A 226,791-nucleotide genomic window follows, 5' to 3' on the forward strand; every position below is an offset into this window, starting at 1 on the left:
TAAATAAGTACTGTCTTTCTGTTTTGTATTTTAAGTGTCTCACAGTTGTTTGTTTGGGTTTTTTTTTCCCAGTTGAACAAAAGGGAAACTGCACTTCACTGAACAAACATTTATTGAGCACAATACCAAGTATTGTGCTAGATTTCCAAATTCCTGATTTGGGGGATTTTGCCCATCTATTCTTTAATTTGTTTACCAATTACTTTTTACAATTTATCACCAGAAATGATGCTATTATTAAAAGTTTTATTTATAAACAGGCCATAAAAAATTCATCTTGTTTTTATTATACAAGGAAGGCACAGGCCTCCTTTCTGAAAACAGTTTGCTATGTTGAGCTTACCAAATGCCCTTCGGTAAAACATTAAACCAAGAAGCTGTATAACTAACTTATTTCTGGTAACTGCTAGAATTCCCAGCCAAGTCATCATATCAAACCATGAGATCTCCATTCTAGATCATTCTACCAATTCACATGTATGACTCAGGAGGAACTGCGATTTGGTGAAACAAGCTCAGACTACTCACTGTCAGCTTAACGAAAATGAACATTTATACTTTGCGCAATAAACATTTTATCAACTACCTCCCAATCCAAATGATCTTAAAGAAACTTTATTTCCATCTCCTATTACCCCTGTAAGTAGATCTTACCAAGTTTTAAATAATTCAGAGCTGTCTAGGCGTTAACGCATAAACCTGTCACATTGCAGCTCCACCGACATAGTCTTAATGTTAAGCTTAGTGATGTCATTTAATGACTAACGACCTTTTCTAAGTGATAGCTAGCCAGTTGGTACTCATGCGCACATCGTTACACCACCTCTTAACTTAGGGAGGCTGCTATTACGTGACAAACAGCCGCTCACATGTTTGTTTACGCCTCCACCTGCATGACTTAGACGCGGGGCTGCGGGGCTCCGGATCCAAACACGCCTGCCTGACTCACGTTCCCTGGGTTATCTCCCTGCGGACGAGCGGCCATAACCCCAGTGCGCGGAAACCAGTCCGAGCTGGTTAGGCCCACCTTTACTGTCGCGTGCACAACCAACACATTGATGGGACACTAAAAATACTAGCTATTTCTCGTACATGGATTCTCTGTCTCTCCAAGTGGGTTTTCGGCTCCCTAATCCACATTCCCTCTTTCCCCACCAGAGTCTGGACAAACTGCTAGGAGGGAAAGGGATGTGCAGTTTTGGTCGTTGCACAGCCGCCGGGTCACATGGAGGGTGTTGGGGAGGGGAGAGCGGGGCCTCCATGATGCGGAAGAGGGAGGGAGCCTTCGCAGTGCGCGTTGGGTGGGGATCCGCGGTGGGGGGATGGGGAGTGGGGGAGGCGTCGCCGTGGGAGAGGCTGGGGGAAGGGGCGCTCCGCAATGAGAGAGCTCAGGAGAAACCTCCACGGTATGGGGTGGGAGCCGGGGGCTCCGCGGTGGAGGAAGGGTCGGGGGAGAAACCGGGGCTCAGCAGAGAGTCCACCGACAGAGTCTAGATTTCGTCTCCTCAGAGCACGACCAAAGCACCCTAACTGTAAAGCGTGACTAAAGCTCCGCAACGCTGATCCAGACAAGAACAAAAATAAAAACAGGCCAGTGTGAGGGGGGCTTATGCTTCAGAGCAGACACCGGGAAAAACTACTACGGGCCCCGCCGCCCAGCGCCTGGGCACCTCCAGACCGGGACAGGGAGCCCTTCTCAGGAAAGTCGCCGCGGAGCCCGCTATGCTCCAACCAAAGCCCTGAAAACACGACATTTACGGGGTCGGGGCCTCGGAGGAAGGAGCGAAGGCCCCCTCCTCCACCCCCGGCCGGAAGTACGCTTCTCTCCCGAAGGCGCTCTTCTGCTGCGCACGCGCACTCAGTTACTAAGCAACGTCGGTACCGAACCACTCCAGCCAGAGCCCAGCAACAGCCGAGCCGCCGCGTTCTCCACCAATCAGCGCCGGCCTCGCCTCACACGCCTCACCAATCAGCGCCGGCGCCGCAAGGAAGTTTCCAGAGCTTTCGAGGAAGGTCCCCTTAACTCGAATTCATCCGCCCGATAATTTTCCTACCTTTTCCGAAAGGAGGAGAAGGATCACCTGGAAGAGAGGTGAGCTGACTTGTTAGGATCCTTTGCTCGGCTCTAAGCAATTTAGGGTTCAGTCGAAGGGCCTAAGTGCGTCGCGGGAGGTGGGGGCCGAGCGAACTACTTTCAGCGGCGCACGGACACGGCGCCTACGTAAGAGTGATAAGTGACGCAACAGACGTTGCATAAATTTCGGCCCTGCCGAACCGGAGCGTTCAGAGGCGACTGGCATCGTTGGGGTCCGCTGTGTTGTGGTGGAGGTGACTCGGCGTCGTTGAATTCGCAGCATTTTCGGATTCGCTCACAGGTACTGGCCCACGGCCTACGAGTGCTGGGAGAACTGGAGAGGGGGGCGTCCGTGAGGGTGAGCGGGCGGGGGCTCGGAGGCCGCGGGGAGGGGTGGGGGAGGGGAGGCGAGGTGACGCGGCGCCGGCCTTTCCGGAAGAGCGGGCCTTGTTTACGGGTTGGGAGCGGGGCGGTTGGTGCGCGAGCCCGCAGAGGCCAACGGATACTTAACCGATGGAGATTCCATCCTCTCTTTTCGTGGCGGGGAAGGTGGAAGAGAGGTAGTCGGCTGGGGCTTCTGGAAAGGTTTTAACTTGAATCCCGACGTGGAGAAGGTATCGCACCGTACTTCCGTCTAACCGGGATTTTTATTTTAATGCCGCCATGATACTAGGTTTGGGGGAAATTGGGGCGGGGGCATTTTAGCGAAATACTTGTAGCAGTTAAGGGAGAGAGAACTGGATGTTCACCTCAGAAAGCACTTTTGATTCTGCCATCCCGTTTGGGTTGCCGTTTTGACTAAGGAATTTTGTGTTCAGTGATTAACTTAACGGTTAGTCTAGTAATTGGGGGAGGTTTGTGAGAGTCATTAACGTAGTTAAGAATAATAAACTGTTCGTTGTAAAGAATTGATTACCGACGAAAGCAGTAAAAAATCCTGAGGTGAAACACTAACGTTTTACTTTGTAGGTCAAAATGCAGATCTTCGTGAAGACCCTGACTGGCAAGACCATCACCCTGGAGGTGGAGCCCAGTGACACCATCGAGAACGTGAAGGCCAAGATCCAGGATAAGGAAGGCATCCCCCCTGACCAGCAGAGGCTCATCTTTGCAGGCAAACAGCTGGAAGATGGCCGCACTCTCTCTGATTACAACATCCAGAAAGAGTCGACCCTGCACCTGGTCCTCCGTCTGAGGGGTGGTATGCAGATCTTCGTGAAGACCCTGACCGGCAAGACCATCACCCTGGAGGTGGAGCCCAGTGACACCATCGAGAACGTGAAGGCCAAGATCCAGGATAAGGAAGGCATCCCTCCTGACCAGCAGAGGCTCATCTTTGCAGGCAAACAGCTGGAAGATGGCCGCACTCTTTCTGATTACAACATCCAGAAAGAGTCGACCTTGCACCTGGTCCTTCGTCTGAGGGGTGGTATGCAGATCTTCGTGAAGACCCTGACCGGCAAGACCATCACCCTGGAGGTGGAGCCCAGTGACACCATCGAGAACGTGAAGGCCAAGATCCAGGATAAGGAAGGCATCCCTCCTGACCAGCAGAGGCTCATCTTTGCAGGCAAACAGCTGGAAGATGGCCGCACTCTTTCTGATTACAACATCCAGAAAGAGTCGACCTTGCACCTGGTCCTTCGTCTGAGGGGTGGTATGCAGATCTTCGTGAAGACCCTGACCGGCAAGACCATCACCCTGGAGGTGGAGCCCAGTGACACCATTGAGAACGTGAAGGCCAAGATCCAGGATAAGGAAGGCATCCCCCCTGACCAGCAGAGGCTCATCTTTGCAGGCAAACAGCTGGAAGATGGCCGCACTCTCTCTGATTACAACATCCAGAAAGAGTCGACCCTGCACCTGGTCCTCCGTCTGAGGGGTGGTATGCAGATCTTCGTGAAGACCCTGACCGGCAAGACCATCACCCTGGAGGTGGAGCCCAGTGACACCATCGAGAACGTGAAGGCCAAGATCCAGGATAAGGAAGGCATCCCCCCTGACCAGCAGAGGCTCATCTTTGCAGGCAAACAGCTGGAAGATGGCCGCACTCTCTCTGATTACAACATCCAGAAAGAGTCGACCCTGCACCTGGTCCTTCGTCTGAGGGGTGGCTGTTAATTATTCAGTCTTGCATTCATAATGCCCAATAATGGCATCACCCTGCATTCTAGCTATTTGCCCCAATTTAAGATAGTTTCAGTAGTAGCTGAATTTGTTCAAAATGTTAATAAAGGTTTTGTTGCATGGTAGCATATTTGGTGTCTGTTGTCCTGAAATTATGTAGTGATGGTGGGGACTCCTAACTGGTTAAAGTGGTGTTCAAAGAAGACATTTAACTTGAGGTTGTCAATATGACCAAAATTAAGTCACTTGACTTTGGTAAACATTGGGTGTGCCAAGGTGTAGGGACTTTTGTCCTTTGTTCAAGATCATTTACAAGTTAGGGTTCTGGTGTCATTAACACAATTTTAAAGTGTAAGAATTTAAAACTATTGAATATGGAGGCATATTGAGAGAAAGCAAACTTGCCTGTGTGCCTCCACCTCAGATGGTGATCCAGGCTGCTCAGTTGTGCTTTCAATATCATTATTTGTTGACTATCCTTGTGCTTTTTTTTTTCTTTCTAGTGCATACATTTAAGTGCTCAGCCTTAGACAATGATATAGAACCCTAATTCTGCTTTGTGAACTGAGCCAAGAACCAAGTGGAGCCCTAGTCAACAAAGGTGGAGAGACAAATTGCTTGGAAGAATTTCTGAGTTAAAAGGGTATACTAGGGCTTCCCTGGTGGCTCAGTGGTTGAGAATCTGCCTGCTAATGCAGAGGACACGGGTTTGAGCCCTGGTCTGGGAAGATCCCACATGCCACGGAGCATCTGGAGCCTGTGCTCCACAAGAGAGGCCACGATAGGCCCGCGCACCGCGATGAAGAGTGGCCTCCGCTTGCCACAACTAAAAGCCCTCGCACAGAAAGGATGACCCAGCACAGCACAAATAAACTCCTACCCCCAACATCTTCTAAAATAACAAAGGGTATACTAACCTAAGGCAACTTGCTGACTTGGGTGTGTTAGGCAGCAAATTAAGGTGGTTCCTAACATAATTGGTTCCTAATGACCAACAGCTTTGCCTCACTGTAAGGATAAGATTGCTCCAGTAAGAGATTCTCTAATTCAGGTCGTGGTAAGAATCTTGTCTAAGCCCTACGCAAGCAGTTTTTGTGCTGCCATACCAATAAACACTAGGCAGTATGTTTCCAATACTGATACAAAACCGAGGGGGTAAGAATCTTTCTGGGCACAAGGTACTCTTTTTTAATTTATTTTTTTACAATACTTTTAAGTTCTCAACCTTTTCCCCCTTCACAGTGGACTCGCTGTAATGTAACTTCAGTGCTCCTTCTCAACTTGGTACAAAACAGTGGTGAGGGGAGGGACGTGCAAGTAAGGGGGAGGAGTTGGAAGCCCTCCTGGTTATCTCAGTTTTGCACTATGCTAGGGAAATAGCTCTTCTGGTACTAAAGCTGGTGTAACCACAGAGCAATGTTAGGGGTAAGAATCACTCAGAGGTGTGTTATAAAAATGTAGAAAGCCGAGCATGTCTAGAAATACCCCTTTGATAACTCCAGGTGTACCTGAGAAGTACTTCGGATGGGGCTTCCCTGGTGGCGCACTGGTTGAGAGTCCGCCTGCCGATGCAGGGGACACGGGTTCGTGCCCCGGTCCAGGGGGATCCCACATGCCGCAGAGCGGCTGGGCCCGTGAGCCATGGCCGCTGAGCCTGCGCGTCCGGAGCCTGTGCTCCGAGACGGGAGAGGCCCCAACAGTGAGAGGCCCGCGTACCGCAACAACAACAACAACAAAAAGTGGTAATGAAACATCAAGCCTTTAAAAAGCCTTCCTTAGACTTAAGGGAACACATTATATTCACTGTCAGATTGGAAGGTTATATCCTTCCCAGTCCCAGTGTTTTGACTTGCTCAAGGCCTGGTTTTTGTTCCAGGCAAACCAAGGACTGGAATCCAAGTGTCAACTCTGACATAGCTCAGAAAATTCATGAAGTTTTATTAGGTTTCTTGCCCCTCAAACTGCTGCTTGCAGGATGGGTGTTTTGCTGAATATTTAATAATTTAGGCCTTTTGCAGTAAAGCTGGGTTTTGAGGATTAAAAGTTCTTTCCTACACGTTACACTTAATAAACCTGAAAAATCATTTCACCTGAGTAAGTGAAGACTAGTGCTGATTTGGGCGATAGGACTCGCACAATTGTGTTGGCCTTTCTCCCAAATCACTGACTTGACAGGCTCGCAGGTCTGCAGTCCTGTGAATCCCTTGAGTAAGGTTTCAGTTGTTGCCCTAATTCTCTCAGGATCTCTTCCTATCTGTAGGGATCCCTTAAGGTATTCATGGATCTCAGCAAACTCACTCTACACACCTGAAGTCTGAGCAAGGAAAAGTCTCTCTAAATGTGTTGGTCTTCAACAACCTGTGCCATCAGTTGGTTTTGGAAGTCGGTTTTTCACTCTTGGCCTCAAACCTTGCTCTAGGCTGAATTCAACAGGCCAGTTGTGGTTTGTGGTTCCAGCTGACTCCTGTTGACTGAGGGGTCAGCAATGCAGTGGGGAAATGTGACTAGGAGTGAAACTTTGGGATGACCTAGAAAGGGATGGGAGAGTTCATAAAGATTTGTTCACGTATCTCAAGCCAAGAGAGTTCTCAGTCCTATCACCTACTCATCTCAACGTTCCTTGTCCAGTTAGCTTCTCATCCAACTGTCAGGAATATAGTTCTCAAGTCCAGTGTTGGTCCAAATGTTAAAGAGCCCATGGGAAGGAAGATACATGTATTCCGTTACAGCCCATGGTGCAAATACTTCACCTGCCCTTCCTTTAAGGGAATGTCTCCCTGAACCTCTCCACCCCTTATAAAACCTCAGAAACAATAACACAGAGGGATGCTTATGGGACCTTTGTGACTTGTTAGGCTGGTGTCCAAAGTGTATGTGGGTCAGTCTTGCAAATTATTTTAAACTTAATCTTGGACCTGTGCTATCTCAGGAAAGCAGATTCCCTGTGTTGACCAGAACTGCTTGTACCGTACATCATTACGTGCCCTGAGATGCCAGAGTTTGTACAACAAGCTGCCACTCAACCACCCCCACTTGTAATCTTCACTGTTTCCATTTTACTTAGGAATTGGATAAAAGAAGAGTTTCTGTTAATATATTTCTTGTTCCCTTTCCTGAAAGAATGCTCACACGTGTGTGCAAAGATGTGTTAAAAGAATACTTGCTTGGTATACTGAAAGCAGTGGTCCCAGGGGCTGGTCTGTGGCCTGCTGCCACTCCAAGATAAGTTTTTGCCAGTTCTCAGTAAAATGAAAAATATGAAAACGGCACAGTGGATTTTACATAAAATTAGGTCTATTCAATTTAAAAGATCATATGCCCTCAGTGTAAAAATGTCTAATGTAATGGTTCAGAGTGTTGCTCTGGAGACAGGACTACTTGAGTTCATACGTGGCTGCACCACTTACTGGCTTGTAACCTTGGGCAACTCATTTATCCTGTCAGTACATCAGATTCCTTACCTATAAAAATGGGGTAGTTATACCTATCAGAGTAGTTATGAGGATCACATGTGAAGTACTTAAAACAATGGAAAAACTTGCCTAGTGCTGACAACGCTACTGTAATGACAAAATTGGGAACAAGCTAATCGCCCATCAAAGGGGAGTGGTTAAATGATGATAATGCAGTAGTTCAACAGAATGAAGGAGATAGGAACTCATGGAACACCATTCAAGACAGTGAAAAATGCTAGAGCAAAAGGTGTGCGCGTGTGCACAAGCACGCAGATGAGTGGGCCCCTGTGTGTGGCTTCAGGAGAGGAAAGGGGGGATTGTGAAAGGAGATGTATTTCAGCTTCTTTATCGCCACCCCCAGGCTTTCAAGAGGACTGAAGTCACTGACAACACAGCACCAGCAGTGTTCACAACAAGCGGGCCCCCGTCCAAGGGCCGGTCATTCCGCCCTGAAGTCAGGCCGCACTCCCAAACTGCAGAGTAGACTTATTTTGCACCAGTCTCTGTTTCATTTTCCATGGAAACTACATCTCACGAGACTTTCCGAACCTCAACAAGATTACTGAACCTCAACAAGCTTCATTTTTAAAAAAATTTTTTTTATTTATTTTTATTTTTGGCTGCGTTAGGTCTTCATTGCTGTGCGCGGGCTTTCTCTAGTTGCATTGGGCGGGGGCTACTCTTCGTTGCGGTGCGCGGGCTTCTCATTACGGTGGCTTCTCTTGTTGTGGAGCACGGGCTCTAGGCGCGTGGGCTTCAGTAGTTGGGGCGCACGGGCTTAGTTACTCTGCAAGCATGTGGGATCTTCCCGGACCGGGGCTCGAACCGGTGTCCCCTGCATTGGCAGGTGGATTCTTAACCACCGCGCCACCCGGGAAGTCCATCACAAGCTTCATTTTAGATACACTCTGCTCATTCCTCAAATAATCCAAAGGGGCAAGTCATGGCTCTCTTTCAATCAGGCCCAGCCAACACCAAGTGGAAGCTTTAAGATAAATGTTGATTTTTGGGAAAGGATCTTGCACTTAGTGCAACGATACTAACTGGGAAATAAGTTTTGAGATTTTCCTTTTTTTTTTTTTTTTTTTTTTGCGGTACGCGGGCCTCTCACTGCCGGGGCCCCTCCCACTGTGGAGCACAGGCTCCGGATGCGCAGGCTCAGCGGCCATGGCCCACAGGCCCAGCCGCTCCGCGGCATGCGGGATCCTCCCGGACCGGAGCACGAACCCGCGTCCCCTGCATCGGCAGGCGGACTCTCAACCACTGCGCCACCAGGGAAGCCCGAGATTTTCCTTTTTTCATACTTTCTTGATCCCATCACCATCCTTATCTCCCCCTCTTTTTCATGGCCATCAGAAGCTGAGTGTCACTCTCCAGCTAGTAGGTCTGCCAACGCCTATAATTTACTCTAGCACCTACTCCTCTAACCATGTTAACACCAGCACTCCTCTTAAGGAACACCTTTACCTTCACAAGTTTCTGATATCAGTGTTTCCCTCTGTCCTCCAAACATTACAACCACTGTGAAAGGGTGCTGTGGTCACAGGAGCTCAGGAAGTTGTCTGTTACTTCCCCCTTGGAGACCATCTTGAAGACTCCAAGAAGTTCTGCCTTAAAGGAACCGGTTTAATGTGGTTCAACCCAGTGTGTTCCAATTTCACTTTTTTTTTTTTTTCCACTTAACTTTTCAATCGGGTAACATCCCTCACACTTTGAGAAACCTTGTTAGAGCCATGACCCCTCCCATCTCCCTACCCAGCACTGCTGATTTTGCTTGGTTTCCTGGCCTCTGCAGGGCAGAAGCATTGCTGGCCTCAGGGAGTGTCACAAACTGGGTCTGGATATTCTACTACTAAAACAGAGCAACACAGGGGCTTCCCTGGTGGCACAGTGGTTAAGAATCCGCCTGCCAATGCAGGGGACACGGGTTCGAGCCCTGGTCCAGGAAGATCCCACATGCCGCAGAGCTCCTAAGCCTGTGTGCCACAACTACTGAGCCTGCACTCTGGAGCCCGCGAGCCACAACCACTGAGCCCATGTGCCACAACTACTGAAGCCTGTGCACCTAGAGCCCGTGCTTGGCAACAAGAGAAGCCACTGCAATGAGAAGCCCTCGCACCACAACGAAGAGTAGCCCCGCTCGCTGCAACTAGAGAAAGCCCACGCGCAGCAACAAAGACCCAACGCCGCCAAAAATAAATAAATAAATAATAAATAAATAAATAAATAAAATTAAAAAAAAATAGAGCAACACAAATACAAAAGAGAACAATATAAAGGAAAACATTTTTCCAACTCACAGGGAAATGGATAAGACTTCAGGTTAAATGTTTCTTCTGTAAGTTGTTCTTAGTCAGCTGGTATCTGCTGTGGCTTGTCTTCATCAGCTGTTAACAGACAAAACAGTAGTAAAGTTTGGACATGTGATTTTTTAAAAAGTTACCTGATTTTTTTTAAATACAAAAGTGATACAAGCTCTTTTTTTTTTTTCCAAGCTCTTGATAAAACACATCCAATGACATATAGGAGTATCCAGTAAAAAGTGAAAAATCCCCTCTTACCTCTCTCACACACCCCCGAGCAAACCATTGAAAGAGACTATTTTTCCATCCATTTATTCATTGAACAAATATTTATCGTCTACTGTGTTTCTAGCATTGGAAATGTAGCAATGAACAAAACTGACCAAGTCTGCCCTCATGGAAGTTACATTAAAGAGGAGACAGACAAATATGCAAATACATCATATTTTAGATAATGGAAAGTACTATAGTAAAAATAATAAGAATAAAGCAGAATAAAGGGCATTGGGTGATCAGGGAAAGCCCCACAGTTAATATGACATTTGAGTAAAGGTCTGGAGGAAATGAGGGACTTGCCTCATGATATCTGGGGGAAGGGTGTTCCAGGCAAAGGGAACATCATGTGCAAAGGTCCTACGGCAGAAGAAAGCTTAAATTCAAGATCAATATGATGGCCTGTATAGCAGGAACTTAGCAAGGAGAAAAGTGGAATGAAATTATATCAGGGGTGATGGGAACATTACTTATTGGTTCATAAGGACACTGTAAGGATACACGTTGTAGGTATCCTTCTGGATTTCTATGCCACTACAGACACATTTGTGTAAATATATACATGTCCCAATGTATATATTTACTTCAATCTTGCTAATGTCTGCATAATAATTCATAGTAGGTACACCATGTTTTCCTTAAAATAATTTTATTGCTAAACAAGGACCCGGGAATTCACTGGCGGTCCAGTGGTTAGGACTCCACGCTTCCACTGCAGGGGGCAAAGGTTCGACCCCTGGTCAGGGAACAAAGACCCCACATGGCGGCATGGCCAAAAAAACACAAAAAAACAACAAGGACCTACTGTATAGCACAAGGAACTATGTTCTATGTCTTATAATAACATAATAATGAATAATAATAATAATTATTATTATTATTATAATTATAATTATATAATATAAATAATAATATAAAAATAATAATAATATAATAATGATATAAAAATAATAATAATAATATAAATAATAATATAATAATATAAATAATAATATAAAAATAATATAATAATTATAATAATAATAATATAATAATAATATAAAAATAATAATAATAATAATGAATAATAATGAAAAAGAATCTGAAAAAGAACATATATATTCTGAATCATTTTGCTGTACACCTGAAGCTAACAACATTGTAAATTAACTATACTTCAATTTTTAAAATGGTTTAAAAAAGCACTATTAAAAAATCATTTTAGGGCTTCCCTGGTGGCGCAGTGGTTGAGAGTCCGCCTGCCGATGCAAGGGACACGGGTTCATGCCCCGGTCCGGGAAGATCCCACATGCCGCGGAGTGGCTGGGCCCGTGAGCCATGCCTGTGCTCCACAACGGGAGAGGCCACAAGAATGAGAGGCCCGTGTACCACCAAAAAAAAAAAAAAAAAAAAAAAAATTATTGCTTTCCTAATTATGAACGTAATAAATACTCAATGTAATTAACTTGAGAAATACAGAAAAAGAAAGCACCCATTAAACCTACAATCCAAATATACTCAATTTAGCATATTTCCTATTTTCTCAGTATTTTTTACTTAAATAACAGTGAGTGTGATCCAGTTGTCAAGACTCAATCAATGGATGTGTGTGTGTGTGTGTGTGTGTATGTGTATGTGTGTGTGTGTGTATGTGTGTGTGTGTGTGTGTGTGTGTGTATGTGTATGTGTGTGTGTGTGTGTGTGTGTGTGTGTGTGTATAGAATAAAACTTGAAAGTCCTTTTTCAGTGTCCCTCCTCGGAATCTCTCTCCACACTTATCTTTCTCTGTGTCACTTGGTAAAGGTTTGGTGTATTTACCACCAGGTTGTTCTAGTGTGTTTACATATGTATGTATTATATAAAAACATACTTTAAAAATTATACATAAAAGGAATTGTACAGAACATACTCATGTAGCTTGAAGCCAGCACATACAGATCTCCCTGCTTCTTTCTGAATTGCTACAATATATTTCACAGTACAGATAGACCATATTTTACCCATCTCTTTACTGATGGATATTTGTGGGTTTTTTTCGCTATTAAAACAACCCTGCAGGGACTTCCCTGGCGGTCCAGTGGTTAGGACTCCAGGCTTCCACTGAAACGGGCACGGGTTCAATCCCTGGTCAGGAACTAAGATCCCACAAGCTATGTGGTGGGTGGCCAAAAAAATAAATAAATAAAACACTGCTCCAATGAATATCCTTGAGAACGTCTCATCTCAGACGTGCAAATATTTCTTCAGGATATAGCTAGAAGTGGAATGGTATCCAAGAATATGGCACTGAAATCTGTGATTACTACAAAGTTGCCCTTCAAAAAGACAGTACAGGGGGCTTCCCTGGTGGCGCAGTGGTTGAGAATCTGCCTGCTAATGCAGAGGACACGGTTTCGAGCCCTGGTCTGGGAAGATCCCACATGCCGCGGAGCAACTAGGCCCGTGAGCCACAACTACTGAGCCTGTGCGTCTGGAGTCTGTGCTACGCAACAAGAGAGGCCACGATAGTGAGAGGCCTGTGCACTGCGATGAAGAGTGGCCCCCGCTCAACACAGCTAGAGAAAGCCCTCGCACAGAAACGAAGACCAAACACAGCCAAAAATAAATAAATAAATAAATAAAATTTTAAAAATAAAATGCTTTATTAAAAAAAAAAAGACGGTACCACATGCAACGAAATATTATTCAGCCTTGAAAAGGATGGAAATTCTGACACATGCGATGTAGATGAATCTCGGTGAAATAAACCAGACAAAAAGGACAAGTACTCTATGATTCCACCTATACGAGGTCCTTAGAGTAATCAAACTCATAGAGACAGAAAGTAGAATGGTGGCTGTCAGGGGCTGAGGAAAGGGGATGGGGAGTTAGTGTTTAATGGGTGTAGAGTTTCAGTTTGGGATGATGAAAAAGCTCTGGAGATGATAATGGTGATGGCGCATAACAATGTGAATGTACTTGATGCCACTGAATCTTATATTTAAAAAGGGTTAAAACGGTAAATTTTGTTATGTATTTTTTAACACAATAAAAAAGAGAACTATACCAATATGAATTCCCACCAATACTGCATAAGAGTACCTAGTTCTCCAGACCCTCATATATATATATTTTGGGGACTACACTGCCCGACTTGCAGGATCTTAGTTCCCAGACCAGGGATCAAACCTGCGCCTCCTGCAGTGGAAGCATGGAGTCCTAACCACTGGACCACCAGGGAATCCCATATATATATATATATATATATATATATATATATATATATATATATATATATATTTTAACATCTTTATTGGAGTATAATTGCTTTACAATGGTGCGTTAGCTTCTGCTGTATAACAAAGTGAATCAGCTATACGTATACATATATCCCCATATCCCCTCCCTCTTGCGTCTCCCTTCCACCCTCCCTATCCTACCCGTCTAGGCGGTCACAAAGCACCAAGCTGATCTCCCTGTGCTATGTGGCTGTTTCCCACTAGCTATCTATTTTATGTTTGGTAGTATATATAAGTCCATGCCACCCTCTCACTTCGTCCCAGGTTGCCCTTTGCCCTCCCCGTGTCCTCAAGTCCATTCTCTACATGTGCGTCTTTATTCCTCTCCTGCCCCTAGGTTCTTCACAACCATTTTTTAAATTTTTGTTTCGATTCCACATATATGTGTTAGCATACAGTATTTGTATTTCTTTTTCTGACTTACTTCACTCTGTATGACAGACTCTAGGTCCATCCACTTCACTACAAATAACTCAATTTCATTTCTTCTTATGGCTGAGTAATATTCCATTGTATATTGAAGATGTGCAACATCTTCTTTATCCATTCATCTGTTGGTGGACACTTAGGTTGCTTCCATGTCCTGGCTATTGTAAATAGAGCTGCAATGAACATTGTGGTACATGACTCTTTGAATTATGGTTTTCTCAGGGTATATGCCCAGTAGTGGGACTGCTGGTTCGTATGGTAGTTCTATTTTTAGTGTTTTAAGGAACCTCCAGACTGTTCATAGTGGCTGTAACAATTTACATTCCCACCAACAGTGCAAGAGGGTTCCCTTTTCTCCACACCTCTGCAGCATTTATTATTTGTAGATTTTCTGATGATGGCCATTCTTACCTGTGTGAGGTGATACCTCATTGTAATTTTGATTTGCATTTCTCTAATGATTAGTGACGTTGAGCATTCTTTCATACGTCTGTTGGCAATCTGTATGTCTTCTTTGGAGAAATGTCTATTTAGGTCTTCTGCCCATTTTTGGATTGGGTTGTTTGTTTTTTTGATATTGAGCTGCATGAGCTGCTTGTAAAGTTTGGAGATTAATCCTTTGTCAGTTGCTTCATTGGCAAATATTTTCTCCTATTCTGAGGGTTGTCTTTTTGTCTTTTTATGTTTTGCTTTGCTGTGCAAAAGCTTTTAAGTTTCATTTGGTCCCATTTGTTTATTTTTGTTTTTATTTCCATTTCTCTAGGAGGTGGGTCAAAAAGGATCTTGCTGTGATTGATGTCATAGAGTGTTCTGCTTATGTTTTCCTCTAAGAGTTTTATAGTGTCTGGCCTTACATTTAGGTCTTTAATCCATTTTTTTTGCGGTACGCAGGCCTCTCACTGTTGTGGCCTCTCCCGTTGCGGAGCACAGGCTCCGGACGCACAGGCTCAGCAGCCATGGCTCATGGGCCCAGCCGCTCCGCGGCATGTGGGATCTTCCCAAACCGGGGCACAATCCCGTGTCCTCTGCATCGGCAGGCGGACTCTCAACCACTGCACCACCAGGGAAGCCCTTTAATCCATTCTGAGTTTATTTTTGTGTATGGTGTTAGGGAATGTTCTAATTTCATTCGTTTACATGTAGCTGTCCAGTTTTCCCAGCACCACTTATTGAAGAGGCTGTCTTTTCTCCATTGTATATTCTTGCCTCCTTTATCAAAGATAAGGTGACCATATCCAATATATATTAATAATCACTTTAATTTTGGATAATTTGAAGGGCAAAAATGACACTGTTTTAATTTGCATGTCCCTGATTAAACTTGTGAGATTAAACACTTTTTGCTTTTTTGACATTAATTTGTATCGCAAATTACCTGTTCACATCTTTGCCCGTTCTTATTATTAATTTGTAGGACCTCCTTATACATTCTAAAAAGTAATCATTTTTCTGTTATAACTGTCATAAACTGTCTTTCAGAGGGTTATTTCACTTTTTGTTTATGGTGTCTTTGTAAAAACCGAAGTTTTGGATTTCAAAAGGAATCTGCCAATCCTTTTCTTTATGATTTCTGGGCCAAAGAAGTGAGGGAGCCGTTCTGAAAATTGGGGGCCTTCCCTCCATCCCTCAAGGCCAGTGTTTGAGAGGCATGGACCACACGCTGAAGGAGCGGAGGGGCTGGGCCAGCAGGGCCACCTGGCCCCAGAACTCAGGCTGCTGCGCGAAGCAGCAGCAAGTTCACATCCATCCGCGCAGGAGGCTCTGGAGTGGGAGAAGGCCGGAGGGAGGCCCGGCTCTGCTCAGCTTGCCTTTCTTCAGACTTCTAGTTTTCAGAACTGCTCTGCTCGCCCTGAGTCAGAGCGGAAAATACTGACCGCTCCAGCAAAGGGGATGCTTCAGCATTTGGGAGAGAAAAGGGCCTTTGGGGCTTACCCAAAGAAGGCCTTACTCCCCAGGGAGAATGCTCTCCCCTTCCATAATCCTCGGCCTTCCCACTCTGCTACATACGGGTTAGCTGGCAGCCCCAACACCTCCTGCTTTGCCCTGGCTTCTGAGAATCGGCACCCCGGCCCCTCCCACTCCTGTTTTTCTGAGCATCAGGCCTGAGCGTAATCACCTTTAGAAGCTCAAGCGGCCTGCTCTCTTTTTGCAGTCAATACTAAGTTCAGATGCTCTGACGGCCTTTTAGATGATGCTACTCCTGCCCCGAGCTTTTCCTGGAGGCTCCTGTTCCCACACCAGCCAGGACCTCGGGAGGGACCAAGGCCCCGAGCCACCCAAGGGCATGAGCAGGGAGCTGAGACAAACAGAGACCTCCAGAGGCGAGAAGACAGAGGCTGAAGGGGTGCAGCGGGGGCTGGAAGAGTATGCACGTTGCATCCTCTGCACTCCTCTGGCACCCCCACCCCCACCCCGACGCTGAAACCTCTGCGACCTCCTCTCCTCTTTTCTGTAAAACCACAAGAAGGCAGGTGGAGACTGCTCAGCCCTAGTAAAGTGCTGGTGGTTTCCTCTAAGAGGCTGCTCCCCTGCAGACTCACGTCATCCACCTAAAATAATTCACTCATCTCACTTCCTGCTTTGCCGTCCCCACTTGTATTTCAGGCCAGAGCAGTGCAGCACGGCTCCAACCTCTGGCCACGAGGTTCAGGTGAGCGGGGCGCAAAATGGGTCTCCTCACATGGAAATTTATAGTGAAATACGAGGCCCATGACTAAAGACATACCCCAAAGTATATACACCATCTGTGCAGGCTCTCTGGGGTGACCCAGGAACACAGAACGTAAGGGGCAGAAGGTGGAGACGCAAACTTTCTGTGGGGCATGGTTTGGTCTCACCCAGAAATCAGCAAATATCACCACTTCCATCTGAACAGATGGGGCCGAACAGCTCTGTGTGAATATGGGCCTAAACATCTCCTGGGGATACGAGTTCTGGGCCTTACTCCAAAGCCTCACGTGTGTAGAAATAAAATTTGTCCTTCTGGGAGGGGAGGGAGAGGGACGGACTGGGAGCTTGGGGTTAGTAGATGCAAACTATTACATTTAGAATGGATAAACAACAAGGTCCTACTGTATAGCACAGGGAACTCTGTCTAATTTCCTGGGATAAACCAGAATGGAAAAGAATATTTAAAATAATGTCTATATGTGTATAACTGAGTCACTTCGCTGTACAGCAAACATTAGCACAACATTGTAAATCAACTATACTTCAATTAAAAAAATAAAAAAGGAAAAAAAAAATTGGTCCTTCTTACCCTGTGCAAAGTGCTGAGGCCGCCCAGACAAACATGCCCAGTCATCAAGTGGAACAGGCCTGTAACATCCCCATATTTACCAGGGATGATAAATACCAAGCTAGGTCGGGGTCAGGAGCCCTGAGGGCTGCTCCCCAAGACAGGGGAGGGTGTGAACGTCTCCTGGGGTGCTGGGGGGGGACGCGCTGTTCTGAATTGGGACGATGAAATGGAGGAGTGGCTCTGCTCCTGCCTCTCCCCCACCATTGCGCTGGAACACGCAGTACCTGCTGCCACCCCTCCAGTGACTCTCATCTCTGCTCCAGGCCTCTGGAGCCAAATCAGGGCGGCCCAGACCTCCTGTGTTTGGGAGACGCTGAGAAAAACAGGCTGGGACTGACTGATTTCGGCAATTGCCTACTCATCCCCCCTCCAAACAACCAGGCCTAACGGATGACATCGTAGGGGTGAGTCCCTCTGGAGAGCACAGTGTGAAAACAGGCCTGGAGGGGTTGTTCTGTGGGTCGAGGGGTGGCTGGCTGTGTTTCTCTGGAGCCTCCCTCTGGGGTTTATCTACTCCCCATGCGCTGAGCTTGTTGGGGCCTGCGGACAGAACAGAATATACCCAGAGGATATAGTATGGCAACCTCCTCTGCTCTCAATACTGCACTTCTGATACTTCTGGTCACCAGATGTGAGGTTGGTTTTTTTTCCCCAACACTAACCAATTCAGCAACACCAGCTGGGTGTCCTACAATTTAACTAAATTCTGACACTATCTACTTGGAAACAGGTCAGATCCCACAGGTTAAGGACATCACCACTTTCAAGAGAAAAGCTACACACTGCATTATCTTCAGAATAAGAATTTTAAATTAGATTAATAAACAAGTTAAAAGATATAAGGAAGCTATTGGAACTACAAAACAAGAAAACATCAAAAAGAACCAATAAGAGAGACTAGGTTGAATATGTAATAGTTGGACTAAAAAATAATATTTAAACATTCTCTTGAATGGATGAATTAGACAGCTGAAGAATGAATTAGTGAACTGGAAGAACAGAAATTCCCCAAAAGGAAAAAAGAAAGAACAAAGGAACAGAAAGTATAAAACAGAAGCTAAGAGATATGGAGGATAAAAGTAGAAGTGGTAACATTTAGAAAATAGGAGTCCTGGAAGAAGGAGATAAAAATGGAGGGGAGGAAAGGCAAAATAAATAAAAGCAAAAATAAACAAATGGGACTTAATCAAACTTATACGCTTTTGCACAGCAAAGGAAACCATCAACAAAATGAAATGACAACCTATGGAAGGGGAGAAAATATCTGCAAATGATGCTATCAACAAGAGTTTAACTTCCAAAATATACAAACAGCTCATATAGCTCAATAAAAATCAAAAAATCGGCAGAAGACCTAAATAGACATTTCTCCACAGAATATATACAGGTGCCCAAGAAGCACATGAAAAGATGTGCTAACTAATAACATCACTAATTGGGACTTCCCTGGTGGTGCAGTGGTTAAGAATCCACCTGCCAGTGCAGGAAACATGGGTTCAAGCCCTGGTCTGGGAAGATCCCACATGCGGTGGAGCAACTAAGCCCGTGCACCACAACTACTGAGCCTGCGCTCTAGAGCCCGTGAGCCACAACTACTGAGCCCACGAGCCACAACTATTGAAGCCCGTGAGCCTAGAGCCCGTGCTCCACAACAAAGAGAAGTCACCGCAATGAGAAGCCCGTGCACCACAACGAAGAGTAGGCCCTGCTCGCCGCAACTAGAGAAAGCCCGTGTGCAGCAACGAGGAGCCAACACAGCCAAAAATAAGTAAAAATTTTAAAAAACATCACTAATGGGTTTCCCTGGTGGCGCAGTGGTTGAGAGTCCGCCTGCCAATGCAGGGGACACGGGTTCGTGCCCTGGTCCGGGAAGATCCCATGTGCCGCAGAGCGGCTGGGCCTATGAGCCGTGGCCGCTAAGCCTGCGCGTCCGTAGCCTGTGCTCCGCAACGGGAGAGGCCACAACAGTGAGAGGCCCACGTACCGCAAAAAAAAAACAAAAACAAAAACAAAACAAAACAAAAAATCACTAATTAGAGAAATGCAAATCAAAACTACCATGAGGTATCACCTCACACCGGTCAGAAGGGCCATCATCAGAAAATCTACAAATAAAAAATGCTGAAGGGGGTGGAGGACAGGATGGAGGTTCCTTAAAAAACTGAAAATAGAGTTACCATTTGATTCAGCAATCCCACTTCTGGGCACATATCCAAAAAAGACAAAAATTCTAATTAGAACTGAGATCCTGCGAGCCACACAGCACAGCCAAAAAAAAAAAAAGGAAAAAAGGAAAATATATATAGCTAAGAGCAAAGAAAAAGGGGAAATACTTTCATAAAACCAACCATTGAAGTCAGAATTAAAATAACTTTTGCACACATGAGTTCAGAGCTGATGGAGCCTTGGCACTTCTGCAGGTTTGAGGTACAGAAGTGAATTCAGAGCCCCAGCCTCTGGCATGAGCCCTTTATTGGGCAGGATCAGCTCTCTGGGTTGAAGGTTAATTGATGCCCCCTACTTCAGCCTCTGGAAAGCTCCTTTCCTCTCCTTCCTTCTCTGACATTCTCCCTGAGTTTCTCAGGCTCGGGCAGACTTGTGCACCAGCTGTCATGTGGTAACTGGCTTATTTACAAGAGATGCTGGGAACCCCTTTAGCCTTGGGGTACCCAGGGCCCTGGGAGCTGCTGGGGTGGGGGAGGGAGGAGAGGGTCTGATCCCTGCATATACCCTCCCTTGGAAACACACCTCTTCCTCTTCCCTAGTCACCTAGCAAAACCTGAAGCCTGGAAGAGTCCTGCACCTGCCTTCGGGGGAGGGTATCACACACCTCAGCTGACTGGCTTCATTTTAAATTCATGACGACAAAACTCGGAAGGGGTTTGAGCACTGCCCTGCAGTTCTCCATTTCTCTAAGAGGTGATAGGCTCTATTTCTTCAACCTTCCCACACCCTTACTCCCAGATGGTGACCTTGACCTCACGTTTCTTTGAGAAAACACCGGCCATCAGACCTTCCCACCCTTGGCCTGAAACCTGTCCACACTTGGGCCACCTGACTCCTTTTCTCGCTCCATGAACAGAGATGAAAACCTCCACTTGGGCCATCCTCTCACCTTCTTGAGGTCTCTGTTCTTGCAGGTACCCTCCCCCCTGCACTGACCACTGGACATGCATCAGCATACAAACAGAATCTGTCATTTCATGGACAGTTGATCTTTAAACGAACAATCCTCACGTCTCCTTAGTTACTGTGCCACCTCCCTGCTTCCCTGTATAATGAAACACCTCCAAAGGGTGGTCTGCACATTATCCCAACTTCAACTTCTTCACCTTCTGTGGGCAGAGGGGGTGGGGATGACTTCAGATTGTCTTGAAAAAAGAAATAAAACATCACAACCATGGTTTAAAAATGGCTTCCTCCCCAAGCCCCTCTAAAGTGATCATAGAAGATTAAGAAAAAAAAAAAAAGTAAATCCACAGGGACAAAGAGAGTGGGAGGGGAGACCAGGCAGAGGCACGGCCAGCAGTGTTTGCGCCATGGACGGTGGATGGCCACTCGTAACTCAGTAGAGAAGCTGAGATCTAGTGCCCTGGGAACCAAGCACAGAGGAGACCCTGCTGACTGGGGGGAATGAAGTGGACACGTGTCTGCTAAACTGTGGGAACTGTGACATCACCCATGGAGGATGCTCAGTGAAGCCCCATCCACACAGCTGGCTTTTTGGTGCCAGACATTCGAGGAAAGCCTCTTCCATGAAAGGCAGAGATCCCCCCAAAACAAACAGAAAAAGTGGAACTGGGACCAAAGGAGACCACGCTGAGACACAAAGGAGACTCTGAAGCTTTCCTGTTCTCGCTCCAACTCACCGGACCCAAGTGCTGCTTTCAGGCTGTGCTGGCCTGGACACTCAGCCTTCCTGGCCAACACCCTTTCTCTTCTGAGATGGGTTTTTAACATTGAGGCAGCCCCCTGGGGCACCCTGGGGCTCTGAGGGAGGGTCTAACAGTCAACTCTAACTCACTCTCCACAACTTACATGATAAAGTCTAAATGTGAGTGGCATTTCTGAAACGTCCTAAACCCTTGTTCTGCACTCCTGTCCCTGGTTCTTGAGTCAACCTGTCCTTCCCTCTGCTGTGGTCTGAAAGTCTCTGTGCCCCCCAAAACTCACAGGTTGAAATCCTATTGCCCAGGATGACAGTATTAGGAGGTAGGGCTTTGGGAAGTGCTTAGTACAGGAGGATAGAGTCCTCATGAATGACATTAGTGCCCTTATAAAGGAGACCCAGAGGGATGTTGCCCTCGCATCCAGTGAGGACACAGGGAGAAGGCCCTGGCTACCATCCTGGTCCTTACCAGTAGGTGACCATGCTGGGGCCTTGACTTGAACTCCCAGCTTCCAGAACTAAGAGGAATAAATGTCTGTTGTTTATAAGCTACCTAGTCTGTGATAGCAGCCTGAATGGACTAAGGCACCTTCAAAACATCCTTCCTTTCCAGGCCTGCACTAGCCCCAGGCAGGGACAACAAATTTTCCTCAAAGTCTAGGGGCCTGGGAGGTGGTCAGACACTGCCAAGGGGAACTGCAGCAAAAGCAAGATATGTGGGACCTTAAAGGAAGCCAGGGATGACACGTACTGTGTGACTGCACTCACATGACATTGTGGAGACCGCAGATGTAGAGGACAGAAATCATCAGTGGTTACCAGAGCATGGCGGTGGGGGAGGGGCGGGCAAAGGGGCACCAGAGCACATTTTGGGGTGATGACAATGTTCTGTATCTTGACCACTGTGGTGGTCATATGCTTGTGTGTGTGTGTGTGTGTATATATATATATATATATATATATTTTTTTTTTTTTTTTTTTTTTTTTTTGCGTTATGCGGGCCTCTCACTGCTGTGGCCTCTCCCGTTGCGGAGCACAGGCTCCGGATGCGCAGGCTCAGCGGCCATGGCTCACGGGCCCAGCCGCTCTGCGGCATGTGGGATCTTCCCGGACCGAGGCACGAACCCACGTCCCCTGCATCGGCAGGCGGACTCTCAACCACTGCGCCACCAGGGAAGCCCATGCTTGTATATTTTTGTCAAAATTCTCTGACCTGCTGGCTTTAAAGGGGTGTAAATTCTTAAAAATTACAAAGCACATTAAAGTTTTAAAGGGTGTAAGTTATACCACAATAAACCTGACTTTTTAAAAAAAAGAGATGGGAACGCAAAAGGAGACGGGACCGCCTGCTCCCAGTCCCACCGCCATCACCTGCGAACTGAGCTGTAATCAAGAGCGAGCCAGTTAACTTCACCCCTCAGACTCCGTTTCCGCTTCTCAAAACTCGAGACGCCCACAGATCTCCCTCTCAGCGTGTAGGTGGGGCGTAAAAAACAGAGAGCCTCCGAGGCGCCGGCTCGAGCGCGTGCCTCCAGCTTTGCCCACGCCCAGAAAGCCCGAGGCAGGTGCCTCCCTACCCGCTAGGTGCGCCCCGCGGGCGCGCACCCGCTCCCCTGGACACTCAGCCAGGGGAGGCGGGGGCCTCAGCCCGGACGCCCGCACTCCCGCGCTGTGACAGGGGAGGGGAGGGGGGCGTCAGCGGGGAGGCTTTGCCGCGCTCCTACCGCGTCCTTACCTGGGAGGCCCAGCAGGATCGCGGTCACCTGGCTCCCGCGGTTCGTCGGGAAAAGGGGCGGGGTCTCACCTGGGCGGGTAATTGAGGGGACGCGAAGGGAGGGGCTCCCTCGGGAAACTGGGTGTGCGAGCGACGCTGAGGCGCGGAGGGGAGGAGTCCTGGGTGTGGTCGTGGCTGAGGCGCGGAGGGGAGGAGTCGCGGGTGTGGGCGTGGCTGAGGCGTGGAGGCGGGCCCTTTGCGTCACCTGCTTGGTCTCCTGATTGGCATTCACCCCTCGGTGCTCGACCGCGGTTCTTTGGCTCGACCTCGGACGCATTCCGGCTCATCCTTTGTCTCGGTCAGGCTACCTGATGCTTCCTTGGTCCAGGCTGACTCAGCCTGCGTCTGGTCTTTCTCCTGTCGCTGTCGCTGGTTCTGGCCTGCCTATCTGGCCTCAGGCTGTGCCCCTCTAATCGGGCTTGACTCTGTCCCTTTGACCAGAGCTTCCTCTCTCTGTCCCGTCTGTATCTCGCCTCCGCCTCCCCACACCCCCTTTCTCTATTCTTGTCTCCCAGACGACAGAATATCCTTCTCTCCCGGTCTTTTCAGTAGTAAAATCAGACATCTATTAGCCAATAGCGGGGGCTGTTTATGACGGGCCCAGATCCAGCCCGAGGTCGGAGAAATTCCCCAGAGGCTATGCGCTTGGGACTGGGTCCCCGGATTTAGCCCTCGGCCTGGCTGTGGTTATTCTGAGTCCCGGGAGAGAGGCCCCACATCTGGGCCTGGCTGAGCAGTGGCCTGCGGGGCGCTGAGGCCGTGTGAGAAAGGGCAGCTCGCTTTCCCTGAGAGCCAGAAGCCTCCCAGGCCAGGAGGGCCCCACCCACAGCAGCAGGACCCGTTCTCCTGCAGGAGGCACCCTTGGCCTCCGTGGCCCTCTGAGGGCCAGGGCCACCTCAGCCAGTATTTTCCTCTCCCATTACGATTCTGCTCAACTCCAGTCCCTGTCTCCCTTGTTCCAGGAAGACTGTCCAGCCTCCTAAACTGGCTTATTTCTATTTCTTCTCTGTCAGTCTCAGACACAAAGCTGCTCAGAGAGGCTGCATCTGGCCAGTAAACAGGCCCAGCCCAGGCTCTGGACCAAGTTTTGGGAGAAGCAAAGGTGCAGGCTTGTGCACCCCGCTTCCCCCCCAAGTCCCACCCTCCCTTCCCTCCGAGGCCAGAGCAATTCCCTCCTTCCCACTCTGGACCCCTCTCTCCCACCTCTCTTCAGAATTTACATTAATTATGCACAGACTTTAGACATCTCTTGCACAGTTGAGTTGGGTTTTTTTGTTTGCTTGTTTAACTCTGCAAGAGATGCCATATTTGTTTTTCTAAAGGCAGTGGTAAAAAATTCAAATAGTCCAAATGATGCATATCATAAAGGAAGTTGCCTTCCCACCCTCCACCCTTAGTTCCCCACTCCAGAGGATATCTCGGATGCGCTTTTTTCTTTCCTTCTTTCTTTTCTGTTTTTGGCCGCGTGGCATGCGGGATCTTAGTTCCAGACCAGGGATCGAACCCGTGCCCTCTGCAGTGGAAGCACGGAGTCTTAACCACTGGACCACCAGGGAAGTCCCCTGCTGCACCTTTCTTGAACCTCTCACTTGTTTTTGTTAAAATCGACTCTGAAAATCAATTCAAGTGAAAAAACATTCCTTTACAAAAAGTTACTAAGTGTGAAGTGAAACACATGGGAAGATTGAGCCTAAAGACTGCTTGGGGGAGATTTTCCTCGCGTGGAGACTGGACTGGTTGAAGCTTTTTGAAACATGAGTCCAGTGGCCTTGGAATTGAGGAAGCTGTGTTTCTCTGCTTGATTCATTTCCCACTAAAAACAGGCATTCTTCTCTGCTCAGAGGACCTTTTTTTTCTTTTTTAAGATAAAATTCACGTATAGTTCTCTAATTTAAAGCGTACAATTCAATGGTCTTTGGCATATTTACAACAATCATCACAATCAAACTTAGAACATTTTTCATCTCCCCCAGAAGCAGCCCTGTACCTTTCAGCTCCCCATTACCCCCCAAGTCCTGTTGCCCTAGGCAACCACTAATCTACTTTCTGTCTCTGTAGAGTCCCCTATTCTGAACATTTCACATAAATGAAATCATGCAATATAAATCCTTTGTGACTGGCATCTTTCACTTAGCCTAATTTTTTCAAGGTTCATCCCTGTTGTAGCATGTATCATTATTCCATTCCTTTTTACGGCTGAATAATATTCTATTGTATGGATAGAATTTTATTTATCCATTCATCAGCTGATGGACATTTGGGTTGTTTCCACTTGGCTATTATAAATAATGCTCTTGTGAACATTTGTGTACAGGTGTTCGTGTGGACTTAAGTTTCCATTTCTTTTGAGTACTTACCTAGGAGTGGAATTGCTGGGTCATATGGTAACTCTATGTTTAATTATTTTGAGGAACAACCAGACTGTTTTCCAAAGTGGCTGCACCATATAATCCGCCAGCAGTGTATGAGGGTTCCAACTTCTCCATATCCTCACCAACACTTATTATTATCTGTCTTTTTAAAAAATTTATTTTATCCAAGTATAGTTGATTTACAATGTAGTGTATTATCTGTCTTTTAAATTATAGCTATCCTAGTGGGTGTCAAGTGGTATCTCATTGTGGTTTTTGATTTGCATCTTCCCGATGACTGATAATCTGAGAACTTTTTATAAACTTGATTTGCAATTACAGTTGTCTGCCAACTGTCATTGTCACCTGATGTGGTGATGCCTCTGAAGGACTTGAGGGTCTCCACTTACTCTTTAATTTTTCCCCAACAGCACAGTAATGCCCTCTGCATTATGATCATAATTCAAAGCCTTCCTGAGCACCAACTGGGGGCTGGACGCTGTCCTGGGTGATGAGATACAACAACAACAACAAAAAAGCAAGATCTCACCTCTTGGAGAGCTTGGTGGGTAAATGTGTGGCTCTGGATTTGAATCCTTGCTTCGTCACCTCGCAGCCACGTGGCCTTGGACAGGGTATCTACTCTTGCCCAGCCTCAGTTTCCTCATCTGTGAAATAAGGTTGCTCTGAGAGTTGCACGTAAATCACTTAGCACAGCGTCTGGCACATAGTGACTGCTCACAAGGCATCTGTTATTGTTAAAGATGAAGCCAGGACTTCCCTGGTGGGGCAGTGGTTAAGAACCCGCCTGCCAATGCAGGGGACACAGGTTCGAGCCCTGGTCTGGGAAGATCCCAAATGCTGTGGAGCAGCTAAGCCTGTGCGCCACAACTACTGAGCCTGTGCTCTAGAGCCTGCGAGCCACAACTACTGAAGCCCGCACACCTAGAAGCCCATGCTCCGCAACAAGAGAAGCCACCACAATGAGAAGCCCACGTGCAGCAACGAAGACCCAATGCAGCCAAAAATAAATAAATAAATAAATTTATAAAAAAAAAAGAGATGAAGCCAGATGATAAAGTAAATGTTAACAATACTGGACAATGAGTTATGATCAGAGAAATGCAAAGTGTCATGGAACACATAGTGGGGTCTAGGAAAGGCTACCCAGAGGAAGTGATGTTTAAACAGAGAGGTAGGAATTGGCTAGAGCAAGGCAGTGTGTGTTTGTTTGTGTGTGTGTGTGTGTGTGTGTGTGTGTTCCTGGCAGTTGCAACAGCTTGTGCAAAGTCTTGGAGGCTTGGAGGCAACAGAAGAGAGCATGGCATCTGGAGAGACGGAAATGTGTTCAGAATGTCTAGAACAGGGCTGTGCAATAGAATTCTCTGCTATGATGGAACAGTTCTATCTCTGTGCTATCCAACGTGGCAGCCACTAACCACATGTGACTATGAGCATTTGAAATGTGGCTAATGTGACTGTAGAACTGAATGATTTAATTTTATTGTAACTGACTTAAATTTAAATAGCCACTGTGGCTGGTGAACTTACATTGGACAGCACAGGTGTTTACACTGGAGTGTAGTGTGTACCTTCAATCCGAGATGAAGGTGGAGTGTGGGGAAGGGCATCCAGACTGCACCGGCTTGGTATGGACTTTGCCTTTTACTCCAAGTGTCGAGGGAAGCCACCAGCTGGGGGGAGGGGAGTTAGGTGATCTGGTTTTCATTTTTGAAAGATCACTCTCGTTGCTGTAAGGAGAATCGATTATGGGGGTGTTGGGGACAGGAGTGAAGCAGGGAGACCAGCTTGAAGGCAGCTGTGGTCTCCCCGGCAGGGATGATAATTGCTTGGATCAGGCAGAGATAGAGACAAATTGGTAGGTTTGCCGGGTGTGGGGATCCTGACGGCTTGGATTTTAGGAGTGAGGGAGAGGGAGGTGACCTAGGGCTGGATACTTACTTGGATGGTGGCTGCGTCCCCAAGTCCCAGCGCTGAGTCTGGACCAGGGCTGGTCTGGAAGGGAGGTCTAATTTCGAAGCCCAAGTCGGCCTCCTGTCCGCCCCTGCTGGCTGGTGCTGGAAGCGCCTTTAGCTCAGGGAAGGAAGGCAGCGGCCGTCAGGGCCCCTGGCTGGGGGGCTGGGGGGCTGGGGGAAGGCCCCGGAAGGTCGGGTGGGCGGGGTGCATTTCCAGGGAGAGGTGCTGGGCTGAGTCTCTCCTCTCCGGGGGGCGTTCACATCAGCTCTCCCTGCCCTGCGACGGGTCAACGAGTTCCCAGGCTGAGCCACATGGCCGCTGGGGGGCAAGTGGTGGGGAAGGGGAGGGGCGGATGTCCGTGCAGTGGGGCGAGTCCCCTCCCCGCCCCATGCGACACGCCAGCTCCCCCCGAGGCAGGGCCCCGCACCCAAGGGTTGCCTCAGACTGCCCCCCCGCATCTGGGGGCCTCAGCGGCAGGCAGTGGGGTGGGGGCGGGTGGGAGGAGGGGCGTGTCTCCCCAGAGAGGGTGTGGCCCATGGTCCGGAGGGTCAGTCTCCCGGCCAGCGGGTCCTGCCGCGGGAGAGCTGACCCCGCTGCGGCCAGGCGCGCGGGCCGGGTGGGCTGAGCGTGCGGAACGCCGACGGACCCAGCCGGCTCGCGGGGCTCCCAGCCACTCCGCGCCCCCTACGCACTTCCTCGGCAGCTCCGCCGCCCGCCCGGACGCGCCGCGCGCAGCCTCCGCCGAGCCGGTGAGTCAGGGATGATGCGGGCTTCCCAGGGGCCCGGGCCCCGAATCCTGACGGTGAAGGGTGGCGGCCGGGAAGCCTGGGTGGGCGCCTTGCTCCCCCAGCCCTGAGCCAGGGTCTTCGAGGGGCTCCGGCTCTCTTCTCCGCCTGGCCTACCAGATCCTTCCTCCCCGGCCGGGAGGATGGGGGGTCCGGTGGTGCAGCGGCTGGGCAGACAGCTGTTGCTGCGGAGACTTGGGAGCAGGGCTGGGAGGCAGAATGGTGAGGGGCTGGGGACATCAGCCAGGCTGAATGGCGTGTGGCCCGGGAAGGACGCCCCAGGGTGGGCAGAAAGACGCGAGGTCGAAACTGCATGATGAGGCAGTCGACAGGCCCTGGGCTCTCCTGCTGCTGTGGGAAGATGCCCCCCGCCGGCCCCCCGCCCCCCCGGGGCTGAAGCTGCGCAGAAGATGGTCCAGGCCCTGACCCTCCCACCCTCCGCTTCCCGTCCCCAAGCTCTGCTCCGCTCCCTGCCCCCTTCTCCTCCCTGCCAGCCCCGCTGTCTCCCCCCTCCCCAGCTCTGGACTCATTGCCTTCTTTCTGCCCATCCACTGGGGGGGCCCCCGGGGCTTCCCCCTCCCCGCCCTGGGGCCACGCCCTGGCGAGCGCTGGCGGCTGTGGTTTCAGCTCTCCCGGGAGGGTGCGCTGAGCTCCCCAGCCTGGCCTCGGGCCTGCCGGGGAGCTGCTGGGCGAGGGGGGCTTGGGCACCAGCGAGGCGTCTCCCTCCTGCTGTGAAGCCCCTAGAGACCCTAAGGCACACCGAGGTGGCACTCCTCAGAAACTGCAAGTACAGATGGGCCCTGAAAGGTTTTGAGAACTGCAGAGGAACCTCACGTTAGGCCGCGGTGGTTTCAGACTAGGCTCTGCCAGCAGCTTGGGACCTTGGGAGAGTCACTTCCCCTTTCTGAGCCCTGGTCCTCCTGGCAGCAAAATGAGGGGTTTGATAGGCCAGGGGGTTTCCAACGGTTTCCCCAGAGCACCCCACACCCCCTGTGTGGGAGGTTGAGCGACCTGCCCCACCCAAATCTGCATTTTTTTTTTTTGATGTAAATATTGGCCACTGAGCAAGATGTTTTCGGACCAGGGCCTGTGGCCTCTCAGGGATCAGGAAGTCCCAGAGGGAAGGTCAGGGACAGCTGTGGCCCCTGTTCCTCCAGCAGATCCTGGCCCTCCCTCCTGCTCTCCTCCCCGCTCCTGCCGGGCCGAGCTCCCGGCTGGCGGCTGGTCTGCTTGTACCCAGCTTCTAAACCTCTCTGGGCCTGGGCCTCAGCCAGCCCTCCTGCCCCCACTCCTGCTGGGAGAAGCAGATGCCTCTGACATCTCTGTCCCCACAGAGGTTCCAGCCGGAAGGAGCAGCCTCCTCCCCTTAGGATGTCCTCGCCCTCCAGCCCGCCCGCTTTCAGGCTCGAGACGTCAGATGGAGGCCAAGAAGATGGTGCCCAGGTGGACAAAGGAAAACTGGGCAGCGGTGCCGGGCCACCCCCCATGGAGTCACCATTCCAGGGCGAGGACCGGAACTTCTCGCCTCAGATCAAAGTGAACCTCAGCTTCCGAAAGGGGGCAGGTGCCAGGTGAGGCAGCAAGCGGGGCGGGGGGAGCCCGGGGGCCTCACCTCCAGCAGAGTCAGACTGGGTGGCCTAGCCCAGCCCCAGTGCCCCTGTGCCACAGCCTTGGGGGTCCTGGGTCTGGCTCTGATGGCTCCTGGGCCCGACAGGCTGAACCCTGCTCTGCTCTCTGGGGCTGCTCCTTCCAGAACCTTCCCCACTCTTGGCCTTCTGTCTCCTGGGGTTGTGTTCTTCTTGTAGGAACATACTCTTTCCCCTCCTGGCACGTCCCCTTCCCAGCCACAGTCCCTGCGGGGGGTGCTAGCAAGATCCATGCTCCAGTCCAAGAGAATCAAGGACATCTGGAAATGTCCCAGGTGTTCCTGGGCTCTGCTCCAAGGCTGGACCTGTTGCCCTGGGGTCGTGGACTCTGGGGATTGAGGACGGTGGCCTTCTGCTCAGAGCCACCTTCACTGTGACTTTCCCGTGATGTCTTCTAATTCAGACTGTGGGAGCCACTCTCGCGGGAGCGCCACCTCCGGTCCTGTGGGTGTGGGGGAAGGGTGCACCTGGATCCCCGCACTGTGAGGTCCGACATGCGAGGCTGGAGAACGTGCGTGGGCCAGGCAGCACTCTGCCAGGGAAGCCCCGCCCTCCCTGCTCATGCCTGGGACTCAGCCCCCAGCCTCGGCCTCCCAGCGCAGAGCCGCCTGTCCTGTCTGTGCTGCAGGCCCGAGGTCAGGTTCAGACCAGGTCAGGAGAGGATGCTTGCAAAGCTTCTGGGAACGGGGAGAGGCTGCCCGAGGCAGAACCGGCCCCTCGATGCCCTTTGGTGCTTCAATCTGTGCTCCCGTGGGGCCTCCCTATACCAGGACCGTGATGCCTCCCTGTGACAGGAAGTGCTTTGTCCAAATAGCCACTTCCCCTGGCCGGACTGACCACGGGACTCACCAGTCAGCCGCAGTGACCTATTGGTCACGTCGTGGCCGCGTGGTCTGCTGGATCATGGCTTAAAACACGACTGATCCCAATAGTCCCACTCATCAGAGCCCCCAACCCTTTCTTGGTTAATCCATTCCATGGCAGACCTGAGGGTCCCCAAAGCATCAAACAGTCCCCGCTTTCTTGTCCCTTCCTTTCTGCTGGTCGTGGTACCAGGAGCCCCAGGGGCGAGCCCAGGCGGGGATGCCCACACACGCTGGATTCAGAAGGGCTACCAGCACCTCCTGGGGCCTTTCCCGGAGGTGTGGCTTCTCAGGAAAATTCTGTGAGTGTCTGGTGTCCGCTCTGGACCCCACGTCTCTGAGAAACCTCCGTCTGTCCAGCCTGGAGTCTCTCTGGGGTTGGGAGTCGGGCTCTAGAGTTAGTTGAACAGCCAGCATCCCACACCCTGTGAGCTCTGCACCGTGTGACTTTGGGAAAGTTACTCTACCTCCTTGTTTGTCTGATGGAGAAAATAGAGATTACTCACGCAGGGCAGAAGTGAGGGCCAAAGGGGCAGGTACTCCATTGTTCGTCCATAGATGGTTTCGGAGAGGATGTGGGGCTTTTCTTGATTTTCTTGTTGAGGCCAGCGGCACGTACGGCCCCCAACAGTCTGTGGGCACCTCCGGTAGCCCCGCCCCGCCCCAGAGCCCAGCTCAAGAGCCATGACGAGCTCCTGTGCTGAAATGGATAATGAGGCTGTTGCGAGCACCTGGCGAGTGACAGGAGACGCCTGCAGTCAGGATGCGTGGTCCGGTGCCCCAGACAGAGCCCCCTGCTCCGGGGGTCTGAGCACTTGCGGTCTCCTTGGTCTGCCTGGGTGCGTAGAGGCTCTCAAAAGGGGCTCCTGGGCCCCAGAAAAGGCTCCCTGGGAAGCAGGACTTTCTGGGGGCCCAGGGCTCTCCTGCAGCGTCAGTCACAAACCACATCCCCCCACAGCCAGCCAGACCCAAACCGCTTCGACCGTGACCGGCTCTTCAGCGTGGTGGCCCGGGGGGTCCCCGAGGATCTGGTGGGGCTACCAGAGTACCTGCGCCGGACCAGCAAGTACCTCACGGACTCGGAGTACACAGGTAGGCCTGCTGCTCGGGCCAGAGCCGCCGTGTGCTGTGCTGAGACCAGGCTGCCGCTGGGTGTTGGCCCCAGTCAGGAACTGAGGGGCGAGCAGGGGCGGAGTTCTAGCAGCCCTCCTGCCAGGATGACTGCAGGGGCCCTGCTGACAGAGCGAGGACAGCCCGCTCCCTCTTCCACTCACCCCACCGGCTCCCAGCCTGCGTCTGCCGCCCTCAGCCGCTTCAGTGGCCGGATGGATGGATGTTCACGGCCTTCCTCAGCGCAGCCTTTCCCTGTCTCTCTCTCTCTTTCAGTAACAGCATCGCTGAGATCTAATACACGTTACCTTACACTTTATCCATCTCAGAGCATTCTTTGCCCCAAATCTAAATATCTGTATTGTTTGGGGATATCTGATTAGGAAAAGAACATGTGTGCCTTCTAGAAGGTTCAAATAGTAATGAAATGTATAAAGCTGAGGATAAAAACAGTCTGTCATCCTGGACCCCTGATAATGATTTGGGGTACATACTTTCAAACTGTTTAAATACATTAGGCATATATTTACATAAATGGGGCCATGCCATTGATGTAAATACATAATGATGTGCTTGTAATGGGCTTTCCCCCAACTTGGTCCATTTCAGTACACAGGCCTCTAACTCAGTCACTGTAACAACCTGCAGAGTTTCCCATCCTGTACATTTACCACAATTTACTTAACTAACCCCTATTGGTGGCCATTTAGGTTGTGTGTAGTTTTCAGCCTCAACACACTGTGTGCCAGGCCCTCTGTGGGCTAAGAATTTTGTATATAATTCCATGTGATCCTTACAATAACCCTGAAGGGTCCCATTTTACAGTGGGGAAAACTGAGGTTTAGAGAGGCCAAGGGGCTTTCCTGGTGGTGCAGTGGTTAAGAATCTGCCTGCCAATGCAGGGGACACGGGTTCAATCCCTGGTCCAGTGGGCCACAACTACTGAGCCTGTGCTCTAGAGCCCATGAGCCACAACTACTGAGCCCGCACGCCACAACTACTGAGCCCGCACGCCACAACTACTGAAGCCTGCACGCCTAGAGCCCATGCTCCGCAACAAGAGAAGCCACCACAATGAGAAGTCCACACACCACAACAAAGAGTAGCCCCCACTCACCACAACTAGAGAAAGCCGGTGCGCAGCAGCGAAGCCCCAGTGCAGCCAAGATATAAATAAATAAACAGGAGGCCAAGTGACTTGCCCAGAAGAGACAGAGTCATTAAGTGGTAGAGCCACTTAAGAAATACTGCTCCAGGGCTTCCCTGGTGGCGCAGTGGTTAAGAATCCACCTGCCAATGCAGGGACATGGGTTTGTAGCCCTGGTCCGGGAAGATCCCACATGCCGCGGAGCAACTAAGCCCATGCGCCACAACTACTGAGCCTGTGCTCTAGAGCCCGCGAGCCACAACTACTGAAGCCTGTACTCCTAGAGCCCGTGCTCCCCATAAGAGAAGCCACCGCGACGAGAAGCCCGTGCACCACAACGAAGAGTAGCCCCTGCTCACTGCAACTAGAGAAAGCCCGTGCGCAACGAAGACCCAATGCAGCCATAAATTTAAAAATTAAAAAAAAAGAAATACTGCTCCAAATGTTCTCGTGTAGATAGTGTTGCACACATGACGAACTCTGTCTTAGAAACTTAATTTCTAGGGCAGAAACTGTAGTCATACCTGTTGGTATTCTAACACCTGTTGGCTGGAGTCTTAGCTCCCTCCAGCCAGCCGGGGTACTTTGGGGCATGGGCTCACTGTATAGGCGGGTGGGTGGCCTGAGCACCACGGTGCCCCCTCCTCCTCCCACAGAGGGCTCCACGGGGAAGACATGCCTGATGAAGGCCGTGCTCAACCTTCGGGATGGGACCAACGCCTGCATTGAGCCGCTGCTGCAGATTGACCGGGACTTGGGCAATCCTCGGCCTCTGGTCAACGCCCAGTGCACAGATGAGTACTACCGAGGCCACAGCGCCCTGCACATCGCCATCGAGAAGAGGAGCCTGCCGTGTGTGAAGCTCCTGGTGGAGAATGGGGCTGACGTGCATGCCCGGGCCTGTGGCCAGTTCTTCCAGAAGAAAAGCCAAGAGACCTGCTTCTACTTCGGTGAGGAGCCTTCTTGGATAAATTGAGCTGCAGAGGGGGTAAGGCCTTGCCCAAGGTCACAGGGTTAATGTGACCCTTAAACCCAGATCTGTCTGACCCTGAGGCTCACGCTTCTAATAGCTAGCCAGCCTGCAAAAGCAGTTTGTCTTAAGAGGTGTTTTATCCTTGTCTGGCCAAGGAAGCTCACCACACATGAGCTCAGACCAGGGCAGGGGAACGGGGGCGTAGAATTGGTGTGTGAGGAGACTAGACCAGACGGGGCCTGAAGAAAGGGGTGTCTAGGCCCCGGCAAAGCAAAGAGAAAGAGGCGGGGGGCGGGAACCCTGGTTGGCAGGCTCCCGTTCTGCTCCTTTAGATGGTGAAGAGCTTTGGGCCCCTCTCCCTTGGGTCAGAGCTGGACAGAGCCACCTTGACTGGGGCTCCTAGGAGGATGCGGGGCCCGGGGCCTTCTCTGCTCACTGCACTGGCCTGGGTGGGCCCGGGACCCCAAGGCTGTGCGCATCCTCTCCTGTGGGCGCCTGACCCACCTCAAGGAGGTCCAGGGAGGGTGAGAAGCAGGCGGGTGGATGCTGGGAGGCCCAAGGCCCAAGCTGTCCCCTCGGCCCCCAGGCGAGATGCCCCTCTCCCTGGCCGCGTGCACCAAGCAGTGGGACGTGGTGACCTACCTCCTGGAGAACCCGCACCAGCCCGCCAGCCTGCAGGCCGCCGACTCTCTGGGCAACACGGCCCTGCACGCCTTGGTGATGATCGCAGACGACTCGGCCGAGAACACGGAGATGGTGACCCGCATGTACGATGGGCTGCTCCAGGCGGGGGCCCGCCTCTGCCCCACGGTGCGGCTCGAGGACATCCCCAACCTGCAGGGCCTCACGCCCCTGAAGCTGGCCGCCAAGGAGGGCAAAATTGAGGTGAGTGGCCAGCCCCCCTTTCCAGGAAGCAGCAGGACTCAACCCGGGATTTCTGCAGGAAGAGCCTGGGGTGGTGTCTAGCTCAGAACAGTTTCAGCATGCACCTCTCCTGTGTGTGTGTTTACTGATAAATTATATACGAGCTACAGAATGAATATATTACATTTTAAAACAGGGATTTTATTTTATTCATTTATTTTCTTTTGGCTGCGCAGCTTACAGGATCTCAGCTCCCTGATCAGGGATTCAACCCAGGCCACGGCGGTGAAAGCACCAAGTCCTAAACACTGGACCATCAGGGAACTCCCAGGGATTTTTTAAGTCACTTGGGTTTCTTGATTAGGAGACAGTCTTGTCATGTTCTTAGCTCTCAGGTTTTCTTCGTATTGATGGCTAAGTGTTCTTGATAACGAACGTATCATCATTTTGTTTACTATAACAGTTGCAAATTTTTCTCCCAGTTCAACATTAAAAAAATTTTTGTGGCATTTTTTGCGACACAGAATTTTTACATTTTTATGTATCCAAGTGTTATCTTTTCTTTGGTTTTGCTATTGCTTAATTCCTTCTACAAGGTTTTAAAACTTTGTGTGTGTGTGTGTGTGTGTGTGTGTGTGTGCATGTGTGCACGTGAGTGTGTATATTCCGTATCCATATTTGCTTCCAGACTTTTCTTTTGCAGTTTGATTTTGAATGCCTAAAACTTCGATTTATCTGAAAGTTATAGGTTACTCTTACAAAGAGTAAGCACGAGGGACTTCCCTAGTGTTCCGATGGTTAGGACTCTTTGCTTTCATTGCCGAGGGCCCGGGTTCAATTCCTGGTTGGGGAACTAAGAGCCGCTCGGCAAAAAAGAAAAAAAAAGAAAAGCATGATCCAGCTTTACTTTTTTCCCAAACGACTTTCCTGTTGTCTGATCCTTATTATTGGGGGAGCTTACAACCCACACAGCCCACACAGGGCCCAATGCTTAGAACACAGGTATTTTTAAAGGTTAAGATAAAAATAAACATAAGCGGAAGTTTTATGTTTTTTTCCTGCCCTCCAAGGTCCCTGGGGTGTGGGTACCTCTCTTTGCCGTCTAGAGGCATGGCTGTGTGGCCTATGGAAGCCGCTGCCCCATCTGGGAAGCCTCCCCACCATTCCTCATTTGTAAGACCAAATTGCTTCTGGAGCTGTCCGGGCTAGGGGTGGCTTCTAGTCTGTTGAAAGCTCTAGACTCTGGCCACAAACGTGCACACACGTGTGTAACTGGTAGCCTCTGATCTCATGGGGCCTTAAGGACCCTTGGATTGGGGGTCCCTCGGCCATATGAGTGTCCAGGAAAGAGGCATTGGGGCAGGAGTGCGGAAGGAAGAGGCAGGCTGGCAAAGGCGGGTGGGTGGGAGTGTCTACATGGTGGCTGAGTGTGCGTGGACCTGTGTAAGAGTTCATATGCGCAAGGACCCGTGGGTGCAGGGCATGTACGCGTGTCTGGGCGGTGAGCAGCTCTGTGCACGCCAAGCTTACGTGCCTGCCCTGTAGATTCTCAGACACATCCTGCAGCGGGAATTCCCGGGGCCGTGCCAGTCCCTTTCCCGCAAGTTCACGGAGTGGTCCTACGGGCCTGTGCGGGTGTCGCTGTATGACCTGGCCTCTGTGGACAGCTGGGAGGAGAACTCAGTGCTGGAGATCATCGCCTTTCATTGCCAAAGCCCGGTGAGCCTGCTTCACCCCAGGGGCGGGGGTGTGCGTAGGGGGCCTGGCAGAGCTCCCTGCAAGGTCCACAGTTCGGGGCTGCCTGCAGGGCCGCCCCTGCCCTTTAATCGAACAGTCGGGGTGTGGCCGCACGTGTGCACCCGGCCGCTGGGCACACGCTCGCTCCACACAGGCCGGTCCCACCCAACACAGGGGTCACACCGGGGTCCCGGTGGCTACCACTGGGGGCCTCTCTGTTGACCAGCACCTGCTCTGGACTTGTCACTCCACAGCCACGAGGGTGGGGTGGCGGCCGGCGGGGAGGGGTCGCTCGGGGCTCCGCACCCTTTCCGCTCTCCCCTGGTGCCTCCACGTGTACTTGCTGAATGCACCTCTGGCTCTCGCCTTCCCATCCCAGCACCGGCACCGAATGGTGGTTTTGGAGCCGCTGAACAAACTGCTGCAGGTGAAGTGGAATCTGCTCATCCCCAGGTTCCTCTTCAACTTCCTGTGTTACTTGACCTACATGTCCATCTTCACCGCTGTCACCTACCACCAGCCTGCCCTGGACAAGGCAAGGCAGGGAGGGGCACATCCTGGGGAGGCCTCCTGGAAACAATCCTGGCAGAAGATGGGGCAGGGATTACAACCCCGTCCTGCAAATGCTGACCGGAGGCCGGACCGCTTGGTGGCCTGCCCACGGCGCTTACACAGCTGGTCATGATACGGAAGTAACAACATAGTAGTAACAACAACAATACTACTACTCACTGAGTGTGCAGCACACGTGAGAAAGTATTCAAGTGACTGACGACGTGTGTTAACGTATTTAATTAATTTCACAACAACCCTCTGAGATGATGAACTCTTATCATCGCCAGTTTACAGTTGAGGGAAGGAAGGCACAGAGAGTTTAAGGAACTTACCCAGGGTCACACAGGCTGTGAGTGGTGGAGTTGGGATCTGAACCCAGGGAGTCTGGCTCCAGAGCCCATGTTTGCTCTGCTGCTCGGGGGGCCTCCCTACAGCTCTCACGAGCAATGGGCCCCCAGCCTCGCTCTCAGCGGGGAGCTGCTGGGGGGGACCCCAGGCCCGACCCGAGTGTGTCTTTGTGCAGGACTCCCTCCCGCTGGAAGGAACTGCTGGGAACTCCATGCTGCTGCTGGGCCACATCCTGATGCTGCTTGTGGGGGCCAACATCCTCATGGGCCAGGTGAGGGTTCCTCCCATCCCCCACCCCAAACCTGGAATTCTGCTACAAGCAGCCTGAGAGTGAGTTCACGACAGTCCCTCCATGTACGGGAAGCTGAATCCCACACCTGGTCCCATCCTGGCCAGCCTCAGGGCAGCTGAGGGCCGAGGGTTCTGGCCTTGCCTTTTGGGCTGGGTACCCTCCCTGCTGTGCTTTCTGGGGTGCCCATGGGGCAGCAGATATCTCCTATGACTCCTTGGCAGTGCCGGCTCTGCTCCCCTGGGAATGGAGCTGGAAGCCCCTGACCCCAGGTCCCTGGCTCATTCCTCACTTGGGGAGCACAGAAGGGTGGCGGCAGGGGGAACTCAGCCCAGTGCCTCCAGCACGGCCTCTTCAGGGCAAGATGCTGCCAGCTTGCAGGAGACAGGCTGGGCCGTGGCACTGAGACTCTTGGAGTGAGTCTTGGAGGGTGGGCAGGACTTAGGCACTGAGGCCAGGTTGGCTGGAGCAGCCGGTGGTCCCTGTGAGGCCAGGGCGGGGGAGGGAAAGGAGCCTCTTTCACCACGCGGAGTGTGAGCCCTCCACCTGGACCCACAGGGAGACAGCAGGCCCCTGGCATTGTCTGGGTCTCTGCACTTTTTGGAAACAGGGTCCAAACTTTCTCAGCTACCAGCAGGACTCACGAGCACCCCAAAAATTCAAAGCTGCCGCCCGAGCCCCTGAGGTGGTCCTGGCGAGACTTTTACAAGCAGGCCGGCCGGCGGCCCTGAGGGCAGCGGGGCTGCTTGTGGTCTGGAGAGCAGGTGTCACGGCCTGTCCTCCTCCTTCCCCCGCAGCTGTGGTACTTCTGGAGGCGCCGTCTGTTCATCTGGATCTCGTTCATGGACAGCTACTTTGAAATCCTCTTGTACGTGTGGCCTCACTCCTCCCCGGTCTCCTGCCTGGGAGAGGGCACCAGGCGGGCTTTGGGGGTGAGGACCCTGGGCCAGGGAGCTGCAGGAGGCTGGGAGCAGCTCACAGGCCAGACCCCGGAGTCGGGCTGCTGTCCGGTCCGGGCCCTGAGCATGGTAGTCACATCGACCAAGCCCTCGCTCCGCACCAGTGGCGCCTGAAGTCTTTACACGCGTGTCTCCCTGAATCCTCGCCGACACTCTCCGAGCCGGGCGTTGTTACTGTTACCCCCGTTGTACGGGGGAGGGAACTGAGGCCCACGGGGGTTGAATGCCTTGCCCGAGGTGGAGGTCAGGATGCTTGGATCCAGTCCCAGACAGAGGCGGAACTTCTCATCTCTGAGACCGCGGAGGCAGCGGCAGCGGGGGTCAGCGCTGGCCACAGGAGGCCCGCGAGCTGACCCCGCCCTGCCTCCACGCAGCCTGGTCCAGGCGCTGCTCACCGTGCTGTCCCAGGTGCTGTGCTTCCTGGCCATCGAGTGGTACCTGCCCCTGCTCGTGTGCTCGCTGGCGCTGGGCTGGCTGAACTTGCTGTACTACACGCGCGGCCTGCAGCACACGGGCATCTACAGTGTCATGATCCAGAAGGTGAGAGGCAGGGGTGGCCCCGTGCAGCCAGACCAGGCAGGGCTGGACACCGCACCCCAGGGGGCTCCTTGTGGGCCCGGCAGGCAGGTGCCTCCCCCAGGCTGAACCCCCCACCGGCTCGTGCCTTCTAGGTCATCCTGCGGGACCTGCTCCGCTTCCTCCTGGTCTACTTGGTCTTCCTTTTCGGCTTCGCTGTAGGTAAAGGCCCCCCGTCCCCCACCCACTCCTTGCGCCCCCTCGAGGCGGCCCGCTGGTCTCCCCAGGCTGAGGACCCCCTGCCTATCTCCTCAGCACTGGTGAGCCTGAGCCGGGAGGCCCGGGACCCCGGGGCCCCTGCGGGCTCCAACACCACGGAGGTGGCGGGAAAGGGGGACGCGGAGGGCAGCACGGCCCCGTACGAGGGCATCCTGGACGCCTCCTTGGAGCTGTTCAAGTTCACCATCGGCATGGGCGAGCTGGCCGTCCAGGCCCAGCTGCGCTTCCGTGGGGTGGCGCTGCTGCTGCTTCTGACCCACGTGCTGCTCACCTACGTCCTGCTGCTCAACATGCTCGTCGCCCTCATGAGCGAGACCGTCAGCAACGTCGCCAGCGACAGCTGGAGCATCTGGAAGCTGCAGGTGCCCGGCGAGGTGCCCCGTCCCCTCCAGCGTTCCAGGCCCGGCAGGAGTGCGCAGAACCCACTGAGCTGGGTCCCCGAGTGGGTCCGGCCCTCTCGGGGCCTCCCTCGGCCACTCCTTCCTGCGCAGGGCTGACGTGAGGCTGCAGTAAGGGCTGAGGGCGGTGGCTGGCACACAGTAGGTGCTCAGCGTGTTAGCCACCGTCATCATTAGTATTAAGTGCTTCCTGAGAGCCTAGTGCAGGGCTAGGCACAGTTCTAGGCTCTAAAGACCCGGCGGAGAACGAGACGGAGACCCCGCCCTCATATAGCCCCCTTCGTCGCTTGTTCCGTGGGGCAGGCTTGGTGGACGAGGCAGGCGGGATGCGCGATCCTGGAACTGGCCCAGGCTGCAGGAGCTTTGGGAGCAGGGGCTCGGGTAGCTGGGAGCTCATGTGGCACCTGCCTGCCGTGGAAGCAAGAGCTGCTTCTTGACTGGGGAGGGTCGGGGGTGGGCCTAGGCAGTTGGTGCAGGGAGAACCTCGCCCGCGGGGGCTGGACTGTGTGACCAATTCACCGTTGACCTTGGGCAAGCCCCTCACCTGCAAAGTTCTGTGCCTGCCCCCCGCCCCCAGCTCGCTTGTGTGATAGCAGCAGGCACATGTGACGTTCCATACCTGGTGGAATTCTAGAACCTGTAACGTTGCAATTGCAAGGAACTGTAGGGCGCTCGTCACATGCCGACTTCCCAGCAACCACCCAAGGCATATTGGCCTCAGTCTGTAAGTGGGAAAGAGACTCAGACGGATACAGGGCCTGACACCACATACGTAATGAAACCTCGGGGCTGGACTCAAATCCATGCACTTAGCAGATGCAGAGTTCTACTGTAAAGTGCTGGCTACTCTGTCTGATGTATCCTTTGTCCCCAGAAAGCCATCTCTGTCCTGGAGATGGAGAACGGCTACTGGTGGTGCAGGAGGAAGAAGCAGCGGGCAGGGGTGAGACTGACAGTTGGCACCAGGCCGGACGGTCTCCCCGACGAGCGCTGGTGCTTCAGGTGAGTGGAGAGGCTGGGGGGTGGCCTGGGGACCTTGCTGAAAACCAGGCGACAGCGGCTAGGAGTCAGGTCTGGTGGGAAAGGCAGGGCCTCGGAGCGCCAGGGGACTCTGCCCTGGACAGGCGAGGTCAGCGATGCTGGATCTCATAGGCCCGGCCTCCACTGCCTGCTCTTCCTGTCTGGTCACCTTCCTGTCCCACTGACTGAAACTGGAGGTCCCTCCCCAGTGGTCCCTGACCGACTCCTTCTGGCCTGAAATGGGGCACAGTGAGGAGGCCAAGAAGCCAGAGGCATCCTCGGGTTAGAGCATGCTAAGCTTGCCCTGGCTGGTCTGCTCTGTCCTCCCAACGCCCCCGTCCTGACCACGGAGGCTACAAACCCTTCCACGCAGAGCAGACGCTCCCATGGGGGCGGGAACCTGGTGACAAGTGCTCGGCCAGCAACACACTTTCCTGAGGTAGCAGCCAAGCAAGGGCAGCGGGTCTTAGCCACGTAGAGTAGCCGTGAAAGGGCCCCGGAACCTGGGAACACACAGATCCAGCTGATCTAAACTCCTCTCTGGATGCTGGGGGCAACCCAGGTCGCCGTGAACAGCCAGAGGGGACAGACGCCTGTTCCCCGCGGTGGGCGCCTGGCCGGGGCGGCAGTCTGAGAGCCGAGAGGACGGGGCTCGCGGGGGGCTGCTGGGTGGCCCAGTGTCCTGCGGAGAGAAGCCCCGTCCTCCTCACAGCCCTGGGGGCCCCTCTCCTGGGGCAGAGCACGCTGCGGCCTCGGCCTCCTGGAGCCTCACAGCTGCCCTGTGGCCCGCAGGGTAGAGGAGGTGAACTGGGCTGCGTGGGAGCAGACGCTGCCCACGGTGCGTGAGGAGCCCTCGGGGCCAGGCGGCCCTGGTGAGTAGCTGTGGAGTGTGTGTGTGTGTGTGTAAAGGGTTTGCCCCTTAAAGCGGCGCTTCCCCCCTATTCCCGTCTCCCCCCCCCCCCCCCCCCCACCCCGTCGCCTGGGAAACCGGCTCTTGGGCACCCTCCCCTCCTTCCTCCGCCAGCAGGGGGACAAGTTAGGGAGGCCCCCCCAGCCCCGTGGCTCCGCCCCGACAGGCCAGCCTCGCTGCCGCCACACCGCTGAGAGACCACTTCATCCGCCTTTGTCCCCGTCAGGCCCGCGTCCCCTCCATTCTAGGGTGGCGCTGGCCCCCTCCACCCCGACTCCTTCGTCCCCCTCCACGGCCGGCAGGCACCCACCTCAAGGCTTCGTCCCCCCTCCTCTCCTTTCTCGTGCTCTTTCCCACCCCTCCACTTGCCGTGGCCACCCGAGACCCTGTACGTGCGTGGAGTCTCCTCCGGCCGCCCGGGCTCCTGGGTCCCTGACCGCGGCCCTCGCGAAGCGACAGCTTTCCTGCGCACCTGTCTCTGTGTCGCCCTTCCTCCGAGTCCTGCCGTCCCATCCCTGCAAGACTCGGAAAGCCCCCTTGTCCCTCATCTTGCCCCGCGCCGCCCCGACTCCCTGTCCCACCCGCCCGCGCCGCCTCCAGCTGGACGCCCCCAACAGGAACAGCCTTGTAGTCGGCCCCACCCTCCTGGCCAGGCGGGGGGCCTTGCGGGTCTCTCCCCCTCCCCCTGGTGCTGAGTGTCCTGGGGCCTCCGGTGGCTGCGGCCCCGCCGCCGGCCCCTCTGCCCTGCGCCTCACCTCTCCCACGTCTGCACCACGCGGGGGCTGCTCAGCTGGCACCCGGACCCCAGACAAGGCTTTAAGTCCAGGCTCGTCCTACTCCAATCCCTCGTACGTAGACGAAAACTACACACAGCCGCACCACACACCGCCTCCCACTCCCTGGCAGGCCGCACCCCTCCCCCCGGGGTCAAGGCCCAGAGCCGTTGTCCAGCCCCCTCCCCGCACCTCCCTCCATGTGCCGGCCGGTCCCTCCACAGTGCTCACGTCCCTTCTTTTCCCGGGCTCGTGTCTCTGTAGGTGCCCTTCCATCCTTCCGGGCGTCCCTTCTCCACCTTCCCCACCGGTGGCGGGGGGCCGTGGGGGGTCTCCTCTCTCGTCTGAGCACCTGACGCTCCCCTCCCTCTGGCTCCTCAGCACATCATCGGCTGTTCTGGTTTCTAACACAAAGGCCTGTCACCTGCTGGGGCTTTCAGCTCCTGGGAGGAGGTCCCTGACTGGCACCTGGCAGGGGTTCAAGAGATGCTTGCAGAAGCAGGGAGGCAGGAGAGGGACTGCTGGGGACCCCGAGGCTGCTGTCCCCTGGCATGATGTGGTTTCATGGCCGTGGCTCCCTCCTGTTTCCCTGGTGCCTGCGTCCTGGGGACACTCCCTTCATCCCATTCACAGGCGCCCTGAAGAACCCAGCCCTGGCCTCCCAATCCAGCCAGGACAGTGCCGTGGAGGAAGACCATGTGCCCCTCCAGCTCCTTGAATCCCACTGATGCAGCAGGGGGCCGGGAGGACAGAGCACGGAATGTTTCCAGCCCCACCTACTGGCTCTGGGACCTCAAGAGACTTTGGTGGCAAAAATAAATAAGTAATTTCTTGTGGCTAACTCTCCTGGAAACATTATTTGAGTAAAGGTACTGGGCCCCAGGACTTCTCTGGTGGCGCAGTGGTTAAGAATCCGCCTGCCAATGCAGGGGACACGGGTTCGAGCCCTGGTCCGGGAAGACGCCACATGCCGCGGAGCAACTAAGACCGAGCACCACAACGGTCTCTAGAGCCCACGTGCCGCAACTATTGAAGCCCGCGTGCCTACAGCCCGTGCTCTGCAACAAGAGAAGCTCACCGCAGTGAGAAGTCCACGCACCGCAACGAAGAGTAGCCCCCGCTCAATGCAACTAGAGAAAAGCCCGCGCACTGTAACAAAGACCAACGCAGCCAAAAATAAAATTAAAAAGAATTAAAAAAAATAAAAAGGTACTGGGCCCCTGAGCTGGTCGGCGTCTGCATGTCTCTGTGAGCTCACATCTGTGTCTGGGGCCGGGCTGCTCCCGCCCTCTCCTGAGCACAGGGACCCTCACCTACCGCCCCCCAGCTGCCCTCTTCGGGGTGCAGGCAGCTACCCGAGGCGCTGTGCCTGCTGTCACCGCAGACGCGAGGTGGTGGACACCAGCAAGCACAGCAGCCTGTCCTTCCTCTCCCACAGCCTCCAGACGCCCCTTAAAGCCACCCCAGGACGTCTCTCAAAGCCTTTGCGCTCCTGGGCTTACTTAGTTCAGGCTGTGGATTATTGCCTCCTCTCCCCGCTGGCTTCCTGCGCAGTTCCCACCCTTCCAAGCCTGAGGGACCTTCCTGAGACACAAGGGCAACAAGTTACCCCCGTCTCTGAAGGCTTGAGAGGCTCCCGGCGCCCACGGGGGCCCTAGCTGGCACCCCCCAGCCCTCCGCGCGGTTTTGCAGACGCCTCCTGCTCTCCTTGGCACCTGCAGTATATCCTTCGCGCAGGATGGTGGACCTCGTGTGTGTCTGACTCCTAGGCTTGGCTCTCCCTAGAAGCCTCCCCTCCCTCCATTAAAATGCTACGCTTATTTCTAAAACCAGCTCAAAAACCTGTGTCTCACTACCGCTTTTCCAGTTTTCACCCTTAGGGTAATGTGTGTTCGTAAGACGCGCGTGCACGGGTTGAATGTTTTTTAAGTGGCAAGAGCCGAGCCTGTTCCCACGCTGGGACGGAGGGAGGTTTCGCCGCTGGTGAGACGGAGCACAGCTGGAGGAGTCCCGAGGGAGAGGGGACGGAGGAAGGAGACTGAGGAGGGGGGTCGGAGCGTAGGGGGCTGGAGAGGCTCGTGCAGGGAGAGCAGACGGCACCGCCCCCCAGGGCCAGAAGCAGCTACGGTGTGTGCACACTTGCCGCGCGCCCAGGCTCTGCAGGGTTTCAAGGGCGTGATCGCACGTGATGCGCAGAACCGCCGTCTGGGGCCTCCGTCGCTCCACCTTCCAGAGGAGCAACCGGAAGCTCACGACGGCGGACTCTCCGCTCAGGACCACCCGGCAGAGGGGCGGAGGGGCGGAGGGGCGGCGGAGCGGCGGAGCGGCGGGAAAGTCCCCAAACGGCTGGCGCGCACTGGACCTGCGCACGCGCGCTGGGGCTCGCTGTGCCCCTGTGACCCAGAATTCCACGGCCTCGGAAGAGACCATGGGCTCTGCAGGAGGGGGGAGTCCGGGGGCGGTGCCTGCACCATTAAACGGGCTGGAAGTTCCGTTGAGTCTTTTGCCATAATCCCCCTCCCTTCTGTGAGGGGTGGAATGTTCCGACTGCTTAAGAGGCTGGGACGGCTGTTGTGGGGCCTTTCCACCGTAGGTGTCGGGCGGCCGGTGGTGAGTTCGTCTAGGCCAGTCCGCGGGCAGCAAGGGCGAGGGAGCCAGAGCTTTTCTTTTTCTTTTTTTTTTTTCTGCGGTACGCGGGCCTCTCACCGCTGTGGCCTCTCCCGTTGCGGAGCACAGGCTCCGGACGCACAGGCTCAGCGGCCATGGCTCACGGGCCCAGCCGCTCCGCGGCATGTGGGATGCTCACGGGCCCAGCCGCTCCGCGGCATGTGGGATCCTCCCGGGCCGGGGTCCCCTGCATTGGCAGGCGGATTCTCAACCACTGCGCCACCAGGGAAGCCCCAGAGCTTTTCTAATTTTTCGAACGATGTCCTCGGGGAGCCTAACTGGAGGGCGGCGGGCGGCTGCGTCCACGCGGGCCTCAGGGCGGGCGCCGTGGCCTTGTGTCCGAGTTTGGGGGCCGAGGCCCGAGGACCGCGTGCGTCTTCGTCCGGCCGGGTAGCCACCGTCTCGGGACCCCTGACCCCGGGCTCGCCGCCGGGAGTGAGCACCCCCCGAGAGAACTAGGTAAGCGGGGCTGCCTGCACCCTAGGGCGCGGAGCGACGTTCGTAGTGGGGCCGCAAGGGAGGCTTGGTCGGCTATCCTGATGATTCCGTAGCAAGTGCCGTCAGACGCGAGGACTGACGATTTCTAAGCCCATCCGACCGCAGTCGCTGACACCTGATGCTTTACGTTACTGTAGCTGCCCGAGTCTGCCCTAAATGCACGCCCTAATCTTTGTTTCAGAGGGTAGACACACTCGCTTTTGGAGACGAGCAGCATCCCAACCCGAGGTTAAGAGCCAGTCTGGGTAAGGATTAATACGTATTGTTACTTAGCCGTGTCGGTCTTGCAACCTTAAATGCACTGATAACTGCCTGGTGTCTTACCCTGTTGTCGCTTTCATGCATTTGACGTAATTATGCGCTGCCTCGTTGCATAACTGCAACGGTTAGGAGGTTGCGGCCCCTAGTTATGTCTAAGCCGCATCTGTATTGAGACACGGATGCCTTACGGCGGTTTTAGCCGAAGCCCAGGTCTCTGGGGCGGTACTGTGGTGAGGTGCTTGGCTGCTCTGATGAAATCACTAATAGGAAGTGCCGTCAGAAGCGATAACTGACGAAACCAGTTCCTGGCTGACTGCAGTCACGCGTCCTCACCAGTAGCTGGTGCCCAGGAGTAAGCTGGGCTGGACTGTGACCCATAATCTGTCTTCACCCAGGCTGCAAGCTAGTGAAGGGTGGCCAGCGCGTGATCACCGTGTGGGAGCCCGAGCATCGGCCTGCTCCGAGGTAAGCTAGCTTTGGGCTCTGGAGAAGTTCGTGGTTGAGGAGGCCTAGCTGTTGATTCATGTGAAGTTTCTGCTGGACCAGATACAGGTCCGGCTGACCTAATACTTTGTGTCGGTGCAGCCCTTGAGCGTTAGAGAAAATATCTGAGAATGATTTCGGTTCGTGATGTCTGGACCAGACGGCAGAGTGAGCCCAGGAGTTCCTTTTGATGTCATGGCTGTACAGTCCTGAGTAAACTGCTTATCTGCTCTGAGATGGACAGCCTTGGGTCTGTTTGCGATAACGGGACTTGAACGGAGGTTAAGAGGATGGGAACTGCCTCCAGTTGCTTTTGGCATCTGCTGTCTGTCCGTGGGTGCCTCATTCATCCCGCCAAGCTTTGAGCACCGAAGAGTGGGATCTGCACAGCAGAGTTCTAAAGCGGGCGGCAGTGGCAGCAGTACCCCAGCCCAAGAAGATGTAAGATCTGGTCTACACGATGACCACCCCCACGGTAGAATGGATAAGCAGCTAGTTTTGTTGAAATGGATATGCAGAAAAGGATATCAAATGATGAAATCACCTAAAAAAGCTGGAATTACCGGCAGATTGTGTGGTGGTGAACCTACGGTTTTCTGAAGATATCTTTTAGGCTGTGAATGACTGTTCTTAGAGTATAAAGTAAGATCAACTGATACTTAATTTCCTTGCAGGCTGTGCTGCGGCAGGGGCAGAATTTGAAGTCCAAAGGAACAAGGGCAGCCATCAGCTTGGGCCCTGAAAACCTGGGCCTCCCGCATTTGGTGTAGAAACACCTTGTGCTCAGTATCAGAGGGACATTCTTACCAATGAGAGCCAAGAAATGGACTTTCTGGGACCGCGTGGACTGGCATTTCTGGTGTCACTAAGTTCATGAGGTTTCTTGTATCGTCCCTTAACCAAAAGGAGCTTTTGTACTTTTAAATATTGTATTAAGTGTGTTCTTGGGTGAGAGCCTGAGGTTTTTGAACTGGAAACTTCCTGAAATTTGTATCTCCATGCAGTTAACCATCAACAATGTAATAAAAGTACGGTCTTTGGTATTGGTTCTTACAAATGTGTATTTGAAGAAAAAGTCCAGTTTGATCACTGCTGACAAATATTAGCGGTCCAGGTATTAGTACTTGTCACCTTCCCTTTAGGTAGGTCTAAGCTGTTCTTCCCTCTTGAGACTTGGGGCAAAAATCGCAAAGCATTTTAAGGCATCTGTAACATGTGAGTCCAGTCCCTGCCCCTCTGGGCTCTGTCTGCCCTTTTGCATAGCCTCCCTGTAGCTCCTGAAGCCCTACCCCACACCTGCCCAGACAGCAGCAGGCAAGGTCCCACTGTCTGGCTCTTCACCCACCCCCATCTTGCCACCTTCCGACGTACCTGGCCTGAGGCTGGAGGCCTGTCAGGCTGTGCTTCCCTAGCCCTCTGCTGTTTGCCCGAGGGGCTCTGTCTGGTTCACCAACACTGGGCACCCAGAATGATTTTCTCTAGCTCAAGAATGATTGGTTCCCAATCTCCCTGGACTTGCTAATTGTGCCTGAAAGGGATGACTTTTTAACCCGTAGGCCTTGGGTAAGGGGAAGGTAGGGTGAAAACCTTGGCTTTCTCCCCTTGGGAACCTCCGGTTTATTTTTTTCCCCTTCTCCCAGTTGTCTTGCTTTGTGGTCCTGGGTTTTCGGGAATGTGCTCAAAGAAGCAAGGATTACTTTGGGGACTCCATGGGGAGGGATTTTATGGGAAAAGGGTCCTTATGAAAGGAAGCAAGGCTCGCTCTGGCCTGTACCCTAGGAACACCGACGCATGTGGAGTTCCACTAGGTGGAGATGCTGTGCGGTTTCTCAGTGGCATGCACTGTGCCCCAGACTTCTAGGATGTCCTAATATTGAAGGGTATGGGGGTGGCTGGTCCCGTGGCCTCTGAGGTCGGGCTGAAGGGTGAGCCTTGAAAATGGAGGCTGAGGCCGGGAAGTTGCTCCCAAGGAGCCTGGGCGCCACAAGGAAGAGGCAGACCCCCCTCAGTCCAGATGGGGATGAGGCTCCTGGGGTCTCCAGCAGCCAGTCCCCACCCCAACCGTCAGCCAGGAGCTGAGATTCCGACCTGCCTTGATCAGGGGCACATCCAGCATCTGGATATCTAATTCAGGACTGGAAAATCCCGGGTTAGATGCAGAGCCCCCACTACACTTCCTTTTCTGGGGGGGAAAGCTCTGACCGCTCACATCAACTCAAGCCTCCAGCATCCCCAGCCCCTACACGGCACCCACAAGTTGGGAAGCTGAGGGTTGGTTCCTCTTGAGCCAGGGATGACTGCTGAGGAGCCAAAAGGCAGATGTGGATTGACGAGGGGGTGATGGAGAGGACCAGAGAGGAATTACAGTCCTTTCCTAGATGCTACCATCTGGCTTCCTGGGTCGGGGGGAGGTGCTGCCAGGCCCATTCTGGATGGTGGCCCGCTACCCCGCTGGGAACGCCCGCCCTGCCTCAGCCATCCTACCCCAGCAGGACTCCCTGGAGAGGCCCCCACCTCCCTGTCACGTCTGAGATGCACCTGTAGTCTCCCTGGCCTCCTGGTCCCCTCCAGGGTCCTCCTGGCCCACAGTCTCGTCCCGGGCCTCGTCCCCACTGCCCGGGCCCTCGCCCAGCTCCAGGATGGTGGGCAGGTGACCCTGCTTGGGGGAGCGCTTGCGCAGGCTGAGCAGGAAGGGCTGGGGCAGTGAAAAGATGTCCACGTTGTTGCCCAGGTCGATCCACGTGACGCTGGGGAACTTACTGGGGTCCTTCAGGGCGTCGGTGAGGTCGCGCAGCAGGGCCCGCGTCAGCCGGTTGCCGTTGAGGGCCAGTGTGGTCAGCCGGGGCAGCGTGCTCAGCGCGGGCAGCAGCTGTAGGGCCATGTCGTCCGTGAGGCCCGTGAAGCCCAGCTCCACGCTATCCACCTGCTCCCCGCAGCGCTGCAGGTAGCCGGTCACCCGCTCCAGGTCACGGGGGGTCAGCGGGATGCCAGACAGGTCCACTGTGTTGTCCGGAGGGCTCCCGGCCAGGACTGCCTTGAGGCTGAAGGGGAGACGAGACAGCAGGGTTCAAGCGGGTGGGGCAGGCTTTTCTCCGGAGGCAGCCTCCGCTCAGCCCTCTGCCCGCGGGGCAGAGACCAGGGGCCCCGGTCCCCTTGCACTGCCCACATCTCAGCCTGGCTGCCCAGCGGGCAGAGCCTGGGGATCACAGGGCAAGGCCCAAGTGTTTCTGCAGTGACTAAGGGGACATTCTGGGGCCAACGCCGGGGTCTGCACTGGACTCCTTCCTTCCTTCCTTTTTTTTTTATTTTTTTATTTTTTATTTTGGCTGCACCGGGTCTTAGTTGCGGCACGCAGGATCTTTAGTTGCGGCAGGCGGGCTTCATCCCTCATGCGACCTTTAGTTAGTTCCTTAACCTCTGCGCCTCTGTTATTTGCCTGAGAAATGAAGCCAACTGGGTACCACAGGGTTGTCATGTGAAATAATAAACGCAGTCAGAACGGCGCCCTGTGCAGGAGGGCGGCGAACGGCTGAGCTCCCTGCTCCCCCACGAGTGCCACAGATCTCGGAAGCCCCTGCTTCAAGACCATCTTCTCCACCAGACAGAGGGTCCTTGGGGGGCCCTCGGGACGGCAGGCGGGTGAGGGCGCAGGGGCCCGAGCCTGGTGTGGGCTGCTGTCCACCCCCTTTCACTCCCTACCGCCCGCCACCCCTTGCTCTTCTTTCTCACCCGCTCCCTTGCTCGGGGGCCCAGATCTCCCAGCTTCCAGATACCCCAGGCGAGCCCCGAGGCTCCAACCCTGGGAAGGACAGGGAGTTAGAGGGGGCGCAGCACCTGTTACCATCAGCAGCCCTGGGATCACAGCTTGGGCTTCCTTGTCGGCCTCTTAGGAGAAAAAACAGGCCAAGGGAAGAGCTCGGTAAGAGTCCCAGCGGAGGGAACACAAGTGCAAAGGCCCTGAGGCTGGTAGAGCTCAGCGTGTCTGTGAACCAGCAGGAAGGCCAGTGTGTGGGCGGGGGTGGGCGGGGGACCATCACTTGGGCCTGAGTGGGTTTCAGTCAGCGGGACGGGGAGGCGTCCGAGCAGAGTAAGGCTTCTGAACGAAGAATGGACTGAGCGCCCTGTGTGCCGGGGAGACAGGAGGCCCCTGGGTCCCAGCAGAGCGTACCCTCCTGCATTTCCCTCCTCCAGAACTAGCGCACAAGCAGACAGAACTGCCCTGTCCCTGCATTTGGTCCCTGCCCTCAGCCCACCTGGCACCCCCTTTGGTGACTTCCTCCACCAGGGAAGGGCCCTTGAGGATCCATCTCCTCTCCTGCCCTGGGGGGCGGGCGGTGGTGTCCAGGAGAAGGGAAGGGGGCCCAGAGCTCTTCTGCTCAGCGAGGAGGCTGGCCTTCCCCTGCCGTCTGGGGGGCCTGGAGGAGCCTGCGCGCCTCGGGACCCCAGCCGCTCCGCTCTGTGATTTGCAGCAGTTCCCCTCTGCTTCTTTCTGCGGTGCTGTTCTGGCTCCCAGGTCCTGTGTCCCAGTGTCCCCTCTGCCCCCAGGGTGCAGGAGGCCACACGAGCCCTGAGGGTCCTCACTGCTGTACGCCAGGGACAAGGCTGGGGTCTGGGTCCCCCTGAGAGACATCAGGAGGGCTGGGGGGAGGGAGGTGGTGGGGCGGGTGCCCGCATTCAGGGCACCAGGATCAGAAACCCCTCTTGTCCCCCTCCCCCAGCATCAGAACGGGCGCGCACCCCCAGATCCCACCACACAGAGCGGGGCCCAGCCGCCAGCATCTCCCAGGGCTCCTGCCCACCTGGAATGCCCACCCTGCCTGCCACTTTCCCCCGGCCCCCAGCCCTTCACTTCACCTTCTCCAAGCAGCTCTTGCCCTCCCCCCACGCCCCGGGACGGAGTGCTGTTCCCCAACAACTGGCCCAGCACAGCTGGCTTTGAGCTGCCCTTGTAGGAGGCGGCTGGGTGGCGGCGGAGGAGACCCGCCTTGGGTGACCGCGACTCACCAGGCCTGTGGCTTCCTCTTCACCAGCCCGCGGCGGCGCCTCCACTGGGAATGGGGGCTGAGGTGGTAGGTCAGCTGCCGGCACAGCTTCTCCATGGCGCCCAGCGCGTCGCCCTCCTGCAGAGGAAGCCACAGGTCCCTGAGTGGATGGAGCAGGCAGGGAGCCCAGGCCCCCACCTCCAGCTTCCTGCCTCTGCGGGACCAGCATGGACCCCAGGCCGAGCTGGGGAGGCCTGCTGTGCGGGCCCAAGGTGGCCGCCCTGAGCAGGGAGCAGGGGTTGCAAACTCATCTGCACGATGGTTTTAGTTTCTGTGAATTCGTTGCTATCACTGAAAAACCTGAGATGTCTATAGACATCTGGATTCCAGGTGATCTGACAGTTGACCCCTTAGCCAGGGTCGCCACAGTCCCTGCCGCTCCCCGATGCCCAGGGCCACCTTATCATGCTCACTCGCTCGCCTGACAGATACCCGCTGGGTACCTCCTAGGTGCCAGGCACTTGCTCTAGAAGCTGGGGATTCAACCACAAGCAAACGTCCTTGCTCGCGTATTCCACACAGCAAAGGGGACGGTGAAATACTTTACCACATCTCTTCTGCCCACGTCAACGGTGGGAAAATAAAAGAATGAGGCACCAAGTGGTTCCGGCCCAGTTCATTCATCTTCGTTACCTGTCTGGCCCATCAGCATCTGACCTTGAGACCCTGGGTATTATGGCCTGAATTGTGTCCCTCCGCCAAGTTCTTAAATTGAAGTCCTAATCCCCAATACCTCAGAATGTGGCTGTCTTTGGAATTTGGGCCGCTAAAGAGTAATGAAGGTAAAATGAGATACTGCGGTGGGCCCTAATCCTATGCGACTGGTGTCCTCATGAGACGAGATCAGGACACAGACATGTACAGAGGGGAGACCATATGAGCACACAGGGAGAAGACGGCCGTCTACACGCCAAGGAGAGACGCCTCGGAAGAAACCAACCCTGCTGACGCCTTGATCTCGGACTTCCAGCCTCCAGAACTGTGAGGAGATACATTTCTGTTGTTTAAGTGGTAGTTTTGTCATGGCAGCCCCAGCAAACAAATATGCTGGGTTAAAGGGTGCAGCAGAGAGATTTCAGAGGCTCCAACTCTGTCTCAAGGGGAGTCGATTCAACGAAGAGTCCCCGACGCCTGGGAGACTGAGTGGCCCAGAGCGTGTGCTCCCACCAGATGGTCCAGTGCCAAGGGCCAAGGCCAGGAAGTACCAGGCAGGATGCAAACCCCCTTGCAGACAGCAACGCGATGTGGTGAGGGGGCCAGTGCCCAGCAGGGCGCCTGGCACAGAGTGGCTGCCCGGTAAAGGCTGGCTTGATTATTACCATTATCATCATCACGCTGTTAGTGCTGTCCCCCCCACCTCTCATCTGCTGTTTGGCCCTCCAAGGTTTCAGGTTACCTGTGGTCAACCTCGGTCCGAAAATATTAAGTGGAAACTTCCAGAAATAAACTCAGACGTGTACAATTGGGCGTCATTCTGAGCAGCGTGATGAAGTTGCCTGCTGTCCTGCTCCTTCCCGCCTGGGACATAAATCATCCCTTTGTACAGCACATTATCGCTGTGTATGTTACCTGCCCTTTAGTATAGGAGAAACAGTGTTCTTAGGGTTTGGTGCTCTCTGCGGTTTCAGGCATCCCATGAAGGTCTTGGAACGTATCCCAAGGGTCACGGTGCCGGCCGGGGTGAAGGCCAACTTTGGAGGCCAAAGGGAGAAGGGGAGGGGCTGGCACACCTCGAGCTGAGGGTCTGCACCCAGGACCCCTGCATGCTGGAATCACCCAGAGCTTTAGACAACACTGCTGCCTGGGCCACCCCGCAGCGATGGGTGGGCAGCTCGGGCACGGGGACTTTTAAAAGCTCCCCCGGTGATTCCCCTGTGCTGCCAGGCGGACACACTTGAAAGACAAGAAGGACCAGCGGGTGGGGTGTGGTGGTCTGCCCGGCATCACCCCTGCGACCACCCGGGACAGAGCGTGGTCAGTCTCCCACAGCACCCGTTCCAAAGCCGAAGAATGAGCTCCTGGCCCTAAACCTAATCTCCCGCAGGGCTTCCAAAATCGGGGGCCACGTACTCTCCCTCCGCCCTCCAGGCCCGGAAGGAAGAAACAGGAAAAGAGGCGGCAAAGCAGCCGCCGCAGTGCGCCGACACTACCACCAGGGGGCAGCCGCGCGCAGGGCGAGGCCCCCAACCTGAGCCTGTTTCCTCATCTACTAAACAGGGACAGAAGATGTGGTCACTTAACAGCGGACCTGAGACCAAACGTGAGCCAATGTCCTCGGAAGTGAGAGCCCCTCCGCTTGTCTGGACTAAAGAAACACAGCTAACCTTTACCGAGTTATATTACCTACTATACGCTGGGCACTAACTCATAGCCATCCCATGAAACAGGGGCCCCTACAATCCCGCTTGACAAATGCGGGAACCGAGGCACCAAGAAGTGGAGGGGGTGGCAGGCCACTCGACGTGTAGGATGGCGTCAGGATCCAAACCCCGCAGCCGCTCTGAGGCTGGGCTCTGCTCTGCCCTTGAGGGATGAGTCTTTTGCAAAGGTTGGTTCAAGTAGCTTCTATCGTTTGCAAACCAGAAAAGCCTCAAGCAAGCCCACCTACGTTTTCCCAACCCCATCACTGTCGGAAGCCCCCTCCAGGCCTCCTCCTGCAGGAAGAGGACTAAGCAGGAGTCGCCCAGCGTGGAGGACGAGGAAGGAAGGGGAGGAAGGAGGCGAAGGAGGAGGATGCTGGCCCCTCTCCTCTTATTCGGAAAGCCGCGGGGCCCAGCAGCGCTTTTGTGGGACCACACCCCACTCCCAAGCCACAGCTGACCGGTCCAGAGGCGGACCCTGGGGGAGTCCCGACTTGGGACAAGACTCTTCGGGGGCTGAACACTGACAAGTCAACTCAGGAGCCCCGGGCAGCCATGAGGTGTGGGTACGGGGGGCAGGGAGTGAGGCTGGGTGGAGCAGAGGGAGGGGGGCACGTGTCTGTGCTGTTTGGGGTTCTAGTGCCTCTTTCAAGCTTGGCTGCCACCGGGAAGGATAAGTCCTCTTCCTGGCTCGAGGCAGGCCGCGGAGCCTTCTGTTGCTTGCAACAGAGAAGGCTGCAAGGCAGGCCGCGGAATCTGCAGCTTTCCCTCCCACCCGTGGAGAAGGAAGGAGGGGGAGGGGCTGTGGCGCAAGTCGGGTACACTGGGCACCGGCCCAGCGCCGCTGACCGCGGGCCTCGGAGAAGACCCTGCCTGAGGGACTCACTGACCCATTGGGAGAGAGGCCCGCGGCAGACCTGCAGGGCCCTCTGGGCCGGGTCACCGTGTCCCTCCGACTCCCCTGCCGTCTTCAACCCCCCACCCCAAGAAGTGTAGCAAGCACAGCCCCGACCACTCTGCACCCACGGCTTCCTCACAGTCATCAGACATGACTGCCCTGTCTACTGCACCTGGACGCTGCTCCAGATCCGGAGACTGTGCTGCGTTGTTTGTTCACTCCCCACCCCGCTCTCTGTGCTGGGAAGGCTGAGCTCTCACAGGCGGCACCACCCGGCCCTCCTGCTCCTGGCTGTCAGTGCGACTCAGCTCACGGAAGGGAGGTCAGAGGGCAGGAGAGAAAGGCCCAGGATTAACTCTTCTCACTCTCGCCCTGCTTTAGCCAGCCTCCAAGTCGGCCCCCACGGACGCTGGCCTCCTGGCAGGGTACAGCCTCCTTCCACACTGCGTTAGGGCTGACTGGGTGATCAATACGCTACGGCAGCAGGGACAGTATGCGACGTCTGAGGCTGGCTCATAGGAGACACTGTGCTTCTCCCTTGCTCTCGGGGATCACCCCCTCTGGGGCGAGCCAGCTGCCCTGATGTGAGGAAGCTCAAGCAGTCCTGTGGACCCGCCACGGGGCTCGGAGCTAAGGCTTCCCACCAGCAGCCATGCTACCCTGCCAGTCCCCGTCGAGCCACCAGGACTCGCAGCCTGGGCCAGTGTCCTGAGCCCCTGACTAGAACCCCCCGCCTGTGCTGCTCCTGAATTCCTGACCTGCAGAGGTGGATCAATGGTGAATGTCTGTTGTTTTAAGCCACCATGCTTTGGGGTGACTTGCTATGCAGCAATAGAAAATACAGTAAAATATAAAAGAAGAAAAAACACACAAGGTGGCTCTGGGAGAGCTCCTCAACAAATCACTGAGCATACACCCTCATTTTAGTGTCTGCTGGTGGGAAGCCTGACGGTGGACACGATGGAACAGACGTGCTGGGTGGGAAGGAAGGAGTCCCTAAAACTTCCCGCGACATGATCCGCGCTGACAGGGGGATTTGTTCTGGGGGATTTAGGGACACCCAGGCGGAAATGTCCAGGAGTGGGGAGACTTTTGAGTCTAAAGCCAGGCTGCAGATACAGACTTGGGATTCATCGATACGCAGTCAGGGGCGGGACGGGGTTTTGCTTCTTCCCCCTTCTGCGGGCAGGCACAGACCCAGCCCTGTCTAGGGTCTCGGCCCACACCCTGCTGGGGTAGAGGAGGGGGTTTCTGGTAGGTTGAGAAAACAGACAGGACTCATTCGAGGCGGTCGTCTTAGCAGTGGGAAGGATTCTGTGTCTTGTGGATGCTTCCCCAGGAGCTGGACCAGAAACGGCTACTTTCTTCGTCCCCTCTCACAGCTAAGGGAGACCCCGCCCCCCCCTTTTGTCTACAACCTCCCGGCACACACTTGGGCTGATCTGAAATTCTCAGATGAAAGAGGTCCGAGCAGCAAGGCCTGGCTAGCCCTGAGCCAGCTCACATGGGTGTGCGTGTGTGTGTGTGTGTGTGTGTGTGTGTGTGTGTGTGTGTGCGCAGAGGCCGCCCCCATCATCAGCTTGGGGACCTCAGAGCCAGGATCTCCCACCCATGCCTCAACCCCAGCTGGGAGAGTCCTTCCAGAGGGCCTCTCCTGCCACGTGGCCTTGGGTACGCGGAGGGGACTGGCCAGGCCCTAGGCCTCCAGCGGGGTGGACCCCACTCTGGCTGCCTCTGGAAATCTGGGTTGGCGATCAGCCTGTTGATTTCCAAGACTCTGAGTCCACAGGGGCTGGGCCTGAGGCCGCGACATTCTTGCTTCTGTGTCCCACAACTGACCTGCTAAGTCTGAGCACCCTGCCTGGCACGTGGTCAGCGCCCACAGACTGGTTACACCTCAGCTCCTGGGCACGAGGCTCTCGGCCGTGCCGGGCACACGCCCATGCTTCCTGTAAATCACCTCACTGAGCACTGGAGACAGCTTTACAGAGGAGGGCATGGCTGTGTCCACATTCGAGTTGAGGAAAACGAAGTTCAGCTAATTAAGTGACCTGAGAAGGTTACACCTGTGCGATGGACGGAATGTTTGTCCCCCCTCCGCCCCCAGTTCATATGCTGAACCCCAATCCCAACGTGATGGTGTCTGGAGGGAGGGCCTTTGGGAGGTGATTAGGATTGGATGAGGCCACGAGGGTTATCGGAAGAGACCAGAGAGCTAGCTCACCTCCTTTCTGCCACGTGAGGCCACAAGGAGGAGGTGGCCGCCTGCAAACCACAAAGAGCGTCCTCCCCAGAACCTGCCCGGCCGGCACCCTGGTCTCAGCCTCCAGCCTCCAGAACCGTGAGAGATGAGTGTCTGTTGTTTATTAGCCACCCAGTCAATGGTAATTGGATGTAGGATCCTGAGCAAAACCACCGATGAATGGCCTTCTAGCCCTCCCCAGTGCAGGACCCCTTGGCCTCAGCCCGCAGCCCCTTAGCCCTGTCCTGTTTCCTGGGGTCGACATGGGCAGTTGGCCACCTGCAGACCCGCCTGCGTGGAGGGAGGGGGGCACTGGAACTGCCCCCAAACAGGCCCCTCCTCCCCAGCCCAGCCCAGGCCTTGTGAGCCCCACGGAGCACTGATGGCCCAGAGATCCAGCACCTGAGCGCTGGCCTGCCCTGCCCAGCAGTGGGGCCCAAACGCTGGGGTTCTCACCTGGGCCGTAACCTTTCTCAGATCGCTTCATCATCTGTATTTCGTCTTCCTCAACTCTAAGATGGGCATAAAAAACAGTCCTCTCCTATTGAGCTGCTCTGAGTGCCCTGTCATCTGTCACTCCTCTCACCTGTGGGCAACTAAATCCATGCTCTGGAAAGGGCAGGGGTCTGGCACCCACAAGGCCTCCTACGGCCTGGTCTCAGCTCCCCAGGAGAGCCAGGTGTACCCTGAATGAGAAGCGGGCGGTTCCAGCTGCAGCCGGTCCCCTGTGGCTCCTGCGCCAGCTCCTCGACCCCAGGCCTCGGGGCTCCCAGTCTGCCGACACTCGTTACCGTCACACGTCTGAGCCCAGCACCCCTGCCTCTTGCTGTGTCCCTCCACCAACCCACCCCACACCTGCCCCGACGGGCTCCCAGTCCTCCATGGCCAGCCCCCCACCTTGAAGTCTTGACACCAGGCAGTCCAGAGAGAAGCCAGAGAGAAGGCCCTAGACAAAGCCCCAGATGGAGGTACCACCCCAGAGCAAGGTTCCAGCCCTGGGCGCCCGGGCCAGGTGCGGCGTGGGCTTGGGAACCGCCTCTCGCCCTGATCCTAGGTCCTGCTGTGAAGTGGAGGCCGCCCCAGGCACTCCTCCATCCTGCTCTGGCTTCCTGCCCCTTCCTTCCTGCTGCAAGGAAGTGCATCTCTTGGAAGCTGCTGGAAATTGAGGGATGGGAGAGAAGAAACCAAAACAGAGAGAAGAGCCCAAGTGTGGAGCTGCCCTGCCCTGGCCCTCCTGTCCCTGCCTGGGTCCCAGCCTGGACTGTGGAGCCAGAGGGAAGAGGGGCAGATCCCCCAGACCCAGAGGGGCTGGGCAGCGCCCGTGGAGGCTGGAGAGCCTCGGAGCCAGGCAGGAAGTGGACAGGAGTGAAGTGGGTGGGTGTAAAATGACACTTGGCCTCAGAGAGGAGGACAAGTGGGCGTAGCGGGGACTGCAGCAAACAGAGCGGCATGTAGGGCCACGGCTACATTTGCTTACACAGCGCCTTTGTGCAAAGAAGACAAAGCCCATCTCTAGGTGGACACAGTCTTGCACCCGTGCCCCCGGCTGGTGGGCAGAGAGAGGGCTGGACCAAGCTGTCTCCTGTCTCCCCGACCCCTGCCACCTCTGTGTACACATCTTTGTGCAGGGTACAGCCTACACAACCGTACCTGGCGGCTCTGACCCCATGTAACAGGGGTGGCTACTCAGCTCCAGGCCTGTAGAAATGAGGAGCTTCCCATTTTTCAAGAGCAGCTAATATGGGGATTGTGTGAAATACTCTGAGGGTTACATGTTGGCAACGAATCCAGATTTACTGCAGCCAGTGGGCCAAACGAGGCCAGCGCTGATGGTGCTGGTACGCAGCCTCCGCCGTGAATGCTGGGCCTCAGGGCAGGGTGACCTGCCCGCCTCGGGCACCGGGCTGCTCCGCCCAGGAAGCTCCCCCCTTACACCCTGGCGCTCGCTGGCTCAGACCACGGCCACCCTACCGGCTTGGGACAGTGGATGTAGCGTGCCAGGCTGATGATGAGGTCGTGTGTGATGGGGTCCACCAGGTTCCTGAAGCTGGCGTAGCGGTACAGGACGTCGTCCAGCGAGGTCGACTCCATGCCTAGGTCCTGCAAGAGGGAAGGATGCCCAGAGGTCAGCAAGGCCCCACCTTACCCTGGAGCCCCGCCCAACATGCCCAGAGTACCCCCTGGCCAGGGAGGAGACCCCTCCAAAGAGGTTTCCCATCCCACACGGAAGCATTTACAGAAATTCGCCCGGGGGCCAGACAAGCCCCTGCAGAGGCGGCCCTCCCCAGATAGCCCCCCAGCCTTTGCCTCTCCAGTTCCCCCGAGGATGAAGCCAAGGGTTGTGGGCCACAGCGTTGGTGGCTGCTTCTCCACGAAATTTGGAAACGGCGTGATAGTAAAACTCCCGTGCTTTGTGACAGGACCACGTACTGAACTGATATTTATTTGCTTTCTTTTTGCTTCTGAGGTCATTTTTACTGCTCCTTCTGTTAAGGACCCCGCCTTGGTGTTCCTTTGCCTTGGGGGGCTGGGTCTCTGAGTTGTGGGGTTAAAAGGAGAAGCTGCTAGGCACCCAGAAGAAAACCCACCAGCCCTCCCCCTAAGAAAGGGTGTCAAGTGCAGTCCTCGTAACAGGAGGGGCGGGAGCACAGAGGCAAGGGGCACGGGGTGGGCGGGGGCCATGGCAGAGACCTCTGGGGCAGAGGTTCCCCAAGCCTGGGGAGAGGCAAGGGCTGGGAGCATCTGCAGAGACCCCTGTCCACCAGCAAGAGACCCCACGGGCTTGGCCAAGAGCAGTGACCGGTCTGGGTCCTAATCCCCGGGGCCTCGCTCCAAATGTTCTGGACTGTACAAGACCCGAAGATCCTCGTCCAACCCCAGGAAAGGGGCAGGCCCCCCAGACACGGCTAAGCTTGAATTTCCCACCAGCCAAGCTGGCGGGGGCTTGAAACAGAATTAATTGCTTTAGAGAAGTAAAGAAAGATGGTTTTCTAGCCCAGGGTGTTGTACTACACTTTGTGCCCTCTGTCTGTGGAAGAGCTTGGGTATGGCTTCTGACGCTTCTCAAACCCCCTCTCCAGTTTCTGTTGTCCTTGGCGGGAGCTGTGGTTCCCTCCTAGCTTGGTCCCTTGCACAGAGCAGAAAAGAACGAGGACATTCCCATCTGAGGACTGCCCCACCCTAGGTCCCCTGGGCCCCCAAGCCGTATGCGGAGCTGCCCCATCACCGCCCAGAGAAGGCAGGCTCCCAGCCCGGGTTGCCACGGTCCAGCGACCTGCGGACAGGAATGTGTGGTGACAGGTGAGTCCCAGCCGGGGTTTGCTCCCTTGTCATTTCGGTGAGTTATCCTGAACTTTTCTAAATACCTTCCCCACGTGATTCTTAGAAATCCCCGAAAGCAAGTGGGCTGCGTTTCGTTATTCCCAATTTACAGATGAAGAAGCTAAGGCTCAGAGCAGCTGACTTTGTTTTTAACCAACCGTCAGAATTTCAGGAATGGAATGTACGACTGGTGACTATAGTTAGCACAGCTGTGTGGTATATTTGAGAGTTGTGAGGAGAGTAGATTCTAAAAATTCTCATCACAAGGAAGAAAACATGTTTTCAAACTATATGAGGTGATGAATGTTAACCAAGCTTATTGTGGTAATTATTTTGCAATATTTGTAAGTCAAGTAATTATGCTATACACCTTAAACTTAGTGCCAAGTCAATTATATCTCAGTAACACAGAAAGAAAAATAAATTGCATGTAATAAAGATGTTAAAAAAAAAAAAGAATTTCAGGAATGGTAGGGGCGGGCTTCCACGTGGGCCTAGGGCCTGTCTTGGGAGGATCTGCCTTGTCCACCCCTGGGGTGAGCTGGGCAGCAAGCAGGCTGGAGGGCGGGGATGCTGCCCTGTGGTTTGGCCGCTGACATTTCTAAGAGCGAAGAGAGAAAGGGCTTTGCTGGGGTATCTGGAGGGGCCGTGCTCTCTGTCCCATGGGGAGCCTCGCGAGTCCAGGTCCTAGCGGGGTTCCCCCCCCCCAATGGTTCTGGGACCTCTGCCTCCACCTCCCTGTTGGAAGAAATGGGTCTCGAGTGCCATCGAGGACACGAGGGGCCAGCCTTGGGCTGTTTCTGTTCCGCAGGAATGAGCGTCAGAGGCAGCAGCCGTGCCCGGCGCCAGGTTCTCTGGCTGCGGAGATAATTGACACGGTCTGGCGTGGACGCGGTGAGGGAGGCGTCGGATCAGGCTGCGGACAGGTCCAATCCTGCCGTGGACCTGTCCCCACCCTGCTTGTCCGGCCCCTCAGCCTCTCGGGAGGCATCCGGGGCACGCTACCTGTGTCACTGCGTCTCAGCCTCCTCGTATGTAAAATGGGGACGGTGACCCCGCGTCACAGGTGGGCGAGGGACATAAACCTAGTAACACAGGGTAACGCCTCCGCAGGGAAGAGAATCACCAGCTGAGCGCCCCTCCCCCTTCGGTGCCCCCCCCCCCCCCGCCACGCCCCGCCACGTACAGAGGTTCTTAGCCTCTTTTTGGATACCAGGCCCATTTGAGAACGTGACAAAAGCCACGACCTCTCTCTCTCTCTAGAAAAGCCCGGGAGTCGGGGCAGGACAGGGAGCCTGGTGCACAGACCACACCGGCCTCACGGTCAGCAGGGCGTGCCGGGGCCGCGGGCACGCTAATTGTCACCAAGCAAAGTGCAGACTCCGGCGCTGCCCTCTGTGTGGTAGGAGAGGCTGGGAATATAGGAAGCGGAATTCAGGCTGTCAATACGTGGACGAGAGACCTCTTCCCCCCTGGGGTCCATTTCCCCATCTGTGAAATGGGCAAACGGACCACACTCGTAGTTACTGAGCCGTGTCCCAAGACCTTGGGGCTGATGATGATGGAGAGAGGCCCAAGGCTTTGGGCCCAGCTCTCTGCAGAACAGCTCTCTGGCTGCCCTTCAGGGTTTCTGTTTGTTTGTTCCTGTTTTTTAAAGTAGTTCTGTTGTCAGAGAAGTTTGAAACCCCGGGACTGGATGGCTGCTTGGGTTTCTTGGGTTCCTACCAGCCCTGCCCCGTCTTCCCACTCCCCTCCTTCCCAGGCCAGTAGAGGCCATCCCATCCTGGAAGGACCAAGAAAACCCTAGCTGCTAACCCAGGACGCTGGGGCAGGTGTGGGAAGATGTAAACTGTCCTTCCCCAGCGCCCCCCCCACCCCGGTCCCCTGCCACGTCCCGCCCTGCATGTCCCCACCCTCCCTGTCAGTCTGGGCGCCCAGCCTGCTGACAGTGGGTCCCTCTCTCCATGCTGCTGCTGTTGTCTGGGGTCATGGAATTGTGGCTGGGGAGGGGGCAGAGGGTGGGAGGAAGGGAAGGGGTAGGGAGGGGGTCTCCCCAGGAAGGCAGATGTGGCTCTGCTCCCGTGCTCTGGGTAAGTTACGTGTGAGTCATGGCCACCGCCCGCCCTGTGAATTCCAGCTGGGGTGGGGCTCCCGGAGGTCCCAGGGCTCCGGGTTACAAGAAGCTGCAACAGGGAGACCCAGATGGGGGCCCGACAGACGCTGCCGCACTTTTATCTGTCGCTTTACTCCTTTACTTCGACCCCACCTAGGCCCCCGGAATGCTTGTGCGGCTTTCAGACACCTCACATGTCCTGAGGGCCTCGGGCCACGTCTGGCGTCCTTGGTGTCCTCTCCGTATCACCCACCAAGCCACCCACATTGTCACCCACACTGGGGACAAATGTGTCATGACTGCACTGACAGTGCCACCGACCCTGCCCACCGGGGACCTCAGTGTTCCGCTCTGCCCTGGCTGCCCGTCGGGGTGGGGGAATGCGGGGGTGGAAGAGCCAAATCCACGTGCGGCTCCTCCAGGCTGCCCCGGGCAACTGCTTTGGCCTTGGAGGGGCTGGCCTGCCTTGCAAAAACCAGGCACTGAGGAGACTCCTGGATTCCTCATTGCGAATCTAAATGGTACTATCTCTGGGACCTGTGCGTGTGGTCCGTCCCCGATCAGAAAACCTGGGAACACCAGCCCGAGTCACTGCTCTGGGCAGCTTGGCACGGACAGTGTCGCTGGCCTGCGACCAAGAGGGTGAACGGCAAGCACGTGTCACCTCGAAGAAGTGGGGCTCCCGTGTTACTGAAGCTTGAAGAACCAGGTTTGGGGACTCACTCCAGTGGGAAGAGTGGGGGGTACGGCTTTCCAAAAAGCGAGCAGAGATTCACAGTATTTCTCAAAGTGTGAAGGGGGTCCTCAAGACCCTTCCAGGGCCTCTGTGAGGGCCTCTTTTCCAGTGACACAGCAGCACGATGCTGCATTTTCTTTGTAGACTTCAACCAGAACAACCTACTGCAAGACACCGAATGCAGAAGCAGTGCGTGTGAGAATCCAGCTGTCTTCTACTAAGCCAGCCACACACGAAAGGGAGTCACACAACTATGAAACAATGCCGCTCTTCTCACTATATTTTTTCTTTTGGAAAATATAGTTATTTTCACAAAAATTTCTTTCACATTACAAGCTTATTAACTTTAAATGAATACATAAATAAATCTTTAAAATATTTTTGTTTTGATTTCTTATACAGCAGATAGCATTTATAAGATATGACCCACAGAGAGAAAACCTCTTTGAGGTCCTCCATAATTTAGAGTATAAAGGTTCCTCAAAAAATTAAAAACAGAACTACCATACAATCCAGCAATCCCACTTCTGGGTATATATCCAAAGGAAATGAAAACGTACTATTAAAGAGATATCTCCACTCCCATGTTCACCGCAGCGTTATTCACAACAGCCAAGACACGGCGACAACCTAAGTGCCCATCAACCTAAGACTGGATATAGCAGTTGTGGTCTATATATACAATGGAATACTATTCAGCCGCGAGAAAGAAAGAAACCCTGCCATTTGCAACAACGTGGATAGACCTTGAGGACATTATGCTCAGTGAGGTAAGTCAGAGAAAGACAAATACTGCATGATTTCACTTATATGTGGAACCTAAGAAGAACTCTGAAAAACAGAGTGGATTGGGGCTGGGGGGTAGGGGAATGGGAGACGGTGTTTAAAGGTACATACTTGCAACTAGAAGAAAAATAAGTCCTGGAAGTCTCCACAGTACAACTATGAAAGACAACAAAACTATTGTTACCAACACTAGAAGAAGTGATATTTATGGGACAAGACAGGGGTGTTGGCTAACGCAACAATTGCAACCACATTGCAATATAAATGTATCAAGTCAATACACTGTGGGCCTTAAACAATGTTATAGGTCAATTATATCTCAATTTAAAAGAGTTAAAAAAGTATAAAGAGGGCTCTTGGACTTCCCTGGTGGTCCAGTGGTTAAGACTCTGCGCTTCCGCTCAAGGGGGCGTGGGTTTGATCCCTGGTGGGGGAAGTTCCGCACGCCGCGCAGCATGGCCAGAAACAAAACAAAAACAATTAAATTAGAAAAAATAAAGAGGGCTCTTGATACCGAAAACAGCTGGAGAACCGCAGCGCTAGAAGCATGGGGTACCCTGGGAGAAAGGGGCTAAGCTGAGCCAGGCGAGGAGCCAGGGAGCCCCTGGGGAGGGTGCAGCTTCCCTGCTGTGCTCTCTCCCGTCACTCCGACCCTCAGCGAGGCTCCCTGTTGATGCGGGTGTGGTTTTGGCGGTGGAGCGGGGTGGGGGGGGGCGGTCTGGGAGAGGAAGCTCCGCCCATGCCCACAGCTCGTCTCTGGTGTCTGGGAGCAGAAGCGATATCAATCTCGGGGGCTGGCCCCGAACTAGTGAGCTGGCACCGTGGGGACCCCGGGCAGCTTCAGAGGGGGCCCCCAGGACCTCGGCAGCGCTTGGGGTGGAGGGTCAGCGGGGAATTTTGACACTTGCCTGACCGCCAGCCTCTCCTCTTCTTGGCCTTCATGGGTATAATCAGAGATTTTAGATCCAGGTCACTGCTCTTATTGTTTTAATTTGTGGGGTTTTTTTTAATTGTTAAAGGCACTCTATCGATGATAAAATTTGGCCATTTGCATTCAGTCTGAACACAGATTTGCACGTCTTTGGGACTGCGATAGCGTTCAGGGCCACCGCTCAGCCCTTCCCTGGAGCTGCTCCCATACCTGCACCTCATGCCGTCGCTGCCGGAGAACGTCATCCAGAATGAATACACGGGTGGTTATTTTCTGAGCTCTAGCCTACCTGAAAAATCCTTTATGTTAACGTCGCACCTGAAGGCAACCTGGCTAGAGAGAGACTAACCTTCAAAACGCGGTAGCCCCCTGGTACTCAGCATGGCAGGTGACTCTGAGGCAGCCTGGGTTTTGTGTCTTTAGCTGCTTTTTCTGCCCAGACGTCCATGGGATTGTCTTTGCCAATAACCTCTAGCTGCCTCTCCTGGATGGTCTCAGCACACGGTCCCCTTCCCAGGAACATCAGTTCAACATACAGCATAGCCCGAAAAGCAGCTGATGTCTTTACAACAATCTCACAACGTCACCAAAAGGGCACCCTCAGGACAGCCCACCAAAACTCCTAACATCCCTTCCTTGTGCCTCCCCCAAGACCCCACCTGTCCCTCAGCGGCTCATCTTGACCCTGCAAACCCTCTCAGCACCCAGCCCTTCCCTTCCTAATACAAATCAAATCAACTTCTCTGGCTCATCCAGTTCTTAGCTCAAGCCACCGCCAGCCCCACTCTAACCAGAAGATGCCAGTGTTGATGAGGATGGACACACAGCTGGAGCTCCTGTGCATTGCTGGTAGGAATGTGAAGTGGTGCAGCCACCGTGGAGAACACCACGGCGATCCTTCAAAAAATTAAAAACAGAGTTACCGTATGACCCAGCGACTCCACTTCTGGGTACATATGCCAAAGAACTGAAAGCAGGGACTCAGACAGATCCTTCTACGCCTATGTTCGTAGCAGCATTATTCACAATGGTCAAAAGGTGGAAACGACCCAAGTGTCCATCAGCTTCTACAGACACATGGATAAACAAAGTGTGGTATATGTCTACAATGGAATAAGAAGGAATGAGATCTGACATACGCCACACTGTGGACGATCCTTGAGGACATTACGCTGAGAGAAATCAGTCACAAAAGGATGATTCCACGCATATGAGGTACCCAGAGAAGTCAACTTCATAGACACAGAGTAGAACGGCGGGTGCCAGGGGCTTTCGGGGAGAGAGGATGGGGAGTTGTTTCTTGGGGACAGAGTTTCAGTTTTGCAAGATGAAAAGAGTTCTGAGGATGACGGTGGTGACGGTTGCAAAACAATGTGAATGTGCTTAACGATACTCAAGTGTAGAAATGGTTAATTTAAGACGGTAAATTGTATGTGATGTGCATTTTGCAACAATTTAAATTTTAAAAAAAGGTCCTGCCACTTAGGCAGGCAAAAACAGACACCTTCCTGAGATACGAGGGAGCACATGTTCCTGGCCATTGTTTTTCTGCCTGCCACACCTGGTTATTACAATTTTTACCACTGTGTATCTGGTTGTGGGTGTTTTCTTTGAATTTACCTTCAGTGTTGGGGTCATTCCATCTACAAACATGGACCTTTTTATAGCCTGTCTCATCAGGACGGCGGATGCCGGCTCTGAGCGCCTTCTGAGCTGACCTCTTCTCGTGTTCATCCCGTAACACACGCCCGTGGACGGGCAGGGTTTGCCTTCTGCCACTGACCTCATGTCTGGCACCGTCAACCCCACTCCCACTGCTTCCAGTCAGGACTGTGTGTTGGCCAGCGTTTCGAGTCCTTGCAATTCTTATTTCGCTCATCGATCTCCCTTTTCATCTCACCCTCTGTCTTTTTTCTCTTTTTTGCCTCTTTTCGTGGCATTTTGTTCTTTTCCCACGAAGTTCATTTCCCCCGGATCCTGCCGTAGATCATTCCAGAGTCAGGGTCCAGCCTCCACAGTATTTCTCCGACGCACAGGGTTATTTTCCCCACTTGCTCACCCCTGAAGGAGGGGTGATCTAGTGAGACCCCCATCCACCATCTGTCTAGTGTGATGTTGTGATTTATAATAAGAAATAGATATTTGGTCTTTGTTCTCTTTCTGGCACAGAGCTCCTAAAACCTGCGGAATTTCCTAACTGATGAGAGAGGCAAAGGTGTCTTTTGTTATGAGATGACTTTTTTTTTTTTTTTGCGGTACGCGGGCCTCTCACTGTTGCGGCCTCTCCTGTTGCGGAGCACAGGCTCCGGACGCGCAGGCCCAGCCGCTCCGCGGCATGTGGGATCTTCCCAGACCGGGGCACGAACCCATGTCCTCTGCATCGGCAGGCAGACTCTCAACCACTGCGCCATCAGGGAAACCCAGACATGACTTTTTTAATGACTTTATTTTTGTTAATGAGGTGACTTTTGGAAGGCCCCTTGGTCACCTGAGGATGGGGCCAGGGGAACCAACCATGTCATCAGAGGTTGGAACTTTCAGTCCCGTCCCTATCTCAGGGAGGGGAGAGGGGATGAAGAGAATCAGTCACCAATGGCGACCGAGGTAATCAGTCGAGCCTATGTGATGAAATCTCCAGAAACTCTCCAGAGTGTGGGGTTCGGAGAGCTTCTGGGTCAGTGAGCACGGGGAGGTGTGGAGAGTGGACACCTGGAGGGCTGGAAGCTCCGTGTCCTTCTCCACACCTGGTCCTGTGCCTCTCTCCCATCTGGCTGCTCCTGAGTTACATCTTTTTTTTTTTTTTAATTTATTAATTGTTGGCTGTGTTGGGTCTTGGTTGCTGTGCACGGGCTTTTCTCTAGTTGCGGCGCACGGGGGCTACTCTTTGTTGTGGTGCACGGGCTTCTCATTGTGGTGGCTTCTCTTGTTGCAGAGCACAGGCTCTAGGTTCACACGGGCTTCAGTAGTTGCAGCACACAGGCTTCAGTAGTTGCGGCACGCGGGCTCAGTAGTTGTGGCGCACGGGCTTAGCTGCTCCGCGGCCTGTGGGATCTTCCTGGGGCCCAAACCTGTGTCCCCTGCATCAGCAGGTGGATTCTTAACCACTGCGCCACGAGGGAAGTCACGAGTTACATCCTTTTATAATAAACTAGTGAGTAAAATGTTTTCCTGAGTTCTGTGAGCCACTCAAATTAATCCAACCCAAGGAGAGGGTCGTGAGAACCTCCAACCTATAGCTGATTGGTCAGAAGCATGGGTAACAACCTGGACTTGTGATTAGAGTCTGAAGTGGGGAGCTGCCTTGTGGGATCCCCTTAACCTGTGGGATCGGACACCACCTCTGGGTAGAGAGCATCAGAATCAAGTTGAATTGTAGGACACCCAGCTCGTGTCGAGTAACTGCCTGTTGGTGTGAAAACCACACCCATACGTTGGAATTTTAACCAGAATCTTGACCTTGTCCCACGGCTGCCTCCCTGGATAAGAGCTGAGTCCACCTCTCAGGTTCTGGTTTGTAAGGAGCCCAGCCTGGGGACCACACCCCGGACACTGAGCTAATGTGACTCTGACCTTGGCAAGGGACATCTTTGCCCACCTCCACAGCCTGGGCCGCCAAAACTCCAAAGATGGAGTCTGTGGAAACCCACAGTGGTGTCCACATCCCAGGACTTCCCCATCCCTGGCTGAGCCCACGGGCCACGCTGGACTGCCAGCGGCCACCGCTCGCGGGTTTCCCTCTCTCCCGCCTGCCTGGTGGAGGTAGCGTCTGAGGGTGGCTTTCTCCAAATACACGCAGATGCCTGGGGAGGTGCAGTGAGGGCAGTGCTCAACAGTACTGTTTCTGCCCCCGAATCACTGCTCGCGTGGGAAAGGGGCAGCTGCCTGACGACTCCCTCCGACTGGGGAGAAGGGGGCTTCCCCTTCCTCTGGGAGGTCTCAGCTTCCGGGGGGAGCCGGGGCAGCTCCATCTGTCTCAGAGCTGGAAGGGGTTCCTCCCAAGCCGCCCACCTTTCTTGGCTTTCAGGAATTTTCATCTGCTTTTGGTGTGTCTCCGCAGGTATTTTAGGCGGAAGCCACTCAGCAGGCTGCCACGCACTCGCTATTTTAAACCACGAGCACCCTCTTGCCTTTTAAGTTCCAGGTTTTGGGCCTGTTCCCAGGAGGAAGGCCCTGCGGGAAATGCGCTTGTGTCTGTCTCTCTCCTCCAGGCATGAAGCTACGGCTCCTGCCCGGGGAAGGAGCAGGCAGCAGGCTCCGCATATTAACCAGAAAAGGTAGACAGCTGCATTGAGGCCACCGGAGCCCGCGTGCGCGGGGCGATAACGAGGCAGTGATCGCACGCGGTCCTCCTCTGGAACATCAGAGGCCACTCTTCCGGGGGAGGGACACAGTCTGCAGTACTGGCCTGCCTGGGCCACCGGTCTCCGTGTCCCCTCCCCCCTGACATTCTGGCTGCCTCGGGGATTCCCAGGGGAGGGACGGGAACTGCCAGGTGCTGTCAGGGAGATGCAGCCCCAGGAAGCCGCCAAGGGGAGAAGCCAGAGGAGCTCCGCGTGAATGAAGACCACGACCTCTAAGGAAGGTGGGCAGAGTCCCGCCGGGGATGGACGGGGTGGACGGGACACCTGGGGCAAGGTACACACCACGTGTGAGAAACGGAAACGGATGCGCCGGGCTAAATGGCGGCGCCCCAGAGACAACTCCACATCCCTAGTCCCCAGAACGTGCGAATTTATCTCATTTGGAAAAAGGGTCTTTGCAGATTAAGGATCTCAAGATGAGATCATCTTGGGTTACCCAGTTGGGCCCTAAATCCAACGCCAGGTGTCCTTACAAGAGACAGACACAGAGAAGAAGGGGATGGGAAGATGGATGCAGCCAGGGCCACCAGCCGCTGAAGCGGTGAAGAGTGAACTCTCCCGACAGCCTCTCAAGGGAGGGTGGCCTGCCCACACCTTGATTTGAGGCTTCTGGTCTCTAGAGCCGTGAGAGAAGACGTTTCTGTCGTTCGAAGCCACCAAAACAGTGGTCGTCTGTGACGGCAGCCCTAGGAAACTAATACAGCGGATGGAAACAGCGGTGGCATTTTCCCCAGGGGACGCACCAAGGCGGAAAGGTTAGGGCAAGTGGGCGGGGACCCCTTTCCTCCTCTGGCCTGTGCTGACCTCAGCCAGGAGCACAGCTGTGGGCAACTGGGACCGTTATCGGCAGAAACCTCCTTGCTGCTTCCACCAGCCCTGGGTCCTCTCTGGATGCGTGTACCCCCGACACACTCTCCTTTGCTGTCTGCTCCCAGAGGTGGGACTGGGCTAGTCAGAGATGCTCCCTGTAGGGAATTTCCTGGCGCTCCAGTGGCTAGGACTCTGTGCTTTCACTCCCGAGGGCCCGGGGTTCAATCCCTGGACAGGGTTGACTAAGATCCCGCAAGCCGGGTGGCACAGCCAAAAAAAAAAAAAAAGAAATGCTCCCTATAGAACCACATCCCCTAAGACGGTTTCCAGCCCAGTGTAAGAAAGAACATTTAAAAACAAGTGGTAAAGGGAATCCTGACACGCACTCCAACAGGATGAACCGGGAGGACATGATGCTAAATGAAATAAGGCGGTAACAGAAGGACACATGCTGTACGATTCCACTCGTACGAGGTCCCTAGAGGAGTCCAAACCATAGAGACAGAAGGGAGGATGGAGGGTGCCAGGGGCTGGGGAGAAGGGGATGGGGAATTAGTGTTTAATGGGGACAGAGTTTCAGTTTGGGAAAATGAAACGCTCTGTAGATGGATGGTTGCACAACACTGTACATGTGCTTAAGGCCACTGAACTGTACACGTAAAAGTGGTTAAAATGGTAAGTTTTATGTTATCTACACTTTACCACAATTTAAAAAAAATCAAGTAGTGAGTTCACAGACACTGGAACTATGTAAGCAGTGGGGAGAGATCCCTTAGTGCTGCTGTAGTAGGAGTTCTGTACCAGGAGGGAAGGTCGCTGCTAAGGACTCTTTCTTCGGGCCCCCTGGGATGCACGATCCCGGAGCCAAGGGCGTGGGGTGTTCTCCATCCAAGAGGACACTGCTAAACAGCTGAAGAGGTGGGGCCCTGAGGGCAGGAGGAACAGGGGAGGACGGATGAAAGGAACAGCAGCAGACAGAATCCAGCCCAGCGGTGAAGCCGCCCGGACAGGGGAGTTGGAGGGGGCGCAGTTCGGGGTACTGAGGACAGAAGGTCGCTCTTGGGCTCATCCGCTGCCTCTTAACCCCGGAGGCGTTGAATTACACCGGCAGACACTGGAGTAATGCGGCTCAGATGCACCCAGAAATTCATAAATCTGACGCTTCACACACTTGTAACACTTCAGAGAATCACCTAACAGATGAGGCCTGCAATTCCAATCTGAGAGGGGTAAGTGAGTAACTGACTTTAGGCTTATGATTTTTTTTTTTTTTTTTTTGCATTACGTGGGCCTCTCACTGCTGTGGCCTCTCCCGTTGCAGAGCACAGGCTCCGGATGCGCAGGCTCAGCGGCCATGGCTCACGGGCCCAGCCGCTCCGCGGCATGTGAGATCTTCCCGGACCGGGGCACGAACCCGCGTCCCCTGCATCGGCAGGCGGACTCCCAACCACTGCGCCACCAGGGAAGCCCCTAGGCTTATGATTTTAAGCAGGACGCTGAAGGAGGATCTGGCCGAGTTTGTGACAGTTTCGAAATGTCTAACAGAATTTAATATTCACCGTATTTATAAGCTTATGCATTTTAGAACTGTGCGGGAGCTTGGGAAAGTCCCGCTTTTTAGGACGGCTACTTATAAACTTAAGAAAACTGGATATATTAAATTTGCGAAATCACTAAGATATTGAAAGAAACTTGACAAAGTTATAAGCCCTCTACCCTTAAATGTGATTATTTAAATCTACTAGATTCATAAACAGAATGGCATTTGTAGCTTACACTTAAAATCTTAGAGAAACAGTAGGCTTTAACATTTTTAGTTCAGTATGTTGAATCGTAACTGAGAAAATCTAGCACCCATGAGCACTGCGTGTGTCTGTATATATGTGCGTGTGTGTGTGTGTGTGTGTGTGTGTGGTGTGTGTGCACAAACACGCCCCAAGGACACCATAAACCTCCCAGGGACACGACAATGAGGCCGAGGTCCGGGCGGGCAGCTGTCCTTGTGTTTGTGTGTCCAGTGTAGCCCGTCCCCGGGGAGGGAGGCCAGAGGCACGCGGGCGCGCGCACACGCACACACACACACACACACACACTCTCAGACTTCAGAAACACCAAAGCAAACCTGAAGAAGTCATAAAAGCTACCACCGCGTTGGCCTCTCCCTGAAAGAAACCCGCTGGCATTGGCCTGCTTGCTGGCAAGGCTGCTCCTGCCGGCTCCAGGGTGGGCGCTGCCCCTCGGGCCGCTGCCCTGCCCGCTTGCCTGTCCCGCTGAGGGGCGAGGCCGGTTCTCTCGTCCCACTGCAGGGCCGCCGTCCCCCAGGGGGGCGGCTGGGGGCTCCTGCCCCTCCACGACCACCGGCCCTGCAGGGTTTGAAGGCGGGCACCCTGGCAGGCGACCCTCCTTAACTGTGACAAGTGACTGGTGGGTCTGCTCTCCCCGCCAGCACGCAGCGTGCTGGCTTCACGGCTGCACGTTATTTGTGTTTTAACTTTGAGGTCTTTAAAAACGACACTCTCTGCACAAAGCAGGCCTCTGGAAACAGATGTTTGACCATTGCCAAGTGTAATGCAATTAAAATCCAAGAAAGGGCAGTAGCAACAAATAAATAAAAGGCTGCTTTCTCTTCAGAAAAACATAAAATCAGCCGGGAGGCACAGCAGGCCTGAAGAGGGTTTGCTCCGCCCCCTGCGGTCACAGGTCCACCCAGGCTCTGCTCAGGGCAGGGCAGGAGCCCCCCAGGCTCCAGGCCTGAGGTAGCCCCTCGGTCACTGTGTGGCCCCAGGCACGTGCCGCCCACCCCTGCGCCCTGCTCCCGTCCGACGACGTTTCAGCCACCGCTTTAAGACGGAAAGGCTGGGAGCATTTGCGCTACTTCCCAAACTTATTTTCCAGCCTCCCGCTCCCCAGAGCACCTTGTGGGCTTATGATTCTGCAGAAAGGCTGGGGCCAGCAGGTCCCTGAGGTCCACCCGCTCCTACATTCCACAGATTCTCAGCACTCTGTCATCCACCCCCGCCCCTCCTGATCTGTGCTTGGGAGATAATCCTTTGTTGATGGCTTCTGGTGAATGCATTTAAGCCCATCTGTCTTTCCATGTGGTTACTGTTGTCCATTTTAAATAAAAGGTTTGGTCCATTGTGGAAGGAAATGCAGAAGAAGAAGGGGTGGAGGAGTGACTTCAAGGCTCCTCTGGCTCGCTGACAACCTGCTTTCCAAGCAGGACAGGCTGCCTGGGACAGCCCACTTCTCAGAGTGAGAAGTCGAGGACCGGAGGGTTGCGATCCAGTGGCAGTGCGGGGGGCCGCGGGGGCCTCCGGAAGTTCCTTACCCGCCTCCCCCAGACGTCAGCCCTTGGAAGACAAGTGTAACAGTCGGCGTTCTCCAGAGGAACAGACCTGATAAGAGGGGTGTGTGAGAGAGAGAGGGAGGTGTGAGGAATAGTGACTGTGGGAGCCGGCAGGTCTGAAGGCAGGCAGCCTGGGGCAGAATTCCTCCGCCTTTTCTCTCAAGGGACTTCAACTGATCGCCTGAGGCCGACCCACACTACACAAGGTCACCCGCTTTACACAAGGTTGACGGATTGCACGTTAATCTCATCTAAAAAATATCTTTGCGGCAGTATCTAGACTCACATTTGACCAAAAACTGGGTACCATGGCCTCGCCGAGACGGCACATAAAATCAACCCCCCCCCCCGGACTAGGGGTCTTTACCACTTTAAATCTCTAGGTCAGAGGCAAGGCCCGGGCACAGCCTCCGAGAATCCAGGGGAGCAGAGATGAGTCACGCAGGACAGGGAGTCCAGCTCGAATGCAGCTCACACCCAAGTGCAGGGGTAAGAGGTCCCCCAGGTCCACGGCCGCGGCGAGGCCCTGCCTGCCTGCGCTCCAGCTCAGCTGATTTCCCCAAGACCTTTTCTCTGGGCAGCGGGGGGTGGGGCAGGAGTGGACCCAGGGAAGGAGCCCTGGCCAGGTGGACTCTTCCCCATCTTAAGGCCCTGCCTCGGGGCCTCACTGCCCCACAAGTGGAAGAACCAGGGGCCACAGCCAGCAGCAACAAGAAAGAATCAGTGAGCCTCAAAGGCTGCAAAGGGCAGTGTCCTTGGGGAGGGAGGGCCTTTGCCTGGTCTCTGGGAGGTCACCGAGTTTGTCCACAGCTTCCAGGGACCCTGGGAGGGCCGGGTTGGAGGTGGAAGTGGGTGAAGTGAAAGGGCCAAAGTGACAGGCCCGCGGAGGCCCAGAGCCTCCTGCCCGGGTCCCAGGTCTCTCTCCCGGTCCCAGGGTCCCTGGGTTCTGCCCACAGGATTTCCTTGGTGGCGTCTCCCCACCAAAGCCTGGCCCAGGCGCAACACACCGGCTCTCACGTCCCCAGCCAGCTGCCTCTGCTCCTTTGGGTTTCCTGGCCACCTCCTGCCAGCTTTCCAAAACTGTTTCTCCAGTTCCATCCTGCTGCCCCCTCTCCTATTCCCGGCCTGCTCCCCCAACTTCCTGAGCCTCTGGCCCCCTCACAGTGCCCACTTCTGGGCCCTCGCGCGTGGTCCAGCCTCCCACTGAGATGTGTCACACCGAAAACATCTCTATTATTCTCCCCCTGCTTGACTGGGCCGATTCTCAACCAGCAGGTGATTTCTGGAGAGATGGGAATTCTCAGAACAGGTAACTTGGAAACTTGTGTCTGAGCTTCCATCTCCGAGAACCTCCCCCCTCCCATGGTCCCTGGGCTGGCAGCTGTTTGGAAACCCCGAAACTCCGCAACTGCAGAAGAAAATAGAAAACGTAGATCGGCCGATGAGAATGATAAGAAGTTCAGAAGACTGGCTCGTACTAGGAAAAACTAAACTGAAGGGAGTTATTTCATCTGGAGACGTGGAGGTTATTTACAGGGGGTGCAAGCATCCAGACCTAATTTCCCCCAGAATCAGCAGAGGCAGGGATGCAAACAGTCTGGGAAGCTGGGGAGGGATTCCTGGTCCCCAGGACATGGGCGAGGGGCTGGAGTCCTTGGGAGCCCAGCAAGGAAGGACTCTCTGATCTACCTGTGTCCCCCCTGATGCTCCCCCCTGAGCCTCACTCCAGACTCACTGATGTCTTTGCATCTGTCCAACGCCCTTGGAGAGGCAGGAGTGTTGATCTGGAACCTTCTAGAAGAAGATACCCGATCGTTTCAGCTCCCTGATTCAGGAGGGAGAGGGCAAGCGTTCAGCTCAGAGGCAGAAATCATGTTCTGGCTGACACTGCACTGTTCCCTGCCGTAGGTGATGTAGGAAGGCCATGCCCGAGGGGGCAAATGGGAGAAGGGGTGAGCCTCCTGACTGGCTTCAGCTGATAAAGACTGAACTTCTGTGCACCTTCACCAAGGATGCTAAGTACAGCTGTGCAGGATGCACACTGCACAAGGGTGTCTGGGTGGAGCTGAACTCACCGAGCCTTGACTTTGTCTCTGCCAACCAGAGAGGTGTCTTCTTCTACTTCTCACAAAGGCACCTGTATGGGCCAGGAGCTGCCTTACATCTCACTGAAGGACTGAAGCGATGAGGCACCACTGGGCCACCTGGACTCACTCACTGAATGGCCTTCGCGCCCCCAGAGTCCTTGGTTGCCGGGAGCAGGGGCGTGGCCACGCTCCACTGTGCGGGGACCACCCTCTCCTCGGGCTGTGCTCCACTCTCCACCTCCTCCAACTTCATCTGGGCCTCCACTGCCACATCATCCCACTTTAACAAACAAACCACTGAAAAAGTACCACTCGGAGAACGTGCTGGGGGACAGGGGGCCAAGGGGCCAAGGGCCTGGGAAGGGGGTGTGGACAGGAGAGGCACAGGCCTGAGCACCAGGACCGCTGGGAGGGACCAGGCAGGGCAGGTGAGACAAAGTCCCAAGTAGGAAGTGGGGGGCTGGCGCCCTGCAGCTCCCAGCCCAGCTCCTGGTCCATTTGGGAGCCCCGAGGGAGGAAGGGTTTGTGCCGGTGTGCAGAGGTCAGCCCCAGGGGTCTGCTTCCCTCCAGAAGCCCCTCCCCGTGTCCCAGCTCTTGTACAAGGTGGGGACAAGGGAGTGACATCAGTGCACGACTGTGAATCCGGCTCTTGTGGGAATGAACGGGTCCATCCCTGAATCCACGGGAGCCTGGTGGAACCTGCGTGGTGACAGGGAACCTCAGTGGTCATCTCAGCCACACAGCCCTTCACTTTGTTGGTGGGGAAACTGAGGCCAGAGAAGGGAAGGGGCTGGCAAGTTAGAGCCTGAGCCGGGACCAGAGCCGAGGTCCCCCCAGTTCCCAGCGGCCACCAGAGCGGAGCCCTTTCTCGGAGCCCCGCTAAGCACCTGCACCAGCACCGGCCTCCTGGATCCTCACAACCCCTCCATGAGGTGGGGGGACAATTACTACTGTCTCTTCTGCCTCCCGGGGCCTAGACCACTGCCTGGAAGAGCGGGCACTAGACCGTGGGACACGTGAAACACTCTCAGGTCTTAGTTTTGCTCATCTGTATTTTCTTGTTTTCGTACAATGATGATGCGCTGCTTTTATAATATTAAAAAAGAAAACCCACCCTTTTTTGCTTTAAGCAATATGCTGCTGACCTCACAAGACTATTTAAGGAGCAAAATAAACAGGAGAAAATGCTTTATGGGCTGGGAAGCAGCACGCAGGCGGGAGGGGTGTCTCCAGCGCCTGACCTCCCGCCCAAGGCACCGGGCACCGACCAGACCAGACAACCAACCCCCCAGCCGCTGACTCCCTCCAGTTCTCACGGCCCCCATGGCTGCCTTCCTGCCATGGAGGCTGGGGCGTGGCGGCTGCAGAGGGAAGCTGAACAAGATGGGGCCAAATAACAGAGACGAAAAGTCTGCTTCTCGCCCAGGAAGAGGGAGAGACACAGAGAAGGCCCAGGAGGCGGGCAGGAGAGAGGCAGACAGAGGCCGGGAGGCGGAGGCCAGAGCAGGCAGGGGCAGCCCTGGAGGTGGGCACAGACCTCAGGTCCAACGTAAGGCCACCCTGCAGGCAAACACTGACATCCTCCACTCTCGCCCGACTCTGCGTCTATCCTGGTTAAGATGAAGTTAGAAACATCAAAATGCCACATCCCTTGAGCAGCAGCCTTCGGCAGAACTCCATATGGCTGCAGCAGCCAGGAGTTTGAGCTAATAAAAGTTAAAAAAAAAAAAAAGGCTGGGAAATGTTCCCAGAGAGCCACGTGGGCTCTGCTCGGGCCAGTGGGTGGGGTGGGGAGGAAAGCAGGCACTGTAAGGCCCGGCCCCCGCCCCGCTTGGCCCGTCAAGGTCACTGCTCTCATCAGAACAGCGGACTCTCCCAGCGACAGTGATGGGGCCCGCCGGTTTACACAACGGCTCCCACCCCCAGTTTCTCCTGAGGAGAGTGGATGTGACACAGCCGGAGGGCCAGGGCACGCAGCATAGGGTGGGGGGGTCACCCTTGTCACAGGCCGCCCACGGTGCTGCTCCTGGCGGGAAAGTGACGGGGGCAGACGGCTGGCTGACACCTCCACTCGGGGTGGGGATCTCCCCAGATGTTGACCCCACCCCTTGGGCACCCCGATGGGGAAAAACCCTAATCACCTGGATAACCCTTCTGCAGGTGGCTCCGGCCTGCAGGCGTGTGTGGGCTGTGTGGGCGGACTGGCGCAGCCGCTGGAACCCTGAGGATGGGGGAGGCTGTACCAACAATGCCTCCGGTTACTGGCAGGATGACTCGAGAGGTCTGAGCCAGACCCTGCTGGCTCCTGAGCGAGGACACTGTGGGGGGGTGGGGCGGGGGGGGGGGGGGAGCGTCCCTGAGGACAAGCTTAAAATCCTCTCAAGGATTTCCTGTGCCCGGTATACGATCTGTGGCCTCTGCCAGCAAAGTGCACTTGGAAATGAAATGACTCTGGGCACGGGGAGGGTGCCCCGATGCCCCAAGGCGGCGTTAGGCAAGGCGGGGGGGTGGGGGTCCGCGGTGGAGCCCAGGCTGTTTGTGGGCATCTCTGAGGGGGCGGGCATTAGCTCTAGCAGAGGGCCCCCTCCGCACCAGACCTGAAGCCAGGATAGCTGGCCCAGCCCCGGCCCTGCCGTCTCCCCGCCCCCCGGCCATACTGAGGTGGCCGTGTCCTGGCCTTGGAAACCAGTAGAGCAGGCCCTGGCATGGGATTCCTCCTGCTTCTGCAGCCCTGGAAATGCCCAGCCCGGTCAGAGAGCAGCAGCGTTTAAAAAGGCAGGTTTCTCTTTGCGGATGGAACAAACATGATTCAGCACAAGCAGCGAGTGAGGAACGTGGAGGCCAGCCTCCAGTCAGGCTCCACTCTCTCCCGCCACCTCAGCAGAGGCCCTGCGCTGCACCTGCCGAGCGGGATCCCCACGGAGCCCTCGGAGGCCGGGCACCATGCCACTCCCCTCTCCAAGAACACCACCGCCTGGCGGGCAGCCAGGCCACAGCCGATCCCTATGGACACGGCTCCCAGGAATCCAACCAAATGACAGCAAACTCGCCAGATCTCACGACCGTACCAGCCGGCCGGGCAAATAAGCCCCTGGACACACAGCCCAGATCCAAGTGCTTGCCGAGGACATGCCGTGACAGCGCATCCCCAGCACACGACTCACTCGAGGTTGCAGCAGCTGGTGTTCAACACAAAGGCAGTGGTGGGGTCTCCACCCTCAGGGAGCATGTGACATAGCCTGACAAACAAAATGGACAGAGGGGAAAACTACGTCTGTAGGGACGATTAAATCCACACAGCCTAACCGGCACCCGGATCTCAGAGCCCTGGGCTGACGTGGCTCAGAAGGGTGGCCTTGGAAAGGTAAGGAGCATTCCGCGGAAATGAGGAAGTGCATCCCAGGTGGAGAAGAACGAGATCGAGGCTGAGGGTGGGGAACTCCCTGCTCGTTGTCTGGTGGCCTTCCAAGCTGCTCGCCTAAGCAATCCTCTTGGGGGGTTGTCGGAGGAAAAAGCACCCAACCTCCAGGCTCCCAAGGGCCCTCTGCGTGCTCGCCCCTTAGCCAGCCTCCTGGGGCAGCCAGACATCCTCGTTGCTGAGGGTTCCTTTCTGCACTGCTGGTGAGGCTCACGTTCCCAGGGGCCACAGCGTCGGGCTAAGCCTGGCACAGCTCTGCTCAGCGGGGCTGCGCCACACTGAGGGGCAATAAGCCAACCCGACCAGACCCTCTTTATGGGAAAGCAGGGAGGAGGCAGCCACCTCAGCCTGGGGTGTCCCGGGGAAACTGAGCCCTTCCTCTGGTGCTCCAGGAAGCTGGCTGATGGCCCAGTCTGGGATCTGGGGACTCAGAGAAACCACTGCTCTGAAGAGATGACACCCCACCTCCCTTGTAGCTCGGCACTTGCCCTCTCTCCATGACTAAAGGTTACTTCTTCCCCAGGGCTCCTTGAAGATGGCAAGCGTGAGCCTAAGACTTAGGAAGCAACATCTGGGGAAGGGTGAGGCCTGCAGGAACGGGGCCGGGGGAGGGGAGAGGAGCAGCCTCTTCTATCCACAGCTGACTTCTTTCATCCCCATGCCGCCCCACACTGCTTCTGAACTTGCAGTGAGCTTTTGACCCGGACTGAGCCCTGGTCAGGTAGACAGAATCTGAAACATCCTGGGCCCGGCCGGAGAAAGGGTATGAGACCCTGCCCGCAGCCCGCCCAGACCCCAAGCAGATTCTCCTGTTTCTTATCATCGTGGCCGGGAGAACGAGTCTTGATTTGCAGAACCAAGGCAATTTCACACACTTTGTAGCATTTGCTCTGCTCAGTACCTCAGATACCCTCTGGGAACCAAGGAAACACCACACAGAGGTTATCAGCTGGGTCCAAGGTCAAAGCAGACTGAGGACCGGAAGGCAAGCTGCCCGAGCTGACCCTTGGCCCCAGGCTCTTACTGAGATGACACGGCTCCTACAGGGAAGGGGGCGGCTCTCTGCTCCTTCCAGGCAGCTGGCAGCTTCCTGGCATCCTGCCGGCACCCCCAGCACAGCTCGGCATCCTTAACATGAAGGAGGCCTCCTGATTCCTCTCTGGCAAGGGACAGGCTCGGACAGGCTGGAGAGTCCCCCATCAGGGAAACCACCCCCCAAATCTCAGGTTGGAAAGAGTCCTAGACTCAGAAGCGGCAGCAGCGGCAGCCACCATCCTCCAGCCCACCGTGAATTGCCACACGTGGTCCCGGGGTCTCTAGTTCCACATCCTGAGCCTGTAGCAAGTCATATGGTCGGGGGAGGGGAGGTCCCAGATGGGGGCATATCCTGAACTTGAGATCTGCGAACCCTCCGAAATACTTGCAAGATTGTGAATGTTGCTGCACTGGTCTGGGAAGAGTGTCTAGAACTCTTTCAGGGCCACAAAAAGCTCACGGACTCAAGGGGGTGAAGAACCACAGGGACTGAGGACCTCCAGCCTCCTCCCCCCCTCGGGCTCTGGGCAGCCACACACGTTGTCAAACACAGGAGCAAGTGCGGACGCCGTGGCTGTTGGGCTGCCACCATCTCTGCCTGTTTCTCTTCATCAACGCCACCCTGCGCCTTGTGGGGCTGTGACAGCATCCCAGCAGGACCAGCCCCTGAGCTCTGCACACCCCGCCTCTGCCCACTGTTACTGATGAGGCCTTGCTGGTCCCCCCCCCCCGTGCTGAGGCCCCGGGTGTTTGCACCTCTCTCAGTGACTTCTCATTCCCTTTCTGAACATCACCACCTCCAGCCTAGAGGAGGAAACTGGAAAGGAAAATACGATTTAGGAGAAAGCCACTTCAGTGCACAGCACAGATGCAGCTCTACGTTCCTCCAAACAGCCTCAGGGTCCTAAAAAACCACCTCTTGGTTTCTCACAGACATTTGGACACCCGGGGCTCCCCTCCCACACCGCCCAGGGCCCACCGCCACTTCCTGGAGGGGCCCTGATCTGCAAGTTCTAGGCAACACAGCTCTCCAGGCGCCTTGGGCAGGCCCGTCACTGGCTCCAGAGAGGCCCACAGACCTTACCCAGAGGTCAGGAAAGCCCAGCACATGGCTGGAACTGGAGGGCAAGTTATGCTGCTGCTTTCACAGAAAAGGGTGAGCCTGGCTAACCTCTGCCCTCCATCAGCCCTCGCAGTCCTGCCACTGAGAAGGGTGTCAGGACACCAACAAGGCACTATCTCTCCGGAAATGCTCTCTGTCTCAGGGACCCTGTGGGGGGGTCCGAAACGAGCTTCCCCAGGATGTGGAATCACACTCAGCCTCGAGGGTCTGCCTCACCCCGCAGGCCCCAACGGACCGACTGGCGGCACTGTGCTCTTTCACCCTCCCAGAAGGGCTTGTCTGGACCTCCACCGTCAGCCCCTCCACGGTCCTGAATCCTCCGAAGCACCCACCCCGGTGCGAGGGAACAGCACATGATCAGAAAAACCTTCTCACTGTCTGGTGTGCAAATGGATATGATGGTCTGGAAAATCCATTATGCCGTTTGAAAGCAAAACAGTTTCCACAGAGGCCATACACTGGTTTCCAGTTTTTTGAAAGACAAAAAAATACACACCAAGAAAGTTATGTGGTGTGGAATGTCATCTTTCTTTGATGACTGGGCTCAAGAGAAGGCACCTGGGGATCCAGTGGCATCTCAGGCAGCCTTCCGGACGCTGTTTGGGAAAGTGGAGGCCAGAGCAGAAGCCTCTGCTTCCCTCTCCCTGTACAGCACACACCTTGGGAACATACACTCCAGGGTAACCCACACCACATATAAAGGGGGTTGGGGGTCTGCTGCAGACTCCAGGAGGGATGTGGGTCTGATTCGATTTTGGAAGCTCCTCCCGGGAAGGTTCTCCTACAGCGTCTCTCATCAGTGATGGAGGAACTTCAGAAAGGCCACCCGAGAGGCCCCCTCCCCCATCCCCTCCGGACTCCACCACTAACGGGGTCAATCTAGCAAGAATACGGGCTTGGACTCAGCTACCCTCACAAAGCCCCGCCAAGACAACCTCCGGGGATGCAGGAGGTGCACCCTCCTGCCTCTCTGCGACTCCACAAAATCCACGGAGCAGGCCGCCCCCTCCCTCAAAAGAAAGTGAGGAAGGAAAAAAGCCAAAGAGAGGTGGGGGACAGCGTCAGCCCCAAGGCAGCCCCAAAGCAGAGGAGACCAGCCAGATGTGCAAGGACGGTCCCTAACCAGCGGGGCAGGGACAGGAACAGGCTGAGAGCAGAGTGCAGGCAGCCTCCTGAAGTCCCTGCAGATAGTCACGCAGGAACCCAGTCCAGCCCCCCCCGCCCCCCTCCACTGCTCCGCGGGGGCCCCCGGCTGAGCGCCTGCCAAAGTTAGTCACAGGAGAGAAAACCTTGTCGCCCACCCGAACCGCCATCCGGGACGCCTCTTCTCCAGGAGGCCTCCCGGGTGGGCAAAGCCCCTGGGGACTGGCATCTATCTCACCAGCCCCAGGGCTGCGCCCTTGGACGCCCCCTGGGGAAGCTGGCGACTGCGCATTCCTTGAGGACCCTTGACGGGGGTGACTGCCGGCGGGTAGAGGAGAAGAAAAGCGCCTCGGCCCAGGCAGGCATCCCCTCCCACGAACCGTCCCCGGGACCAGCCTCCTCCTCCTTCAGTCCTTGCCTGCGGAGGACTGAAGCGGGGACATTATTCCAACAGGTCCCCCTCAGCCGGGCCTCACCGGGCCAGCCTTCCTCCGCCCTGTCCTGAGGCCTCGAATTCAGGGGCAGCGTCGAGGCACCTGCGGCGAGACCGGGCTCCATCCCCGCGAGCAGGGGCCCGGGCGGTGCCCCTCGGCGCTCCGGGGCCTCTGCGGGAAGGGGCGGGGCACCCCCGCGCCCCCTCCCGGCGCTCACCTGGCGCAGGTGCTGCAGCAGCGTCCCCGCCTCCTCCCGCCGGCCCTGGCGCACCATCCGCAGCAGCTCCTGGACCATGCCGACGCGCCGGTGGTAGGGGGGCAGCCCCGAGCCGGCGCCCGCGCGCCCCGCCTTGTCCCCGGCGCGCAGCAGCAGCGACGCCCAGAAGTCGGGCCGCTCGCGGCGGGGGCCGGGCGCCGCGCCGGGGCTGGCTCTCTCCGCCAGGCTGCCCTTGGTCTGCCGGGTGCCCATGCCGCCGCCGCCGCCGCCGCCCGCGCTCTCCGCGGCGGGCCGCGACGCCGCGTCCCCGCCGCCGCCGCCGCCCGCCCCTCTGCCGCCCAGCGCGCGCGCCTCCCGGGCGGCAACTTTCGGGGAACTGTTGCGCGCGGGCGGGCGGGGGCGGCGGCGGCGTCCGCGCTCCTCCTCCGCGCTCCCCGGGCGCGCTCCCCCGGCGTTCGCCGCCCGCCCGCCGGCCCCGCCCCGGCCTGGCCGCCCCGCCCCGCCCCCGCCGCCGCGCGCCTCCCAGGCCTCGCGTGCCCCTCTCCTCCCCTCCCCGCTCCTCCGCTCCTGCTGGGCCGCCCGGCGCCCCCTCCGTGTGGTCCCCGCGCCGCGCCCCCTGCCGGCTGCCGCGCTGCGCCTCCCGGGCGGTGGCGCGGGGCGAAGGGGGCGGCCGGGGGTTTCCCTCCCGGCCGGCACCACTCTCCCCAGATGCTTCCACGACCGCGCGCGGGTGAGGCCCATAGGAGGGGAGGGGAGGGGAGGGGAGGGGGCCCGTGCGCTCGGCGACGTGGGGAAGGTTTGGAGCATGGAAGCTGTGGGGTGGGGGGGCGGGTCTCAGCCCCGGAGTCGGGTTTCTCAAAGCGGGCGCCGCTGAGCATCAGAGCCCAAGTCGTCCGAGGGCTGGTTGAGAACGCAGACTCCCGGGCCTCGCCCCAGACCCGCCCGATGAGAGTTTCCGCGGCGGGGCCTGGCGAGCTGCATTTTTAGCCAGCCTCTCGGCTGATTCTGACGGACACTCCTTTGAGACTCGGCCAGTGGCGGCGGGCGGCGGGCGGTGGTGCATGAACCAGAAACCAGGTGCAAGGCTGCGTGTTGTGTGCGTGTTCTTTTAGGGAGAGCCCATTGCTGGCATCAGTCAGTGTCAAAGGGTTTGGACCATCCAGGTGCAAAGAACAGCTGTCTTGTCTTGCTCTCGCTCTCACACCTCTGGAGAAGGGGCCTGGGGGTAACCCCCGTGCGAAAAAGCAGAAGCATGCCTGCAAGCAGCCCCACGGCACGTTCCTACCGTCCCCTCCCTTCCTGGCTCCACGCCAGACCAGCCCTCACCCCCTTGGTGCGGCAGATCCCCCGGGGTCAGACGGTGGTAGGAAAGCTGACCACAGCCCTGCCAGAGAGAAGGCTCAGGCACCTGGGGACCTCCTCTGTCGCGACCCGGACCACCCTGGTCTCAGGGTCACGGCTGCGGGAGGAGCAGCAGTTGTGTCCTTGCCTCTGACCCAGGCCCCGGGTGCTGCTCGGGGGAAAGGACAGCGTGGGATGTAGGGCAGGAGAGTCGGATCCCGAATCAGAGAGAGCTGAAGTCCACTGTGTCCTGAGCCCGGAGCGTCAGGCAAGTCCTCAGCTCCCTCCTGTGCCGCGTGGGAGGAGAACACTGTGCCCTGAGCTGGGAGGGTAAGAGGAGGGGTACAGAAACTCCAAGCAGGGTGCACGTGCCCCACAGAGGACTCGCCTCCTCCCACTCTGTGAGTGAACGCTGGGTCAGCCCCCAGTACCTGGAGGGCGGCCTGTGTGTCCCCCAGCTGGCTTCCTCTGCCCTCTGGATGCCCCACTCGCAAGGGCCCACCTCTGCCGGCAGAGAACGCTCAGTCTTCCTGAAGGCTGGCTTCGCAGGGCTGGGCGACACCTTCCAAATTCACCTGCACCCTTTGTCTGTAGAACACACCTGTTGGCATCTCCAGAGAACCCCGGCCAGGAAACACTTCGGTGCCTCTCATCTCTAACCTGCAGGACCACGAGGCAAAGTGGCCTCCAGGAAACGTGCTGACCAGGCCCCTCCCTAGGGACGCTGGGCTCCACTTCCCTGGCAGGTTGGCCGGCGGGAGGGCGTGTGGCTGGAGCAATGCCATCTCAGTGGAAGAGGGCCCAGGCCACCCCCGCTGGGATCTGAGTGCCACCCCTTCCTCTCCTCCAGAGACCTGGTTCCATCCTTCTCCTTGCTCTTAATTTCACCCCCAATTTTCCTTCTTTTCTGGCTTGTTCTCAGTATGTAATCTCAAATCTCTTCCATCTATTTAGAAAGGAAACTTGTATTTGCTCCCACCCCTCCGGTTCCCAAGGCCCCATCTCTCTCTTCTCAGCCAAGTTCCTTAGAGATACCTTGTATGTACGTCCATTCATTCCTCACCCACTCCACTTTGGCTTCTGGCCGCACCACGTCACTGAAATGTCTCTTGCCAGTGACCTAGTTGCTAAACTCAGTGACTACTTTCAGTCTTCATCTTCCTTAAGCATCATCTGATCCTGTTGCCTACTCTGTTTTGATGGAAACTGCACTCCCTTGGCCTGTAAGGAACTGCTCTCCTCCAGGCTTCTTTCTTGATGTCCTCTGGGAGCTCCCTTTCTTAGCCGTATCCTTTACTCATTGCTGCTACCCTGGGTGCGGCCCCAGACCTCTTCCTAGGCAATATTTTTTTCTTTAAATTAATTAATTAATTAATTAATTTTGGGTTGCATCGGGTCTTCGTTGCTGCACGCAGGCTTCTCTCTAGTTGCAACGAGCGGGGGCTACTCTTCATTGCAGTGCACGGGCTTCTCATTGTGGTGGCTTCTCTTGTTGCAGAGCACGGGCTCTAGGTGCGCGGGCTTCAGTAGTTGTGGCACACAGGCTTCAGTAGCTGTGGCTCGAGGGCTCTAGAGTGCAGGCTCAGTAGTTGTGGTGCATGGGCTTAGTTGCTCTGCGGCATGTGGCATCTTCCCAGACCAGGGCTCAAACCTGTGTCCCCTGCATTATCAGGCGGATTCTTAACCACTGCGCCACCAGGGAAGCCCTAGGCAATGTTATTTATACTCATGGCTTCATCTGACATGCACACACTGATGACTCTAAGTCTCTCTCTCCAACTCACAAGCTGCTAAGTTAACCTGTCACTGAATCTTGGCTGCTGGCAGAAGACATGACGCTGGGTCAGAGACGCAGGACTTTCTATTCAGGCACCCACAGCACCTAGCGTGAGCATCAGCATATTTGCATCAGTTCCCCTGGCCTCTGAGTCCTGCAGGAGCAGTGTGCTGGGCCCAGAGGGATTCTGCGCACGCAGCGGGTTTGCACCACCAAGGGTGGAGGACACCCAGCTTGGGAATCTACTGCTTATATAGGAAGCTCGTAAGCAAGCCAGGAGGAAACAAACAGCGCTGAGAAGTGGTCCAGATGCAAAGTGGCCAGGTCCTGCCTTCTTGGCACACATGGCGAGATGTGAAGGAGTGAGAGAGGCCCGTGGAGGATTCTCTCTTCCACCAGTGGGTACTTCAGACTCCAAAAAACGAGCACATCTCCTTCCCAACCTGCCTGCCCTGCGACCTGCCCACTCTGGGCTCTGTTTCCTGTGAGTAGCGGCAGCCAGAAACCCTGGAGCCACTGTGCACTCAGGTCTCTGAGCATCTGTGTCTGGTCCCCGAGTCCAGGTGATGGTGCCCAGGGTGGTAGCTCTCATCTGTGTGTTCACTGCGTGCTCCGTCTCGGGCTTTGTGTTCTCCAGTACAGTGCTCTTTCATCCTTTCAACAGCTGTGAGGTCGGTCTTACTATTGTCCTGACTTCACAGCTGAGGAAATGGACTCTGAGAGGTTAGTATGGGCGGGGTGGGGATTCACACTCAGGTCTGCCTACCCTGAAAGCCTAGCTGTGAATATGACTTGATATCATGGACCCTACTGGATACACATTACACGGTACAGCCCCGGCCTTGTGGACGACCTGTCGTTTTCACCCCAACCATTGCGTCACAACAACCTTCTTTCTAACTTGTCTCCCCACCGCCAGTCTTGCCCCTTCTAGTGCATCTTCCGTGGAGCAGCAGGCGCCATCATTCTAAAAGAGGAAACACGGTCACAGTCACACAGACACACACAACCTCTCGCCCTTCAGTGACTTCTATCCCTTTCGGTCCAAACTACTCAGCATGCATTGCTGTTCTCCAGGTGCTACAGTCATCATCCTGTGTTACTTATACCCGTCCCAAGATGCCATATTCCTCTTTTTTTTTTTTTTGGCCATGCCGCACGGCTTGCAGGATCTCAGTTCCCTGACCAGGGATTAAACCCAGGCCACGGCAGTGACAGCTCGGAATCCTAACCACTAGGCCATCCGGGAACTCCCAAGATGCCATCTCCTGTGCCTTTGCACACACTGCATATGTTCCTGGGATGTCGTCCTTCACCTCCTTAACAGATGCCTAGTCCTTCCTCAGGTCTCGGTTGGTTTAGGTATCACCTCCCTCAGGAAGCCTTCCCTGAATGCTTCCCAGGCCTGCCTCCATGTGACTACAATACCCTGTGAATACGACAGCGTATCTTGTTTCTACCGTTCGTTGGCACGTGCTGCTAATCTTCTGCCTGGAGCATCCTTCTTCATCCCTTCATTGGCCAATCCCTCTTCTTCCCTTGCCTCCCACCAGTCGGTTAGGTGTCCATCTCGTGTTTCTCCAGGTCTGACCGCCTGTGCCGATACTGCTGTCGTGGCTGGTGACCTCATCAGGGAGGAGCTCAGCAAACATTTGCTGAACGAAAATCCCGTGGGCCACCCCCCCCCGCCACTCCCCGTGCACAGCAGGCACTCAGGAACCAGAGCACTGATATGCCGGTGGGGTGTGTTGACATAGACGACCTTCAGGAAATCCATTCGCAGGCAACTGAGAAGCAAACGGGACAAGAAAGTTGAGAGCGCTAATGTAGCTTGTTCTCTCAAGAAACTTGCTTGTGCATATGGGCTGGTGACCAGAGGGACACGGGGCAGAGAGGCTGCTGCTGTTCCTTGTTGGCGGCTTGTTACAAGGGAGATGGATCATGTACTTAGAGGGAATTTATCCTTTCGGTCATTCTCTTCTACGCAGGTAATTTTTGTAACATGAGAAGCACTGGCCTTTTTTCACCATCAGACTTGCAATTACGGAATTCTCATCATGGTCTTTCTTTGAACACTCACTGCAGTTTCTTCTCCTGTTGTAAGAATTTGAAGTATAAGATGCCTAGTTGAAAATTAAAGCTCTTTCAGATTATATAAATGCTTAAGTAGAAACATCTAATGTATGGATCAAACACTAAATATTTTTATCCACAATTCAAGCTCTTATTGCTGCAATACATTTTATTATTTTTTTAATTTTACTTTTTAACATCTTTATTGGAGTATAATTGCTTTACCATGTGGTGTTAGTTTCTGCTGTACAACAAAGTGAATAAGCTATACGTATACATATATCCCCATATCCTCTCCCTCTTGCGTCTCCCTCCCACCCTCCCTATCCCACCCTTCTAGCTGGTCACAAAGCACCGAGCTGATCTCCCTGTGCTACGCGGCTGCTTCCCACTAGCTATCTATTTTACATCTGGTAGTGTATATATGTCCATGCCACTCTCTCACTTCATCCCAGCTTACCCTTCCCCCTCCCTGTGTCCTCAAGTCCATTCTCTACGTCTGCGTCTTTATTCCTATCCTGCCCCTAAGTTCTTCAGAACCATTTTCTTCTTTTTTTAGATTCCATATATATGTGTTAGTATATGGTATTTGTTTTTCTTTCTGACATACTTCACTCTGTATCACAGACTCTAGGTCCATCCACCTCACTACAAATAACTCAATTTCGTTTCTTTTTATGGCTGAGTAATATTCCATTGTATATATGTGCCACATCTTCTTTACCCATTCATCTGTTGATGGACACTTAGGTTGCTTCCATGTCCTGGCTATTGTAAATAGAACTGCAATGAACATTGTGGTACATGACTCTTTTTGAATTATGGTTTTCTCAGGGTATATGCCCAGTAGTGGGACTGCTGGATCATATGGTAATTCTATTTTTAGTTGTTTTTTTTTTGCGGTACGCAGGCCTCTCACTGTTGTGGCCTCTCCCGCTGCGGAGCACAGGCTCCGGACGCGCAGGCTCAGCGGCCATGGCTCACGGGCCCAGCAGCTCCGCGGCACGTGGGATCTTCCCGGACCGGGGCACGAACCCATGTCCCCTGCATCGGCAGGCGGACTCTCAACCACTGTGCCACCAGGGAAGCCCCTATTTTTAGTTTTTTAAGGAACCTCCATACTGTTCTCCATAGTGGCTGTATCAATTTACATTCCCACCAACAGTGCAAGAGGGTTCCCTTTTCTCCACACCCTCTCCAGCATTTATTGTTTGTAGATTTTTTGATGATGACCATTCTGACCGGTGTGAGGTGATACCTCACTGTAGTTTTGATTTGCTGCAATACATTTTACACTGATAATATTGAACCCTTTTCTTAATAATCATGCAAAAATGTTTTGATAGCCCTTTTTACAGCAGAAGAAACCAATGTTTAGAAAAAAGTAAAGAGTTTGGCCAAAGCTTCCTGGAGAGCTGGAATTCAAAACCAGGTCTGCGCTGCTTGAGAGAATATAAATGCTCAACGTAATTAAAAATGTTTTGTTTGAAAATGTTATGTTGGTGCCGCTCATCTCTGAACGTGGGGAGAGGACTTAGCGGGAGGAGCTCAGGAGAGGAAGGCTCCTGCCCAGGTGCTGGGAGGTGGTCCAGAACATCACTGGAGGGATGAGCTTCAGACAAGCCTCAGGGAGACTCCAGCACAGATTTGGGAAAGGAGGAAGAGAGACACAAATAAGTTTGCAGATGGAAGAGAAACTAGGGGAGTAACTACCTGCTAAGGTGCCAGGAAGGCAGGGCAGGGGCTTGTGAAGGGAGGTGAAATGGGACCTCCACTGAGGGGAGAGGCAGCTGCCAGGCAGCTGGAGGGGAGGGCAGGCAGGACGAGCACGTGCAGAACCTTCTGTAGGCGGGAGACAGGAGACAGTGTTAGCGTGAGGGTTAGGGTTAGGGGACCACACTTTGAGAAGAGCCGGAAGAGCTGGGTGTGGGCAAGAAGTGAGCAAGAGCTTTTGCTCATTAAGGTCGCCAAGGGGCCAGTTCTGGGCTCAGAGGAGTTCCAGGCGTCCCTGAAGAACCGGCCCTGAGCGAACACTAAAGACACACACGCACACACGCACAGGCACGCGCGATGCAGGGGCCCTGTCTCTTAGTCCATTTTCTTCTCGAAGGAAGACCCCTTCCCCCTTGCAGGGTGCTCCCCCCTCCCCCCCGCCTACTTCTCTCCCAGCAGCTACTCCCACACGTGGTCCCTTCTTCAGGGCCCCTGAATGCTGCCCTGTGCTGGGGATGAATGTGAGCCCCTGAGTTTGTCCCAAAGTGCAAGCAGATCACCTGTGACGTCCCAAACGTGGGACCAGCTCTCATCAGGAAGCTCGAAGCCCCAGGACAGCTGGCGCAGGCCTTTGCCGGAGAGGATTTAGAGAAGTGGCCTGGGCGGGGAGAAGGGCTGGCAAGGGCAGGAGAACGAGCGAGCAGCCAGGGCTGCACAAGTTCCAAGGCTCCCCTTGCAGATGGAGCTCCAGAAGGACCGTCCTGGGAACAGCCCACCCAGTGCCACTGAGAAGTGCACGCAAGGCTGACTGCACGATTTCCGTCTACTTCCCAAATTGCTTCTTCGTGGCTCCATGCGTGACTGGCTTTAATTTGGTTATTTAGTTAGTTATGTAACAAGTGCCCATGAACTCACCATCCAAAACAAAACGAGCCAAGCCAGACCTATGACAACAACCGACATTTCATCGTAGGGTTCCCTGTATCCCATCACCCTGACCCCCTGCCTTTCTCTTTATATTAACGTTTCTCTCTCTAATGGAAACATCAAACACATCCAAAGCTAGAGAGACTAGTGAATCCACATGTCCTTGTCCAGATTTTAACTTTTCAAATCATGCCCAGCTCTTGTTTTACCTGTTTTCTCTGTTCCCACATTCTTTAGGTGGTTGTATTGTATTTATGCGATCCTAAAGGGTATCTATTTTTAGTTTGGTTGTTTTGTATCAAATAAATATATATATATATATAATTTATATATATATCAATATATATATAATGATATATCAAAGTATATCTTGCTCTGTGTCATTTTTTTCAGAGCTACTATTTTCACTTAGTATTGTGTTGGGAAGAATCATGCCAGTTGCCACCTGTCACCGTAGTCTGTCCGTTTGGTTGGGGTATCACGGTACACTGTATGAATGTCCCTTGGTTTATTTCTCCACACTCCCGCTGATGGCCATTCAAGTTGTTTCCAGCCTTTTGCTACTGGGAAGAGCGCTCTTATGATTATTCTTTGACGTTCTTGCCGTACCCCTGGTAGAGCTCTAGAAGTGGAAAGGTGTGGCTTCAGGATTAACAGGGGGTTGTTTCCCACCAAAGTACCGCCCCACCCCCAAGACTGTACGAGAGACCCCTCCCCCATCCACGGCCTCTTCTCCTCCCTAATGTTGGTTATTGACAGGCTTATTAATTTTTTCCGATTACTCTGCCAATTAAAGTATCCAGCTGGCCAAAAAGTTCGTTCGGGGTTTTCCGTAACATCTTATGGAAACACCTGGACGAACTTTTTGGCTAACCCAGTGGAGCGTCACTGGGGCCTTAATTTGCATTTCCTCGATAACTGGTGTCTTAGCTTAGGCTGCCAAACAAAACACCACAGATTAGGGTTTGGCCTTGCTAGGGACTTGTCACCCCCTCCTTCCTTCCTGTTTCCCGCTTTGGGAATGGGAATGTCCATTCTAAGCCCCCCAGTCCGCCGGGGATGCTGGCTAGCCCTTCACCTGCTTACTGGCCCGTGCGTCTCCTTTTCTGTCAAATGCCTGTTCACCTCTTTTGTCCATTTTCAACTGGGCTGTCGAATTTGTTTTCTACTGCCGCTATAACACATCCCCACAAACTTGGTGGCTCAAAAGAACATAACTTTATTAAGCTACAGTTCTGGAGCCAGAAGTGTGACGTGGGTGTTGCTGGGTAAAATCAAGGCGCTGGCAGAGCGCGCTCCTCCTGCAGGCTCTAGGGGAGAATCTGTTCCTGCCCCTTCCCGGTGCCTAGCGGCACCTGCGTGGCTTGCTCATGCTCCCCGTCAGCAATCACATCACTCTGACCTCTGATTCTGTTGTCACATCTCTGCTCTCTCTGACCCTCCTGCCTCCCTTGTACAAGGACCTGGAGATGACATTGCCCCCCGCCCAGAAGTTCCAGCATCATCTCCCATCTCAAGATCCCTCGCTTAGTCATATCAGCAAAGTCCCTTTTGCCACGGAAGCCAACATATTCAGTGGTTCTGGGGATTAGGGCGTGGACATCGCTGAGGACCACTGTTCTGCCTGTCACACTGCGCTCTCACCTTCTTCATGGTCGCTGTGAGCAGAGCCCTGAACAGGATGGAGCAGCAGAGGCCAGTCCCACATGGAGGTACCTGCTCCCACCCTCTCCACCGGGCCCCTGCAGGTGTTTGGGGAGAGTGCAAAGCCCCGCCACCGCAGACCCTCTGAGCCACGGGACGGTCCTTGTTCCCAGGTGCCAGGAGACATACCTGCCTCATGTGTCCTGACAGTGTTTCACTTCTTCCCGACATGTTATATTATTCAAAGCGCTTTCCCATCCACACTCTCCCTTGGCTCTGACGCTGTCACAGGCCGAGTGCAATGGGGGGACTGTGCTGGAAGCTTCCCATCTCAGCGCTGAGACTAGCATATCCCATGCTCCTAACCCCCAAACTGGGGGTCTTCCTAGGATGCTGAGCTTCAGGGGAGAGACCCAGGTGACTTGTGAGGGGGCCTGGTTCTAGCCTCCCCTATCAACTGCCACATGGTGAGAGCTGCAGGGTCATGGGGCAGGGCTTAGAATCACACAGGATTGGTCTAAGTCCCTGCTCAACCACTTACAGCTGTGTGACCTTGTACAGGTGGTTTAACCTCTCTGGGCCTTGGTGCCTCTTCTATAAAAGGCGAATATTGATTGTACCTGCATTTCAAGGTTATTATGAGGATAAAATGAGATCGTGTCTGTTACTGGCTTACATAATCCATGACATATACTACACTTCATGAATGGCAGATAGCAAGTTTAATAGATGACTACAAAAACAAACAACCTGATTTAAAAGTGGGCAAAGGATTTGAATAGACATGTCTCCAAAGAAGATGCATGAATGGGCAATGAAAAGACGCTCGACATCACCAGTCATTAGGGAGATGCAGATCAAAGCCACAATGAGATACCACCTTACGCCCATTAGGATAGCTACTATCAAAAACAAAAACAAAAAGTAGGAAGTTTCAGGGAGGATGTGGAGAAACTGGAACCTCTGTGCACTACTGGTGGGAATGTAAAATGGCACAGCCAACATGATGGGAAAAAGTATGGTGGTTCCTCAAAAAATTGAACACAGAACTACCATATGATCCAGCATTCCACATCCAGGTATATACCCCAAAGAATTAAAAGCAGGGACTTGAACAGATATTTATACACCCATGTCCACAGCAGCATTATTCATAATAGTTGAAAGGTAGAAGCAACCCAGGTGTCCACTGATGAATGAATGGCTAAACAAACTGTGGTCTATACATACAATGCAATACTATTCAGCCTTAAACAAGAAGGAGATTTTAACAAAAGAGAAGCAGAGTCATAGAAACAGAGGACAAACAAGTGGTTGCCAGAGGGGAGGGGGTGGAGGGAGGAGAGGTATAGGTGAGGGAGATTAAGAGGTACAAAGTTTCAGTTGCAAAATAAATGAGTCAAGGGTATGAAATGTACAGTGTGGGGAAAAGAGTCAATAATTACGCAATGTCTGTATTGTGACAGATGGTAAGCAGACTTACTGTGGTGATCATTTTTAAATGTATAGAAATATCTGATCACTATGTTGTGGAACAGGAACTAACACAGTGTTGCAGGTCAATTATACCTCAAAAACAAACAAACTCATAGAAAAAGAGATCAGAGTCGTGGTTACCAGAGGCAGGGGGAGGGGGGAAAGGGGAATTGGATGAAAGCTGTCAAAAGGTACAAACTTCCCGTTATAAGATAAACGCTAGGGATGTCACGCACAGCATGATCAAGATAACTAACCCTGCTGTTAGACAGGAAAGTTATTCAGAGAGTAAACCCTAAGAGCTCTCATCACAGGAAAACCTGTTTCTGTTTCTTCAATTTTGTATCTCTGTGAGATGACGGATGTTCACTGAACTTACTGTGACAATCACTTCATGATGTGTGCGAGTCAGATCACGATGCTGCCCACCTTAAACTTACACAGCGCTGTATGCCAATTATAGCTCAGTAAAGCTGGAAGAAAACGAAGAAGGAAACTCTGATACATGCTAAAACATGGATGGACCTTGAGGACATTGGGCTGAGTGAAATAAGCCAGACACGAAAAGACTACATGATTCCACACACCTTAGGTCCCTGGAGTCGGCCACTTCATAGAGACAGAAGGCAGAAGGGTAGCTTCCAGGGGCCGGGAAGGAGAGGGACGGGAGAATTAGCGAGTAATGGATACAGAGCTTTCAGTTCTGCAAGAAGAAAAAGTTCTATAGATGCATGCACCATAACCTACCTAAAATGCCACTGAACTTTATACTTAAAACTGGCCAAGATGGTAAATTTTAAGTTCTGTGAATTTTATCACAATTTAAACAAAACTAGACAGACACAGGAGTTTTGCCACATTCGGGACAGTGTGTGCCTTAAGACTGTTCTGGAACCCAGGGGTTTACACAGTCCAGAACATGGTGTAAGCACCACAGCACCTCAGCAGCTGGTGTGGCCTGCATGGCCCCTCTGGATATGGGAGGGCACCGATGAGTCTTCACCTCTCACCCTCTGTCAAGCTTGCATGCTGGGGCTGCGTCCAGGGCCCCCGGTGTAGAGCGCTCCATGTAAGGGCACCGATGGGTCTCCACCTCTTGCAGAACTTCCTTCCAAAACAGAGCCGTTGGGGCTCCCCTGGTGGCGCAGCGGTTGAGAATCCACCCGCGAATTCAGGGGATACGGGTTCGAGCCCTGGTCCGGGAAGATCTCACATGCCGCGGAGCAACTAAGCCTGTGCGCCACAACTACTGAGCCTGCGCTCTAGAGCCCGCGAGCCACAACTACTAAGCCCATGAGCCACAACCACTGAGCCCACGAGCCACAACCACTGAAGCCCCTGCACCTACAGCCTGGGCTCCGCAACAAGAGAAGCCACCACAATGAGAAGCCCGTGCACCGCAACCAAGAGCAGCCCCCGCTCGACGCAACTACAGAAAGCCCGAGCGCAGCAACGAAGACCCAACGCAGCCTAAATAAATAAATAATTAATTAAATTTCTAAAAACAAAGCAAAACAAAAAAGAGCTGTCCCTTCCAAGGACTTGAATAGACATTTCTCCAAAGAAGACACACAAATGAGCAGCAGGTGTGTGTAAAGATGCTCAACATCACTCATCATCAGAGAAACACAGATCAAAGCCATGGAATATCACCTCAACCTGTCAGAATGGCTGGAATGGCCAAAAACCCGGCAAATGGCAAGTGTTGTCAAGGGTGTGGAGACTGTGGAGCCCTCGTGCACTGTTGGTGGGGATGTGAAATGGTGCAGCCACTATGGAGAACAAACAGTATGGAGGTCCCTCAAAAAACTAAAAATAGGGGCTTCCCTGGTGGCGCAGTGGTTGAGAGTCCGCCTGCCGATGCAGGGGACACAGGTTCGTGCCCCGGTCCGGGAAGATCCCACAAGCCGCGGAGCGGCTGGGCCCATGAGCCACGGCCGCTAAGCCTGCGCTCCGCAAAGGGAGAGGCCACAACAGTGAGAGGCCCGCGTACCAAAAAAAAAAAAAAAAAAAAAAACTAAAAATAGAGCTACCATATGACCCAGCAATTGCCCTTCAGGGTATTTACCCAAAAGAATCGAAAACAGGCTCTCAAAGAGAGATTTGCACTCTCATGTTCAGACCATCATTATTCACAATAGCCAGGAGGCAGAAACAAGCTAAATGTCTGTTAATGGCCGGATGGATAGAGTAAATGAAACCTATACATGCACTAGAATATTGTTCAGCCTTAAAAAAGGAAGAAATCCTGTCATGTGCTTCAACATGAATGAATCCTGAGGACATTCTGCTGAGTGAAACAAGCCAGTTACACAAAGCCAAATCCTATATGATTCTACGGATATGAGGTGCCTAGAGGGGTCAAACTCATAGAGACACGAGGTAGAGCAGTGGCTGCCGGGGGAGGGGAGAGGGGGAAGTGTGCAGTTGTTTAATGAGTATTAGTTTCAGCCCTGCAAGATAAAATGTGCAAGAGATTTGCTGTACAACAATGCATGTATAGTAATAGCACTGTACTATACACTTACATATTTGTTAAGCAGGTGCATTTCATGGTATTTTTTTTAACCACAAATATTAATAATAAAATAAAGCACTGTCCCTTCCCAGTCTTAGGGCAGCCACGCCCTCCCCTGGGTCCCACCACTCCACTCACCCCATCTAGAACCACCTTCCCTCCCCGCCCCCATCTGTGGAAACTGAAGCTTAACTCATTGATCTGCTTCTCCTTGGGAACCAAGTCCTGCATGGAAGCTTCCATCAGGTGCCCCCAACATTCAAAGAAACTGTAAACTGCTCTCCCTGCCCCCCTCCCCCAAGGAGAGCCTAGACTGGCCCTTCTCACAGGAGAAGGAAATTGCCTTTTCCTTCTTCCGAGCTGCCTCTAGTTTGTGGTTTACTTATGCAAGCAATGTTTGAGTGTGTGCCGTGCTAAGCGCTGTGGTGGGCTGTGGAGACATGACAGTAAAAAAGGACAGCACCTTGCCTCAGGGAGTTTACTCCTCAGCAAACACACAAGGTAAACTTCAGAAGGTGTCAAATGCTGCGATGAAAATAAACAGAGGGATATGACAGAGTCATGGAGGTGCCCTGAGGAGGTCCTTCTGAGGAGAGAACATTTGCCTTGAGACTCGATGTGAGGAGAATGGAGCGGGGAGGGATAGCATTCCAGGCAGAGGAAACAGTTTGTGCGAAGGTCCTGGGGCAGAAAAGACCTTGGCACATCCGAGGAACACAGGAGGCTGGTGGGGGCTGGGGGAGAGTGGACTGGAGGGAGGCAGAGACGTAGCTGGAACGGGTGTGTGCAGGGCTGCCTGGAGCAAGTAGGCTCAGGAAACTATTAGCTACTAACGTGCAAGGAGCTCCACAAAGGACAGCGCCTGAGGACATCCTTGGGTTCTCCCAGGTCTGTAAACTGCTGCCAGCATGACTCTAGGTCCGGGCTTCCCGACCTTGGGCATGCATTTGAGCCACCTGGAGGGGGCTTGTGACGACGCACAGGTGGGCCTCATGCCAGAGCGTCTGATTCAGGAGATCTGAGTGGGGCCCAGACTTGCGTGTTTATGAAGCTCCCAGGTGATGCCGACGCCGCCAGTCCTTGGACCACTTTGAGAATCATGCTCTAAGCAGGTTACTGATTCTCTGAGTCTTTTCTTCACCTGTGAAATTGCCCTTCTTTCCTGGTTGATGTTACCATCAAATGAGATAAAGCCCTTTGTAAAGAATAAAAAAGACACACAGGGGGAATGATCAACTTGATGTTTAATAATCACTGCACCCGTGTGTTTCTCACAACCTACAAGGAATGTGCGCACGTTAACGCTGCAGCGGGTGCCTTAGGAGCGTAAGTCTGGCTGACTCCCGCACGACGTGCACGCTTGAGCCCAGCGGTGCCGCAGGGGACGGACGCCTGCCTGGCCTGCCCCGGGGGAGCCTGGGATTCGCTCCTGCTGTTCACTCCACAGACACAGGCTGGATGACCCCCAGCATCTGTGGTTTTTGTTACCCCTCATCTCCCCCCACGCCTCCCCAAGGAAAAGTCGTCCCGTGAGTCACCCGGAGGCCCGGGAGGAGGCCACGGCTGCTCGGCCGGCAGCTGGCCACTGAGGGGCAGGAGGGGTGGTGCTGCCTCCTTGGGCTTTGAAGAGAAACTCCATAGATTCACAGACTCCCGGAACCTCGGCCTCTGGAACGTGTGCATATGATATACACTTGGCGTGTACATTTTTTATTTGTATTCACTCACAGGGTCAGCAAATATTTGTTGAATATCTGCTACGAAGCAGGCTCTGAGGATACAGCCGTGACAAAATAAAGTGCCCCTTTCATGGAGTTTATGTGTGCGTGATATTCACCCAGGGACCATACTGAAAGCCTACGATGTGTGGCGAAGTTTACAGTCTGGCAGGGAAGACAGACTTGTAATCACATAAGTGAAGTAAAGTGTAATAGGGCTTGTGATGGAGATAAACACAGGGTTGGGGACAGTGAGTGATAGAGGAGGGAGAGGGCCCTGAAGAGGCGTCCCGATAAACTGGTTATTAAAGGCGGTGGCATTTCCGAGGTTGTCTAAGGGGAGGCCTTCTGCAAAGAGGAAGCAGCGTGCTGTAGCTAGGCACACGGGTGCCTGCAAGAGGTTCCACAGAGTTGGAGTATCGGGTGCCAGGGCTGGAGGGGAGGCTGGAAAGGGCGGCAGGGGTCTGGGGCTTAATCCTGCCTTCAGGTTATCGAAGTGCTGAAGAGCTCGGGTGAGAGAGTGAACTGTGACAGGGCTGTACTGTGTTTATTCTGGAGGACACGTGTGGAGAGAGCCAGTAGGAGGGCAGGACTGGAGGTGAGCAGAGGAGGCTGCACTAGCAGATGGGAACAGGATGCCGGCTGGAGCAGAGGCAGGAGACGCGGGCTCAGAGAGAGACGCTAAGCACGCAGGATGGACAGGCTTTGCTTACAAGTTGGATGAGGGACAGGAAAATGCCGAGAGAAAGAAGCATCTAGAGGAGTGAGAGTGTGGGCAGAAAATGACTTCTGTCCCACACACGTGGAGTCTGAGATGCATGTTGGGAGAGCGCAGGACCTAACGAGACGTGTGAGGTCGAGAAGCACCACACCCGGAAGTAACTGAACCCAAGTGAGTATCGAGGATGGGCAGACCGGTGGGCGCTGCGTCGTCTAACATGTGGAGGGGACGGGGCTGAGCCCCTGAAAAGAACTTGGAGGTGAGGTCAGAGGAAGACAGCAAAGGAGGAAGAAACAGGGTTTTGGACCACTGCTGTGGAAGCCAAGGGTGGAGAAAGTCCCAGAAAGAGCAGTCAGTGGTGGCAAATGCTGCAGACAGGTCCCCACAAGGACTTGGCAATTTGGGTTCAAGAGAGTGAATGGAGCCCCTGCCAGGAAATAAATATTTATGGAACGAATGGGAAAGACTTGGGAGGTGAGACTCTGAACACCGTCTCCAAAGGGCGATCACTGTCTCATGGGTTCACGCCCTTCTCATTTTGACTCTTGTTTGTACCAGAAATCCCCTTCCTCCCAGTGATCAGTGAAAGAAATAGAAGGGGGTTACAAAGGAGTGGGAAGTTACCCTCGAAATTAGGAGAAAACACACATTCAGTTCTCAGAGACTTGAAGGAACTTCTGCAAGGTGTGATGCAAACAAGAGCAGATTCCAGGAAGCGCCTGCAGACATTCGGGTCATCACACACAGACGACAAGTGCAGCGGCCCTCAGCAAAGCCCCACACGCCCGAGCTTCGGCAGAAGCAACGCTCTCTTGCACACGTCACGCCAGGGCCATGCTAGGCACCAGGCTCGGTGAGGATGCTGCAGGGACCAAGACAGACAAGATCCCAGCCCTCAGGGGTCTTGCATTCTAGTACGAGGGATGGACAATAAACAAGTAAACAGATAAACCAAGTAATCACAGAGTGCGATAAATGCTATGGATGACATAAATTAGGATGAGCCAGTAGAAACAGGAGAGCGTTACTTGAGACAGATGGTACTCAGTTTATCTTGCTGAAAATTTTCCAACTTTTAGTCACATAGCAGACTTCACGTGCCATCGTATTCTATGACTGATCACACCTTGCACAGTTAGAATTTTCTCCTGTCACATTTCAGACAGCGCTCACTGGCAGTGGTAGGAGCTGGGGTAGAGGGCGTGGGGAAAACCATCCTGTGACGTGCTCCCCGAGGCTACAGCCCGATCCCCTGGCTCAGAGCAGCAGGACTGGGGAAGAGATGGGTCGCCGGGCAGGTGGGCACATCTCCACTGAGTACAGTGTGTGCACGCTCACTGCCTATGTGGGGACAGGCCTGTTCCTTACTGCTCCCAGAGCACACCCCTCTCCAGCCGCAGCAGGAATGCTCAACCCAAGTCCTTCCTGGAGCTTTGCAAAATGAGGATATGAGCTCAAGGATGAAGGTGCCTTTTCCCTCCTGTGTGAAGCAGCTCGAGCGCAGAAATCCAGAACGGGGCCAACACCCCCAGAGCAGTGGAGGCAAGAGGTGGAGGAGGGGAGCCCCGCTGCTCCAGCCATCTCTGTGGCAGGTCCACCCTGCTGCTTTCACTGTGGTTTGGTTTCCTCAGCCTCTTCCTTTTGTTGCCTAAGCTGGTCCCCGTTGAAATTCTGTCATTGGCAACTCAAGTGCCCTAATCCTTATGATGCAGTCGAGGTCACACAGAGCTGGGATCGTATCACAACGTATTCTGGAGTCGAGGTTATGCTGAGCAAAGCACGGCCCCTGGCAGTGGGCTTTGACAGTTAGGGGAGGGGGCCCCATGCTAACCCCAGGGCAAAGATTCCCGCCATGGTTGCCTCACTCACAGGTCTCAGCTTCCCAAGGCTCCGAGGGCCACAATGGGCTTTTGGGGGAACGTCCGTTTTTAGCTGGGATGAGCTAAGCTGCCGTGACAAACAGACCCAAAGACGCTTACTGGCTCAAACACAACAGAAGTTTCTCTCATTCACATGCTAGACTGCAGCCTGTGCTTTTAGCTGATGGTGGCTCTGTCCATCTGTCCATCTGGGATGACTCAGGGATCCAGGATCCAACATGTGGATCCAACATGTGGCGCTACCGCAGCCTAGCTGTCATCTACATCTTGCCAGCAGTAGGGGGACAGACATCACTTCAGGTCACATTCTACTGGTGAGAACCGGTCACACGACCACACTGAACTGCAAAGGAGGCTGGGAAATGTAGTCCAGCCTCGCACCTTGCTATAACCCCCATTGCTACAAAGGGAGAAGATTTTGTCGGGCAGAAAAGTTTGAGAGGACTAAATGGAGGCACTCAGGTGCCTTGATGTTTTAACTGGACAGTTCTTTGAGGGTGGGAGGGGGCTGCCCTGTGCACTGTAGGATGTTTAGCAGCATCCCTGGCCTCTACTCACCTGATGGTTGTAGCATCCCTCCCCCAACTCCCCCGCAGTCCCAGTCATGACATCAAAAATGCCTCCAGGCATTGCCAAAGCCCCTGGAGCACAGTCACCACTGATTGAGAATCACTGCTCTAGACACTGACAGCAATGTCAGAATCTTTGTCAACCAGGGAGGAAATGCAGTGAAATTACCTCCTCTCACTTTGTCACTCGGGAATCTCACGGCGTGGCTGCTGGTCTGTGCTCACGAGGCTGACAGACAGATTAGCTGAGGTGCCAACTTGAAGTTTCACAGAGGAGTGAACGATATGAATGCCAGCTCCTGAGTTCATGATGAGAATGACGTTAGGAGATTCTGCAGATGCCCATCACAGCCAGGGCAGCATGCAAAGAAATGCTCTAAGTCCTTTCACTCAATACAAAACCCAAAATGGCACTGGCTTGTTTGCACAAAACAGGCTTTCTGAATTATTTGGTGCTGATTCCCTGAAATTTCTGTGAGAAATAAGATTTTTTTGATACCTTCTCTAACAGGAGGCCATATTTGTAAGCCCCTGGTGAGTTCTTGCTCTGGATGGACGTGGCGAACTAGGGCAGACCCCTAAGAACATATTTGTTTGCAGGAAATGGGCTGTCCTGGAATATCAGTGAGAATTCCTTGCAGCCTGGTGGAAACCGGAAGTACTGCCACCCAGCAAGGCATTAGAATGTCAATAGTATGCTTTATCTCCTAGAAACCCAACAGCGCTGTTCTGACTTCACAGGAAACAGTTTTCAGGCTACAGCTGATGGGGATTCCTTCACATTCCATGGAGAACTTTGGGACACGCTTCAGGCTTCGGGCTGTAGTCCCCAACAATGAGCCTAGGTTTGTGTGTAGCTGCCGGTACAAACGTATTAGTTTCCTGATTCACTGGGAATATGCAAGGCTCTTGAATATTAAATAAAACTGGTTACATAAGTCTTTTATTTGAAATGAATACAAGGTCATAATCAATAAAGCTCACATTGAAGCACTGCTGAGAAAAACGAATACAGACGTTTTCTCTGCTGCTGGAGTTGCACAAAGTAGCAGGTTTATGTCAGACTGAGGTTTGTGTGCAAATAGCTAAGCACTCCTTCAGAGGATGAGCAGTGTGGGTCTGAAGAAGGTCCGATGCCTCGCAGACCCATGCGGATCATTCTCTCTGAGCTTGAAAACACTAGGCTCTTCTGGCTTTTTACCAGCTGCTATTTAGTCTGCAAATAACAATGAAAACCAGGCTAACCAATCTGGTGTTGCTGAGGGATGGTTCTCATGAGCCCAGCGCCCCCTGGGGTCTGGCCCTCGCCTCCTTCTCGAGCCCTGGCTGCTGCTGGCCCCGGCCTCCTCATGGCTACCAATGCAGCAGGACATGCCAGGCCCTGCACTGCCCAGATTTCTCTCCCCGGCAAACTCCAGAGCTCGATGACCACTTTGCCGGGTTTTGGGATTCAGGTCACGTGTTACACTTTCCAGAAAGGCTTCCTGACTTCCACTGGTCTCTCAAGAAGAGCTGGCCAGTCACTGCCCAGTGCCCCTCGTGCCGTGAACAGGCCTTTATCACCCAGGGCACTTTATAGCACTTTACTCCCCACCCTGTGTGGATGCCTCGCCCCTGTTCGACCACGAGCTCAGGGCAGAGCCTGTGTCTTATTCCTCTTGGGAGCAGCAGTCCTAACACAGGATCTGGAGAAGGTTTGTTCAATAAGAATGATCGAACAAAGCAATGAACAGTAATTACGCAGCAAGTGCAGAGGCTGTCACGTGGCTCTTCTTGTTTTAAAAATTGTGGTAAGAGCCGCATGTGCAGAGGCCCGAGGCCCGGTGTCTTCCCGGCACAGCGCTGGGGCAGCTGCGACCCGAGAGACGAGGGAGGGGCAGGAAACGAGCCCATCTCGATAATTAGTGCAACACAGAAAACCTGATGCCATCTCTCCGGATTGTCCCAAGCCACTTACTTGCCCAGCTGTATTGTGGACTGACCTCTCCAGCCTCTGCGCAAACCAAGATCTGCCTAACAATGGCTCGTCCAAGTTCAAATACGGCCGGGCTTCAGGAAGCTTTTTGCAAAAGCCAAGCACACAGTCATCAATTTCAGGGGCTGGCGTCAGTGCTGAGAGTGGGGTTCCGACTTTCAGAGGAGCGGAAGGTTATTGGAGAAAATGGCAAGCTCAGGACCTGGCCACGCCTCAGGCCTTTGCCTGAAGCCCGTCCCAGGTGTGGGAGTCCTACCAGTACCGGCGGGAAGCGGTGCAGAGCAAGGGGCCCGACGCCAGGCACCTGGCCATCGCCGAGCGTGAGGTGCGGCCCGACCGGTGGGCCGACGGGCTGTGGTCATCACCCGGAACACCAATGAGCTGCACCACGAGGCTGGCACCAAGAACCTTCTGGAAATCCATGGTAGCTTATTTAAAACTCGATGTACCTCTTGTGGAGTTGTGGCTGAGAATTACAAGAGTCCAATTTGTCCAGTTTTATCAGGAAAAGGGGTTTCCAGAACCTGAAGCTCAAGACGCCAGAATCCCAGTGTTGAAACTTCGCCGGTGTGAAGAGGCAGGCTGTGTGGGCCTGCTGCGACCTCACGTGGGGTGGTTTGGAGAAAACCTGGACCCTGCCATCCCAGGGGAGGCTGACAGGGAGCTGGCCCTCTGTGACTTGTGTCTGGTGGTGGGAACGTCCTCTGTGGTCTACCCTGCCGCCATGTTTGCCCCCCACGTGTCTGCCCAGGGAGTAGAAGTGGCCGAATTTAACATGGGAACCACCCCAGTCATGAACAGGTTCACGTTTCATCTCCAGGGGCCTTGTGGGACGACTTTCCTGAAGCCCTCGCTCCTCGTGAAACTGAAACTGTTTCTCTTTTTTTTTTTTGGTACGCGGGCCTCTCACTGTTGTGGCCTCTCCCGTTGCGGAGCACAGGCTCCGGACGCGCAGGCCCAGCGGCCATGGCTCACGGGCCCAGCCACTCTGCGGCATGTGGGATCTTCCCGGACCGGGGCACGAACCCGTGTCCCCTGCATCGGCAGGCGGACTCTCAACCACTGCGCCACCAGGGAAGCCCCTGAAACTATTTCTTAATTGCCCTGAGGAAGGAAGAAATCACAGCACATCTAAATACCAGGCCACCAACAGGAGAAACAGTCTTGTGGATGGTGAGCTGAATACTGAAAGGTCTGAAAATATCATCTGGAATCCAAACTGCTGATAAGTAATGGGGACTTAGAAGCAACAGTAGTAAACATGTTTAGAAGGAGAAGTCACAGAATTTCTCAAGTCAATTCATGTTATTTGGTTTGAACCTAAACATAAGATACCTCTGATGTGTTTGGTTGGTTACTGGGCAGGAAACAACTTTGTAATTAGATTGTCTAAAACAAGTAATTATCCTGATTGTATTTTTGCTATTTGGGCAAAGATGGAAGTAGAGGGGTAAAACCCTAGTATTTGTGATTTCTGCGCAAGGGTTGCTGGAAAATAAAATCCCTTTCTACAGCAAAAAAAAAAAAAAATTGTGGTAAGATACACATAACATAAAATTTACCATCTTCACCATTTTTAAGTGTACAGTTCAGAAGTGTTAAGTACATTCACAGTGTTGTGCAACCAACTATCACGCATGCCCAGAACTTTTCCATCTTCCCAAACTGAAAGTCTACCCACTAAGCACTAACTCCCCACTCCCTCTCCCCCAGACCCTGGCACCCACCCTTCTACTTTCTGTCTCTATGAATTTGACAGATCCACATTTGAGGGACCTCATATAAGTGGAATCATACACTATTTGTCCTTTCGTGTCTGGCTTATTTCACAATATGTGTCCTCAAGATTCATCCGTGTTGCAGCATATGTCAAAATTTCCTTCCTTTTTAAGACTGGATAATATTGCATTTTGTGGACAGACCAGATTTTGTTTATTTACTCGTCTATCGATGGACACCTGGGTTGGTTCCACCTCTTGGCTACTGTGAATATTGCTGCTATAAACGTGGAAGTACAAGTACCTGTCCGAGTCCCTGCTTTTAGTTCTTTAGAGTATATACCCAGATTTCTGGATTATATGGTGATTCTGTGTTTACTAATTTTTGGAGGAACATACATGCTATCCCAGGCTAACACTTTACACTCATTATTTCATTTAGCGCTCATGGTAGCTCTGGGAGGGAAGACAACTATTACTCCTTTCTCAACAGATGAGGGAATGAAGGCAGAGAGCATTAACTTGCCAATTTCATAGTCAATCAGTGGCAGAGCTGGGACTGAGGCTCACAAATTCCAAAACCCATGCTTTCGAGCCCTGTGTCATATTTGCTTTCTTCCAGAAGGGTGGGGGGCTCCCTCACTCTGATGGGCGAAGGACCTGCCTTGGGTTGAGGGAAAGGACCTTCCTAAATAAGAGGCATCCTGCTTGTAGGTGGTCACCGAGGTTAGATGTGTCCAGCTTTACCCCAGTCCTTCACAGGCTTGGATATTCTGTTATGAGGCTGTAACATGTCCTCTGGTGTTATACATCCTAGGATGAGACCGGCTAATGAGCTCATGCTCAAGTGTGGTAATTACAAATTCACTGATTCAACTCTCAAAAACAACCTGGTTGTTGTGTATTCCTCTTAAGTGATGACTTAATATGGATAAGAGGTCATTTAAATCTGGAAGAGATCTCCCAGATTTTGTAATCCAACCTCTCTTTTAGTGGTTCAGGCATGAAAGAGAGAGTTGGTTCATAATTTACTAAGTCATTCAGAAATAATCTACCTGTAATGAACTTTCCCCATCTGTCTCATCAAAGCTGATTATTTGGTAAACTGTGGTCAGCTCTTACCCATATACATCACTGCATCAATAGACACAAAAATTCCCTTGCTTAGTAGCCCCTGGACATAAAGACTTCGGGCAGAGAAGGAAGGCCAGGGATAAGACGGAGAGTTCATGCTTTGATGTACCTTCTCTGTTCCAAACATACAGCAGTGACAGATAAAATATTGAAATAGAAAACCTAGATATGTATACTTAGATAAACTCAAGGATAAGATGAGTATTTGAAGATAGAAAAGATCCAGCAGAAAAGAGATAAGTATTCCCTTTGCAGAAATGCAAAACAGAGCAGACGGCAGCCTGGGGTGTGCTGTGCTCTGACCCGGAAGTCAGCAGAACTGATTGGGAGTTTGATCCTATGGGATAAAGAGAACTAAAAATTTTCCACACAAGGCTCACTGCTGGAAGTGAGAGGCAGAGTAGGTCATGAAAGGAAGTTGGGAAAAAATAAACAACTATTGCTGATTGCCACCTGGGGAGATGGCGTTTCCTAGACTGCGAGACTGGAGAGGTAGGGACACAGAGATAAGCCTCACAACCAAGCCTCCAGTCGGTATACTTCCTGATTCTGCATGACTCTGAAACCACCGTGGGACAGGGGAGGCCTAAAATGTCATTGTAGGACTATGGCTTAGCCAGGGGTCAGGTGTAAGCAACCATAAAACCACTAGGCAGGGCAGAGCAGCTAAGCCGGTGCACCACAACTACTGAGCCTGCATTCTAGAGCCTGCGAGCCACAACTACTGAGCCTGCATGCTGCAACTACTGAAGCATGCATGCCTAGAGCCCGTGCTCCACAACAAGAGAAGCCACTGCAGTGAGAAGCCCGCGCACCGCAACGAAGAGTAGCCCCCGCTTGCTGCAACTAGAGAAAGCCGGTGTGCAGCAATGAAGACCCAACACAGCCAAAAATGAATGAATGAATTTATTATTTTAAATAAATTTATTTATAAATTAATAATTTATTAATAATAAATTATTTAATTTATTATTATTTTAATAATTTTTATTTAAAAACCTCACTAGGCAGGGAAGTATGAGTCCAGGATAAGAGAGAGAGAGAGAAAAAAAAAAGCTTTCCAAGAAAATAAAAAATTGGAATGTGAATCCACTCCAAATTCACACTTTGGAACAGACTGATAAAGACTTCAAAATAAGTATATGTGGCATGCTCAGAGAGATACAAAAAGGGATAACTTCCATTTTAAAAAAGAACAAGAAAAATTCTTAAAAAGCAATCAGAAATAAAGCAGCAACAGGTGATGTTAAAAAGAAACAAATTGAAATCTTCAAATCTTGGAAAGAGAGTCACTGGAATTTTTAAAAATTACTCTACATATGGGATAAGCTTGATACCGGACAGACTCAAAGAGAAAATCAGTGAATGGAAAGAGAGACAAACTAAAAATAGAGCACAAGGAGATCAGTTGCATCTACTTTGGGGGGAAAAATCGACAGCCCGCGCACGTGATCCGCTTGTCACCGTCCCCGTGGACGACTCCCTCCTCAGATCACTTTCTCCTCTGCCAGGCAATCGGTATTGGGGTCAGCATTCCTGCTCAATTCCTAGGAAGGGCTCTCAGGGCTCAGGACCACCACCCTCTCCCAGAACAGCCCCCTCGGATTCAGGCCACAGTTTCCTCAGGAAGTACACGTACATAATGAGGAGTCCACCTGGGCCATCTCTGCCGACCTCTGTCTCGGTCTGAGCTTAACCCACTTCTAGCTGTTTTCACATCCACATGTTATGGGGCCGCATTAGTCCTTCCCTAATCTTGCAGCTTCAGCAGTGCAACTAGAGCTGCCCAGGATATTTCCAAAATTCGTCTTGGTGAGAGAAAAACCTCCAAATACACGTGTGAAAACTCTGGTAACTTCTAGTTCCTTCCCTCTCTTGGTTTCTCCCTCTTACACCAGGAGCATTCCGTGGATTCTGGATCCCTCCTGGCATCGCAGCTCACAGCTGGGAGCAGGCGTGAGTGCGGGAATGAACCATGTCATGGACACTCTATGTAACGTACGTAGAAGCTGAGTGCGCGGTAGCAATGGATACTCAAAAAGGTCTTAGGACCACTTCTCTAAAGGTTCCTGGACGTGTATGATTCATTCATTTACAAAATGCCCTCCTGTCTTGGTCTCCTCTTGTGTTTCTCTTCTGATGGCCTGACATGCAACACATGATTGTACACAGTGGAATCTACATCCTGAGGGAAACAGGGGCTGCATGCACCTGCGGGCCAGTGGTTAAGGCCGCCTTCAGGTGATGGCCCCTGCATTAAGGTGAGTGGTGTTTGCAGACTGGGTAGTTCTCCATTTTCCATGTTTCTCAGCCAATTCCCAAAGTGTATTCAATAACTTGAATTTACTTTCCTCCTCTTCGTTTTTGCTCCTATTCTGAAATGAGTGCTTCCTGAGGCCATAAGATAGTAAGTCTATAACAGTGGTCTCTAACCTTTTTGGCACCAGGACCGGTTTTGTGGAAGACAATCTTCCCACAGACTTGGGGGATGGTTCTGGCAGTAGTGGGAGCGATGGGGAGCAATGGGGAGTGGCAGATGAAGGTTCACTCAATTGACCGCCACTCACCTCCTGCTGTGTGGCCCAGTTCCTAATAGGCCACAGACTGGTACTGGTCCACAGCCGGGGGTTGGGGACCCCTGGTCTGTAACACAGAATAAGCTCTCAGGTTTACCATATTACAGAAGTCTAATTGTGCTCAAGTGTTGGCCACCCAAAGGTTTAGCTGCTAGTTGACTAGGTTCTTTTCTTTTTTTTAATTATTATTATTTTATTTATTCTTGGCTGCATTGGGTCTCCGTTGCTGCGCGTTGGCTTTCTCTAGTTGTTGCGAGCGGGGGCTACTCTTCATTGTGGTGCGCGGGCTTCTCATTGCGGCGGCTTCTCTTGTTGCGGAGCGTGGACTCTAGGCGCGCGGGCTTCAGTAGTTGTGGCTCGTGGGCTCTAGAGCGCAGGCTCAGTAGTTGTGGTGGTGCATGGGCTTAGCGGCTCCGCGGCATGTGGGATCTTCCCGTATCCCCTGCATCGGCAGGCGGATTCTTAACCACTGCGCCACCAGGGAAGCCCTAGGCCATTTTATATAAGGAACTTGAGCATCCGAGAGTTTTGGTATTCTGGCAAATCCCCAGCAGATACTGAGGGACACTTCTCTGAGTTCTCTGAGCCATCCTAGCAAATCAATCAAACCCAAGGAGGGAGTTGTTGGAACCTGCCATCTATAGCGGTTGGTCAGAGCACAGATGATAACCTGGACTTGTGATTGGCATCTGAAGTGTGTGTGTGCTTGTGGGGGCAGTCTTATGGGACTGAGCCCTTAATCTGTGGGATCTGACACTACCTCCAGGAAGATAGTATTGGAATTGAGTTAAAGTGCAGGACACCCAGCTGGTGTTGTGGAGAACTGCTTGATGTTGGGAAAAAAACTCCACCAGAAAACATTTGGTGACCAGTAGTGAAGTGTTTTGTGTGACTCACAGAAAAGAGAGAGAAGTAGCGAAGAACTGGGTTTTTCCTTGACAATTACATAGGCGCAATTGATTAAATCATTGGGCATTTGTGATTAAGTCAATCTCCAGTCCTCTCCCCTCCCCAGAGGTCCCCTCCAGTTGAAATTCCAACCCTTGAATCACATGGTTGGTTCCCCTGGCAACCAGCCCCCCATCCTTAGGGGCTTTCCAAAATTCACCCCATTCATATAAACTTATGTGCTGCTATGAATAACAAAAGATACTCTTTTCCTGCGTATGACTCACAGAACCCAAATAATGATGCTATTTCTTTTATTACTTAGGAAATTACGACGGTGTTAGGAGCTCTAACCAGGAGCTTCGGATGAAGCCCCACATATGTATTTCTTATTATAGTCCAATTTCACAGTAAAAATTGTAGTTAAACTTGTATGGTTGCATCTGGTCAACAGCCCAGCCAGAGCAACATCATTGCCGCTGACACAGGGCCCCTGTGTACGGACCCATCCCTGCAGCACTGTAAGCTGCTCTCTTTGGGGCTGGACTTCCCCATTGGAGGTGATACTGAAACTGAGCAGGACCCTTTGGGGCCCTAAAGGGTACAAAAGCCCTCTGTGTCCCCCGTTTCTTGTTTGTAGGGAAAGACTTTAGTCTCCTAGGCCTTCCCTGAGTTTCAAAGAGCACAAGCAGTTACCAATTAGGGAAGTGAGGGAACACAGAAACAAAGGAAAGCAGTTAAGCAAGAAAAGTACAGTAAGTCCCCTATGCACGAACCTTCAAGTTGCAGACTTTCAAAGATGTGAACATGCCCCGTATGCCAGCTGTTGTACTGCACTACTGTACTTTACAAGGTACTGTACTGCAAGATTAAAAGTGTTTATTTTTGTGTTTGTTTGTTATGTATTATTTGTGTGAAAAGTATTATAAACCTATTACAGTACAGTATGATATAGCCGATTGTGTTAGCTGGGCACCCAGGCTAAAGCTGTTGGACTTATGAACAAATTGGCTTATGAACAAATTGGACTTATGAATGTGCTCTCAGAATGGAACTTGTTCGTATGTAGGGGATTTCCTGTAATGACAATAGGTCAATGGTAAAACAGAGTCCTAGTTCCTCCCAAGGGATATACATAACCATCTGATGCTTACCTTAGAGTATTCTGCAGGAACTAAGATCATCCCCCCTCCCCCAGGTTGATGCAGACCACCAGCTCGTAGACCCCAGACCGGTTGGAATCAGAAGGTTGATGATTAAGATTCCTGAAACACCACCCTGTTATCTCACCTCTAACAAACTAGAAGAAAGTCACCCAGCAGCCTTCCCCCAAATGTTGCCTTTAAAATCCCTTCCCTGAAGCAGCCGCATAGCACAGGGAGATCAGCTCGGTGCTTTCTGACCACCTGGAGGGGTGGGATAGGGAGGGTGGGACGGAGGGAGACACAAGAGGGAAGAGATATGGGAACATATGTATATGTATAACTGATTCACTTTGTTATAAAGCAGAAACTAACACACCACTGTAAAGCAGTTATACTGCAATAAAGATGTAAAAAAAAAAAAACCCTTCCCTGATAGCCGCCTGGAAGTTTGGGTCTTTTGAGCACGAGCCACCCAGACTCCTTGCTTGGTGTCCTGCAACTAAACACTGGACCTTCCTTCACCAAAACCCGGTGCCAACTACCAAACCTAAGGTAGATAGCTAGTGGGAAGCAGCCGCATAGCACAGGGAGATCAGCTCGGTGCTTTCTGACCACCTGGAGGGGTGGGAGGGAGGGAGACGCAAGAGGGAAGAGATATGGGAACATATGTATATGTATAACTGATTCACTTTGTGATAAAGCAGAAACTAACACACCATTGTAAAGCAATTATACCCCAATAAAGATGTTAAAAAAACAACAACAAAAAAAACAAAAGTCCTGGAAATACCGGCCAAACTCTACATCCCTTATTTGGCTGCCTCACAAATGACAAGTTTAATAAAAAAAAAAAAACAAAAACAAACCCGGTGCCGGCGAATTGGCTTCGCTGTGCGGTGGGCGAGCGGACCCAAGTCCATTCAGTAACAACACTCTCAAACCCTGGAAATGAGGTAAAATTAATTTCTAAATCAATAATAAAATGAACTATATTCCCTACTGTCTTTTACAATTTAGCAGCAGCATTAGAGCTGTGGGATTTTAATCCACTCAGCGTAAAAGACTTGAGCAAAGCTGCTCCTTTGAACACCACTGATTTTTATTTGCTTTTTTACTTTTTTTTTTTTTTTTTTTTTTTGAGGTACACGGGCCTCTCACTGTTGTGGCCTCTCCCGTTGCGGAGCAACAGACTCCGGACGCGCAGGCTCAGCGGCCATGGCTCACGGGCCCAGCCGCTCCACTGCACGTGGGATCTTCCCGGACCGGGGCACGAACCCGTGTCCCCTGCATCGGCAGGCGGACTCTCCACCACTGCGCCACCAGGGAAGCCCGCTTTTTACTTTTTAAAGTTGTCAGAGACATTTTCCCAGAATGCCCTGTGCTTAACTTGCTGAAAAGATTTCTACAGACTTAAAGGTACACTTTTCTCTTAGATGAGGAGTGATTGGTGAAACGGCGATTCCACTCTAATTCTCCAGGATATAACCATTTTCACAATACAAAAAAGTACATTTTAAACATTCTCTTCACTTTCTTACAAGCTTAAGATCTCTCATATGTGAAAGACGGCCAATATCTACCTTCACTGCACGTAAATATGTCCTAGACTCTCCATTTCTCTTATCCTCACGAGAAAAATACATAGAGGACAGGACAGCATGATTAGAAGGCTTAACCAGATTTCAATTATTTGCTTTATTTTCCTTTAAATCTCACAGCACCCAGGAGACAGCTTCATGCTCACTGTGTTTTCATTTCCGCAAACCTGCTGGCCACCCACCTCCGGCCTCTTTACTGAAGACTTCTACCCACAAACTCCCTCTCCACCCCAAGTCTTAGCTTCCTGCTCAGCACGGTCAGTGTCCACAGGATGACTGACCCCCACCCAGACACGCTGCTGTTGGAGTATCTCCTTGCCACCCACATAAGGCCTCACGCTGAGGCTTCACCCCACAGACCCCACCACCACCAGGAACCTGCTCCCTCTGGAATATCCATTTCAGAGCCCCATTCTCTCCCCCCACGGTAGTCAGCTCGCAAGAACCTGTGATGCTCGGACCCTTGTACCTCTGGGAGCGCTCCATCCACGACACCGCCTGGCAAGTTGGTCACGACACTTACTTCCTTGCAATGCCCCCAACTTCCTCATAAAAGCCTTATTTAACCATAAAACCCACATTTTAGATGAGCTCAGGTGGGCTCCTTCTCCAGGACTACATTCAAATGACTGCTTGTTTCAAAGAAAGATTACACAGTTGTGTGAAGTTTGCCTCACTTTAAATGCACAATCGAAAGACTCAAACCAGCGCGCCTGGAAATGCTGCCATTTCCCTGTAGTTGGCATCCTGCCCACTCTCAAGTTCTCTGCTTCCAAGATTCACCTTTTCACATAATAATGGCCCTTGCACGGCTTCTGGTCTGATGTACAAGGTTGCAACAGACCAGCGCGCCCACGACAGCACACAGAAAGGTGTTATAAACTTTAAGAATGACGTTTTTAAGGACACACAGGTGAGACAGGGATGCAAAGAAGTCCAGAGGAATTCGATTCCGAAGAGCCAGGAGCCCTTCCCAGCTGGGCAGTGACTGGCCCTCCTCCCCGGGGACATCCTCAAAGGATCGTGCTTGCTGGGGTGGGTGGAGGGTCTCTGCTCGCTTGAGGAGATGTCCGTGGAGGGTTGTTTCTTTAAAAGTATTTGTAAAGTATCTGGTTGGCATGTTGGGCTGAAATCTATAGGAACTATAACTGCAGAGCTAATTCTACCTTTGCTGAGTGTGGGCCGCTGTGCTGGTGGTGCGGGGGCTGGAGCCTGGCATGACACAGGTTGACAAGGAAGATGAGAGGAAGCTGGGGTCAGCGCGGTGACACTGCGGGGAACATCTGTCACCCGTGGACACCTGCCTTCAGTCCTGCTGCCAACAGCGTGCTGCCGGGAAGCTGTTGCCCAGCAGTAAAGACTGACTTCACGCTTCTGACCGGACTCTCCTTTGAGTCACAGGCTGCCTGTCCTGCAGCCCCTAGAAGGAGGTTCTCTGGAAGGTTCTTTTCAACATTTTGAGTCAGCGGGGAGCAGCAATGGTCTAAGACCCCAGGTCACTCCTTTCCTCTTTTTTTTTTTTTTTTTTTACTCCTTTCCTCTTAATTGCAGCCAATATCCTGCTTAGAAGTTCGTCACAATCCTTAACGGAAAAACTCCTTCACCTGACCCCACTCTTCTTTGGTGAGAAGGTGAGGGAAGAAGTTTTCGCATACTCAGGTGTGGGGAAGTTATTCCGGTTATACATGAGTTAACTCGAATTTCATGTTAACTAGAACAGCCTGCGTGCGGCCTATGACACGCATCGTACGTCTGCTTTAACCATTAAAGAAAAGGGCTCACTGACCAGAAGTAAAGGACGTCCCTGTTAACAATGAAGATGAGATGCCTCCCTCCCTGGGACCCCTTCAATGAAAACACTGCCCTCCCAGGCGCCAAGGCCATACTGTCCCGCTGCGTCCGTGCCGGTCTTTTTGGAAACATTGAAGGAACGTATCCCTGACTGGTTTGACCTCTGTTCTGACAAGATTTAAAACCGCGCTGAAAACCCTGCCTCTCCAGAGCAGATCCGCAGAGCTACTGAGAGGCCGTCTCCTGGGCCACAGTCCTCAGTTTGGCTCAGATAAAACTCCTTCCCATTCCTATCATAGATTGTTCATTGTCGACAAGGGGATGCTTCTACCACCCTCCAGGCTTCGTGCCACCCGCAAAGCCCATGAACAATTCCCGGCGATAAACATAGAATCTGGGTAATAAAACAACATCTAACCTTTCTTCTCCTGTGCTGAGTCCAGTCTCTCTTGCTCACAGCGGGCCGCGGACACGGGGCTCGCACCCGGCCCTTCAGCCTGGAGCTACCGGTGGTAAACGAGTGCACCTGCACCTCAGCTCGGGGCCGCGTGCAGACGCGCAGCGCACGACACTCAGTCCAAGATGGCGGCGGCGGGCCGTGTGCAGAGACGCTGCGCACGACACTGCCATCTGCAGCCAGAGCCGCGCAGGCCCGTGAGAACCCCGCCCCCTCCCCACCCTCGAGACCCTATAAAGCAGCTCCACCATGGCCTGTTCGGCTTGTCGGGAGAGCTTGTCCTCTCCACCTTCTGATCGGAGAATAAAGCCTTCCTTTGCTTCTCATCCCAGCCTGGTCTCCTATTGGCTCGAATGACACCGGGCAGGAGGACCCTTGTTGGGACCCGACTTGGGAGGGTCGATGACAAAGGGACAATCCTGCAGCCTTAAGTTCTCTTGTCTTGGGCCTCACTAGTCTCCCCCAATTTTAAGAGGAGTCAAATTGGCTGCCAGCCTGGAATCAGTGGGAAGAGAGAGCCTACTTCAAATGTTTTATTTCTTAACAACAAAATAAGAAATCAGACAAATCGGGCAGGTTAAGAATGGACAAGACAGAGTGAACACTGGTGTTGGTTATGTACTTCAGTACTTCACTTTACTTTTTAATAGGATTGAGATTTTTAATTAAAATAATGCAAAGGGAATATAAATTTAAAAGATTTTGTGTGTGGGGGGGGGGGCGGGGGCTTCACTGGTTGCGCAGTGGTTAGGAATCCGCCTGCCAACGCAGGGGACACGGGTTCAAGCCCTGGTCCAGGAAGATCCCACATGCAGCGGAAAAACTAGGCCCGCGCGCCACAACTACTGAAGCCTGCGCGCCTAGAGCCCCTGCTCTGCAACAAGAGAAGCCACCGCAATGAGAAGCCTACCCGCTCGCCGAGAAAGCCTGCGGGCAGCAACGAAGACCCAACGCAGCCAAAAATAAATAAATAAATTAATTAATTAAAAAAAAAACCTGCTTAAAAAAAGTACACTGAAATGTTCACAGGTAAAATAATATGATGCTGAGATCTGGTTCCAGATAAGGGGCGGTGAGTGTTGGTGGTGGACTGTAGACCGGAAGCGAGACTGGCTGACTGCCCAAGCAGGTGGACAGGTACGTGAGGTTTACCTCTGGAGACAAGAGCGGCTGCTGCACTCTTGGAGGGAGGCGATGGGAGCGGCTAGAAGGGGCTGTTTGAATATCCGCACCAACAATCTCCTCCGCCCCTGAGGGCAGAGCTCAGAGGGCACCTGGGAGGAGGTGTCGGGGTGCACGGCCAGGCCGCCCCAAGGATGCCCCCGCTCCCTCCAGCCCTTCCTGCCTGGCCGCAGCGCCCCAGCAGGTGCTCTCGCACGGCGCGGGGGGATAAGTGGCGACGGGCAGAGCCACGACGACAGGCGATGCGCCTGCGCAGGGAGGTGCCGCCCGCATTTCCCAGGAACGCCCGCGCGCCTGGCCCCGCCCAGCAACCGAGAATCCTTTGCAAGCCGGAAGCTGGGCGTTTGCAGCGGGTGTTGGGACGGATGGGCCGTGGTCCCGGGAGGGCTGCTCTGGTCCGAACCCCTCCCTGTAGAGGGTGAGCGCGGTCTCTGGCCGTTCTCTCCCCTCAGCCTGACGGCGGGCCGTCCGGAGCGGGCGAGGGTCCTCGTCTCTGGGTGGACTTACCCCGCTCGGGGCGTGCGGAAGGTGGGCATCGAAGCCCCTCCGGCTTACTGAGAATTTCTCAGTCAGAGTGGGAGGAGGGCGCAGTACCGAGGAGCCACCTCCCCGTTTGTGTACTGAGTGAACGGCTGAATAACTAGAGGAGAGGGTGCCGAGTTCACCCACGTCTCCTTCCGCAAGACGGGAAAGCGAGTCCGTGACCCCGGCCGCTCTGGGAAGGGAGGACCTCTGACGACCCGCGGACCTCCGCTCGGATGGGGACGGGGCTCCTGGGCGCCAGGCAGGGAGTGGTCGGCAGGGGCGGCATGGCTCGGGCGCGGGTCTCGGCAGCCCTGGCCTCTCGCTTCGTGGGCAGCCGGCCGCCCCTCCCGTGTTAGCCCGGACTGGCGGCTGCGCGCGTCTGTACCCTTCGCTTCCGTGCTCCAGGGCTCTCCCGGTTGGCTTTTCTGTCCCAGCGCTCTCGCCCTCCTCTGCATACCCCGAGTGCTCTCGCCCTCCTCTGCACACCCCGAGTGTTGCTCCTTTTGCTAATTCGTCTGGTGTTCGCTTAGCCGGTAGACCTCAGCCCGCACCGTGTTGTGCAGACGCAAGAGTCGGCTGATTTGTTCTGTGAAGAGTCAGAAGGTAAATAGTTCAGGTCTCTTGATGGTCCACGACTTTGTCTTTGCAACAGGAAAGCAGCCATAGACAATATTTAGAGGAATAAGTGTGGCTGTGTTCCAGTAAAACTATTTATTGACGCTGAAATTTGAATTTCATGTGTCAAGAGATATTCTAATTTTTTTCAACCATTTAAGTTTCATGTAATGTATTACACTCTAGTGTAAAGCATGATGCTCAGAAATGAGATCAAGTAGTCCGGGTGTAGTTTTAAATCAGCGTACAGTGTAGTGAGATCATTACTTTTCAACTTCTGGGTGTAGGTCTGATTTAGTATGACCTAAGATTTTTCTTCAGGAAAAGGCCTCTACTCCGTAGGCTTGGAACAGGCAACTTCATTTTGCTTCCTCTCTTCTTACCTGTAGGCAAGAACGACCCCCCCTTCTCAGTGGAAGGGCATTCTTGGGAGAGACAATAAGGCCACGGCCCTGAGTATCCCTACATGTTTGTGCTGGTATCTTTACCTGGGCCACTTCTCAGGCTTGTGTTTACAGCGAGCAGCGTGTCCCAGGACAGAGCATGCCGTTCACTATAAAAGGAGTGATTTCCCCAAATGTTGCTTTCCTGTGATGCAGTCCCGCCATTTAGGCCCACCGGTACCCTCTTGTGATTGGGGTGGGGATGAGGGAAAGCAAGGGTAATTGGCTCAGATATGAAGTCTGGCTACTGCTCTTGCCACGAGTAACAAAGTTCTTTGTCTTTGACCCAGGAGTCGCATGTCTTGTGCCAGCACCCGTGAAAATAACAGGCTAGTTTATTATCTTGGAAGTCAAGTAAAATCCCAGACCCTTTGCAGTTCTGGATGGACATGTAAAATGATTCTTTTTTCTGAGGAAACAATCTTGATTATTGTGCAGAGGTTCCTGCAGAGATGCACTCATCAAACATTTATTGAGGGCCTACTTCCTGCCATGTGCCTGGTGCTGTGCTTGGTGTAGGAGATACAGAAGTGAATACGCCAGTCTCTCCTCCTGGGAGCAGCGACAGCCGTCCATGGCTCCTCTCTGCCTCACACCCCAGTCCAAGTCACCAGCAAGTCCTGTATTCTACCTGCAAAACACACCACGTGCTGGGTCGCTTCTCAGCACCTCTACCGCGACCACGAGTTCTCCTCTGAATCACCTGTAAACACACCTTCCTAATTGGCTTCGCTGCTTCTGCCCTTGCTCCACTTTGGAACATTAGGATCACCTGGGCAGTGAAACACTGAGGTCCAGGTCCCATCCCAAATGAAGTTAATCAGCTGCTCAGGTCATTCTGATGTTCAGCTAAGAGTGAGAGCCACTGCTGTGGACGGTGAGATACTGAGGGCTTTTCAGCAAATGGTGACACAGTCACATGCAGTCCTCAACCTGCACAGCTGCATGTGGTGGTCCTGGTTAGATGTCTTTACTTTGGCAAATGTGGCAGATACAGTGAGAGGTGCAAGATCTGGGGTAGGGTGAACACTTAGCTGGCTACAAAATAAACAAGAGCTGATGAAAGCCCTGAAATGAGGTAGTGGCTGTTGGGATAGAGAAGAATGAACCGGAACATGGAGGGGTAAAGCCCAAATCCGATGGTCCAGGTGGTCATTGACCACGTGGTTGCCGAACCGGGAAAAGATCTGGGTGGGAGACCAGAATGGGAAGGGGGAGGGGAGTGCATCGTTTTCTGGGCTCTTCTCATATAAAGATTTGAATTTAAAAAACACGGGGAGACAAAAAACTTTCAATGCTCTAATCTCATCAAAATACGTAATTAGGTACATACTTTCTGTGTTCTCAGTTTTCACTTAACTATATATATATATATATATATATATATATTCTCACTTAAAAATATTTTACAGGAAGAACTCAACTAAGGGCTGGAGCCATGGGTTCCAACCCTTGTTCTGTCACACTGTGTACGTGACCTCAGGTCAGCATCCTGGGCTTCACTTTGCCCGTCTACACAGCAGACTCAATGCTGCTGACAGGCTTACACACACATGCATACATATCACCGCAGTGCACATGCCTGCCATGTTCAATGGTTATAGTGTTCTGAGGTGGGGTAATTATAGTGAAATAGAGCGCCACGAGGAAAGTAACGGAAATAGAGGGCTGGAAGTACATTTACAGGCACATGCAAGTGAATTCATACCGGCCGGAAGATAGAGCGTCGAGTGAAAACTAATGGCTTTAAGTTTTAAAGACCAAATAAAAGTTTAGCAAGAAAAACTAGTACTTTGCATGAAACAGACTCTCAGAATTCAAATTTAGATCAGAAACCTGCCTTAAGGAAATGTGATGGGAAAGGAGTGTGATTAACTTATCAACACAGTAAATCATCAAGTTCATAGTTAAAACACAACATAGCTGGTGTCCTTACTTCGTTGCTCTTAACTGCCCTCTACTTAACCCACTTGCCAGGTTGACTGACATGCTCCCGTCCTCTGGAAATGCTCTGCTGATGGCCTTGGCAAAAGACTTCGTGGTTAAGTTTGCTGCTTTCCTAGTAAGCGTTAACACTTGTGTTCTCTCCAGTTTAGTTTGCTCAGCAAGACTTGTTTGCTCCCAGAGTCCTTTGTCTGGGAGGTAATTATGTCTCCCATTACATAGATATTACGTAACTGATGAAACTGAGGGCAGAGTTGCCTTTATGCAGACTCAATGGTTGGAAGGGCTCAGCCCACTTGCTAAGCACGCCCAGTAGCAGTGAGCCTGCCCACTGCCCAGATCTGGTTTCTAAATTCCTACCTGTTAAAAAGAGCCAGGGATTCCTGGAGAAATGGGTCATGTCATACCTGGGGCATTTAAAGTGCAAGGTGAACCTGAGATGGCTTTGTCAAAAGGCCATTAAGTGCCCAGGGCTTCCCTGGTGGCACAGTGGTTAAGAGTCCGCCTGCCAATGCAGGGTACACGGGTTCAAGCCCCGGTCCGGGAAGATCCCACAGGCCGCGGAGCAACTAAGCCCGTGCGCCACAACTACTGAGCCTGTGCTCTAGAGCCCGCGCGCCTAGAGCCTGTGCTCTGCAACAGGAGAAGCCACCACAATAAGCCCGTGCATCGCAACGAAGACCCAATGCAGCCAAAAATAAATAAATAAATACATTTACAAAAAAATAAAAAAAGGCCATTAAATGCCCAGAGATTGGAGGGGTAATGTCAAAGGACAAAAGGGCAACTTGAAGGGTTCTAACTGGCCAAATCTGGGATAATTAGAGCATCAGAAACAATGATCATAATTGTTTGTGACACACTGAATCACTCGTCATCACTGCCAGTGACTCCTGCCTCTGAAAACTGGTAATTTAAGGAAAGACTTGAGCATGACCCTACGTGCATTCCCAGCCGATGAAGGAAAGCTCTTCCTTAAAGAATGCCAGTCAGTAAATGTAAAAAGAATGATAGAAAATTGCCATTTTGCAGGGGGAATTCCCTGATGGTTCAGTGGTTAAGACTCCTCGCTTCCACTGCAGGGGGCACAGGTTCGATCCCTGGTCGGGAACTAAGATTCCACACGCCACATGGCGCAACCAAAACAAATAAAGAAAATCGCCATTTTGCAAATCTTGACGAAATGATTGATTCCGGCAAGGATCATCATCATTGGATCCCAAAACCACCAGATACAAGGCTGTTGGTAAACGGGCTATCCATGCACTGCTGGTGTCAGTGCACAGGCTATCTATTAACTGCAACAGTAAAAACATACCTTACATTGGGAAGATGTGGCGATCAAATTCTGCATCACAGATAGTGAGTCAACCAGATATTAATGAGGCTTTTGTTGTGATGCAATATGAAATACATCTGTGAGGTGTTAATGTCAAAAATTTGTAACCTGAATACACCAAGCCTTTGGCCCTAATTGCAAATTTACAGAAACTACAGGAACAAGAAAAACAAACCACATGTAAACAATCAGGTACCTCCTGAAAGTCAGACATTCTACAACTGATCTGCTCTATTTAAAGAGAAAAAAAAAAGTCCTAGAAAAAAATCAAAGGTGGGAAGCTGTTCCAGGTAGATGGAACAGACAATCATATGTAAGGCTTGCAATGAGACTGGATCAATAGGGAAAATGGAAACATGGGCTGAGCACTAGATATCAGTGCTGTTCATTTTTTGAGGTACATAATGTTACTGTGGTTGCTTTTATGAGATGCATGCTTAGTGTTTAGAGGTGAAATGTCTGTAAGTTACTTTCCAATTGTTCAGTAAAAAATATGGCAAAATGTTAATTTTTACATCTAGGTGGATATACAATTTGTTTTATTATTATTTAACTTTTCTGTATATTTGCACATTTTCATAATAAAAAGTTGGAAATAAGACTGCCTGTTAAAAAAAACTTCAGGGCTTCCCTGGTGGCGCAGTGGTTGAGGGTCCGCCTGCCGAGGCAGGGGCATGGTCTTGTGCCCCGGTCCGGGAGGATCCCACATGCCGCGGAGCGGCTGGGCCCGCGAGCCATGGCCGCTGGGCCTGTGCGTCCGGAGCCTGTGCTCCGCAGCGGGAGAGGCCGCAACAGTGAGAGGCCCACGTACCGCAAAAAAAAAAAAAAAAAACCAAACCAAAAAAACAACAAAACTTCAAAGCGTGGATCAGGCAACTGTAAAAGTGGGAAAAACACAAAGATCTCAGATTCTCCACTATTATTATTATTGTTATTTTATAAGAGCGTCAGTTGCCTCAGTGTTTCAGTGGAAGACCTTATAAATGCATTATTTACATAAAACACACAAAGGTAGGAAATACAAATCAATGCAAAGAAAGGCGCTATGGACTGTAACATTCCACACATTCATTCCAGGAGAAAACAACGTTGTGTAAGTTATGAAGTGCTATTATAAAAACTGCATCTTAAATACAATGGTTATTTTTTAACATGATAACTATGGATAAGCATAATTTGAGTATTATGCAACCTGGAGAAAATCTGCACTTTGTGAAGGATGATTCCGTGACATCAAGGTTAACTATTAGGAGGACAAGGGGAAAGCAACTTCTTGAAGAAAACACTCAACAAGAAAGACTTGAAGATGTTGGTACCCCAGGTCCTTAGCCACTGCCCCCCCACCCCCCCTGCCCCTGGCCAACCAGGTTTTTCCAACGTCCAAATGAAGCTGCATGGTCAACACATGCTTAAATTGGTATTTATGACACCAGAATTTGTATCAGGTTTTCCTCACCTAGCTCAGGAAAACTTCCTCTGCAAAGATGTCCCATGATTTTTCAGGAATATCCCCATTGTTAAGATTTGGGGATTCTCATTCTTCATTTTTAAGTAGTTCCTGTCACTAACAAATGACCAATATTTATTAAATATTTCTTTGCATGTATGCACCAAAAAGTATTTTAAATTTTGCCAATTTCACTCCGTATCAGTTACTTCTACCTTATTACTCAAGTCTAACTTGACTACTTATTTATTCATTAATTCAACCAACATAACTTGACCACCTACCATATGCAAGGCACTGAAGAAAGAAACAAGAACAAGAGGAAGGTCAGCTCTCAGGACATGGTCTTAAATTCTGAGTGCAATGCTGTGGATAGTAAATAGTATTTTTACCCATTTCTATTTGCGTTTCTACCAGTTTTTCTTTTATGCTGCTTGGGACCCCGCAAACTCAGTTATTATTGTTGAATGATTACTGTATCAATGATAGTTTCTGCGTCAATTCTTTTTCCAATGAAACTTTTTTCCCTGTTATTTTAAGAGTAATCCCTATTTTACTTACACATACAAGGAGTACCAATTTCAATTATCCTTTTGAAATCAGTCATTTCAGTTTCAGTTTCTTCTTATAAACAGGCTGAATTTTGCTTTTTAATTCAAGTAGTCATTCATTTTCTTAGGTAAACCAAGTCCAGCAACACTTCAGTTGTAACAGTTGCCTCTGTATTATCTTTCCTCACCCTTACGTCTTCAATTTTTTCCCCCAACCCACTTTCTGCACTGAACTCAAACCTATTTTCCACTACTTGTTTTTTCCTCATACTATTTAAATAGCTGCTTTCATTACTTCCTTAAGATAATGGGGCTGCATCTGGCAACCCATTTTAGCAGGTTTCTTAGGTTCATTCCAGGACGTACTGGTTAACATCATGTCCTTGACTTTATCTTTCATTACTTTAGAAAGCTTTCTATTGCTTAAACCAGCTGTGGTTTTCGGCATTTAAGCCCTGGAAGAATCCAGTTAGGAAGTTTGGGCCCTGAGCACAGCAGGCACTCAAGAAACGTGTTTCAAAGGAAGAAACAGACTTTCTACGGTTAAGTCACAGGGGAACGTTAAGGTATGAATTTTGAAGTCAGGTGGAAAAAAAAAAAAAGTATTCTTGGGCTTCCCTAGTGGCGCAGTGGTTGAGAGTCCACCTGCTGATTCAGGGGACACGGGTTCATGCCCCAGTCCGGGAAGATCCCACATGCCGCGGAGCGGCTGGGCCTGTGAGCCATGGCCGCTGAGCCTGCACGTCCGGAGCCTGTGCTCCGCAACGGGAGAGGCCACAGCAGTGAGAGGCCTGCGTACCACACACACACAAAAAAGTATTCTTATTTTTTTCCTTCTGGATGACAGTTGTCAAAAGCTAGTGAAACTAAGTCTAATATGTCTTAAATATTAAGCTTGGGGGTTTAATCTTTGCCTGTAAATTTGTACACGTCTAAGGATTATAGACACATTAGCTTCTCCTAACAGATCATCTTTCATTAAGCTTCTCTTTCTTTAATGTTTCAGTATTTAAAGCATAATTAAACTGTGGTCACATAGAAATTGTTAAGATACTTTCAACTTTGTGTTTTTTTTTTTTTTTGCAAACCTACTGGCTCCACATGGCAGTTATGGTATAATAGGAAAAGGGAAATAAAAAGGGGGAAGGGACCTTTACATATTTAAGGCTTCAAAGCTGAGAAGAACTAAAGGCCTGAAAGCAGCTTTTTTTCTGTTACCCCAGGATTACTCTCTGGTGTGAAAGCTCTACTGGATGGAAGCTTTCCCAAGTTACATTCGTAAGGCCTCCTTAAGAAGTACTTGAAACATGGTAAGAGTTGATGAGTTACAGGATTTCGAGTACTCTTACTTTCCTAGGGCTTATTTCTGGAATGAATTAAACGTATCAAATAAAGGTTAAGAAGTGAATGTTTTCTTCTTAAATTTCACAGTACATTTAAATAGGTTATATCCACATCACTAATTCTGATACTTCTGCTGAGTGATAATCTAACCCATATTGCACTTCTCTTGAATAATGTTTCCAACACAGAATACAAAATAGAATTTTAAATGGTTAAGTTTTAAAACCTAAATGAAGTCTCCCATATGCATTAATTACGATGTTTGGCACCTGTATGAACACGCTGATGCTGAATGAGGTTTGTACTCTGGGTGAAGGTTTTACCACATATACGGCATGCATAGGGCTTCTCTCCTGTGTGAATTCTCTGGTGCTGAATAAGGCATGTTCTCTGGCTAAAATCTTTGTCACATTCATTACACTTATAGGGTCTTTCTCCAGTATGAGTTCTCTGATGCTGATTAAGTGATGATGAATAAATAAACGCTTTCCCACATTCATTGCATTTATAGGGTTTCTCTCCGGTATGGATCCTTTGATGCTGAGTAAGATTTGCACCCTGTCTATATGCTTTCCCACATATATTGCATTTAAAGGGTTTTTCTCCATTGTGAATCCTCTGGTGCTGAGTAAGGTGTACACTCTGGCTGAAGGCTTTCCCACACACACTGCACTTATAGGGTTTCTCTCCGGTATGTGTTCTGTGATGTTGGGTAAGGTTTGCACTCTGGCTGAAGGCTTTCCCACATATATTGCATATATAGGATTTCTCTCCAGTGTGAGTGGTCTGATGCTGAATAAGAGTGGAGGAGTGAGCAAAGGCTTTTCCACATTCGTTGCATTTATAACACTTCTCTCCAGAATGAATCCTCTGATGTCGGATAAGGTAAGTGCTCTGACTGAACACTTTCCAACACTCATTGCATTTATATGGTTTCTTTCCTGTGTGTATCTTTTGATGCTGAAGGAGGTGTGTGCTCTGGCTGAACGTTTTCCCACACTCGTTGCATATGTAAGGTTTTTCTCCAGTATGAACTCTCTGGTGGTTAATCAGCGATGAACTGTGGCTGAAGGTTTTGCCACACTCCAAGCACTTGTAGGGTTTCTCTCCCGTGTGTGTCCTCTGGTGGATGGTGAGGTGTGCGCGCTGGCTGAAGTCTTTCCCACAGTCGTCGCACTTGTAGGGTTTCTCTCCCGTGTGGATCCGCTGGTGGATGGTGAGGTGTGCGCGTTGGCTGAAGGCTTTCCCGCACTGGTGGCATTCGTAGGGCTTCTCTCCAGTGTGCATCCTCTGATGTGCAATGAGGGATGAGACGTGTCTAAACTCTTTCCCACATTCTTCACATTCATAAGACTTCTCTTTGGCATGGCTACTTTGGTGTTTGATGAGGGATGGGTACTTTCTGAACTTCTTCCCACACACATTACACTTATAAGGCTTCTCTCCGGGGTATATCTTCCTGTGTACAATACCGTAAGAGACGTGACTGAAGGTGGCCTTGCTTTCGTCGTACACAGAAGTTTTATCATCTGGTTGGGTATCAAACTGTATCATTAGGTTTGAATGCTTTTCAAAATTACTTCTATATATATCATATTTATAGTCTTCTGCACAATCATCTTCTTCTGAAAGGACTGACTTCAAACTGAAATCTCTCTCATTGGTGGGAATTCTCCTGAAGGCCTCTGTTGCTTGCCCCTCCAATCTGTCATCATAGTCATAGGGTTCTTCCAGCTTGATGGTCTTGGTTCCATCCTTTGTGAGTTTAGAAACATTTTCCACCGAAGTACACTCTTGGGCTTCTGTTTCCCATTCTGAAATTTAAAAAGTACATAAAAAGTCTTCCTCTATTTGGAGAAAGGAAACTGCCAAAGCAGAAACAAAGTAATGAACATAAATAAAATGCCTAAAAAGACTATGGCTCTGACAACCTCATAACATGGTCCTTAATGCTTGGGAAAGGAGAATAAGAGGGCAGGAAACAGGAGTAAATTGTTGAAGAAGGAGAGGCTCCTCCCTATTCAACACGAGTGTGGAGTTAATAGAATAGGTTAGGTCAGGCAACAGAGCTAAGAAGTAAAAACAGACGATAAACTGTGGGACAACCTGGGATGAATTTTATTACACAAACATTTATAATCATATAAGCTGTAATTTACATAATGGGTCATAAAGCAGGCTGACTGTCACCACTCCTTCCAATCTACCCTGCACACTGTACGTAATATTCTGGAGGCAGTTTCACGGTGTGTGTTCCGTGTTTTAATACGTCTAGTAACTCTTACAGCCTGAAGCCATGGTTCTCAGGGGTACAATCCCCAGACCAGTGGCGTGAGCATCACTGTCACCTGAAATATGTCAAGTGACTGGGCCCCTCCCAGACATACTGAGTCAGAAAATGGGGGTGGGGCTGAGCCCTCCAGGAGGTTTGAATCACACTGAAGTTTCAGGATCAGCGGCTTAAAGGACAAAAGTTAAAGAAAGAAAAGTTAAAATACCTCCACTCAGTACTGAGACCCCAAATAATCTATCCTTTTCTACTGTACTCCCTCCTCTATCACAACTCATATTCAGCTTAAAGTTCAAAGTTATCCACATAACTTAGAACTATGTCCTTATAATCTTCTAAAGGTGCCACTAATTCCAGACTCCAGGCTTCTCTTATGACACCTTCTCCACCTACTGAAAAAGATGCTTATGGCCCAGCTCATGTTTCTCTCCTCCTTCTTAGAATCCTAAAGTACAGATTAGGTTGCATCATATGAAACTGCCTTTTTTGTAGGTCAATCTGGCTGAATATCACCAGTTTCATATGGTCCAACCTAATAAAATATTGGGCCCATGGCAGAACTTGGCTTTATATTATTATTTCACAGTTTGGTGTGTTTCTTGTATTTTCAACTCAGATGCAAACTCTGGAAATGGCTTATGCTTCTTTTACATTTCCTTCAGAAAAGCACACATTTTTAAACCAGTCAGTTTACTGGTAATTCAGAAATTAAGATCATTAAGCAGGGCTTAAATATGTGTATATAACTAACTGGAAAGGACCGATTAGAAGTGTTAAATATCAAACAGTGGTGTAATATTTCTAGCAGAAGAGATCAGTGTTGACCAGGTAATGAAGCAACACTTTTAGCGCAGATCTGGTTTGGGCTGAACCTGAAAGAATGGCTGGGTCCTGTATGATGTAAAGACCATAAAGTTCTGAGACAAGAACGGCCATCGAAAGCCAACACTACTGCTCGATTTGTGAATCATCAAAGTTTCCATTCCCTCAGGTATGACTGATGAGATGCCCTAACCAAAGGTTCAACTTATACGTCTCTGACCTGATAAGAAAGTGAAATCCTCAAAGCCAAAAATCAAGTGAGAGCAGGAAGACCAGAAGTCAGAAAAAGTTGAAGCTGGCTTCCTGAGACACTCCTCCATCCTGCTGACGACCTTCAGCTTCCCCTTGAGGGTGCAAGGGGCTCGGGGGCCAGAAGACAAAGCCTGCAGCCAACCTGGGGCAGCTGGCAGGAGTCTGCACACTCTGTGCTACACCCTGTATAAGGACAGGCTAGAAAAACAAACAAAACCCAAACACCTCACCTCTACAGAAGGAAAAGAGGACCTTGCCTTTCTCAGTTTTATGCTCTTTGGTGGGAGCAAAATCTCCCCCCAAAATACATAATCATAAATTGCCCCTCTTGTGGGTTTACAGCCTTAATTCAACCTGAATCACCAAAAAACCTCAAGTGGTCCCAGATGGGCAGCACCTCCCAGAAGATGGTCCTGACTCCAGCAAAGGCCTAGCTCCATCTTGCCATGGGTTTTCTCAGTGTTGAGAGTGTGCTGAACTCTTTCCCTAAAGAATTCACTGTATATTTTGGGTCATTCTGCCAACTAAAGCAAATAGGCCATAAATTATGAGAAGAACTAGCTTTTCAAGTAGTAGGACCCTCAAAATACCAGATGACCAGATAAAGTTAACTTTTTAAAAAAGTTAAGCAATTCACTCTAAAGTAGAGTATTATATTGTCATTATTGTTTAATTTGCTGTTAATGCTAGATTCCAGCATCAATACTGGTAGACATACTAGAAGGCAGCGGCTGAAATTAAAAAAAACAAAAAAAAAGGGAATAGGAAAGCAAAATGCAAAAGAGTACAGTGTACTTCTTTTGTATACAAAAGGAGAGATAAGACTATATTTATGATTTATCTCTTCAAAGAGAAAGACAGGAAGGATAAAAGAGAGATAAGTGAGCCCTGTAACCTACAGGAAGTGGACGGGAACAAAGCAGAAGGGATGGGAGTGTACACCTTTCTATAGTTTTGACTTTTGAACTGCGTTAATGTTTTTACATACTCAAAAATGTAAAATTAAATAAAGAAACAAGAAAATACTAAACTTGAATACAAATGTAATCAAACAAGTTTAACTGTGTATCAAACTGTTAAGATAACCAGAAAGGAAGAATTCAAGTTAACTCTGAACCCAGTATCCTCTATATCTTTAGTGGAATATATTCTAAGGACATGAAGGAATTTTGAACGTTACCTGAGCAGTCTGTTATCTGAGAGATAATGATATACTTCTGAAACCATTTTTGTGTGACTATATGACAAAGCAAATGAGCAGATATACTGATATTGGGAACCAGATGACTCATTCTGTGGAAAAGGAAGTAGAAAACAGATATGGGGAGGTACAAGATAGACTGCCCTTGTGGTGCTAGATTTGAATTCAAGTCACCAGTATGAACTCAGGATTCAAAAAACCTACAAACAGGGCTTCCCTGGTGGCACAGTGGTTGGGAGTCCGCCTGCCGATGCAGGGGACATGGGTTCGTGCCCCGGTCCGGGAAGGTCCCACATGCCATGGAGTGGCTGGGCCCGTCAGCCATGGCCACTGAGCCTGTGCGTCCGGAGCCTGTGCTCCGCAATGGGAGAGGCCACAACAGTGAGAGGCCTGCGTACCACAGGAAAAAAAAAAAAAAAAAACCCTACAAACACACACACACACACACTTCACAGCTCTATCTACTGAACAGATCTAGAAGCAATGGTACCCAGAGTAGTGAGCGCACTCACTGCCCAGATCCTGGCCTCTCATCACTAATCCCCACTAAGATGAACCACTGTTCCTTAGAGAAATTCCAGGTCTAAGGTAGGCATGAAGTGAGCCCACAGACCATTCTCTGCCAGAAAGCAAGGAAATGCTCAAAGACTAATGGGGACGTCTCAGAAGGACTTGATCTGAAAGGCTCCCATCGCTGAAATTTGGGACAACTGAGCAACAAAAACAAATACCCCCCCCCACCACTGGAATTAACGGACTAACAATACATTGAATTTTTTAAAATTCCACTAGTCCATAGTGACATACACACATAAAAACGGGGTGGGAGGGATAGGTATTCCTTACAGATTAATCATTTAGAAGAGATGGTGGAATTAGAAAATCACCATTTTGCAACCAGCAATGTAATAAAGCAAGGATCCACAGCGGATGCTAAGAACCCTCACTGGAAGGTCATCAGGGAATAGAACAGTCACGTGACCTCTAGGTGTCGAGCCACAGGTGACAACACAGATGCAGGAACCAGGTGAATGCGGCAAACAGGTGGGGACTTCTGTCTGCATAGATCTGGCTTTATATATTTTTACAATTTTTGATCTTGCAAACACGTTATCTTTTTCAATAATTAGAACATAAAAAAGAAAGGAATGAGGAGAGTGGAGGCAGGGGCCTACAGGGTTTTGTCAATAAACAGAATAAAAGAAACTCAAAAAGAAGTTGAGAAGGTTTGAAATTTAAGATTTTAGGGGACATTCATGCATGCTTAAAAATAGAGGGAGGAAACACACGGAAAGCCCCAGACAAAACTCTAACGGAGGGAACCCAGGGGTCATGGAGAAGCACAAAATAAGAGGGGGGTTGGGGCTGGGTTGGCAGCGTGTAAAAATGACACCTAGAAAATCTCTTCCGAAGACAGCCTCTGTAAGGAAGCAACGCCAAGCAGCCCAGTGTTCTCAACAGGCTGGGATGTCTTTGTGCCAAGTGACTTGGCCACATGCGAAAACACATCTCACCATACTTAGGACAGTACAGGCTCTTAAGCACAAAGAATCTCATCGGCTGGTGGTTCTCTCACCTGGACTAGGGCCTTCTAAAATTTCTTTTATCACCATCCATGGTTCTTCCAATATGGGAATCACGGTTGGTCTGTACACTGTAAGTCCTGTTCGGGAGGAACAGAGTGAGTTTTACCTGGAGATAAACAGTTGTTCAAGTTTTCCTACCTGACTTCTTACCCATGAGGACAGATCTCTACGGGAAAAGAATGGTTCACGGACATGACCTCATGAATGAGGTCACTGTCCTTTTCGGAGCTGGGACAAAAATTTCCTGCACGCTGGAGGATGCACACCTAGAGATCACGGGGAAGGAGGCACTGGGCAGGGTGCGGCGTCGGGTGGTGGCCCTCGGAGGCTGTGCGTCGTACCTTCTGATGACCTTTCACTTAGAAACCTTTCATTTGGGAAAAGGGAGCAGAACTTTGCCATTTCTGTGCCTGAACGGACAAGCACGCTCACCTCTAGGCCCGACCATTTTTAACAGCTGAGGGGAGAAAGACTCGGGTGTGTATGCAGGGAGGAGGGCCGGGCATGGACGACGCTCACCCAGAGAAACCATGTTCCAGTAGTTCTGCAGCGTCACAGTCTTGTACAGTTCCTTCTGCACAGGACGCATGAGCTCCCAGTCCTCCCGGGTGATGTCCACGGCCACATCTGTGAATGTCATGGATTCCTGAAACATCAAACGTGACTTAACTTGGTTCAGGAACTAGTAGGAAGGGGACAGCGACAGCACAGGTGTGTGTGTGGTGGGGGAAACCAGAGTCTTGAGCGCTGGTAGGACTCTAAAAATTACCTAGTCAACACCTTTACCCATTGTATGGATAAGCAGACCTGAATGGCCTGAGGGGAAGTCTGAAAACAAAGTAGAATACATCAGTTTCAGTGCATGCGTTGGTGGCTCCATCTTAAAGAATAAAAGGATTTAAACATTGATGACACAGAGAGAATGGTTTGACTTTCAAGCATTGCCTTACAAATAAATTAAATGTGTTACAGTTTGACATTTTAAGATATTTTCTGTGCTCTATGATGGAATGCAGAGCCCTTCCTTCTTCCCTCCTATCTATCTATCTATCTATCTATCTATCTATCATCTATCTCTCTATCTCTCTATCTCTCTACTTTTGGCTGTGCTGGGTCTTAGTTGTGGCATGCAGATCTTTTGTTGCAGTGCGTGGGCTCTTCGTTGTGGCGTGCGGGCTTCTCTCTAGTTGTGGCACACAGACTCAGTAGTTGCGACATGTGGACTCTCTGGTTGTGGTGTTTGGGCTCCAGAGTGCGTGGGCTCTGTAGTTGCGGTATGTGGGCTTAGCTGCCCCACAGCATGTGGGATCTTAGTTCCCCAACCAGGGATGGAAACCGTGGCCCCTGCATTGGAAGGCAGATTCTTATTCACTGGACCACCAGGGAAGTCCCCCTTCTTCCTTTCTAAAATAAAACTGGTACCAATAACCACACTGAACTACTGTACCTGTAGATACATTTCACAGTCTGGTAAAGTTAGCATCCCTCTGCTCTTCCTTCCTTTGTTTAAAAAAAAAAATTCTTGCTTACTCCCACATGTTTTTCAAATAAACTCTGTAAGTTTCTTTAAAAAATTGTACTGGGATTTTTCAAATCACATGGAAGTGTATAATTTAGGGAGAGCTGGCAGTCTTACAGTATTCAAGGCTTCTTTCATGTCTACAGAATAACACAGGACTGCAAAGCTTATACTATGCTTAGTCGTAGTTATTTTAAATGTGGGGGTAATACTGTGAATGGAACCTTTTATTTCATTTTTGCATCTATCTGATTTTTATGTATATTTAAGAAAGTGATTAATTTTTTATGCCATTTTCTGTCGTGGTCACTTTACTCAAATCCTCTATTATTGTTTCTAACAGTTTTTCCCTTGATTTTCTTAGGTTCTTTTTGTAAACATTCATATTATCTACAAATAATAATTTACTCTGGTTACCAATTTCAGACCATGTATATTTTACAGTGTATTTTACAGTAAACCTTTCTCTTAAGATGGCCTGAGCTGCTCTTCCTTAAAATAACACAGACTCATAATAAACAGTAACATCAAACAATACATGGCCTTTAATTACTTGTTAACAAAGAAAAATAATAACTATTGTCTAATCTTCCTGTGATCTTCTTGATCACTTACTGTAATCCAGGCTAACAGGTCTCATAATATTTAATTGTCACAATCTAAGAGGAATATTCATTAGAGCTTAGTAACTCAGGCTATGAGTGGTTAAGTGTCTTGCCCCAAATCACAGGTTCAGTGGCAGAACCAGGAAGTAAATCTAGATCCATGTGGCTGTGGAGGTGAATCCTTAACCTCTATGCACTACCACTGCTTTAAAGTAAAAAAGTGAGGAAAGGGATATCACGGGAAGCAATGGATCCCATTTCCTATACAAAGCATTCACCTACCTTAACAGGCCACGGTGACTTAAGGAGAAAACCTGAGGCTTAGGTCCTTCATAGGACTTCTGGGGTCACAGAAGGTAGAGGGCCAGGTTAGAAAATGTCCTCACACACTAGGAAGGCATTTTAAAATCACAGAAGAAACTGACACTCACTTTGGTCACGAAGTCATTGAGCCACCCTGCCTGGAAAGCTTGTCTTCCTTTGGGGTCTTCCTCTGGGGTCTCCTGGGAAAGGGTGGAGCTCTGAGGAACAGCTAGCGAAGAGAAAGAGACCGTGGTGGAGATGAGCCCTGTTTGAATAGCCTAGGAAACTCTTCACCCAGAGAAGCCTACATTTTCTTAAAGCGAGGAATCAGAAGGAAACCAAAAACAAAGCCCCTGCTTCACAGAACCAGAGAGAAGGGGCAATGACTTATCCTGAAACTTGTCCTGTTTTTGAGCAGGCTTCAAAAACGAAGTCTGCTCTGGGATGCTTCAGAATATGTACCAAATTCAGTTTTCTACTAAACGCTTGCATGATAGAAATTTTGTGAGCTGTCTTTTTACTTAGTAAAGAAATATTCTCTGGACACTTCTCTACATATTTGGAAGTATGTTACCATAAAACCCAATTCACAAAGCAAATGATTTATTGGTAGAATGGTTCAAACCTCTGCAGGGAAACTTCCTGAGGGCGCACACAGGGGTAATTTGGTTGTGTCTGGCCACTGTTTATGATACGTCCTCTGGGTTTACAGAACGTGTGTTGGGTTCCGAGCAGTTGGAAGAGGAATGCCAGGTGGGACGGGGCTCAGTGAAGCCTGTTCTCACTCACTCCCTGACCTCCGTTTTCCTAATCACCTCAAAGGGCTGCTCTCCGACGTGATGGCTGTCTTCTCGGACCACCCAGGACTCCTCCTCTCTCTGCCCTTACAAGTCTTACCTTCTTCCTCTAGAATCTGAGTCAAATCCTCCACCAGAGTCACCACTTCCTCGCTGCTCTTCGGGTACTGGGACTTCACCCAAGTCCTAACCTCCCCAGGCAGGATGCTCAGGAATTGCTCCAGGACCAGCAGCTCCAGGATTTGTTCCTTTGAGTGAATCTCGGGTCTCAGCCACTTAAGGCAGAGCTCTCGGAGCTGATTCAATGCCTTTCGAGGACCAGCCAGGTCTGGGTATGGAAAATTCCTAAAATTCTGCCGACAGGTCTCAGTGTCACGCAGGAGTCTTGAGGCGAGCGTTTCCTTCTCAGCACTGCGGGGTCCACTCTGAGCCTTGTCCGGCTTCCACATTAGAAGGACTTGGGCACGTGACGAACTGGTCGTCCTCTTGCTCGGGGAGAACATGGCTACACGCAGGAGAGTCAACCCGGCAACAGCCTTTATTTCTCCAGGAGTGAGCCGAATGCTTGAAGTCGCATGCTAGAACCACAAAGGCATTTACCAAGGGCTGCTGCGGCCAGGGGCAGGACAGAGGCAAGGTAGAGTTAGCAGTCTTCCTTACAAACTCTGAGCCCAGAACTTGTAGGGATGGCTAAGAGACCCTGAAACACAAGAACAGACACAAGGTCAAGTATTCCTGGTGGGCTCTGCCATACGCACAAACAGTAATAGGCAGGCGACCCACAGTGTACAAATAAACACTGAGAGTCTACCGTACTCTACCTCCCTGATATCCTTAAGACTTGTAAAATAGATGCAACGTGCCCTGGGCACGGGTTGGGGCTGCCATAAAAGGCTGGTGATAGAAGCAAAGCAAAAAGACAGATCAAACTTCTAACTTGTTGAAACAAACATTTTTTACAGAAAAACAAAAGCTTCAGTATTATAGTCACTGATGTTACAGAAGCTGTAATGACTGAAGTGCCTCTAAAACACAGCAAATCTGTTATGTAGAAAAACCTGGGAGGAGAACTTCTCCTTAAAGAGCTCAAGGTTCCCAAGGGAACGGTCAGGGAAAAAGGGCGAGCCGTTTACCCGCTCTGCGTATCAATGCCAGACTGTTCCAGCCCTGCACTACCAGAGGGCTGGGCACGGGAAAGAAGCAGACTGGTGTAACCTGAAGCCCGTGAAGAGCTTCTACAGGACACAATTCCTAAGGAATACATTTGAAACCAGGATTCCCGCAGAAAACCTCACTGCAGGCCTGACCTGGAGCAGAACCGACACCACTTGTCCACGGGCTCCAGCTCTGAGCCCCCTCAACCCGTCGTGTCCCCCAAAGCCGGCTGCGCACCAGGCCTACAGGGCAGAGGCACTCCTCGCTTCCCCACCCCCGCGAGGTCCCCCTAACTCCGCAGTCTGAGGCTCGCGGGCCGCTGCGCGGGGACTGCCCTGCAGCCCCTGCCCCGCAGCCCCGACCCCGCAGGCCGCCCGCATCCTGACCTGTGGCCGGACCGGGGACGCGCAGCCGAGCGGCCCGAGAAGCCCCGGGCAACAATGGCGGCGGGCGCGGCGCCTGCGTGGCGGGCTCGGTCCCGCGCTGCGGAGGGGCCTCGGCCCCGCCGCGTCCGTCCCGTAGAGAACGGCGCCTCGGCTGGAGCCGCCCGTGCAGCCGGTCCTGGGAAGCCCGGCCCGGAACCCACCGCGCCCCGACTCCACTCTGACCTCGCCTCGGCGCCACTGCGCATGTGCGCAGGAAGGACGCCGCGCACCCTCGGAGCCAATCGGAAGCCGCGCCCGGCCCTCCCTGCCAGACCTGCGGACCCTGGACCCGTCTCCATGGCAACCTCCTCCGCCCATTGCCGGGACTTGCTTGTTAGCCGCAGAGGTTCTGAGGGAACTTTAAAGTTTGCCTGAGCAGAGTCAGGTCTGGTAGACGACTGGGAGGGAGGTCGGGGAGCTACAGCATCTGGGGGAAGGGAATGCGGATTGGGCGGGGGGCGGTTGGAGCCCCGCGCTAATCAACCAGAGAAAACCTGGTGGCAGAGTTCACGGAGGAAGGATGGACAGGGAAGATGTGGGTCTTAAGGCAGAAAGACCCGAAGTGCTGGTTTGGGGTTTACTGCTCATAACCATTCACTCGTAAAGGCTCCGAGTCCCTCCGCAGGAGTCTGATTCTGAGACTGTCAGATCGGAAAAAAGAACAACATCCAGCGTCACGTTGTTTATGAAAGACTCACAGCATAAAATGCTTGAAAATAAAAGGATAGAAAAACATTCAGGGGGTCCCATTATCTAATGCTGTGTTGGCAAACCAACGTTAGATAATGTTGGCAAAACTCTTTAATGGAGTTAAAGAACAAGCATTTTATTATGCTCCTGGATTCTGTGGGTCAGGAATCTGGAAGGGGAACAGTGGGTGTGGCTTTTCTCTGCTCCACTGTGTCTGGAACCTCCGTTGAGATGATTTGATGGCCGGGAGGGTCCACTTCCAAGATGTCTTCTTTACTCACATGCCTCCTCTTCTGGCTGAGATGGCTCAAAGATGAGCTCAGCCTGGATATGACCAGAGTGCCTATACGTGGCCTTTTCGGCATGAAGGACTCAGCCAGCAGCTGAGATGGCAGCTCTGGGCTTCAAGAGCAGGTGTTCTAGTGAACAAGAGACAAGCTCCAAAGCTGACTATGATATAACCTCGGAAGTCACAAAGCATCACTTCCATTGTACTCTTGGTCAAAGCAGTCACAAGTCTGTGCAGAATCAAGTGGAGTCTGATGTAGACCCCATCTCATGATGGGTGGAGTGTCAGAGAGTCTTAATATTAACCACACCAGACAAATTTGAACAACAAGAAAGTTGGGTAGTTTGATGATCTTTGATGTGTCAACTTGGCAAGGCTAAGTCTCCCACTGTTTAATCAAACCCTAACCTAGGTGGTGTTGTAAAGGTATTTTGTAGGTGTGGCTAAAGCCCGTAAACTCAGATGAATTAAGTAAAGGAGATTATCTGAAATAAGTTGGCTGGGTCTGAATGAATAAGTTGAAAGGCCTTCAAAGCAGAATTGAGGCTTCCTAGATGAAGAAGAAACTCTGGACAAAGCTTCTAGCCTGCCCTTCCTGACAGACTGCCCTACCGATTTTGAACTTGCCTAGTCAGCCTCCACAATCGAGTAAGCCAATTCCTTGCAAAAAAAAAAAAAAAAAAAAAAAAACCCCTCCTAGTATGTATGACCTACTGGTTCTGCTTCTCTGGCTGAACCCTGACTGATGCAAGTCATAATCCTAATGTCTGACAAAATAGAATCTTAAAAAATCATTAGGAAAAGATAAGCATGACATCTACCTATAAAAGTTATAAAACTTGACAGAGAAGATATATCCATCATAAATATATATCTCTAAAAATAATGCCTCAAAAGATACCAAGCAATAACTGATATAACTTCAGAGAGAAATCAACAACTGAACCTGGAAACTTTAGTACACCAGATAGGGTACATTGTGATGGGCTGCCAGGGTCCCCCTTCAGGGCTGGGGCGCCCATTCCTCCAGCTGCCAGTGTGTGAATACCTCCCTGGGAATTGTCCTGGCTGAAGGGGGCTGCCCCTCTCAGGTCACACGTCCTCCCCAGGGGCACTCCACTTCCAGTGGTGCTCGCTGCAGGGGTTCAAAGACCTTGCCCCCTTGCCTCAACTTGCAGTCTCTCTAAAGGGCCATCCTAGTTTGAGTTCCCTGTAGAATCAAATGAGGCCTCTGTTGCAACTGTACAGCAGTTCAACTTTTTCCTCCGCCCACTCTTCCCTCCAGGTATCACTTTTTAATAGGTATTTTTCTAGAGAACGCTATGCAATAACACCTCTGCACGTGATTTCCATCTCAGAATCTGCTTCCATGGAATCTTACCCTATGACAAGCGGTACCAGCCGTGATCCTAGGAAAGCAGACTCTAAGATGGGATTTGGGTGAGAGATCACTCGTCAGCTTGCCGTCAGTGAGGACCCTATCACTTGTGATTGATGGACTACTGATAGCACATGTCAGGCTGTAGTGACACAATCATTAAAACTGTCCCTGGTGTTGAACCAGGATGGGATATTGATGGGAGGGAACCGCTGGTGGGTGCTGCATCTTAGATCTTTAGGAATTTGGGGGAGGTCGCAATTTTCCAGACTGTGGAATTGAGTGGCTATTACTGGGAGCCATCGACAAGGACAGGTGGAGGGTGGTTAATCACCGAGTAAAGGGAAAGTGTGAAAATCAGAGGGCTTCTTGAAGCCTGATGGCAAAAATGTAAGAGTAGCATAACTGCAGATAAGTTGAATTCTCAATCCCAGAAAGTTTACTATGTCAAGGTCAGGACCTTGTTTGGAAAGGAGGAAACCCTGAGACTTGGGATGGGGACATTCAGGTTGATGTGGGCAAACACCTTGAAACACCAGTCCCTCTGGGCCTGCAAATGTGACCCACGCCTCCCAGTCTTGTTTGAAGATGATGCAGACTAAGGCCTCCACTTTGTGGTAAAACCGGTGCAGTCTACTCTTTCCTCCCCTCCTGATAACTAGACCAATTACTAGGGTCCAGTCACTACAAAAGTCGACCAGGGAAACGCTGGGTTTGATAAGGGAGGAAGGTTCAGTTGCCGTGGGCCTGGCCAATCTGTGTCTGTAGGAACCAGGAGAGTATGGGTCTGGATCCCGAGGATGCTGGACCACGGAGTGTAGAACACATAACTGAGTGCTGGAGAGTGTATTGGAAAGGAGCACACTTCTGTGATAAGTGTTTACACGCTCTGCTGAGGATGCCAGGAGGTGGTGCTAACACACTGCAAGAAGGGCTTTTGGTGGCTTGGAGAAATAGATGGCTCTTTGCTGAGCAGAGATGCCAGAATTGCTAGGCTCAGAGAAGTGGGCAATCCAGAGCAAGTAGAGGATGTAGGGCTGGAAAATGTACAAGCTCTGCTTCTTTGGAAGGCCGGGAAGACCCTCCGTTGAGATACAGAATGTGCTGGTAGGAGGGTTCACCAGCGTCACTGAGAAGCTCTGTGGGGCCGACGGTAGGGGTTCATTGCAGAACTCTGCTTACTGAACCTCAGAGACAAGTCGTCCTCAGTGAGCAGTGAGGCCAGAGTGGAAGGGGGGTGGGAGAGTGGAGGGAGTGCTTTACCTTCTGAGAGCGATGAGGACAACAAGGCGTCTCGACAGGGTGGTGCTCAGTGTATACAATCCAGTGGGATAAAGGCTTGGTTGATCCGGAGGTTGAGGTTAACCTTTACTTTTACTGACCAAGACAGAGGAAAACCGCAATATAATCAAATTAGAATGGAAAGTGGAGACATTGCTGAGGACTTTACATAAATGAAAAGTATTATAAGAGAGTGCAATGAACAATGTACGCCCACAAATTTAGGTAATTTAGATGAAACTGAAAATTCAATTCCAGTGATTCAGCAGGCGGCCGGCCTCTGTGCGCTGCCCGCCTCTGGCCACAAGAGGGCGGGCGAACCCCGCCCTTTCCGACCCTCCTGGAGCGCATGCGTATTCCGGCCGCGGATGCGGCGTCTGGTGCACCAGGAGGAAAAAGCTTAGAATGCGCTTCCGGGCTTCTTATGCAGAAGCTTTCGTTTTTCTAGAATTCCCCTGTGTATTTCGTTCTTTACTTTCTCATGGTACCAGGACCTATTTTACAATAATAGCGCTCACTGAGGCGTTTGAACGTCGTACTCATAACGTGAGGGAGTTTTGTGGGTTTTTTTTTTTTTTTGCGGTACGCGGGCCTCTCACTGTTGTGGCCTCTCCCGTTGCGGAGCACAGGCTCCGGACGCGCAGGCTCAGCGGCCATGGCTCACGGGCCCAGCCGCTCCGCGGCATGTGGGATCTTCCCGGACCGGGGCACGAACCCGTGTCCCCTGCATCGGCAGGCGGACTCTCAACCACTGCGCCACCAGGGAAGCCCATGTGAGAGAGTATTCTATAAAATTCAGAGAAAGAAACGCAGACGGGGGTGAAGGAACGGACAGAATCTTGATCCCTTCGAGCCCAATATGAGCTGGAAGTGGGAGGGGAAACAAGCGCTCCCCTGGACGTGCTTTTATACATTTTTTAATGTTTCGCTTTCCCTGTAACGTTAAACTACTTGAAAACATTGAAAAATTGGAAAGTAGGGGTGTTAAACATCCTGTCTAGTTTATACCAAAGGAAAACTTATATGTCTACTCTCCTGGCTTTACTGGAAGCAAGGTCATCAATAACATTTAAAACATATGCTTCTTACCTTATCTCGTTTTCACTTGATATAATTGACATGTTTGGCAGTTTCTCACGACCCAGTGACAATCTTAAATAATTGTTCATTAATTTCAGTTTTCTCTCTTGAAGGACCCCATCGTGACTGTTTATCCCCAAAGACTAATTAAGAAACTTTTCTTCATTATTCTGGGTAGACAGCCCACTTCGTAAAACATCTGTGTTAGACTTTTCAAATAAAGGAAAAAGAACCTTTCAAACGGTTTACTGAAAGCCGGGAGGCACACTTACTCAAGTCCCTTCATAAAGAGTAACCCTGAGTTGTGCGCTCGGTGGTCCCCGCAGATCTGTCTCTTTCTTCAACAGTGTTTGGATGGAACAGACACAGGGACGCCCCTTGCTCCAGCTTCCGACCACCCCCCAACATTTTTTCCAGTCGCAATCTTCAGAATCAGCCACTCAAGCTATCCTTGGCCACTGGGACCAACCAACACCATTTCTGAGCTTAACTCCTTATTACCGAATCAACCATGAGCTCCCAGATTTGTCAGAATTATTCCATCGAGATAGAAGCCACTGTCAACCGCCTGGTCAACCTGCATCCGCGGGCCTCCTACACCTACCTCTCTCTGGGCTTCTATTTCGACCGCGATGAGGTGCCTCTGGCGGGCATAGGCCACTTTTTCTGCGAATTGGCCAAGGAGAAGTGTGAGGGCATAGAGCGTGTCTTGAAAATGCAAAACCAGTGCGGCTGCCTCGCCCTCGTCCAGGACGTGCAGAAGCCATCTCGAGATGAGTGGGGTAACACCCAGGATGCAATGGAAGCCACCATTCTCATGGAGAACCCAAACCAGGACCTTTTGGATCTACATGGCCTGGGTCCCACCCGCGCAGATCTCCACCTCTGCGACTTCCTGGAGAGCCACTTCCTAGATGAGCAGGTGAAACTCGACAAGAAGGTGGGCGACCACCTGACTAACCTCCACAGGCTGGCTGGTCCCCAGGCTGGGCTAAGCCAGTATCTCTTCCAAAGGCTCAGACTCAAGCAGCACTAGGAGGCTCTGGAGCCCAGCGGCCTTTGAGGAGCTCCTCTCTCTGCAGCCACTGGGCAGCTTGTTAACCGACCTGGAGCCCTCTCCCAAGTCTTGGACCAAAGGGAAACAGTAAAGCTTTTTGCACCAAAAAAAAAAAAAAAAAAAAAAGTAACCCTGAGCCCAGCAGGTTGTGTGTGGGGCTGTTTTCACTGTTAGGACAGGGGGCACTCTCCGCAGCTCCCAGGGGACAGGCCCAAAGAGCCAGTCTGGTGTCTGGTCACCACTGTGAGACAATTTTCTCTGTAGTAAGTCCTTGGGCTTGTTTCCAGCATAACAATGATGCTCATTGGACCAGAGAGCAATTTTTGTAGATTTTTCCCAGGAAAGAAAGTGGTGCTCTTCACAAAGTCTCCCAGCCTCTTGAAGGGTGGGGAGGTGTCTTTCTGGATTTAGTTTGTTAATCCAGCATTTCTCTTGTAGCCTTGTCATCTAAAAAATTATTTCCAGTTCTCCTGAATATAGACAGAATGACTTGAATAAAAATTACAAAACAGGGCTTCCCTGGCGGCGCAGTGATTGAGAGTCCACCTGCCGATGCAGGGGACACGGGTTCGTGCCCCGGTCCAGGAAGATCCCACATGCTTGCGTACCGCAAAAAAAAAAAAAAAAAAATTACAAAACAAAGTCCTTTACTAGATACTAAACAAGTTAGCCTTAAAATTTTCAAACACCCTGAAAAAAATGTCAAAATCCCATACCTGTGTTTCAGGTGGGCAGTCTCCCTGTTAGTCTCAACTATGTCTTTCTGCAACATGGTTCTGAGCTGTGGAAGAAAAATACATCCATATCTGTCCTGGTTGACTCCGCATAAAAGGAAAGACAAGCTGCCATGATGTTTCTTCTCAAGTGTAGTGATCACAAGAAGACAACACATCAAAGGATATATGATCAGAGATTCCGAGGGCCATTGTCTGCATTTGGGAGTGAAGAATTCTGCAAAGCAGATTGAATGTTACCTGGTGTCAGAATGAATGTTTCTCAGTCTGTCTTCGCCTATGAGCTCCTACTGCTTTCATCAGCTAAATCACAATATTGAATACAATTCTAGATATTCTGCCCATGTTCCCGTTACCCTAACAACTAAACCCTAAGAGTAAGGCTCTCATAAACCAAGGAAAATGAAACAAAACAGTGAGGGAGTTACTACTGTATGTTAATTTTATTTAAATTTTATGATTATTCAGAGCTATTATATTGCGGAGTAATGATGGCCAAGCATGTAACTAAAATTGCTGTTTAAAAATTTGCTAGGGCTTCCCTGGTGGCACAGTGGTTGAGAGTCCGCCTGCCGATGCAGGGGACACGGGTTCGTGCCCCGGTCCGGGAGGATCCCACATGCCGTGGAGCGGCTGGGCCCGTGAGCCATGGCTGCTGAGCCTGCGCATCTGGAGCCTGTGCTCCGCAATGGGAGAGGCCACAATAGTGAGAGGCCCGCGTACCGCAAAAAAAAAAAAAAAATTTGCTAAATGATTTGTCAATTATACCTCAGTGAAGCTAGGGGGAAAAACACACAAAAAAATTAAATTTAAAAACGTTGTTAAATGTACCATCAATGTGTTCTATGTTAGGGTGTAAAAAAATCATATATTTCAAATAACCATCTGGAAATGGATGACGACCAGGTGTTTTTCCACAAAGGACTTGCCCCCTTGTATACCCCTATGCGTCCTGAACATGGTCCCCATAGATGAGGTGAAGACTTCAATTAGCTTTCAGCCCGTTTAATGCTAGTGTCAGCCTCCCTTACTTAGGACTCCTGAAGTGCCTCTTCCCATCCCAGCTGGTCTGCTGGATAAAGAAAGCTGCAGGCTGCATGGGTCTGGCTACACCCATCAGCTGTCAGTAGATACTCTATCTTACCAAACATCCTGAGGCCTGTGAAGCACCGCTGTGTACACCAGGCGGAACCTCCGACTGGAGAGCCACTAGCAGTAGCTGGAGCTGGGCAAGCCCCCCCGCGAAACTCCAGGGCTGCCAGGACAGGACCCTTGCCCAGGTTCCTGAGGGCCAGGTGCAGGATCCCTGGGATGCCCTCTCAAACCCCTTTCCCTTGAACATGACCTGGTCTACCTCTCTTACCTGGTTCCACAATGATCCCTTACACTGCTTAAGGAGGTGGGAGGTCCTGGGCTGTGGAGCTGGTGAGTCCAGTGGAGCCTGGGTAGTGGCCACCAGAGCCCACCTGGCTGCTCATTCTGGGTTCCCATCGGCCCTTCTTTTCTGAACTGGCCGCTGCCCCTTCTCTGTGCTCCCCAACATCACTGCTATCAGATTTTGCAAAGCTTTCAGGGCAACCTTGCCATCTACTCCCTCAAGGATGCCCCTCATCAGGGATGCCTGCCTGCATCTCCCTGCCTGGGCTTGGGGACAAGGGGTGTGAATGTCCACGCAGTTGGGAGTCACCCAGACTAGATGTGGAGGTGTCTTTACTGCATGGAATGTGCCTGTGAGGAATTTAGGGATTTTCTTGAGGCCTGTGGAAAGGGTTGTGTCCCTAGAAAGTGGGAAGAGCTCCCGTGGGGCCAGCCCCCTATTCACAACTCACAGGAAAGGCCTGAGCCGGTGGTGAAAACGTCCAAGGTGCGTGCCTTCCTACCTGTTCTGGGGAATTGGGCTGGGATTTCCTCCCGTTCTCACCTGCGAGTCTTTGCCAAGCCACTGGCCCTCTCCAGGCCTCCTTAGGGAAGACTCGACCTCCTGCGGAGATGCTGACGGTTCAAAGGCCTGGTGGTACTGGTCGGAAGCTCTGAGGCCGTGGATTATTGAGCCCGCGTGGCCGGGTCTGGAGGGCGGGCCACGGGGACAAGGAGGCTGCTGCAGGCTGAGGCTCTGAGGCAGGAGACAGATGGGCTCCAGGCTAGACATTTACAGCTGGCCTCCTGTTCACACCTCCTGGGGTGAGAAGAAGATGGGCTCCATCAGGACATTCATTACCAGCCCCCTGTTTACATTTCCTGAAGCAAGAGACACACGGGCTCCAGAACTACATATTTATGACCAGACTTCTGTCTATATTTCGAGATCTGCACCTCGATATAAAAACCAGTAAGAGAAATAGGGTAAATAACCAGACAATGGGCATTTTTATGGCAGGGACGGAGTGGGACTGAACCCTGTTAAAAGATCAAGAGGTCATACATTTCCCATCCTTGGGGCAAGGGAAACATTGCACATGCGCAGAAAGGCTCCTTGGGGGTCAAAAAGGAAGGGGCACCACCCCATAATAGGTGATGCTAAGGCCGTTCCATATGTCTCTGGGCTGTAATCCTTCTTGGAAAAAAGTTGCACACGCATGTTGGGGAGGGTCTTAGGGCAGGGCAGGTGTGGAAAAAGAAACCAGATAATTGGCCAGAGGTAAAGAGACCCAGAAGACCTGCCCTATATAAGTGACTTACCCGCCTCTTCACTGCGTTCCTCCTCATTGGGGGGATGCCCACACCCTTTCTCTCCGGTGTGCATCTCTGCCTTGCTTCTGTCTTAACTAAACAAATCATTTCTCTGTGAGCTCTCTCACTTGTTATGCTATGTCTCTAATAATAAACTTTGTACCTGTTTTTACAGTTTTGCCTCTGTGAGAAATGCATTTTTCACGGGGGGCAAGAGCCAGGGGGTGTGCTGGCTGGGATTCCTGGTTTCCATACAGGCTCCCCAGGTTCAATTCCTGGGCCGGGAATTAAGATCTCCCTTCATGCCACCACTCACTGTTGCGTCTCCGAGATCATCTCCACTTCCTTCAAGGGCGGAGAGAACCGAGGTGCTTCAGCACCGAGGTCTGGACAGCGCCCTCTGTCCTGGCAGGAGGCGCCCTAAGAGAACGTGTCCATATCCCCTCGACCAGAGCTTGAGTCTGGAGGCAGGAGAAGGGAGCCGGCCCTGGCGTGCTGACCGCACAGGGACAGATGGGAGACAGTTGGAGGCGGTGGACAAGTTAGGACCCTGGGAGAGCCGACCCAGAGCAGTGTGGCTGGGGGGACCCCTGGGCAACCCCAATCCTGTGCATATGAGAGGGCTGTCCCCACGCCCACCCCCATCCTTCCCTTCCATTGCTTAAGTGCAACAAATGTTAAAATGGGGGTTTCTGCTAAGAATCTAAGACAGCAGATATCAGATACCTGACGTGAGCTGTGAGGCAGGCCACCAGGCAGAATTGGGAAAAAAAAAAAAGTAGTGGCTGAGAAACTGTTAGGAGATTGTTAAGCCCCTCACCTATACTGAGAGTATCAAAGGGCTCCTAGAAAGGGTTGAAGAGGATTTCTAAACGTTTGGAAACAGCTTCACAGAGGAAAGATGGTGGGGAGGTTGCTTGTCCCATAGTTCAAACCTAGTGAGAGGTTTTAACAGGCCACCTGGACAGCTTGATATGTGTCCCCCTGGGGTTTGGTGACTCAGTGGCCTGATGTATATCTTTGCTTAAGAAACCTAAGGGGCAAGAGCTGGCCAGACTAGCTGTTCATGGTGAGTTGGAAGAGGTGTCTGCACACTTTTTAAAGCACAAATTTGGGGACAAAAGATGCATGAATTCCTCCCATGGTCTAGACATGATTCATGTGCATGGGGTGGGGGGTTGAGGGGAGTTCCTCTTAGCTGCTATCCACAGGGATGCCTGGAGGGCTGATCACATCTCCTAGAAGAGAGTCCTAAATGTTGCCCCAATAGACAGCAACCAGCTGAAATAGTATTTTCACCAGGGCTAAGTGAAATTCAGAAGGATCCTCAGCACTGAGGGAGTCTCTCAAAATTCCAGAGAGTAGGACGCCTGCTGACGACACTACTGACCTACTGACGTGGAGACGTTCCCTGCACCCTTGTTTATCCTTCCTCCCCTGCTCTGACTCAGAAGGGGTCAGAGACACCCATTAGCAAGCCGTGGATGGAAACCAGAAGTACAAGACCAGGAGGGAAGGGACCCCAACTTTAATTCACGTTCAGAGACTTGACTATTACATAGGATGCTTGTCATATTCACAGCCTGGGGGAGTGTTTCTTATCACAAAGCGACCAGAAAAGTCATGGAATTGCCCCTCACTCTCTTCAGCCCCTTTTGCTCCCTCATCCATGAGAAGGAGAACTAGAGACTGAATATCTTTGCTAAACTGGCACTTACTGCCCCTGTGCCTTCAAGGCAGTCCAGTGGGGTAGAGTGTGCTACCATCTGAATATCAGGCATCATGGCATCGTGGGAAGTGGGTGATGCTCATGTGACTGGCTAGAGCTTCAGGGGTGGGGAGTTAACTACTATTTTTTTTCTTTTTTCTTTGTTAAATAAAATCTCCCCCCCCCCCCCGCCCCCGTTCCCTGTTCTTTTTGCTGCACCATGAGGCATTCTGGATCTTAGTTCCGCGACCAGGGATCAAAACTGTGTCCCCTGCAGTGGAAGCGTGGAGTCTTAACCACTGGACCACAAGGGAAGTCCCTAACTACTATTTTTTGTTCTTTTTGGCCATGATCTGTTTCCCCTTCCTTTTTTTCTTTTTTTATGAAGTGGATCAAAATTAAATAATTCAAGCCCTGCCTTCAAAATGAAAAATTTTTAGTATTGTTTAGCAAAAACAATAAAACCCAAATTGTTTTAACCATCAAAGCAAAAACAAAAACAAAAGAGAGAAACTGAATATCTTTTTAAGGGATGATAGGAAACAAAGTCATTGTATGATCTCAGCTCACCGTGTACATGTTCAGAACACCCTCTGAAACAAACAGCAGGTCCCATTTGCTTCCAATCCAAATTCCTTGGAGACCATGCAGTTGGCTCAGCCTCTGCAGGAGAGCATCTCTCGGGCCAGGGGCAGTGTCCCAGGGCCTATCTGGCTTGACGTAAGGAAGCACCTTCAATGGGAGAGACAATGGGCCAAAAGAATTTATCAACTACTGTATCTGTGGCAAGGCTGTGCTGTCTTTAAGTTTTACCTTCCTTTTAAAATAAAGCAATACAGCCAGCTTCATGTGAAGCAGGAATGTACAACTAGATTAACAGAACAGAATAATCTCTAGGAAATTTAAAAATTTAAAAATATCTGATGCATTGGTGCAGGTGGAATAAACCTTTGAAATTAAGTCTAAGGCAATTTTTCTTTTTCTTCCTCTTCATCCCTACTTTTTCTGTCTAATAAGTGATACTTTACCCACAAAAAATACCCTTGCCCCGGTTTTTCTAAAAATGTATGCTGCCTTTGTTTTCTCAATGTGGAGGGGCAAGTGCTTATTCATCTGAAATAAATGAGCTGAGGGTTGAAACTGATGACTGAAAATCTGCTCCTTATAATAAAGATGAGATTGTATGGTAATATATTATCTGACAATTTTACAACCTTTTACAATTTGACTTATGAATATATGAAAAGAGAATTTTATCAATTCACATAAGAAACTTTAAGGACACCATTAAAACTTTAAAATTAATAAGGTTTGTTTAGAAAAAATTCTTAGGCTAGAATATCTACAAAATAGATTGAATGTAAAATTCTTGAAAGAAAAAGAATCTCAGGGAATTCAGAGTATTTGTTTGGCATTAAATTAAAATGTTACTCTTAGGAGAGTTAAGTGAATAGAAGTGTGTTGTTTTCTGCCTTAGCTAAAGAGGCAAGATCCACTTAAGACATTTAAGTTGAAACTCACACTGAAATGTGGGATCTCTAGGGTTAAGTACTGCTTTCACTGGCTCACAGTAGCAAGGAAACCTCACAGGAGAGGAGAAAATGTCACTTCAACAAAGCCCTAGGGGACACCTTCCTGAGCTTTGGGAACGGGGTGGGCACTGTGCCCCAGCCTGTCCTCCAGCCAGTGGATCTGAGAAGGCATCTGACCCACACCAGTGAACAGAGAGCAGGGCCAAGCGTTAGCACAGCCCCATCTGTTGCTTCACACTGAGTCTGAACAGATTTTAAAGGATCAGCAAGAGTAATTTCACAGTATGAGTGAGAGAGAAAAGCAAATTGTTGTTGTTTGTTTTTGTCTTTTTAATTCTGCAGAACTAGAAAAAGAGAGTAGTTCCTGAGAGAAGAAAAGCATACCACTGAAAATGATGGGAAGTTTCAGGATTTTTTATTTTATTTTCTTCAGAGAAACAGTAAGAGGCTTCCTCCAAGATGTGGCTTCTTTGAAATGAGATGTGAAAAGCCTTATGGGGCAACTGACTGAGTTTAAAGACAGGGGACACCCTGGAAACTGAAATGACAATATGGTAGGATCACAGGGCTCTCTTAAGTTGCAGAACATGGAATTCCAGATGGTGGACACGTCTGAGAAGACCGCCCAAAGGGCAGAGAAAATATGAAAACAGAAAACGTTTTGAGAGAAGATTATAGATGCAGAGGATAGAGAAGCATGATTATCCTCCCACTTGATGGTAATTATCCACCATACGGAAGGGTGAATGCATTCCTGGAAAAAGTCTGGAGCAAAAGGAACAGAAGCAATATTGAAAAATATACTTGAAAACTTTTCTAAACTGGCTGAAAATATTCTTTTCTAATTATTTTAATTTCCTCTGGTCCTGTTCTTTGTAGCTTTAAGGATGTGAGCAATGCGATTTAATGTAAGCTTTTTGATCATAGGTTAGACAATCTCACAGGTTAAAAATAATTTATTGAATTTTAATTTGCGTTTCTCTTATTATGAAAGAGGTTACTTTCATATGTTTAAAAATAATTTACATTTCATTTTCCAATAACTGTTTCATCCTGTCTTCTACTGTGCTGTTGGTCTCTCTTTTAAAGTGGCTTTTTGGGTGACAAGGAGAAGTGGCATTGGCCGGTTGGCTTCGCGCCTCCAGGAGTTTCCCAGATCACCTCCGTCAGATATGAAAATGATGAAACAGAAATTCTAAGGCTCGTCCTCTGAACCTCGGTGCGGAGGAATAGGGAGCACGGAGACCCGAATAGAGCCGTGGGATAAAATCCTAAGCGGCCCAAAGTCCCCAGTTAGTTTGGTGGGAAAAGGGGTAGTTGTGACCCCGACGTGACTTGAACACGCAACCTTCTGATCTGGAGTCAGACGCGCTACCATTGCGCCACGAGGTCACAGAGGCCGCTTTACTTTTGATCCTTTAAGGCTCTTTCTTCCCGCGCATCCAGGTCACTTCACCATATAAATCTTTCGCTTTTCGAGCGAATTTCAGGTCAAACTGAAAAGGAGCGAGAGGCGGGCGGAAGGCGCGGCTGTGCGAGCCCCGGAATCCCCGCCCCAATCCGGCTACGTCGGGTCCGGGCGGGGAAGCGGCTGCAAAACCCGAACCCGGGCCGGCGAAGGGGGGTGAGGGTGCGTGCAGGACCGAGTTCCCGCCCCCGGCATGGTTAAAGGGGGAAACCAAACCAGGACTCTGCGGGCACACCTGGGAGGTGACTTCGGAACTTAGCAGAAAAATAGATGCTCATGTATCCACCCCTCCCCCCACCCCCGGCTCTCCCGCCCCCTTATAAAACTCAGTTTTGAACATTCGAACATTATAGAAGAGTGTAAGAAAAATTAAAATCAATAATCCCACCACCCACTGTAAAGCATTTTGATGTATTTCTTTCCAGATTTCCTTCCTCCCAGGTATACACAAGTGTCCATCCGCGTTTGTTAAAGCTTCTTTGCTGTAAAGTACAGCAGCTGCAGAAAAAGGCACAAAACTAAGATATTTAATGGAAGGATCACAAACCCTTGCCACCACCAGACCTGCCACCCCCGCAGAGCCTAACATCTGCCTTCTGCCTCCACCTGCAGCCAACCCCGACGTCCACGGAAAGAACTTCTTTGCTTTTGTTTACAGTTTTATCACCCAAATATGCATCAGCAAACACTGGAGTGGCGTTCCGATGTATATGTCACATTTAATCCATCCCTTTCCCCTCACATCCTCCCCCTGCCCCAACGAAACGACGTTCTCAGCGCCGGTTTCAGGTAGTTCGCGTTGTCAGTGGGTCTTGTTACTGAGGATGCCAACTTAAATCATTTAGTTAACACGCTTTCTGCCGTGGTCCTCCACTGTATGCTACTATTTCCCCCTTGGTAATTAATAAATATTTGGGGGTAAACGCTTTCAGGCTATGCAAATATCCTGTTTCTCTTCAACCTTGCAACCACTAATTTTAGCATCCATCTTGACTGCAACAACTATGACTGCGGTGTTTGCCTCAGGGTCATTTTCTTTTTTGCCTTTTCCATCTACATTTATCAACATAATCCTTCTGTGAGAAAGAACAGGTTCTTCTCTTCCATTTACTTATGTATTACATATTCAATTATTTCTTTGCATCAATACAGATTCATGGATATTTTTAAATTTTATAGGTTTAACCCATAGAACATCATTTAAAAAATATTGTTTCTGAAATTTTCCCAGCTTTTGCTATTACAAACTCCTTCAGGTTGGCTCATGTGTCCTTTTGATATCTACCATCCTGTTTTTAGCACTTCCTTAGTTTCTGGAACAAGATGTTCCAGGTTTATCTTGTAGTTTCCCTGCAGCAGCCCTGGAATCAACTATTTCTCCAAGGAGCTCTGTTTCCTGTTTTTGGAGAAAGGTGTTTAGAAATTAAGATCTAGTTGTTAGATGTGATCATTACAATGGGCTGTCATTCCCCTTTTCATTATTTGTAGCTTCTCTGACACTGAGAAACGTAGCTCTCATTAGCTATAATATATGCACTTATATATGTATACATATATGTACGTGCATATATGTGTGTTTCAGAATGACTAACCCATACACCTGTAAAAAAAGATTTACTAAGAGGATTACCTTATATGTGTACAGGGTTTTTTGGTTTTTTTTTTTTTTTTTTTCCTGTAGCTTTACAGGCAAAATACTGTTTTGCAAAGTTATTTAGGTTAGTTCTTCTCCAAGCCTTCACTTTTGGTTATATTATTTATTTGTAGTACAGTTAGGTTGTTACTTTTATTCATTTATTTGTTTTTATTTTTGGCTGTATTGGGTCTTCTGTTGCACAGGCTTTCTCTAGTTGTGGTGAGTGGGGGCTACTCTTTGCTGCGGTGCGCGGGCTTCCGTTGTGGCTTCTCTCGTTGCGGAGCACGGGCTCTAGGCTTGCGGGCTTAGTAGTTGTGTCTCCCGGGCTCTAAAGCTCAGGCTCAGTAGTTGTGGTGCACGGGCTTAGTTGCTCCGCAGCATGGGGGATCTTCCTGGGCCAGGGCTTGAACCCATGTCCCCTTCATTGGCAGGCGGATTTTTAACGACTGCGCTGCTAGGGAAGCCTCTGTTGTTACTTTTATATTCCATTTCAGGTTCATAATTAGTTTTCATTATTTTCCTTAAACTTATGCATTTGTAAAATATTACCATAGTTCTAAGTACCAGTGCTGTATAAAAGGGTATACTAAAAACTGTGTCACTCCCTTGTCATCTCTATTACTCAGACTCATTGCCCCCTTCTTTCCACCGCTTCCCAAATATCCCTGTCGGTAACTAATCTTTTGTTTCTGGTCGATCCTTCCTGCATTCTTTTGCACAAATGAGCAGGTATGTTTATTTTATTACATCCTCTTCTTTCTTAGATAAAGGATAGCACACTATAATTACTATTTTGCACTTTGCCGTTTTACCTCAGCAGTTTATCCTGGAAATCACTCCATGTCAGCTCATTGAGATCTTTCTCTATTTTTTTTTTTTTTTTACAGCTACACAGTACTTCCTGGTGCGGATGTAAGCATAGCTTATTCAACCACTTTCCTGTAGTTTTTGCATAATATTTCCAAGGTTCATCCATGTTGCAGCATGTATCAATACTTCATTCTTTTTATTGCCCAATAATATTCCATCATATGGATATATCAGATTTTATTAATTTGGTAGGATGAAAATCTACCAAAAATATTGGTTCGGTGCTTTGTGACAGCCTGGAGGGGTGGGATAGGGAGGGTGGGAGGGAGGGAGACGCAAGAGGGAAGACATATGGGAACATATGTATATGTATAACTGATTCACTTTGTTATAAAGCAGGAACTAACACACCATTGTAAAGCAATTATACCCCAATAAAGATGTTAAAAAAAAAACCAAAAGAAAATCTACCAAAAAAACAAGTGGAGGTTTTTTTCACATCAAGTAGGAATCAGATTCTCCCCCTTCACAGGTTTTGCTGTTTTTCTTGATTGTTGAAGGCTGTAGTACTCCATCTGTTTAGTGACTTTCCCAAATTATTTTTGCAAAGGCTGTATTCCTTGTTCGTGGTTACTGAAGTGTCTCTGTTTCTTGGTTTGTTTTTAGCTAGTTTTTTGACAGAGATTTCCTTGAATTCCAGGTACTTTATTAAAAACAACAACAATAACATAACAACAATCCCACCCCCCTTTTTTTTTTCAGATTGGCTCTGTGCTGGTACTCCTTTAACATGTAGCCAGGCTTGCACTAAGCCTAGGGAGAGCCTGAGGTGAAATCTCAGCGTCTTCTCAGATCTGTTCTGAGTGTGCGTCTTTCTCTCAGCACGCATGAGGCTTTCTAAACTCCCCCATATCGATAGTACTTTGGAATGCCCTAATTTCCCAAAGAAACTCCCCAGCTTTTGCTCCTGGGACTTCGGTGGTCCAGGGACGGTGTGGGGCAACAGCAAGTAAAAATGCCACAAAGTTTTCCTACTGCTTTGAATTCATCCCTTTCTTGATTCAATGTTCACTTGGTTGCTGCAAACCTTTGACTGTTTTCCAGAGTCTCTGACAAATTTGGTTCTGGCAGTTCTGCTTGTGTTTTTGGTGTTTCTGTGAGGGGATGAGAACTTGGAGCTTCCCACTCTGCCATTTTGCTGATGTCACCCATCTGCCTTTAAATAATTTTTTCTCTGCCTATAGAATGCTGGCTTGACAATTTTTTAATTCTTTTACGTTTTAAAGATATTATTTCTTTGTTATTTCTTCTACCTTCCTTAGTTTTTAGTTGATAATATAATGTGTCTTTTTATTTTCAGCAAATCACTATGTGCCAAGCATAATGACCTTTCTATTAACCCTTCGGGGGATGGCTGAACTTGTTGAATTTGTGAGTTGACATCTTTCAATAAATTTGGAAAGTTCTCAATGTTACTTTTGCAAATATTGCATCTGCCCATCCTCTCTCTCCTGTCTTTCTTGGACAGCAATTACATGTAAGTAAGCTCCTTTCTTATGCTTTTTTGCTCCTTATATTCTTATTTCTCTCTGTTATTCAGTTTAGCTCTTTTCTTCTTGTTTTCAAGTTTAGTATGTTCTGTTTTCTGCTGTGCAAAGTCTGCTGCTAAAGTCATCCAATGAATTTCAAATATTTTATTTTGCAGTTCTAAAATTTCCACTTGATTTTTGGCTTATTTTAATGCTGTTTTGAAATACTCTATCCCACATTTTTAACAAATCTATTGTCACCCTCTTTCCTTCTACCTTTTTAAACATATGAATTATAGCAATTTTGACTGCTCACTCCAAGTCTGGATCATTTCCGGATTTTTTTTTATTGACTGTTCTCTTTTTACTATGGCTCACCTATTTCCCACTTTTGTGCATGTTTTTTTATCTTATTTACTTTTTTTTTTTTTTGGCTTTGTTGGGTCTTTGTTGCTGCGTGTGGGCTTTCTCTAGTTGCGGTGAGCAGGGGCTACTCTTCATTGCAGTGCACAGGCTTCTCATTGTCGTGGCTTCTCTTGTTGTGGAGTATGGGCTCTAGGCACGTGGGCTTCAGTAGTTGAGGTGCACAGGCTCAGTAGTTGTGGCTTGCAGGCTCTAGAGCACAGGCTCAGTAGTTGTGGCACATGGGCTTCGCTGCTCCATGGCATGGGGGTTCTTCCCGGACTAGGGGTCAAATCCAGGTCCCCTACATTGGCAGGCAGATTCTTAACCACTGTGCCACCAGGGAAGTCCCAGCCTTTTGTGTATGTTGATTTAACTTTTTATTTTGATTTTTTCTGGGCAATGTGGATGATAAATATAAATTTTAGAAGCTCTGGCCTGATTACAGTAACTTCCTTCTCTTCTGCCTTGTAAAGCCATGAGCATTGTTCCCACAGAAAAGCCACTGTGAGGGAGACAACAGCTTTTCCCTCAGGAAACACGAGTCCAGACTCTGCCCAGGAGTTTCCTACCAAAGGAAAAGAGCAGTGATGCTGTCACACCAATCCTCTTCTCACATTTTTGGGTGTACCTGGGTTCCCTGGTGTATCTACTGCCTGGGGATGTGGAACATCAGGGTTTTCTATGCCGATAATATCACCTTAAGTGACAGTGTGGTGCTGTGCTCACATGAAGGATTTGGAGAAATTTCTGGTGCAGATGGGACGGCAGGACTTGAAAGTTTTCTCTCAAAGATTTGGATCCCGCTCTCCTCAGTTATTTTGCTATTCTCAAAAAGCTCATTTCCTTCTTCTAGTGATTTTACATGGAAAGAATGAGGCTCCTTTTGCAGTTTGTATGAGATGCAAAAATTCTCAAACTTAAGGCAATGTCAAAATAGCAATTATTAAAAAGGATGTGATTGCCCAATGTTGGCAAAGATGTCAGGGCAGCAAGCACCCTCATATACATCTGGTGAGAGTCCAGAGCTTTTGGAAGGCATTTGGCACGTGTATTAAAAGGCCTTTTCAATAATGTGTACTTTGCCCCAGAAATTCCATTTTTATGACCCCATGGAAAACAATTAAGGATGTTTGCAATGATTTTCCTGTAGGGTTATCAAAATTCTGTTTATAATAGTAAAGAATTAGAAGCAGTTTTAGCTGCTCTGTTCCATAAGCAGAGTCTAGATTTTTGAAATACGAGAGGCAGGAGGGAAACTATCCCAGGTTGGGTTCCCCAGGAAGCTGACTCTGAGTGGACGTTTGCATGGAGGCTTTTGGGATCACAAGAGAAGGAAGCAGGACTGGGTAGGGAGAGAAGAGGGCTGCTATGCAGTCTCAGTAAAGGCATCAGCTGACCCCACGAAGAACTCCAAATTCACAACCGTCCCAAAGTTAAGTGGAAGGGCCAGGTCTTTGCTCCTATGTCAACCAGTCATTGGATGTGGGCTGTCCCAGGAACGGGTCTGCTTTGGGGCAAGGCGACTCTCTCAAGCTGAGGACTGCCTGCCAGCAGCACTTCTAGTGGCCGGAGAATAAACCTTCAGTTCTGAAAGGGGGGATGGGGTGGCCCACAATTTCATCACCTGGATTCACTTCTTCATATGAGTTTTGGGAGAAGCAACACCAGGATTCCGGTGGGCCTGTTTTCCTGGAAGAAACTTACAAGGAGGATGAACTACAGCCTCCTCGCCCCCTGCTGCTGGTCTTAGGACTGCAAATTATATTCACTGTTGCCCTCCTCAACCTCAGCTAACACCTGCACTGGTCTTGGTGGCTTTCCCAGTGGCCAGACCCAGATACTTATCCCTGAGGCCCTGGTCACTGTGTGCGTCTCAGGCTGACTGCTGTGTTCATTACTTACTACCAAAATGGGTGAGACAGTGCCAAGAGGTATTCTAATATTATGGGGAATTAGCTGGGTGCCAAACATACGTCTCTCTTCTCCCACTGTAATAACAGCCCCACCTCCTAGTGATCAGGATCAAATATCCCTGTCACAATGGTGACTCCTCTTGTTGCTGGCTGGTCCCCTGGCAGCAGCTGTAGTTTGTATCTCAGAAGGACTACTGACGTGTTTCCTGAATGAATTGTTCTGCCTTGGGAATCAAGCCTCTAAACCTGCAGTGCCCAGGCCTGCAGGGAAGAGCAGCACATATTGAGTCACGGGGAGTGACGTAAGCACGTCTCTCCTGCTGCTACTCCTGGGTTCCCAGTCCATACGTTCCAACTACCAGGAACACAACCATATAAAGGTAGTTGATTTGAGGCATAAACTGCACCCTGAGGATGGTGCCCCATCCCTGTAAATTACTGCCTCCACGCTGGCACTCACAGTGTGCCTTTAACAGGCCATTCCATCTCCAACATCTATCAGCCTGGCAGCTTCTGGGGATGTGGTATGTGATATGACCAGTGGATCCCGTGAGAATATGCACACTCCTCTATCTCCTCTGCTATACAGTAGGTTCCTTGCTTTGATGTGGTATCAGATGGATGAATCAAACATTCTATAAATCCCCAGATAGTGAGTGGTTTTGTCTGAGGTCTGGCAAGCAGGAAAGGCAAACAAATACCTAGAGTGTGGGTTGATTCAGTTGTATGAATTGCCGTTGCTTCCAGAATAGAAGGGGTCCGGTGGAGCCAACTCGCCGCCAAGCATCTGACTGGTCTCCTAGTGGGATGGTAACCATACTGGGGACTTAGCACTGAAGAGCGTGTTGCTGGAAGGCGGACAGCAGTTGCAGCAGGTAATTAAGCCTTGGGAAGGGGCAGCCTGTGATGCTGGGCAAATGCCACCACGGCTGCTCCATTCGTGCTTGTGTTGTCAGCACTGGGTGACTAAACAGGAGCTGACAGACGTCAACTGAGATCTTTGACAGAAATGAAGTGTAAGAGGTGAGCTTACATTTACCTGGCGTTTCCTCTGTTTATGGATTCCAGGCAGAAACTGTCAGAGTTTAGGGGTGCCACTGGGAGATAAGGGATGATATCCTAGAGGAGATAGCTCTACAACTTGCATAAATTTTCCCCTCAAACCTTTAGCTGACTTCTAAGCTGTGAATGGTGAAAATAAAAGAAACCCTGTAAAAAGCAGCACTTGAGGGGTTAAGTGGATGCGCAGGTTCCAGCAGCTGTCTAGTACTGGAAAGACAGAGATTACAGTTCAAGATCAAGCCCTAGCAAGTTAGAGGGCCTTGGTAAACGCCTTGGAGTTTCCACTGAGATTCCAGAAGAACCATGCTGGACAAAACTGAAACAGACAAAAGGACAAAACTGAAACAGACCAGCTTTAACTCAACCTAATGTCAATCACAAATGGGGTCAGGGTGCTCCGCTAGTACTCTGTCTGCTAAAATAAAACTTTGTTTTATTTAACTTTTTATTTTATATTGGAGTATAGATGATTAACAGTGTTGTGATCGTTGCAGATGTAAAAAAAAGTGATTCAGTTATACATATACATGTATCTATTCTTTTTCAAATTCTTTTCCCATTTAGGTTGTTACATAATACTGAGCAGAGTTCCCTGTGCTATACAGTAGGTCCTTGTTGGTTATCCATTTTAAATATAGCAGTGTGTACGTGTCAATCCCAAACTCCCTAACTATCCCTTCCACCACCCTTCCTCCCTGTTAACCATAAGTTCATTCTCTAAGTCTGTGAGTCTGTTTCTGTTTTGTAAATAAGTTCATTTAAAAAAAACTTATAATTTTATATTGGAGTAGAGTTGATTAACAGTGTTGTGACAGTGCTAAATAAATCTTGATCCTCTTCAGAGGAAGACAAACCAAGGATCTCCAGAATTTTTTCACCTATAATGTCTGGCATCAAATGAGATATCAGAAAGCATGCTAAAAAAATCAGCTGACCAGATAGGAAGAAAAACAATAGACAAAGGAACAGACCAAAAAGTGATTCAGCTACTGTAGTTAACTGTCCAGGACTTTAAAATAAACGTTATTAATATATTCAAGAGAAAAGAATGGAGAATTTCAGCAGATACCTAGAATCCATATAAAGACAAGACAAAAATTCCAGAAATAAAAAATCTGACTAAAATTAAGAATTCAAAATGGGTTTAATAACAGATTGAAAACAGAATAGGCATTAGTTAATGGGAGGGCAATTCAGTGGAAAGTGTCTAGTCTGATGCACAGAGAGAAAAAAGATGGGAAATACAGAAAACCTAAAGAGAGACCTGGACCATGGTGAAAGGTCTAACCTACAGGTAATTAGAATCCTAGAATAAGGGAGAGAGGAAATGGGGCAGAGGTAATATTTAAAGAAATAGTGGCTGAGAGTTTCCCCACACTGATGAAAGATATCACAGCACAGTCTCAAGAAGCTCCACATGCTCAAAATATGCTTTAAAAACAAACAAAAAACCTCTCCACCTAGGCACATCACATTAAAACTTACAAAAACCAAGGGCAAAGATAAAATCTTAAAAGTAGCTGGAGAAAAAATAAAACAAGAGCAGAACACAGTTGATTTTTTTTTTTTTTCACAGTTGATTTTTTAATAGAAACTTCGGAAGCCAGAAGCTGAGATTTTATTTTAGGTGAGGAAAGAAAAAAAACAGCAACAACAATGAAAAACAAATGCCAGACTAGAACACTTATCCCAGTGAAAATATCCTTCCTAAATGAACGCAAAGTAAAAATATTTCAGACAAAAGCTGAGATAAGCTACTGGAATGCTATGATAAATGCCCAAAGGAATTAGCCAGGCAAAGGGAACATGATCCAGTTGGAACAAGGAATGTCAGGAAAGAATGAAGAACACGGCAATAGGTAAACATGTAAGTACAAATAAACACTGCTGAAAACAGTAATAGTAATAAAATCCTTTGGAGTTTAAAACATGTAGAAATAAAATATATGACAACAATTGAACAAAAGGCAAAGAGTAAATGGAATTAAAACATTAGTTTTTTTCATTGCTTTGAAATATTAATTTCAAGAGTGCTCCAAGAAAAAAGAACCAAAAAAAAAAAAAAAAAAAAAAAAAAGAGTGCTCCAATGGAGAGCCAAACAAATTTTAAGGGCAATGATTTTCGGACATTTCAGTATCAGGACAACATTACAATTTAAAAAATTATTGAGGAAACCAAAGACCTTTTATTTATGTAGGTTACATCTATTGAAGTTTACTGTATTTGAAATTAAAATTGGAAAAAATTTTAATGTTTATTAGTTTATTAAAAATAATACTATTAAACTACTATATGATATTGGAAAACATTAATAAAAACAAATCTTCAAAACAAAAAAATTAGTGCAAAGAGTGGTACTGTTTTAAATTTTTGCAAATCTCTTTAACGTCTCACTGGATTAGTTTGCTAGGGCTGCCATAAAAAAATGTCACAGACTAGGTGGCTTAAACAACAGTAATTTATTTACTCACAGTTCTGGAGGGCAGAAGTCCAAGATCAAGGTGTCTGCAAGGTTGATTTCTCCTGAGGCCCCTCTCCTTGGCTTGCTGGTAGCCACCCTCTTGCTGCCTCTTCACATGGTTGCCCCTTTGTGTGTACGCACCACTGGTGACTCTCTGTACATCCAAATTTCTCTTCTCATAAGGACACCAGTCAAGAGTTATTAGGAATCACCCTAACAGCCACATTTTAACTTATCACCTCTTTAAAGGCCCTATCTCCTAAAACAGTCACATTCTCAGGCACTGGAAGTTAGGGTCTCAACATATGAATTTGAGGGGGGACGTAATTCAGTTGATAATAATGGCTCAATAGAAGATAGCTGAAGTCTGAGATCTTCTTTTGCATTAAATATTTTGCAATATCACATGCCATGCAGCTTCTGAAAAACAGCAATCTATACTCATGAGAAAAATGAGAATGAAAAAGGTAATGTCTTAGAATTATTATGAAAATAGTTCTGCTGCTCCAGAGTAACACCAAAATAATAAATGAATGTATAATTAAACTGAATAGAGTAGAAAAATGAGAAAATGAAACATATTTGAGTATTCCGAAGAAAAGCAAGAAAGGAGAAACAAAAGAAGAACAGGCAAAACAAATAGAGAGACTTACACCCAAATATATTAGTAATTACATTAAATGAAAATGGATTACACTCACCAATTAAAATATAAAGAATATCAAACTAGATAAAAATAAGACCCAAAATATATGCTACTTAAAGGAGATACACTTTAAATGTAAGGACACAGGTTAAGTTAAAAGTAAAAGAATAGGAAAAAGACATATAGCATGTGTATTTGTTTTCTACTGCTACATAACCCATTTATGGAAACAGCAGCTTAAAACAACAACTATTTATTAGCCCACAGCTCTGTGGGTCAGAAGTCCAAGCATGGCATGGCTGGGTTCTCTGCTCAGGTCTCAAAGGCTGAAATCAAGGAGTCAACGGGTAAATTCTTGTCTGAAGGCTGAGGAAACAGCAACTCCAAGTGAAGTCAACTTGTTAGCAAAATTCAGTTCCTTGAAGTTGCAGGACTGAGGCTCCTGTTTCCCTGCTGGCTCTCAGTCACAAACTGCTCTCAGTCCCTAAAGGGTGCCTACACGCCTTGTCACACAGCCCCTCTATCTTCAAAACCAGCAATGAAGAATGTCGCTCACACTGAGTCCCCCTTATACACCAAATCTCTCTCACCAGGACGAGCCCCACACTTTTTAAGGTCTCAACTGATTCGGTCTGGCCCACTGAGGGTAACTGCACTATTTTCAGTCAACTGATTTGGGACCTTAATTATATTTGCGAAATCCCTTCACAAAAGCACCTAGATTAGTGTTTGACTGAATAACTGGGAACTGCTTGTATACCAGAGGCTGGGAATCTAGGAACCAATTTAGAATTCTGCCTACCACACCATGCAGTCACTAACAAAAATAAAATTATCTTGGCTATATTAATATCAGAAAAAGTACAATTTATGGCAGAAAACATTACTAGAGTTAGAGGATGCTTGATATAGATAAAAGGGTCAACTAAACAAGAAGATATAACAATCCTAAATTTATATGCACTGAATATTTATATGCACTTGAATATATATATAATATATATTCAAGATGTAGAAAGCAAACATTAATAGAAATAAAAGAAAAAAAAGATAAATCCACAATCATAGTTGGAGATTTGAAGACACCATTCTTAGTAGCTTATAGTTCAAGCAGAAAAATAAATCAGTACAGATATAGAAGATTTAAAGAATGCTATTAACCAACTTGGTCTAATTAATATTTATAGAACATTATATCTAACTGCAGAAATTTCAAGTGATAATTCTTATTTCCATGCTATTTTCATGTGAACATGGAGCATTTACCAAAATAGACCATTGGCTGAGCCACAAAGTAAGTATCAACAAATTTCAAATGACTGAAATAATACAGTGTGTTCTTTGACCACAGTGGAAATTAGCTAGAATTCCATAATATATAAATAGAAAATCCACAAATTCATTAAAAGTAAGCAACATGCTTATAAATAACCCCAGGGTCAAGGTAGAAATAACAAAGGAGTTTAGAAAATATTTTTAACTGAATGATAATAAAAATACAACATATAAAAATCTGTGGTCAGAAAGATTAACTCAAAATGGATCACAGGCCTATATATAAAATCTAAAACCATACAACTTCTAGAAAAAAACATGGGACAAGAAACTCCAGAACCTTAGGGAAAGTGAAGATTTCTTGGAGAGGACCCAAAAAGCATGACCCATAAAAAGGAAATGTTAAACTGATATCCTTCAAAATAAAAACATCTGCTCTTCAAAAGACACCACTAAGAAAAGTTAAAAGGGAAGCCATATTCTGGGAGAAAATATTTACAACACATATCTGACAAAGGACTTGTATCTAGACTATATAATCATTATCATCATCTAATTTAAATGGGCAAAAAACTTAAACAGATACTTCACAAAGGAGAGATATAAATAGCCATTAAACACATAAAAAATGTTCACCATTAATCAGAGAAATGCAAACTAAAACCACCATGAAGTACTAGTACACACATTAGAAAAGCTAAAATTAAACACTGACTTATATACCTGAAACTAATACAATATTGTAAATCAACTATACTTTAATAAAATTAAAAAAAATTAAAGACTGACAATACCATGAGTTGGCAAGGCTAGGAGTAACTAGAGCACTCATACATTGTTGGTGGGTTGCAAAATGGTACTTTGGAAGACAACTTGGCAGTTTCTTATAAAATATTACATACATTTGCCATATAACCCAGCAACTCCGAACCTAGGTATTTATATAATAGAAGTGAAAATATGTCTACACAGAGCTTATACGTGAATGTTCACAGCTGGTTTATTCATAATAGCTCTAAAGTGGAAACAATACAAATATCCATCAATGGCTGAACGAACTGTAGTATATTAACACTATGGGAATGAAGTACCAACCACATAACATGAATGAACCTCCAAATTCATGAGTGAAGAAGATAGAAAGAAAACAGTATATACTATATGATTCCATTTATATGAAACTCTAGAAAAGACAATTCTAATATATAGCGATAGAAAGCAGATTAACGGTTTCTTGGAATCAGAGGTGGGGACAATTTTGGGGTGATAAAAAATGTTCTATAGCTTGATTTTGGTGATGGTTATACAGGTGTGTAAATTTGCCAAAACTCATCAAAATATAAAGTTAAATCTGGTACAACTTATTATGTGTAAATTATGTCCCAATAAAGTTGATTAAAAAAACCTCTACTTGATGAAGCTAAATAGGAACTTATAGAAAAATTTAGACTTAAATATTTGCAAAAAAGAAAGATTGAACATCAATTATCTAAGATTTCATTTCAAGAAGCTAGAAAAAGAACAATGAATCAAATTCAAATAAAGTAGAAAAAAGAAAATAAAAGAGCATGAGTTAATGAAAAAGAAATTAGCTGTATATTAGTTAAGAGGTGGCTTTTGAAAAGATTAATAAAGTGTTAAATCCCTACAGAGCCTAACACAGAAAACAAAGAGAGAGTACACAAATTACCAATACCAAGACTGAAAAGGGAACATCACTTTAGATCCTACAGAGATTAAAAATATAACAAGCAGGCATTATCAATTACTTAAAGCCAATAATTAGATATTTTAATGAAATGATATAGACAAATTAGAAATAAAACTTAGCAAAATTGACACGAGATAGAATATCTCAATAGTCTTATGCCTATCAAAGTAACTGAATCTATAATTTAAAACTTTCCTACAAAGAAAATTCCAGGCTCATTGGGCTTTACTGTTCATTTTTACAGAAAAGATTTATGGAAAAAAATAATACCAACTGAAATAACAACAAACTCTTCCAGAGGGGGGAAAAGGTAATTACCAATTCATTTTACAAGCCCAGCATTATCCCACACACTAAATCCTGACAAGGCTACTAAAAAAAAGGAAACATACAAGACAATCGGGACATAGACATAAAATCTGATATAAAATTTTGAAACTCTAATTGAACAATATTTTTAAAAGGTAATATATAATGACCAAATAGAATCTATTCCAGGCATGCAAGGTTGCCTTAACATTTTCAGAAATCAATCCATACAGATGAATTTTGAAAACATTTTGCTAAGTGAAATAAGTTAGTCACAAAAGAATAAATATTTACATAAGGTACCTAAAGTGGTCAAATTCACAGAGACAGACTGAAGACAGAAAGTAGAATGATAGTCTCCAAGGACTAAGAGAAGCGGGTAATGTGGAGTTATTGTTTAATGAATATTGAGTTTCAGCTTAGAAAAATGAAGAGTTCTGGATGGTGGTGATGGCTACAACAACATGAATGTACTTAATATCACTGAATTGTACACTTAAAAATGGTTCAGATGGGGCTTCCCTGGTGGCGCAGTGGATGAGAGTCCGCCTGCCGATGCAGGGGACACGGGTTCGTGTCCCGGTCCGGGAAGATCCCACATGCCGCAGATCGGCTGGGCCCGTGAGCCATGGCCACTGAGCCTGCGCGTCTGGAGCCTGTGCTCCGCAACGGGAGATGCCACAACAGTGAGAGGCCCACGTACCACAAAAAAAAAAAAAAAAAAAAAAAGGTTCAGATGGTAAATTTTATGTTATGTGTATTTTACCACAATTTTTAAAATAAAAAAATCAATCCGCATAATTCAACCACATTAACAGGATGAGAACAACCATACGGTCATCTCAATAGCTACAAACTACGTATCTGATGAAATTCAATACCTGTCCATAATAAGAAATCTCAGCAAACTAGGATTTGAGGAGAATTTCCTTAATCTGATAGAGATTATCTACAAATTTATACCTCATATCATTTCTAATGGAATGTTTAGGATTTTCCTTTAAATTCTGGGAAAAAGGCAAGGATGCCTACAATCTTTACTTTTGAAGGTCCTAGCCAGTGCAATAAAGCAAGACAAAAATGGCATAAATATTGGAAAGGGTGAGGTAAGAAAGATTTTACTTTATCACAGGTGACATATTGTGTACGTAGAAAGTCCGAAAGAATGAACAAACTATTATAATTAACAAGTGAATTTTAGGAAGGTCACTGGATATAAGGTCAGTTTAAAAAAAATCTATTATATATATCATTACTTATTACATATTATATATTTAATATATTATATATAGTTATGTATTATATATATTAGCAAAAGTCAGAAAATGAAATTAAGATAATAGCCTTTACAGAATCACCAAAACATCAAATATATAATAACCTTACAAAATATTCAAAATTTTATTGAAAAAATACAAAAATTACTAAAATTAAAAGATGTGTATAAATGAAAAGGTATGGCCTGCTCATAGATTGGATGTCTCAATATTGCTAAGGTACCCATTCTTCCAAAATTAATCTATATATGTGATGTAATATCCATTGAAATCCCTACTTTTTATGGTGGAGTAACTGAAAAAATAATCATTCTAAAATGCATATGAAAATGCCAAGGACATAGAATTACAGTGACAATTTTGAATAAGAAGAACAAAATTAGAAGACATATACCACCAGATGCCAAGATTTACTATCAACCTGTTTTCACTAAAAATATTTGGTATTCAACAGAACAATGAGTCAGAATAGATAATCTAGAAATAGACCCCCTCACATAATCTGACTATCTGACTTATCACAAGGGTACCCAAGGGGGAGGGGAAAAGATGGTCTTTTCAACAAATGATGTTGAATAAATTGTGTATTTGCATGGAAAATATTAAATTGACCTCTACTCCACACCATATAAAAATATCAGACGGATTGTAGCCTAAAACTTAAAAGTAAAACAGTAGCTATGCAGAAGTAAATGTAGGAAAATATTCTATGACTTTGGGTTAGGAAAAGATTTCTTAAACTAGGCACAAAAAAGCAGTAATCATAAAAGAAAAGATTGTTGAATTATTCATCAAAGTTAAAGACTTCTGTCCATCAAAAGACAACATTTAGAGAGTGAAAAGGCAAGATGCTGATGAGTAGATATTTGTAATACAAATATCTAAAAAATACCTTGTATCCAGAATACATAAAGAATCCTAAAAATAAACAGAAAGAGTTATCAATAAAAATGGGCAAAAGTCTTGAACAGGCACTTCTCAAAAGAGGATATTCCAAAAGCCAATAAACACCTAAAAGGGGACTCAACATCAGTAGAGAGTAAGGAAATGAAATTAAACCTATAGTGAGATACCACTACACACTGGAACCAGGCTTTGGCACCTTAGCAGTTCATGGAAACTGCTCTAGTAAAGGTGCCCTGTATCATCTCCATCCCCTAACCTGATGGACACCTTTCAGTTCTTATGTCACTTGAACCTGCTGACCTTACTCCTCTTCTACCTTCTAAGGCAGGGAAGGGAGACGGGGTTTATGTGTGGTGAGGGTTTGAAGGTAGATACGAGCAGCCAAAAAAGTTGACATCAAGTCATGTAGACTGTTTGACAATAGAGTTTCTCAAGGATAGTATTTCAAGGTCAGACCCTTAAACTTTCCAATCAGAAAGTGGTACATTTTGTCCAAAGTAGACACATCTCCTGGTAATAGTTAATAAATTTCACTATTATAATTCAATCAGAAATAGTCATTTCAACCACAATGTCAAATTATTCATTTTAAAATGGGAGACAGCTCACATCAGTCACCCAATATCCCCTTCCCAATATTAAAGACTTATCCTAGCATTGTGGGAGGAGTATTTGATATCCTTTCCTTCAGTCTCCACTGAAGTGTAGCTCTACATGCCTTGTCCTTTTCAGATGTTAGGTCCATGGTCTCTTAGGGCCTTCCAGTACCAGGGTCACAGCCTCTGGGTTCCCATTTTGACTCCAGGACTCTCTTAGTATTTCCAGAACTTCCAAGCTTTTATACATGGACTTTGGAGTTCTTGGCTGTTTCCCTCTCTATACTCCATCACACAGTGTTCTGCAGGGCTGTACACAGACCTTTACACCATTGTGATCTTTCCTTTGGTGCCATGTTGAAAGTGGAACTTGTCTCTGAAGCTTGCAAGTCTTCTGGTCTATAACCTGGACACAATTTCCAGATATTCTCGGATATGTTTTTCATCTACCTGAAATTTCTATTACCTCCTCCAAATGAAACTGAGAGGGTGTGGGGGGGGTCCTGAAGTGCTGGATAACTTCTTTGGAATCTAGGTGGTACCAAGACCAATTTCCATGCTCTTAGATCCATGACCACTCCTGCCCTGCCAAGGTATATCCAGCACCTAGGGTAATTCCTGGGCTATCACAGGTGTCTAGTAAATTAGCTTCACAAGAAAAATAGGTTTTTCATGTTTATATAAATATTACATGCTCATTGGAAAGAAAAACTGAGAAATACAGAAAAGCAGAGAGAGGTAAAACAAACAAAAAACACTGGATTCTGCAACAAATCTAAAACAACTGTCATTAACTTTTTGGAGACTGTCCCTTCATTCATGGCTATCAAAAGTTCACACAAATACATAGTTTCATACCATACATACTGCATTTACATTTTTCTATTTTCCTAGTTTCCCCCCCCCACTTATATCACTGCTTCTCCTCTTCTCCCTCCCTTCAAGGTAACCAATATTAACAGCCTGATGTATATTCTTCCATACTTGTTTCTATGCTCATCTAATCACATGCACACATATATGCATACATAAATGCATGTAACCATTACTTTAACAAAAATGAAATCTTGTATATATACATCTCTGTAATAAAGCAATTACTTATCAAAAAATTGTGGAAATACCTTGAAGTCAACTAGTGTAGCTATAACTCATTTTAAAAATTACTCTCATACTTTTCCATGGTATGGCTATATCACAATTTATTCACCCATTCCCCTATTAATTGGCATTCACTTTGTCTCCAGTTGGGTTTCTTCTTTGCCTCTACAAACAATACTTTAATAAACATCCTTATTTATACATATGCTTTTGCACTGATGCTATTATTTCTGTGGGGCAGATTCCCCAAAAGTGAGACTGCTGGGTCAAAGTGCTTTTAAAATTTTACTTAAGAATTAAAAAAAATATATACCGCTGGATTGCTGGTGGAAATATAAGTTGATATAACCATTTGGTAAGAGTATATGGTTTGCCAAACTCCACTAGCAAAAGATCTCTTAATTTTTGCCAACTCCATGAAGTGGAAGTAACATATCATTCGTTGTTTCAATTTGCGTTTCCCTGAGTATTGTTTATTTAGGTTCATAATATTTTCATAGGTTAATGCATTTGGAGTTGTTCTTCTATGAAGAGCCATCTAGTCCAGATGGATTAAAACTTCAATGTAAAAAATAAAATTATCAGAATATTAGAAACAAATTTAGGAGACTATATATAACCTGGGGATTGCTAAAAGAGTAAATAAAGAATATAAAAAGGAAAAGATGTAAATATTTTACTATGAAAAATTAAAGACTTAAAAATCTTTTACTACATAAAAAAGTACAAAGACAAATACGAAGAAAAACATTTGCAACACATATGTCAAATGATTAATATCTCAAATATATTAAGGGCACCTCCAGATTTATAAGAAATATAAACCAATAAGAAAATCAGCAAAAAAATAGGCAATTCATCGAAGATAATTTATTAAATGAATAAAATATGAAATTTGGATGAAGGCTTTCATTTGCCCTTTTTATTATGAATTTTCTTATAACTTCTAAGATTTAATATGACCAATTGCTTTTCTACATTCTTGTATTTATGAAGTGTGTACTTTCTGGCAAATTGCTCCTGAACATTTTCCCACATTCATAAAATATACAGTTTATAAGATTCTTGTCATATCTGGATGATAATTTTCTGTCCTCTATATTAATTGAGCTTCTTTCTGATGTATTCTTTGATGTACAGTAAGGCTTGAGCTACTCCGAAAGGCTTTTCCACACTCACTACATTTATAGGGTTTTTCTCCAGTGTGCATCCTCAGATGTACAGTGAAGTCTGAGTTCGTTCTGAAGGCTTTTCCACATTCTTCACATCTATAGGGCCTCTCCCCAGTATGAATTCTCTGATGTAGAGTTAGCTGTGATAGAGTAATACAACCTTTCCCACATTCCTTACATGTATAGGGCTTTTCTCCAGTATGTGTTCTCCAATGCACTGTAAGGTATGAACCTCTCCTGAAGGCTTTTCCACAGACATCGCATTTATAGGGTTTCTCTCCACTATGGATTTTCTGATGTTCTGTGACGTGTACCATCTGGCTAAATGCTTTGCCACAGTCATTACATTTAAATGGTTTCTCCCCGGTATGTGTCCTTTGGTGGGTATTAAAGCCTGAGTTACTTGTGAAAACCTTCCCACACTCATTACATTTATAGGGTTTTTCTCCAGTATGCCTTCTTTGATGCACAGTAAGCTGTGATGTATTAGTGAAAGCTTTCTCACATTCATTACACTTATATGGTTTTTCTCCAGTATGGGTCCTTTGATGTACAATAAGGTATGACTTAGTTCTGAAGGATTTTCCACAGTCATAGCAGTTGTAGGGTTTCACACCAGTATGAATTTTCTGGTGCTCCTTGAGATTTACCATCTTGGTAAATGCCCTCTCACAGTCAGTACATTTATATGGTTTCTCTCCAGTATGAATCCTCTGATGTACAGTTAAGTGTGATTTTATTCTGAAAGATTCCCCACATTCATTACAGAGATAAGGTTTCTCCTCAGTATGAATTCGCTGATGTATAATTAGAGATGAAGAACGCATGAAGGCCTTTCCACATTCATTACATTTATAAGGTTTCTCTCCTGTATGCATTCTGTGGTGTACAGTAAGGCATGAATAATTGATGAATGCTTTCCCACATTCGTTACATTTATAGGGTTTTTCTCCTGTATGAATCCTCTGATGTTCCGTGAAATTTGCTATACGATTGAATGCTTTCCCACATTCATTACATTCATAGGGTTTTTCCCCAGTATGGGTTCTTATATGTACAATAAGGCTTGAATTACTTCTATAGGCTTTTCCACACTCATTACATCTAAAGGGTTTCTCTCCAGTATGAATTCTCTGATGAACATTAAAGATTGTGGTATTCTTGAAAGATTTCCCACACTCAATGCATTTATATGGTTTCTCTTCAGTATGGGTCTTCTGATGTACACTAAGATATGACTTATTCCTAAAGGCTTTCCCACATTCATTACATTTGTAGGGTTTTTCTCCATTGTGAGTTTCCTGATGTCTTGCAAGTTTTGATTTATCACCAAAAGCTTTCCCACATTCACTACATTTATAGGGCTTCTCTCCAGTTTGAATTCTCTGGTGTTGATTAAGGCGGGCACACTGGCTGAAAGATTTTCCACAAACATTGCACTGATAAGGTTTCTCCTTAGTATGAATTCTCTGATGCACCATGAGGGATGAAGAAGCAATGAAGGCCTTTCCACATTCATTACATTTATAGGGCTTTTCTCCAGTGTGAATTTTTTTATGTTGACTAAGATATGAAGGCTGGCTGAACATTTTCCCACATTCATTACATTCATAAGGTTTTTCTTTAGTGTGAGTTCTCTGATGTTGAATGAGTAATGACCTATAACGGAAGGCCTTTTCACATGTACTACATTTATAGGGTTTTTCTTTATTATTGTTTTTTTTCTCTAAAGTGAGTTCTGAAGCAGGGCTTATGACTTTGTTGCCTTCTGTATCCTTGCACATTTTCTTCCCCAGATGGGTATCTGTAATCAAATCTAAATTCTCTGTAAAATTTTCCTCATGTGTTTGGTATTTGCTGTGGGGCTCTTCTGTGATAACTCCTGGTTCTGGAAAAAGAACAGATCCAAATCTAAAGCCTTTTTGAAGAGTGGGAATTTTCTTGTGTTTAACTATTCTTTGACTCAAATGACTTTCTTGACTATCTTGCAATCTCAATATCCTGTCACTCCATTTCCATAATCCTCCCATTTTGGTGTCCCACAGACCATTCTCTATGAGTTTCTCTACTATGGTCTCCTGTGATAAACATTCTTCAGAAATATTCTCTGTTGGTATAGCATTCTTGGTTGTAGGTTTAGTCTCCAACTCTGGGAGGAAAAAAGAGAGAAATCAAATGACTCCTATTTCCTAGATTGAGGACATCACGCTAAACAGGAAAACAGAAGGGAAGCTTGAATTGATAATGAATATATGTTTTTAACTGCTTGCAAATTGCCCTTTTTTCTAGGAAGGAGGAGATTGCGTTAAGGAAGGCTGATTGAGCAAAGAACCAAAGCAGTAAATTCAAGGAGTTTTTATCCTATTAAAAAAAATTCATTTGTGGTAACCCTTCTACAATCCAAGTTTCTCAAATATTTCCTCCTTTTCTCATTCGTTTTAGAGTCAAATTCTTTAGAGAGCATTCTTCCTAAATTGTAACTACTTCCTTGCTTTCCACTTACTCCACAAACCAGACATTCACCCTAAATAATACTTTCTACTTGTTCTCATTATTTGTTCACTATTTTTTAAAAATTTATTTTATTTAATTTATTTTTGGCTGCATTGGGTCTTTGCTGCTGTGCACGGGTTTTCTCTAGTTGCGGCGAGTGGGAGCTACTCTTTGTTGCAGTTTGCAGGCTTCTCACTGTGGTGGCTTCTCTTGTTGTGGAGCATGGGCTCTGGGTGCATGGGTTTCAGTAGTTGTGGCATGTGGGCTCAACAGTTGTGGCTCACGGACTCTAGAGCGCAGGCTCAGTAGTTGTGGTGCACAGGCTTAGTTGTTCTGTGGCATATGGGATCTTCCAGGACCAAGGCTTGAACCCGTGTCCCCTGCTTTGGCAGGCGGATACTTAACCACTGCGCCACCAGGGAAGCCCTGTTCAGTAGCTTTTTTGTGAAGGCTTTCTCAAATTTCCCTGTCAGAATAGCTTTTTCAAGTCTTTATATGTACCTTTTTTTTTCTTTTGATTTAGTAAATTATTTTTTATTTAACAAAATTTATATTGAAGTATAGTTGATTTACAATGTTGTTAATTACTGCTGTACAGCAAAGTGATTCAGTTATACATTTACATATATATATATATATACACACACACATTCCTTTTAAAAAATATCCTTTTCTATATGTAACTTTTTATAGAACATTTGTGGAAGAAGACACTTTGAGTTTTCAGAAAGTAGGTTGAACAAGGTAGTCAAAATTAATACAGTTGTGAATATTACAAATAGTGATAATTACTATTATCAAGGGTAGTTTTGCAACCTTTTTACGGGACTTTAGAACATTTCTGACAGTTTCAAAATTTTCTTAAACAATTATACTGGGGGTGGTGGTCTAACAATTTGTATATGTGAACTTAATATTTTACTTTTTAAAACACTTTTAAACTTCTTAAAGTTTCTAATTTATTTCCAGGTAATCATATCTAAATGTTTTTAAAAAATTGAACCAAAATCTTCTGTGGTTAGTAAAATGGCTTTATGACTTTAAAACTCAAGGTAAGTAGAACTTTCAATGGATTCACAGGGCTAGACAAAGATTTCAATTCAGGGTCACCAAAAAAGAAAACTCTAGAACCCAAGGACTAAAACCCAGCTCATTTAAATGTCCAATTCAATTAAGGTGACAGGAATTTTTTTTAGGCAAAAAGAAAAACGGAGAGAATATAACACCAGCAGATCTGAATAAAGGAGAATATTAAAGGGCATTCTTTAAGTAGAAGAAAAATAATCCTAGGTAAAAGTTCAGAAATGAAGAAAAGAATGAAGAGAAAGAGAAGGGAAACATCGGTAAATCTGAATGAATATTGACTGCATACAAATTAATAATGAGATTTGACATATATAGAATTAAAATACATAACTTCAATAATGTATAATTGAGGTTAAACTGAATAAGCTGTTCAAGATTCTTGTACTGTTTGGGAAAATCTGTAACCACTAAACAAATAACTTAAAAATTTATAATTACCAACTGATTACAAGGGGAATAGAAAAATAAAAGATGATAAATCAAAAGGAAGGCATGAATGGGAAGAAAATGAATATAGAAAAGGCAAGATACTCTCACAGTTAGAGGGTAGATTTAAACATTATATAATTGTATTATGTACAAAATGGATTAAAAACTCCAGAAGAAACACATTGTCGGATTAGTTAAAACAAAAATTAACAAAATGCAATTATAAGAGAAATAAAATACAAAGATACATAAAAGATGACAGTAAGCAGATAAAAAAAGATATATCACATATACAATAAAAAGAATGATGCTATAATAATATTAGTATCAGGCAAAATAGACTTTAAGGCAAAAACAATTAACAAAGATAAAGAAGACACTTCATAATGATAAAATATCCAATTTACCAGAAAGATATAACAATTCTAACTTTGTTTTTACCTAAGAACACAGCTTCAAAATACATAAAGCAAAAATTAAAAAACTAAGACACAGACAGATCTGTACTCACAGTGGGAGACTTAAAAAAATATTTCTCAGTAACTGATAGAATAAGCTGACAATCAGCAAGAAGATAGACTTCAGCAACATAATTAACAAACCTGACATATCTAGAACAGCACTCAGTACCTATATACCACACATTTTTCCAAGTGCACACAGAATATTTACAAAAATTGGTCAGGTGGCAAAGCAAATTTCAAGAAACCTGCAAAGAATGAAATCATACAGAGAATGTTTTCTGACCACGGTAGAACTTAAAACAACAAGGTTATTAGAAAATCCCCATATCGTACAAAATTAAGGAAAATACCTCCAAATAACCTGAGGGCCAAAGACATCACAATGGAAATGAGCAAATACTTTGAACTCAATAATTATGAAGGTGTTACATAAAAAAAGTATGGCAGGGCTTCCCTGGTGGCGCAGTGGTTGAGAGTCCTCCTGCCGATGCAGGGGACACGGGTTCGTGCCCCGGTCCGGGAAGATCCCACATGCTGTGGAGCGGCTAGGCCTGTGAGCCAGGGCCGCTGAGCCTGCATGTCCGGAGCCTGTGCTCCGCAATGGGAGAGGCCACAACTGTGAGAGGCCTGCATACCGCAAAAAAAAAAAAAAAAAAAAGTATGGCAGTCTTGATAGCCTTAAATACATTAGCAAAAAAGAACGGCTAAAATCAATAAGTATCCAACTCAAGAAGTTAGAAAAGATCAGCAAATTAAACCCTAAGAAGGTAAAAATAATGAAAGAGAAGAAAGTAATGAAACAGAAATCAAAGACACAGTAGCAAGGATTAAAAATTATTTTTTAAAAGCCAAATAAGATTGATAAATCCTAGCAAGACTGATTAAGATAAAAGAGAGAAGACAAAAAATTTAGTATCAGGAATGAAAAAGGAGACATCCCTTCAGATCCATATAGTCATTTAAAAGATAAACAGAGGATAGTATGCCCCTAAATTTAAATTTTATATTAAGTAGATCAATTCCTAGACAAACACAACTTATTAAACTGAAACAAAAAGAAATAGGAAATATGAATAGTCCTACAACTACAAAAGTAATAGAAACTGTAATTAAACACCTTCCTCAATAAAAGCTTTAGGCCAACATGGTTTCCCCAGTGAATTCCATGAAATTTCTAACTTCTTCTCTCTCACAACTCTTTTCTTTTTTCTTTTTCTTTTTTAAATATTTATTTATTTATTTGGTTGCACTGGGTCTTAGTTGCGGCATGCATGTGGGCTCTAGTTCCCTGACCAGGGATCGAACCCGGGCCCCCTGCATTGGGAACGTAGTGTCTTATCCACTGTGCCACCAGGGAAGTCCCTCACAACTCTCTTGTCCTCACTGTAAGCTGATGGCCTTGCTTTGTATTTTATTGAGAATAAAGAAGCTATCATCATAGGATGTCTCAATCTTCTCACCACCAGTTGACCTATATCTGCTCCCATCTTCTCCATCCTGCCTAGTGTTACTGCAGAAGAGGTGGCCTCCCTGCCTATCAAGGGTAAATCTCTCCTTTTCCATTCGTGATTTTATCCCTTTTCACTTTCTCAGACACTTTAGTTCTCCAGTGACCCTACCTTTGTCTTGCAACATCAATTTCTCCCTCTCCACTGGAACATCATTCCTACCAGCACTTAAGCATGTCAGAAAAGCTTCCATCTCAAAAATAAAAGTTTTCTTTTATTTCTTCTTTCTTCCAGCCACTGCCCCATTTCTCCTTCCCTCTTCATATGGAGGGGGGCTTTCTCTAGAGAGCCATCGAAACTATCTCCAATGTCTACCTTTCACTCACTCTCTAAAAATACATATATAATATCTGAGATATAAAAATAATATATGTAACACATGTGCAAGTTATGGATGGCATCACAATAAAATAAATATGCAAATGATCTAGAATCCATTATTCCTTTCCATCTCCACCATCACTCTAATCAAAGTTACTGTAGTCTCTTGCCTAGACTATTTTTTTAATTAAAGAATGTTTTTTGGCTGTGTTGGGTCTTTGTTGTGGCGTGGGCTTTCTCTAGTTGCAGCGAGTGGGGGCCACTCTTCGTTGCGGTGTGCGGGCTTCTCATTGTGGTGGCTTCTCTTGTTGTGGAGCACAGGCTCTAGGCGTGCAGGCTTCAGTAGTTGTGGCACATGGCTCAGTAGTTGTGGCTCACAGGCTTAGTTGCTCCACGGCATGTGGGATCTTCCTGGACCAGGGCTTGAACCCGTGTCCCCTGTATTGGCAGGTGGACTCTTAACCACTGCACCTCCGGGGACATCCCTGCCTAGGCTATTTTAACTACCCCTTTACTATTACCTGCTTTATGCCCTTAAGTTCAATTTCCATGAACAGGGTTATTTCCCAAAGATCCTTGATTAAAACCTTTCAGTGCTTTCACACTCACTTTGATTAAAATCCACTCTCCTTACCATGGTCCACAGAGTCCTGAATAGGCAGTCTCCTGTCTGACTATCTTATTCTGTACCAGTCTCCCTCTCCTTATGCTTCAGTCAGGCAGCTTCCTCAGATTTCTAGAACTCAGTACATTACGTTCTGCTGCCTGGAATGCTCTTCTTCTCCTCTTGCCTTGGCTGGCTTCTTCTGACTCTTCAAGTGTCACCTCCTCAGAAGCCTTCCCCGACCACACTATCTGAAGGAGGCACCCTCATCGCCATCCAAGTTACTCTTTCATATCCTCATGGCTAAGTTATTATGACCATTATTTAGTGTGCTTTTGTTTATTTACTTGTCAATTATCTATTTCTCAAAATTTAATCTTCATGAGAGAAGGGACCTGGTCCATCTTACTGCTGTAGACATAGTACTTAACTCAGTTCACAGTATACAGATAAGTATTAAATATTGATTGTTTAATATTAATAGATATTGGTTAAATAGATAAATACTATATTTTGATTCTCAACTGATTTACTGTTTGTATTCTCAATTAGTGAAGATTCTGGAGGACAGTAGGAGGGTTCCTCTGAAGTTTCAGCAGGCATGCAAGTGAAGAAAGTTAAATAATTAGTCAATGGGTTTAGCTTAAAAGAAATCAGTGGTGATCCTTAAGAAAGCACTTTCAGGAAAGTTAATGAAGGAAGAGATATCAAATAATGGTTAAACAAATGAGAAAAGTGTAAGGTTAAATGGAGAAGACAGACTGAAAGGGATATTTTATGCATGTTTGAAGGAAGGAACAATTATGAAAATCATGTTCCCAAGAAAGTAAAGTAGGATGTGATGGGAACTAGAAGTAGAGGGCAGAGATGGCAGGAGAGGGAAAAGGAGAGGTTAACAGAGGGAGAGAGGGAGGGAAGGCAGGAGGGAGGGAGGAAGGGAGGTGTAGGAAGAGAGGAAGAGAGGGGGAGAATCCTTTCCTTTGAGATAGCTTTGAGCAAAGATAACTCCCAAAATATTTCAGATGTTCTGCTCCATCCATGACCTACTGACTTCAAAGAAATCCCATCCTCCTGGTTCTTATTAACTCACCTGAATAGCGGGTTTTTGAAGTTTCTCTCACTACCACCCATGGTCCTTTTCCATCCTCCAAATGAGATATCATGTCTGGTTTGGAAACTGCAAGCCCTGTTCAGAGAAAAATGAATAGGATTTGATTGTGCCTGTGAGCAAGAACTAGGGCCAAATTCAGTCTCAGCTCCTGATCTTCTGTGCAGAGTGGTTACCACAAGAAGTTTTAGGGGTGCACTGTCCAATGCAGCTGACAATAGCCACCTACGGATATTTAATTCTGAATTTAAGTTAGTTAAAATTGTATAAAATTTAAAATTCAGTTCTTCAGTTGGACTAGCCAGATTTCAAATTCTCAACAGCCACAGTGTAGAGCCTGCTACACTGGAAAGCACAAATACAAAACATTCCCATCACAGGAGAACACTCTACTGTACAGCAGTGTTGTAGAGAATTACAAAGGTACCTCAAAGAAGCTCAACATGATCCCAGGTTTGGGGATAACCTCAGTTTAGAAATAAAATAGACATATTTGTTCCTTTCTTTCTAGAGACACTGATAAGTCTTATGGAAGTGACTACAAAAAACAGTCTTAAAAGGAGGGACTGTCAATAATCTCCAAGATTCCAAAGAAATATGTATTTCTTACTCTACAATGGGCGAACCACTGAGTTAAGAGCAAAAGACAGCATAATTCCCAACAATATGCCCCTAAGATTATGAGATTTTAACGCTTAAATTCTAGCCCAAAATTCAGTTAAGTACTTTAGAGGGTCTGTATCTTCAGTAAACCTGGCCCGGTGGGCAGATACATAAACCTGGAGGTTACCCTTACCCAAGGAGACAAGATTCCTATAATTCTCTAGCATCACATCCTTGTGCAGTTTCCTCTGTGTAGGGTCCATCAACCTCCACTCTTCCAATGTGAAGTCTATAGCCACATCTTTAAATGTCACTGATTCCTAAAATAAATACAGAGATCACTCAGGGACTGTACAGTTAGACCTATTAGGCAGATTAATACATACAAAACTGGGGAAGAAAACTAGAAAACTAGTAGTTTCCAGCCAAATCATCTTTCCTCCCTCAAAATCCTGCCTTATGTATAATATCAACTCTTTTTCAGTTCTATTCTATAAAATATGGCTTAATAAAAGACACAGTTTATCATTCAGATTGTAGATATAGAATATTATAAGCTATCTATCTGAGAAAGAAAAATAAGAAATTGTGGGACTTTGGGGAGCTTCTCTGGTCAGGATATAAAATATATGTATATATGCTTGTAAAAAAAATCAAAGGATAAGCCATAAAATTGTTTTAATGGTTGGTTATCTATTGGAGGAAGAGGGAAACAGAGTGAAGAGGACTGGAATAGAAGCTAGATTCCCTTGAATATTTATTGTTTTTTAGATTTGAATTTTGAACCATGTAAATATATTATTATAAAAGAAAAACTAAATAAAAAAGCAATTTCTAAATATTAAAAGTAAAATGAAACCAGCTGGTAGCATACACATTCATCAGAGAGGAACTATTTTGAGTATCTTTAAAACATAGTAATTTTTCTGTATATCTCTTGTGAGATATATCCTGAGGAGAAAAAGAACTGTAAAAAACTAAACAACACATTTTCAGTAACTAATCATTATTGTTGGTGGCAGTGATGGAAATGTTATTTTGTAACTGTTGCGTGTGTAGTGTTGGATAAAGCAAATCAGTATTGATATCATTGAGAACTAATAAATTAGACATGGGAGAAAGAAGATATAAATGTAATATCAATGAGATTATGTACAATCCAATATTGCATGGGAAATATCGGTATAAACTCATGAAGTATTTTCAGGAAAACAGGCCACATACTTCCTATCTCCGGCCACTCAATAGGTTTAGAAACAATAACCAAAAAGGTACCATTATGCAGTCTAGACCGTGGCCCCTACAGATTACTTTCTGCTACAAGAAACCAGGGCTTGGAACTTTCTGTCAAAATAAAAAGCAAGGGGGCTTCCCTGGTGGCGCAGTGGTTGAGAGTCCGCCTGCCGATGCAGGGGACACGGGTTTGTGCCCCGGTCCGGGAAGATCCCACATGCCATGGAGCAGCTGGGCCAGTGAGCCATGGCCGCTGAGCCTGCGCGTCCGGAGCCTGTGCTCCGCAACGGGAGAGGCCACAGCAGTGAGAGGCCTGCATACCGCAAAAAATAAAAAAAATTAAAAAAAGCAAGAAAACTATCAAAGACTAGTACTAGGATCATGTCTGAGACTTGTGAGACAACTTCAAGAGGCTCTCACTGGCCAAAGATGGGACAATTTGAACATCCATAAGAACAATAACTGTAGTGGGCTTCAAAAATATCTAATACATTTAAAATTATGATTTCGCTATAAAACTCTAAGGATACTCATTGATCATCTTTGGAGAATGCCTGGAAACTGGTAAATAAAGAGAAAGAATTAACCCTTTGCCCTTCTTTTCCTATGCAAAATACATATAGTTTGCACAGTAATAAAATGTAATCAGATGGTCTATGAGGGGAGGTTTCTCTTTATGGAAGTACTCCAGCTAATATGTGAACATGGAATGAAAAAATTAGAATATCACCATTTTGATACCTCTAATGAATTAAAGGATTATCAGTGGCTGCTAACACACCAAAGAGGCTTCAACTAGGCATTATGTAGCTTCTGGTAGTAGATACCAGAAATATGAAATGCCAATGCCAAAAAATTTTTAAAAAATCAAAATCTGATCAAGCCTCTAGATTTAACTAACAATATAAAGGAAATACAGGAGACAGAAGTACATGTTAAAAAAAACCCATGGGTATGCAATAAATAAAATCCATATTGTGACAAATTCTAAATCAATGCTGTCCAACAAATATAATGCAAGTCACAAATGGAATTTTAAATTTTCTAGTAGTCACATTAAAAATAAAAAGAAACAGGTGAAATTAGTTTTAATAATATATTTTAGTTAGTCTAATATGTACAAAATATAATTTCAACATGCAATCAATGTAAAAATTATTAATGAGATAATTTACATTATTTTTTGTATTAAGTCTTTGAAATATGATGTGTATTTTAAGTTAACAGTACATCTCAACTTGAACTAGTCACATTTCAGGTACTCAACAGCCACATGTGGCTAGTGGCTCCTGTACTGGACATCACAGCTCTAAAATACAAATGACTTGGTTTCTTCAATAAATGATTACAAAGGGAAAAAAAGAGGGAGGGGGAAACCTCTAGATTAAAAGTGACCTAAGAGACAATATCAGCTAATATGACTCAACTGGGGAAACAAATACCAAATTAATATGTGATAATATTAAGGCTTACTGTTCATTTTTAGCTGTAATTATGGTATTATACTTAAAACTAAAAAAATCTGTTATAGATATATAATGAAATATTTATAGATGAGATTATATAATGTCTTGGATTTGCTTCAATAAAACCAGTGAGGGAGGGTAGTATTACAGATGAAATATGATTGCCATGGGTGTTAAGTGTTGAAGGTTCAATGGGATTCATCAAACTACTCTCTCTACTTTTGTGTAAGTATGGTTCATATTATTTGTCAGGTACTGATACGAAGGCTTTTAATGTAATGATTGAATCCTCACAATAAGGAAGCTGCTATTTACAGATAAGGAAAGTGAGGCATCGAGAGGTTAGGTGCCTTGCCTAAGTTCACAGAAGACACAAAGTCTCGATTCAAATCCAGGCAGTTTGGTTCCAAAATTCAAACTCATAAGCACTATACTCTATGATCTGGTAAATTAAGAACCCTACTTAGCTGACTAATCGGGCAAAGGTCTCAAGTTAGACTGTATTTGGCTAAGGTATGCTCTGTATCGGAAGAAACAGATTTCCTCTGGAGTGTTTTTCTGCCATACAGATATGTATGCTTATCAAATGGTTTAAATCTTTTTATTTATTAGGACCTCAAAGTTTGTGAAGCATGTTTTATATAATTCTACTAACAATAAAACATGGCTAATGTGAGAGATAATGACAGTTCATAAACTGTTAATATTGTTAATCACTTCACACATAACTCAAATTATAATGAACTTACTGCGTTTGTTTTCTTTTCCCATCTGGAGCTAAGCCCCAGGAAAAATCTAAGAAGGCCCTCAGCTCTCACCTCTGGCTACCTTGAGGCTCTGCAAGCAAGAATTGAAGTATGTGATACAGGATACTTTATCATTAGGAATTATAATGTGACCATCTGTCAAATTAGGGCTGCTACCACTGAGAGAAATAAAATCTGTCAAAATGACGCTATCAGCCCTGGGGTTACCACACCTAACGAGCCAGATGGTTCTTATGGTGAACTTGCAATGTGCTGGAACATTAAGAATTAGTGCAGTAAAAGAGATGCCGTCTCTTCATTCCCCTTAGATACAATGCCAAGTATTACCGTTACCAATTCTTGTTCTTCTGCCTGAAGGTGAAGATCTTCATTTGGCTGGGGAACTTCAGGACTCTAAGGGGATACAGGATAAGATCACTCAGTGACAGGCTGCCTATTACCTACAACAGAGTCTCAGCAAGCACCACCAGTCCCCTGTGGATGCGGTGTATATGAGATCACCTCTTTTACTGTATTATTCAGGGATGAAATTAAGGTCCCATAGCAACATCCAAACATAATCTTCTTTCACCTCATTTGAGACAATGACACACATAAGACTGAGAAAGATACAACTGCATAATTTTTAAAGGGGACTTTTAACAAATAACCTATCAAAACAAAAATAAACTTATAATAAGGGGTCTTAGATGTTACATAATTCTTTTTCCTATGAGGATGAAATCTGTTTCTCAGAAATAATCTATCTTGCTCAAGAATAACATTCAAAACCTACTAACACCATCTGTTTTCTACAACTGAAAGATCATGTCTGGGGGTTGGGGGGGGGCCTGTCTCAGTACTCTTTCAGAGAATATTTCAGGGACCTCTCACAACATTGCTTTCTTCCAAATATTAGACACTATATGCCTATAAAGACCTGATTTCATAAATGAAATGAAATTTTACTATATCTTCTAGTAGTACTTACTGATTTTAGATTTTTAAAAGTTATGGGTAACAGAACTATTAAATTTCATTGAGAAAAATGTTATCTTAGTTCTTCCCTTTCAAGTTCTTACCTTAAAAAGTACAAATATTCAGGGGACTTCCCTGGTGGTGCAGTGGTTGAGAGTCCACCTGCTGATGCAGGGGACACGGGTTCATGCCCCGGTCCGGGAAGATCCCACATGCTGCGGAGCGGCTAGACCCGTGAGCCATGGCCGCTGAGCCTGTGCGTCCGGAGCCTGTGCTCCGCAACGGGAGAGGCCACAACAGTGAGAGGCCCGCGTACCCCAAAAAAAAAAAAAAAAAAAAAAAAAAAAGAATCCACCTGCAATGCAGGGAACACGGGTTCGAGCCCTGGTCTGGGAAGATCCCACATACCGCGGAGCAACTAAGCCGGTGCGCCACAACTACTGAGCCTTCGCTCTAGAGCCCGCAAGCCACAACTACTGAAGCCCGCGGGCTTAGAGCCGGTGCTCCGCAACAAGAGAAGCCACTGCAATGAGAAGCCCGCGCACCACAACGAAGAGTAGCCCCCACTCGCTGCAACTACAGAAGGCTCATGCACAGCAACGAAGACCCGACGCAGCCAAAAATAAATGTTAATTTTTTAAAAAAGTACAAATATTCAGCTTCCAAAAAATTAAGGATGATGTGAACCTCAACCTCTGATAATTAGAGATGTGTTTGATCTGGCCTATACTAGACAAATACTTTAGATCTACTGATAAAGTGAAACATTTTGGCTTTCATTTATCTTTTCAAGGGTATGTCTTAAGAACTATTTACATGTTTTATATTCTTGCTACAAAAAATAAAAGATCACTACTACAAGTTATTATGGATAATTTCTGTAACAAATTATATTTGTTGGTACTACCTTTCTTCTGAATCTCCTATTTCAAAAAGTCACTTCTAAAACACAGCTTTAATCACATTAATACCCACCTCAAACACATCCACACACACATACATATATACACTTAAATGTCTTCAGGGAAACATGAAAAGATTCAGCTTAATTATCTAAATTCCAGTCCTATCTTTCACAAATTTCCATCTTGAATCACTGGCTCACTCACTGTTCTCTGCCTCAGAGCCTTGCCTTCTCACCTGAAGTACCCTCACAAATAATTTACAACAATTTAAATCCCACTTGTAATTGGGTACCAGCTTAAATCTAACCATCCTCATGAGCTTTCCATAACTGATTCAGCCCATACTAATATCCCATTTCTTTCCTTACAAAAGCACTCATCAGCTTTATCATACTGCTCAGTAACTATCATTCACCTAAATAAATTATGTAACTATTTCTTTTGTATGCCTTACCTCAGTGAGACTGTAAGCACCCTACAGCCAAGCACTGTGTCTTAAACATCTTCTTTCTCTCCATGTCATCTATTAAGCTTGATCACTTCTTAATGGGTAGAAAAGAGGAGAACACTAAGAGTGGACACAAGGGGAATGGTCCCTGTGAATTAAGGGTGTGTGTATGTATGCACATGTATTGTTTTGTTCAAAATTTCCTAAACAAAATTTTCCAATTGGAAAATATTCCATTCTACTACCCCATAAATAACTGAAATTTCCTGGGAACAATACAAAGTTAATGTCATAAGTAAATTTTCCAGACTGCCTATCATATCTAAAGATAGCACAGATTTTTTCTGCAAGATTACGTGTCTGATACTTGTTTCAATATGCATAGTGAATCTTCCTATAGATTACAAGCTTTACTATGATGAACCAAATTTTCATGGATCAAACAACTTGATTCAGTTACCAAAGGGAGTGTGGGTGAGGTCAAGTCACACGACTTCAGGAAAAGTAGTCGTGCTCTCAAAGCAGGACAACAGGTCAGAAGCAGAGGAAACCCCAACTTACCAGAGGTCCAACTGAAAAAACCACAGCAGCCATAATCTCTTCCTCTGGGCTCCCCTCTCTGGAAAGAGTGGAGTCCTGCAAAGACATATCTAAGAAAGAGAAATAAGCCATGAAAAGCAATCCTGCCTTGGAAATCTCAGACTTACCAAGTTGAAACGTTGACATTACAAATAAGTATGACCTTGCTAAAGAACACAAGATTAACCTGCGCGATCGGCGAGGAAATATGATTCTTACCAGTGTAGAGCTTAAGATTTTAATACCACGAAATGTAGTTACAGTTGGCAGATCAGACATTTTACAAGGAACTTTGAAACTACTTTCTCACTTGACCGTCACGTCACCCAATGGAAACTAATTCCCATTCCACCGGTGAGGAAGCTGAGGCTTAGGAAAACTAGACTACTGATATTTTACCCAAGCTGTGTAGGGTCCCAGATCAGTCTAGTTCCAGGCCACGCCTGCCCCACTACTTCAACTTGCTGGGAAAAACAATTCCATCTTCCCTTGCCACAATCACCGCCTCCTCTAACAGTGGAATAATCCAGTAATCTCTTTCTTCCCGTCCTTCCTTGGAAGAGTGAACTCACTAAAACTTCCACAGGCCTCTGCTCCATGTAAAGAGAACACCACAACTCCAAACTTAAAAGATATTAGAAGTCTTGTACATGCCTCTCTCAATCTCATATTCAAATAGCTCTTTATCTATCCTTTCTATATCAGGCAACCCCAAATAGAAAGGAAGTAGGGATAACAATAATGATATAAGAGAAAGTGGAATCCAATGCACAAAGCACTGAGCAGTAGTTCTTTTATACTGAAAATAGTTATATGCCTAATAAAGGCTTTACACTGTGGAGAAACAGGGTGGCAGAGATCTTGTTCAGATACCCCAGGCATTGATTCTGCCTTCTGTCTTTGGTTAAAGATATGGCCTTGCTGATGCTGAGTTTGGTTTGAAAACAAGAGCCTGAGGTTAGTAAACATTCTCTTAACAAGTGCATGGTTGCAGAATGATGCTGCAAGGCATATAAAAGGGAAGTGGCACAGTGAGAAATGAGCTTTCCAAATCTTGTGAAATTCTACTCTTTAATAAGAGTTTCTTAGACAGTTTGACATTCTCACTACCCAGTAGAGCTTTTGGGGCCCAAAGGAATCTAGGCCGAATTATGCTGAATCTGTCCCTGCCTTATATGTACAATTTGCCTCCATTAAGAATCCACATCCGGCCCAGTGGGAAAAAAAGAAAAAAAGAATCCACATCCAAGAGCTTTGTGTTCAAAAGTATAAAGACCAGCGGCATCAACACCACCAGAGAGCTTGTGACACATGCAAGACCTTAGGCCTAACTCCAGAAACTACCGAATCAGAATCAGCCTTTTGTTAAGATCTCTAGGTGATTCATATGCACACATTGAAGTTTAAGACACACTGATCTAAAATAGATTATTCCAATAAATTGGACAACCTAGAAGAAATGGATAAATTCCTAGAAACAGACAACCTACCAAGCCTGAATCATGAAGAAATAGAAAACCTAACAGACTGATTACTAGTAAGGAGACTGAATCAGTAATCAAAACTCTCCCAATGAACAAAAGTCCAGGACCATATGGCTTCACTGGTGAATTCTACCAAATGTTTAAAAAATACCAATCCTGCTCAAACTCTTCCAAAAAATAGAAGAGAACACTTCCAAACTCATTTTATGAAGCCAGCATTACCCTGATACCAAAACCAAGCAAGGGTACTACAAGAAAAGAAAATTATAGGCCAATATCCTTGATAAACACTGACACAAAAATCCTCAAAAAATATTAGCAAACTGAATTCAACAATGCATTAAAAGGATCATGTACCATGATCAAGTGGGATCTATTTCAGGGATGCAAGGATGGTTCAACATCTGCAAATCAACAAATGTGACACACCACATTAACACCATGCAGGATAAGAATAATATGATCCTCTCAACAGGGGTAGAAAAAGCATTTGACAAAATTCAACATCATTTATGATAAAAACTCTCAACAAAGTGGGTACAGAGGATATGTACCTCAACATAATATATGTTATGGGAAGCCCACATATTATTGGAAGTTCTAGACAGAGCAATTAGGCAAGAAAAAGAAATAAAATACAACCAAATCAGAAAGGAAGAATTAAAATTGTCACTATTTGCAGATGACATGATTTTATATATAGGACCCCCTAACAGATCCTGCCAAAAACTGTAGGAATTAGTGAACAAACGCAGTAAAGTTGGAGGATATAAAATCAATATACAAAATCTGCTGTGCTTCTATACACTAATAATGAACTATCTCAGAGAGAAATTAAGAAATCAATCTCATTTACAAATGCTTAAAAAAAGAATAAAATACCTAGGAATAAATTTAACCACGGAAGTGACTGGCTGGTATACATTGAAAACTTAAAGACATTAAGTGGAAAGATATTCCATGCTCATAGATTCGAAGAACTAATGTTGTTAAAATGTCCATACTACTCAAAGCAATCTACAAATTTGATCCAGTATGATCAAAATTTGCAAGGCATTTTTCACAGAAGTAGAACAAGTAATTCTAAAATTTGTATAGAACCACAAAAGACCCCAAATTGTCAAAGTAATCCTGAGAAATAAGAACAAGGCTGGAGGCATCATGCTTCCTGATTTCGAACTATATTACAAAGCTAGAGTAATCAAAACAGTATGGTATTGGAAAAAGAAGACACAGATCAATAGAACAGAATAGAGTACAGAAATAAACCCACACATAAATTTACAATTAATTTACAACAAAGGAGCCAAGAATACAATGGGGAAAGAACTGTCTCTTCAATAAATGATGTTGGGGAAACTGGACAGCAACCTGCAAAAGAATGAAACTGGACCCCTAACTTACACCATACACGAAGATTAACTCCAAATGGATTAAGTAATTGAATATAAGGTCTGAAACCATAAAACTCCTAGAAGAAAACATAGGCAGTAAACTCCCTGATATCCATCTTGGCGATGACTTCTCAGGCACCAGAAGCAAAAATAAACAAGTGGGACTACATCAAACTAAAGCTTCTGCACAGCAAAGGGAAGTCCAGAAAATGAAAAGACAACCTATGGAACAGGAGAAAATATTTGCAACTCATATATCTGATAAGGGGTTAATACCCAAAACATAAAAAGAACTCATACAACTCAACAGCAAAAAAGCAAACAATCTGATGTAAAAAATGGGCAGGGATGAATAGATATTTTTCCAAAGAGTACATACAGATGGCTAACAGGTACATGAACAGGTGCTCAACATCACTAATCATCAGGGAAATGAAAATCAAAACCACAATGAGATATCACCTCACACCTGTCAGTATGGCTATTATCAAAAAGACAAGACATAACAAGTGTTGGCAAAAACATGGAGCAAAGGGGACACTTTGCACCACTGGTGGGAATGTAAACTGGTGCAGTCATTATGGAAAACAGTATGGAGATTACTCCAAAAATTAAAAATATAACCACCATATTTTCCAGCAATTCCACTTCTGGGCATTTATCCGAAGGAATAGAAAACACTAACTCACAAAGGTATCTGCACCCCCTGTTACTGCAGCATCATTTACAACAGCCAAGACGTGGAAGCCGCCTAAGTGTCCACTGATGCACGAATGCATAAACAAAAAGCGGCATGTGCCCACAGTGTAATATTAGCCACAAAAAAGGAGGAAATCCTGCCGTTTGTGACAACATGGGTGGACCTTGAGGGCATTATGCTAGGTGAAGCAAGTCACAGAAATAACGTGCAATCTCACTTATATGTGGAACCTAAAAACAAAACATCCGAGACTCACAGAGACAGACTGGTGGCTGGGAGGAGGTGGGAAAATGGGTGAAGGTGGTCAAAAGGTACAAACTTCCAGGTATAAAATAAGCCAGTCCTGGGACTATAATGCACAGCACGGCGACTAGAGTTAACAATACTGTGTTGCGGGAATTCCCTGGCGGTCCAGTGGTTCGGACTGGGAGCTTTCACTGCCCTGGCCGGGGTTGGATTCCCTGGTTGGGGAGCTGAGGTCCTGCAAGCCGCGCGGTTCAGCCCAAAATCCTAAAAAAAAAACCCAAACTCCCCAAACTGTGTTGCATATTTGGAAGCTGAGCCGGCAGGAAAGGCTGCCTCCATTTCCCAAAGGCAGGAGAGGGGGGCACCGGTCAGAGCGCCGCTATCGAACCCCAGTCCCTCCGCTCGGGTGCAGAGCCCAGGATGGAAGTTCTCCCTCCTGCAGCTCGCCTGCTTCCCGCACCGCCCTTCTCCTCCCTCAGTGCAGGCGCGGCCCCGGGAAGAGGGGAAGGTCCAGTGGCGCGCCCACCCTGCCCGGCCCCCCGACGCAGCGCTGCCAGGCCGCAGCCTTCTGAGGGAGGTCGGCCCCAGGCCCCTCTGGGGTGGGCGGGTCAGCTCGGGGTCTGGGGCTCCGCCGGGAGCGGCCCCGCCCCGGACGCCGCCAGGAGGCGAGCGCCGAGCGCCGAGCGCCGAGGGAGGGGCGGCGGGGCCCCGGCCGGTCGCCCGGGTCGACGAGTACCTGGCGGCCGCCTGAGGACAGGGCGCTCGCAGAGCAGTGCGGGAACTCTTCCAGCAATGGCGTCGGCGGCCGGGAGGCCGCGGACGGCAGTGCGCCTGCGCAGCCGGCGGGGACCACGGCGCCCAGAATCCTCCGCGCCGCTACTCTGCTCTTTCGTCGCCTCTGTGCCTGCGTCTTTGAATTGGCATCGTTGACAGTTCGTGGACCTAAAAAGTTCTTTCAGGTTGAGAGGCCACGACTGTGTGTCAAGCACTAGCACTAGCGACACAGAAGAATGACACAGCCCTTGCCTCGCAACACTTCCGTGTGACTAAAGAAAGAAAGCCATTGAGAGAACAGAGAATCTCCTGCAACAAATTAAAGCCCCAGACGCTGGGGTCCGGGGGAGTTGCGTGTCCAGGCTTCTGCCTGTCATTAAACTTCTTGATAGAAAGATCGTAATGCCTTCATTGTAATTTCTGGGTCTTTGAGCTTCTTTCCTTGGCTCATACTAATAAAAAAAAATAATAAATTAAATGTTAGCATTATTATTTTTAATGCATGTTTTCCCTTGCCTCAATTCCATGGTTTTAATGACTAAAGGCCATCTTCTCCACATTGGGTCACACAGAATCCTCAAGGCTTCTAGAGCAGCTTCCCTTAATGGTGAGACAATTTCCTCTCTAATCCTTCCTTCCTTCCCTCCCTCCCTCCCTCCTTCCTTCCTTCCTCCCTTCCTTCCTTCCTCTTGCCGCACCGCTTGCGGGATCTTAGTTCCCCGACCAGGGATCGAAACCCAGGCCCACGGCAGTAAAAGCACCGAGTCCTAACTGGACAGCCAGGGAATTTCCTCTAATCCTTTCTTATTCTGTGTGCCTTGGATTCTCTGCTGCTTTGATTGTGTGTGAGCCCCTCCAGATGGAGATCTGCAGGGAGATAAAAAGCTCAGTGAAACTGAACACAGTGCAACACTGGGCTCTTGAGACTTCAGAGCCAATGGGTACCTTTGGAGAAAGTATGACCTAATCCTGTGACCCTTGAACTATCTCAGGAGATATGCAAGCTGGAAATCCAAATCCTGGAGGTAACAAATACGGTATATGAAATGAAAAATATACGGGATAGGACTAAGAGCAGATTAGACACTGCAAGGGAAAAGATTAGTGAATGCAAAGACATAGAAATAGAAACTGCCGAAAATGAAACACAGGGAGAAAAAAGATGGAGAATGAACCAAGCAGCAGTGAGCTATGGAACAAGACGATGTAGTCTAGTAGTCTAAGTGTAATTAGCATCCCAGAAGGAGAAGAGAGGGTGAGGGAGTAGAAAAATATTTGAAGAAATAATGGCTAAATATTTTCAAAATTTGATGAAAATTACAAACCCATAGATCCAAGAAGCTCAGTGAAATTCAAAGAAAAGACATGAAGAAAACCACACAAAGGCACATCATATTCAAATTGCTACATACCAGTAACAAAGGAAAACCTTAAAAAACAGCTGGAGGATATATCACTTATTTGGGGAATCTAAACTATGACATAAATGAACATATTTATGAAACAGAAACAGACTCACAGACATAGTAAACAAAATTCTGGTTACCAAAGAGGAAAGGGGGTGGGGGACAGATAAATTAGGAGTTTGGGATTAGCAGATACAAACTATTGTATATAAAATAAATAAACAACAAGGACCTACCATATAGAACAGGGAACTATATTCAGTATCCTGTAATAAACCATAGTGGAAAAGAATATGAAAAAGACTGTGTATATATATGTATAACTGAATCACTTGGCTGTACACCAGAAACTACAACAACATTGTAAATCAACTATACTTCAAAAAAAAAAAGATTTAAAAAACAGCTGGAGAAACAAAGATCTGTACGTACTAGAGAACAAAGATAAGCACTTCTCATCAGGAAACAAAAGCAAAAACACACAAAAAAAGCAAGCCAGAAGCCAGTGAAACAACACCTTTAAAGTACTGGGGAAAAACCCTGTCAGCCCAGAAATTTATACCCATCAAAATATTTTTCATAAATGAAGGTGAATCAGTGAACCAGTAGTGGGATGAGGTGGGGTAGACACACTTCTCCCTATACTTCCCACTAAGTATAGCTAAAACCCCTCAATATTGTCTATAAAACAAATATAAGACTCAAAGTTGGACAGAAGACAGTCCCACTAAGGACGTTGCCACCTGAGGAAAGACACAGTGGTGATTTTCCTAGGTTTTCTTTTTGTCTCCTATATGCTGGCCTGGGTAAGTTGACAACCTAAAATGCCAATGGGTGCAGATTTTTTTAAAGCCCCCAATAAAGCCTGCTCTTTCCAGCCAGAGACCAAGAAAGGGAAACCTAACATAACAGAAAACTTTTGAGAAAAAAACCCCAATCCACTCCAGTCAAACACTATTGAAAAAAAACTGTGGTCCCACCTCAAGTCCACCAGCAAAGGCTGAGTGGGGAGCCTAGGCTTCCATCCTACCCTGACTGTAATGAGGTGCCCCTCTGTCCCTACAGGGATGGTGTCAGAGAGGGGATGGGAAGCTGAGACTTTCATTCACGCTCGGTCGTACTGAACCTCCCCACACACAACGTCAGTGGCACCATTTGGAAGCAGTAATAGCATGGCTCTCCCCTCAAGACAAGGTGTTGTCGGGGGTGATGGCCCAGTGGGGGCGGCCTAGCAAGAAATTCCTCTCCCCAGGGCTGTTAATAGAGACTGAGTCCCTTAGACTTCCATCCCCACCAAACAATAACCAGGTGGTGGTGACCTTCCTTAGCCCACCAGAGTGGTGTCAGAGGAGGCCTACTGAAACACAACACTTAAATAAAAATCCAGAATATCATAACGAAATACTCAAAGTGTCCCCAAATTTGGCAGAAGACATAAATCTGCAAATTCAAGAGGCTAAGAAAATGCCAAGCAGGATAAACACACACACACAAATCCAGTTTAAGACAGATAAGCAGCAGCTGGACCTTCAGCTGCTCTGCCTTCCCCTAGATTTTTCCCTCAGTTTCTCTGACTCCTGGGTTACACGTATGTGTTTAGCTCTGTGATGTAGGCTCTTGGCTTCTGCAGGACACCCTGGTCACAAGGTCAGAGGCAGCAAGAAGAGACACAGGTTTCATTCTGTCCTTATGAAGTTCCAGCTCCTGCTCACAGGCTCCCAGCCTGTTCGTGATCTTCCCTTGTTTACTGCCTGTGGGTTTCAAGCATCAGACGTGGAAACAGCTTCGCAGAGACTGTGTACCCAGCCCCCATAATTCCCAGAGCAGGTCTCCTTTGATACAGTAGCCAGGCCTCCCCAGGAGAGGATCCATGGCTTTCTGGCTGATAGCAAATTTCCCATTACCTCTGGAAGGGTCATTGCCCAGATCCTGGGAATCATGTGCCTGGTCTTGATGGACACAGTGGTGACTAAGACAGTCATGTTATTCCCTCTATCTGTGAAATACTGAGACATAGAAATCTTTTCTGATACCAGGATCACAGGAAGTAATGAAGGAAAAACCTGAAATGAGAGTTTGATGGCCTGCGTTCTAAGAACTCTCATGTTTTATAGACAATCAAGAATGGATCAACAACAAGGTGCTCCTGTACAGCCCAGGGAACTAGATTCAATATCCCGTGATAAACCATAATGGAAAAGAATATGAAAAAGAATATATATGTATGTATAACTGAATCACTTGGCTGTACAGCAGAAATTAATACGTTGTAAATCAACTAGACTCCAATTTTAAAAAATTAAAAAAAAAAGTGACTTCTAAAGTGCCTATCAATTGTCACAGGTTGGATTCTTCTGCGAAAGCAGTTTCATTGATGGGTGTGGCTAACCAGCTAACTTTCAGCTAAAAGATTATAGATTTAGCAAACTGTAAGTATAATTGTGATCTTCTACACTCAAATGACATTAAATCAAACAGTTGTGGATCTTTAAATATATATATTTATATATATATTATATATACATTTATTTATATATGTATATATAAACGTAAGCTCTATAGTTGCAACACTTCAGCTTGGAGTCCTCTGGTGACCAGTTTTCATGAAATGAAAATAAGATTGCAAAGTCTTATACTTTATGTTATTTGTCCTTATTACAAAAATGGATTCAAATGCATTAGTGAAGTATTTATAACATACGCACCAATAAGCACAGAAATCATAACTCTACGACTCAATGACTTATCAAGAAGCAAAGACACCCTTGTAACTACAACACAGTTTAAGACAATGAAATAGAATAAAACTACCAACTCAGAGGCCCCTCTCCTCGACCTTCCCAATCACTACCCATTCTATCCTGCTAAAGCTAACGATCATCTAGTTTTGAACACCACACGTTAGCATCACCTGTGTTATAAATGTGTGTACTTAGATCCAAACAGTACGAATCATCCTGTGTCTGGCGTCTTTTGCTCAGCATTATATTCGTGACATTAATCTGTGTGGTTTCATGGAGATATGCTTTCCGTTTCGGTGCTCTGTGTGTTCTTTGAATGGCTACCTCACGTTTATCAATTTTGCTGTGGATGGACATTTGGTTTGTTTCCAGTTTGGGGTTATTAGCAATAAAGCAACTATGAACATTCTTGATGGTTTCCTTTGGTATATATGCATAGACATTTTAGGTAAGTATAGACCTACAAATAAAATAGCTTGGTCATGGTGATTGCAGATGTTCAAATTTACACATCACTAAAAAGCAATAGTTTGCTAACTTTACAATCTAGTTAAGTGATGGAGAAAGTCTGGGAGATCGTTTTCTGATCTCACTGTGTGGGGCAGGGGGATTATCACACGCCACCTCCTTTTTCTCATGTGTCTATGCCTTCTTAGGACTCCTCCTACTTTAGAATATATGGGAATAGATATGGGCAAATTCTCCACCACCCCCTAATCAGGTAAACCTCAGAAGATTTCCCTCCCACATTTCCAATTATATCTCTCACAGGTGATGGAATGGGACTGGAACTGAGCAGTTACACATCCATGGTTCTAAATGTAAAAGGAGATGGAACTAAGGACTTAGAAACTAATAAAGGAGCTAGAACTCACCCAAATCTGTCCTTTTCTTTTGGGGGGCATGAAAGATCTTTGATATTGATGCTTATGTGCACGTGAAGTCCTCTGAAATAAGATCTCTGGAAATAAAAAGCCAAGCTCTTCAACCCTGTTGAGTTGTTCGAAAAGTTCATGTATCTGGAGACTCTAAGGGGTGATACCAGAGACTCAGGCACTGCTGGATCAAAGACCGTTTACCTCTATCTCTGTGCACATTTTATGTATAGTAAACTCAACCTAGGGACAGATTATCTGGTTTATGGACACAGTTAAAAAATAACAGGTTACACCGTGAAAAATGTAAAGAACAACAATGCAGGAAAAAACATCTAATTTTTTGAGGGCCTTATTTGGAACTACAAGGTAATCCACAAAAGCCACATTTTATATATTACCACAGGGGAATACCTTCCCCCTTGTCACCATAAAACCTATGGTGAGGGACAGCCCAGGTGGGACCTCAAAAAGAATTAGGTAAGGAAAGGGAGAAAGGGACAAAGAACTTCCAAACTGAATCCTGTTGTAATAATTTTTAAAAAGTGAGAACTCGTTTAATAAAATTAAAAATTTTGAGAGTTAAAATAGGTAATTGAACTAATTAATTGCCAACTACTTTGAATAACATATTCTTATACTATCGTTTTTATACTTTTGGGTGATGAAGCCAAAAGTAATTCAAAGTTTACCTTAAATCAGTTTTTTAGCATATTTGGCCTAGTTTTAACTGTACTTTTCATGTGAAGTTCTCCCCTCCCTTGTCTCCCCAGTACGCCTAAGTGAGGGGTGTGCTTGGCCTGAGGACTTCAAGCATCATTTGGTAGGAACGACCTTCCTTGGCTCTCTCACCTTCTCGCAGATACATGGGTTGTGATCCCCCAGCTCATGTCTACAGAGGTTGTGAAGCCAAGATGAACAATTAGAAATGCGATCAGTTTCCTGAATGATGTGGAGATATTTTATAGTTGGTTTTTCTTTGCCTCTTAAAACATGCTTAAGTGAGAATTTAAAAGCAAGTTATAGAAGTTTCTGACAACAAATACATAAATGACATCTTTATTGACAGTGGGCCAATAAGAACAATCAAACTTTGTTTACACGTAACCAAAAACATTCGAAAAGCAAAACACTAAAACTTCCAAGATTCCTGTGGGAGCACAAATACACAGTCAGAACTGATTGAACTCCAAGCATAAAAGGAACAAATACTGAAACGCAAAGGACCAGAGCTCTCAGTAAAACTAGCTTAGAGTAAGTCCTTTGACACTAATTAAATGACAATAATACTTGAGTCTCTGGAACCATGGTGTGGCTCCTGGTTAAGTGATAATTAGAAGGAAAAAAGGTAGATTCCACGAGGTCTCCAGGAGGCTGTGCAGGGAGCTGCACCAGATGGAAGCAACAGCAGAAAGAAGTGAAGCCCTTCTCTACGATATGCCAGGCAAGCAGGATGGTCGGCTCTAGATCAGTAAGTAAAGGTGTGGAAGACTCACTCATTCTTAAGTCATTTCTGATTGATGCTTAGTCACTTGCTATAGACAGAATGTTTTGTGTCCCCCTCAAACTCCTGTGGAACCCCAATCCCCGAAGTGGTGGTATTTGGAGGCAGGACCTTTGGGAAGTGATGAGGTCATGAGGGTAGAGCCCCCATGAATGGGACGAGCACCCTCATGAAAGAGGCCCCAGAGGGCTCCCCTGCCCTTCCACCATGGTAGGACACAGTGAAAAGATAGCCATCTGAGAACTGGGGAGGAGCCCTCACCAGACACTGAATCTGCCAGGGCCTTATCCTGGACTTCCCAGTCTCTGGAACTGTGAGAAGGTTGTTTATAAATAAGCTACTTAGTCAATGATATTTTGTTACAGGTAGCCTAAAACAGACTCACCACTTCATTAAAATATATGTAACAGTGGATCCTCCAACTGCATGGGTTTGAACTACTCAGGTCCACTTGCGGGGATTTCTTCAATAGATACTGTCGGCCCTCCGTATTCGAGGGTTTTGCATCAGCAGATTCAACCAACAGTGGATCCAAATTTCCATCCATGGTTGGTTGAATCTGAGGATGCAAAAGCCAAACATACGGAGGGCCGACTGTACCACACCATTTAACATAAGGGACTTGAGCATCTGTGGATTTTAGCGTATGTGAGGGCTCCTGGAAACGACAGAGAGAAAGCGAATGACAGAGGCGGAGGTCTCTCAATACAACTGACTATGTGCCAGGTTCTTTACATTCATTGTCTTATCCTCACAACAGCCTTGAGAGAGGGTGGATCTGTCCCCATTTTACAGATAAGCAAACTGGGGCTCAGAAACAGTAAGTAGCTTTCCAAAGTCACATAATTGCCAAGTGGAGGTGGCAGAATTCAAACCCATTGATTTTGGGTTAGTCAAATATTGGCCCCCAGATAAATTTCTTCTCACTCAAGCATTTGGCCTGTTGAGAAACAGCAAATATTTTCTGGGACATGTAATCTCTGCTCGAACTATTCAACTCTGCTGTTTTAGCACAAAAAGAGCCAAACACATGTAAATGATGAGTGAAGCCCAGTTCCAATTAAACATTATTTACAGAACTAGGTAGTGGGTCCAGGCCATAGCTTGTCAACTTCCACCTCAGACCGTTAATCTGAATATCGAGGTGATGAGAGGGCTGAGCTCTATTTTGTTTATTTTGTCCTGTGTCAGCCATTCTCCGACCCTCACCTCTCAGACCTCGGCCCCTTTCAATGTATTCGTTTTTTAAAAATTCTTTTCAAAGCCTCTTTCTTCCCAGTCCTTCCCGTCCCATTTCCTATTGTTTTGATTTCCATCGTTGCTGCATTAGACTTGACCTTGACCTCTTTTACCACCACTTTTTTAAACTCTATTCCTCTTCTTTTCCTCAGTAATAGAACTAAGGTCTACAGAGGAAACTATAAAAATTATAAGAAGTAACTGGGATAATGTGTAGGGGGAAGAGTGCAGGCTGATTGCTGAAAGTCCAAGGATAGGATTTAGGAGAGGAGAAAGAAGAAACCTGTAACTAATCTTTCCCTCTCTATCTTTTCTATAATCTTCTTTTCACACCGTATAACAAAGCAACAATAAAAACTGACATTTGTATAGTGTTTTGCTAAATATTTATTTGAACTTTTGCTTTTGTTTCCAATCCCATCACACGGTTCTTTGGTCACCCATGTAACTTATGTCAATCGATCACTGTGGCTTCAAGCCTTTTCTACCTTCCTTGGGGCCCTGGGATACAGCAAAGACCAACCAACATACAGGAGGACAACAAAAAAATGTGGGTAAACGTGAGGCCTGAGAAACGACAACTTCTTCCCAGGGTGCAGGGTAGGGGGAGAAGCCGCTTGTCCTCCTGAAGTCACTGTCCTGTGACTCTCTTCCGTATGTGACATGGTGTTTGTGCCTCAAAGCTGCTTCAGTTCTTCTTCTTGTCCGAGACCCTATATGTAACCACACATGGAACCCATCAACTTTTCACTCTGCACATCCCAGGGGCTTTCTCTCCAAGTGACAAAACACACTTTACAGAGAGCAGAATAAGGTAAAGAAATGAAATTTCCCTAATACTGTGATTACAGAAAACCAAGGATTCATTCAGTGCCAAGGATAAGAAAAGAGGGACTTGATCAAAAACTACAGTTAAGGTTCTGACTCTTTCTCTACCTCAGGGTAACTTCCAAGGAAGTGTAAAGTGAAGATGTACCCAGTGGGGGGATAATAATCATCTAAATCTCAGCATAACCCATGTGAGCATAATTTAGACCTCTTATATTCATCAAATGAGATAGTAGCCTTTGGGATTGGGAGGGAATCCAAAGCACATTTCAGCTCTTAACCTTTAAGTTTTTATAGTTAATGTAAAAGAAATGACATTCTCTGTATATCTGGGTCTCCACTTTGGATTCAAAGAGGAACAGCTCTGTGTCTTCCTAATGATGAGAATATAAGCCCTCTGCCTCACCTACCAGATAAGAATGTCCTTACAAAGTGAGATGCTGTAACAGGCTTTGATGTGACAAAGAGAGGGGAACTGGATTTCACATTGATTGCATTGCTACCCACTCCCAAGGATTTTCTGAATTTCCACAAAAGGGTATTGGGGGCAAGGGGGGTGGGTTAGGGATCAATCTATGAGATTCCTGGATGGAAGCATTCAGAATGATCAAATCAATGGATATAAGGAACATTCTGTTTATGCCTCAAAGCTATGTATTATGTAAGTAGAGTTAGATACACACAGAACTGGTCCTCAGACAGCAGTTTATGTGTCTTCCACACAAAATGCTCAGGTATTTAACACAGCGATAAAACCAACTCACATTTCTTCACATTCAGTCATTTTTCAGGGCTGCTCTTCCGTGTGAATCCTTTGATGTCTGATGAGGGATGAACTGCACTTAAAGCTTTTTCCACATTCGTTACACCTATATGGTTTCTCCCCAGTATGAGTTCTCTGGTGTTGAATAAGTGCTGATGAATGAATGAAGGCTTTTCCGCATTCGTTACATTTGTATGGTTTCTTCCCAATATGAATTCTTTGATGTTTAGCGAAATTTGAGCTCCGGCTGAAGGTTTTCCCACATTCGTTACACTCGTAGGGTTTCTCTCCGGTGTGAATTCTCTGATGCTGAACAAGATGTGTGCTCTGACTGAAGGTTTTTCCACATTCACTACATTCATAGGGTTTTTCTCCGGTATGAACCCTCTGATGTTTGGTAAGGGATGAGCAGTGGCTAAAGGCTTTCCCACATTCCTGACATTTATAGGGTTTCTCTCCAGTGTGAGTTCTTTGATGTTTAATGAGTGCTGAAGAATGAATGAAGGCTTTATCACACTCGTTGCATTCATAAGGCTTCACCCCTGTGTGGATCAGCTGGTGCTGCACGAGGTGTGTGCTTCGATTAAAGCCTTTCCCACACTCACTGCACTCATACGGTCTCTCTCCAATGTGAATCCTCTGATGTATTGCAAGGGATGCGCTTTCTGTGAAGGCTTTCTTGCATTCGCTGCACTCGAAGAGAATTCTAGTGTGAGTTCTCTGATGTTTAGTTAAATTGGCCCTGTGGCTGAAAGACTTCCCACACTCAGTGCAGCTGTAGGGTTTTTCCCCGGTATGGACTCTCTGGTGTCGAATGAGCACTGAATGGTAAGTGAAGAGCTCACCACAGTCATTACATTTATGAGGTTTCTTCTCTTTGTAGGTCCTCTGCTTTTTCATTAAGGTTGATTTCTGTTTCAATCTTTTTTCAAGGGTATGGAAGGCACAGGATCCTTTGGGAACTCTGTCTTGAGTGAGAAGTACTGACTTCTGGTTCAAGTTTTTCCAGTAAACACCATGCTCACGAGCTCTCTCTTCCGGGAGTGAATTCATGTGGGTGAACATTTCTCTTAAGCATCTCTCCTGATTTCCTTGCTGATTCTCTAACCGGTTTTCACATGCGAGAGTTGTTTCCAAGTTGGAGTCATAGACACCATTCCTTGTCAGCCTGTCTATGACTGCAACCTGGCATGACTCTTCTTTGGAAAAATCTTGCACTGAAGTTGAATCTTTGCTCCCGGGTCTAGTCTCTGAGTCTGAAACAAATTGGAAATGCAAATTTCCTTTGTTTTCTGAGTTCAACAAAAAGGCAGGTCTGTAACGGGTAAGAGTTAATGAAGGTGAAGAGCATGGCTTCAACGAATAAGTGGATCTGACTCTTAGAAGATGACTTGCAAAGAGAAGCAAATGGAGGGAAACAAATGCACAGTAGATGCAGAGAAAATCAGCAGACCCTACCCAGGAATCAGAATGGGGGAAAGATGACCAGAAAGACAGGAGGAGGGATGCAGATGAAGCACCATTTCACCAGATCAGCAGGAAATGAGCATCCCAGATCAGGAAAGGGGAGGAACAACCTCTATAGAATATCAAGTGCTGTCATAAACTTCCAGGCAGTTACCACCTTAGTGCAGGGCACAGTGATGACTTCTAAATTTTCAGTTACCCAACCCTACTCACATCCTAATATGCATTCCATTTCCAGTTTAAAATCTTCCCTAAGAATTCTTTTATAATATGTTCCTGTTGAAAAATCAGTGATCTCCCAAAGATATAATGGCAGATACATTAAATTATATCTGAACAAGGCTAATCATTACAACACTAATTGAGGTAGCAAAAAACTGGTAACATCTCAAATATTAAAATACAGTAATATTTTAATACTATAAAGAACTGATTAAACTACGGTGTACACATACAGTGAAGTATGTGCAACTTAAAATAATATGAGAATGACCTCTACATATTGCTACGAAGTAATCTTCAGGATACATTAAACTTAAAAAACCCAGCAAGCTGTGAAGGAGTGTGTATGGTTTGCTACTTTTTGTGTAGGAGAAAAAAGGGGAGATACAAATATATAGACATATTTGGTTATATTTTCCAAAACTAAGAACAGATAAATGAAATACTAATAAAAATGATTGCCTACAGAGAGAACACCAGAATAGAGAGGGCAAGGATGGAAGCCAACCTCTCTGAATATATCTACTATAAATCTATTAGAATTTTTATATTCAATATGAAACTATAAAACTAAAATAAAGAGTTTCGTTCAAAAGAATAAGTAAATAGACCAATGAAACAAAAGGGCAATTTCAGAAGTCAAGTAAATACAGGAATTAAGGACAATACAAAGGTAGTATTTCAGTCAGTGAACTAAAGATAATTTGTTTTTACAACAAATGGTCCTGTGAGTGATTAAACATTCAAAAGACAGTTAAGTTAGATCTGCCCCTCATTCCACACAGCCAAGTGAATTCTGTTCCTTCATCCATATCCATATCCAATGGATATTCTTCTATCCATTTATTCAACGATTACCTATTGGATATCTACCATACGCTAAGCTCTGGGGAAAAACACACAGTCCCTATGTACATGAAGGGAGAGAAAATTTAGTCTAACATCTACAAATACATATAAAAATGTACCTGTGGTAAGTACTAAGAAATAAAAGGCAAATAATGCTGTGAAGGATGATAAGGGGAACCCAGGGGGATGAGGAGAGGCCTCCCTGAGAAGGTAAATGACTGAGCTGAAATTGAATTGGGTTTGGGGCTCAGGTGAGTGTTCCAGGTAACAGGTACAGCAGCACGGGGGTGTGTTCCAGGTAACAGGTACAGAAGCATGGGGGTGAGTGTTCCAGGTAACAGGTAGAGAAGAACGGGGGTGAGTGTTCCAGGTAGAGGGAATGACATGTACAGAAGCCCCAAGGTGAGAGGGGACATTTAGGAAGAGTACAGTGGTTGAGAGCAATGGACTCTGAAATCAGAATGCATGAATTTAATCCCAGCTCTGCCACTTACTAGCTGCATGACCTGGGGCATGTTTTTTTACGTTTCTACTTCAGTTTCCTTATCTGTAAGATGGGGCAATAACGGTACCTACCTCATGAGGAATAAAAACAACACCTACCTTAAGGAACACTTAATAAAAATATTTATAAAACACTTAAAACTCTGACACAGCATCGGTGCTACCTAAGTGTTTGTTAAATCAGTAAAACATAAATTGATACAAGGATAGTGTAGGTACGTAGAGGCTGTGACCTCAAAGTGTGGTCTGAGGACTCCTGGGAGTCTGTAGGTTCAAAACTATTTTCAGAATAATGCTTAGATCTTATTTGCCTTTTTCATTGTCTTGACATTTGCATTGATGTTGCAAAAGTGATGGTGGTAAAACTACCCACAACTTATGCACAAATCAGGACAAGACACCAAATGTACTAGTAGTTGTTGTATTTTTCCCCACCATGTACTCTCAGTTAAAAAAAAAAAGCCAGTTTCACGTAAAAATTTCTGAGGAAACAAAAGAAATCGTTATTAACTTAATAAATTAATTTTATTTATTAAACCTTGACTACATGCCTTCTTAATATTCTGGATGATGAAATAGGTAATATTCATAATGCAAGTCTGCTCATATCAAAGTATGATGCTTGCCTTGAGGAAAACCACTCATGAGACTGTTTGAGAGCTGAACTGGCCATTTTTTTTTTCATGGACCATCACTTTTACTTGAAAGAATCACTGACAAACTACGTTATCCATGTTGGGTATTTGGCAGATATTTCCTCAAAACTGAAAAAAAAAACGAGCCTGTCACTTCAAGGAAAACAACTGACAGTATTTGATACAACGTGAGCTTTTGGGCAGAAATTAGAATTTTGGAAAACTTTTATCTACCACTGAGAGCTTGATAGCTTCCTAATACTTAAAGGCTTTTCTGGTAAGGTCAGTGGTGACACTGAAAATTGTGGTTTTTAAAATATTGCATGATGTATTATGTCAATTTTTGGAAGATATGCATAACTCAGTGAACCAATATTTCCCAAAAGATCAATAGATTTTAAGAGTAGGAAAAATTCATGGATATGGTTTCAGATGCACCTTGCACCTAACCTTTAAGAAACTACAACTCGCCCAACTTTGGTGTAGTATCAGAATAGCCAATTATCTGGAAAGTATATTAATTATATTTTGTTTGTGTCTTTTTTCTTTATTTTTTTTATTAGTAAGGTTGTTTCTTGATGTGGATGCTAGCTACATGAATGTGTTCAATTTGGGAAAATTCATAAAACTGTACAGTTATGACATTTTAATCTATTTTACTTTACAAAAAGAAGGAAAAGAAAAAAGGCAAATGAAGCAAATGTGAGCATGCGTTTGATCTCAGTGTTGTTTTATTTCCTTGACTTTGTATGTATTCAAAATGCAATATAATTTAAAATAAGATATTTAAAAAATAAAAGCATGTTGGCACTTCTATATTCTTTCTTAAGCACTGAAGAGCGCCACTTCTTTACTGTCTTGTGGGGTTATTCTTTCCGAAGATTCCCGTCTGACTCACCTGAACAGCTGCTTTTGGGGGCTTTTCTCTCAAGCATCAATGGTTCTTTTCCATTCTCCAAATTGTGGTTCTCAGGTTTGGAAACTGGAAGCCCTGCTCATTAAAAAAGAAAAAAAAACAGAAAGAAAGAAAAAAAAGAAAAGGGACTTAATTCTTTGTGATGGGCACAAAGCTCTATTCCAGAGCACGGTCCCAACCCCTGGATCCACAAAAAAGACAGGACATCATAGGAAGTTTTGGAATAAGGGAGCGGGGGGCCTCAAAATGAACCTTAAAACAGGTGCAGCAAGAGCCTGGGCCTCATAAAGAGTTACACGCATTTGAAAAGACAAATATTTAGCCTGTAAAAAAAATAGAAGAGAATTTGTCTTGTTTACTGTGGGAGTTCTGGGGAGATACTGCAGACCAGTCCTCAGCTCAGGGAAGGAGTTGGGTGAAGTGGGACCCCAGTAGCAGCACCACAAGCCTGTGACTCTGTGACTAGCTGTCTTCTGATGTTTTTCCTTTCATCCTTCTTCAGTTACTAGAACCTGCTTTCTTAGGGAATTTATTATACGAGGTTTGGGAGGAGCTAACATAGTTCCTTCCACCACTGATACGAACACATACGTGTACATGCATGTGTCTACATGTGTACACATGCAAATACCTCCCCCCGCCCAGAGGCGGGCACAGTATCCAAACTGGTCAGAGCATACTCTATCTCCCTGGCTCGAGTTACTGCTTCACTGATGGACATGTGACCCTATCTGCTGAAACTCCCAGGATAGAAGCCTTCTTTTTTTCCTTAGCTCTGTAACTGGAAGAATAATGTAACCCTAGAGCGGCCAATGGCCATCTGTGCCACACAGGGAGATCAGGACAAGCTATACCACATAATTAAAAAATAAGTAAATAAAAAAAATTCCTGACAATATATTTGATTCCCTTTTACGCTAGTGTGAATTCGGTTTCTGTCACTTGAATCCAGAGACTCCAGATACAAAACAAGCCTAAACATTTCACCAAGAACCCAGAGCAGAAACAGATTTTCTCTAGGCCCAAAGGGATCACTTCTTTACGATTACTGGCTTTGTTATGCTACTTCATTGTCAATAAGGTAATGATGTCCCCATAAGCAGGAGCCGCAGTCATGGCAGGAGCCCATCCTTACAGAGTGAGACGAGGTTCCTGTAGTTCTCCAGCATCACGTCCCTCTGTGCAGGATCCAGCCTCCCCCACTCCTCTGGGGTAAAGTCCATGGCCACATCCTTGAATGTCACTGATGCCTAAGACACAAAACATACTTTTGTTCACCATCTGTCACTCCACAGCCTCCCTTTCATGCCCCAGTTTCTGTTGGCCCTGGAGTAGAGGCGTAGATGTATTCAATGGGGGAAATCACTGTGAAAAATGACAAGCATTCTCATGTGTCCTGGACATTCCATGGAAAGTCACTGGGCATCAATTATGTGCCAGGCACACTGTCGAAGATTCAACATGAGAACCAAACGAAACAAGACCACGGTTTCTCCACTGACAGACTAATTTTTCTGGGGAAGAAAGAGTTAAAACATGAATCAACAATGAATCAACAATGTAGTCTGGCAAAGTAAACAAAATATAGGCAGAGAAAAAAAGGCATGTGTCTGTATAATTCTCCTTGTGAGACCTCACCATGGAATGAACAGACTGGCACCAAATCCAGTGAAGCACGGAATCAATTCAAGGCAAGATGCATTAAATTGGAAAATGACAGCAACAAATTCATTAAGGGTACAGATATCACATATAAATGTTTATGGGTAAACACCGCAGGATTATTTACACAAGACATAAAATACAAAAACTGTATGGAGATAGACACATACCAGTACTGAACATGTCTCTTTAAGTAAAGACATAGAGAATGGGAATAATATTCCAGGTTACTGAAATAAATATATACCAAATGCTATAACTGGATAGAAAACACCTTCTATTTAAATGTTCATGAAGCACTTGCAAAAGTAACAAAGTAAATGTTAATAAATTCCAAAACAGAAAAGAAAGTGCAATAACTGATAACTAAAAAAAGTATCAAAATTTCAAAATAATAATGAAATAAAACGCAAAAATCAATGCCATAAGGCTAAAATTGTACTCAGAGGAAACACTTCAATTTCATTAAAAGAAAATCAATGTAATTAAATGAACAAAGCATACAAATCAAATTAGAGACAGAACCCAACAACAAATTAGGGAAAACAGAAGGAATTACAGGATAAAAGTAGAAATTAAGGGGAAGAAAAACAAGAAAAATAAGACAGCTGGGAAATCTGAATAAGAGCAGTGGGTTATAGTACTATACCAATGTTAACTTCCTGACTTTGGAAAAAGAATAATAAAAGTGAGGTGAAATGCTAAATTTTGGAGAATCTGAAAGGAGAGCATATGAGAAATCTTTCTACCACTTGCTAAATCTCTATAAGTCTCAAATTATTTCAAAATAAAGTTCCTCAAAATGGAAATAATCTGAGACTTAAAAAATATAAGAATCATCCTTGGAAAATAAAATGTAAAAATCATTAAGCTGCTACTAAATAGACAAGATACTGTGAGAAAAAATAACTTTGATCCTACAATCTGCATATCTATAGCTAAACTGACAGTGGAAATTAACTTCCAAGCCATAAAAGAAAAAAAAAAAAAATCAGAACAAAAATGCGAACTACAGCACAAAAGGCACAAAAAAATACAAAAGAACAAAGCATAGTAAACAGAATTATAAAAATCACATAGCAAGAAAAATGTGAAACATACAAGTAATCATAATAATATGAATAAATTAATTTCTCTTATAAAAAGGTTTCTTAAAATAGCCACATCCTCTTTACAGAAAAAAGATCCAGACAAAACCCCAAAGTTGGGGATGGAACGGGGGGATGGAAGGAAATATAGTATACTACATATTTGAATACAGTACTTCAAGCTCAACAAAAACATATGGAAAAATATATACCAAACTGTTATCCTCAGTAGGGAGAGGTGGTGGACTGAACTTGGGAAAGTAAGGACGGGTAATATACTTTAATATTTATATACGTCTGTACCGTTCACCTGGTTATCATGAGCAAAAATTAAAACTCTAATTATTAAAAAAGTCTAATAAGTAAAAGATAAACAGCCCAGGCAAATTCTAATAAGAAAGACAGTTGCAGTATTAGCATCAAACAAAATCCAATGCAATGCAAAAAGGACAGTTTAAAAAATTTCCATAAAAGGTTTAATCAATTCTGAAGCTATACAAGCAGTCTTGAATCTAATATTAATGTGCTGAAATGTATAAAGCATTCACCCTTTTTCTGGTATCTGTACTCTGACTTTCCTCTGGCTGCTATGCCTGACCACTTTTAGTCCATGCAGTTCAGGTAGTACAACTCCATCTCTGACCCATGGGTGGGATTTGTGTTTGTATGTGTATGTACAGGTATATTTTCTAGTCTGATCACACTCAGATTTGCCAATAATGGTCCAACAATGGGCCTAATACCCATTATAGAGTTAACCTCAGTCCTTTTTCTGGAACGACCAGAAGGGAAGATGCCCCTTTTCTCTGATCTTCAACGTGGGAAGATGTAGGCCTAAATTTGTTAGGGGCTACCCTGCACGAGAAGAAAAGCCTGCTTGAGTGCAAAACACACAGAAAGAAAAGAAAAGGTCACTGAAATGGAGAAAATAGATTCTAATGTCACTGCCTGAACTGAATTTTAGCCAGACCTGGATTTTTCACTTATAATAGTCAATAAATACCTCTTTTTGCTTAAGCCAGTTTGAATCGAGTTTTCATCAGGTGCAACTTAAAGCTTCTTGACTAATAAAGTCTTCAATATTCACGTAAGGTATTTAAGAAACCAATGGAGGCAAGCAAGTATACAAGGATCCTGGGAAATCACGTTGACAAACGGCAGCAATGTGCAATGTCCACTTTCACACTTTGGATTAAAGTAGCAAAAAGAGAGGCTAGTGGAGGAATCTTTGCATTGTGGTATGACACACACCATGTGGTATGACACACTCCCGCTCAACTTCGTTTAAGAAAAATGTTCAGACATACAAAAAGTTGAGAGACTAACACACTAATCACCCATATACAACTACCACTTAAATTCAGCAATTCTTAATATTTGCCCTTGGGGAAGTGAGAGTTTGGAAACTGAGTTGTAACTTGGTAACAGTTCACCTCTAAAATACATCCGCATTCATCATCTTGTTGGGCTGGATTCTAACTCTTTAAAGTAAATCTTCTATAGGCTTCCTTTTTTTTTTTTAAGTTTTTTTTTTTTTTTTTTTTTTTTGTGGTACGCGGGTCTCTCACTGGTGTGGCCTCTCCCGTTGCAGAGCAGAGGCTCCGGACGCGCAGGCTCAGGGGCCATGGCTCACAGGCCCAGCCGCTCTGCGGCATGTGGGATCTTCCCGGACCGGGGCACGAACCCGTGTCCCCTGCATCGGCAGGCGCACTCTCAACCACTGTGCCACCAGGGAAGCCCCTATAGGCTTCCTTTTCCAGCATTCCTTTGAACTATTTGAGTACTCACTATGTTCATAATTCACTCCAGCACTTCAGGTGTTTTCTTAAATTCCTACTTAACAGTCATGTGTATGTTGTTTCCCCTAGTGAAACATACATGTTAAGAGGTATGCACCACATTGTCTTTTAAAATCGTTTCCCAAATAACAAGCATAGAAATTAGCTAATGGGCTAAAGAAGGGCAATGCTTCTTCCACGCCTTCTGAGTGATAATAAATACTAGACGGACAAGATACCACGAAGAAGCAGAAAACATTTTCCACTGAGCCCTTTAGTCACTTGAGTCATCTCTTAGAATTCAGCTCTAGTGGACACAGAAGCTCCACATCAAAAAGAAGGGAGTGCATCTGCACTCTGAGAAATAAGGTGGAATTTCAATAACCAGCAGAGACTCACTCACCTGTGATCTGGCTGTGAGGCGCAAAGCTGCCACTTCTCCCTCTTCTGTGCTCTTTTCTTGGGAAAAGGGAGAATCCTGGGAAGACAGAGCTAAGGGCAAGAAAGCAGTCATGATAGGGCCTAGATCTACCTTGTGACTCAGATTTATGAGCTTAAAATCTCGGGACTTCCCTGGTAGCCCAGTGGATAAGACTCCGTGCTCCCAATGCAGGGGGCCCCGGTTTCATCCCTGGTCAGGGAACTAGACGCCACATGCATGCCGCAACTAAGAGTTTGCATGCCACAACTAAGGAGCCCTGGAGCCACAACTAAGGAGGCTACCTGCCGCAACTAAGACCCGGCACAACCAAATAAATAAATATTTTTTAAAAAAAATTCCCACCACCGTACTCCTTCCTGGTCGTCCCTACAAACACTGCAACTGAAGGGAGCCTGAAACAACGACGTCCTGGAAGATGGCACTCTCTGATCTGGAAATTAAAATAAGTTTTTCTCTGAGCTTAATCTACATTAAATTAATATGGGAAAAAGAGGCTCAACGGTTCTGAAAAATCACCCTGCAAGCTTAGTCCAAATGTAGCTTGCTGGATCCCATCTCGAAATAATTACCACTAGTTGAGACTGGGGTACAATCTAGAAATCCAACAAGCACAGGTAGGGGCGGGGTGTGGATTCTGATATACGAGGCCACAGACCAAACTTCTAGGAGAACTGGAAGCCAGTCACTGACTCCTCTGCCTGGTGCCTCCTCTATTAAGCAAAAGTATCTGCTCTACTGAAACCAAAGGGTTTTCGTCCAAAGTGGAGGAACAGGAGTGGAAAATACTTTTGCCAACCAAAAAAAGCTAAACTGTCAGACCCACTGATGAGGCTAGGATGGTATAATCCCCCGGGAGGAAGAAGGTGTGAGACAAAGTACGAGACTATGCTCAAGCCTCAGAAGCTGACATTTCCCTCACATTTTGGGGGTGTCTTTGGAGGGTCCGCTGTGCACCCAGCTGGGATCCCACAGCAAGCCCTCCACTCTCACCCAAAGAGCCCTTCCATCCCCAGACAAAGGAGCCGGACAGCAGTGACTCCCGTTCAGGAGGAAGAATTCGGCCCGGCCCCCAGCACAAGTTCAACACCGGCCCCCCTCACCGCTCTTCCCAGGCATTTCGGCCATATCTGCCTCCATGGTCACCACCTCCCGGCCGCGAAGGTTCAGCTCTCCCCCCAGCGCAGCCCTCTCCGCGCGGAGGAGCGGGAAGCCCCGAGGCCTCGTGGTCCTCCTTCCCGCCTCCCCTCGGGGGGCTCCTCCGAAAGGCTTCGCTCCGTCCCGAACCGGCTTGGCCCTCGAGGCTGGCACCTGGAAAGCCGGGACAGCATCCCTGAAGCTGGGCGCTCGCGCCTGGCGCTGCCGCTCGGAGCTGCGCGGGGGCCGAGCGGCCGGAGGAGAGGCGCCGGGGCCGCAGCCAAAGAGCCGCCGCGCAGACCAAGCCCCCGCCCACCCCGCGCCCCGGGGCTTCGGGGATGGGGCTCGTGCCTGCCCTCGACGCCCCTTTCTCCAGCGCGCACTCCACCCGGCTCGGCGCAGACTAACGTCCCGGGGGCACCGCCGAGGCCGAGCAAGGAGAGCCGCACCTGAGCAACAACTCACCTCCCGCACCGGGCCTCACAAAGGCTACGAACTTCTTTGGCCAGCGGGGCCGCGCATGCGCAAAAGCACAGGGCAAGGCTGGCGGGCCTCGTCCGGCCCCGGAACTACGATTCCCAGAAGCCCGCGGGAGTGGCCGGACTCCGCTCCTCAGCAGGTGGGAGCTCTCGTAGCGCGGTTTGGGGAATCCAAGCAGCTGCGGTCTCCCTACCTCTCGCGAGAGTAGCGGTCGCTTAGCTCGTGCGGGATCCCGCGGACACGCGAGAGCGTGAACCACAGAGCTGCGTTGTTGCCGGTCCGACGGTGTGTCTGTACTTGGTGCTGCTGAAGCTACGCACGCACGTCACTCCAGTGCAAGGTATCTTAGAGTATATGGCTTTCCCCATATTCTTGTCTTCCCAAGGCTCATCCGTTGCCGTCAATGTGAAAGGTGTACTTTGCAAACCGATGTGCATGCGTCCGTAGGCTACTTGTTATACTGAAAATTCACACGTGTGAGATAGGGGAGTTGAAAAGATTTAACCAGTTTCAACAAATTTGAGCAACAGGTTATTTGCAAGCATAAAAATTAGATTTATCATAGGAGGTGTTCTCTCAAGGGAGCACGTTTCGTCTCTAATTCTGTTACTGCACACACCCAAACTCAAAATGTCTAAATGACCCTCTTCTTCTTAGTGAATAATATTACTGCTCACAAACCCATTTGCAAAAGCCAGAAGCAGAATATCCTCAACTCTCGCTCTCTGTTCATCACGGAGTCCTATTTATTGTATTCTCCAGTTTGTCCATCTTTCTCTTTTCCCACCAGTATTACCCTAGTTCTAGCCACCGACATTTCACTAGGATTACAGTACCAGTCTCTTAGCTGATTTCTACAAGTCGGGTTTGCTTTCCCACCAATCTGTTTGCCACACGTTCTGGCTTGTGATCGTTCTAAAGCAAGAATAAGATGTTACTTAACCCTTCAATGGCTTTCAGAAAGTTTGGGAAAGATGATTTTTAGTTCCTACAAGAAGGCACCCCCTTATCCAGTTCTCATTTTCCAATGTGGTTCTCATCATCTGAGCCTCCTGGTATTCACACCTGTGTGTAATCCACCCCCCACTGACTGTGGATAGGACTTGTGACTCACTTTTAACCCATAAAACATAACAAAGGTGACATGATTCTAATGCTTGTTTTGCTAGGGTAATCCACTTTGCTGGCATTGGTGAAGCAAGTGTAATGTTGGGGAAATCCACATGACAGGGAATTGTCAGCCAGCAGGGACCTAACCCCTGCCAACAACCCCCAGGTGCTTGGAAGTGGATCATCCCTAGTAGAGTTCATATGAGAACCCAGTCCTGGCTGAAACCTTGACAGCTGGCTGCGGAGGACCCAGCTAAGCTGTGCCCGGACCTTCAGCCACAGATACCGTGAGATAATAAGTGTGTGCTGTTTTGAGCCACTAAGTCTGTAGTAATATTGTTATACAGAAAAAGTAGCTAACACAGCATCCTAATGTAAGTGGCTAGCTCCTTGTCCAAAACCCAACCTGGAGGCCTCTGGAAGGAGGGAGGTTGTTGGATTGAGAAACTATTGAAAAACTGATTGGAGACCTTCTGGGAGACAGATGGCTACAGTTGGTCCTACAGGGTGTGTGTGTGTGTGTGTGTGTGTGTGTGTCTACATGGGGAGGGAACGGTAGCAGCAATGGATATCACCAGATGCCCCAAGGGGACTGCAGGGAGGTGCTTTCTGTTGTTTTGGGTGCTCCTTTCTGTTCACTCCCAAATTGCCCCAGGTAAATCTTTGCCCACTCTTTCACCATCACACAGGGTAACCTTAGAGCTGGTCTGGGAGAGGTGTGGATAGTAATACAAGATACAGGCAGCTGCACCTCAAAGGTTTTTATTCACCTTTCTCCCACCCTGATACACACAAACACCCACACACACATGTACATGCACAAACACACCGTGAGCCAGGTGATTATTGCAAAAAAGAGGTGGGACGATGAGATTCCTTGTGGGATAAGATCACCTGGTAGGAAGAGGGAGGTAAATGGGGAGTCGTCTTGCCCCAATTTTAACATCATAGATTCTCTGCTTTGAAAATAACTCAAATTTCCGTAAGCCCCCTTTTCCCTCCCCACATACACATACATACATATAATTCAGCCACAGCTTGTTCCCTTCCTAGTGAGTTGAAGGAGGTATAGGAAATACCCCAGGGTTTTGGTTCCCTTTGTCCCTACATTACCAGCTTATATCCTGGGATTGGGGAATGTGGACTCACAGTGAAAAAAATAAGACCTGAAGCATTCTATTGCTATAAAAGAAAAACAATAATTTGAACGATCTATAACAGATAAGGCAGAATTAGTGGGCCATTTAGAATGTATGTATTTTTAAAAAGCTATCCTAAAAGAGTTAAAGGAGGACATAAGAAATATTAAGCAAGAACTTGTAGTATTCAATTTTTTATTGACTAGCAGAATGTGTAAAACTGAAGAGTGAATTTGAAAGCTGGACTCTCGGATCAAGGAACTCTACTTTGCCATAAGATATCAGGAAGGGATAGAAACTTGAAAAATGTGAAAGGAATGTGAAGCAATGTAGAAACTGACTAGATATTCATATAATGAGAGTCCTAGAAGGGAAGAAAGAATAGACAGAGAGGAGGGCATGTTTTAAGAAATAACAACCACAAATTATGGAGAAATAAAGGTTAAAGAACTTGGATGGAAAGTGCTCATTGAAAGACAAACAGGAAATATAGGAAAAGACATTACACGTTATAATAAAATCTAACAACATAAATGTTGGTTCACAACTTCAGGAGTTTCCTGGGTGAAATTCGAAACTGGCCCCTGTATATGGGGGGCAAGGAGAGACCAAAGAAAGATGCAGACCACAATCCAGGTTGGTAGGTGGCAGGATTAATAAGGGAACTCAGATACGAGCCTTGTCTTGGGCCTGCCACAAGACGAGTTGATCTCTGCACCCAACCACCAGAGTCTTAAAAGGTTACACAGAGGCCTTAAGTGGGTTCAATCACGTATTCAGTCCAGATGTTCTCAACAACACACTGCTCTCTCAAGGCTGCATCCCTGAAACAACTCCTACTGTGGGAACAGTGGGCAGAATGTACATTCCAAGGACAGGGAGGACATGAGGAGCCTCCAGTTGCCTGAGTCTAGTTCTTGGGTCAAAAACCAAAGTGTCAAAAGCAGTGCCTGGCATTTTGTGGCCCCTCAATGAGTAACAATTGACTAAATAAATCTGACTTGTCAGTAGCACTGACTGCAACAAGAAAATGTAATGATATCTTCAAATTGTAAAAGATAAAACTTTGAATCTAGAATTTGATATTTTACTTAAGAATCATGTAAATGAGGTAAAATATAGATACTCTTATGCATGTAAGACTTTGGAAATATTCTTGGAGGAAGTATTTCAGCAAGAAGAGAAAAAATGAGGGAGATGCTTCAAGATACAAAGAAAGTAAGGGTAAGAATAATTTAGTAAAGGGCTTCCCTGGCGGCGCAGTGGTTGAGAGTCCGCCTGCCGATGCAGGGGACACGGGTTCGTGCCCCGGTCCGGGAAGATCCCACATGCCGCGGAGTGGCTGGGCCCATGAGCCATGGCCACTGAGCCTGCGCGTCCAGAGCCTGTGCTCCGCAGCGGGAGAGGCCACAACTGTGAGAGGCCAGCGTACCGCAAAAAAAAAAAAATAAATAAAGAATACTTTAGTAAAGAGTTTGTTATCGTCTTAATAATCAAGGAGCAGAGATAGTGAGACAGGGTGACACCGAGTACATGTACATAACAGTGGGATACTAAAATTTTAATGATACCAGTGGGGAAGAGGGTAGGAAGTAGAAATGAGAAAGTGAGAGTAAGTTACTTGTCTTGATTAGAAAGGGGATGTACATATTCACAAGCTTAATAAATGGATAGGGAGAGAAGAAACATAGGTGTGGATTTTACAACTTAGGTACAAGTACCATGAGAATAAAAGTAGAACATATAACACTCAAACCAGAAGAAAACAATTGATTATTCAATAGAAAACTGGACAAGAGGAAAGCAAAAAACAAGAAAGTGGTAAAGGGAAAACACAGAATAAGACCTGTTATATCATTTATCACAATATATGTAAATGGGCCAAACCTACTGATCAAAAGGCAGAGAACTTCAGTTTAAATTAAAAAGAAACAAACAAATGGAAAAAACCCCCACAAAAGACAAACCCCAAGATGCAACAATATGTTCTTTACATCAGAAACCAAGCAACACAGAAAGATTAAAAACAAAGTGATGGCAAAAGATATACCAGGCAAATATGAATTAAAAGAACACCCAGACCACAATGTTATTATTAATAAAAGTAGATTCAAGATAAAACATCATATGGGACAAAAGAGGAACATTATATATTTGTAAAACTCATGAGGATAAGTGTAGTCAATTGTATTTGCCCATATTTCTGCTCTTTCCATTTTTCTTCTTTCCTGATGCTCCCTGATTCCTTCCTTTAGCATTCATTTTTTGATAGAACTTCTCTTAGCCATTCTTTAAGGGTAAGTCTGCTAAGTGACAAATTCTTTTAGTTTCCAGTCATCTGAGAATGTCTGGATTTCCTCTTCATTCCTGAAGGATAGTTTAGCTGGATATTCAATCGTGGTTGACAGTTCTTGTCCTTCAAGTTGACAGCACTTGAAAATGTGCCATTTCTTTCTGGCCTTCATGGTTTCAAATGAGAAGCCTGCTGTCATTCAGATTGGTGCTCTCCTGTAGGTAATGCGACATTTCTCTCTGCTGCTTTCAGTATTTTTTTCTTTGTCTTTAATTTGCAGAATTTTAATTATGATGTGTCTCAGTAGGGATTTTGTTGAGTTTATTTCTTGAATCTGTTAAGTTTATGTCTTTCACCAAATTTGGAAACTTATCTGCCATTGTTCTCTTGAATACTCTATCAGCTCCACCTTCTCTTTCCTGTGCTTTTGGGACTCTGATGTTACGATTGCTGGATCTTTTGTCATTGTTGCAACAGGTCTCTGAGGCTCTGTTCATTTCTTTTCAGTCTGTTTTCTCTGTGTTGTTCAGATTGGGTACATTCAATTGATCTGTCCTCAAGTTCACTGATTCGAAAATCTGTCATTTCCGCTCTGCTGTTGAGTCCATCCAGTGAGTTTTTAATTTCAGTATTTGTATTTTTTAGTTTTATAATGTTCCTTCGGTCCTTTTTTTTATAACTTCTTTTTCTTTGCTAAGATTTTCTATATAGTTTGTTTTGAGAGAATTTGTAAATTCTTATTGAACATTTTTTTCAAACAATGGCTGCTTTATTTATTTACTTTTTGGCTGCGTTGGGTCTTCGTTGCTGCACACAGGCTTTCTCTAGTTGCGGCGAGCTGGGGCTACTCTTCGTTGCGGTGCGCGGGCTTCTCATTGCGGTGGCTTCTCTTTTTGCGGAGCACAGGCTCTAGGCACGCGGGCTTCAGTAGTTGTGCTGCACGGGCTTCAGTAGTTGTGGCTTGTGGGCTCTAGAGTGCAGGCTCAGTAGTTGTGGCGCACGGGTTTAGTTGCTTCATGGCATGTGAGATCTTCCCGGACCAGGGCTCAAACCTGTGTCCCCTGAGTTACCAGATGGATGCTTAACCACTGCGCCACCAGGGAAGTCCACGATGGCTGCTTTAAATCCTTGTCAGATGATTCCAATGTCCGATTTGTCTCAGTATTGGCGTTAGTTTGTTGCCTTTTCTCCTCCAGGTTGTGATTTTCCTGGCTCTTGGTATAATGGATGATTTTGTATTGATTCCAGGATATTTTGTCTGTTATGTTAGGAGACTCTAGGTCCTATGTAAATCTTCTATTTTAGAACATCGTCAACCTACTTGGAGGTCTTGGTGTACTTTCGTGGGCTGTGGTTTCAATGGCAATTTAATTTTCAGAGCCTTTGTGGTACTCATTTGGTCTGCTTGGTTTATCTGGTACTGCTAGGGCTCCTGCTGGTGCCTGCTGTTGCTGCCTGAGTGGGTGGAAAGAGCTTCCCCAGGCTGGTCCAAGGTGGGGAAAGGGGTCTTCAGCCCTTGAGGAAAAAGAGTGCTTCTTGGGTCGGGTGCTTTGTGTGGTGGCATCCCACTGCCAGTGCCACCCAACCACCTGCTGTCTCTAGGGGTGTGTGTGTGTGTGTGTGTGTGTGTGTGTGTGTTTTGGGGGGGAGTGGAGATTCCCAGGTCCGGTTGAGACAGAGTACTTCCTGGGCCAGCCGATTGTTGTGGCAGGATCCCCCTGCTGGTACCATCTGGAGCCTGGATTCTCTCTGTGGCCGAGCGGGGTCTCAGGTTTGGGGGGACAGAGAGGCTTCTCAAACAGGATCCCCCTCGTCAGTGCCACTTCACCCCTGCTTCAGCCCTAGGTGGGGGAGGGAAGACTCAAGTCCAAGGGATAAAGAGGCTTCCTGTCTGGGTGATGGTTGTGACAGTTGCTGACTGGAGCACTGTGATGAGGCCGCAGCGTGGATCGCTGTGAGTTGCTGCCAGAGGTCTGAGTAGAGTGTGGGGCATGTGTGCCAGGAATCGCCATCCTTGTTATTTCTGCCTGAGGCTGTTGTGGGGGTCACTGAATAAGAGGGGATTTTCCTGTTAACTGAATTTAAAGCTCAGAACCTCACAAAGCTGTGAAGAGCTGCCGTGGGTTAGAGTTCACTCCTTCCAGCTGACATGAGGAACTTATCTCGCAAAGACTTTGCCTCATGTGAGCTGTTTGTGAGCAAATGAACAAACACATTTTATCTATTTATTTTGCATTCACAAGAGTCTTAGATCCATGGTTCTCAACCAGGGATGCTTTTGCCCCTAAGGGGGACAGTTGCCAGTGTCTGGAAACCTTTTGCCAGTGTCTGGAAATGCTTTTGCCCCTAAGGGGGACAGTTGCCAGTGTCTGGAAACCTCCACTTGGGGAGGGGGTGTCACTGGCATCTAGAGACAGAGGCAAGGGATGCTCTAGACATCCTACAAGGCACAGGGCACCCTCCCTGCAGTAAAGAACGATCCCGCCCCACGTGGCAACAGTGGGGAGGCTGAGAAACCCTCAGATAGGCAACCCGCCATGGCGGCATGTGACCACCAGGCGGCAGTCATGCCTGCTGCTGAGATGTTAAATCACAGGAGCTCACCAGCCCCATAGTTGATTGTAATAACAGTCCATCACTCTTAACATACACACGAGTTGTTTTTAAATTACAAAAGTGAAACATTCTTTGTAACAGGTTCAAATAACATAGAAGTATATGAAGTACAACATAAGGGTTCTTCTGTTCCCCCTTACCCTTAAAGTCTTACCCTTAAAGAATTGGGTTTGAATCTGAGGCTCTATCCCGATTCCTTTCTCAGATATGTGTGTGTGTGGACACACACGTCACTAGTATCATACTGTTTCTTTTGTTTAGCAACTCACTTTTAGTTCTCAACATCGTACTGTGGACACATTTACAAGTACTTTAGAGCTACCTCACGTTTCAAATGGATGGTGTATTAATGCACTATAATTTATTTATATATATTCTTATTGATGGGCGCTAGAGTTCTTTCCAAATTTTTTTTTTTTTTTTGCTGATGCAAGCAATTTTGCGGTCATGCTGCTATTTCTGTAGGATAGCTTCCCGGAAATGTGATAAGTCAGAGTGTATGTTCGTTGGAAACTTGATGACACGGCAGCACTAATTCATGTTCTAACAGTGCAGGAGAGGACCTGTTTCCCCTACTCTCACCTACATTGGATACTATTGATATTTTACTATCTTTAGTTTATATTTTATTGTATGAGTTGGGATATATTTTTATATGTTTATATTTTCATATGTTTATCAGTGTATTTCCCTTTCCCATTTTTATATTTTTTTTTTAAAAAATCAATTTGAAGTAGTTCTTTATATGTTTTGCTTATTAATACTTTGTCTGAATTTTGATTTTGAATAAGGGGTGAGTTAGGGATAAAACTTAATATTTTCTCAAATAGCTAGCCAATCGAACTAACAGCCTTTATTAAATAATTCCTTCCTTTCCCCTTGTAATGAGTTGCATGCATCCCTGTGTCTGTTTTTGGACTCTGTTCTATCTAATCTTGTGCCAGCTTCACAGTGTTTTGTTCATGATAACTTTATAGCTGGTGAGGAGGGAGGGGAAGAGTGCTAGGATGAGTACTGTGATGTACAAAAGCCGAGTGGGAGGAGAAGACATGGCAAGAGACTCAAAGTCACCAGAAGCTGAGGAAGGCATGTAGGCGGGAGGAGAAGGGGATAGAGTTGGAGTGAGAGCAGACTCAGATCACACAGGGCCCTGCAGGCCGTTTCAAATTGGATCTTTATCCTTAGAGCCATGGATCCATAGACGGATTCTGACCAGAGGAGTAATATGATCAGATCTATATTTTATTCAGCTTTCTCTGGACTTCTGTTTCCACCCACGATGGAGTAACTGGTACCAGACTAGCCCTCCCACCACACACCTCTATAAAACTTGACAAGATGTAAGAGATAACTATTTTCAGGCATTGACTGACAGGCAGCACAAGACTGTTGATCCCTGACAGAAGGAAAAACTCATGAGGTGAGCCCAATGGCCACCCAACTTTCTGTCTGGGAACAATTTCCCAACCATGACACGGAGAGCTGGAGTCCAGCAGAGCACAGAGGTCCCGCTAAGCTGAGGGTCTGGAAGAAATCAGGGTTCAGAGCAGCTGAAGCAGCTGGAAGCTGTGGGGCGAGGTACACAGAGGAGGGTGTTGTGTAAAGAAACACAACACTCCGATTGCAAGTACATTACACCTCGGTAATGTGGATTTGAAAAATCTTTCCCTCGGGAGTTCCCTGGTGGTCCAGTGGTTAGGACTGTGCGCTTTCACTGCGGTGGCCCTGGGTTCAATCCCTGGATGGGGAACTAAGATCCCACAAAATAATAAGTAAATAAAAAAATAAAAAAACTTCTCCTGGATGCACTATGGAGAACGGATTGCAGGGAGTGGTGAGTGGATGCAGGGGTTCCAGTTTGTGGGCTGTCACCGTAATGCAGGTGAGAGACAGTGGTGGCCCCGACTACAGTCATGGAGCATAAAGAGTAAAGGTTCCGGAGGTACTTGGAATGTAAAATGGTGATGGAATGGACGTGGGCGACGAGGGAAAGGGAGGAGCGAGGGGCGCTCCCTGGGTATCTGGTTGAGTGCTGACAGCAACCTCAGGGAAGAGAACCAGGAGGAGGGCCAGCTTTGTCTGGGGGGATCCGGAAAGGTCGTCAGTTTCATTCGGGCTGTGCTGTGTTTGAGGCGACTGAGAGCGTCAAGTCTTTATATTTAGAACGTAGTTGGAGATACGGATTTGAAAGTCTGAGCTGGAGACGTCAGTTTGTACCGACGGTAGCTGAAGTCTAAGGAAGGGGTGAACTCATCGAGGGCAGAGAGTAGGTCAGGAAGGGGAAGTGATCGTGGCTTGAGCTTCAAAGAGCTTCTCGTCTTTACCAGCCGGGGAGAAAGAGAGAAGTGAGAAGAGCAGATGGGAGAGTAGTGGCCGGGAGATGAGGGCGACTGGGAGAAAGGGGGTCCCTGGAAGGCTGTCTAGTCATTTTCGAACTTCCCACTACATCATCCTGATTTAAAATTTAGAATCTTGCCATAACCCTGAGAGTTAGACAAAGTGAGTACTACTCTAATTTTACAGGTGAAGGAACTGGAGACGCGGAAGGCAAATGACGTCTGGAAGTGGCTAACGAACAGCCGAGCTGCGTGCAAACCCGTCTTCTGACTCCTGAACCCTGGGCGTCTCTGCTTGGGAGACGATCACTGAGCGGCCACAGGAGATGTGCCAACAAACAGGTTTATTTTTTAAAGTTGCAGTTTTATGATTTTGTACATTATGAGTTGTTGATTTAAAAATTGGAAAATATGAGGGCTTCCCTGGTGGCGCAGTGGTTGAGAGTCCGCCTGCCGATGCAGGGGACACGGGTTCGTGCCCCGGTTGGGGAAGATCCCACATGCCGCGGAGCGGCTGGGCCCGTGAGCCATGGCCGCTGAGCCTGCGCGTCCGGAGGCAACAACAGTGAGAGGCCCGTGTACCGAAAAAAAAAAGGAAAATATGGGAAAAAAGTAACTACCCGCGATAATTTCATGGAGCTCTTTTCCCGCTGTCTACACGTAGACACACATACACTAAAGCTGTTCTTTTTGACATAATTAATCTCAAAGTGTACGATCCATTTTATAACCTTTAAGAAACTTAATATATTGTGATCCTTCCTCATACCTTTAAATAACGAGTAACTGGTTTGAATGACTTAGAAAGAAAAGCAAACAGAACGACTTGCCAAAAGCAAACAAGGCTTATTGGCTGGATGACCTTCAGTCCCACCCAACTGCCTGTGACCTTTTTATATACTTTCTATTGAACATTTGCATCGGCTTTTTGGACTGAGCGGTGGTGCAGGAACTGAAGCTTCCACGGCACAGACTTGTGATTTCCACCGCTCTCGTGCAACCCTGGAGGGCGTGAGCCTCGGCCTGACCTGATGTTCCCAGGCCCGTGGGTCCACTTGGACTTCTGGTTTATGGGCACAGAATCAACACACTCTTCCCCCATCCAGGCTTTTTTTTTTATCCCCTTTGCTGTCCTACAGCTCTCATGTTTACTATCCCCATCTGCTGTGCGTTATGAATCCTCCAACCAGTTTTGACCATCCTGATGCTGATTTAACTTTCAACTTCATCCAAGCCTGCACCCCACCGTGGGCAGGTGCTCCTTTCTGGGCCTCACCTGCCCTCCCCTCTGCCGCAAGTCGGGAGATGGGGTCACTGTGCTGCCTCTTCACCCTTACAGCTGACATGTCATCCCAGCAAAGTGTGAAACGCGCCCGTACCACCCTCTAAATTACAGCTGCCACCATATGAGCCCATTTGTGCTTTTCAAAGATGATCCAGAACAGGGGGTTCAACTTGGCTCTTAAATCCCATTTTAGCCACTGTATTGCCCTGGTTGGCCTGTGTTCACCATAAGGGACCCATGAGGTGTGGTTTTAGTCAAACACTGTGCCCCTCCTTTGTGGCCATGGGCAGATTCAACGTCCAGTACTGCTTTCTGGGCTGCCCACCATTCTGTGATCCACCAGACTGACCCAGGGTATTACTGGTAGTGACTGACCTGGGGTGGGCAGGCAGGGTAAATGGCATTGACTAGCCCTTCCATGACATTTGCTGTGCGGAGACTGGTGGGAAGAAGGTCTCTTCCCTTTTGGATCCCAGGCTGTAAGGGTGTAGATCGGACCTGCTTCTGGGAACCTTTCCTGCCACGTGGAGAGAGTGTACCACTTACAATGCTTCCAGCTGGACCTCAAGGACATTTATTATCTCATATGACTTGAAGCCTGAAAACAAGCAGTTTTGAACAGCTCAGCAGTGTCACCGAAGCTCTTCCCATCTTCCTGTTCCATCTTCCTCAACTACTGGCTTGGCCCTTGCCTTGGTCCTCACGACTGCAAGGTGGCTGCCACAGCACAAAAAGCAGAGCTCTCAGCTAAGTCAAGGTGGAATTCCAGAGATTTTGTGAAGGTAGGACTGGCCAACTGTGCCCTTTGTGGGCAGGGCCTGTGGCATAGCCTGTATGTGTTTTGTGACCTGCACAGGATCTCACAACAAGCGTGTGATGGGTGTAGCCTGGATATAGATGGATGAATGAACCCATCCTGGGGTGGGGGAGACACAGGCACGAGGAGACCTTTCTGGGTCATCTCTCGGGCCAGGCCTGACTGTGGGGCAGACACATGGAGACCCTTTTCACTGGAGGGCACTTTGGTGTTTGGGAAAGAATTGAAATGAGGTAAAGATGTTTCAGGAGACAATGTGCCCGTTTTCTCCTCTCTTGGGGAGGAGGGCCTCCTGAGAAGATTCAGCTGAAGAACAGACAGAGCTCGAGCATGGGCAGCCCACTTCTCCACTACCAGCCACGTCAGAAGAAGCTTCCCCAAATCTGCTGGTAAGGGACCACCTCCCTGTCCGCGGAGATGAAAGGTACCTCAGAGCAACTCTGCCCCTCCTGAGGACCAGCTGGGGCTTCTCCTGGCTTTGGAGTGACCAATGTGCATTTAAATCCCAGCTCCATCATATGTGAGATGTGTGGCTACCCAATCTCATGTATAAACCCGCTCTCACAGAGATGTTATAACATGTATCCGCCACTCAGCACGTGAGCGGTCAGCTGTGGTGCTGGTGCTGGTGGTGGCAGTGGCTGGGATTTCAGAGACAGTCCTGCTGCCGGGCTCAGGAAGAACACAGCCTTGTCTTGGAAATGCTCTGTGATTGGGGGTCACGTGGACGTGGTCTGAGGGCCTGATTGTGTGAAAGATGAAGTTGGAGGACCAGAAACCGAGGGATTCAAAGCAGCGTGTATGCGATGTCTGTAAATAGTGGACGAGACATAGGTGAGTCTGAACCAGGAAGTTCAAGGAAACCCCAACAAGGTCATGGTACGGAATCTGGGACGCTTATGAAAACTGGGCCGGAATCAGTACAAATAGAGACCTGGTTTTGGGGCAGCCGTACCTGAGCTCACAGCTGACTCTGGGCCTGGCCTCTCACAGCCAGGTCTCAGGAGGATTCACTTTAACAGGTATTTATTAGGCACCTACTGTATGTGTTATGTAATCTGCCAAATGCTGTCTTTTTCGAATAGATGAGAAGCTCTAGGGGCAGTGAGGAAATGGGAAAACCAATATTTATTTATGAAGGGGGCAGCACCTGAGCTGGTACTTGAGGGGTGATGTTTGGAGGGAAGTGGGTGGGATCTTGAGGCAGAAATGATCCCTTAGCTCAAATCTAGGACTCAGAGTTTCTTTAAGAGTCTGTCAGAGAAGAAGCCAGAGGAGAGAGTGTGGGGCTGAGAGGGCAGGACCGGGTCTGGAGGAGGGAGAAGTGGCCTCTGAGGGGCTCGGAGGCTGGTGGGAGCGTACTCAGCCACCATTCACCTTCTGCTAAATCCCCACATGGGAGTGACCCCGAGGACGCTGGCCTGCTGAAAAGGGAGGCTGTACGAGACATGCACCGTACAATCTAATGCTTTCAGCATCCTGGAGGCTGAGTGCTGGTATCGCTTCCATCTGGGGAAACTTGGAGGAGGTAAGGACGTGTCCAAGGTCACCCCTGAAGGTTTGAACCCAGATGACCTGATTACAGAGCACGCACTGCAGAGCTGCAGGAGTTGCCAGTTTCCCGGCCAAGACGAGGGTGCAGGAGCCGCCTCGGGTGGCCACATCACACAGGCAGCCTGAGCCTGCCATTATACCCCGAAAGGAGTACCAAGAGTTAAGGATGGGCGAGGAAGGCAGGAAGCGTCAAATGCCATGCTGCGACAGGGGGTGGGGAGCAGCATCCGGTGACTGCCACCAGTAGAAATTATGCCTGTAAAGTGAAAGGGCTCCTGCGTGCTGAGGAGACCATCTCACGTAGCTCCAAGGGTGTTGTGATGAGCTTTGTGGTTGAGGTTGCCTGGCAATGTCCATTCCTCCCTGAGAAAAGGCCAGTAGCACCTGGAGGTACACTTGACTTAAAGTTCTTGCGGCAAAAGAATTCAAGCCGGGGGCTTCCCTGGTGGCGCAGTGGTTGAGAGTCCGCCTGCCGATGCAGGGGACACGGGTTCGTGCCCCGGTCCGGGAAGGTCCCATGTGCCGCGGAGCGGCTGGGCCCGTGAGCCATGGCCTCTGACCCTGCGCGTCCGGGGCCTGTGCTCCGCAACGAGAGAGGCCACAACAGTGAGAGGGCCGCGTACCGCAAAGAAAAAAAAAAAAAAAGAATTCAAGCCGGTTTCAGGGCACATGTTTTTGAAAGTATTCCTCCGTCAGGTCAGATGTTTCAGGCTATTTGCTGACCAATCCAAACATTTAAAAATCATAATGAAATGCTTAGAAAGTGGATCAGTTTGATTCTGCAGCTCGATGGTGCCAAGGACGAGGTCCTCTTAGTCTCTCTGCTTTGCTGTGTGCAGTGAGGGTACCATCCTAAGCTGGTCCCTTCGTACCTAGGATGGTTGCCAGGAACAGCGCTTCTTAGTCCATTTCCAGAGGGAAAGAGGCCAGTTTCCCAAGTATCTCTTAGGAGCCAGGAAAACCCCAGCAAACTTCTCAGGTATCTTTGGCCTAAATTTGCATGGACATCCCCATCCCTGGAGCAGTCAGCATAGGCCAACGGGATGGAATGACCAGGCCCGGCGTAGATGAACAGAGTCTATCCCTGGAGCCCCCTGGGTGCTGGGGAGTCCTGTTTTCCAAGCTGCGGAAGAAAAAAAATAAAAAGCCATGTTCTGGTGATTTAGAGTGAAGCTAGAATGTGGGATTCAGAAAGTCTGGGCCTCTCTGGTGAACTCATGGGGCAGCCCCCCAAGGGGTCTCCGCACGAGAGGCCAAGGAGGGTCCCAGCAGAGCGCCTGTCCCAAGGGAAGGGGTCGACTATGGTGGGTTTGGCTGTGCACAGCTTCAGGGTCAGAGCGGAAGGTGGTCCTGAGGAGGGCAGAATATGTCCACAGCTAGCCTCTGTGGGATCATGGAGTTTCAGGGAGAAAAGGGGCTCTGAGCAAAGAGAGAATGAGCAGTTTCAGGAAGATGGGAGGGACCCTGGGTTTGGGACGCCTCTAACAAAACATGTTACGGGACCTCCCTGGTGGTCCAGCGGGCGCTCCCAGTGCAAGGGGCCCAGGTTCCATCCCTGGTGGTCCAGCGGGCGCTCCTAATGCAGGGGGCCCGGGTTCCATCCCTGGTGGTCCAGCGGGCGCTGCCAATGCAGGGGGCCCGGGTTCCATCCCTGGTGGTCTGGTGAGCGCTCCCAATGCAGGGGGCCTGAGTTCGATCCCTGGTTGGGGAACTAGATACCGCATGCATGCCACAACTAAGAAGTCCACATGCCACAACTAAAAATCCCATGTGCCGCAACTAAGACCCGGTACAGCCAAAACCAGCAAACAAACAAGCATGTTACAAATCCCTGGGCAACCCTGGGCCCCTTTGGACTCTAGAGCATCAGAGGCAGCAATGGTGGGAGAAGAAGGTACCCAGTGGACAGTGATGCCCCCGGGGACCCCCAGAAACACTGGGAGGAGGGGTTGTACGGGTCTGGGACCCTGGCCTTAGTCTACAGGGGAAGGAGCAAGGTAACAGGAATGGCGACTATAAATGTGACCCTCTTCATACTCACAGGCTTCTGTGACCGGGGGAAATTAGGGCTTCATAACTTTTAGAGAGAGGAGGGTCATCCTTAGCCTGTTCCTTGTCTCACAGCTTAAGAGAATTCATTTGAAGGAGTCTTCTGCTCATTAAATCCTGGTGTGTTTGTGACCATAATATCATTAGTATACAGATTCACTTGCATTATATGATGGCTTCACTTCCATTTTTTCACAAACCACACTATAAATTAGTTGGAGCAAATATTGCATCCCCATTTGTTGGATGAAGAAATGGAGATTCAGAGAGGTTAAGCTACTTACCAAGGTCACACAGCTGGCAGGTGCTAGGATCAGGGCTCTGACCACCTAACGCTTCTACTCCAGGTTCCCTTTCTGACTATATTTGGATTCCCCCAACATATACAGACACATCTCCTGTTTAATAAGCTTGTTTCTTTCCTACTAAAATATTCGTGGCAAGACAGCAGTTATTTCATTCCCATGGAGGTAATAGCTCCTACTCTTGGTGTTTTATTTAGTTCCTGAGTCTGTGCACCAGGCTTTGGATCAGGGTGACCTCCTCATCCCTGGAAATCCAGATACAGATGCTATGCTTCCTCCACCCAGTCAGGGGTACAGAAGTTCAGAGCGTTCTTCAACTTCTGGTTTGCAACAGTGAGGTGGAAATTGAAACCATTTGAGCAAGTGTGTGTGGGCTGTGGCAAAGTACAAGTAAGGATGCAGCTTCTATAGCTCCTGAGACACAGCATCTTCCTGCAGGGAGGGGGCTTTGGTGAGGAAGAGAGTATATTATGTATACAGACCTTTTGTCCTCAGACCCAGCCACAGACAATCCCTGGGGTGGGAGGTGGGGAAGGTCTGTGGTTTTTCCTCTCTTTGTTCAGGGATCTAGGTCAGTAGTCCTTATTTATTATTAAAAAATGAGTAAATAACTAAGGAGCCCATTCCAAGATTGCTGGAGGAGAGTTAGCACAGTGCAGTGTGGTAATGCACATTGTAATAGAAACTGTAAACATGTCCTCGTTAGCATTGTTGGGGGAGGAAGACATTTCCCTCTACCCTTCTAGGTTCTTCCGGCTGGTCTAAGAATTAAAGTGACATGAAACAGATCAACAGGAGGAAATTAAATGAAAGTTTAATAACGTGTACATGGGAAAGACCCAGGAAAAATGAGTAACTCACCAAAATGGCTGAAACTCTCATCTTAAATACCATCTTCAGCTAAAGACAAAAGAGGATGTTGGGGGTAGTGGTTTGGGATGTCAAAGGGGAGGAATGCAATTCACATGAAGATGGAAAAGCGAATGTTTGGAAAACAAGTGTTTGCTGGGCCAGCAAGACAATGGGACTCGGAGAAGAATTTTAACAAACAGCCTTGGCTGGTTCCTCCCTGTCTGCCACTCAGTTCATACTATCTATATCTATGGGGATAACTCACTTACTGGAATGGCTCCTTGCTCTACATTCTTTTAGGCTGCTCAGGGGAGGTAAACAGAAAGACTTCTTGAGTCTTCTGTTTCTTAAAAATAATCAGCCTAAATTAGTCCTCATGCCTAAGAGACACATTTTGGGGTCTACTTTTGCTCCCCTGCAGTGTCATGGGTTCTGAATCAGCCTCTTGGGTTCAAATCCAGCTGGTTCAGAACCAAGGGTCTTTGGGCAGGTTATCTAACCCCAGAAAACGTAGTTTCCTCATCTGCTAAATAGGAACAGTAGTGGCCGCTGTCTCAGGGCTGCTGTGCGACTCACCCAGTTGGTACGTGAGGGCCCTCAGCATTTATACTGGTGTTAGTGCTATCACCAGCACGCTCCTCTGGGCTTCATCTAACTCCACATGTAGAGATGCCTGAACCACAGTTACTGCATTTTGATTTTTTAAATACATTCTTTTCTTCCATGGCTAAAACCGATGTGCAGTGTATGTGTGACAGGCCACAAAGCAGACTGTTCTGGGTAGTGTAAAGTTTCAGTTAAATCATGTGTAAGCCAGAAAGACTTCCCCATACTTCAATATGTGAAAATTTCCTCTGTCATTTTCCTCTTTTGATTGCAAGTATTTTGACAGAAAATATTGATGAGGAAAATATTTGTCCCTTGATGCCAGGGTGGTTGCTGCTTGCCCTGGGTCCATCATGTCCCTTGTTGCTAGGCAGAACACTCTGACATAAATTGTAACAGTATATTTTTGGATATGTCTCCTAAGGCAAAAGAAATAAAAACAAAAATAAATGGTACCTAATGAAGCTTTAAATCTTCTGTATAGCAAAGGAAACCATTGACAACATGCAAAGACAACCTACAGGATGGGAGAAAATATTTGCAAATGATATAACCGATAAGGGGTTAATAACCAAGATATATAAACAGCTCATAGAACTCAACAGCAAAAAAACCCAAACAACCCAATAAAAAAATGGACAAAAGACCTGAATAGACATTTTTCCAAAGAGGACATGCAGATGGGCAACAGGCACATGAAAAGATGCTTAATGCCACTAATCATCAGGGAACTATAAATCAAATCCACAATGAGATATCACCTCACACCTGTCAGAATGGCCATCATCAAAAATAACACAAATAACAAATGTTGGAGAGGGTGTGAAGAAAACAGAACCCTTGTACAATGTTGGTGGGAATGTAAAGTGGTACAGTCATTGTGGAAAACAGTATGGAGTGTTCTCAAAAAACTAAAAATAGAACTACCATATGATCCAGCAATTCCACTCCTAGGTATATATCCAAAGAAAGTGAGAACACTAATTTGAAAAGATATATGCACCCAATGTTCATAGCAGCATTATTTACAATAGCCAAGATAATGGAAGAAACCCAAGTGCCTTTCAACAGATGAATGGATAAGGAAGATATGGTACATATCTACAATGGAATACTACTCAGCCATAAAAAAGAATGAAATTTTGTCATTTGCAGCAACATGGATGGATCTAGAGAGTATTATGCTAAGCGAAATAAATCAGACAAAGACAAATATTCTATGTTATTACTTATATGTGGAATCTAAAAAATGAAACAAAGGAATGAATATAACAAAACAGAAACAGACTCACAGATATAGAGAACATACTAGTGGTTACCAGTGGGGAGAGGGGAGGGGGAATAGGCAATAGGTAGGAGATTAAGATGTACAAACTACTATGTATAAAATAGATAAGCAACAAGGATATATTGTACAGCACAGGGAAATACAGGGGCTTTGGGGTCATTTTCTGCATCTTTCCATCTGAGGTGCCCATTCTGACTGGTTGGGGTTGCGCAGCTGTCCCAGGTCCAGAAAACTGGCCCAACAACAGTGGTACCAAAGCAACAGCTGTCCTGGGACCTCTGGGGTGAGCTAGACTTGGAACCCATCTTCCATCCCCAGGGAAAGAGAGAGCATTTGTTGTGCGTTTTAAAAGATTTGCTCATTTGGTCGGAATAGGTTGTTTTGCCATTTTAAGCCTAAGCCGTATAGGTGACTAGAGTTTACTCTGTGTAGTTACTTTGGGTTTTCTCAGACACAGCTCTCAGAGTTCGAGGAACGTGCTAACCGTGTGCCACATAAAACGTCATGTCTTTGGGTCTGGAATTTACGAGGGATGATTGCAGAGTGTGGTCCGGGTTCTGGGCTCTTCGTTTCTGGGACATTGAATGCTCCTGCGGGGGTTCCTGGGAGGTCCAGCTGCTAATTCTGGCCCTGAGAGCCTGGGTGACTGGAGGATTGCTGCTCAAGGGTGCACCATGGCCACACCTTGTCGGCAAACAAGAGTGAGCTGGGAACAGCCCCGGGCCAGACCTTCTGTGGCCTCGGCAGGAAATGACCCTGTGTGCTTCCTTAGTTGCAGGTGGTCTGTAGGCCAGTTTTCCCCACCCATCATCAGGAGTCCTGCAGGTGCTGTGTTAGGTGCTCACGGGCAAGGCAGACCCTATGCAGGCTCACAATCTTGTTTGCTGAACCAACATGTGTGCCCCCGTCTTTGTGAAGAGCAGGCATATGGAACACCCTGGGACAGCCCTGCCTTCCTTAGTGGGCCAGTCGCTACCTGACAAAGAGACAGGAGGCTTGGGGGAGGACCTGAGAAGGGGTTTAGGTGGTCACAACTGTTGTGCTCTGAGACTAGGAGCAAA

The 226,791-nt window shown here is 48.2% G+C and overlaps 5 protein-coding genes, 3 long non-coding RNA genes, 4 other non-coding genes and 2 pseudogenes across 31 annotated transcripts; 9 read left to right on the top strand and 5 right to left on the bottom strand.

Annotated features, from left to right (window-relative positions):
- Positions 1 to 2,221: 2,221 nt before the first annotated feature.
- UBB (ubiquitin B) lies at positions 2,222 to 4,326 on the top strand. The gene is made up of 2 exons (XM_019944125.3): positions 2,222 to 2,375; positions 3,044 to 4,326. Exon 2 carries the CDS (start codon positions 3,050 to 3,052, stop codon positions 4,193 to 4,195), a length of 1,146 nt encoding a protein of 381 aa, XP_019799684.2. The 5' UTR covers positions 2,222 to 2,375; positions 3,044 to 3,049; the 3' UTR covers positions 4,196 to 4,326.
- On the bottom strand, positions 3,961 to 27,442 carry LOC109551376 (uncharacterized). The gene is made up of 5 exons (XR_004524079.2): positions 27,196 to 27,442; positions 26,826 to 26,984; positions 25,784 to 25,901; positions 9,957 to 10,043; positions 3,961 to 6,729 (listed from the first exon to the last, which is right to left on the bottom strand). It is a non-coding gene; the product is annotated as an uncharacterized lncRNA (long non-coding RNA).
- Positions 27,443 to 27,825: 383 nt separating this feature from the next.
- TRPV2 (transient receptor potential cation channel subfamily V member 2) lies at positions 27,826 to 47,334 on the top strand. 10 transcript variants are annotated; one of them, XM_073797321.1, is made up of 19 exons: positions 27,826 to 27,959; positions 29,330 to 29,566; positions 31,463 to 31,596; positions 33,418 to 33,711; positions 34,321 to 34,619; positions 36,144 to 36,317; positions 36,715 to 36,870; positions 37,414 to 37,509; positions 38,325 to 38,395; positions 38,861 to 39,026; positions 39,158 to 39,224; positions 39,318 to 39,643; positions 40,554 to 40,681; positions 41,492 to 41,571; positions 43,016 to 44,992; positions 45,729 to 45,792; positions 46,204 to 46,273; positions 46,394 to 46,766; positions 46,966 to 47,334. In XM_073797321.1, exons 2-15 carry the CDS (start codon positions 29,367 to 29,369, stop codon positions 43,108 to 43,110), a joined length of 2,286 nt encoding a protein of 761 aa, XP_073653422.1. In that variant the 5' UTR covers positions 27,826 to 27,959; positions 29,330 to 29,366; the 3' UTR covers positions 43,111 to 44,992; positions 45,729 to 45,792; positions 46,204 to 46,273; positions 46,394 to 46,766; positions 46,966 to 47,334. The 10 variants fall into 10 exon arrangements, with proteins under 10 accessions (XP_073653422.1, XP_073653423.1, XP_073653421.1 ...); XM_073797322.1 differs by having other exon boundaries at positions 46,394 to 46,732; XM_073797320.1 differs by having other exon boundaries at positions 46,394 to 47,334.
- LRRC75A (leucine rich repeat containing 75A) lies at positions 45,044 to 83,072 on the bottom strand. The gene is made up of 4 exons (XM_033846876.2): positions 82,698 to 83,072; positions 58,805 to 58,933; positions 51,296 to 51,411; positions 45,044 to 49,332 (listed from the first exon to the last, which is right to left on the bottom strand). Exons 1-4 carry the CDS (start codon positions 82,947 to 82,949, stop codon positions 48,813 to 48,815), a joined length of 1,017 nt encoding a protein of 338 aa, XP_033702767.1. The 5' UTR covers positions 82,950 to 83,072; the 3' UTR covers positions 45,044 to 48,812.
- Positions 45,582 to 45,648, top strand: LOC117309853 (small nucleolar RNA SNORD49). The gene has a single exon (XR_004524142.1). It is a non-coding gene; the product is annotated as a small nucleolar RNA SNORD49 (small nucleolar RNA).
- Positions 46,053 to 46,123, top strand: LOC117309851 (small nucleolar RNA SNORD49). The gene has a single exon (XR_004524141.1). It is a non-coding gene; the product is annotated as a small nucleolar RNA SNORD49 (small nucleolar RNA).
- On the top strand, positions 46,821 to 46,893 carry LOC117309873 (small nucleolar RNA SNORD65). Its single transcript, XR_004524163.1, has one exon. It is a non-coding gene; the product is annotated as a small nucleolar RNA SNORD65 (small nucleolar RNA).
- Positions 83,073 to 83,220: 148 nt separating the features above from the next.
- LOC141277275 (uncharacterized) lies at positions 83,221 to 89,383 on the top strand. Its single transcript, XR_012328356.1, has 2 exons — positions 83,221 to 83,427; positions 87,400 to 89,383. It is a non-coding gene; the product is annotated as an uncharacterized lncRNA (long non-coding RNA).
- Positions 89,384 to 96,563: 7,180 nt separating this feature from the next.
- On the top strand, positions 96,564 to 97,980 carry LOC109551377 (uncharacterized). Of its 2 annotated transcripts, none has more exons than XR_002178147.3 (2): positions 96,564 to 96,784; positions 97,055 to 97,980. It is a non-coding gene; the product is annotated as an uncharacterized lncRNA (long non-coding RNA). The 2 variants fall into 2 exon arrangements; XR_002178146.2 differs by having other exon boundaries at positions 96,564 to 96,667.
- A 4,133-nt stretch (positions 97,981 to 102,113) lies between these two features.
- Positions 102,114 to 104,541, top strand: LOC141277287 (NAD-dependent protein deacylase sirtuin-5, mitochondrial pseudogene; annotated as a pseudogene).
- Positions 104,542 to 119,741: 15,200 nt separating this feature from the next.
- On the bottom strand, positions 119,742 to 133,796 carry ZNF287 (zinc finger protein 287). Of its 2 annotated transcripts, XM_019944195.3 has the most exons (5): positions 133,202 to 133,796; positions 132,433 to 132,533; positions 130,397 to 130,523; positions 129,868 to 129,954; positions 119,742 to 125,540 (listed from the first exon to the last, which is right to left on the bottom strand). In XM_019944195.3, exons 1-5 carry the CDS (start codon positions 133,602 to 133,604, stop codon positions 123,976 to 123,978), a joined length of 2,283 nt encoding a protein of 760 aa, XP_019799754.1. In that variant the 5' UTR covers positions 133,605 to 133,796; the 3' UTR covers positions 119,742 to 123,975. The 2 variants fall into 2 exon arrangements, with proteins under 2 accessions (XP_019799754.1, XP_073653240.1); XM_073797139.1 differs by lacking the exon at positions 132,433 to 132,533 and having other exon boundaries at positions 133,202 to 133,325.
- Positions 133,797 to 139,630: 5,834 nt separating this feature from the next.
- On the top strand, positions 139,631 to 140,472 carry LOC101318062 (ferritin light chain pseudogene; annotated as a pseudogene).
- Positions 140,473 to 148,420: 7,948 nt separating this feature from the next.
- On the bottom strand, positions 148,421 to 148,492 carry TRNAW-CCA (transfer RNA tryptophan (anticodon CCA)). The gene has a single exon. It is a non-coding gene; the product is annotated as a tRNA-Trp (tRNA).
- A 12,789-nt stretch (positions 148,493 to 161,281) lies between these two features.
- LOC101328830 (zinc finger protein 286A) lies at positions 161,282 to 207,602 on the bottom strand. Of its 9 annotated transcripts, none has more exons than XM_073797138.1 (8): positions 207,466 to 207,602; positions 206,967 to 207,174; positions 205,828 to 205,916; positions 202,032 to 202,146; positions 200,879 to 200,971; positions 196,383 to 197,559; positions 194,183 to 194,188; positions 161,282 to 169,037 (listed from the first exon to the last, which is right to left on the bottom strand). In XM_073797138.1, the coding sequence occupies exons 2-8, from the start codon at positions 207,001 to 207,003 to the stop codon at positions 167,303 to 167,305; spliced, it is 3,252 nt and encodes a 1,083-aa protein (XP_073653239.1). In that variant the 5' UTR covers positions 207,004 to 207,174; positions 207,466 to 207,602; the 3' UTR covers positions 161,282 to 167,302. The 9 variants fall into 9 exon arrangements, with proteins under 9 accessions (XP_073653239.1, XP_073653235.1, XP_073653233.1 ...); XM_073797134.1 differs by lacking the exons at positions 194,183 to 194,188; positions 196,383 to 197,559; positions 200,879 to 200,971; ... (2 more) ...; positions 206,967 to 207,174; positions 207,466 to 207,602 and adding exons at positions 175,374 to 175,469; positions 176,188 to 176,314; positions 179,443 to 179,530; ... (2 more) ...; positions 182,332 to 182,420; positions 186,910 to 186,925 and having other exon boundaries at positions 161,282 to 169,527; XM_073797132.1 differs by lacking the exons at positions 194,183 to 194,188; positions 196,383 to 197,559; positions 200,879 to 200,971; ... (2 more) ...; positions 206,967 to 207,174; positions 207,466 to 207,602 and adding exons at positions 175,374 to 175,469; positions 176,188 to 176,314; positions 179,788 to 179,853; ... (1 more) ...; positions 182,332 to 182,420; positions 186,910 to 186,947 and having other exon boundaries at positions 161,282 to 169,527.
- Between the last annotated feature and the right edge of the window lie 19,189 nt (positions 207,603 to 226,791).

Source organism: Tursiops truncatus, chromosome 20 (assembly GCF_011762595.2).
Source record: "Tursiops truncatus isolate mTurTru1 chromosome 20, mTurTru1.mat.Y, whole genome shotgun sequence".
Taxonomy (NCBI): Eukaryota; Metazoa; Chordata; class Mammalia; order Artiodactyla; family Delphinidae; genus Tursiops; species Tursiops truncatus.

Bases quoted from the DNA above. Each gene is read 5' to 3' on its own strand.
- TRPV2 (XM_073797320.1), top strand. From the start codon at position 29,367: ATGTCCTCGCCCTCCAGCCCGCCCGCTTTCAGGCTCGAGACGTCAGAT. The intron at 38,396-38,860 runs GTACGTGTGGCC...GCCTCCACGCAG, and splicing joins AGCTACTTTGAAATCCTCTT to CCTGGTCCAGGCGCTGCTCA. The intron at 39,644-40,553 runs GTGCCCGGCGAG...CTTTGTCCCCAG, and splicing joins GGAGCATCTGGAAGCTGCAG to AAAGCCATCTCTGTCCTGGA.
- ZNF287 (XM_019944195.3), bottom strand. From the start codon at position 133,604: ATGTTCTCCCCGAGCAAGAGGACGACCAGTTCGTCACGTGCCCAAGTC. The intron at 132,534-133,201 runs GTAAGACTTGTA...TCTCTTCGCTAG, and splicing joins TCAGATTCTAGAGGAAGAAG to CTGTTCCTCAGAGCTCCACC. The intron at 130,524-132,432 runs GTGAGTGTCAGT...TTGATGTTTCAG, and splicing joins TCAATGACTTCGTGACCAAA to GAATCCATGACATTCACAGA.
- LOC101328830 (XM_073797138.1), bottom strand. From the start codon at position 207,003: ATGGAGGCAGATATGGCCGAAATGCCTGGGAAGAGCG. The intron at 205,917-206,966 runs GTGAGGGGGGCC...TCTTGCCCTTAG, and splicing joins CGAAATGCCTGGGAAGAGCG to CTCTGTCTTCCCAGGATTCT. The intron at 202,147-205,827 runs GTGAGTGAGTCT...TTTGTGTCTTAG, and splicing joins GCCTCACAGCCAGATCACAG to GCATCAGTGACATTCAAGGA.
- LRRC75A (XM_033846876.2), bottom strand. From the start codon at position 82,949: ATGGGCACCCGGCAGACCAAGGGCAGCCTGGCGGAGAGAGCCAGCCCC. The intron at 58,934-82,697 runs GTGAGCGCCGGG...TCCCTCTTGCAG, and splicing joins TGCTGCAGCACCTGCGCCAG to GACCTAGGCATGGAGTCGAC. The intron at 49,333-51,295 runs GTGAGTCGCGGT...TCTCCCCTTCAG, and splicing joins AAGAGGAAGCCACAGGCCTG to CCTCAAGGCAGTCCTGGCCG.
- UBB (XM_019944125.3), top strand. From the start codon at position 3,050: ATGCAGATCTTCGTGAAGACCCTGACTGGCAAGACCATCACCCTGGAG.